The following is a 288,358-nucleotide window of genomic DNA, read 5'->3' as shown; positions in this document are numbered from 1 at the left end:
TGCATGAGATGTTGTGTGTAATATTGAAGGTCTTAGTACCCGAGGAGTCTGTGAATGTGTTTGCGTGCTCCACGTTAGGGCATGCAATGCATCTAAAAAAACACACATAAAAAAACAATGTTAGTGCTCTAACTGCATTGTTTTTGTATGTGTTTTTTATGTTTGTTTTTTTAGATGCATTGCATGCTCTAACGTGGAGCACGCAAACACATTCACAGACTCCTCGGGTACTAAGACCTTCAATATTACACACAACAGCCAATATTACAGCCAATATTTCTGGCTAGTTTGGGAGTGTGCCAAGTTAGTAGCTCCTCCAGTATTTGCCTCCCTTTTTCCGGATACTGTAACACAATTTTTTTCATGCAATGCATCTGCCACAGGGTTTGCAATATGTACAATATGTACTTATGCAAAGAGCGCAACACAATCATGCATAGGGAATGATATACGTATGTGTATATATATATACACACAGACTGTCCCCTACTTAAGAACACTCGACTTACATACAACTCCTAGTTACAAACGGACCACTGGATATTGGTAACCTATTATACTTTAGTCCTAGGCTACAATGAGCAGCTGTAACAGTCATCAGAGGTGTCTGTAGTAATGAAGCTTTATTGTTAATCCTGGTTCTTACGACAATACAGAATTTTTAAAATCCAATTGTCACAGAGACCAAAAAAGTTCTGGCTGGGATTACTTACAAATTCAACTTAAGAACAAACCTACAGACCCTATCTTGTATGTAACCCGGGGACTGTCTGTATATGTGGGTCCATACGTCTCATATTATAACGCAAAATGAGGCTCATATACTTACCCGGTCCTGTCGCAAACCAGCGGCGTGTTCTCTGACGAGGATTCGGGTCCTCCGGCAATTCACTCATGCGCCCGATGTCCACCAGGTGTCGCTGCTGCGCCGAGGTCCGCCGGAATTCACCATCCTATTGCTTGGGCATGTAAGTGTGTGTCAAGTGACACTTTTTTTTTAAACAGTGCGATTTTTCCAAATCCGTCTGGTTTTCCGACAGCCACGCCCCCCTTTTTTGTCGCATGCAAGTCGGTGCCTATGAAACACAACTGGATAGCTTGCGGCAAAAACCCAGGGCAATTCATCGCAAAGCGTTAAAATTCGGAAAACCCGGCGGGAAAACACGATTCGGACCCTTAGTAAATGTGCCCCAATATGTATTATTTTTGTCTCAAATTTTTTAATAATCTTTAGGTAAAGAGTTTTACACAATCATGTACAGAGAACTATGTTCAAATGATTCATGCTCATGTCACTTTATATTGTTTTATTGCAACAATTGAATTTACCTTGCATATACATTCATCTATTTTCCTGCCACAGCATTATTTAATTTACAACTTACCCTGTGCACGTGCGGGTCTCAACTGTCCATCTATTTGTGTGCCACAGTAGTACTCAAACAATGACTTACCCTGCGCACACGCAGGTTTCTGCTGCCCTACATCGCATTATAAACATACCACGCATGTGCTACCCTGCTCTAGTGTGGTTAAACATACCCATCGGGATATCGCAATCGCGCGGCCGTGAGACCGCGAGATCGCGAAGTCTGACGCGTCACAATCACATGCGCATAGCAGCACCATTTCATTGGCCCGACATCCTCTTTATATAGGACCCCTGACCGGGATGACGCCACCCCCAGACGAAGGCTCGCCCTGAGCCAAAATATGTGTTGGAGGTGTGGTCAGTCCGGACAGAGGAGCATATCATTTCCCTCACTTGGAAAGGACTGAGGCCTTTCATTACTGAGGCCTTTTCACTAATTGTTACAATACAGGTTCTTTCTGTATATCATATGCACTTTACTTAGATGGTATTCAATAGGCCCCCATTACATTTTGTATTCAGTCTTCATTCAGCCTTTTCATTTAGAGTCTCCATATACTGTCCGGGTTTGACTGTATTTTCTCTTTGTTTCACCATCATTGATTGTACTGTACCTTCTGGGCACCTTGACCATGGTGTCACTGCTTTTGACATATTATGCTAATTTTATTGTAAGTACTGTATTAATAAAGATTACATATGTTTTATTGCAATGAAAAAAGTCTTGTCCTCTTTCCCCTTGTTTCGTGTGGTACAATTTGATATATCCAGATGAATCCCCAGATTACAGTGAGACCAAACATGTAATTACTATGCTCCCATTGAGAGTTAACTATAACTCATGACCGCCAGAACCAGCTGAGACCCTTTTAAGCATTTGTCTCACTGTCCTGATTCCAGATATGTATTTGGCTTCTGGCTGAGATGGACCATAACTGCATATATGGTAAATTAAGATTGGGCTATTGGGGACATTACTGTGACTTCTGGCTGCTACTGGGGAAAAGTGCTGTGACACTGGGGGCATCGCTGTGACTACTGTCTACTGTGGGCATCACTGTGACTACTGGGGGATCACTATGACTACTGTGACTATGATTACAATTATGAAATAGCAATGAAAATAATTTTATGGTTGGAGGTCACCACTGCATTAGAAAACTTATTAAAGGGTAGTGGAATTAAAACTGTTGAGAACAACTGGTCTAGAAAGAGAAGTCAGGAAATGCAATTGCATTGATCTTTAGGGATACAGAGCTTTTCCGTTTTTGCATTTCCCTTTTTTACTTCATATCTTCAAAAAACTGTGCTGTCCATATGACATATCTCCTTAATTCTTTGGGTCAACTCGATCAGGAAATACCTAATTTATATAGGTTCATTATGTTTTATGCTTATGGTTTTTATGTTATATTTTCAGGGAAAAAACAATGGGGCACATTTGCAAAAGGTCCGCACACCGCATTTCCGTTGGGGTTTTCGACAATTCCCATTTTGCACCGCATTTAACAGGGGTTTTTGGTGCATGTGATTGGATTTTGGCGACTTTCATGCAACACAAATCGGGGGGCGTGGCCGTCGGACAACCTGACTGATTCAGACTAAGCACGGGATTTAAAATTAAAATTGTGTCACTTACATGCACCAGGAAGAAGAAGGTGAACTCCGGCGGACCTCAGTGGGGAAGCGACACATGCAGGATATCGGGCGTACGATCTTAATGAATTGCGCCAGACTTCATCCTCGTCAGTCAATGCACCTCGGGGATTGTGACAGGACCGGGTAAATAAATGTGCTCCAATGTCTGACACCTTTAGAGTGTGGAGCATTGTAAGGTATTGTAAGGTATCATTTTGGGAACTGTACAAGGTTTTGGTGCCAGCACTGATCTTGGAAGTTGACAGCAGCTGTCTAATATATAATACCCATTTATACAAATAAATATTTTTGTGTCACAGAAACTCGTTCATATATAGTTTCTAGTATTCTTTTAAAGGCTGCAAGGTAACAGATTGGAACAGGAACCTCACTGCCATACCAGGAAAAGTCTGCCAATGTCTATAGTAGGACTTCAGAATTAATGATTACCCACATCACTATTGTGTTTAAAGGGGGAGAACTTCCTTGAGATAAATGCTACTGGTTGTAGATCAGTGAGGGATTCAGGAGCCTGAGACAGAACAGCGTTCACCCTTATTTCTGGAGCATCATCCTCCACGACAAAAGGTTGACTTAAATCTTGTTGAATCAAGATGGGTACATTCATAAAGCATCAGCACCTCTCCTGGTAAAATCCATCAATGGCTTGGCCAGTGTAGATAAATCTTTAATACAATTTCAATTAATACAAAAAGATTCAGGATTGATGAAGGTAATTCTTTGGACTCCAAACAAACACTTAAACTGTTTAGCAACTAACAGATTTTGCAGTAATCTTGACATGAAATGTCCTGAAATGTATCTGAGTGGACCAATGTGGAGAAAAGATAAGGATATCATCCAAATAGACCACAACATACTGATGCGGAAGATCCCAAAAAATGTCATTTATAAAATGTTGGAAGACTGCAGGAGTATAACACAACCTGAAGGACATCACCAGATATTCAAAATGCCCCTCCGGAGTATTAAATGCAGTTTTTCATTTACCTCCCTCTCTGATGTGAATCAGACAGTAGGCCCCAGCAGATATCAATTTTAGATTACCAAGGAGCACCCACTACCTCATTAATTAATTAATGGGAGAGGATACTATTTTTTTTACTGTAATGTAAACACATGGTATAAGTTCACCAACTATCTTGTCAACAAGAAAGAAACCTGCCCCTATAGGTGTGTTGAAAGGGCAGATTTGTCCCTTCTGAAAACTGTCCTGGATATACTCCCACTATATAATATAGATGTAAAACATGTGGACAATATTTTTATGATATGGGGGGGCTCTCAGCAAGAGTTCTTATCATTCATAGAGTATTTTAATACAGCTAATTCCATGATTATGCGCTTTACCTCCGTTTTGGGGGGGGTGATAGCTTATAGCTTAGAGTTTTTGGATGTTCAGGTGTATATCGATAAAAACGATCTACACACTACTGCTTTCAGAAAACGTACAGTCACCAACTCCCTTTTTCATTATAACAGGTTCCATCCTTCACTAAACAAAGATAGTGTGTAGCCAGTTTTTACATCTCAAGAGACTCAATAGAGATGGTAAACAATTTGAGGTTGAAGCTGTAGAATTAAGAAAGAGGCTGCTAGACCGGGGGTATCCCCCCCCCTCCCCACGTCATAAATGTAGCCCTAAACAAAGCTACAGAACAAAGAATTGAAGGGGAGGAAAAAGGGAGGAAAAAAAGGGTAACTTTACACAAGAAAAATTATTTTCCTTCCATTTTGCCAATAGTCCCTCTGAAGGAGCTATCAGGACAGAGAGACATAAAAATTGAAAGATGTTGTGGGAGGAAACTCAGTTGGGAGACGCAGGGGCAAATTTACTGACCCTAGCCATCGGAGTTCCCGAAAGTGCATTGTCCAATGACAATGCACTGTGCCATGAGATTGTGCACCCAATATCCTGCATCTGTTGCTTCCCCACTCAAGGCCACCAGAGTTCACCATCTTCTTCCCAGTGTAAGTAAGTCACTGTCTCAGGAGCGCAAATTCCGAAAACCATGAACAGTCCGACAGAAATGTGATCCGCGGACCCTTAGTAAATAGCCCAGCAGTGTTTAATAAACCCCTGATCTCCTTTAGACGGAGTACCACCATAAGAAATCATCTAGTTCACAGTAGATATATGCTATCTAGTAACAACTGGCTGGAGAAATGTTGTTTACATTTTGATCTGCCCCTGTGGAAAATACTACCCCTGTGGGGTCCGATGTACCCCGTCGCAGCCATCATAGCACCACTAAGATGGCTGAAGCAGCCAGTTGCACATGGCTGGACTGCCCCATCCATCTCTACGGAGCTGATCATGGCAATCTCTGTCAGCTCCATAGAGATGAACGAGGCAGCCCGGCTGTGCGCGACTGGCTGCTCTGGACATCTAGGTTGTGCTACGAGGGGTGTAACAGGGGTGTATCGGAGGTTAGGTCCTGTCCACGAGGACTGGGGATCCGTCTGCAATATTGACAGCACCTACCATCTGAGCTTGGGAGGAATGGGGGTTTAACCTAAAGTATAGTAAACAATATACTAAAAGATAAAATCACCACGAACGGATGTCACACAGAAAATAATAAGAATGAAAAAAGTTCAGGTATGTATTGACCCGGTGCTGAAGTCAAGGTTCTGGCATGACAATAAAACTTTTAGTTGTAAAGGATGGGGACTGCATATTTCATGGACCGAGCGTTCCCTTCACCGTGTCCATAACAACTTTAAAAACATAGATATAAAAAAAGCTAGTTTGTACATAGAAACATAGTAAAATTACACTTTCAGGAAATGTCCAGTGTTAGAGGAGTGAAGAGTGAGCAAGAGTTGGTAGCTCTCCACCATACAGCTTGGGGCAGATTGCAAATACAGAGACAGGGACTGCACGGGGAAACTGTTAGTAAATAAACATCACATAATGACTTCTACAAAGTTTGTTAACATGTGAGGCATGCTGTAAAGCATGTCTCTAAATAGTTTTATAATAACTCAGGCAAGATGACAATCCTAACAATCATGGACCAAATAACAGATCTCAATTGGTGGAAAAGTAAACTTTTACACTGTGGTTATACCAGGGCCGGGAGGAGACATTCTGTTGCCCTAGGCAGACAAGCAAAATTGCCCCCCTCCACTCACCCCACCCCCCAACACGGCCGAATTAGGAACAATCCTAACGGGAAAAATGAAATGCCGCCATCCCATTAAAATAATAAGAAAGGCCAACTGGTATGGAAAGATCTACAATAGGGCCTCCCAGCCATGAATATAGCGTAAAGTAGAAAAATATGTCCCTCCAGTGATACCTGCAATGCTTGTAACAAAAAGAATGTAGCAAACACATAAATATATTCCAGCAATGTATATACCAACCACAAAGATACCAATGACTGGGCAGCACTTATCAATATTTAACAGCAATGAATAAACAGCACATAATAATATCCTGCATTATAAATATAAATATATACTAAAAATTAATTTACTACACACATCAATATATACCAGCATATCATCTCCTGCACATCTGAGCTACACTCGGGCACAGACATCACTTACTGTTAGGCTACTGCTGTCTTATCCTATGTAGTCTCATCCTCCTGCAGCCTCCTCATTGCTTCCATTCCTTCTCCATCAAGTAGAGAATGTCATAGAAACTTCTCCCAGTTTTGACTTATCTCTTCAGAATTTGCCACCCTGCTGACTGTGACCTCTGGAGAACATCTCCACACTCAGTCCCTAAAATCACAGTCAATATAATGTCCCTTAGATAACAGCTAAGTGCCCCTGCTTATACAGATAATACAATGCGATTGATATACACTACCATATCATTTCCTCCTCATTAATAAAGTAGCCCCACCACACTTCCCCAATATACATTAGCCAGCCTGCCCCATGTAGTGTATAGCCATCCCCAAGTAGTATATAGGCAGCCTGCTCCCTGTAGTATATAGCCAGCCCAAAGTTGTATATAGCCATCCTGCCCCCCATGTAGTATATAGCAAGCCTGCCCCCTGTAGTATATGGCCGGCCAGCCCCGCTGTAGTAATTAGCCAGCCAGCCCCATGTAGTATATAGCCAGCCTGCCCCCTGTAGTATATAGCCAGCCTGCCCCCCTGAAGTATATAGCCAGTGCCACATGGTATGTAGCCATCCTGCCCCCAAGTAGTATATAGCTATCCTGCCACCCTGTAGTATATAGCCATCCAGATGCATGTAGTATATAGCCATCCTACCCCCCTGTAGCCAGCCTGATGTATATAGCCATTGTGCCCCCCTGTGGTATATAGCCATCCTGCCCCACATAGTTTATCCAACCTGCCCCCCTGTAGTATATATCCAGCCTCATGTAGTATTTAGCCATCCTTCTCCCCTGTGGTATCTAGCAATCCTGCCTCCATGTAGTATATAGCCATCCCTCCCCCATGTAGTTTATTGCCATCCTGCCCCTTGTCATATATAACCATCCTGCCCCCCTGTAGTATATTGCCATCCTGCACCCTGCAGTATATAGCCAGTTCCATGTAGGATATAGCCAGCCTGCCCCCCTGTAGTATAAAGCTAGCCTGCTCCCATGTAGTGTATAGCCATCCTGCCCCCTTGTAGTATATAACCATTCTGCCCCCCCTGTAGTTTACAGACAGACAGTTCTATGTAGAATATACCTATCCTGCCCCCATGAAGTTTATAGCCAGCGCCATGTAGTATATAGCCATCCTGCCCCCTGTAGTATATAGCCATCCTACCCCCATGTAGTATATAGCAGCCTGCCCCCTGTAGTATTTAGCCAGCCCCATGTAGTATATAGCCATCCTGCCCCTGCAGTATATTGACAGCCCCCTGTAGTATATAGCCAGCCCCATGTAGTATATAGCCAGCCTGCCGCCTGTAGTATATAGCCAGCCACCTGTAGTATATAGCCATCCTGCCCCCAGTTGTATATAGCCATCCTGTCCCCTGTAGTATATTGCCATACTGCTCGCCTGTAGTATATAGCCAGCCAGCCGCATGTTGTACATACCTATCCTGGCCCCTGAAGTATACAGCCAGCCCCATGTAGTATATAGCCTCATCCCGGCCCTGGGTTATACTTACTCATATAATTATTTACTCACATTGATTGTTCTGTTTCCCATCACTTGTATCACATTGCTATGTAATTATGTGTATATCTGTGTCTATTGAATTATTTTTGCTCAATTTTAAAGGGGTTTGCCCATGAAAGAAAATTCTCTCATTTCAATCTCCTAGTGATGTTAACATAATAAAGATCATTTTTACCCCTGTACTTTACAATTTTACTCAGTTTTATTGCTGTTTTAACTCCTTTCACTCAGTAATGGTCAGTGTAAAATTCCAGGGTGTGGGTGCGGACTCTCTAAGCAGAAACTTCATCATCCATCTAGTTCTATGAGCTGACAATGTGGTTAAATAATCAAGGTACAAGCTTATATACACTTTCATTTACCTTCTGAACTTTGTACTAGTATCTGACAACATAGAAAGAGAGGTGAGACAGATCATAAATGAGATCCGTGAGATGAATATTACACACACTGACATTTTCCAGCTCTTGCTACATGTCAGCTACACACACACACTATCAAATCTGATGTGCCTCCCTCTCCCTCCCTGGATAAAGAACTTATCTGCCTGTAGCTTGTCGTTCTCCTCTAGCTTCTGCTGGTAGGAAGTGAGTGTCTGAGTATCAGTGAGTGAGCTCCATCCTGAAATTGCAGGGGGACTAGAGGCAGAGAACAGAGAGCAGCTCAGCTCATCCACCCTTAGACAGAAAATCAAGATGGCTTCCCCGACCCTAAGTCAGAAGTTACATGGTTGTGTCTAGGGGCAACTGAAATTGTATACACCAGGACTGAAAGACACAGGTTGGACTTATATTTGTGAAATGCTGTATTTTTGTTAAAAACAGTGAATAAGAGAATGTGTTATTTTGTTACCCTGAGTACATTTAAGAAACTTGTCTTCGTGGGAATACCCCTTAAATATCTGTATGTGTATTTCCCAACATATAAAAGATGGGAAAAAAAATTAAACTTTTTATAAATCCCTTCCTAATTCAATCCCTTTCCTTCCTTGGTTGAACTTGATGGACATATGTATTTTTTCAACCATATAAACTATGTAACTATATATTAATTGCTGTCCCCTAACCTCCACCCTGACATTAAAAATCCCCTTTCCTTTGTGACCCTCACAGAGCATAAAGACTATTTAATGTTTCCCTAATATTTTAATGCTCCCTTACCCAGTAAAATGCTCTCTTATAGTATAATGCCCCTGTTAGTGGCCTCCACACAACATAATACCTCCTACGCAGCCAACACTCAGTATACTGCCATGTGGCCACCTATGATGTTTGATAGAATACATGCGGTCCCCTACTTAGGAACGTAGTACCTCTCCCTCTCCATGGCCTCCCTACAAACCATTTATGCCATCTGTTAAATCAATTTAAGACACAACATAGCTGATTAATAATAATTCTTCCCGAATCTAGATAATGTATAGAATTATATTTAATCAGATATAAGAAAGGTAAAGTGAAAGTACCAGTACAATAAATACAGCAATGTCATAGCACTGTCATACTACAGATTAAATTGATGCTAGCAGTTGCTAGGAGTTGTCTCTGTGCAGGGCAGATGCAGCAGGGACCAGGCTGTGATCACCAGGACGAGAATGCTTGCCCCGATGTGGTAGTTACCTGCTGATTAGGAGGAGCATTCTCATCCTTAGTCATCAAGTGGTTTAACACATTGAAAAAATATTGTTGTGGATGAGCAATATATCTTTAATTGTGTTTTCAAATGCAGTTTACATATATACCGTATATACTTGTGTATAAGCCGAGTATTTCAGCACAAAAATGTGCTGAAAAACGTCCCCTCTGCTTATACACGAGTCATACATAAGTCATACAGTCATAAAAAATAATAAACTTATATACTCACCCTCCGGTGGCCCCGACCTGCAGCGCTGCTCCCCCGATGTCCGCGCGGGTCCTCTTCTGGCTTCCGCGCCCATCTTCTGTCTTCTCTAACTTCGTGCTGGGCGACGCCATTTTTTTCATCTAGGCGGCGTCATACTAGGTGCCATTCAGGGGAGAACAATGGTGGCGCCCAGCACGATGTTAGAGAAGAAAGAAGACGGGCGCCGAAGCCAGAAGAGGACCCGCGCGGACATCGGGGGAGCAGCGCTGCACATCGGGGCCACCGTAGGGTGAGTATATAAGTTTATTACTTTCTTTTAATGCTTGGCTGTGCTGTATACTAATGGGGGCAGGCTGTATACTACTGGGGGCAAGCTGTATACTACTGGGAGGCAGTGCTGTATACTACTGGGAGGCAGTGCTGTATACTACTGGGAGGCAGTGCTGTATACTAGTGGGGACTGGCTGTATACTAGTGGGGACTGGCTGTATACTAGTGGGGGCAAGCTGTATACTACTGGGGGCAGGCTGTATACTACTGGGGGCAGGTGTATACTACTGGGGGCAGGCTGTATACATACTGTGGGGGTCTGTGACCAATGCATTTCCCACCCTCAGCTTATACTCGAGTCAATAATTTTGTGATGGTAAAATTAGGGGTCTCGGCTTATACCTGGGTCGGCTTATACTCGAGTATATACTGTAAGTATATATGAACATTTTCTTCACAGTTGGTTATTATCTACATTAATGTTGAGTTATCAAGTTAAGTGTTAAACTGGGTGGGTATCGGTGAACATTTGGTAAAATATTAATAAGTGTGAAAGTCTAGAGTCATACAGTCATAAAAAATTATAAACTTATATACTCACCCTCCGGTGGCCCCGACCTGCAGCGCTGCTCCCCCGATGTCCGCGCGGGTCCTCTTCTGGCTTCCGCGCCCATCTTCTGTCTTCTCTAACTTCGTGCTGGGCGCCGCCATTTTTTTCATCTAGGCGGCATCATACTAGGTGCCATTCAGGGGAGAACAATGGTGGCGCCCAGCACGATGTTAGAGAAGAAAGAAGACGGGCGCCGAAGCCAGAAGAGGACCCGCGCGGACATCGGGGGAGCAGCGCTGCACATCGGGGCCACCGTAGGGTGAGTATATAAGTTTATTACTTTCTTTTAATGCTTGGCTGTGCTGTATACTAATGGGGGCAGGCTGTATACTACTGGGGGCAAGCTGTATACTACTGGGAGGCAGTGCTGTATACTACTGGGAGGCAGTGCTGTATACTAGTGGGGACTGGCTGTATACTAGTGGGGACTGGCTGTATACTAGTGGGGGCAAGCTGTATACTACTGGGGGCAGGTGTATACTACTGGGGGCAGGCTGTATACATACTGTGGGGGTCTGTGACCAATGCATTTCCCACCCTCAGCTTATACTCGAGTCAATAATTTTGTGATGGTAAAATTAGGGGTCTCGGCTTATACCTGGGTCGGCTTATACTCGAGTATATACTGTAAGTATATATGAACATTTTCTTCACAGTTGGTTATTATCTACATTAATGTTGAGTTATCAAGTTAAGTGTTAAACTGGGTGGGTATCGGTGAACATTTGGTAAAATATGAATAAGTGTGAAAGTCTAAAATACACATAAAAACCACAGTTGAAAATTAATGATCATAAATTAATACTTATTTCACATAAACTCTTTAAAAACCCTGCCATTTTTGGTTAAAGAATAAAAATCTAAATAATAATTACGGTACATATAGCTATAAAAATAGGCAGTGCCGAGAAAATTTGTAAAGGAAAAGTATGATAAAACAAGTACAAGGACAACTGGAAACTAGAGAATAATATGGGGAAATCACATGACAGGTGGAACATTTACTTAGATAGATAAATATGTAATAGAGTATCTACATGCAACACTGTTTGTGTATTTGAAAAGCTTAAGTTTAACAAGAGCAAAATGTAATCTATTAAACCCCATCACCTACTGAATAATAGAGTCAAGGTTAATAGGGGATGGCAGGATAATTTAAGCAGAACAGTCGCCAGGAATGTCAGTTTTAGCTTGGTAACAGGTTCCAACAGACAATGCTATTCTGATTTTTCAAAATGACTAAGAATGAGCATTCTGAATCATTTCAGTAGTTTGTATAAGTTTAATTCACATTACCTGGCTCCCATCCAGCAAAATGTTGGTGAGTCAGTCTCCTCTGCTCCACAATCATTCAGCTCACCCCTCCCCACTTCCTGTCATATGTATTGAGCAGGCAGGGTTGGGAGGGGGGTTGGTCTGGAGTAGAAAAAGAATGCATGAGGAGACACAGGCTGCTGTCTCTCCCCGGGACTCACCACATGCTGATGGCAGGGAGCCAGGTAATGTGAATTAAACTTATAATAAGTACTGAAATGATTCAGAATGCTGACCAAGGCACTTTCAAAATTAGTATAGCATAAAAATGACATTCTTGGTGACAGGTTCACTTTAACCTACTTGCACCGATGCCCTTTTTCCTATTTGCATTACAGTTTTTTGCTCCCTTCCTTTAAAAATCTGCCACATTCTTATTTGTCCAATTGCAGAGCTGTATAAAAGGCTTGTTTTCCTAGTGTCAGTATTTACTATCCCATTCAATTTACTGAAAAGCTGGAAAAGAATTCCAAATGTGGGGGAATTGCCAAAAAACACATTTACACTCTTCTTGTGGCTCTTTTTTACAGCGTTAATAATTTGCTCCAAATAACACTTCCCATTTATTCTTCGGGTTGATATCATAATAGACCTGTGCAAAGTGTAATTTTTGCAGGACAAGTATTTCATTGTTAACATATTGGGGACAGTACAAACTTTTGATAATGTTTTCTTAAGATGTTTGCGAAATGGTGGCGATTCCTACATCAAGATGCTTTTTTTCCTTTCACAGATTCACAGTGGCGGAACAAACATGATTATGATTTTATATGGTTGGGGTTTTTTTATTTTTATATCAGTACCAGGGTTACCTACTTTTTTCAAGATACAAGTACCCTAAGGGGTCTGATCACTCAAACCATATACTCAAGGCCGTATTTAGTGTTGATGCTGCCTATTGATGCCATCAAGCTAACATCTCTACCCATAATTCCAGCACGTTAAAAGAAGATGGCAGCGGTGGACCCAGGAGGAGTCTCTCCAATGATCCACTGCTAGAAGTAGATTCAGGCTGCGTTCACATGATGCGTATGCCTTGTGTTTTAAAATACTTTGAGCAAAATGCTGTATCACATGTAAATATATTTTCTTAGTAGCAGTATACATGTGCTGTTTGACATTACACATGTCGCTACATACATAACAAATAAACGTTTGATCATGTGTTTTGCCCAATGCATCTGAATTGCAAACACAATTCAGAATGCGGCCTCCGGCTTTCTTCAAGCTCTCCATTTAAATTACGTTTAGGAACACAATTCCAGCAAAGTGGGGAAAAGTTTCTCCCAATCACATCTGTATTTAAACTGAAACACTTGTAATCAGGAATATGCTCCACATGTTTTGCATTGTGCATCTGGAGAAACTCCTCCCCACTGCAGGAATTGCATTCCTAAATGTAATTCAAGAGCAGAATGTGAACGTAACCACTGGGAACCTAAATGTGCCCACTAACTCTAAGGCCCCTTCCACACTAGCGAGTGTGATGCGATGAACTCGCATCACACTCGCAACGCAAGCTGCCGGGAACGCACGGCCCGAACGCTGCACCGCGGGAATGAACTCAGCATGTCAGTTCACTCCCGCGGTGCAGCGTTCGGGCCGTGCGTTCCCGGCAGCTTGCGTTGCGAGTGTGATGCAAGTTCATCGCATCACACTCGCTAGTGTGGAAGGGGCCTTAGCCAACTAAATCTAACCCCACTAACCCTACTACTGACCCAATAACATATACAGAGCCCTCCATAATTAAAGGGGTTTTCCGAACTGGGGATGGGGACGTCAAAACACAAAAGCAGTTGTACTTACCCTGCTGTGATGCTCTGGTCCAACACTGTACCTCTCATCACCACTGGTCTCTGTATGTATACAGAGGTACATAACTGACATCACAAATAGAGCATCAGTCGCTGCACGTCCTCCCTTGAGTACGGGGTAGGGAGTCAGCACATCGGCTGGATCTCACCCCCAGAGTAGTTTGTGGACAGGTGTCAGGCTTGTTTGCCTTCTCCAGCACCTGACCCCCCCTTCCCAGTAGGGGGGGGGGGGGCGGCGATTGGGTAAAAAAAAAAACCTTTTTTTTAGTAAAAATGCACCCTTGGCCTGGCAACCCTCAGTCTGCCCTAGGCACTGTGCCCCCAGCGCCTAGTGGCCCCTGCAAAAACTGCAATACTAACGTATAAAAAGAGTTAAGTGGCACTCCAAATATCCTAAAGACATATATGTGGCTCATTTCTTCTGGATGCGAAGCATGGAGTGTTGGATAGGTCCAAAGCCAAGACTCTGGTTACATGATATGGATGAACATACACTGCCTGTCCTCCCTCCACCCTTCCATGTTCATCCACACCATGTCACTGTGAGTACATCAGCACATTAACGCACCGTTATTGGAGATAAGCTTTCCTGTATTTTCATTTCCCTTAGGCTACATTCACACACATGTATGGGGGACGTATATACGCCAACATATATACGGCCGATATACACTCACCGGCCACTTTATTAGGTACACCTGTCCAACTGCTCGTTAACACTTAATTTCTAATCAGCCAATCACATGGTGGCAACTCAGTGCATTTAGGCATGTAGACATGGTCAAGACAATCTCCTGCAGTTCAAACCGAGCATCAGTATGGGGAAGAAAGGTGATTTGAGTGCCTTTGAACGTGGCATGGTTGTTGGTGCCAGAAGGGCTGGTCTGAGTATTTCAGAAACTGCTGATCTACTAGGATTTTCACGCACAACCATCTCTAGGGTTTACAGAGAATGGTCCGAAAAAGAAAAAATATCCAGTGAGCGGCAGTTCTGTGGGCGGAAATGCCTTGTTGATGCCAGAGGTCAGAGGAGAATGGGCAGACTGGTTCGAGCTGATAGAAAGGCAACAGTGACTCAAATTGCCACCCGTTACAACCAAGGTAGGCAGAAGAGCATCTCTGAACGCACAGTACGTCGAACTTTGAGGCAGATGGGCAACAGCAGCAGAAGACCACACCGGGTGCCACTCCTTTCAGCTAAGAACAGGAAACTGAGGCTACAATTTGCACAAGCTCATTGAAATTGGACAGTAGAAGATTGGAAAAACGTTGCCTGGTCTGATGAGTCTCGATTTCTGCTGCGACATTCGGATGGTAGGCTCAGAATTTGGCGTCAACAACATGAAAGCATGGATCCATCCTGCCTTGTATCAACGGTTCAGGCTGGTGGTGTGGGGAATATTTTCTTGGCACTCTTTGGGCCCCTTGGTACCAATTGAGCATTGTTGCAATGCCACAGCCTACCTGAGTATTGTTGCTGACCATGTCCATCCCTTTATGACCACAATGTACCCAACATCTGATGGCTACTTTCAGCAGGATAATGCGCCATGTCATAAAGCTGGAATCATCTCAGACTGGTTTCTTGAACATGACAATGAGTTCACTGTACTCAAATGGCCTCCACAGTCACCAGATCTCAATCCAATAGAGCATCTTTGGGATGTGATGGAACGGGAGATTCGCATCATGGATGTGCAGCCGACAAATCTGCGGCAACTGTCTGATGCCATCATGTCAATATGGACCAAAATCTCTGAGGAATGCTACCAGCAATTTGTTGAATCTATGCCACGAAGAATTGAGGCAGTTCCGAAGGCAAAAGGGGGTCCAACCCGTTACTAGCATGGTGTACCTAATAAAGTGGCCGGTGAGTGTATGTCCCCCATTCACTTCTGTGGGCTCACGGCACCGTACCGCTCCATAGCCCGTAGAAAGATAGGACATGTCCTATCTTTCTATGTGATACGGCTCCATGCGCTGTATATTCCTAAGGAGAGGGGCGTGGCGAGCTGCGCTCATTCCCTGCTCCTCTCCGCAGCGCCAATGTATGCCCGCCGTACTACGGTACATCGTCTGAATGTAGCCTTATACTGTATTACAGTATATGGTTATTTTAGTGCTGTTCTTCAAATCTACATTCCCAACACATTTTCATCATATACGTTCAGTGCAGGGGAGTTGCTAGGGTCATAAAAGATCCGGGCATGGGCTCCAAATCTCATGTTTCAAATTCTCTGTAACACCCACTCTTACACAATACCCCCACATGCTTTTGCTGCAAATTTTTATGCAGCTATAGAAAGCACAAGAGAAACCCCTTTATGGTATATCCAGTCATTATCTTAAAAGGGTATTCTCTAATATTTATGACATATGCACATGATATGTCATTAACACATGATAGGTTGGGTTCCATCTCTGGGACCCATATCCCCAGCCAGGCAAAATGCAGAGTTTTTACCCACTATAATGAACCTCCTCCATGAGACGCAATGTACTGACTTTAACTCCTCATGCAGAGCTCTCAGCCCTATAGAGCAGCGGTGATGGGTCTGTAGTGGAGGAAGGAGCTGACGGCACTGTGCACCATAATATTGATCATCTCTGCATCCGGAGCACAGGTAGAATTTAATTTCCCATGCCATGCACTGGAATGTGGGAGAAACATTCCAAATGCAGTGAACTTGAGAAAAAAGGGCTTTTGCACCATTTACTCGTGGGCTCTGTTTTACAGTTTCACTATGCGCTCCAAATTATACCTCCCCTTTCACCATTTTGACATATTTTGACGCTAATAACGTTTTCATTCCTTGGTGTACATAGCTGCGTCAGGTGTAATTTTTTGAGGGAGGTGATGACATATACATTGATACCATTTGTGGGACTGAACAACCTTTTGATCAATTTTTATATTCATTTATATGAGTTGCAAAATGGCAAAAAATGGTGTTTTAGGTTGCTGCAATACCTGAAATGTTTGTGATTTTTACTGTTCATTTTTATATCAGTTCTAGAGAAAGGGCCAATTTGAACTTTATTTTTTAAAATTATTTTACTGGAGGGTCTTATTAATCTTGCCATATACTGCTATACTACAGTATATGGCATTTTTGAACATGATCTGTTATAGGGTTGCACCAAAACTAGAATTTTTAGTGTGATACGATATCTGGAAAAGTATCACGATACTCAATACCGACCCGTTATTTTCAAGAAAAGAAAAAAAAGTATGATCTAAATGTTTAGGGTGCGGTCACATGGGGAGTTTACTTGCGTTTAGAAATGCAATGCAAACGTCTCGGGCGGGGCTCAGTCTGATCGCACATGCATTTCCTTTGAAACACATCCGATCAGTAAGGCCCCTTCCACACTAGCGTTGCGTTTCACGTCAGGGTGCAATGCGTGAAAAACTGACGTTTTTGGCTGCGTTTTTGCTCCATTTTTCCTTGGAGTAATTAGCGTTTTTCACGCGCGTGTTGTTAGCGTTTTTTTTGCGTTTTCGGCGCATTTTTCACGCGCGAGTCAATGGGAGACTCGAGCATTTTTCGAAGGGACCATGGTATGGGATTAAAATGTGTTATTTAATTGAAAAATAATGTCTTCTGATAAGTTGCAAACATCTGCGATCTATTCTTCACTGTTCCCCGTGTATATTATTTCCCGACAAGTTAGCAGATGTGAAGAACAGTGAAGAATAGAATAATATATATGTGTGTGAAGAACACATTGCAGATGTTTAAATACATCTGCAATGTGTTCTTCACACATATATATTGTTCTTCACATGCTATTTTGGGCGCACCGTTCCGCGCGTATCTCCCGACAAGTAAGCAGATGTGCCGAACATCTGTAATCTATTCTGCACTGTGTTCTGCACTGTGTTTTTCTCTTAAATGATCCTGTGTTCACTGTGTTCACTGTGTTCACTGTTTTTGTTCTATTCTTCACTGTTCTTCATTGTGTTTTTTTAATTAAATGATCGTTCGCGAGCAGGGGAAATACTGTTATTCTGGTCACCTAGCAACCCTTACGTTTAAAACGCATTGCACTCGCATTGCACTTGCAATGATTGCGAGTGCAATGCGTTCTTGATGCATCTCCATAGACTTGAATGGGGCGTGAAAAACGCGCGTGACTCGCAAAAGTAGAGCATGCTGCGATTTTGACGCGCGTGAAAACGAACGCAGGCACGCGCGTGCAAAACAACGCTAATGAAGAAAGACCCATTGAATACAATGGGACAGAGTGCAATGCAAGTTCTGCGCGTCAAATGCACGCGCAGAACTCGCGCGTGAAAAACGCCAGTGTGGAAGGGGCTTAACGGTCAACAAGTGTTTTGATAGATGGCAGGATGTACGTGTTTGTGGTATTGACAAAATATTACTTGGAACACGGGGTGGAAATATCTTTCGGAAGCTTGAAAGATTTGAGAATTGTGAAAATACAGACTGAGAAAATGTATTTAAAGATGGTGGCTCTAATGTGCACTTTGACCATGCAGCAATTGTGCTAGCTCTGACCACAGCAGTTACTGGCACCTGTCGCATATGGAAAGAGCTCAGTCTGTGAGTTAGATTTTTATACCACTTCACCGAAGCCGACATATATTTATGTTGGCCATTTAGGAAAGGGTTAAAATGTAAATACTCACATGCATTACACACAGGTTTATGTTTATATACAGCTATTTTATACACAGATAGAATTGGCTGTTACAGAGAAGCCTACCAGGCCCCTCTCCATGCTTCCTCTTTCCTGAGGGTGCATTCACACGTAGCGTGAAGGCACATTCAGACGACGATGTGTTGCTTCATTTTTTCTGATGCGTTTTTGACTCATTCTAAAGGCCTCAACCTTGATCACATGTTGAAGTAACATTGGGGCTCATTTACTAAGGGCCCGAATCGCTCATTTTCGTTGGGTTACCCGAAAATTATCGGTTTGCGGCGTTTTGCCCCGGGTTTTTGGCGCACGTGATCGCATTGTGTCGCATCGGATTTGGAAAAGACGCGGTATTTTAAAAAAAATGTGTCGCCTGACACACACTTACATGCACCAGGAAGAGGATGGTGAACTCCGGTGGACCTCGACACCTAGTGGATATCGGGAGCACGACCTTAGTGAATCCCTGTAAGCTCCGAATCAACGTCGGACAACGCCCCGCGGGATCGCGAATGGACTGGGTAAGTAAATGAGCCCCATTGTGTTTCCATGTATAAAATGCATCGCAGCAGCTGGGAAGAGAAGATTTGCCTAAATACATTGCAGTCAACATTGCGTTACAAAAGACATGCAGTAACGTGGTATCAACACATACATTAACATAAAGTTAACAAAACTCCAGAGTTAATGTGGTTAACACACGCATTTTCTAAATGCAATGTTGACAGCTTTGTAATTAGAGAAATCTCTTCTTCTCAGCTGTTTTGATGTGTCTGAAAACGAACATGTTAAGGCTACGTGTGAATGCATCCTAAGTTAATGACACTGATCCATCCATGAAAGTTTTAATTAGTAAGATACACTCACCGGCCACTTTATTAGGTACACCATGCTAGTAACGGGTTGGACCCCCTTTTGCCTTCAGAACTGCCTCAATTCTTCGTGGCATAGATTCAACAAGGTGCTGGAAGCATTCCTCAGAGATTTTGGTCCATATTGACATGATGGCATCACACAGTTGCCGCAGATTTGTAGGCTGCACATCCATGATGCGAATCTCCCGTTCCACCACATCCCAAAGATGCTCTATTGGATTGAGATCTGGTGACTGTGGAGGCCATTTGAGTACAGTGAACTCATTGTCATGTTCAAGAAACCAGTCTGAGATGATTCCAGCTTTATGACATGGCGCATTATCCTGCTGAAAGTAGCCATCAGATGTTGGGTGCATTGTGGTCATAAAGGGATGGACATGGTCAGCAACAATACTCAGGTAGGCTGTGGCGTTGCAACGATGCTCAATTGGTACCAAGGGGCCCAAAGAGTGCCAAGAAAATATTCCCCACACCATGACACCACCACCACCAGCCTGAACCGTTGATACAAGGCAGGATGGATCCATGCTTTCATGTTGTTGACGCCAAATTCTGACCCTACCATCCGAATGTCGCAGCAGAAATCAGACCAGGCAATGTTTTTCCAATCTTCTACTGTCCAATTTCGAGGAGTTGTGCAAATTGTAGCCTCAGTTGCCTGTTCTTAGCTGAAAGGAGTGGCACCCGGTGTGGTCTTCTGCTGCTGTAGCCCATCTGCCTCAAAGTTCGACATACTGTGCATTCAGAGATGCTCTTCTGCCTACCTTGGTTGTAACAAGTGGCGATTTGAGTCACTGTTGCCTTTCTATCAGCTCGAACCAGTCTGCCCATTCTCCTCTGACCTCTGGCATCAACAAGGCATTTCCGCCCACAGAACTGCCGCTTACTGGATGTTTTTTCTTTTTCGGACCATTCTCTGTAAATCCAAGAGATGGTTGTGCGTGAAAATCCCAGTAGATCAGCAGTTTCTGAAATACTCAGACCAGCCCTTCTTGCACCAACAACCATGCCACGATTAAAGGCACTCAAATCACCTTTCTTCCCCATACTGATGCTCGGTTTGAACTGCAGGAGATTGTCTTGACCATGTCTACATGCCTAAATGCACTGAGTTGCCGCCATGTGATTGGCTGATTAGAAATTAAGTGTTAATGAGCATTTGGACAGGTGTACCTAATAAAGTGGCCGGTGAGTGTATATTTTTTTCCTATTTTTTTCTTTAAACTGAAAATATTTCTTATAGTCATGTTAGTCTAATAATGTGTAACATTCCAGACTTTTTTTTTTCATTTTACTTGTGAATAATTGCCTAATTAACCCAATATTCTGAAGTGATTGTTTGTCAAATTACTTTATGGCCCTAAGAACATGTGGCAGGCATTAACATTTTTTGAGAGCTTAGATTACGGTACTTGTTACATGAATGGTTTTATTAAATGGCCTACAAAGATAAACAGTAGTTTCTGACATTGAGTTTCCCTAAATAGCTTATTGACTATAGATTATGGATTATTTTAATCAACAAACGTTTAAAGGGTTTTTTTTTTTTGGTTTTTTTTAATTGACAAATCCTGTCTCCTGCTATAGCTGGGATCGCAGCTATAGGAGGAGACCCCCAATCCCTGTTGCATGAAGCAGGACTCCCGCACTGCCGTCACTGCTGACAGATAACATCCGTGACAGCAGTGCAAGACGTACATACACCTCTAGGGGCGGAAAGTACTAGCGGACCTGGATGTGTATTTACGTCCTAGGTCGGCAAGGGGTTAAAAAAGGAAACAAATGTAAACAATTGATGTCACTGCATCTTTAAAGTTACAACTGAAATGTTATTTATCCTACACCATAAACAGTGTAAAAATTAAACAAACTTTAGTTGTGTAAATCAGTAATGCATAGGTACAGTATATATAGATATGTGCAACCTAAAATGGTTCAATTTATTTCAGTTTATACATTTCTAGATCTTAGCTTGCTGCCCTTCTATAGAAAGGTTTTATGCTTACTTCCAGTGCATAGAAATCAGCCCATGTCATGTGAAGGACATGCAGGTACATGAGACGTTATTATCACAGAAAGTAATCAGAGCCATGTGATACTAACAGCCCCAGCACCTGCCTGTGAGAAAACCACGAGAAATTGTTACAGAAAGTATGCTGTAAAATTGTATAACTTTTCATTTCACAAACCATATCAATTATTTGCTGGGAGTGGAAACAACCTTTAAGAAGAACAAATAAGCTTCAGAAATGTCACACCACATTCATGATGGTTTATAAGTTGGTAAACTTGTCTGGTTCCCACCGTGAAGTATGGAGGAGGAGTGTGATGGTGTAGGGGGCTTTGCTGGTGACACTGTTGGAGATTTATTCAAAATTGAAAATATACTGAACCAGCATGGTTACCACAGCATCTTGCGGTGGCATGCTATTCCATCTGGTTTGTGCTTAGTTGAACCATCATTTATTTTTCAACAGGAACCCAAATACATCTCCAGGCTGTGTAAGGGCATTTAACCAAGAAGAAAAGTGTTTAGGTGCTACGCCAGATGAGCTGACCTCCACAGTCACCAGACCTAAACCCAATCAAAATTGTTTGGGGTGAGCTGGACCATAGAGTGAAGGCAAAAGGGCCAACAAGTGCTAAGCATCTCTGGGAACTCCTTCAAGACTGTTGGAAGACCATTACAAGTGACTACCTCTTGAAGCTCAAGAGAATGCCAAGAGTCTGCAAATCAATAATCAAAGCAAAAGTTGGCTACTTTCAAGAACCTTGAATAGAAGACATATTTTAAGTTGTTTCACACTTTTTTTCTTAGGTATATAATGCTACATGTGTTAATTTATATTTTTAATGCTTTCAGTGTCAATCTACAATTTTTACAGTCATGAAAATACAGAAAACTCTTTGAATAAGAAGGTGTGTACAAACTTTTAGTCTGTACTGTATATTTAGGCACCGTGACTGTGGTAATCTTCTTATATTTTCCAGAGCCCCTTAGTGATGGTTTTTCACTAGTTTTTTCAAAGGGGCACATTAACTAAGGGTCCGAATTGCGTTTTTCCACCGGGTTTCCCGAATTTTTCCGATTTGCGCCGAATTCCCCCGGGGTTTTGGCCCATGCGATCGGATTGTGGCGCATCGGCGTCGGCTTTCACGCGTCAGAAATCGGGGGATTTGGAAAAAATGCAGAATTTTAAAAAAAAATTGTGTCGCAACAATATCACTCACATACACCGGAACGAAGCAGGTGAACTCCAGTGAACCTCGGCGGACCTCGGCGCAGCAGCGACACCTGGTGGACATCGGGCGCACGACCTTAATGAGTCGCCTGAAGACCCGAAACCTCGTCTGAGAACGCGCCGCTGGATCGCGACAGGAACGGGTAAGTAAATGTGCCCCATGTCTCCCTTCTCCCTGCACTTCCTGCTCCTAAATTACAAAGGCAGAGGGAGGAGGAAGAGAGCATTGTAAGGATGAGACATGTTCTGCTAATTGTAACAGCCTGCAGCAGTTAGGGGCACTGAAAACACCCACCAGAGCCCCTCAACCTTATTAGCATAATTTAAAAAGTTGATTTTAGAAGGAAGGAGGCCTACGATAACAAATATAAGCAGATTACCACAATCACATTTTCTATGAATAAGTAGATTTCCTTTCATTTGAACCATGCAAACGACTACTCCACTCATTCTCTATTGGACTGCCAGACATATCTGATCGAGAGATATACAGAAAAATTAAGCGTTAGTACACATAGTGGGGGCCTCACTAGTTGGACCCCGCACAATCAGCAAACTATCCCATATCCTGTAGATATGTGTCAATTTTAACACACCAGACAATCCTTTTTATGTATATGTTGCATCCAGGAGTGGATTAAGACTGCCATGGGCCCAGGGCTGTATGGATATTATAGCCCTTACATGTATGAAATTGACTTCCTAGATATAGTACTGCAATCAAGCTTCTTGGGAAATAGAGGATCCGTCCCTTCAGCCTGATTTCAATCTGAGGTTCCAGGAATTTTGGAGGACCTTCAATGGCTCTTGTGTACATGTGTATTTAGAGGTGGAACAGATGTTAGTGCACTTCAAGAATAAAGGTCCTTCTGAGTATAAAATCTTGTGGATGGTTTGAGTAGCCCAGGGCCCTCCAGAAGGCTTGGGCCCTGGGCTATCGCCCAAACCGCCTTTGTTGTACTACACTACTGTTTGCATCTTTACTTTTTAAACAATTTTCAATTCTGTCCATTTGGGCGTATAAAAAAGATCAAATGCATTATAATGTTATGCAGGTCATATTCTCATCAAATATGTAGGTGTTGTAACTTTTTCACATTTTGATAATGAAATCTGCCTAAACAAAACAATTGTTTACATTGATTTTTACAATTAAAAGATATTCTGCAAGATGATATCAATGCATTACATTCCCAGCTAAGCTCTCTATAAAGTGGATATTTCAAGAGAAATAAGTCTATTAGCTGATGAATTTTATAGCTTTTTTTCTATGTACATCTCAAGGAGAGTGTGCATTGTCAGACAGATCGAGATCTTTGAAGCAGGAGCAGGATAAAGTCTCCATGGTAACCGCTTTCACCAGGTCCCGTGGGAAAAGCAATGAAGTCAGCAATTAACAGGAAGATGTGGGAGCGATGCCACTCCTGCCTCTGTAACAATCACATTATGATTACTCCATTCCAACTGTCTCTGTTCTATGATGCCACTCTATGCACACACACATACGGTGCAGATCCATAAACCTGGCACTGCAAAATATGGCTAGAACTGTCGTAGTCTATTTAAAAATCATTTTTGAATTTATGGTTTGGCCATACAAGTTATTATATGTTTTACCAAAAATTACTCATAGAAATAGACTGCCCATCTAAAGCATAAAAGGAGCCATGTTCTATATTTATTCAGGAATGAACAACAATATTTTCCAAGATGCTGCTTCCATCTATAATTCAAGGAATTTTCTATTTTCAACTAAGTATATATGTGGCATGTGACATTACATGGCAGTTACCTGATAATGGTTAATAGTAGGTATGTTGTGCTTCTTGTATCCTTGCTGTTTTAGAAATCCATCAGCTTTTGCTGGATTTGTGTTTATATAAGCAGTTTATTAGAATAAGCACAGCTGCAAGGAAAGGGAGACATCCGCAGCCTGTAAAATCACATGACCAAGGTGTGTCAAAGGCCCCATGCACACTCGCGTTGCAGATCACGTCAGAGTCTGATCATGGTGCGATGAGGGTTTGGTCAGTGAAAAAGTGACATTTTGCATCAGAGTTCAATCAGTTTTCAGTCAGTTTGTTCAGTGTCTCAGTTTTTCATGTGCGTTTTCAATGCAATCTCAATGCGTTTTTTAACACGCAGATAACGCACGTGAAAAGGACTCAGGGCTGAGGTCTATCTTTTCTATGGCGGTTGATGTGTGAAAAACGCATTGCACTTGCATGTGTCTCAGAGTGTAATGCGTTTTTGATGCGTCTCCATAGACTTGTATGGTGCGTTTTTTACGCAAGTGACTTGCAAAAGTAGAGCATGCTGAGATTTAAACGCGAGTTATAAAAAACAGGCTTGTGTGTGCAAAAAAAAATGCAAGTCTGAAAAAGCCCATTGATTATAATGGGTCAGAGTGCAATGCAAGTTGTGCGCGTCAAAAGCATGCGCAGAACACGCACGTGAAAAACGCAAGTGTAGAAGTGGCCCTAGACTCCTGTAGGTTATCTACCTGTAACTATACTATATTTATTTATTTTATCCATTGACATAGCATTTACATATGCTGCAACACTGTACATCAGGGTCTACACATACATCTGTCATTGTCAATGGGCCAGTGGGTTCTGAAATCTAAATTTCAATTTAACTTAGGCCCCTCTCACACTTACGTTTTTCATGCGTCTGTTCTGCCTGTGCTTTTGAAGTGCAGGACTTGCATTAAACTCTGACCCATTGTAATCAATGGGTTTTTTCAGACTTGCATTTTTTTTCACACACACAAGCATGTTTTTTTATATGCGTTAAAATCTCTGTATGATCTACTTTTGCAAGTCACAAGCGTGAAAAACGCACCATACAAGTCTATGGAGATGCATCAAAAACGCATTGCACTCTGAGACACATGCAAGTCCAGTGCAATGCGTTTTTCACTGATCAATTACCATAGAAAAGATAGAGCTCAGCCCTGAGTCCATTTCACGTGCATTAGCTGTGCGTGAAAAACGCATTGAAAATGCATTGGAAACACCAAAAAACAATAGCAATAGGTTCTATACCCACAGCACATCATTGATTGACCTCTGCTTTGACATATATAAAAGTTGGGTTCATTGCTGCAGCAAATTATACGCCCAAGAGGAACATAACCTGACAACAACTGATTGCGAGCTATGGGAGCCAGGGGCAAACTAAAGGTGGTGAAGGCTCCTGGGGGAAAATGTTGGGGGCCCCCTGTTAATTCCAAGAAACATTAATGTCTGAAAACTGATACTCAATACATAATAAAAAATTTTGAATAAATATTTCTATAGAGCCATGAAATCACAATTTATCAAGAAACTCATAATTCCCACCTCAGCTGCTGCAGACCCTCATAATATAAACCAGATCTAACGCAGAACCTTATATTACACACCTCAGCTGTTGCAGAACCTCAAAATAGATGTCACAGCTGCTGCAAAGCATCATAATACAAGCCACAGCTGCTGCAGAACCACTTAGTACACACTTCAGCTACTGCAGAACCCTATAATACACCTTGCACACCCCTGCTTTTTTCACCTTACAAGCCAGCGCACTGCTCCTTTATCTATGATCTTCGGAATGCTGCACCCCCCCCCCCATACTCATGGCTAGGGTAACCTTGAGCAAGGATTGTCCAGGGAGTTTATAACTCAGCACTTAGCAGTATCCATGTTCTCAGGACATGTGGCCGGAGTAGAGACAGGCAAGATGGTGAGTGTCCCCTCCTCCTGCTCACTAGTGGGGGCCCCGAGTATCCTGTGTATTGACCGACCCTGATGGGAGCCACCAATGGCCCACCTGCACTGAAATAGAGGGGCATAAGTTTTTGGAGCACAGCAACAAAGTGGCCAAGTTACAATTTCATATGTTCTTACCTATGATACATATGATTGAGTTCATTTAATAATAGTGTTCTGTTTATGTTAATCTAGAATATCATTGTACATTGTTAAATTAAAACATGGCCATTATACACCCATTACACAGCTTTTCTGGCATTTCAGTTTGTTGCTGTCATTGCTTTAGTAGTGCTCATTTTGTTTCCTCTATGACAATCATCCAGGCCATTCCAAAATAAAACTTTGTCCCTAAATAAAAGAGACAAGTCTTAAAAGTCTTGTTTATCCTTCAAGCATTCAAAGTTCTTTCCTGAAACATTTATTTTTACACATCAGACTGATGTCATAGATATAATTGCCTCTATTTACATGGATGGTTTTATAGTAACTGAGTGCAGATGTGCCAACTTAAAAGAGTTGCTATTTAAAGATAAAATCTGGGTAAAAAACAGACTTCTCCACAAGTATTATTGTTTGGGAAGTCCTTCACATTCCGCTAGGAATAGTTCTTTACAAAGTGGAGATTTTTGCTCTTAGGTGGATAACAGCACTAATTTGATTTGTTTAACCTCTTAAAGGAAACCTACCACTTGTAGTGGCAGGTTTCCGATGGCAATACCGAGCACCAGCTCAGGGTCAGCTGGTGCCGGAGCTTATTTTAGTTAGTGTTTTAAACCGCGGTATCGCGGTTTAAAACACTTTTTAAACTTTATAGCCGGAGCAGGCAGGTACGCGCTCGGCGCTTACCGTGCGCGCGGCTACATAGGAAGTGAATGAGAGCCGCGCGCATGGTAAGCGCCAAGCGCGTACCTCCATGCGCCGGCTATAAAGTTTAAAAAGTGTTTTAAACCACGATACCGCGGTTTAAAACACTAACTAAAATAAGCTCCGGCACCAGCTCACCCTGAGCTGGTGCTCGGTAGTGCCATCGGAAACCTGCTACTTCAAGTGGTAGGTTTCCTTTAATGATGCAGGCCCAGACCATTTTTCTTTAATCTGGCATGTGGCATTTTTATATGGTTATAACTTTTGAACACTTTAACTTACCAAAGTGATCTTGAGATTGTTTTCTTGTCACATGCTGTACTTCACGTTAGTGGTAAATTTTGGTTGATAAGTCTCTTTTTCAAAATTCAAAATTATCTCCTTTTTAAACACCCAAATTAGTTACTTATTTCCTATATGTCTGCCTTATGTTTTCATCATTTTTAAAATGTCTGGATATTTTATTTTGATGTCATGCAGCTTACAAATCGAACACTGGTTTTCTGTATTTTCAAGGAGATTTCAGATTTGAATTTTTTGGGGGGTTCATTTTTGTTTTTAATAAGCTTGAAATATATATATATAAGCCAACCCAAGTATAAACCGAGGCACCTATTTTTACCACCAAAAACTGGGAAAACCTATTGAAATATAAGCTGAGGGGGGCTTATACTATGGCCATCCCCCCTTAGTATATAGCTAGCCCCCTTTAGTATATAGCCAGCCAGCCCATGTAGTATATAGACAGCCTCCTGTAGTATTTGGACAGCCATTCTCCTTTAGTATATAGCCAGCCATCCCCCTTTAGTATATAGCCAGCCCCCTTCAGTATATAGACAGCCAGCCCACTTTAGTAAATAGCCAGCCAGCCCCTTGTAGTATATAGCCAGACAGTCCCCTGTAGTATATAGCCAGACAGTCCCCTGTACTATATAGCCAGCCAGCCCCCCCTCTATTATATATCTATATAGCCTCCTATGATGTATAGCCATCTCCGTTTAGTATATAGCCATATTGACTTTATCGGGGTTTATTTTTGTTTTTAAGGAGCTTCAAAATATATACCCGTATATACTTGAGTATAAGCCGACCCGAGTATAAACTGAGGCACCTAATTTTACCACCAAAACCTGGGAAAACCTATTGACTCTAATATAAGCCAATGGTGGGAAATGAATTTGTTACAGCATCCCAGTATATAGCCAGCAAGCCCCATGTAGCATATGGCCAGCCCCCTTTAGTATATAGCCAGCCAGCCCCTTGTAGTGTATAGCCAGACAGTCCCCTGTAGTATATAGCCAGCCACCCCCCTCTAGTATATAGCTAGCCCCCTTTAGTAAATAGCCTGCCCCTTCAGTATATAGCCAGCCTTCTGTAGTATATAGCTAGCCACCCCCCTTTATTATATAGCTAGCCCCTTTTAGCATATAGCTAGTCCCTTATAGTATATATCCAGCTATCCCCCTTTAGTATATAACCAGCCCCCTTTAGTATATAGCCAGCCATCCCCTTTAGTATATAGCCAGCCATTCCCCTTTAGTATATAGCCAGCCCCCCTTAGTATATAGCCAGCCATCCCCTTTAGTATATATCCAGCCTTTTTTAGTATATAGCCAGCCAGCCCCCTTTAGTATATAACCAGCCTTGTGTAGTATATAGCCAGCCCCCTTTAGTATATAGCCAGCCCGTGTAGTATATACCTAACCAGCAACCAGTTTGCCCAGCACAAAAAAAAAAAAAATAAGTACTCTGTTTCCCAAACCCCGGGCAGGTCCTCTTGCTTCAGCTCCAGGCCAGCACTGAGTCGGTGCACACATCACAGCTGGCGCACACTATGATGTTAGTGGCGGCTGACGTCATAGCTGCACGGCCACTGCACGTGGACCCGGTGCTGCCGATGGTAAGAGAGAAGACCTTCTGAGGGTGCCGGAAAGGTGAGTTTTTTCTTGACTTGAGTTTAAGCCATATGAATCATCCCAATTCCAAATCTGCACACCTCAAAATATTAGAAAAAGTTTTTAGGAAGATTGCTAAACCTTTCAGATCTTCATAGCAATTTAAAAAAGTCTAATTTTGATCTGTAATACATTAATTTAGCCCTAAAATGTACACATTCACAAAAAATAAAAAGAGAAAAACAATCTTCAAATTTGTTATTTACCCTTATTTACTCGAGTATAAGCCTAGTTTTTGAGCAAAAAATTTGTGCTCAAAAACCCTAACTCGGCTTATACTCGAGTCAACTAAAAAAATAAAGACAAAACTCACCTTTCTGACGTCACCCGTAGGTCCTCTTCTGTCTGAGACAGTCTGAGACAGAAGAGGACCTATGGGGGACGTCGGAAAGATGAGTACAGTGTTATTTTTTTCCTACTACAGGGGCTGGGCAGGCTGTATGCTACAGGGGCTGGCAGACTGTATACTGGGAGGCTGTAACCAATGCATTTCCCACCCTTGGCTTATACTCGAGTCAATAGGTTTTCCCAGTTTTTTGTGTTGAAATTAGGGGTCTCGGCTTATACTCGGGTCGGCTTATACTCGAGTATATACAGTAATTTCTTCTGAGTATGGAGAAACCTACATGAGGACGTTGTATGGGCGCACATCAAGGTGCAGAAGGGATTAGCCATTTTTACCCTATAAGATGTAATGGTTTTTAGTTGTTATCTTATCTTATCCGTGAGGGCTTATTGTTTTGTAGGATGAGATGCATTTTTCAGTGATACTATTTTGGAGTGGTTATGCCCTATTGATGAAAATTTATTAACATTTTTTTGTGGGGGGTTGTAAAAAAGAATATATAGTCTGTAATTAATTTTTGACTTTTTTGGGTGGTTCACCTTATACCCTAAGTAACATGTTATATTTATTCTATTGGTGAGTATGTTTAAGGAAATACTAAATGTTTATATTTTTGCTTACTTATAATATTTGGATTGTATTTCCACCATACAATGCCATAGCATTGTAAAACAAGTATTACAGTTATCAGGTTGTCATTTACCGGTATTTGATTTGAGTACAGTATTTTGTACGCTTGTAAAATTGAACATTAAAATTGATGCTAACACATTTTATTTATACTAGTGCAGAAACAAGTATATTTATGTGAAATGGAAAACTGGAATGGTCTAGACATGGAGTAAGTCAAGTAACAGAATGCATTTAAAGGGGCTATAAAGAGTTTTAAAAACAAAGAAATATGTGTTTAATATTATAAAATTGCCCCAAGGATGTGTTTTGTGTGCCATGCAAACATATGCATATTACGCAATTGTTGACAGATACTACATGATTTGTACATTGTTAACCCATGAATGTATTTTACAGAACAGATCAACAGGTTGTAACGGTCTACTATGTACTGTAAATGGATGTCTGCTGCACTGGTATAATAAACGTATGCAAGTAGAATTTTACATACATGTATTGTATATTGAAAAATGGATGATTCCCCGTTTTATGAATAAAGCTTCATAAGCTCTGAGATTCTCTATACCACCAAACAAGCACCATATGAATGAAGCCTACATTTGTACAAAGTAGGATCAGGCCTTTGTAGTAGTGCATTGCTAGTAAAGAAATGTGGCTATTGTTTAGTGTATTGTGATATTTTTGTACACAAGTATAAAGATATTTTTCAAACGTCAGCTTAAGTTCAGTGTTCAGTGAGAGCAATGTTCAGTGGAAAATGAAAATGTATATCCACATGGGTAGCCCTATCATGGATTATATTTTATGGCTCTTGCTTTTTCTGTCTCACATAGGTTTTTATGTTGTGTGCTGCCTAAGGTATTGTATGCTGTTAAAGCTTTCCTTAGTTCTTTCATACACCATAAAACACAGGTATTGTGGCTTCTAGTTTTATTACAGCTATAAATTATAGCATTCTCAAATGCCGCATGAGATCATCTATACTGGTAGCACTAGCAGTGCAAAAGTGAAGAAAAAGGTGGCAAGAATTTTTGTGCAAAGATTAAGCTTCTGATCTAAATTAAATGAAAAAATTCAATTTGTACAGAATGGACAGGGGTGGTGGTAATATAAAATACTATTTCAGCCAGTGTTGTGATATTAAAGCATAATAAACCAGGCACCATGACTGTGGTAATCTTCTTATATTTTTATCCATGCCTTTCAGGCTCATTAGCGCAATTCAAAAAGTTGATTGTAGAAGAAAGAACGCCATGGATAACAAACAAAAGATTACAAAGTCACAGCCATGGTGTCTGGATTTATGAGTATTTGTCTCTGGTTTATCATGCTTGATTTTTATGATAGATTTCAATCATGGATAAACCAGAGGTACTTACTCAAAGATCCAGGCACTGTGACTCTGGTAATCTTCTTATATTTTTTATCCATAGCCTCCTTCCTGTTAAAATCTTAGGGGCTCTGTTGGGTGTTCTCTTTTCTTTTAGGGCCTCAGTGATGTCTTTTCTCTAGTTTCAATGAGCAGAGCAGATCTCCCCTCCTGCTGCATTTCTTGCTGCTTGTAGGTTACACAGGCAAAGGCAGGAGGGAGGGAGCAGGGGGAAACATGTCCTGCTGATTTTAACAACCTGTGACATTGCAGCACTGAGGGGCTCTGAAAACACCCTCCAGGGCCACTCACGCTCATTTGCATAATTGTAAAAGACGTAGTACCTGGACCTATGAGTTAGGCCCCTTTCACACTTGCGTTTTTTTAACTCGCATTTTCTGTGCGTGCTTTTGATGCGCAGAACTTGCATTGCACTCTGACCCATTGTAACCAATGGGTCTTTTCAGGCCCCTTCCACACTTGCGTTTTTCACGCGCGTTTTCTGCACGTGCTTTTGACGCGCAGAACTTGCATTGCACTCTGACCCTCTGGAAAAATTGAAAAAAAAAAAGGGGTCACGTTCTTGTGGGCTCAGTTTTTTCGACTTTGACTGTGCACTCAAAATAACACCTCAGCTTTATTTTTTGGTTCGGTGCGATCGCGGTGATACCAAATTTATATAGGTTTTATTGTGGTTTTGTTAAAAGTTTAACAAACAATGTGATGACACATGTCAGCAAATAAACAGGCAGTAAAAGATTTTTTCTTTTTTTAAACAATACATACAAATAAAGAAAGACAGGATTTGTCGGATCTGAGAATGCAAGTTTTCAACAATCTGCTTCTTTAACCCTTCATCAAACATATTAATTATACAGCGATTCTCCGGTCTATGACCGTACAATATAAAATGCAAACAGGATTGGGACCTGAACATACGCAACCAATAACCTCATGTGGTGCCTGAAGTTGTTAGCCTCATAGCTGAGGTATGCAATCAGACTTATCCACTTTTGTGCTAGCACATTTCCAGCAAAAGTCCTAATACACAAGAAAGGAAAAAAGAACCAGTAGAAGAGACACAGGGACCTCAGTCATACCCACAAGGACAAGAGACAACATATGAATCTCAAGACAGAGCCCCCTCAAACAGTTGGGTGCCCACTTCACTCCTCCCCGTGCCCCAACTCCTCCGCCCAGAAGCGATCCCACTGTTCCCACACTTTATCAAAGGCCAAAATGCGATTATCCAGGGAGGCAGTTAGGGACTCCATAGTGCGAATTCTTCTCACTCTGGAGAGGAGGTCCAGGCGGGAAGGGGGGGCCTGCCTCTTCCAGAATTGCGAAATCAGGCATCTGGCTGCCGTCAGAATGTGTAGGCACATCTTGGTGATTGTCTTGGCCAGGGGCTGGGGAGAAACATTAAGTAGGTAAAATAGAGGGGAAAGTGGGACATCTATTGCTGTGACTGCTTGAATAAGGGCCTGCACCTCTTGCCAGAAGGGCTGTATGAATGGGCAACTCCAGAAAATGTGCTGAAGGGTCCCGCCAGCGAGACCACAGCACCAGCAAGTATCGGGTGTGTCCGGAAACAGTCTATGTAGCAAGGAGGGTGTATGATACCAGGTTTTATTGTGTTTTAATACATTTTCAAAAATTAAATGAATGTGTACAAAAAAGAAATAAGATTTTTTGCCATCTTCTGACGCTAATAACTTTTTCATACTTTGGTGCACAGAGATGTGTGAGGTGTTATTTTTTGCGAAATGAGGCGACGTTTACATTGCTACCATTTTGAGGTCTGTGCGACATTTTGATCATTTTTTATTTCATTTTTTATGTGATGTAAAAAGGCGTAAAAGTCGCATTTCGGACATTTGGGCGCCATTTCCCGCCTCGGAGGTCACCGCCGGCCATAACCGTTTTTATATTTTGATAGATCGGGCATTTTGGGATGCGGCGATACCTAATATGTTTGGGATTTTTACTGTTTATTATGTTTTATATCAGTTCTAGGGAAAGGGGGGGTGATTTGAATTTTTAATATTTTATAAATTTTTTTTCTTTTTTAAACTTTTTTTTTTCTTTTTTTTTCCCACTATTTCTTAGAGCATCTAGGGTACATTAACCCTAGATGGTCAGATCGCTCCTACCATATACTGCAATACTTCTGTATTGCAATATATGGCATTTTTGCAGGTCATTCATTACAATGAGCCACTGGCTCATTGTAACGAATCTCCAGAAGCCATGTAGCCTCGTGTCAAAAGAAGACCCGAGGCTACCATGGCAACGTTCGTGGGCGCGGCGATCGTAAAAAAGATACCGGCGCCCGCAAGCCGCCGTCTTTTAAACGCCGCCGGCGACTTTGCCGGCGGCAATGACAGAGTTAATAGCCGCAATCGGTGCAAGCACCGACCACGGTTATTAGCGGTGGGGGTTTTCTGCAAAATGCAAAACCCCCCACCGTTGTATGAAGAGGACTCAGCCCGTGAGCCCTCTTCATACTCTCCTTATACCTCTGCGCCGTAGAGCTACGGCACAGAGCGTTAAGGGGTTAAAGCAGCTGTATTATGCCACCAATGTCTGTGTCACTGACTTAGGCCCCTTCCACACTTGCGTTGCAGATCACGTCAGAGTTTGATCAGGGTGCGATCAGGGTTTGGTCAGTGAAAAACGCACATTTTGCATCAGAGTGCAATCTGTTTGTTCAGTATCTTGGTTTTTCATGCGCATTTTCAATGCAATTTCAATGCAATTTCAATGCTGAGCTCTATCTTTTCTATGGCAATTGATGCGTGAAAAACGCATTGCACTTGCATTGCACTTGCAAGTGTCTCAGAGTGCAATGCGTTTTTTATGCATCTCCATAGACTTGTATGGTGCGTTTTTCACACGCGTGACTTGCAAAAGTAGAGCATGCCGAGATTTAAACACGCGTTAAAAAAACGCGCCTGTGTGCGTGAAAAAAAATGCAAGTCTGAAAAGACCCATTGGTTACAATGGGTCAGAGTGCAATGCAAGTTCTGCGCGTCAAAAGCACGCGCAGAAAACACGCGTGAAAAACACAAGTGTGAAAGGGGCCTTACTTGTGGGTGAGACAGCTCTTGGCATGTTCAGTGTCAGTTATTAGTAATGTTCTCAGCATTTTCTGATCAGAGTGTGGACACATTTTACAATTTTGTCTGTAAATTCAGTGTGATGAATATAGCGGGGGATATGGGGGAGACTGCTAAGGAGGGGCAGTATTTAAAGTTTAACCGTTATTCTGACCAAAAGAAAACATGAAAACATAATTCTGCTTTGGGTGTTCCTAGGATGCATTCCTCAAAGTATTTTGCCTATCTGTCCCTATATGGTACCTTTTTGTCCATAGCAAGATGGAAGGACAGGTGATGATTTGCTCAATCAAGAAGAGGACTTCTCACAGATGTGACTTCAGCTCCCGCAAGCACATCTCCACACTGTGCCCATAAAAATACCATAGTCACTTACAGTATAATGTCACCTGGATAGCATTTGCTTAAATATTGAAACCACTAATTAAATAATATCATTATTAATATATATGCAATGTGTTTTGAAAACATGTGTGAATACACAAGGCAAATTACAACACACCAAATGCAAGTAACAACAAGTGTTTTGTTTTTAACCCCTTCACGCTCCGTGACGGATATATCCGCCATGGAGCTGTGAAGGTTGTATGAAGAAGGCTCACGGGCTGAGCCTTCTTCATACAGAGATGGGCTTTGCTGCATATCGCAGCAAAGACCCATCGCTATCACCCGCGGTCGGTGCTTGCACCGATCGCAGGTGTTAACCTTTTCTTTGCCGCCGGCAAAGTCGCTGGCGGCACTTTAGATTTGGCGGCGCATGGGCGATCTTACCTCCGATCGCCGCTCCCCCGAACGTCATCGGGGGCGGTGATCGGTTGCCATGGTAGCCTTGGGTCTTCGTTTGACCCGAAGATACATGGCTTCTGCACATGCATTACAATGAGCCTGTGGCTCATTGTAATGTACAGTGAGCAGAAATGCCATATACTGCGATACAGTAGTATTGCAGTATATGGCAGGAGCGATCAGACCATCTAGGGTTAATGTACCCTAGAGGGTCTAAGAAATAGTGGGAAAAAAAAGAAAAAAAAAGTTTAAAAAATGTAAAAAAATAATAAAATATTAAAAGTTAAATCACCCCCCTCAAATCATAGAGACATTAGGTATCGCCGCGTCCCAAAATGCCCGATCTATCAAAATATAAAAACGGTTATTGACGGCGCCCAAATGTCCAAAACGCGACTTTTATACCTTTTTAGATGACATAAAAAATGTAATAAAAAATGATCAAAATGTTGCACAGTCCTCAAAACGGTAGCAATGAGAACGTCGGCTCATTTGACACCTCACACAGCTCCATGCGCCAAAGTATGAAAAAGTTATTCGCGTCAGAAGATGGCAAAATTTTTTTCTTTTTTGTACACATTCGTTTAATTTTTGAAAATGTATTAAAACGCAATAAAACCTGTATAAATTTGGTATCACCGCGATCGTACCGAACCAAAGAATAAAGTAGAGGTGTTATTTGGAGCGCAGAGTGAAAGTCGGAAAAACTGAGCCCACAAGAACATGATGCACATGCAGTTTTCTTCAATTTTTCCACATTTGGAATTTTTTTGCGGCTTCCCACTACATGGCATGGAATAATAAATAACATCATGGGAAAGTAAAATTTGTTACGCACAAAATAAGCCCTCACACAGTTCTGTACACGGAAAAATGAAAAAGTTATGGATTTTTGAAGATGGAGAGCAAGAAATTAGCGAAAATACCCTGCGTCCTTAAGGGGTTAAACATTAAAAATAGAAACAATTAACAATGTTAAATTCTACTAATATAACATGCATTCATTTGATGAATGCATACTCTCATTTTTGTAAGATGTTATATGGCTTTGAACTTTAGGTGGAATTTTTCATATTTTCATAAAAAACACAAAATCATGCAGTTGAGGAACCTGCTCAGATTTCAAGTCGCTTTGAAGGGACTAAATAATAGTAAAACCCCATACATTACTACATTATAGAAACTACACCACTCAACGTACTGTATGTAAAACAACTTTTATGAAGTTTGTTGACCATTTTATTGTTTTAAAGGGGTTACAATAAAATTTTGTGCAATTATGACATTTTAATTGTGGTGGTGACCTGCTGTATGGGCACACGCCAGGGCATTGAAGAGAAGCTGCGCCATTCAGAGCAGATTATGCATTGTCACATTTTAATGGCTATACAATCTTTATTTTATTATTTGGACATGTAAGGTTCTTACTTTCTGCGAGATAAGACACACTTTACAAATTCTTCATTTTAATGGGTCATCAGCTTATTGATGAGATTTTATTAACTCTTGAATGCATAGCCGAAAAAGAAATAGTGAATTTTAGTTTTCTTTCTATTTGTGTTTCAGCAGGGTCCTGCCAGTAGCCATCGTGCAGCCCAATCGTGCAACCCCCGGCTTGCCATCCGAGCAGCGTACCCCCCTCCTTCCTGGTAAGCGCCGCTGGGGGGTCCAAATCACTTGAGATGCCACTTACACACCACGGTCATGTGTGAGAAATCTCCGAGCGTGTGTATTACAGGTGGTTGTCAGTTGTAATATACAGTTTACACCCCCAGCTTCTGGTGCTGGCTCCAGACGTATCGTAACTTGCCGTAATAGGACTGCATAATGTCGGAGCGCAGCTACCGCCATGCAGTAATATTACGTGAAATGTCATGCCCTGTACTGGAAAGCTAGAAAAAAAAATTCCAAATACAGTGAAATTGGTGAATGACTCCGAATGTCAGTACAATCACGGGGATACTAAATTTATATTGGTTTTATAATGTTTTTATACATTTACAAAAATTAAAACCTCCTGTACAAAAAGAACAGTCTCAGGGTTTGGGCTTTTGTTTGGATGCCTTTCAAAACACAACATGTGTGTCACGGTTGCTCCTGTGACCCATGTCCTGGGTCGCAAGTGCACCGGTGCCCCTCTCTGTGCTCCTCACTCCCCCCGGGCTAACTCACCTGTCTGTGTTCCTACTCCGGTCCTGGCTGTCCGGCGCACGCGTCCCCTTCTCCTATGGCGCACGGGCGCCAGCACTCGTGGGTTTAAAGAGCCAGCGCACAGCTGATTTGTGCTGGTCATTTCTAGGATATGAATAAAAGCCGGCCTATCCCATTCCCCGCCAGATCTTTGTGCTACATGCCACACATGCTTGTCTTGTTGGCAGACTGCAGATTTCCCGTTGTGACCCTGGTTTCGTTCCTGACTTTGACTCAGTGCTGCCTGCTTTGACCTTCTGCTTTGTTCCTGACGTTGATCCTGTGCTGCCTGCCTCGACCACGAACCTGTCTTATAATTCTGTACTTTGCTTTGGCTGCCACCGCAGGCAAAGTCGCGCCTGTGGAGCAACCTGGTGGTACTCTGACGCAGCAAGTTCAACCTACTATGCGGTGAGCTTTGGTTAAAATCAGGTGGCACTTAGACCCCACTCCCAGGTGTCGGCTTACGCCATCGCTTGCAGTGGTACAGAGTGTCCACTACCTTGAATCCTGACAGTAAGATCCGGCCATGGATCCCTCCAAGGTTCTGCTATCTGAAGTTGCTGATCTCACCACCATCCTGGCGCAGCAGTCTCAGCAGATTGCCATGCAGGACCAGCAACTTGACCAGCTGACCACTGTATTACAGCAATTTTTGGCTACCAAGCAACATCCAGTTCACGCAGAATTCCCCACTATGGCGGCTATGTTACCAAGTGTTCCTTGTACCTGGAACTCATGCCTTCGCAGTTCGCCACAGAATGGTCCAAAGTGGCCTTTGTGGTCAGTCTTCTCTCTGCAAAAGCGTTGGCATGGGCCACCCCTCTCGGGGACAGGAATGACCAGGTCACTGCTAATATCAAAGCATTCCTCACAGAATTTTGATCCGTCAGTGAGGAACTAGCTCAGATGTCATCTGCTGAAACTACCCTGCTGAACTTGCGCCAAAGGGACTTTTCAGTTGGTGACTATGCGGTGCAGGTCTGCACTTTAGCTTCCGAACTCTTCTGGAATGAAGCAGCCATGATGCCCTGCCTGCACAGGACCTGCCGTGTTCCCTGAGCAGACTGATCTCCCTGGATTGATATCTACCTTACTGAGCTTCAGACGAACACCAGCCTGTATCAGGAGCAGATGTCTACCCAGTTTGGCTCTGGTTTTCCAAAACCTGCCTCAGCCTTCCTCAGTCTCAGCTACCAAGGAATCAGTACAATTAATTAAAGTCCGTCTGACTTCTCAGGAACGTACCAGATGATTACAGGGGAACCTCTGCCTATATTGTGCCGGTCCTGGTCTTCTGTCTTGTCCAGTCCGTCCTTCAGCGTCCAGGAGATGCATGCACCTAGAATTCTTGGGAGAGGCATCCCTAGGTGTGAACAACATTTCTCTATGCCTGAGCATCCCTGTCCTGCTCAGTTCTGGGACAGGCAACCAGTTTCAATCTTCAGCCTTCTTGGACTCCGGTTCCGCAGGAAACTTCATAGATGCTTCCCTTGTCTCTCAGCATAACCTTCCTGTGGTTCCTCTGGAGAAGCCACTGGTAATCCCATCCATCAGTGGGCAGACTCTCATCGACCTAGTCCTGTACCATACCGAACCCTTGTGTCTGCAAATTGGGGCATAACATAAGGAGAGACTCTCATTCTATATGCTTCCCCACTCCACATCCTCCATATTATTGGGTCTTCCATGGTTGCAGCAGCATGCACCTGTCCGTAACTGGCGGACTGGGGTGATTCTTTGCTGGGGTCCAGAGTGCCAGTCTCATTGTCTCATGGCTCGCCATCGGGTCTCTGCTATGCCATCCTCCTAATCTCTCAAGTCCCTGGAGGGTCTTCTCGCTGCATATCTGGACTATGCTGACATCTTCTCTGAGAAACAAGCAGAGACTCCACTGCATTGTCCATACAATTGTCCCATAGAACTGCTGCCAGGCAAGTCACCTCCATGAGGACGAGTTTACTTGCTGTCCGTGCCCGAAACTGCAGCCATGTCGGCCCATATAAAGGACAACCTGCAGAAAGGGTTCATCCGCAAATCCTCTTCTCCTGCCGGTGTAGGTTTCTTCTTTGTGGCCAAGAAAGACGGATCTCTCCGCCCCTGCATTGATTATCGGGGGTTCAATAAAGTGACGGTAAAGAACCGGTATCCACTAACCCTGATCACGATACTCTTTGAGCACCTCCAGGGTGCCAAAGTCTTGATTAAATTGGACCTTCGAGTGGCATATAATCGTATCCGCATCCATGAGGGTGATGAGTGGAAGACATGCCTTCAACACTCGAGATGGGCACTTCGAATATCTGGTAATGCCCTTTGGACTGTGCAATGCGTCTGCAGTATTTCAGGAATTTATTAATGATATCTTCAGATCTTCCAATCAGATAATATCAGATTATATCAGACAACACTTAGACAACATTTTGTGTTCTCTTCTGAACTGGAGTCTCATTAAGTCCACGTACCACATGTTCTTAGGCGCCTAAGGGCCAATCATCTCTATGCCAAATTGGAGAAGTGCCAGTTCCATCAGAAGAGTCTTCCATTTCTCAGATACATACATTCCGATAAAGGCCTACAGATGGATCCAACCAAGTTGTCTGCGGTACTTCTTTGGCCTCTCCCGGTAGGACTTCTTGCCATACAGAGATTCCTGGGCTTTGCAAATTAATACTGGCAATTCCTTCCACACTTCTCTTCTCTTGTATCTCCCATTGTGGCCTTAACAAGAAAAGGAATTACTTCAAAGGAGATCGGGAACTCCTGGCCATTAAACTTGCCTTGGAAGAGTGGCGCTATCTTCTGGAAGGAGCTCATCATCCACTCATCGTATGCTCTGACCACAAGAATCTCCTGTACCTCCAGACTACTCAGCGTCTCAATCCACGACAAGCTCGCTGGTCCCTCTCCTTTTCACGTTTCAATTTTATGATCCTCTTTTGTCCTGCTGAAAAGAATTCAAGGTGGACGCCTCTCGTGCCTCTGATGTTATTGGGGAAGAACCGGCTCCTCAGCATATCATCCCTCCTGAACGGCTGGTTGTGGCCGCTCAAATTGATCTCCTGGCAAGACTTATGGCCGTTCTGCCCTTCGGAAAAAGATTGTGACTTGGGTTTGCTCTCGTGTGGCTGGGCAGCCTGTGGTGCAGCGCTCTGTAGCCCTCATTTTCCGTTTCTATTGGTGGCCAGATCTGGTCAAAGACGTACAGAATTTTGTGGTTCCTGAACCTCCTGTGCTTGTAATAAGCCGTCTTGCCTCAAACCTTCTGGTCTCCTGATGCCGTTGTCGATACCCAGCTGCCCGTGGATTCATGTGGCCATGGACTTTATCACGGATCTTCCATCTTCCTCTGGGAATAGCATCATCTGGGTGGTAACTGACTGGTTCTCCAAGATGTCCCACTTTGTCTCCTCGCTTTGCCAGTTTGTTCTTCACCCACATCTTTCAGCTACATGGGATTCTGCTGCACATCATTTCGGACCAAGGGGTCCAGTTTGTCTGTATGTTATAAGCTTAAAGGGAATTTGGAATTCTCTTCTACGTACCATCCACAGTCAAATGGACAGGTAGAGAGAGTTAACCAAACTTCAGGGGTCCGAAACGTCATAGTTTCCTTCACAGACAGACAAACATTAGTCTCCGCCCACTTCACCTCTGTTGAGGAAGATTTTTGTCAAACACTTTCAGAACAGAAAATGCCATAACTTTGGAAAGAAAAGAATGAGCAGCACAAAGTAGACATTGTTCTGTTTGTTTTTAAAGGGAGAATTACATACAATAATTTGGTAAAATCATTATAACTTTACAGTTACGCTTTAATGTAAACATTCTTTTCAAGTATTAACCCCTTGCCACAAACTGCTGTTATATTACGTCAGCAGATAGCAAGATGAATATGGTTAGGGCTCACAGGGTCAGCCCTCTCTATATAACCTGGCTATTTGCTGCATATTCCAGCAAACACCTGTGTCTAACACATGCAATCAAAGCTGGCACCTCCAAAGCTGCTGGAGGCATATACACTGGTGAACAACATACAATTACCTTAATGTCGAGGTCATTGAGTAGTCCTATGTGAATATATCCTAACATCTGTAAAATAGCAGTATTATAAGCTTATTTCATAAAGCACAAAGCACTATTGTAAAAGAACAGTAATCAAAATTAGAGAACTTTTTCAGATAACTGCAAATTATTGGTGTTAATCTGACATCTGTTGCTAATTTCCTTAATTATCTGAAAAACCCTATTTAACTGGCAGCCTAACATTACAGTTTTTACTGACTTTGCTGTTTCAAAGTGACTGAAGCCCTCCAGTAGCAGGTTGTCCAGATGAAGGCCAAAGGGGTGACCCTATCCACCATTAAAAGAGTCGTTCAAAGTCTGTGATTTCTAGAATATTACATCTTTACAACAACACAAACTCATTCACGTCTCACAAGAAGGAAGGTTACCCTTGAAAGACAAATGCAAGAGAGGATTTATTTTGTCATACAGCGTCATACAGTGTCCTCACATTAGCTGAAAGTATCAAAAGACTAAATTAAGCTTTGCTGAGGAGCATGTTGTGTGGATAGGGAAGTGGTACATAGTTAATTTTTGTTTAAACAGGGGAAGTGTCATGGTTTCGGGAATGTTTTCTGCAGCAGGAGTTGGACCTCTCATAGAGCTACATGAGTGCATGCAAGTGTTTATGAGAACCTTCTTCAACAATTGGTGGTTCCTGTGACACAGCCAATCGTCTAAAGTATCATAGTATCATAGTATATAAGGCTGGAAAAAGACGCAAGTCCATCAAGTCCAACCTTTAAGAATTAAATAAATGTTTTATCCCCATAACCCGCAATATTTTTTCTCTCCAGAAAGTCATCCAGGCCTCTCTTGAACATGTACATAGAGTCCGCCATAACAACCTCCTGCGGCAGAGCGTTCCATAGTCTCACTGCTCTTACAGTAAAGAACCTTTGTCTATGTTGATGGTAAAATTGCCTCTCCTCTAGGCGTAGAGGATGGCCTCTTGTCCTGGTCACAGGCCTAGGTATAAAAAGATCTTTGGAGAGATCCTTGTACTCTCCATTCAGGTATTTGTACATTGTAATGAGGTCTCCCCTCAGTCGTCTTTTTTCTAAACTGAATAATCCCAAATTTTGTAATCTGTCATTTTATTCTAATCCCCCCATTCCCCTAATAATCCTGGTTGCTCTCCTCTGCACCCGTTCCAGCTCTACTATATCCTTTTTATACACCGGTGCCCAAAACTGTACACAATTTTCCATGTGTGGTCTGACCAGGGATTTGTATAAGGGCAAAACTATGTCTTTATCATGAGAATCCATTCCTCTCTTGATACATCCCATAATTTTATTTGCTTTAGCAGCAGCCGCCTGGCTCTGGTCACTAAAATTAAGTTTACCATCCACCAATACCCCCAAGTCCTTTTCAGCTCCAGTTTTACCAAGTAATTGACCATTTAGAACATAATTAAACTTTTTGTTTCCATGGCCCAAGTGCATAACTTTACATTTATCTACATTAAACCTCATTAACCATTTCTCTGCCCTCCTGCACTCCTCAAGCTTCCACAAATCCCTCTGTAATGCAAAACTATCGACCTCAGTATTTATTACTTTACACAGCTTAGTATCATCTGCAAATATTGAAACTTGACTGTGTAAACCCACTACAAGGTCATTAATAAAAATATTAAAAAGAAGTGGCCCCAATACTGACCCCTGTGGCACTCCACTGGTAACCTCAACCCAATCTGAGAATGTGCCATTACGACCCTCTGTTTTCTATCACTAAGCCAATTACTTACCCAAATACACAGATTTTCTCCTATTCCCAGCATTTTCTCATTTTATATACCAACCTTTTATGAGGCACGGTGTCAAATGCCTTTGAAAAGTCCAGATATACAACATCCACAGTGTCCCCCAGATCCAGTCTTGAACTTAGCTCCTCGTAGAAACCAATCAGATTAGTCTGACAGGACCGATCTCTCATAAACCCATGCTGACGCTGGGTTATAAGGTTGTGCACAGTGAGATACTCCAGGATAGCATCTCTAACAAACCCCTCAAATATTTTCCCCACCACAGCAGTTAGACTCACGGGTCTGTAGTTTCCAGGATCGCTATTTGATCCTTTTTTGTATATTGGTACCACATTTGCTATGCGCCAGTCCTGTGGAACATAACCAGTCCTCAGTGAATTTTCAAATATTAAAAATAACGGTCTGTCTGTCACGGTACATAGTTCATGCAGAACCCGGGGGTGTATGCCATCTGGCCCCGGTGATTTATCTATCTTAGTGCTTGCGAGGTGGCGCCGTACCTCTTCCTCGGTTAAACTGTTGATATTCCAAAAAGAATTTACATTATTCCTCATTGTGTCTTCCACCAGGGGATTTTCCTGGGTAAAGACAGTTGAGAAGGCGACATTCAGTAGATTGGCCCTTTCCTCAACTCCTTCCACCATGATCCCCATGTTATTTCTAAGGGGACCCACACTCTCTGTTTTTAGTTTCTTATCATTTATATACTTGAAAAATAATTTGGGATTATTTTTGCTCTCCCTGGCAATATTTCTCTCAGTCTCTATTTTTGCGGCCTTTATCTGCTTTTTACAGGATTTATTTTTCTCTCTTATAATCCTGTAATGCCTCATCGCTACCTTCACGTTTTAGCACCTTAAACGCCTTAACTTGCTCGCTTATTGCTTTCCTTACAAGACTAGTTAGCCACATTGGCTGTTTCTTGTTCCTCTTATGCTTTTTCCCATAAGGTATGTGTTTCTCACAGGACTTTTTCAGAATATATGAGAAAAAGTCCCATTTTTTGGGGGGGGCTTTTGTCTTTGAGAACATTATCCCAGTCTATGCCTTTAAGGTCTTCCCTTAGTTGCTGAAAATTTGCCCTCCTGAAGTTTAGAGTGTTGGTTGCCCCTTCCCTAATGTTCTTAGTAAACCGTAGTACAAAATCAATGATATTATGATCACTATTCCCCAGGTTCCGACCCAACCTGTAGTTTTGATACCCTATCAGGTCTGTTGGTTAGGATAAGGTCCAGCAGTCCCCCCCCCTCTTGTTGGCTCCTATTTGCGACAGGTAATTGTCTTTTGTTGTTGACAAGAACCTGCTGCCTTTGAAGGACCTGCATGTTTCTGCCCCCCAGTCAATACAGGCAGTCCCCGGGTTACATACAAGATAGGGACTGTAGGTTTGTTCTTAAGTTGAATTTGTATGTAAGTCGAAACTGTATATTTTATCATTGTAGTTCCCGACAATTTTTTTTTTTTGCCCCAGTGACAATTGGAGTTTCAAATTTTTTTGCTGTAATAGGACCAAGAATTATCAATAAAGCTTCATTGCAGACAATTTTAAGCTGATCATTGCAATCTGGGACTATTTTAAAGCATCCAGAGAGCTTCACCAGAGGTCACAGTGGGCAGAGGGGTCCGTCTGTAACTATGGGTTGTCTGTAAGTCGGGTGTCCTTAACTAGGGGACTGCCTGTATCTGGGTAATTGAAGTCCCCCATGATAAGTACTTCACCTTGCTTTGAAGCCGCATCCATTTCACTTATCAGCATTTCCTCTGCTGCCTCCATTATATTTGGAGCCTTATAACAAACCCCTAGTAATATTTTATTATTCTTTTTCCCTCCCCTTATCTCCACCCATAGGGACTCCACATTTGCATTTGCGTTACTGATGTCATCTCGCAAGACAGGCTTGAAGCAAGAATTCACATATAAACAAACCCCTCCCCCTTTTTTATTTATACGATCCTTTCTAAAAAGACTATAACCATCTATAGCAACAGCCCAGTCATAGCTACTGTCCAGCCATGTCTCGCTGATACCCACTATATCATATTTCCTCCAACATCAAGAGTTCCAGTTCCTCCATTTTGTTTGTGAGGCTTCTGGCATTTGTGTACATACACTTTATATGGTTTTCCCTGTCCGTATTCCTTTTGTTCTTATTCCCCAATCTCATTCCAGCCCCCCCTTCCTCCCCCATGGACTATGACTCTTTCCAGCTCTCTATCTACACTGTCTATTTGCCCTGCACAAGTGTAGTTGCCCTCCCCCCAGGTCTCTAGTTTAAACACTCCTCCAACCTTCTAGCCATTTTTTCCTCCAAAACAGTTGCACCCTCCCCATTGAGGCGCAGCCCATCCCTACTGTAGAGCCTGTAGCCGACAGAGAAGTCAGCCAAGTTCTCCATGAACCCAAAACCCTCCTTCCTACACCAACTTTTGAGCCACTTATTTACCTCCCTGATTTCCCGCTGCCTTTCTGGTGTGGCACGTGGTACAGCATTTCGGAGAAAACTACCTTTGAGGTCCTTTCCCTGAGCTTATGGCCTAAATCCCTGAAATCATTTTTAAGGACCTTCCACCTACCTCTTACTTTGTCATTAGTGCCAATGTGGACCATGACCACTGGTTCCTCACCAGCCCCTCCCAGTAATCTGTCAGCCCGATCCGCAACATGCCGAACCCGAGGACCCGGCAAACAACACACTGTTCGGTATGCACGGTCTTTGTGATTGCCCTGTGTGTTCCCCTAATAATCGAATCTCCCACTACCAGCACCTGTCTGACCTTGCCTGTACTCCCATTACCCTTCTTACTGGAGCAGACAGTCCCGTGGTTGCTAGAGGCCATGTCTTGCTGCAGCATTGCTACCCCAGAGCTGATATCCCCCTCATCCGCCAGCCTGGCAAACTTATTGGGGTGCACCAGATCAGGACTAGACTCCCTACAACTCTTCCCTCTACCCCGCCTTCTACATGTTACCCAACTAGCTGCCCCCTCACTCTGCACCTCCATACTTCCCTCCCCACACCCATCTTCCCCAGAGAGTTTGTGCTCCAGGAGCAGCAAACTTCGCTCCATATTGTCAATTGCCCGCAGCCTTGAAACTTGCTAATTTAGATCCAGAATCTGGGCTTTTAGATGAGCAATTTTCCCACATCCCACACAGCAGTATTCCCCCTCAAACGGCTGTTCAAGGAAAGCATGCATGGCACAGGATGTACACTGTGTAGCAATGCCACTTATGGAGTCCATTGTTCTAATGGGGATCACAATAGAAAAATACACGGAAAGAAGAATTTACAGTCAAAGTAACACAAAATACAGCAGTTACCTGCTAAAGCCCCTCAAACTTAAGTCCCTTAAACCTAAGTCACACTTAGGACTCTGCACACACTTCAGATCAATGCACACTCGCCACCAAGCTCACACACTCCCTTTTCTGATGCTTTTTTAAAGGTGATCTGCCACAAAACTCTGCTGAGCTCACTGAAACAAGATCTGGCTGCAAACCTAGTTTCTAGTAACAGAAAACATTGAAACAATGAAATAGCCAGCCCAGAGTCCTCATCTAAACCAATAGAAAACATCTTGAGGATTCTTGGTGACAAAGTTTTGGCCAAGAAACCCACAACAGTCACAAAACTGTGGAAGAGTCTAGAAGAAGAGTGGATCTCACAGTATGAGAGACTAGTAATATCCTGTGGACACAGATGTGTTTAAGTGTTTCAAAGTAAAGACCTGTGTACTTACTACTGATTGGTGACTGTCACGGTTACACCAGGGATCCTCGGTACGGGTTGCGGGTGCACCCGTGCCGCTGTCCCCACTCCCCCGCGAGACTCTTCTGAATTTAAAGGGCCAGCATCCTCCTAATTGGCGCTGGCATTCCCGGATTTGCTACATAATCCAGTGGCTCCCAGCATCCCCTACCGGATCTTCCACTAAAGAGAAAACCCTCCATTCTTCCTGAGCGTTTCCAGATGCCTCTGTGTTCCTTTGCGTTTTCAGACGCCTCCGTGTTCCTGTGCGTTTCCAGACGTCTCCATGTTTCCAGTGTTCCTGTGGCGGTCATGTGTTCCTGTGGTGGTCCTGTACTCCTCTGGTGGTCTTGTATTCCTGTGGCGGTCCTGTACTCCTCTGGCGGTCCTGTATTCCTGTGGCAGTCCTGTACTCCTGTGGTGGTCCTGTGTTCCTGTGGCGGTCCTGTACTCCTGTGGTGGTCCTGTACTCCTGTGGTGGTCCTGTGTTCCTGTGCTGGTCCTGTATCCCGGTGGCCATCCTGAGGTCCTGCCATCCTGAGGTCCTGCCTTCCAGAGGTCCTGCCATCCTGAGGTCCTGCCATCCTGAGGTCCTGCCAATCCAAGGTCCTGCCAACCCTAGGTCCTGCCTACCTGCGGTCCTGCCTTCCCGTGGTCCTGCCTTCCTGTGGTCCTGCCTTCCTGTGGTCCTGCTTTCCCGTGGTCCTGCCTTCCCTGTGTCCCTACCTTGGCTGCCACCGCGGGCCTAGTTGCAACCGTGGATCGACATGGTGGCTCCCCGCCGCAGCAAGACCATCCCGCTTTGCGGCAGGCTCTGGCAAAGACCAGGGGTCCACTTAGACTCCGCTCTGGGGTTGCGGCTAGTACCGTCATCCCCCGCGGTGGTCCAGGGAGTCCACAGACTCTTCCCACAGAGACTGTTTGATGGTTCGTCCCTACGAAACGTGACAGTGACTGTTGTAATATTCAGAAATATAGACATTTTGCAAAATACTGCAAAATAATGGTTTTATGTTGAGATACTTTGGTAGTCTTGTAAAACACTGTTATACTGGCATGGTGTACTCCTTACAAAAAATCCAGCAAATGTTGATCAATGGAGATTGTATTAATTGTTAAAAAAAATCAGTGTAAATCCAGGTGGTGCTGCCATCTTGGATCAGATAATCCTGTGTATTACATGCCGTAACAGATACTGTAAGTAGTATTGAGATATATGGCAGAAGCATTCAGACATAATAAAACCAGAGCGACCCAAAGAATAATGGGGAGGCGTCATTTGGAGTGCACAGTGAAAGCCATAAAAGCAGAGCCTACAAGAAAATGGCGCAATGGTGATTCTTTTACCAATTTTACCAGATTTTCTATTTGATTCTTCTTGCCAGTGTATGGCATGGAATGCTAAATACCATCACTATGAAGTACAATCTGTCACACAGAAAACAAACTCTTTTACAGCTCTATACATAGAAAAATACAAAAATTATGCATTATTAAAGGAGGAGAGCAAAAAATGGAAAAGCAAAAACAAAAAAGGGCACCAGCGGGAAGGGGTTCAAGAAAAATAAAACCTCACTTCATCCCTCTTTCATAAGAACAAATATAAATAGGTGAAAAAAAACAATAAATTATATATTCCCAGATCCAATAATGTGGCAACTATTAAAATATAAAAGAATGATCTCATATGGTGAATGCTGTAACTGAAAAAAAAAAGAAAAATAATGGGGCTCATTTACTAAGAGTGGTGCAAACTGCACTAAGTGTGGCGTGTCTGTGTATAATGCAGGGTGCGCCACATTCATAATTTCTGGCGTCCGTTCTTCATGAATTTGGTGCTCCCTGAACTGGCCGGACAGAGTGCATCACATCTTTAACTTTGGTCGTGCAACACACATGTTGGATTTGCATTTTAAATCTGGCGCACGGTCCAACTAAGCACTGGAAGGCCCCCTAATTTGTGTTGCATGATGCCTAGTGCAGCTGCCCCACAAAAGGGTCGCATGCAACACATTTGTGGTGCAGACACTTCTTAAATACCTGTGCAAGCAGTTTGAACTACAAAGAAAGTGCAAAATCCACCACGAAAGTGGCGCAGAGCCCTTAGTAAATGTGTCCCAATATGTTAATTTTTTGTTCTCCAAAGTTTAACATTTTTTTTCAGGGTGTTAAAACATAACAAAAATGATATTTCTGTGATTCACTTACCCATAGAATAGAGCCGATGCGGACCTCATGGTAAAAGCTATAAAGCCCGTACACATAACATCTATAAGAAAACGGCTTAACTTTATTTTAGTTAGGCTTAGTTCACACGATCATTTAAACCTCCCTTCCTTCCCTCCATTCATTAAAGGAAAGAAAGGAGGTTAAACTTATGAATTGAAAATCCCATAGACATCAATGTAAATTTTATGTCATTCGTTATGTTTGTTTAGGCAGGTATCCGTAATGAATGCGTTTTGTGTACAGAAAAAACAGTGGCTGCAGTACTTTTCCATGGAAAATGCATGGATAACTGATGCCTGCCTAAATGAACATAACAGATGACATAAAATTTACATTGATGTCAATAGCATTTTTATCTGCTACATTAACCCCTTAACGCTCTGCGCCGTAGCTCTACGGCGCAGAGGTATAAGGGCTGTATGAAGAGGGCTCACGGGCTGAGTCCTCTTCATACAGAGGTGGGGGTTTTTGCATATTGCACAAAACCCCCACCGCTAATAACCGCGGTCGGTGCTTGCACCGATCGCGGCTATTAACCCTCTAAACGCCGCCCGCAAAGTCGCGGGCGGCGTTTAAAAGACGGCGGCGCGTGGGCGCCGCCATCTTTTTTTCGATCGCCACGCCCCCGAACGTCATCGGGGGGCGGCGATCGGTTGCTATGGTAGCCTCGTGTCTTCTTTTGACACGAGGCTATCTGGCAGCTGCAGATTCGTTACAATGAGCCAGTGGCTCATTGTAATGAATGTGCTGCAAAAATGCCATATATTGCAATACAGAAGTATTGCAGTATATGGTAGGAGCGATCTGACTATCTAGGGTTAATGTACCCTAGATGGTCTAAAAGATAGTGAAAAAAAAAATAAAAAAAAAAGTTGAAAAAATAAAAAAAATTAATAAAATATTAAAAGTTCAAATCACCCCCCTTTCCCTAGAACGGATATAAAACATAATAAACAGTAAAAATCACAAACATATTAGGTATCACCGCGTCCCAAAATGCCCGATCTATCAAAATATAAAAACGGTTACGGCCGGCGGTGACCTCCGAGGCGGGAAATGGCGCCCAAATGTCCGAAATGCGACTTTTACACCTTTTTACATAACATAAAAAATGAAATAAAAAATGATCAAAATGTCGCACAGACCTCAAAATGGTAGCAATGAAAACGTCGCCTCATTTCGCAAAAAATGACCCCTCCCCCAGCTCCGTGCGCCAAAGTATGAAAAAGTTATTAGCGTCAGAAGATGGCAAAAAAATTTTTTTCTTTTTTGTACACATTCGTTTAATTTTTTAAAATGTATTAAAACACAATAAAACCTATATAAATTTGGTATCACCGCGATCGCACCGAACCAAAGAATAAAGTAGGCGTATTATTTGGAGCGAAGAGTGAAAGTCGTAAAAACTGAGCCCACAAGAACGTGACGCACGTGCGGTTTTTTTTCAATTTTTCCACATTTGGAATTTTTTTTCAGCTTCGCAGTACACGGCATGTTAAAATAAATAACATTACGGGAAAGTAAAATTTGTTACGCACAAAATAAGCCCTCACACAGGTCTGTACACGGAAAAATGAAAAAGTTATGGATTTTTGAAGTTGGAGAGCGAGAAATGAGCCGGAAAACCCTCCGTCCTTAAGGGGTTAAACCTATTACTTTTTTTTAACGCCATCCAAAATCATTGCAGAGAATATTAAACTGTGCCACTGGGAAGAAAAATGTATAACTTGGTGTATCATTTCCATGATTTATTCTATTTACAAAAAGGGAAAACAAAGATACAGCATGGAATAAAGCCTAAACACACACTGGGACTTGACTGGTGAATTACGTTGACTGGTTCTCTTCTGAATACATCTGGTAACCTTGGTTACTGGTTTGTAATGGGTTAATTCTCAACTTGTGGATTGGGCTGGGACAGCACAGTGCAAGAACAGCAGGAATAAAGGGGGTAGGGGATCGGGACTGCACAGATATTAGCAGGAAACTGAACTTTGAACTTACTTTACGTCTTAGGAACTTAAAATTCTAAACAGATTTTTTTTTTATTTCATGTGCATTGTTTGATACATAACATAACCAAGTGGCAAGGTTAGTTAAAAAACTGGGGTTAAAAGCATATGAACATACTCAAAAGCATAATAATAATAATAATCTTTATTTATATATTATATATATATTATAATAATAATCTTTTTTTTATTTATATAGATTATCAAATTACAGATTCTGGGAAACATATACAAATAAAATAAAACATTACAATGTGCTAGAATGATACTCCAGGCATCATTGTTATACACAATGGCCCATTCGCCCATAATCGGCCCATTCACGATCCAGCGGCGCGTTCTCTGCGGTGGATTTGGGTCCGGACGGGATTTATTAAGGTAGCTCCTCCGACGTCCACCAGGTGGCGCTGCTGCGCTGAAGAGCATCGGAACCCACTGGAATACACCAAGCCGAGCTGAGTGAAGGTAAGTGCAATTTTCGCGACACATTTTTTTTTTTTAATGCAGCAGTTTTTCCGAATCCGTCGGGTTTTCGTTCGACCAGGCCAACCCCCCCCCCCCCGATTTCCGTCGCGTGCATGCCGGCGTCGATGCGCCACAATCCGATCACGTGCGCCAAAATCCCGGGGCAATTCAGGGAAAATCGGCGCATATAGGAAATATTCGGGTAACACGTCGGGAAAACGTGAATCGGGCCCTTAGTAAATGACCCCCAATGTATGGAGATAGCCGATAATCTTTTGGAAATCAGTACCGTACTGAAACTATGTTGTTGCCTGGGGAAGCAGGGACTCCTTGTAAGCCACTCCTTGCTATCACTAGCCCTCAATATCTATTTCCCTTATAGCGAGCCCTATTTTCTTGTCAAAATGATATCGCCTCTGTGCACTGAAAGTCTGTGGTTTATTTGTTTCTCAAATGTAATGATTGATGTACACCTTGACAGAACATGTAAGCTTCTATTCACATCCTAAATTTGAGTGTGGTGAAACCAAGCCATTTGAGGTGATATTACTCCCCACCGAAAACTCAACCGCATTATCGTCAGGATGGCGTGATAGTTGTTCATTTGATGGAAAAGTGTGCCAAAAATGTTAGTGGCGATGTGAACAAGCCTTTGGCCGGCGCCACACCTGGCGCTTTTGTCTGCGTTTGCAAACGCAAACGCAGACAAAGTCGCGCCCACCGGGGCGGGCCTCGGCCCGATCGCATCGGCGTTTCCATAGAAACGCCGATGCGATCGGGCCGAGGCCCGCCCCAGTGGGCGCGACTTTGTCTGCGTTTGCATTTGCAAGCGCAGACAAAGCGCCCTGTGTGGCGCCGGCCTTTGGGGCTAATTTGGACATTTGTTCTTTATACTGCACCGGATTGTATGTGAGGTAAACACAGACTGCCACCACAATGAGCGAGGCTCATACAATAAGGGCAAATTCACATTGGCGTATTTTTCATCAGTTAATTTTTCACTGAAGTCCTTTTGGCCTATGGACATTCACAGACTGCTTTTTGCTTCCCCGCTTAAGTGATTTTGCACTGATGCCTTATGCCCCACCTGTCATTTTTGTGGCCACCAACTACATTGGATCAGTGGAAAAATAATGAAGTGTGAAAAAGCTTATTTAAAGGAATGGTTCAGTAAGACGTCAGTGAAAAACACTGAAGCCAGGTAGAGAAAACCAATCTGTATGTGTCCATAAGCCAAAACGGGTTCAGTGAAAAATCACTGATGTGAAAAATTTGAATCCGCTGTAATTCAACCTAATTCACCAATAGTGGGGTGCAGAAAGCAGGAGCACAAACAACTTTATTGCTGCAATGTTCATGGACACATAATAACATGGAGTATGGTCCAAGCTCCATTGTGCCGGCACTGACAATAAGACAATGCAGGGAGGGAAGTGACCATCCATCCTCCTCTGTCAGGGGAGCCACATCCACACAGGGACAGAGGAGCCAGGCACTGTCATCACACGGCGGAGGGGGAAGGGAGGGACGGACAGAGGGAGAGGGAAGATCTCCGACTGAGTCAGGAAGAGGGAGGAGGAATAAAGATTAAAAATGGCCACCAGCAGCTGCTGGCTACAGCAACAACTCCTGACTTTCCGGGATAGGGACACTGGCCGGGCCGGTCGGCATTGATGGGAAGGAGTGGGAGCGAGCAGGGCTCAAGGCTGGCACCGATCTGTGAAGAAAGGGCACACAGTGGATCCTAGGCAGCAGCCTCAGCCCCATTCCTTTCTCTCCTCACCTTGACACTTGGATGGTCGGATTGTGCTCTTTTTCTCACTGCACTCATCAGTATCGCCGTGCCCGGCACCCGTGGATGTATCTGGGCAGGGATCGCTGGGCATGAGCATGCCCGGAGGAGCAGCAGCCGGGACACTGCATTAAAGGAGGAGGATAACATAGGATAACACCCTGCTGTTCTGCCATCCTGTGCCACCCTGCTCTGAGGTGAGTGGACGTGCCCATAGCAGTGTGCCAGGGGCCTGGGCATTGATCTTGGGGTGTTGTGGCCTCTGCAGATCTCACTGATGGCAGCTTTCTACTTGAACAGGGTTTTGCTTTGTCACTAGTCACCACTTTCCATCAGTATCTATAATGTTCCATAGCTGGGTGCTATAGGGTGGCTTCTCACCCATGTATTACATCCTGCCCCCAGTGGTTTCCTGATGATCCAGCATTGTCAGACTTCACTAAGAAGCAGAAGTGTTTTTTCTGCTGATCATTTCCCCATAAATCTGTTCTGTCCAGATGACATCCACTAATGCCAGTCACCCAGGTTTGCATAAATCCTTAACTGCATATACATCTGGTATACAGTGTTTATTTTTGTGCACCAGGTGGCCCAGGATGAACATTGCTTTATGTGCTTTCCTTAGTATATTGATTGTAATGATATATGTGAGAGTCTACATGGCATCTGTAACATCCATGATACAGATTTAAAGTCAAGGATCACTAGCTGGTAATCTTGGCTCAGACCTTGTTATAAGATCTGAAAAGCACAGATAGTCTACATACTGTACACTGGCACTGGGCATCCTATTATCTTTGCAGGTGGCAACATTGCTTTCCCCCAACCCTGGTATGTTGCCCCCGCTGGGTATGCAGGAATGTGTCTTGGTGGGCCACAGATGCTTTGCAGTGAGATAAATCCCGGTACTGGATGTCTTTATTGTCCTGCATGTGTGAAATGTATAACAATAAGATACATATTATGTGGTTCACATAGCACCAACATAGTCCTCAGAGCAGTACAATGAATGGGCTGTAAAGATCTTGCACTCTCTAGGCCTCTTTAGGATGGGAAGACCTTTCAGCATAGCTTTGTTGTATACACTCTATGTACAGAGCATTGACTTCCAATATACATAATGTATTAGCTGAATATTGCTTTAGATTTTTAACCGTTTCCTAGTCTGGTGTTCAGGAGCTGTCATTACAGTAGAGTTTTCTTGGCTGGCTTCCCGTCATCGCTTGACCTCCTGTAAAATCTGCTGAGGTGTATTGATTGTGTAGAGTGGACGGGTCATGTGATGCTGATATTTCCTGTGATTTCCGTTTAGGAAAAAAAATCGTCCTTTCTGGTAATTTATTCTCCTATCCCATCACAGAAACACATTATAGATGATAATATCTCCGGCCTGTAAAATGCCTATGTCTTGAGAAATATCTGCAGACATAAGTGCTGTGAGCGTCTTAGGTAAAGGGCATTGTTCAGGAAGCGGTCACATGGTATACTTGGCATTGATTTATAAAATGAATCCTGGGAATGTATTAGCTTGCCTAAATAGCAATTCCTCATATTATTATTATTATTGCAGATAATTTCTTCAGCAGTCAGGGGATCACGTAATAACATTACTATTAGGGGCCTACAGCTTTCATACTGATCCATTAGAAGGTATCTTCTGCTTCGAGTAATAGATGTGTATGTAGTATACCATGGTATATGTATGACACCAAGGTGTAGCTTTACTAGTTCTCTTGAGCCCAAAAATGCCCAACATTTTGTAAGGTGATTCCCTCTGCCATCACATTGGGTATGCTGGTACCTAAGTACCAGCAGTGATTGAAAACTTGTATTGCAGGTTAATTTGTGCCATACATTTTGGCCTTTTTTTTTTTTTTTTTCATTTCTATTTTTCACTCCCCACCTTCAAAAATGTATAACTTTTTTTTATTTTTACACGTAAAGAGCTCTGTAACGCCTTGTTTTTTGCGTGACAAATTGCACTTCATATTGACTGTGTTTAATATTCCCTGCCGTGTATGGGAAGCGGGAAAAAAAATTCCAAATGTAGTGAAAATGGTGAAAAAACGCATTTACGCCGTTTTCTTGTGGGCTTGGATTAAGGGGGTTAAGGACACCCGACTTACAGACAACCCCTAGTTTAAGACGGACCCCTCTGCCCACTGTGACATCTGGTGAAGCTCTCTGGATGCTTTACTATAGTCCCAGACTGCAATGATCAGCTGTAAAGTGTCTGTAATGAAGCTTTATAGCAAAATATTTTGAAACTCCAATTGTCACTGGGGCAAAAAGAAGAAGTTTGGTCTGGATTTACAATTCTAAAATATACAGTTTAAACTTACTGTACATACAAATTCAACTTAAGAACAAACCTATGGAACCTCTCTTGTTTGACTGCCTGTATTGCCAAATTGCACCAGGATATCGACCTAGAAAAAAAAATTAAGCTCATTGTGTGTTTTCACTATATGTCACCTAGTGCCAGTGCGGAATTTGTGTAAACAGCAAGTGTATATGATATTTTTTTATTTTTTTTTATTAGCTAAAACTTCCTACACAAAATACTAAAACGTTAACATGACAGCAAGATATAGAACATGCAAAATATGTTCCATGTACATTCCAATCATATTTACTGTACCTGTAAATAATTATATAACTTATCAGTACTTTGGAAAATAAATTGATACCCTTGTAACAGGGGTGATTATATAGGGGTTGCATCAGGACCCTGGTATCTGAAGAGGAACCTCTGCCATGCAAGGGTTGCGGAGGACCTGTTACACATGTGGTATTGGCACCTTGAATCTGCAAGTTCTGCCTCTGATATTTTGGTTTTGCTGACATTTGAGGGGTTTAAAGGGGTTTTCTATGATTGGAATATTGATGACCATTAATACTGCATTGGTGGAGGTGTGACAGCTGATGGTAAGTATACCAAGTTTCATAAAGGGCATCTTCATCCTGGTGGTAGGTCTGTATGCAAATGAGTCATAGGTGCTAATGGAGCCTGGAGCCCCCTTAAGCTCATTTGCATAAAGTATTTAATCCTGGTGGTAGATTTCCTTTAATGTATATAATTTCTAATGGGGCCATTGAAGAGGAAGGGTCCCTTCTCAGGTCCGTCTACTCATTCCTCTCTACTTGCCCCGTAAGCAAGGTGCATTTACTACAAATACAGCAATGATTGCAAATACTTAAAGGGAACCTGTCACAATTTTTTTTTTAATTTCATTACTGTATAAAAGTCTATTTTATATTACCTGGTTCCCTGCCAGCTACATGTGGCGAGTGCATGAGGAGACTGAGACACAAGCACATGGGCTGTTGCAGCTGCCCCTCCATGGGATTTGCCACACACTGCTGCCAGGGAGCCAGGTAATGTGAAATAGTTTTATAAAGTAGTGGCTGGATTCAGACAAAGGCATTTTTAAAATCTTTATAGCAGAGGCTATTGGTGCGTGTCACGAGCTAAAAATGACATTCCTGGTAAAAGGGTTGCTTTACAGCCCATGGGGGGTGCACTTATTAATTTGGGCACAGGCTGGCGCTGGAAGTGTGCTATAATTTTCAGTGGGATGTAAGTTTGTGGCGCAAGGGATTAATTATTTGGCACTTGAATGATAGGTATAGAATTGTTTCTCCATTCATGAAGGTGAAATAGAACTAATAGAAATAAAGAAATATATGCTCAGAATGCTGCATGTCCATTTAATGGACAGGATGCCCATGTTATATATTGTCAGTGGGCCAGCAATGACTAAATCAATGGGCATCTTTACAGAACATCTCGGCCCAATGGCTTGCATGCCTGCTGTTGGGAAGTGATAAGCCTGTTGCAGTAGTTGGTGTCACATTACCAAGCAAGTCCCTATGGAAAGAAGATGCAGTCGGAGAGTTTTACAAGGAAAGCTTGAATATCTGGTCACGTTGCCTCTAGGGTAATGCTGCAAGCTAGACATTAGAACAATCATTCACACTCCTTTCATATCTGTTCTTGTAAGAACTAAGAGTCCTGCTAGGGCTTAGTAAATGTTGTATCCTCAGGGGTCAAATTCAGCCTCCCACAGAGCAATGTATGTAATGCATTCTGCATATTTAACTCTTTAGGAAAAGTCATCAAAAAGTGCCAGTACTTAACTTTTTTTAAAAATATGTAACTTTAACACCAAGTGGTGGTAATCCCTGATGAAAATATGAAGCAGTGCTGTGTATATATAGTTTTATTCTGGGGCACAGTGAGTTAGTATTTACCTCATATGCATATACCAGTCTGTCTCATGACTATAATCTGCATCATTAACATATAAGCACAAATCCAGATTGTAGCAGAGGAGTAAACTTCTCTCACTGAATATTGCTACAATGCAAATGACTTCAATTGGTCATAACAATAATCTCCCACTATAAATGCACAAAGTAATATGTATGATAATACATCTTTTACCGTCATTAAAAAGTGGTCCGAATGTAGACATTAGAACTTTAATTAGTCTGCGTAAATTTTCATCCTGAGACCCTCTCCAAACATTTTGTAGCACTGCTGAATATGTATAGATCTGTATCTGGTAAGATTTGCAATTTACTGTAAAAAGTTTTGAACATGTCACCAGTTTTCTAAGTAAATATATTTCTAAAGGTTCTATTAACAACTTAATGACATACCTGTACATCAAATGTCTTTAATGGATGGCCGCTTTATGGCTGACACCCACTATCATTGCTGGTGGCCCCCTGACAGACATCCCCTGTCACATCATCATGGAGTGTCAACCAATTGCAGCTGGGACCTTCAGCAAAGGTCTGTTTTCTTTAATAGCAGAACCTGCTGTTAGAAGACCCTTTTACAGATCCAATAATTCTATAGTCTACCCTACTGCAATAATCTAGTATTGCATTATATTGTATAATTGATCAGATATATATTTAAAATTCAAATCACACCCCCTTTCCCTTGAACATAAATAAAAATAAAAGAACAAATATAAACCTGTAATATATATATCATTCATATAATATATAAAGATTCAAAAAGTTAAATGTTTGTCTGTATTACTACTTTTTTGCCATTCCACAACACGTATAAATTTTAATAAAGACTTATCAAAAGGTCCCAAAACTGGTACTAATGAAAATGTCGTCTCATCCCCTCAAAAAATGAAACCCAAAAGTATGAAAAGGGCTTCAAAATATGCCAGAAGTAAGAATTTTGTTCAAAGGTTTTAATGCTTTAAAACCTATTAAAACTGAATAAAACCTATATAAATTTGGTATCCCTGATATCATACCGACCCAAAGAATAAAGTAGAAGTGTTATTTGGAGTGCACAGTGAAAGTCATAAAAATGAAGCCTTCAAGAATATATCGCAAATTTTTTTCTAAATTTCACAGCATTTTTAATTTTTTTTTCCAGTGCACGGCATGGGATATTAAATGCCACCTCTATGAAGTACAATTTGTTGCACAGAAAATAAGCCCTCATACAGCTTTTATTTTTCTCCCAGAGAAATAAAAAATCCATCAGCGGCAAGGGGATAATATGAAATTCTCACCAGACTACCCATCCGTCCTTTCTACAATTGTGGATAATAACATAAAGTGCCATATTTTGTTCTCCCAGTATTTTACACATTTGTCTTATGGTTGTTGAGCAAACTTTAAACGTTTGTGAACACGCTTTTTCTTCAGCAGTGGAGTCTAGCTTGGTGAATGTGCATAAAAGCCATGGAGGTTGGGTGCATTACTTATTGTTTTCTTTGAAACAATTGTACCGGCTGTTACCAAGTCTTTTCTGTACCTCTCTGCAGGTGATCCCTGGCTCTGGCATAAGGGTGCTGTCACACGATCGTGGTTTGATTCCGTTAATCAAACCCTGGGCCGTGCCACGGCCAATCACATATGCAATTACGCATACAAAAGCATACGCGATTGTCCGTGGCCTGGCCCAGTGCGTTTTGATTCCGTTATAAAAGGGAATTTAATGGCGATCGTGTGACTGCACCCTAAGTCTTCTGATAATTCTTCGCTCCTCTGTCTAAAAGCTTGTGGGGTAATTTATTGTGAAATTATGTTCTTCTAGGTTAAGGCCCCAACAGTGCTCACAAGCACCTTCTAGTTTAGAAATTCTTCCATCATGAGATGTTTCTATATCACTTTTTCTATACTTTTTGATATCTGAGCGCAGTGCCAGCATTAGCTGCTGCTGGATTTATTTTGGGTACAACAGACCCCCGTTCTCCTGATCCTTCGAGATCTCCTACCGATCGGCAAGTTCTCCCCTGTCCACAGAATCTTGTTGTAACTGGACAACTTCCTTAATTCTTGTCTGAACAAATGGCGTTATTTATTGGATACATCCATATAGCGGTTATACAACCCAAACGCCTATTGTATAACTCTGTTGACTTTGCAGAGTTTTTTCATTGTGGTGACTGATGTGCGGTAACACACTGTCTCTATTCCCATGAATTGCCATGAATTCATTTTAGTGCAAGCCTTGGGGCTCCTACATCCTAGGATCACACTGCATGTAGATAGTTTTATTAGCTTCTCCACCTATGGAGAACACATGTAGGATCTGCCTGACAGCTGTGCTTACTGGACCGCACCAGCGGTGGGATTGCTTCATATGCGTGCGGTTCTTGGGAGACTTTGAGCAGTGTACCCTGTGATGATCAAAGTTCAGAGATAGTATCCGGTGCTGTTCACATGTTCCTCATAACACATTGCAGAAAATAATCCTCAAAAGCTTGTTACTTATTGAAGAAAGGCATTCTAGATGTTGTCATGATGTATGACCTAAACATTAAGCATGAAAATATGTGAATCGCATGCAGGTGGTGGTCAGATTATATATTTGTTTCTACACCCTTCCTTCCCTGGATTGTGACTGGGTTATGTATGTGCAGTAAGGATTCCATGGAATCGCTCCATTTCAAAGGGTTAATGTGTGGGGGACAGGATTTTAAATTTGCCCCTGGTTTAGGAATGACTTTTACCTCATCAGTTTCAATTTCTATCTACAACATTGTAGGAAATGGAGGGTTATATGATCCTAAACACCCATGACCAGTCTGCACATGCCCTACCACCCAGGACTTGACGTCCCTATTCGGATGACCGTTGTAATGCTGAATACTATCATAGGGTCATGGGTGGCAGAGCATTCGCCCTGTTTACCACAGATTTAGGCGGTGTAGTTTATACCAATTATTGTTTTCACTTTGTATGAGAACATCATTTATTTTATTTTTTTTCCTATTCCTGTATGTTTTTAAATTCATGTTTCACAAAGACAATTCTCAATGCTTTCTTCAGATTTTTGTTATTAAAAGGCATTCATTTATCGTTCTGTTAGTGGGGCCTTACTGAGTCCTGGCTGTAAGTCAAAGGGCGCTGGCATTGGAATCATGTTCAAGGTCATCAGGCTTGGCCTCATACAGGCTAAAACGTCAGAAAATAATTGCAGTTTTTAATATTTTATTACCGGTTAAAGAAGAGCTGATCCTGCTAGAGGGGGCACACACCAGTTTGTCAGTGGGCTTGGTTTACAATCCTGGTGGTGTATCCTTTAAGCCTTAGATCATGCATAGAACAGAAAAAGTAAACATTTTTATAATTTAATATATGTTTGTGGAGTCACAGTCAGTCCATTTTATCATGACACCGACTCTGGAGGTCCGGGCTGCTAATTATTCACTCCCATGCCACCTTCCTCTCCGAGACGTCACGCGAAGGGACAATATGTCCCAGCTGCTAATTATCTGGCATGTCCTTTCTTTTAATAAAGTGCAAATTTTAACAGCACAAGTATAGGACCCTATTGGGGTCACCCAAATTATGCCTAGTCAGTTAAAGGAAATCAACCAGTCGATAAAACACCTAGAAATACTTACCTCCACTCCTCTTCATCTTGTTCTTCTCATGGTGTTCTTCGCTAGTCTTGTCACGCCTGGAACACCTAGAAAAAAAAGTCTTAAAATAAGCACATCCTTGCCACCTCCCTCTCCCATGCTGGGAGCATTGGAGAGCAAGGTGGCAGGAGATTTGATGTCAAAGGAAGTCTTAGCCAGGAGTTACGGATGTGAATGTCAAGCTTAAAGAATATCCTTTATGCCAAAACCCCACTTACATGAAGGTATCACAGTTTAGCTCCATGTTCACACACTCAGCTGCCGGCCTTTAGAGCTCATTTTATGGCATAAACTATAATGCAGACCTTTTTTGGTGATGCTGAAAATATCATTGGTCACATTTCAAGAGTTTTTACAGACTTATAAATTTAATGGGCCCAGGTAATGAGTCATGAAGTGGTCTTAGAATGTTCCTATTGTACAAAGTGTAGTGTAGGGAGATTAGCTCCGGGGATCGTCGTCTCCTAAGCAGACGACCAGCACACACAGGGAATTCACACAATGTGAGTAAGGTTAAGACTGGCCTCAGCCAGCTTTATTTGGCAGTACACAAACTCAAAACATAAAAATAATACCTAAGCCTCTCCGGCACTAACTAAAACATCGAGGTTCCCTACCTCACCAGGTGCTGGCCTACTGCCAGCCACCCCAAAAACACAGCAACAGTTCACTGCCACCGCTCCACAGGCCTTTGCCGCAGCCGGTTTCTTCCCCAGGGTGGAGCCCAGTGTGAAGTCTGCCCCATGTATTAGTGCAGCCCCTCCAGCTGAAAGCTAATCAACTTAATTAGACAGACCCAACTTTTCCAGGTCTGTCTTCTACTCAGCTTTTCAAAAGGCAAAATGTACATTTTATGCCCAAAAGCTTCTCTAGTGGCAGCCACCCTGCCACATATCCTCCCCCTGTGATCAAGGCCGTAGGCCTGATCAATAAGCTTAATTCTCCCTCCGGGGTCAAAGCTCCTATATTGGGGTCTAATCCCTACGGTTCCTAGAAGCACTGCAGAGACCCTACTATCTACTGCATCTTCTATACCTGGAAAATGACAGCTTTTTTCCTTAACTGCAGGAGACACAGACAGCTCAAAATTAGTCCCAGCATCTCTTCCTTCACACAACTGATCAACTTCAATCATGTCTCTATTAACAATTATAGATTTTCTTCTCCTCTTTCTCTTGCATTTTACTGGAGACTCCACATACCCCTCAGGGCTTGGCATGGTTAGGCCCCATCTCTTCATCACCTTGTGGATGCCGTCACACCGGTTACCATCCACTGAGGCATATGCACTGTGCTTTTTCCCCTTAGCATTGCACACGACACGCACGAGTTTGCCCGTTTTCCAGTCTTCAGCTTCGGCACCTTCTTTGGCATTGAAGGGGGCATTACCGTTCAGAGCCAGGGCACGATTCACATTGGTGAGCTTCTGGTCACATGTCTGCAAAGCTGTGCGCTTGCTACCTCTGAGGTCACAACCTCCGCTCTCGGTGTAGGTGAAACTCATCTCAACATCAGCATCATCCTCATCACCTCCAGCTAACACTTCGGACTTCGGACCCAAGTCCTGGCATGGACTTTCCACAATGGCAGCCTTAAGCTCTTCATGGCTTGCACTAGGTTCCTGGCTGACCTCTTCCTCGGTCAGTCCGTCATACGCCTTGCTGGCCAACACCTCAGTCTTCACCGAGTCTTTCCTGTGTAGGAATTTCGAGGGCTCTGTTGACATTATATCAGACACCGTCTCCTCACATCCACTGCAGTCATCACCCGGTATATCTTCAAGGCACTTCTCACCATCCAGACCATCTTCACTTTCGCTCCTCAGATGATCAGGCAGATCTACCGTTGGGTGCAGCTGTGCTGGAGTCTCTGTAGGGCCCATCTGGGTATTCCTCCACTTGCCCAGAGAATGCTGGCATGCACTATGACAGAGACGAGACGACAGAGCTTCCACATGTACACAGCAACTCGGCTGGTCCCTTTGTTGTAGACTTGGTTCAGCAGGCTGAGACAGCTCTTCACCTGTCTTCGGGGGGTAACAATTAACCCATTCTTCGGATTTTCCCAAGACTGTATTCAGACTACTGGTTATAAGCGATCCCACTTGGGTGGCCATCACGGTTGAGACTACAGACTTAGTCACACCCACACCGCCTTGTACTGCACCAGCTTCCCAGCCCAATATATCGGACGTCGCACCTGTAACAGTGTCTCGGGCACCAGTCACTGTATTTGTCTTCAATACGGCTTTTCCAGTTGGCTGCTGAAGAAAAGCCAGGTTGGACTCCTGTTTCCCCAAACCTTTGCGAGCAAAGTCATTACTTGTGGCAACCGGTGGCTCCAGAATGCCTATGAGAGGCCTTGATCCAGTCACTGTAACGTCAGTCAAGGGCTTCTCCTCCTTCTCAGCAACATCACGATCACTGCGGATGCATGGGCGACCTTCCCTCACAGAGTTGTAGACTGCACTCACCACACTGCAGGCAGAACTACCAAAGGGCTGGTGCATCACATGTTCCACCACCTTCTGGGGATCTGGGGTCCCCTCATCCGTAGGTGTATGATTAAGAGTGGCGCTTCCACCCTGTTCACACACAATTTCAGTCAGCACGCCATCATGCGTATTCTGCGGTTCATCAGCAGGTGTACAGGGGTCTGGTTTACGCCTGGTCTCCTTCCTAGGACACTTCTGGTGCCACCTCACGACAGAACACACCTGGAGGTCGGCATCACCATTTTGGCACTTTCTTTTGTTCCCCGAACACGTACACATGTGAACCTCCCATTCACTTTTCTTTGCAAACACTGTATCACAGAAAGGACAGTACGAGATATCAATCTTCAACTCATGTTTCTGTAATATATGTCTCTTTAGGTCATCTTTTCTTCTATAAGACACGTGACAATTGTAGCATTTATACCAGTTATTCCGTAAACCAGTATTCACATGACGCTTCAGTTTATTGATGCTTCTTCTGGCCTTGTTCACACACGAACTCAGTACATCAATCTCCTCAGAAGCCTCAGGTGTATCAGATGTCTGGTTTCCCCCTAACATTTCCTGAACACTGATGTGAGACTCCTCCACAGGTGACTGACACAGGCTATCCTCACCTCCTGCAGGTTCTGAGCGAGTAGCTGCTTCTCTAGGGCTCTGTTCACACTCACTGTTTGTGTAACTCTGGGCTGAAGGGAAACCACTAACAATCAGGATCTCATTATCTTCACCTGCCCTTGCTATGGCGGTATCCCTATCTGAACTGCCATTAGCTACATTACACATCTCAGGCTCGCTACCTGTGTCATTACAACTCCCAACCTCTAGGGGCACCTCTGAGCTAACTCTCTCAGTATCTAGGGCTGCACCTAGTTCACACTCTGCATAATTCTGAACAGACATTGTAACGCTATCAGATGTTATCGGCATTGCAGAATTGTTACAGGTAGTGTCATATAATCACAGTTAACACTATAATCACAGGTTAGAGGCAGATTATGCACAACATTACACTTTTCTGGTTTAACTTCAGAAATTAAGGCATCACAAATATTATCATCATCACATAGTCCATCAGACTTTATCAGTCTCAGTGGCAGAGTCTCCTTCTGTGGGATCAAGACCCCTTGGTCACAGTTCAGACTGCAACCTGTTGAGACTCCACCCACCATCACCTCAGGTCGCTGAGACTTCTCCAGATTGTCCTTTGGGGAGATTGGGACTGTACCCGATGTCAGAGGGGTCTCCCAGGAAAAGCAGCTATTCCCACCACTTGGAATACTTTCCCACAAGTCCCAGAAAAAAGGGAAGTTTTTCCCCAGGATGAACTCCACCTCCAGATCTGCACAAATCTCCAGCTTATGTGTCACAATCGCAATATCACTTTCAAAGTCAATCCAGACAGTCTTACCCTTCCCAGGCTGGTACTTCAGGAACAATAAGATGTCCGGATTAACTCTGGAGACATCCTGAGAACAGTCCAGTTCCACCATCAGCGGGATTCCACCCACTATCATCTCACAGGTCTTGACTGGCAACTTCTCTGGTCTCCTGACCAGAGGACAATGAGGTGCACTGACCTCACATGGCACAGCCGTATGCTGTCGCCGTTGGTTGCCCCTAGCAACCACATCTTTGCGCTGCTGCATACACGCTGCAACACGTGGCCACTTGGCCGCAGGACATTCCGCCACACACCGGTTCATCCGTAGACCTCTGCAAGGCTGCTCCCGTCGGTTGCCCCCGGCAACGGCACATAGCAACCTCTCCTTAGGAACTGCAGACCGATCACAGACATCTCTAACCCTCGGCTGGGATCCGCTCGCCTTGGCATTTGGGGTCTCCATAACCCGAATGGCTTCTGGCATTCCAAGGTCCTCCCACATCATCTGCCGGCAGCGTCTCTGGAACTCATCCATCGGACCCATGGCGATTACTCCCACAGCAAACAAGCAGTCTCTGTATATCTCTCACACCAAGACAAATCTTCCCGTGACCACAGCGCCTCCAGCAGCAGGAACAACAGTCTCTCACATGAGGGTTACTGGCCCTTTAAATCTCTCTGTGTGTGCTGATTTCCATGCCATAGCATACCGCCACCATATGTAGGAGATTAGCTCCGGGGATCGTCGTCTCCTAAGCAGACGACCAGCACACACAGGGAATTCACACAATGTGAGTAAGGTTAAGACTGGCCTCAGCCAGCTTTATTTGGCAGTACACAAACTCAAAACATAAAAATAATACCTAAGCCTCTCCGGCACTAACTAAACATCGAGGTTCCCTACCTCACCAGGTGCTGGCCTACTGCCAGCCACCCCAAAAACACAGCAACAGTTCACTGCCACCGCTCCACAGGCCTTTGCCGCAGCCTGTTTCTTCCCCAGGGTGGAGCCCAGTGTGAAGTCTGCCCCATGTATTAGTGCAGCCCCTCCAGCTGAAAGCTAATCAACTTAATTAGACAGACCCAACTTTTCCAGGTCTGTCTTCTACTCAGCTTTTCAAAAGGCAAAATGTACATTTTATGCCCAAAAGCTTCTCTAGTGGCAGCCACCCTGCCACAGTAGGAACAAGGGTCTCTGTGGTTTATTATCTGTCATTCATTATAGAGCTATGGCCACCAGGGATTGTCACTTGTGTTCTGTGAAGAGATTGCGGCTCCATGATAGATGACACAATTGATTTTGCAAGCATTGCTTGCCCAAGGATACTTCAAGGTGACGCATATAGTATAGATGTAATAAGCTGGAGCTGAAAGGTATGCATCCATGAGGGGATAAGCTCAAATTTGAATGACCCTTGTATTGTAGAACACTAGTTTAGCCACTTACTCCAAAATATGTGTTGTAGCTACGACCTAATAGTACAAGGGCTGTTGCTGGTAAGGGAGATATTTATGTATAAAACATTCACATACTGTCCAGATGAAACATGTTTTTATCATGCCTAATACTCTCTTTTATACAGTTCAATAAAGATGCATACACATTGGGGCAGATTTATACTTGTTCTTGCACCAGTTTTTTTTTTTTGTTTGCATATAAAAAAGCCTCTGGAGTTGGCACATGTATTTTCTATGTTTGTGAGACATAATTGTATCTCGGGTTCATTTTTGTCTGGCACTTTTTAATAAAGGGGTGTGGTAATTTGTGTTCCTAGTTTGCGCCACATTTATCACTAGTGTATGACAGATTTTTTTTTTTTTTTCAACAGCATGAAGCAAAGTGCACCAAGAAAAATAGGTGCAACTGTGTGCACATCCAGAAAACTGACCAGATTAATTAAGAGCATGCAACACTATTAAATAATGGGGCACATCTAGCACAAAGAAAGTGCAAAGAAAACTAATGCACACACACGGTTTTACTTTCAGCAGTATGTGTTAAGCTACATTCACACAATCGTGGGGGGGGGGGGGGCGTATGTACGGCCGCAAGCTTCTGGCCGTACATTGGTGCCCCATAGGCCGGCAATGGGGGATGATACAGTGCTGCACATGTGCGGCATCATACTGCTGCATACACAGGGAAAAGATAGGACCTGGCCTATCTTTCCCGTGATACGGCGCCCTGCGTAATTGATCACTATGGAAAGGGGAGGGGATCACCCCTCCTACTCTCCATGGCACCGGACGTATGCCTGCCCGCATAAGTTTGTGTGAATCCAGCCTTAAAGGAAACTTGTCCTCAGCAACTCGCCTAATAAACCACTACTAGTATATTATCAGGCACCTTAACACCTTATAGTTATTGTTTCTTCCATAGCCCAGTGTGGTGACATTAGCCAGAAAATCAACTTTGAAGCGAGATGTAAATTGGTTGTATAAAGTCAAGGTTTAAGTCACAATCCCTGGTTGACTTGTTTTAAGAAAGACCCCCATTTTGTCATCTCTTTTCGCTGAAATCTTTAGTGACTCTGGCCTTAACTTGGGCTACCGAGAGGCTTCGCAATTTCCAATGGATTCTAGCAGCCATTCTTAAGCCCCGGAAGTTTGTCAGCTAGTAGTAGAGCTGTTGAGCGTGTGTTGTGTAGATATCAAAGCTAATATTTTTCCTGAAAGTCTGGGTACTAGGGCATGTCCACCAAATATGTATTGTCGATCCCTCTTTGTCGCAGCCTCTAAGTCAGAGGGGTGAAGAGGACGGAAAAATGTATGTATTCCAGATGACACCAAATGCGTCCTGTGCATGATTTTAATAGATGTCTCTGTCTGGTGACTGCCCCTCACCACCGTTTTACAGTCGTGCCTCCGCCTATCCCTTTGCATATTAAGATCACTGTAACATAAACTGAAATTTGGTATCTTTGGTTAAAGGTGGAGTAAGGCAGAAAGGTAATACATCATGACCTAGCATTGCACCAGTTTTAATATATTGTTTGGGCCATTCTGTGTACATGTTAACAAATTTGTACTAATATTCTATATAAAAAGGCCACAGGAACTTGAATGTCCAGTGCAAATGAACAGAAATAATTTTTTGTCAGTCTATTAGGATTACAAGTGCTTCTCAATAAATTAGTATATTGGCAAAAAGTTATTTATTTTTTTCAGTAATTGACTTTCAAAAAGGCAAAAGCCATGTGTGAACGAAGCCTCAGCTGATGGCTGTCTTTGCCTTCTCCCCATACACCTTCACCGTTAGGGTACATTTACACAGCCGGCCACAGCCTGGCGGTCATACTGCTGTGCTCTGGAGAGGAGGAGGGGGCCAACTCCATAGAGATCAGCGACACACGGCCACACACACAGGGAAAGATAGAGCAGGCTCTATCTTTTCCCGTGTACGGCCCCGGACTGCCATTGCCATCTTGGGGGACGCCATCTTCCGCTCTAGAGTAGACCAATATGGTTAACTTGTATTTTATGTAGGATTTTTATCATTAGGGCGACTGCTGTACAAGTGTATATTATTTTGTTTTATTTTGACCCATATTGTCTCTGGTAATCATGTGGGACTTGCGTGTTACCTGCTGTATGAATAGCATGGCATCTGTTGTGCATAGAAGCAGATTATGCTGACTCAGGCTCGTTCTTTCTAGACTTCCTTTTTATAGTTTCCTGATGTTCCTGATCAGCTGACCTTCTTATGTCTGTCTCAAGGAGCTGCATCTGCAGATAAATGCTAGTGCTTCCTTTACAATTTCTGGTGTATATATATATATGTGTGTGTGTGTGTATACATGATATACACAAAGTAATGCCACAAACCAGCCAAAAGCTATTCTTTCAAACTTCTATATACAGAAGTTCCAAGCTGAAAAAAACACATTATGTGGATTACTTTTTCCAAATGACATTCACTGTGATGCTATTGTAATCCCCAGTAGAATTTCTCCACAAAAATCTGTGTGGAAAAAAATATACATAATCTGCTACATGTCCAGTAAGCTTAAGGGGTCGGCACATGAAGGGATAAGGCTATTTACTCTGGACAGTTATAAAATGACCAGGAAAGTGGGGAGACCTCAGAGCGCCATTCTGCGACTTGTTTGTACCTCAATATAAGCAGCTTGTCATTCAGCATTTTATTGCTGCCCCCAGAAATTATACATGAGAATGTATCAAACATCTTTAATAAATCATCCAGTGTGTGTAAAATGATGTAGATTAAGACTGTGGGGGACATGTATTATTGTATCTGTGCCCAAAAAATATCGGGATGCTACGTTTTTTTGGGCACAGAATTGTTGCGGATCATTTATAATAAGTTTGCGCCAGAAAGAACAGATGTTTCCGACTCTCCCGACACCATCAGGTTTTTTTTGGCTCAAGTGGGCATGGCCTAACGTTTCCATATTATCCTCCACATTTTATGTGTATTTTGCCGGCATTTTTAGGCGCACAATAGACCAGGAAAAAATTGGTCTGAGAGCAAAATTAAAGGAAACCTACCACTTCTGAAGGTAGGTATGAGATGCAAACACCGGGCACCAGCTCAGGGTGAGCTGGTGCCGGTGCTTAGTCTCGTTAGTGTTAAAACCGTGGTATCGCGGTTTTAACACTTTTTAAACTTTATAGCAGAAACTGCAGTTTCTACTATAAAGTTTAATGAAGCGCCGAAGCAGTTTCTACTATAAAGTTTAAAAAGTGTTAAAACCGCGATACCGCGGTTTTAACACTAACGAGACTAAGCACCGGCACCAGCTCACCCTGAGCTGGTGCCCGGTGTTTGCATCTCATACCTACCTTCAGAAGTGGTAGGTTTCCTTTAAGGAGCAGTCCATGTAACATTTGGGCGCACACTTCATTACTGTCTGCATTATTAAAGTGCACCACTTTAATGTATCGGACTGTGCTTTAAAATTAGTAAATAACACCTTTCCCCCCCCCCCGTGGTTTTTTTTTTTTTTTTTTCTTTCGTATTTTAAGACATCTTTTGAGCCGTCCAACTTTGATTTTATGAAATTTCAGATTATAAGATCCTGGAACAAATTAGTTCAATCTAATTAGTGCATTGGCACACAGCTTTCACAATCTTAGTCAGTAACAGTAAAAGCCATCTTTTTGTAAAAGTGGCCTTTAGACAATATATATTTTTAAATTCTTGGATAATTTCTTGCTTTGTCTGGCGATTCCCATGAAAGCACTGACAATTGGCCGGCTAGTACCTTTATACTAGATACCAATGTCGGTGAGAGTGTAGAAGGCCTGCTGGCTGTGATGCCCGGGTTAAATCGAGATGACATGTGTGTACTTCCATCTGCAGCCCAGCTTTTCTTTTCATTTTATCTCTGGCTCCAGCACAACACAAGCACAGTAGTTTCTGAGAGTATGTTTGGCTGCCTGCCCTGCTCAGCTGGGTACTTTCTCTCAAAAGCCCTCCTCTTCAGAAAATTCCCTATAGTAAACCATAGTTCATTATTAAAGATATGGTTCTTACATCCTAAAAGGGGTGTTCCCACTTCAGCAAATAAATGTTATTGTTTGTACAATGAAAAGTTAAACAGTTTTTCAATATAGTTTCCGTATAATTTTTTAACGTTTTTCTAGATCTCTGTTTGCTGTCCTTCTATAGAAAGCTTCTATGTTTACATCCAGTGGACAGAAATCTGACCGTGGTCACACCGGTGCAGGGCTCATTAGTACCAAAGATAGTAAGCACAGCTGTGTGATCATGGTCACATTTCTGTCCACTGGAAATAAACAATGCAGCTTTCTATAGAATGACAGCAAGCAGAGATCTAGAAAACTGTGAGGAATTGATACAGAACGTATATTGGAAAATTGTACAACTTTTCATTATACAAACAATAACATTTATTTGCTGAAATGGAAACATACCTAATAGGTTGAGCCCTCTTCATGCAGACTGCAGCAAACACCCAACCCGCGATCGGTGCTCTTAACCCCTTTTAAAAGACAGCAGCTCATGAACGCCACCATCTTGGTTGACATGGCCCCCGTGACCTCATAGGGGAGCGGCAATCGGCTGCCATGACCTGCGACTGTATGATTTCTGCAGATTTGTTACAATGTGCCAGTGGCGCAATGTAATGAATCTTATGTATAAACACCATATACTGCGATACAGTAGTAGAGTAGTATGTGGTTGGAACGATCAGGCAATCTAGGGTTAAAGTACCCCAGTGGGTCTAAAAGATGGTAAATAAAATATGAAAAATTGCAATTGCCCCCTTTCCCTATAACCGATAAATAAACAGTAAAATTCACAAACATGATGGTTATTACTGCGTCCCAAAATGCTCGTTCTATCAAAATGTAAAAACGGTTATTGCCGGTGGTGAACCGCATAACAGACACTATTCCTCAAATGTCTGAATAGCGACTTTTACACCTCACGCAGCTCCGTACACCAAAGTGTGAAAAAGTTATTAGGGTCAGAAAATGGTGAAACTATTTTTTTTTTTTTTCTGTACACATTTGTATTTATTTTTTAAAAAATGTATTAAAACACAAAATCTATATACATTTGGTACCGAACCAAAGAATAAAGTAGATGTATCATTTGGAACGCACATTGAAAGTCGTCAAAATTGAGCCCAAATGCAATTTTTCACCAAATGCAATTTTTCCATTTTCCCAGTACGCGGCATGGAATAATAAATAACGTCCCTGCGAAGTCAAATTTGTTATGCAGAAAATAAGCCCTCAAACAGCTCTGTACACGAAAAATGAAAAAGTTATAGTTTTTTTTGAAGATGGGGATCAAAAATTTAACAGAAAAACGTTGTGACACAAAGGTATTAAAATAATCAAAGCAAACTGAGCTGCTACTTCCATTCTAGCACCTGCGGCTCCATTGATCACATTTTTCTCACGTCAACAGTGCAGCCAATAGATGTAATCTGCAGTAACTCCTGCCCCTTGACACGAGACACTTTATACACTATTGAGTGTGATGCATCCAAACTCGTGTCACACTCCCAGCATGTACTGGATGGAATGTCTGGGCCGAATGCCAAAACAGAACTGGACTTACGTACTGAGTTCAGTTCCTTGCTTGCGAGTTGGGCGGATCACACTTGCTAGTGTGTAAGGGGCTTTGAGGGCAGAGATTGGTTGGGCTGGGGTGGGCGACTGCCTAAAAAAAACTTTTACTTGCATCTGTCTCTCTGGGCCTCTCCCCTTTTTGTTTTCGGGGGCACAGAAGCTGCTTAGACCAACTTCCGGCCACACCCGCCCATCCCCATATGTTAGCATCTGATACTGTGCTGGAAACTGTATTGGGGGCCACTTGGCCATCCAGAAGCTGGTCTGGGCATGTCCAGAGAGAGCGCGGCAGAGGACACCAGAAGGGACAGCAGAGGTAAGTACAAGTTTTTTTTTTTTTTTCACACTCTTCCTTCGATATATCGGATGCTGAGTGCAGTGACAGGGTTAAGAGTGTATGGGGCAGGAGGGGATCGCAAGGCGACACCCACCCGTTGACATCACAGGACCAATTTGATTGGTCCTGCGATGTTGATCGCTGCCACTGGCCAACAAATACAGACTGGCCAGTGGCACTGATCTACGTCATGACTGATCCGCCACTCTCCAATGCCACCATTCTGCATATGATGGTGTTGGAGAGATACGTGTGATCTGTCCTGTAGGTGCTGTTACACAATCACTATTACACCCCAGCACCATCAGTTTTTCTTTGCGTTATGCCCCCCATTGTCTGTAGGTGCATTGTGATAGAAGTAGGAGTAGTGCATGCGTAGTCGGAGGATGTAGTAGTGCACGCCGTGTGTGGAGGTGGCGGTAGTGCACGCCGTGTGTGGAGGTGGCGGTAGTGCACGCCGTGTGTGGAGGTGGCGGTAGTGCACGCCGTGTGTGGAGGTGGCGGTAGTGCACGCCGTGTGTGGAGGTGGCGGTAGTGCACGCCGTGTGTGGAGGTGGCGGTAGTGCACGCCGTGTGTGGAGGTGGCGGTAGTGCACGCCGTGTGTGGAGGTGGCGGTAGTGCACGCCGTGTGTGGAGGTGGCGGTAGTGCACGCCGTGTGTGGAGGTGGCGGTAGTGCACGCCGTGTGTGGAGGACTGGTCAGGTTTTTAAAAACCTGGCTGCATCCTTAAGGGGTTAATAAAAACATCACAAATCTATACATACAAAGGTGCAACCAGACCCAATGTTTATCCTGACCACTGTGGCACTGGGACATGTTGGGTGTAAATTGAATAACGCTTTACTTTGAAGCCTGAAGGATTCTTGTTATATGGGGAAGTGATTTTAACACTGATAAATAAGGGTGTAGATTGTGTACCGGGGACAAGCTTCCTGTAATGCTATGTAAATTATGTGGGATACAGGGGTAAGATATGAGGCCCAACTGTGGGTAATTGGTAAATCAAAGCCCTCACTTTGTTACTTTTGTGAAGACACAGGAAGACAGATGGGGTACTGTTGGGCCTAGTTCACACCTAGTGTATTAACACTATTGGGTCTTAATGTAAATATGGGTGCAGAATAAAACAGAAACCTTGTGATGGAAGAACAGCACCTCTTCACACGTGATGACATTCAGGATGTTATTCACAGATATTGCAACATTTCAGCTTTCTTGAGTCTTGCTGGAAGGCAAATTTAAAGGATCTGTTATTTTCAGCAGGATTGTTATAATGTGCTATTTTTATTGTGAGATGATACTGCCACATTAGTCCATCATAGCAAAATGATGGAAATCTACCATCAAAACAATCCAGGCACCTTGACTCAACTTTTAAAATTATGCTGATAAGACAGAAGTTAACCCCCCCCCCCCCCAAGCTGCAGCATAACAGGCTGTATCACTTTCTTCCCCTCCCTCTCTGCTACTTCAACACTCCCCCTTTCCCTCACATCTCTGCCTGATGTAATTTTAGAGCAGCAGAAGAAGTTTCAGCACACAGTGAGAAGAGGGGAAGAGCTCGGGGCTCTGGTAATACCCCCAGAACCCTCCAGACTCAGCATAACACTAAAAGTAGATTTTTGGAAGGAAGAAAACCTTTGATAACAAAAATAAAAGGATTACCACAGTCACAGTGCCTGGATCTATGAGTAATTGTCTCTGGTTTATCATGCTTGAATTTGCGGGCTGATGCACGACCCCAATGGGCGTTGTGGGGAATTGCTCTGGTAGTTGACTGGTAGCAGTGCAGGAAGCAGTGACACACGCCGGTTTAAAGTCCAACTTAAGTGTTTTATTCACACTTGCAAAACAGAACACAAATTCAGCCTTGGCTTAGGCACATGCAAAAATGTTACAAAAGTAATTCCTGCCCGGCTAGGCGCTGTCTAACACATTTGACGGTCCCTAGCTATCCGGGTACCAGGCTGTCTGGCACCCGCTCTGGGCCAGCAGTAGTACAGGAGGCACTCGGTTACCTTTGCTGTGAAAATGCAATCTCGCCTCCAGGTAGAGCCTCTCCTACTGCTTCTGGCCTGCAGTCTAAATCAGGCTCTAACGAGGCCTGTGACCCGCACCTGTGGGCTATCCAAAAGCCCAGGACCGAAGCCCAGGTGGAGTAGGAGTCCCACTACCAGCCTACCCCTACTCCATAATAAGCAGGCCCAGTACGGACATTACAAATGTGTCTGTGTTAGCTAGGCCAACACAGACAAAACAGACTATTCCTGCTTATCACATGTCTGCATTAACCCTTGGGTTACTGCAGACAAACCCAGGGCTTTTACCACATGTATTTCATCTGCCTGTAGGACAGATAGCGGTTTTCCCAAATGACACCTCTCACTTTCTCACAGCGTCTAATGCACCCAGGCCGGATAGTTGTGCTCACCGCACTGTACCATGCCGTGGCCATAAAGAAGATGCTCTAGAATGGCCGTGCGGTCCTATAAAGTGGGGAAGGGTGAGCAGCGCCGACCTCTTTTCCTCTCCAGCACACCTGACGTGTGCCAGGCAGGCAAACATTTTTGTAAATGCAGCCCTGGTGCTTTAAGAGAAGCTGTAATTAAGTTTTGGGACCCTAAATCAACTGAAGGTTAGTGGGGACCGTGTTTTAGGGCTCCAAAAGCTCTTGGTGTGGGGGCAATATAAAAAAATATGAAATGTCCATATTTACCTAGATGCGAGTCCTCGCCGCCACACGCCTCCTCTTGCAATGCAGGGTGTTGCCAGGAGGCGACATTGGCGTCCTGTACTGTAATTGGGCCGTCACTATGGTGCAGGGGTCCTGTACTGTAATTGGGCCGTCACTATGGTGCAGGGGTCCTGTACTGTAATTGGGCCGTCACTATGGTGCAGGGGTCCTGTACTGTAATTGGGCCGTCACTATGGTGCAGGGGTTCTGTACTGTAATTGGGCCGTCACTATGGTGCAGGGGTCCTGTACTGTAATTGGGCCGTCACTATGGTGCAGGGGTCCTGTACTGTAATTGGGCCGTCACTATGGTGCAGGGGTTCTGTACTGTAATTGGGCCGTCACTATGGTGCAGGGGTTCTGTACTGTAATTGGGCCGTCACTATGGTGCGGCGGTCCTTTGGAGAGGCAGTGACTCATGGCGATAGATGACTATGAAGCACTGAATTTGGGTCGCAATAGAGTGTTCAAACAAGGAAATTTGGCTCACATTTCACAGCTTAAACACTTCCGTAAGAAACTCCAGTGACTCGGCATTTGGTACATTTTCATACGTGCTAAAAAAAACTTATTTTTTTCCCGGTATTTTGCCTGTTCCTCTTCCACAGTATCAGTGTCACTTCTGCTAATGTTTATTTCCATTCTGTTTTTTCTGATATATATTTCATGTGTAGGTAAATTGTAAAGAAGTGTTTTTTTTTAAAAGTAGAAAATACAGACAAAGCTGCTGTATGCCACGATATTTCAAGTCAGAATGGGATTTATTGCCTGCCAATGCCAACTGGAAATACTTGGTGTACAGTGAGCAATATTTATTTTCAGTTTTCTTATTCATGGTTATAGTTTGTTGTTTGGTATGCGCAATAGTGACTCCAACTGAGCTCACAGTGTTACCTGATTCAGGGTGCCAGGACGGAAAGTGTTGGTCTGTCTCATAGCACATTGCTTTAGTAGCCAGTATGTCAGACATGTACAGGCAGTCCCCGGGTTATGTACAGGATAGGCTCTGCAGATTTGTTCTTAAGTTGAGTTTGTATGCAAGTCGGAACTGTATACATTATAATCATAACCCCAGCCAAAAATGTTATGGTCTCTGTGACAATTTGATTTTAAAAGTGTTGGATTGTTATAAGAACCAGGATTAACAATAAATCTTAATTGCAGACAACTTTAATAACTGTTATAGCTGTTCATTGTAGCCTAAGGCTAAAGTACAGTAAATTACCAAAATCCAGAGGACCGTTTGTAACTAAGTGTCGTCTGTGAGTCTGGTGTTCTTAAGAAGGGGACCGCCTAGTTGTTTTGCTATATGCATATCTTTTTGTAATACAAAACTTCATACTATCTGCAAAAAATTCTCTCAGATTTGTAACTGATACACTGAACAAAATCTTTTTCAAAAGCACAAACCCCCAAAAAGGATGAATGGGTTTTCTAAACCAATGAATAATTAAGAAACTAACTGCACTAGGATGGATTGCACAGGAGCCACTGGGGGACATTTACGATATACTGGTGCTCGTGCCGCACAGGTCCCCGCAATGGCCAGTCTGCCACTGACTGTGCCCCCCTTCCCGCCTATTTATGCCCACTTGGGGACTGCGCAAAGGGGGAAATAATTGCAATTACAGCTACTATAATAATGCAAATTTCTCCTCTCACTACTGTGTGGGAGTGCGCAGGATGGATATCCTCCTGTTACAGAATTAAAGTAGCAGAGGTGCACAAGCGTATCATTAAACCCTGATAAATCCAGAAGCTGCTGTGCTGCTACACCAGACATGAACCTCATGGCCCACTTGTCATGGAGTTAACGTAAAGTGGTAAAAGGCGCACAGCCAGGAATTATTTTCAGGGCTTGTACACCTCTATGTAGCTAATATTAGTTGCTTAATTTATGCCAGATTTGTGCTTTGTGTGTCACATGAGTCATGACCTCTCCTTTTTTGCCTTCATAAATTTGTCTAGTGCGACGTGTGTCATTCTTTCTGGTGCATTGAACAGTTAGAAAGTATGTGCATTGATAAATCTGACGCTATGTCTATTATCTTCACAGATTTTAGTTTAATTGCATTTAAATCAATTTTTCTGTTTTTGGGAGAATGTGTGTACTTCCTATTAGTCATAGATTCGCTTGTTTAGTGCAGGGTGGCAAACATTTTCTACCTGGCGTAGAATTCCCCGTCGTGCTAACATATGTTCTCACTTACAATCATGCATATGCTCACATAAATCTGCTGTCCTTTGGGTATCAAGAATGTGTTTTTGGCCAGTTTGTACCCATATTGTCACTAAATATTATGTTTTCAGCAACACATTTTCCGATGCTAATTTTGTTGACTATATGGGAGGAAACTGATATATTTTGGAAAGAAGGTTTTGTCACTTAGACAAGACAATGAGATACTATAAAAGTTCACAATTCTGTAGTTTTAGCCTTTGTTATGCTAATCAGCTTATAAGAGATTATTTTACATTACCTGTCTCCTTGTCAGCCGTATTTGGGGAGTCCTGGGGAGGTGGGGAGGCATCTGGAGTCTACGCTGTTTTACCTTTTTATTAACATGGTCATTAATTTGTTAATGCCAGTGGATTAATTTTCAGAAAATTGGTTTAGAGTGGTTGTATAAAATAAGCTTTAGTAGTAGTGCCCCCTACTGGTAAAGTAATGATGTCCTATTTATCCCCCACATGACCGCAGTCAATGATGTTATCTGTCATGTGCCATACATATAAGCGCTCCATAATATATGATAATATAATATAAGGAGTCTCTGCTTTCCCTGCTGAGCTTGCAAATTGTATAATGAATTCGCTCCTGTGGTTGATCCGTTAAATCCGGACACACATGGTCTGTTAATCATGGACCGACCACGGATATCTGGATGACCCCGCCCTGCCCCATATGGAATCTGTACATGGTCCGTATTTGATCAGTATTTTACATCTGTATTTGCAAGCCAAAATCGGGAATGGGCCAAAATATGTAATACACATTATACCTTGTTTCTGTGTGCAGATACCATTAGTGTTACTGTTGAATCCAGCAATCTTATCCACCGCAGTAAGACCTGTAGGGATCATAGGAATTGTGGCACTATGTTGGCAGTGATTTATTTTTATGTTCTAGCAATGCTTACTCTTGGCTAACTTTATGAAGGTCCAGACAGCCAATGTTGGCATAACAGATTCTATTTCAGTTACATGTAAGGTTCAGTTCACATTTCCGTTTCCGTCTTCAGTTATTTGCATCAGTTATTTTGAGCCAAAACCTGAAGTGATGGAACATACAATGGATGGAGGTGCAGTTCTTACGATCATACCATACCTATCTGTGATTAGCTCACACTAACTGATGCAAATAACTGAAGATATAACTGAAATGTGACCTGTACTCTTTGGTCAGACCGTGAATGACATATTGGGCTTCAGTGTTATTCCTTGGAGTGTTACTGACCTTCTGTGCTATATAAATGGCTACTGGGATCTCAGTGGAAGCACAATATATATTATTTTATGCACCATAAACCTTGTCAGGGGGTTTGTCTTCCCTGATCACGCGCTGGCCGTTTATGATATCATTTCATATAGACAAAATAAAATGGGAACAGAGCGGATAAAGGTTGGGCACTTGGCCTTTCTGTCGTGATCCCATCAGCAGTTTTGTTCCGGAATCTTGATGCTTTTCATTAAACAGGATGTGCGATGCGTATAAAAAAACCTTCCTGAAATCATGCAGTTTGACAGCTCCTGGTGCGCTTGCAAATGAAACATGTACTTTTCATGCTCTGTTTGGCACCTTCTCCCTTGTAGACATATAAAAATACCTTTTACTTTATGATTGATGAGCTTTGAAGGCGTGAACAGCACGTTGTAAGAGTAACCACAGAGCACTTTATATACAAATTGTCAATTGACGAAACAATATTAGCAGCCTTTCCATTCCCTGCCATGGCCCTATGTTTGGTTTAAACAAAAAAGCTGAAATATGGATAGAGGTTCATCTGTATAACTGAGTAGTGAAAAGAACCCAACCTCACAGCTACATTTTTGGAACTGAGAAAAGGCTATGACCTATCAGATAAACTCCCTCACACCAGCACCAAGTCAATCTTGTTTTGTTTTAGAACATATACGTTTGTTCTTAAGTTGTAGCCTAAGGCTAAAGTACAGTAAATTGCCAACATCCAGAGGTCCGTTTGTAACTATGGGTCGTATGTAAGTCAGGTGTTCTTAAGTAGGGGACCGCCTGTGTGTAATAAATATATATATGTATGTATGTATGTGTATATATATATATATATATATATATATATATATATATGTATATGTATGTATGTATGTATGTGTATATATATATATGTATGTATATGTATGTTTTAGGTTTGTTCTAAGAAAAAAAAATAATGACAATTGGATTTTTAAAATGATGTGCTATACTGGACACCTGGATTATCATTCATAGATCTATGCAGCCTGGGACTAAAGTTAAGCATCCAGAGGTCACAACAATCAGAGAGGTTTATCTGTAACTAGGGGTCTTCTGTAAGTCTGGTGTCCTGAATTGGTACACACACTAAAACAAAAAAAAATTGCTGGCACAGCAATATTTAAGTGAAAAAAGTGGTTACCTTATTCCCCAAGTTCGCAACTGAGCGGGTCCTAGTTTGACCTGTTTTTCCGTGTGGACGCTTGGCTCCCTATGAAGAGGGGTACATTTATGAACGTAGCATAGGTAGTAGGTAGATAATAAATCAAAACAGATCGGATGCTACGCTACAATGTCACTACAGATGCCCTATAGCAGGGAAAGATTGTGATTTCTTTAAAGATGCATCATAAGTTTCAGATTGGAATACAGGCGGTCCCCTACTTAAGAACACCCGACTTACAGACAACCCCAAGTTACAAACAGACCTCTGGATGTTGGTAATTTACTGTACTTTATCTTTAGGCTACAATAAACACCTAGTTCTTATGACAATCCAAGATTTTAAAATCCAATTGTCACAGAGACCAAAAAAAGTTCTGGCTGGGATTACAATTCTAAAATATACAGTTGCATACAAATTCAACTTAAGAACAAACCTAAAGAAACCTATCTTGTATGTAACTCGGGGACTGCCTGTAATTGTACAGGCAATCCCCAGGTTACATACAAGATAGGGTCTGTAGGTTTGTTCTTAAGTTGAGTTTGTATGTAAGTCGGAACTGTATATTTTATCATTGTAATCCCAGCCAGAACTTTTTTGGTCTCTGTGACAATTGGATTTTAAAAATGTTGGGTTGTCATAAGAATCAATATTAACAATAAAGCTTCATTAGACACCTGTGATAACTGTTATAGCTGTTTATTGTAGCCTAGGACTAAAGTACAGGAAATTACCAATATCCAGTGGTCTGTTTGTAACTAGGGGTCGTATGTAAGTCGAGTGTTTTTATGTAGTGGACCGCCTGTAATTTAAAATGAAAATGAGTAGATATGAAGTGTCTACATCAGGTCAGATAATTCACATCACAATATTGGGTTATAGGGGTTTTCTCATGACATCATAGGGAGGGTTAGTCAGCACGACTTGAGCTGTCTGTGTGTTATATGGACAGACATTCATCTGAATGTAATAAATGGCCGCTCCAGGGAAATGTCAAGCTGGCCGCAGCCTTCCTTAGTACAATGAGCTGTTTGTGAGGGTGTCGGGAGCCGGACACACAATGATAAGCTTATCACTGAAGCAGCTCCCTTATGGCACTGGATGTCTGTGGTAAAGCTGCCCTTTTAGTATCACTGATCAGTTTTCCAGGAATCATTTGTATTGTAACCTCCGCTATCAGCAGAATAGGGGACTTGAAGTGATTTTAAGGAAATGCTTCTTGGTGCTCATCCTTTTGTTATGAAAGCTAGGTGCCCATTTCCTGTCAGAATTGGTTTAGATTTGTTTTTATTTTACTTTTGCTCTATGTCATTGTTGCCTTAAAGTGAACCTGTCACCAGGAATGTCATTTTTACTTGGTGACAGGTTCCAATAGCCTGGGCTATGCCTTTTTTCAGCATTCTGAATCATTTAAGTAGTAAATAAGTTTATTCCACATTATCTGGTTCCTTGCCAGCAGCATGTGGTAAGCCAGGTAATGTAAAATAAACAATTATAAACTACTGAAATGATTCACAGGTTTGCTTAAAATTTTCATTGCATTACATTTGACCTGCTTGCTATGCCTTTCTTCTGATGGTCATTACCTTTCTGTTGTGCAGGGGGTGCAGGCAAGAAATGAACTGACAGTCACCTCGGTACAAAGGCGTTATAATGCAGCAGTATTGGCTCCCATGCTCCGGATAAACTCCTGTCTTGCTCCAGTCACAATATCCAAGGTCAGTGCTGTGTTCGCTACATTCATTCTTCCTTGATGTTAAATTTGAGATCAAAACGGTTGCAATGTCTATAACATGTGTGGCCACCATTGCAATATTCCATACAGTTTAATTCATATGTACAATGGAAGCTAGCATGCAGGCAAGTCAATGGACCAGTCTAGCACTTCATTTATGTTATATACATCTGACTAGGAATCTTAGAAGTGATAAATCTTTTCAGTTTAGCAGCTGAAATGCTATGGGTATTAGGTAGTCTACTTACATAAAGTTTACTCATATTTTGTATTTGCTCTTTTGAGCTTTTTGAACTACTGTCCCCTTGAAACCATATCACATCGACTTGTTGGAGGCCTCCTTGGATATATTAGGCAAGGACTTTACTGGCATTTATTAGTTACTGCACTGCAACTATTCCACAGATCCATTACATGATGGAAAGCAATAAAATAATGTATACAGGCGGTCCCCTTCTTAAGGACACCCGACTTATAGATGACCCCTAGTTACACGTGGACTCTGCCCACTGTGATCTCTGGTGAAGCTCTCTCGATGCTTTACTATAGTCCCAGATTGCACTAATCAGCTGTAAGGTGTATGTAATGAAGCTTTACTGATAATCCTTGGTCCCATTACAGCATAAAATTTAGAAATTCTGATTGGCACTGGGGCAAAAAAAATTGTCTGTGGTAACAATTTTAAAATATACAGTTGACTTGCATACAAATTCAACTTAAGAATAAACCTATGCAACCTATCTTATACGTAACCCCGGGAGTGCCTGTATATGGTCAATTGAGAACAATGGGATTTCTTAACCTTTATGAGCTAATGGATGGGATTGTACATAGCACAACAACATACTATCTGGTTGTGGTGACAGCATGGGCTTTGAAACGGAGCCCATGTTATTGGAGCCTCAAACACTGAACACAGCATTTTAACCCCATAGACACTGCATTAAGTATTCACTGCAGCTTCTAAGATGTTGTAAAGGCTATTACGAATGCTTCATCACCCCCACGCCACGATCTGAAGCCGCTAATGTATTTCCATGGCATGTGGGGGCCTAGTTAACCCTATATTAGCAGAACCTAACATACTGGCTTTCAGCTGTATGCCGACGGCCATATTACATTACAATCCAATAGTATTGCAGTGTGATCAACATACAACAACAAATCCCCCCTTTTATTCCACTTATTTTTTTAATTAAATTGCTAAAATACCCTTATATTTGGTATTGTTGCATAAAGGCTCCAATCTATTAAGTGTAATCCATTAATTAAACTGCCTAGTGAGCACCGTAAAAATAAAGATCCCATGATTGACTTGCTCCGTTGTAAAATATATAAAAGTTAGCAATGCTCTCTTTGTATAACCCTAGCAAAACAAAACCTATACAGTGTGTGTATCTATACACTAATATATAATTACCGTATATACTCGAGTATAAGCTGAGTTTTTCAGCACAAAAAAGTGCTGAAAAACCGTAATGCAAGTCATAAAAAGACCAATAACCCTCTGCAGGTCTTCTTTTCTTGCGTCCAGCAGTAGCAGGTCCGTGTGACATCATATAGTGTGCAAGGTTGCCCGCACAATATGATGGCAGCAGTGGCTGGCATCAGAGCCTATGCGTCACAACATCACACAGACCTGCCACTGCCAGAAGTAAGAAAAGGACCTGCTGGGGGTGTCGGAAAGGTGAGTATTGACTTTCTTTTTTTATGTGCTGGGCATATTGGGGCTGGCTATATACTGTGGGCAGCTTGGCTTGCTATATACTGTGGGCAGCTTGGCTTGCTATATACTGTGGGCAGCTTGGCTTGCTATATACTGTGGGCAGCTTGGCTTGCTATATACTGTGGGCAGCTTGGCTTGCTATATGCTGTGGGCAGCTTGGCTTGCTATATGCTGTGGGCAGCTTGGCTTGCTATATGCTGTGGGCAGCTTGGCTTGCTATATGCTGTGGGCAGCTTGGCTTGCTATATGCTGTGGGCAGCTTGGCTTGCTATATGCTGTGGAAAGGCTGGCTATATACTGTGGGCAGCTTGGCTGGCTATATACTGTGGGCAGGCTGGCTATATACTGTGGGCAGCTTGGCTTGCTATATACTGTGGGCAGGCTGGCTATATACTGTGGGCAGCTTGGTTGGCTATATACTGTGGGCAGCTTGGCTGGCTATATACTGTGGGCAGCTTGGCTGGCTATATACTGTGGGCAGCTTGGCTGGCTATATACTGTGGGCAGCTTGGCTGGCTATATACTGTGGGCAGCTTGGCTGGCTATATACTGGGGACAAGCTGGCTATGTATTGCTGCGAAGGGGGGTGAATACCTATATGCTGAGGGGAGGCTGTGACCAATATGTTTCCCACCCTAGGCTTATACTCGAGTAAATAGGTTTTCCCTTTTTTTTTTTTTTCTTGTGGGAAAATTAGAAGCCTTGGCTTATATTTGTGTCGGCTTATATTCTAGTATATAGGTATCATACGAATTGCAGTGGCCCGCAGAATAAAGACAACATATTTATGGCGTATGGTAACTGATACATTTTTTTAAAATAAAAATACCAGAATATTTTTTTATCCTCCAGAAAGGGTTAATAAAATTCAATTCTAATTAAATGATCCTCACTTGGGCACTCCAAAAAAGTACTAATTATTTTCTAAAATACAAGCCCTTAACCAGCAAGATACATGGAAAAATAGTGCTGCTTTTGATGCGAAATCCAGAAAAGAAGGAAAAAGTTGCTGTGTCTTGCAGGCCAAATCCCTTTATTATGGTGCAGACCATTTATATGCGATGAGACCAAATATTTCTACTGTCCTGCCACTAAACAATGTACCTACTGTTTGCGTATGAACACAAACCGCATTTGTTTGCGGATTTATAATTACATGGTCAATCTATACAAGGACACAAGCAAGAACGCAGCTTTCACTCGGGGAATCCTGTGTTGTGTACATCAGGCAGTAACAATAAATCTTTGGAAGATTTCTGTCCTTGACTTCACCTTGCAATCCATTGTGTTAGATGTCCCCTCTCAGCAACGCCGCAATATGAACAAAATTGAATTGTGTCAAGAAAGAAGATTCTAAGCTATTCACAATAGATTTCAGATGAGCTGATTCTACCCCTCTCTCTATATGTGTGTGTAATATTTATATACTGTATATAATTTCTGTATATATGCCTTCTTGTTGGTGTATGCATCATAATTGGTTTGCTGATTCTTTTTCCTGTAAGAGTGTGTATCCTATGTCTCTGTGTGTTCAGAGGAAGGACTAAATATTTCAGAGCCAGATCCCTTGTGTGTTTATCTTTGCCAGTGAAATCCGCCTTCTCCCCTGTGGTTTCTAGTTGGGAGATGGTAAGAAACCATGCCAACTGCCCAGCTGTCTGCAGGATCTTATACCTGAGTATGTTAGCTGAAAGAGATGGATAGATATAGAAATATATATCTGTGTGTGTGTAAATACAACAACACTGGCGCAAGCAAGTTTGACTTCATGTCCCCCCCCCTTCCCCCAAGGTGTATCACAGACGGTTGCATGGCACACATTGCTAGGAAGATGGCATGGCTTGTGTCTTTATTCCTCAACCTTATCAATTCTGGATATCCACAGGTCCAAGTCTATTATTCCAGTGGCGTTCCCATAACATGGACAACAATTATCCCATGTCAGGGAAAAATTTCCAAAGGTGGGGAATAATCTCTGAGGGCAAAATAAGAAAAAGTTCACATCTTCTTAAACATGACATAAAAAAAGCTTGAAGTTTTAAAGATGCCAGATTTTTCCCTTCTTTGCTCTTTGGTTTCAAGATGAGCGGTGGTTTATCCGTACACCTACTTCACCTATTTGGGTGAGCACTTCTTGGATCTGCCCCTATGTTTATTTGAAGACCAACTCTACTACAGACCTGATGTGACCGACCATATTTTCAAATGCTTGTTTCTTATTCAAAAAGAAAGCAGTGGGGCACATGTATTATCGTATCTGCGCCAAAAAAATGCCAGGATTTTAATGGGGTTTTTTGGCGCAGAACTGCTTTACACGTAATAGAACAATTCAAGAAGTTTTCTATGCCCCAAATGGGTCCGGACATATTAAATGTTTAAAATGAAAATTACCTTGACAATGATATTTTCATTACGTAATCAAATGTTTGCAGTACTTCCACTGATAAAACAATTTCACATACAAAGCCAAAGGGGGAAATTTATATTATATGTTATGTTCATGAACCACCACCTTTTATCAGGAGAGTAGCAGCTTTAATCCTTTATATCAGCCAATAAAGGTTTTTATTTCACTACTTGTCTACATTCTTCAATGCCAGACCTGGAACTTTTACTGTTACAGACGTGGACTGCAGATTCTGTAGTGTTGGGTCCAAAAATATATATACAGGCAGTCCAAGACTCAAGGACACCCAAATTACAGACAATGCCTAGTTTCAAACTAACCTCTCTGCCCACTATGACCTCAGGTGAAGCTCTCTGGGTACTGGTAATCTACTGATCTTTAGCCCCAGGTTGCAATGGTCAACCTAATAGTTATGAAAGGTGTCAGCAGTGACGTTTTGTTGTAAATCTTTTGTCCCAAAATGATAAGAATCTAATTGTCACAGGGACAAAAAAAATGGGGCGAATTTATCAAGCTGTCTGAAAGTCAGAATATTTCTAGTTGCCCATGGCAACCAATCACAGCTCCCCTTTAAAATATTCATAAGCACTTGTAAAATGTAAGCTGAGCTCTGATTGGTTGTCATGGGTAACTAGAAATATTCTGACTTTCAGACAGCTTGATAAATCTGTCCCACTGTGTCTGTAGTTACACTTACAAAATATACCTGTTCCGACTTGCTTACAAATTCAACTTTAAACGAAACCTTTATCACAAATTGACCTAATAAACCATTACCAGTATGTTATCTAGCAGCCTTACGCCTTCCAGATCTTGTTTCTTTCATGGCCCTGCATGGGTCTTCCAGAAAATCGACTTTGTAGTGAGATGTAAATTGGTTTATAAAGTCAAGGAGGCAAAGCGTTCGACGCTGAAGTCAAGCTCTCCCCACCTCTGAACTCCCCCTTCTGTAATTTACATCATCCACTGGACTTGTGGAGATTTACTCAATGTCTCTGGGTGCAAGGCCTTTAATTACAGTGAAGGAGGTGGTGTTAGACGGGGAGCACTTAAATTCAATGTAAAACTCTCCACCTACCTGACTATCTACAATCAATTTACATCTCATTTCAAAGTTGATTTTCTGGATGATACCACCTCACTGGAACTTTTCAAGAAACTTGATCTGGAACGTGTTCAGCGGCTTGACAACACGCTAGTAGTGATTTATTTGGTCAGTTTCTACTGACAGGTTCTGTAGGTTTGTTCTTAAAGGGAACCTATCTGGGGGGCTGCCTGCACATGTAAATGAATGTCATTTAATTTTAGGAATCCTGGGAAATGGTTTTAGAACGCTGTTTGCCACAAGAGGAAGCATCATCTGTGTACTTTGAGTGCAGGGACTAGAACACAGGTTATTTTTACATAGTAAAGTGACCTTTAATGTCATCATTGGCATGGAGTAACTGTCCTGCTCATGTTCTCCTGAAAGCAGGAGAATAAATAAAAGAATATGTGGTTGTGTGCTGATCTGGTTACTGTACATCAATTCAGACAGGTCAGTGTATGAGACACTCGGTTGCTCAAAGATGCTCATTCAGAGCAGGACTCTTCCCCCATCATGATGTTGTCTGCTTCCACATATGAGATCGGTTCCCCTTTTGTGTTCTGTGTGTATAGAGTACACAGCTGAAGCTCCCTGATTCTATAATTTTTAATATCTCCTTAGATGTGTAAAGCATTTTGCATTTAATATTTTTTTTTTTTTTGGGACAGTTTTCTTATAATCTAGTGAGCAGATCACTGGCTGTTTTTATCTGTGTATTTCACATATATTTCCCCTTATGGAATACTGTTGGACTTGTGACCTTATAGTTAATATACAGGAATATATTGTTGTTATTCGAGATTAGAAGGGACATTGTTTGCTTAATTGTAGGATGGAAGATTATGTATGGTGTGTTAACATGATAATTGGCATATCAGATGGGATATATAGGTAATCACATTATCGTTGGGTATGCACTTTCTGTCCTGCAGCGAAATGTGTAATGTGATTTAAACAAGGAATTTTACATTCAATTCATATCCACTTCTGGAATGACTGTGTAGAATCCTTAGGGGGAGTGCTCAGTATAGAGATGGCATCCCTACATACTAGATAGATTCTGCCAGTTTGTTCTTAAGTTGAATTTGTATGTAAGTCGGAACTGTATATTTTATAATTCTAACCCAAGCCAAATTTTTTTTTGCTCTTTGTTACAATTGGATTTTAAAAATGTTGTATTGCAGACACCTGTGATAACTGTTACAGCTGTTTATTGTAGCCTAGGGCTAGAGTACAGTAAATTACCAAAATCCAGAGGTACGTTTGTAACAAGGGGTCGCCTGTAAGTTGGGTGCTCTTAAATAGGGGACTTCCTGTATATGGTTGGAAGTCACCTGATGTATCAGTCTGACACGTGTGTATGTATACTTGTGTATATTTTGGCCAAATTAAGTAAGCCTGCTACATGCATTCCTGATATACATTTTTGTTGCATAAAATGATGAATTGAGGTGTGTTTTGCAATGGGTACTTTTAGCACCATGAGCTTGCAAACAAACTGCTTTAAATGGTGTCTCTCAAGGACGGGGGATGGACTCGAACCCTGAATGTAAAGTTTAGGTCCTCTAATATTTGCTTTGTAAAAGCAAATATTCCCAATTTTGTTAACAAATAAGAAACAAACTACAAAATATATGGTGACATGCTTTCCATTTCATAGTGATACTTAATATAATAATGTGTGATGGTTAAGTAGCTCCTTTACAGGGGTCCTGGAAGCGGGCTATGTTACTATATACTGTATGTTACTATATTAGGAGAAAGAATGTACAGACACTCATATAGAAGAGGGACACTTTATAAGGGGGTTAGTTACATCTAGGGTTGTTTATTCCCTATGGTATTTTTATGACATTTCCAAGGGCTCCAGATTTTCAAGTTTCATGTGCTCTATTTTCCCAGTGGGCCAACTCTTCAAGCAGACAGATTGAAACTTCTACTATAAGGGAATGGGTGGATCACATTGGCAGTCCCAGTTCCCATCATATGTGCCGGGTGCATCAGGGGCATGACCATACCTGCTGGTTCACCCATCTTCTTCTTTGTTTTCTGTGATTACACACAAACAGTTTTCTTTAATAACTGACCCAATCTAAATTTTATCCAGTCTGTGACATAAATTCTTATAAATAAATAAAGTCATCATTATTATCCAATGTAGTCTCAGGGAAGCTTGGGATGAGCTGACAATAGGTTCTTGGAAGGTATTCATAGTAACCAGTATGTGGAACATGGCTATTACAGTCATTGTGTACTTTGGAGTAGCCTTCTGCATGTGTATGATGCCATTATTTACTTTGCCTAAGTTGATCCCTTACTGCTTACAGTACAAGTCACTTTTGGTTCTATCGTAGTAATATTCAGTTCTGTATACTTATATATAGTCTTATACAAGACTTTTATCTGTATCATGGTATCTCGGAGTGAAGTGGATCTGACGGATAACCGTCAGGAATACAAAAGAATGTATGGCAAATCTATGTACACCGATATCAGAGGCGACACATCTGGAGACTACAAGTAGATCCTGCTGAAGCTTTGTGGTGGCAATGACTGAGCTCCTGTTCCTTCCTCCTAACTTAAAGGGGGGAATTTATCGTTCAATGTTTTGTTTTGGTGTTGTTCTGGCGCAGTTGTGGTAAAAATGCTGTTTTGCGACTTTCCATTGTGCCAAATGAACATGGGACACTGCAAAGTCACTTTGACAAAGACCCTGCTTGTGCCAAATTATTTGCTTAGACTAGTTTTCACATTACTGAACTGAGTTCATGATTTGCGATTTGACACAAATTTTTGTTTAGGCGCATGTTTTAGTTCAATATGACTCCAGTCACCCCCTGGAGCAGAAATAGGACAAAAACCACTACCAATTTATCAAGACCAATTGCTCCTTAGAGCAGTGATTTTTCAACCAGTGTGCCGTGGTACACTTGTGTGCTGCGACACATGGTTGGGTGTGCCGCGGGGAAAGTTCCCCAAACTATGGTGCCCCTGTGTTTTGTTTCCTGGCAATGCACAGCGATGCCCAGTCACGGCTTCTTACAATGTAGGAGACGTGTACAATAACACATGCGCAAGCTTTGAACCTCGCGTGACAAAATGACTTCACCGAGGCCGGCGCATCATCCTGAGAGCGGAGAGACTCTCGCATTTGCCCACCGCCAAGGTAATGCCCACCAATAATGCTGACTATATGAGCTTTTGCCTGAGTATATGAACTGTTGGCAGAATACTCAGCATATGAGCTGGTACTTTTAGTACTCCAGCAGTATACTGCATATAACAATGAGAAATGTAAAATGAGAAATACTATAGTCATGAGGCTGGAGTACTACAAGTACCAGCTCATATGCTTAGTATATGATCTGGCACTTGTACTCTGGCCTCATGGCCATAGTACTTCTCATTGTACCCCTTTATTTTGCAGTATATGAGCCACATAATAATCAGCACCATATACTAAAAACAGGGAGAAACTGAGAACTGTTGAGGAAGAGCTTTGTGTGCGTCTTTCCACCATTGCTGCCAGGATATCCCTTTTGTGTTTATCGAAACAGGCCCAGGTTTCACAATGAGTAAAATAAATTTTGAATCTATATTATTAACTATATGTATAATATGAATGTTTTAGTGTCATTTTGTGCTATTTTGGTTGGTGGTGTGCCCCAGGATTTTCTAAGTATAAAAAGTGTGCCACGGCTCAAAAAAGGTTGAAAATCACTGCCTTAGGCTATATTCACACGAACGTATGGGGGACGTATATACGGCCGACGTATATACGGCCGATATACGTCCCCCATACACTCCTATGGGCGCACGGCACCCTACGGGAGCGGTACGGTACGGGCGGGCAACGGCATTGTGAATATAGCCTTAGAGGGACATGTGCACCAAAAGAAAAACAAACAATATTATGAGACAAACAAATATAATAAAATACATAGACTCACTTGATTAATTCAGATAAAACTAACATGGCACGGTGGCTGAGTGAGTAGCACTTCTGCCTTGCAGCACTGGGGTCCTGGGTTCGAATCCCACCCAGGTCAACATCTGCAAAGAGTTTGTATGTTCTCTCCGTGTTTGCATGGGTTTCCTCCGGGTACTCCGGTTTCCTCCCACACTTCAAAACATACTGTTAGGTTGTTTAGATTGTGAGCCCCATGGGGACAGGGACCAATTTGATATGCTTGTGCAGCGCTGCGTAATCTGTGTGCGCTATATAAATAAAGAATTATTATTATTATTAACATGGAATTGATCATAGACTAATTGTAATGATGAATTCCCCCCACTGACTCCTCTGTGTTTTTTGCCTCTTATCTTCTATGCTTAGGCACACTATGAGCGAGTTCCCAGTGTTGTACTATGAATTGGCATAGGGCGTTTGGCTCCTCACTGGTAGAATACACCTCTAAAGAGCCTCTGGATTAAGGCTTGTCATGATTAAGCACAATTTGGGTTACTATCCATTTATTATCATAAGGTTGTTATATTTTCTCTTGCATACTTATACACTGTGTGGATGTGCGGAAATAAATGTATTTCCAGTTGTTTGTATAGAGGGTCATTTTAAGACTTCCATGGGCCCTGGGTTGTATGAATATTATAGCCCCTGTAAGTACAGATATCACTTCCTACATCTGGTCCTAGACTCAAGCTTCTTGTGGAATGGTGGATGTGTCCCTTCTACCTGCTTCATCTTGGTTTCAGGACCTTTGGAGGACGTTCATGTGTTTTGAGAGCAGGAACAGATTTATAAGGATTTCATGGATTTCTGAGTGTAGAAAATGGTGGGTGGTTTGGGTGGCCATGTGCCCCTAGAAAGCTTGGACGCTACCGCTTATATTCCAATCCACTACTACTGTATAAACCTGAAAGGCCAAGGAAGCGAAAAAAATTTATGTGCAATGAGACCTCTCCTAAAGACTGTGCCTTTAAGGACATAACCCCCATAGCCATATCAGGTTTGCTCTTACAGATTTTCTTTGTTTTTCTTTTTATGGTATCCTTCTAGTATTTATAGTATCCTTTTGTAGACTATCCAATCCAAATATACAAATGAGTACATTTCAACAAATGTCCATCATGTGCAGATAATGTTTTCGGTAAGATTATCAAGATAAAGAAAGAATAAGTAACACATCCAACAATTGTTTGCAATATTTCCTTTTTTCATAACATTTTTGGTATATTATCAGTATGTCAGATGCCTGTAAAAAATTTAGGATTTTTTTAAATTAAAGGTAAAAACCATAATAACGGTATACTCTTGCTTCTATTATTCTAAGTGTTCCCTAGGTAAATGTAGGGAAAAATGATGGTGTTTGAGGGCGCTGACTATTCTCATTAACATCTGATGCTTGCAAGTATCCTAATTATTTTACATCCCCATAATAGGTTGGAGTGCCAAGATTTTTTTCATGCATACAAGCGGTATTGACTAGGTTAATAACTTCATTTAAATAGGTTTTCCATGAAACAAGTTAGGCCCTACCCACAGAATAGGGATTAATTTACTGATCGTTGGGGTCTCGATGAGATATGGGGCTTCCTCTCCTCTCGGGGAGCGACAAGGATCCCAAATGGCAGGTGACTATTGTAGCCAAGGCTAATGGCTCTGCCCCCACCACTACCATTGATGTTTGAGGATTTTTAGGATCTTATGGTTTGGGTCATTAGTAGTTGATTTTTGGTGGTGCAACAACATGGTACCAACAATCAGCTGTTATTAACTATAAGAGCTGGAAGAACAAAACTCTCCAGCTACAGTACAATCCCAGCTGTGATTCAATACTATATAAAGTACACATGCGTTACAAGTGACCAATACACTACTGACCAAGATGAGTTGTTGCCCTCTTTCAGCATTCAAAATGCCAATAAAATATTCAACTGTCAAGTGGGAAATCCTTGTGTAAAAATGTACACCACCACGGGTGCAGAAACAAATGGCACTGGGTACTGCAGCTACTGGAATGAATGGAGCAGCACCTATTTCTCAAGCTGGTTAAAGAGCTGAGGGTATTGGAAGGCCATATTTTAAAAGATTGTATACTAAATTCATTTGAAGATTTGGGAGGGTGTGTTCACATATAAGCTCTATAAAGAGTTGAAACATTGCAAAGTTACTGGGTGAATAAAGAACTGGATCCTTTTTTCACATGACTTGAAGTGCCTTTAATTCCTTTTTTTGCTTATTCAATCTGGATTCTTGCATGGGGTTTATTGGTGCCGTGCACCCACCAAGTATTTGAACCATTGGAATGATGCCTTGGGATTGCCTCTCCTTTGCTACACATATCAGTTGCCATCATGTTTCTCATGTTTTATCATGTTGCAAATCACCTTATGGTAAGTCTAATGCAAAAATGCTGAATTCGGTGTAAAAAAAAAAAAGAATGGCAACTGATATTTGTGAATAGACTAAGTACAGTACTCTTTTGGTGCTACCACGGTGCAGTTGTATTCGATCATAATAGATTATCCATGTAATGAGTAAAGGAAAGGGACTTTGTAGATTATGTACACTCACAATAGAGATAATGCATCAGGCATTATCTTTACAATTTAACAAGGTTTTGGCAGGGTTTTCCTTTGTTTGATAATGTGATTTTTTTTTTTTTTCGGAGTTGGGTGCATCACTATTTTTGTCCTTACCTGGCTTACTTTTATGGTTTTAAGGGATAACAAGATAATTGATGAGTCGTAACTGCAGGTACTATCGCAATTGGGAGAATCGGGATATTGATTCTACTAATAGGGGGAGCTGCAGGACGAGCATGTGCCCTGCTTCTCCAGTATGGTAACCAATTGCCTTGTTATACGCTGTCCTGTGAAGAGGGGATAACTTTAATACTCAAGACAAATACATTCACATAAACGGATCTCCGCTGGGCTGTACCCGGTTGGACAGACGTCCTGTCTGTCCTGGTGACCTCCCCTCTCTATAGCCTAGCGCAGTGCCGCAACACGGGTAAAAATGGCATGTCTGGCACCATATGGCTCCGTGCGCCCATTGTCGGTCTATGGTGGGCGTATGTATGGCCGCAAGTTTGCGCCATACATAATTCCCCCGACGGTCGTGTGAATGTAGCCTAAGATTGATTTATTTCAGGTTTTTCTACTCAATATCGATCGTTTGATAAGATAACTGATCACAATTTTCAAGAAGCTTTACCGGTTGCTTTGTTTATATTATGTTTTTATTGACTTTATTGCCATAAACTATTTGATTTATGTCTTGAAATTTGAGGCACAAGGAAAACTTAAGATTGCAACCAATATTGGTATTATCTGGTTGTAACTGCCATGTGATGAGTTTTGTTCTTTGTTACAGTCCCTGTAGATGCACTCCTAGGTAAAGATGAGTGGGCAGTGTTCAGAATGTGGAGCAGTTTGTAATGATGTCACGCCATTGCTTCTTCTAGATAATTAAATTATTGTATTCTGCATTCCTCATCAGAACAGAATGTGAACAGATTCACACACACACCTTCACTGCAGAGAGGAAAAAAGAAAAAAAAATTGTTTTTGTTTTGGCAATTCCTGCATCCTACGCAAAGTGAATAACTTGTTTTCAAAGGGAGACCAATTTATACACCACTTTTCTCCATATTTTGGAAGACTGAGGCTGTTTTTTGTTTTATGTCAACCTGTCATTGCTTCCTTCATTCTGTTTGCAGAATTATTTTCTAATGTTTTTGATGGTCAATGAAACGCAGATTGAAAAGCAACTTTAATAGGGGTAGGACTTCTACCATCTATAGCTTTGATGAGAAAAAAAATAAAAGGTTAGATGTTTACAATTTATATTGTTTGCTTAATTAAAGCATAACTTCACTTTAACAAAATGTATATGCCCCATGCAACCACATCCTAATATGCTTTTTTTCTTTTCTTGAAAATATTGTATCAGTATTGATACTGATCACGATACTGCTCCAGTTATCTCATAACAAAGGCTCCTGTGTGGGAGGCTGATGCAGGGCAGAGTGGTGGAGGCTGCTGGGCATTTCATTAGCGAGGGGAGGATGCTGGGCATTTCATTAGCGAGGGGAGGCTGCTGGGCATTTCGTTAGCGAGGGGAGGCTGCTGGGCATTTCGTTAGCGAGGGGAGGCTGCTGGGCATTTCGTTAGCGAGGGGAGGCTGCTGGGCATTTCGTTAGCGAGGGGAGGCTGCTGGGCATTTCGTTAGCGAGGGGAGGCTGCTGGGCATTTCGTTAGCGAGGGGAGGCTGCTGGGCATTTCGTTAGCGAGGGGAGGCTGCTGGGCATTTCGTTAGCGAGGGGAGGCTGCTGGGCATTTCGTTAGCGAGGGGAGGCTGCTGGGCATTTCGTTAGCGAGGGGAGGCTGCTGGGCATTTCGTTAGCGAGGGGAGGCTGCTGGGCATTTCGTTAGCGAGGGGAGGCTGCTGGGCATTTCGTTAGCGAGGGGAGGCTGCTGGGCATCTCATTAGTTGGGAAGACTGTGATGTCATTCCCACCCTAGGCTTATGCTGGAGTTAATATGTTTTCCCATTATTTTGTGGTAAAATGAGGTGCCTCGGATTATTATTGGGTAGGCTTATACTCTAGTATATACAGTAGATGTTTCAATGTCTGGTTTCAAAAACTAACTATGTGATACATTGGCTTTGCTCTCAGCATTCAGCAGCCATTGCTATGGCACTGAAGACCTGTTCAGCTGTTATATCAGATTTCTGGCACTGGAATGCAAGAAGGAAGCCACTGTGTGGGCTCTGACCTGACACAATTATGTGTTTAGGCGGATGGAATGGCATTGCCTCATACAGAATCCTGGAGCTGAGTTATGAAGGAAGTAACAGTCAGCTGTTGCTTATACCCAAGATCTTGGTGGAATTTAGCATTTCATGCAGAAAGCATATTGACTAGGACAATACAAGGCATAAAGAGTGCTGGGATGGAAAAATTATGACATCTACCATCAGTTTTACTGAGGACTTCTTTTATTATAACTCTATATGCCGTGACTGCACCTTGTCTTTTTATTTATTCCCTCCCCCATATGGTTACAAATCCTGCCCGTCCACACTGTATAGAGCAGGTGATGGGCAGGACGCAGTTCCTCAGTAACTTCTTTGTAGGACGTGGTTCCTCAGGACCATCTCGGTAGGACGTGGTTCCTCAGGACCATCTCGGTAGGACGTGGTTCCTCAGGACCATCTCGGTAGGACGTGGTTCCTCAGGACCATCTCGGTAGGACGTGGTTCCTCAGGACCATCTCGGTAGGACGTGGTTCCTCAGGACCATCTCGGTAGGACGTGGTTCCTCAGGACCATCTCGGTAGGACGTGGTTCCTCAGGACCATCTCGGTAGGACGTGGTTCCTCAGGACCATCTCGGTAGGACGTGGTTCCTCAGGACCATCTCGGTAGGACGTGGTTCCTCAGGACCATCTCGGTAGGACGTGGTTCCTCAGGACCATCTCGGTAGGACGTGGTTCCTCAGGACCATCTCGGTAGGGCGTGGTTCCTCAGGACCATCTCGGTAGGGCGTGGTTCCTCAGGACCATCTCGGTAGGGCGTGGTTCCTCAGGACCATCTCGGTAGGGCGTGGTTCCTCAGGACCATCTCGGTAGGGCGTGGTTCCTCAGGACCATCTCGGTAGGGCAAGTCTACCATCAGTAAAACTTGTTCCAACACAGCAGCAGATGGTAGGTAGCTTTTTACCTCTTCCTCCGTGTCAGTGATGTGATAAAGGTGGATGGCTGGCTGGCCAAGTTCATTAGTTAAAAAAGACTGCTTCTCCGTTGTGGTTGATGCATTAATGCGGAATGGCTGCTCACCTCAACGTTGATTTTTCCAGTGATCACACCACATTGGGCTATGATAAAAACATGATTTAAAATTTGTTAAACAGCTTCTCAACCTATGGGTAGTGGTTTAGTAGGTCAAATTCTGGTGACTGGTTCCCTTTTGATATGCCTGTTGACAACACCAAAATGTCACCTAAGTGTTTTTAGTCTCTAGGCTGGAAATAAAATGTCACTTTATTTTTGCTATGCTAAAATCTGCATTCTGCTGTGAGGACTCTTCAAGGCGACCAGTAATAGATAATATTAAAGTAGATGTGCTAAATGTGAGATGATAAATGCTATATTTTTACTATTTTAGTTGCTTTTATATACAGGCGGTCCCCTACTTAAGGACACCCGACTTACAGACAACCCATAGTTACAGACGGACCCCTCTGCCCACTGTGACCTCTGGTGAAGCTCTCTGGATGCTTTACTATAGTCGCAGACTGCAATAATCAGCTGTAAGATGCCTGTAATGAAGCTTTATTGATAATTCTTGGTTCAATTACACCAAAAATTTTGAAACTCCAAATGTCACTGGGGCAAAAGAAAAAAAATTGTCTAGAACTTCCATTATAAAATATACAGTTTCGACTTGCACTCAAATTCAACTTAAGAACAAACCTCCAGACCCTATCTTGTATGTAACCCGGGGACTGCCTGTATAGTGTCATCATATTTTTCTAAATCTTACTATTGAGCCACTTTCCTGTACGCAGCTAAAGAGAGATGGGGCTATTGAGCAACCAATTACAATGGTTTTAGAAATGTTTGCAATCTATTATAAGAACAGTGCATTATAACATGTGGAGTATTTGCTGAGAAATGAAAAGGATGTAAAACCATAACTGATGTAAAATTGTATGACTGTTTTGGTCAGGCATACATATCTTGTGATTTGAGTGCATGAAATAAGCTGCCAACTTCTCGTTTGAAGGCTCCCTTTACCTTAAAGGGAACCTGTCATAATGAGAGGCATTTTTCAGTGATGACTGTTTTGAAAAGGGCATGTAATGCTCACTATAAATCATTGTTTGGTTAGTCCTTGAATCGTTTTAATTTTACAATCCTTTAGGTTTTCTCGCCTGTCTCCTGTGCTGAGTCCTGTGGAAGGGGGGAGGGATCATTTCAACTCTAAACGGTCATTTGTTCAATCGCATCTTTCCTCCCTTCAGCGTCACTCCTCCTCAAACCAGCCCAACATCCTTTCTCTACTCCTCCCTCTTCCGCCTGACTAGACTTTTAGATTTGAAGTGCCCCATCCCCTGGACTCAGCACAAAAGTCTGGCAGGGAAACAGGCGAGATAAACTAGTAGAAAAGTAAAATGATTTAAGGACTAATCAAAACATGATTTAATTTGCGCATTACATGCCCTTTTGAAACCTGTCATCACTGATAAATGCCCTTTGTGATGACATGAACCCTTTAAAGAAATGGGTATAGTAAAATCAAACGTGCTTTATAGATCTTGTTCCTGTCATAACTGGGGGAAAGTCTCCTTGTAGCCAGTTTGCCTGAAATTTGTGTGCTGGGTGAACATTTATCACATTACTGTCAAGAAATTCCGATATTCCGAGTTCAGGGACCAATGATTTGTCTTTCTGTAGATCTGGTAGATCCATTTAATTCTCATTATATGTTAATTATTTTATAAATCCCCTATAATACTAATCAAAAGGATAGGTAGTTTGTTGGTGAATATCCAACATCTTTTATAGAATATGATTGGACCTGGAAATATGCAGCTCTATTCCTAATGTTTGGACCATCCTGCTGCTCGGCAGACCTGCACCTCCTGAAGTGATTGGGAACGGTCTCTAAGGACAGAGGACAGAGCCATAGGGTGTCATTTACTAAGGGCCCGATTTGCGTTTTCCTGACGTGTTACCCGAATATTTCCGATTTGCGCCGATTTCCCCTGAATTGCCCTGGGATTTTGGCGCACACGATCGGATTGTGGTGAATTGGGGGGCGCGGCCGAACGAAAACCCGACGGATTCGGAAAAACCGCTGCATTTAAAAATAAAAATGTGTCGCGAAAATTGCACTTACCTTCACTCAGCCCGGCTCGGTGTGTTCCAGTGCGTTCCCATGCTCTTCAGCGCAGCAGCGCCACCTGGTGGACGTCGGAGGAACTACCATAATAAATCCCGGCCAGACCCGAATCCAGCACAGAGAATGCGCCACTGGATCGCGAATGGACCGGGTAAGTAAATCTGCCCCATAGTGTGTAAAATATGTGCCGTGGCCAGAAGTCGCACCAAACACCTTTTGTTGGTAACTAATCTCTTTTTTTGTAAAGATAGGTAATTTTGGACTCTTCTCCCCTTCTATCCTGACATGTAAGGTACATGCCAAACTTGATAGTGTATAGCCACTTTGATTAATTATATAATATGGATGTTGAGTTTTATGTGTATATATATATATAATTATTGCAGAAGTGAAATATTAGTTCATAGTCATTGTTTGATCCAAATGGTGAATTCTCCATTGTGAAACAATTAGTCACAATAAGTGTAATGCTATCAGACCTTAATAAATAACCACCCTTATTGCTACAGACATGCTGCACAGTGCTTTTGTAGACGACGGAGGCTAAAAATACCATGCAGACCATTTGCTGCCGCCCACTCTTGTCTTCAGATGTTGTGTTTAAACATTGTAATTAATTCTATGCTATTATTCACTTATCTCGCCACATGTAATTGTGTATTTATGGTAATTTCTTTAGGGTCTTCCTCCTATTGTCTTTTTTTGTCCGTAAAAAAACAAATAAAACCTCTTTTTGATGTTGGGGTAAAGAAAGCTGACTATAATGGGGTATAGTGTTTTCGGTATGAAAGCTTATACCAATTTTACTAGGGCTACACTTTTCAATAAAGAAGTGTCCCTCTTTTTTGTGTCTGCATCACAGCTGCCACATTACTAGTCACAGTTGTTATAGTATCCTGTTTGCCATCATGTGATTATTTCTGCCAATCACTAACCTCAATGGTGATGTGTCGTGCTGGAAATTGAATGGGGAAATATTGAATATTGAAGGGGTCCACAGTATGAGTGTGTCTGACCATAAACTCTATTGTGACACAGACCTTTATGTATTGTGTATTGTGCAATAGATTATATAAATAAACTGACCTTCTGGTTGTTTTTGTGGGGGGCGATTATTGTGATTGAATTTTCTCAATAAATCGGCTGGTCCACTAGCATAACTTGGATGCTGGAGAGGAGGGGCTACTGCTCCCTGCTCACTTTGGATACAGAAGAAGGTAATGTAATTCTTGTCTGTATAGCGTATGTGCAGCTCTGTGGATGCAGAAGTCTCCTACAAAGAATAGTGAGATAGATAGAAGGGCTCCTCTGTTTCTCATTAGTCTCTCGATCCTAGTGCTTACATTTCTTTGTATCTCTGCAATATAATAGATTCTTCACTCCTCCTCTGCTATTCAGAAACTTTCTTTAAATCACCGAAGCTGTGTTACAGCACATGTAACTATTTCATTGCTGGTTTCTACTATTTATTGCATACTTCTCCAAGTGATGAAGGCTGCAAGGCTAGTCACTATATAGATACTATGCCGTGTTCAGGAGATTTACTTGTTGGAATTAGAGATAAATGGGGACACCTCTTGTCAATCACAGCCAAGGTAGGAGGTATCAATATCCCTGATTGGCTACAAAGACCGCCAATCTAGCAAAATGTCCGGGTCAAACGGGGCGCACCCAAACCCTGGACCTGAACTTAGAAGCAAATTAAATATGATTCCAACTAGAGCTGAACAGGATTGCTATTTAACCTCTTTCAGGAGAAAACAGATAAGGGCACATTTACTTACGCTGTCCCTGCGCTATCCCCGATCCGGAATGTCCGATGAGGATGAACTCTGCAGCGATTCATGTAGATCATGCGCCTGATATCGTGCATGTGTCGGTTCCCTGCTCAGGTCCGCCGGAGTTCACCATCTTCTTTCCGGTGCATGTAAGTGCTTGGCTTGCAACACAATTTCAAAGTTAAGTGCTGCGCTCTGTTCGAATCGGTTGGATCGTCCGCCGTTCCGCCCTCCCCAATTTGTGTCGCATGAAAGCCAGCGCCGATGCACCAAAATCCGATCACGTGCAACAAAATCCTCTTCTAAATGAGGCGCCCTTGGTAAATGTGCCCCATTGTATCAAGTGTATTGCCATTACTCTGGAAAGACAAAGGTGAGCAACACAAAGAGCATTGTTCTGTGTTTTTGAAAGTGGGAATTGTCAAAGCATTTGACAATTTTATAACTTTATTATGAAATCGGAGATACACTTTGCGTGGGGCGTGGATTCTACAACTTCATGAGCAGTACTTATGGAGAAGTCTTAGAAACTTCCCCTATAGACCAACCTAAGAGTAGGCTGAGAAGCTGGTGGCCATTAAACAGAAAAGAAGAGGGGATTGGAAAGCTGAAAGACTAAATTAACACATCCATGTAATAGTGAAGTTGCAGTATGGCTATACAGGCGGTCCCCTACTTAAGAACACTCGAGTTACATACGACCCCTAGTTACAAACGGACCTCTGGATATTGGTAATTTATTGTACTTTAGTCCTAGGCTACAATGATCAGCTATAACAGTTATCACAGGTGTCTGTAATGAAGCTTTAGTGTTAATCCTGGTTCTTATGACAACCCAACATTTTTAAAATCCAATTGTCACAGAGACCAAAAAAGTTCTGGCTGGGATTACAATGATAAAATATACAGTTCCGACTTACATACAAATTCAACTTAAGAACAAACCTACAGACCCTATCTTGTATGTAACCCGGGGACTGCCTGTATTATAATAAATTGGCTTATTTCAAATGCCTATAGATTATTTTATGGTTTTGCAGTTTGCAGCCTATGTTTTGAAAGATCAAGGTATGACTTTTATTTTATGGCTGTCCGCTTGATTTATCTAGAACGATTTTACAGTATTCTGATCTCCTCTTTATTGTGGGAACATTCAATTGAGTTCTGAAAAAGTCATTGAAAGTGTTTATGCTGAATATTTGAAACCGTAGACAAAATACATAAAAAAGAATCAAGAGCTAATACTTGTTTTAGTCCAGTGAGTGCCGTGTAATTAACCTGTAGTTTACATCTATGCTGTAGTTTATATACGTTTTTTTGAGTGACTGGTTGGAATAATTAATTACAGTTGCAATAAATGTAATAAAAAGAAAATAGTTGTGTAAACAGAACAGCTGCCAACCGGTTTTTGCCCATCCATCTATGCAGCTGTGCACATGAGAGAATGATTGATAATAAGCAAATTATCTTTCATGACATCAAGTATCAAAGATGTAATTCTCAACATGCAAAATAGCATCTGTCTACGGCACCGTCATAGGTGTCCAGTAGTTGGTCATCTCTGTGAAAATCGTTGGTTTCAAGCATTGTTAATCTGATATGTAATGTCACTTTAAGTGGACTTTATTCATTTCATGTAGAGTTTGTCAGAAAATAATTGGTTAATCATTGCTCATATTTCGGAGCCGGTGTGCTGCTTTGCTTTCACGCTACTACAATTGGTTGTATGTATTTTAAGTTTTAATGAGAAAAGAAGCCAGAAGAGTCTTCCTCTTTGAAAAAATGGCCTGGGTTCATCTTTGAGATTTATTGGATGTGACAACATAATTTAGTTTTTGCAGCCATGCTGAGGGGCACTCAGCGTGCTATGATATTATCTCCTCTTTTTGGTGCGGTAATGGGCTGATGAGAAAATGTACATACTATGACCGCACACACTCTCAGCTTGCAATGCCAGGGTTGATATCGTTGTGACAAATTTAAACAACTACAACTAAAATGATAATTTGTATCAATCTGACTTCCGCTAAACTTCTCTTCTATTCTATCCATATACTGTGTATTATCTGCTGAATGTCCCAAATGACAAGGCAAGATGTGGGCAATAGATGGTGCCCCCCTAGGCTAAGGATATACAGCAATTTTATGCTTTGCTGTTATTTGATTGCCTTCAGTTTTATTGGGTAACCTTTTTAAATGGGAAGGTTTTTGGGATATGTGATAACAAAAGTTGTGTTCTAGATGAAAAATGCAGACTTGAGAATTTCCACACATTTTTGGGACTGCAGTTTTTCATGAAACTTAGCCTTACCTGCTTATGGATATGGAGTGTGGGGTTACAGCTCGGCTCCATATAGCTTCACTAGCACACACGACCTAAGCACAAGTGTGGCTTTGTTTCTGGAACAGAGTAGCCAGTGTTTGTCTATAAGCTGCCAGTGATAATGTGATGTGATGGCACTTGACAGCTGGGGCCCATCATTAGCCCTACTGGCATCAGCCTGGGAATGCCTGTAGTATGGGACAACCTAATGCTACTGCACAAGTTCTTCCTCCATTCAGATCTACTATGTAATGTGTAAGGGAACATAGCAACTACTGTATTTTATTGTGTGCTCTCATTTTTATTCAAGGATACATCATAAAAATTTACATTTACATTTTTACCCTTTAGGTGAGAGGGTTGCTTTAACTAACGTGCAACCATGAATATGGTGAAGAGAATCATGGGCCGGCCTCGGCAAGAGGAGTGCAGCCCACAAGACAATGCACTTGGCTTAATGCATCTAAGGCGGCTCTTCACTGAGCTTTGTCATCCTGCCAGGCACATGACTCAGAAGGAACAGGAAGAAAAACTTTACATGATGTTGCCAGTCTTTAATAGGGTAAGTCTAATTTGTGGCGGATTTCCTTGCAATTTTATTTTCTCACATTTTCCTCATTGTAATCATTGAGCAATGTGTCTGAAAATATAGATTCCTTTTTGTCCAAATTAGTTTTTAGTGCCTTCAAAGCTTAACTAAACTTTCAATAAAATTGTATAAATAAACAGTGCTGATGATAAAACTAAACTTTGTTATATACTTTATTAACAAAATATGTTTCCATGTCCCTCATTTCCCTTCACCTTTCTTATTTAAAGGGGTTTTCACTTTTAGCAAATTCCAGTAAATAATTGAAATATTGAAAATATCAATTCTTTACAGTTCATAGATCTCTGCTTGCTGTCATTCTATAGGAAACGTCATTGTTTTCTTCCTGTGGGTAACCATGGTCATGTGATGCACACAGGTGCACGGCTCATTATAGCACACAGCTCTGTGATGCTGAGGAGCTGTGCACCTGTGTGACATCACATGACCATGGACCGGTGTTCATCCACAGGAACAAAACAATGAAGCTTCCTGTTGAATTGATACAGAATGTTTATGGGAAAACTATATTTTTCATACTATGGTGTACGGAGCTGTGTAAGACGGCATTTTTTTGCTAGACGAGCTGATGTTTTAATTGCTACCATCTTTAGGAGCTAGCGACCTTTTGATCACTTTTTTGTTATATTTTTTTGTGATGTAAAATGGTGTAAAATTGGTATCTCGGACATTTGGGGGCTATTTTCCGTTGTGCAGTTCACCGCTGGGAATAACCATTTTTATATTTTGATTGGGAATTTTGGGACGTGGCGATACGTAATATGTTTTGATTTTTACGGTTTATTTAGTTTTAAATCAGTTCTAGGGAAAAGGGGGTGATTGTAAGACTTGGGGCTGAATGGCTTCAGTAGATTTGTTACAAAGACCCAAGGCTGTCATGGCAACCGAATCACGCTCATGGGGAGCAGCATCTCAACAAAAATGGTTGCCATTTTTTAAATGCCACCGCCTAGCACCGATCGTGGGTATTAGTGGTTGGTGTTTGCTGCAATATGCAGCAAACCATTCCTTTGTATGACGCGGGCTGACCCTGTGAGCCGTCTTCATACGTGCTTAAAGGCTCTGTGCAATGCACGTTAAGAGGTTAAGCAGTTTGTGTCAGTCGTCTTTCCCTCTCCTTAACCCACTGATGGCTGATCAGATAAGAACCTGGTAAAGCCTTTGAAAGTCTCCTCAAAGCCCTGAATCATCAAGGAGAATTCTCTCTGGGAATGGAAAGACTAATCATTCACCTTCCTATCTGTCTGAAGTGGATGGAACTCAGATACTGCTCAATACAGGTGAAAGACACAGAGAAGCTGCTTTACTTGACAAAGTCTTTCAAAGGTTTTTTTTATTATAAACTGCGCTTTCTAATATAAAAATTAGCTTCAAAGGTTTAGTTACTCTTGATGAAATAAATCTCTGGCCCAAATCTAAAAGCCGGTTTTCTGCAAAGCAGCATTTTGTGTGCCAGAGCTTCTCATTGCTTTAACTGGTAAAAGTCTGGTAAAAAAACTGGTAAAAATAGTCTGACTTTGGGTAAGTCCAATGGGATGGAGGGGGATTTATAAATGCGCTTGCTTTAATGAAGGGGGGAGCTGCTTCACTGTTGATGTGCGGTTGTGTATGCACTGAAGCCTAGGTGTACTACTTGGATTTATTAGAGCGTACAACAGGCGCTGGGAGCAAAGGTAAGTACAACTGTTTTATAATGTGGCTTCAGACAACACTCGTAGAAGGCAATTTGGGATACTTAACCATAAGTTCATAAGGACATGTGGTTAGTTTAGTATCCCAAATAAGGGTCATTTGGTGTATATGAAGATAGGGCTATAGTTACAATTGCCGTATTTTTATTTTTGTTTTGTGTGTTTGTCAATGATTTTAATAATAAGAATAAGTTATATTTTACCTTTCCCTTCTACCTTCCACACTCATTCTACGTGGTGCACACCTGAAGTGTCTCGAATATCCCTCACAAGTTCCCTTTTAACGCTTTCCATTGAGTACACCCTCATGTAATGTTACCTGAGGGTGTACCACAATTATAAGGAGCAGAAAGCTCTATATAGGTGATTGTACACCTATATAAGGGGGTTGTGTAGAAGAAAGGTGACCCTCAACAATCAAACATGTTTATTGAAAATAGTCCAATTTATAGGGACTGACTCAATAATTGTATTATCTTTATGTGTTTATTCTTAGGTGTTTGGTAGTGCACCACCCAGCACAATGACTGAAAAGTTCTCAGACCTTTTACAGTTTACCACGCAAGTTTCCAGATTGATGGTCACTGAAATAAGAAGAAGAGCATCTAACAAGTCCACAGGTTTGTCCTATTGGATAGATTCTATTAATGTAGCAGGATACTATCATTTGTTTTTTTTAATGATGATTTAGGCCTCATTCAGACGGCGGGCAGTACGTCCTCATACATTCTTATGGCGCTTAGTATGTTTTTAATCCTAGTTTTGTTAACCTCTTAACGACCACTCCACCTAAATATACGTCAGTATAAGTGACAGATTGCCAAAAGGACGTTTATTTACGTCATGACAGTAGCCAATTTCAAACGGCTATATCTCCTGAACCCTGGCATCTAAAAAACACAATTATCTCCGGTTTTGTTAATCATCCATACAATCTATATATCATATTAAAGGGGAGATTCTCCTGTCTATAATTGTGTTTCTATGTGCAGTGGTTCAGGAGATATACGCATTTAAAGTGTTTCCCCCTCCAGACAGTCAGCAGAAGGAAGAATATAGAAGAAGCTGCTGGAAAGACTTTCACTATTGCAGAAGTACACGCACCCTCTGCATCTGTAGCTGAACCTGAGAAAGGGAGATGGAATAATGCTCTACATATTTATAACATAGTTTGGTAAAAGTCACTACTTCTTAAAAACACTTTAATTGGAAAAATTGCATAAATGCTTATTTTTTCACATTTTTTATTCTTGTATAAGAATTGCTCTTTGACTGTATGTAATGTTTTCCATATCAGTAATACTTAAGTCTCTTCTGGACATTCTATAAATCATGACACACATTGCCTACGTTCTGATGGATTAATGACCGAATACAACAAAAATCCATACAAATTGTTAGGAACAAATTGATCATATTCCTGACCATCTGTCTTTGTTTCCAGAGGCCGCGAGTCGAGCCATAGTCCAGTTCCTTGAGATCAATCAGAGTGAAGAGACCAGCAGAGGGTGGATGCTTCTTACAGTCATTAATCTCTTAGCCTCATCTGGGCAGGTATGTAGCTTTACCCAAGCTAATGTTAATAACGCATGGGGTTGCACCCGGAATAATGCTAATGGACAGTGATTATATAATGTGAATGATCTTAGTTGCAGATATATGCAGGTGCACTGTCTGTGATATGGTTAACGGGGGCCAATGTTAACAAATCACTGTCTGATTTAAAGGGGTTAGCTACTTTAATCTCATTTTAACACAATTAGAGAAAAGTCTTTGTGAGCGGATAAGTAATGTAATGTCAGTAACACGTCTGTGCTGCTATATACTATTCCAAGTCACAGTCCCCTCTTATATGATTATGGTTGCTGATGGAGGATCATGGAAGCAGACCTATATATACACCCTGGCCTGACCTCGGTTTGCACACTGACCATATCCCTTCTTGGCCTCTGGTGCCACATACTGACACCTCACTGACACTTCTTGACCCACCTGGGTCATTTGAAGTGCTACTGAATACAAATTAATCTTGGAAGGGTGTCCTCATTTAATCAGTTGAAGTAAAGGTGAGCTTTTCAACACCGGAGTAACATCTTAATCGGGTCAATCAGCTTGAAGGATCAATGATGACTGCAGGATAGCATTTGATTCCCCAGGTTATTCGCTATACATTTCTTCTATTAGCTGTTATTAAAAAAAATTTACCTGTGTGAAGATAATTTCTCAAAAATGTAGTCATATGGTCCCTTAGAAACAAGACTGCGTCCTTGGATATGACCACCTCAGCTGTAGTGAGAGTAAAAAGATAGCAAAAGCGGAAAAAAAAATGTTTTTGATGTCTGGGAGTTACTGCATATCCTACAGCCGTCCTGTGGTAATGATCGCTGAAGCCAGGTGGTCAGGTAGGAGTCAATAGCCTAGGGTCTTTCCACCGCTGCCAAAGGTGGCTGCAGGGTGGTCGTATCCAAGGAAGATATCTTGTTTCTAAGGGATAACATGGCTACATTTATTTATAAAAATGTTCCTGTGTGAAGATAATTTCTGATAACATCCAGTTGAAGAAATGTTTACAAATGAACTTAATTAAATGTGAATGCCGAGATGGGAATACCCATTTAAAGAATACAATAATTTCCTATGACGTTGATATATCTTTCCACTATTTTCTGATGACTGAGATGTCCTATTATGGAAACCCACCTGAATTCCCTAATCTTCTAATCCTCCCACTGTTAAATGAGACTCCACTGAGACTCCACTGACCTATGAAAAAAACATCCCCAACCATACAGTAATGAACCATTGTAGCTACCATGCAGGTTGGATTTTTTCATGCCAATATCCTGTACCTAGAGATGTAACTTAAAGCCATTGGGCTACAATACAAAATGTGTGCTATAATGTATAATTTATAATGCACCATATGAGCCCACCTAATACTTCATGGTCCAAGTGTTTGCATCCCGACAAGTTACATCCCTGCCTACACCAAGGTGGATTAGTATAGTGTTAGGTCATCGCGACAGGATAGCCATTGATGCCACATCTGTTTTTTTATAACTTATTGACAGCAGAACAGTACAGCAATGGGAAAGAAAATAATGCAACAGTATGCAATGTTTTTTCATGGCTGTGCCTGAAAGTGTATACCGTTCCCATCAGGCCTGTGGCTTATTATTGTTACATTGATAATATCTTGATCATATGAGCAACATCTAAAAACTTTCAACAAGCATTTTATACAACTTCATTTTACACCCCACCATCAACGGAACACTAATCTTTTACTGAAGCCTTTTGGACATCACCAATACAATCCACCTGTCCATCCTTGATAAAGAGCCCTGCGTAGTCTCTGCATAGTTTTCTATCGTCAACATCTTTTTTCTTTTTTTGCCCATTAAATTGTACCAACATTTGAGTATTCACAATTTTGTTATATTTTTCTAGCTTTGACAGTGCAAAGATATTTTCCCTTTGTTAATGGGAGTACTATAGTGCCCTACAGAATAGGTTTAACATTTAATGTTCTCCATTCAATGAACAGCCTTATAACTGGCACACATAAGCAATGGCTAAATTGTTTTTATCTTGTAAATTTAGCCATTGGCCTTCTGTGGATTTTATTACCATGTCAGTAAGTACAACAATAGAGAAATAGCCGCTCTGAGGTTGTCAAATACTTGAAAGTAATATTTATTTCTAAGGTTGTTACCACAATTTAATAAAGTATAAAAATTAAAAATGAAAGCATGGCATATTTCTCTAAATAATACATTGAAGAGACTGTTAAAAGACAATCAGTAGTACTTTTATATTATGTGGATTAGGCTATTGTATATATTTGGTGAATGGCCCTGGCACTAAGTTATCACTGTAAGAGCCAGTTCACACCTGCATCATGGCTCTTAATTACAATCTATGTTTTAAGAGAGGGCAGTGTTAGCTCAAAATGAAAGGTGAATGGCAAGTCTATTGAAAGGTGAATGGACCCTCTATTCCCCAAAAACTTCAATGTACGGAAGGTTTACATTACACCTCAGTAATAAATACCGGAAAAAAGTCTATTTATGGTATTTGATATTTTATTGCACCATCGTCTTGAATTTGCACTGTTGAAATGCAGCTGTATTTGTTTTCCCTCTGGTTCTCGGTGGCTGGCAAACCATGCAGTTGAGCTGGAGGGTGCTTATTAAAATTCTATCCAAAGTAATCGATGTAGAACAGCCTCCAGTATGGCACAGGTTAGCAGTAAACCTAGGTAGATGGGGGCACATGGGCAAAAGATCCCAGTTGCCAGGATCCTACGTGGTACAATAAGAAAAAAAGGCCAAAAGCACTCCAAGAGTAGCTCAATCCATTAGTGGTTAACTTTATTCATCAGTGGTATGATGCAGGTCTTTGACTTGTGCAACGTAACATTGCATCATCCACTGATGAATAAAGTTAATGGATTTAATTTAATTTTGGAGTGCTGCTTTCTTTTATTCCTTATTTTGAACAATACAATTGGTTGATATTGACAATATCATGTGGCTCAATTTCTGTACATTTTGTACAATTTGTGAAATTAATTTATACAACGGGTAGAAATTAGGTTCTATAGGCGGTGACCACAGACCATTTGCCTGTGCTGATTCTTATTGGCTGTTGCATTGGCCACTTTTGCATTTTGTTATTGCACTCAACCCCTGTAAAGGAGTGGTTCTGTAGGTGGTGACCACAGACCATTTCTGTGTTCTCATTTTTATTGGCTGTCCAACACTTTCCACTGAGGACACTAAGCTTGTCTGATACGACATTAGCTTCCTGTGCACTTCATGGATGAGAGCAGGTTCACATTGAGCACATGTGACAAAGGTGACATCAGGAGACACTGTGCAGAACTTTCTGCTGCCTGCAAAATCCTCCAGCATGGCCAGTTTAGCAATAGGTCAGTAATGGAATTTCTTTCCATCTGCTTGAGCATGCCCAAGAATTGTAGGCAGGTCATACAGGCACGTAGAGGCCACACATAAGCCTCATTTCCATGACTTCAGGCATTCCATTGCAATTGAATCGGCCTGAAATTTTATTTTTTATTTTCTCTTTAAGTATAACACCAATTCCAGACCCTCCTATGATATTTATTTTCATTATCATTTTTATGTTTTATTATTTTCCACACATCCCACAATGAAATAATTGCAACTGGGATATTTCATTCATTTGTGATGTTGTATTTTAGTGTTCCCTTTATTTTTTTGAGCAGTGTATATCAGCAGTTATCTCTTTTCTGTTTTGACCTTTTATACTTTTGCAAGACATTTTCTGGATATTTTTCATATTCTTCTTATAGTATGTAATGTGGGGTATGGGGATTGTAGTAAAATGTTGTATATCTGTAAATTAATTATTTACAGTGTGTTTAGGAGATGTATAGTTACTCTATTACATAGGATGTCTATGTATAATTATTTCTCTAATCATTACAGCTTTCTTCTGTTTTGTATGGTTTTACATCAATATATGTTTTTTCCTTAGAAAACCGTGGACTGCATGACAACGATGTCCGTGCCTTCCACCCTAATTAAATGCCTGTACCTATTTTTTGACCTCCCACATGTGCCTGAGGTACCCGGAGGAGCGGAGAATGAGTTACCTCTGGCAGAGCGTAGAGCCTTGCTGCAGAAAGTCTTTGTGCAGGTAAGAAATTTTTCACAAATGTTGTTTCCATAGCAGCAACAGGAAAGAACTCATTACAAAAAAAAAACCTCCTAGGAGCTTTTCTTCAAGGTTCTAACCTAGAATCAGAAAATGAGTTCTCCGTGTGGGCTAGGAAGCTTCAATCCCTAACATGGTGCACACTGCAATTTACATATGGCAGGGAATGAGATGATTTGGATTACTGCAGTTCTTACTCCCCCTGTTTATAGGAGCTGCAACAGCAGAGCAAAAGACAGAAGTGCTAATATATCGTAAAGGGAATCCATCAGTTTTGACCATAAGCTAAGACAGATAAGGCCTGTAGAGTTGTGTAACCATACACTGTGATTGTAGTAAATAGCAGCAGGGCTGTGAAAAGTGAACTCAGGTAACTCCTGCAAGTGCTGAGGGCGGGTATTTCATCTTTCCACTCTTTGAAATGAAATGTTCCCCATCCCCACTCCCCTCTCTGTTTGGAGTCACTGTTGTTAGTATCCAACCAAAATCCTGATGCAGCTTCTCCTTGTAGTACAATAAAGTGTCTTCTTTATTGTGCTTTGATGAAAACCCTGTGTCATAAGAAAGATTATTATACAGATCCCATTCTGTAAGTCATGCATACTGTATACTTTACAGAGAGTCTGGTTTATTGTAATATTCAAACTTTCATTCATTTATAAATTGCGGTATAAGCCTAGTTTTTCAGCACAAAGTCTAATAAAAAAAAAAAATACTCACCTTTGGCCGCTTGCTGACATCATAGTGTGTGCGCCACCATCGGCACACCTTATCATGTCAGCAAGAGGCTGACGCCTTGTTGTAAGCGATGGGACGGTGCAGGGAGCCGAAGCTGGAGCCAAATCTGAAGACAGAAGAGGACCTGCGGGTGGCGTTGGAAAGGTGAGTTTAGGGTTTTTCGGGTTTTTAAGCTTGGCAGGGGGCTGCCGGCTATATAATGGGGGGCAGGCATTGGATATATACAAGGGGGCAGGCACTGGCTATCATACTGGGGGGAGCAGCCACTGGCTCTATGCAGGGGAGGGCAGGCACTGGCTCTATGCAGGGGAGGGCAGGCACTGGCTCTATGCAGGGAAGGGCAGGCACTGGCTCTATGCAGGGGAGGGCAGGCACTGGCTCTATGCAGGGGAGGGCAGGCACTGGCTCTATGCAGGGGAGGGCAGGCACTGGCTCTATGCAGGGGAGGGCAGGCACTGGCTCTATGCAGGGGAGGGCAGGCACTGGCTCTATGCAGGGGAGGGCAGGCACTGGCTCTATGCAGGGGAGGGCAGGCACTGGCTCTATGCAGGGGAGGGCAGGCACTGGCTCTATGCAGGGGAGGGCAGGCACTGGCTCTATGCAGGGGAGGGCAGGCGGCCGCTGGCTATATACTGGGGAGGCTGTGACCAATGCATTTCCTACCCTAGGCTTATACTCGAGTCAATAGGTTTTCCCAGTTTTGGTGTTAAAATTAGGTGCCTCAGCTTACACTCAGGTCGGCTTATACTAGAGTATATACGGTAATAACGGTGTACTCTTCTCCTGACTTTGCTTTTCTCTTTTTATTTACCATGACGTTTTAATTTTGTTCTGTTGTCCTGTCCATGACAATCTTACTTATTTCTTCTAAACTCTAGTTACTGCCATCAGTCTGCCATAGCAACTAACTTGCTAAGATTTAAGATATAAGCGTTTACATTTCTGAACATTTTCTACCGTAAAGGCAGTAAATCTGGAAACCTTTTGATGTTTATGGAATGTGGCTACATTATTTTACTTGTATTTTCCCTACATACTTTGCATCTTAGAATATTCTATTCTAAAGTATTATAAAGTTTTCTAGCGGCACAGCGCTTGTCGGAGCAGTACCAGGAATACCGTGGTCTAGGTTCTCTTGAAGTACTCCCTTTAACTGCATCTACATCAGAAATCATTGTGTGTGCTGCTGCCTTTGCAATCGCTATTTCCATCTGGCGTCAGCAGTTATCGATCTGTTTAATATCCCCACTGCAATTTCTTAATAGAATATTTGATAAGCCATCTGCCTCAATGATCATTCTCCGTCTAAATGAGAATTTTCCGTTCTAGTTTAAGAACTTCATCTTCATTATATTCTGTGGCAGTAGTTTATTGAATGTCTTTGTGTTGCAAATATTAAAAAGGAAATTATACATTTAGAAACTAAACATTGTCATGTAACATTTCATTAATTGAAGCTTCTATATTAACAGAAAAATAGTTTTTTTAATTAGGGAAGTTGTGTCATTGGCTGAAACTGTGGAATCATGGCAGTCTGACATTATGAGATGACATTCCAGTTCATTATAGCCGCTGCATATATTAAGAACTATGATTAAGACAATCAGAAATCTGAAACCTAAAGGATATCCGTGGCCAGTCCCTCAGGCCAAAATTTTTCACATGTGTTTTGTTGGCCAAGAGGTGCCTCCTGCAGCAATATGCTTAAAATCTAAATTGACAGCATCCTTAGTTTTCTGGTTGCAAAACATCAACATTTGAAGACCTTTAACTCTTCTGGCCACTAGTTCTGAAATGAACTACAACACAGCACTATTTAAGTAGGGATTCAGTTTGCTGCATAGCTCATGGTTTTCAACACTTTTTTACATATTGGCCAAAGGAGCCCCCGTTAGAGGTCAAACCTCTATTATCATAATGTTCTTGTGTATTCTATAACCATTCTTTGGAAAAAGTTCATAAATCTATTCAGTTGTAAGACTAGTACAAGTACTGTAAGCATTAGCATAATATTTTTTTTTACTTTCAGATTTTAGTGAAGCTGTGTAGCTACGTATCTCCAGCTGAGGAGCTAGCCCAGAAAGATGACCTTCAGCTCCTCTTCAGTGCAATAACATCCTGGTGCCCCCCTTATAACCTTCCTTGGAGAAAAAGTGCCGGTGAAGTCTTGATGACCATTTCACGACATGGACTGAGCTTAAATGTAGTGAAATATATACATGGTATGTTCTATCCTTATCTTTTCTAATTCAAAACCTGAAGTTTATTTTCGTCCTTTATTTTAGTGTATGTTTTATTTTTCATGTTTTTCCCGATGTTTAAAGTATGAAATATATTCCTAAAGCGGTAAGATCCGCTACTCTCAGAAAAGCATTTCATTGTACAATATGTAGAAAATATTGGATGTTATAACCTTGTTATCTGTCGTAAGCAGGGGTTAGTAACAACCTTACAGGTCTATTGTGTTGCCTGAGCCTAGATAAGCAGATTTCACACAGACAATACCAGATTGTGGATATAGACTGGTGGCATTCTAGTTGAATGAGGGGGTATGTTATCTGGTGGAAGGGGTCGTACTGATATGGTCTTCTCCAGACTCTAGTTGATTGTTTTTGCCTGCAAAACAATGATTCCCAATAGTTCTTATACCCCCCCCCCCCCTATTATCCTGTTATAAGTTGTTGTGAATTTTTGAATGATATCTCAAAAATTATGATCAAAATGTATTTCCCTTATTCCTAAATGATTTCTTTCCTTGGCTGCAATATTGAAAAAATAAGCTTGTAAACTTATATGCAACTCACCTGATGTTAGTCCAATCATATTAATGTGAATCCTGCATTTTTATTGTTCACTGGTTTTACTGCTTGGACATGCTGCTGGTATTAAACTAGTATTTAGGGACTGTCTGCCAATATTAAACTACAGACCTGTACAGCTCCCTTTATTTTTCATAGCAGACACTGGAATGTTGAGATACAGACAGTGGCTGTGTGGGACTCGGCCCTGCTACCTCATTAACCAATCATTCAGGAAGGTGGGGTATAAGAGGGACCTGGCTATATGAAGAGAAATGAACCTCACAGTTTATCATTCATGATAGGGGTTGGGTTAGCAGTGTCACCGTCAGAGAGAAGTTGGGGAATACAATAAAAGTCTTAGAAGAATGGTGGCTCTAATTTCATGGATAGAGGCATCAGTGGAACATGTGTAAAGGCAACTAAAAAGTACTGTGTGGGTTTTTTTTTTTTTTTAGGTGGGAGGGGGTGTTAGTCGCTTATGACAGGTTTTCTTTACTTTTCCCATTTATGTGTTTTTTTTTGGTCCTGAGGCAAATGTATGAAATACTGCACTAATCGAATATGTTTAAATGTGAATGCATTTCACTAGTGTTCTTGAAGAATTTACTGCTTTGATTGCTCTTTCTCTATTGTTGTGGCATCCATACATCTATTGAAATAATTTTCCCAAAGAAGTGACAGCATATTTTTAATTTGCACTTTCATTTTCTTTACACCTCACTAGTTCTTTATAGTTTGTTTTGCTCTATCACATACAATACCAATCAAATACTTCAAGTTTGTGTCTGTAATGTTTATAAATTAGGAACAAGTTCAAAGGGTTTAAATGCTTTTCAACCCATTTGAAGTGTTTTTTTAGTACAGTTTTTTTTAACATATTCAAACCCAAACCACACATGTGCTCCACGTCCTTATATGAACCTGCAGTTTTCATTATGCAATAGCAGAAACAATACCCTTGCAGATTTTGAAAGCATTTGATCTAGGTGATTCAGTGATAACACTGCATATGAAGGAATGTTTTATGTAAAGGATCCTTCTAAGTTGTGTAATGATTATAAGATCATGTTACAAGTAGTAATAATTGATCCCGACAACCACAATCGACAGGACTTGATTTGGCCCTTTCTTTCTAAAAATGTTAGATTTTTATGAGATTTGTTTTTGAAGCTGCTAATGTACAAGGGAGACAAAACTGAGATTTTTCTTTTATTATGCAGCAGTGTATCCAGTTTTCCCCATTCCTTTGCCTTGACTCTTCCTTACTGGATTGAATGAGTCATTCCTCTGAGGAAAACCTGGTCACCTTACCAAGTAGAGAAATGAAATGCTTCATTTATTAAGTGTCACTTTTTAAAATAGGTGCCACACGTCTATATTAATCCATGTTGCTGAATGTACGTCACCTGTTCTCCCACAGAGAAAGAATGCCTGGCCACATGTGTCCAAAACATGCAGCAGTCAAATGATCTGTCCCCGCTGGAAATTGTGGAGATGTTTGCTGGGCTTTCCTGCTTTCTAAAAGACTCCAGCGATGTATCTCAGACACTGCTGGATGACTTCAGAATATGCCAAGGATACGTCTTCCTCTCTGACCTCCTGCTGAGGTAAACCTATTAACAGCACAATAATGCCGGTTATAAATCACTTAGCATATGTAACTCTGACATGCTCCTAAAAGGGTTTTCTGAATTCACACTGGATGTCATTTTAAGATATGTCTAGCTAATATAGGGGGTTCCTTTAATCACTAATCCCTACAATAGGCCCAGTTTAAGCCACCAGTAGTGAGACTATGTGTTGGGTAGGAACCTGTCAATGACAACTGGAATTTCCTGACTATGCCTTTAATGGGAGCAAGTTATGAGGATTTAGGCCTGCAAACTGCTAAAAGCCTGTTATGCGTGCCAACACAATGATGTCCTGCTATATTCTAGGAGATTCAACATATCACAGAAATGGAAGCAGAATATATATGACCTAAGGATTCACAGCAATGGGAAAGAGTTTAGGTTGGATATACCCTCATGGCTTGGCCGAGCTCCCAAGTACATAATTATGAGTTGCCTTCAGCAGCCACCACCCAGACTTGTGACAATGTTCTTGGTCTAAGAGTAAAGAATTAAGCCAGAAATGGATATCTTCACATGGCTCAACTCCCATTAATTGTTTATATATATTTTAAATGCAGCATTCAAAGAACTATTTTGGGTTAATGTTGAATCTCCTGGAATATGCAAGTAGATCATAGTGATTATGTGACTTCCCTATATAACAAGTTGGTGACAGCTTGTGAGCCTAAATCCTCATGATGGGTTCCCTTTACCTTTGGAGCAGCTAAAAGTCATCTTAAAATGACTTTTTATGATATTTAAAACAGTTAGAGGAAGTTTAAGTAGCTGAATCCCTTTTTCTACCTGAATTGGAGACTGAAAGCTATTTCTCAGGATCAAAGTGATAGAAAAGAAAGGTGGAAACTAGAGGAAGGGATTTACACTAAAAGCTGCACTACTGCTTCCGGTTGCGCAAGTCTGGTAGAGGTCCTATCTGCTGGACTATATTGCTAGGACTTCTCTTAATAGATCCGTTCACCCTATGCGACTGTGTCTTTTAAAATACATATTTTGTGTCTATGGTGGAAACCGGCTAGTTGATCAGACTTGGGCCGCATGCACACGAACGTATGCCTGCCCGGCTACAGGTGACCCCTCTGCTCTCCATAGAGATTCAAGGCACACGGGCCGTAACACGTGTCCTATCTTTCCCCCATGTATGTATCGCACCGTGCGGCCATTGCCATATATAGGGGACGCATGTATGGCCGCAAGCTTGAGGCTGTACTTACGCCCCCGTAGGTTCGTGTGCGTGCAATCTTACTCATTAACAACACATCTTAAAATGTAACAGTTTTAAAGATTGTCCAGAAAAGACAGACATTGCAAAAATCCATGGTACGTTGTATCACTATAGAAACAGGGAGAAGAAGCATTCAGGCTTTTCGTTTACCTACGGTATTTAACAGATCAAGAAAAGAAGAACTTGATATGCATGTCACATTTTCACTACTTCTGTATTCACAGTAAAAACTCACCAGATCAGAAGAGCATTTTGTAAGAAAAAATTCCTTTCAGATCACCTATCCATAAAATAAACCTTTTGTTTGATGAATCATGTTAAAATATAGCTTACCCCTCTGTGTCTCTTTATAATCTCTATAAATATTCACTGTGTATATCTTACACTTCAATATACAAGGTGGTATTCACATTAAAAAAAATGTAGCCAAAGTGTCCCCAACATTTTTTGCTAAATAAACAGTATATTTAGGGGAAAGCAGGGTGATAGAAAAAATTGGCGTCATCTCCGTCTTTTAAATCTCAGTGCATCATCATTGGGCCATGCTAGACAGAACCACCAGATGGTGGTCCATGAATATACCAACCTCTGTTACATCATTTTTTATGTCCAAATCCCCAGGCCACCAATCATGACCAGCATCTCAACCGGTCGCAATTGATGATGTCCCATTCATTGTGTATGTGACATTATGGGCAATCCCTTGTCTTTAACATGCCTACATAGGGCATGTTCATGTGAAATGAACACAATGTAATCATAGTCCTCTTGTCGGAAGCAAATATTAACACCGAGGCCAAGAACACCTTACAGAGAGCGAAGTATAGAATTTTACCTGGCAGATATCATCTCCTGTCGCTATAGATCCAAATGTCCACAGGTTTTATTGCACTGATAAATGTTGCTGCACCCGGGAAGCTGCAATTGTTGTGAATGTTCTCTTTATCAGAGCTCTGCGGTAACCAGATTGTAGCAGCAATTATACCCTGACAAAAGCTGCATATCACAGAGGTGCCTAATGCTTCTCACAAGCCTGGTGCAGAAGTGAACAGATCAAAAGAAGGTTCAAGGAACCAAAACACAAAGCTCAGGATAGACATTTCTCTGTGTGGCTGGCAGATTCTTATGTGCCCTGAATGTAATTGGTACTGCAAATATTTGAGCTGGGTAAAAACTATGAACCACTTTATAAGCTGAAGCCCCTGTTGATGACAAAAGTAGAATGTAAAAACTTAAAAAGAAAAGTTTGAATGCCTTGTATTCTGAAATACAAAATACTGATGATATCAGGGGAGTAGTTGTAGGGAGGGCAGGGATGACTGTCACTTGCAGACGAGGTGCCAATGGAGGTTCTTGAGCTTTAATTCTACATTGGAAATGGCACATGGTACATGACCATCCAAAAACTATGGTCCAGCTCCAGATCTAGGGCATCCAACAGCATGGTCCAAAATCACAACATGATGGTTACAAAGGGTCAAGGTGTGTCAGCACACTATGTGCCCTTAATTGTGACTCATGACTTGGTATGTGACCATTTTTGAATCTTTGCATTAAGACTCAGGTGCAAGTTATGACTCTGGAATAGAGTCTGGTACCGTAGTCATTGGGAGAATTTATCATATCGTGTATGACAGTTTTCAGGTGTACAGGCAATGAAAAAGTGTACAGTACCTGCCATTCAGCCAGGGATTCGCCCTCCCCCCCCCCCCTCCTTTCCCATTCACCACTCTCGCCTCAATTGGGCATGGGAATGGGCAATGCTGTCCTGAGGCAGTAATTATAGCCTGTGCCAGAGGTTTCTGCCCAGTCATCTGTCACCTGCGTGCCTAACTTTCACTCATTGTTTTAAAGTTTATGGTATAGAGCAAATCCACTATTTAGTCAGAGGTAATGACCCAAGCTAAAATCTATTTGACAAGGAAACCTACTGGATATTTAACTTGGATACAAACTTGGATAATAAAGGATGAATCATAAACATGAATTCATATTTTTCTATTAACCCCCTAACGATGTGTGACATATCTATAAGTCTTACGTAAGCTGTGGGTGTTCAGAGATGTCTCTCAATACACGGCGATTGGTGCTTGGGTGTTAACCCTGCGATCGCCACCAGCAAAGCTTGCGGTGGCAATAAAAATTACTGAATCATCTAAAAATGTCTGAAGGTGACAGATTTCAGAGTAATAACAGAAATCAGAAGTGTATTAAGTAAATTGGAATGGAGAGTTTATTGTGCCCTGTGGTGCTCCTTGGTTAATGACCAGAGGTTTTGATTGTTTGCTGGCCACTGAGACTTATTGAGGTCTATCGTTTAAGTTAGTGTTGGAAGGGTTGATGTTTAGATTGGACAATCTATCACTTATTAGAGCTGGGTCGATGGTATTTAACAACATTTAAAATAGGTGATCTGCACAGAACTACCATTGTGCTCTAAATATGAGTATATCTTGTGTAGAAGGAAAAGAATGGCATTGTCCATACTCATCTTGATATAAGCAAACTGTAGCTGATCGATGCTCCCACTCACAGCCTCCTTGACGGGAAGAAGAAGGTCCCTTTCGAAAGACTTCATTATGTGTTGATGTTAAGGCGATGGGTCTAAAATGGTATTAGTCATTTGCTCGTTTTGGTTTCCTATCAAAGGCATATAATTGAGACTTTCCAAATGTTTGGTGAAATTTGACAGTTCATGCTGAAACTAAACAGATCAGCAAGCGCAATGCAAAATTCTTTAGAGAAGGATTTAAGTAGCCGGGTGACATAGGTGGCAAAATTGGTACTTGAGAGTAATGGTGGTTAACACTCACATTTGGAGTTCAGATGATTATGAACGTGATGGTGGTTCTGGTGGTGCAGTTCCTAGTGGCGCTGCTCCATGTACTGATGGTGGTGGAGCTGCTGGTTAGTGCTGGTAATGCCGCGGTGGTGCTGCTGGTGCCGCAGGTATTAATGATGGTGCTGAGCAGGCGATGCAGGTGAAGATGATGTTCTTGCCAGTATAGCTTGTGCACCAGTGTTGGTGGGAGTGCAGCTGGTGATGCAGGTGTCAATAGAACAGATGGGGCTGTTGTGGTCCTCGTGCCGTTGGATGTTCTGCCGATGTAGCAGAACAAGCTGGGAGCTAGGATATGGATATGGAGTATCAGAGCCGGGTGCATATTATATGAAAGTGGACATGGGAACTAAAAACTTCTTTCTATGGCTGATAGGGTCACCCCTTTGGCCTTCATTTGGACAAAGTGCTGCCAGAGGGTTTCAGTCACTTTGGAACAGCACACCATTTCCAATTAAAACTGGAAAGGTTAGGCGCCTTGTTAGATAATTAAGGAAATGAGCACCAGGTGCTGGATTAACGCCAATAACTTGCAGGTATCTGAAAGAGTTCTCTCATTTTTATCAATGTTCTTATACAATTATCTCATTTACCTTTTTTATTCTTTGTTAGAAAATATACAATTTATGAAATAAGTAAGTTTAACATACTCATTTCACTCACGTAAGGATATATTCACATTGGACTACACAATGACCTTGACATTTGGGAAATTGTGTGGACTCTGATTTCCAGTATGTATTTTACAATTGTAGTGTATATGTAAGAGGTTGTTGGGGGAAGCCATGACCTACAACTGATGAATAAAGGGAAGACCCGAAAGAAAGAACATATGACAAGACACTAGGATATGTTCATAAAGTGTCTTAGATGTAGGTTTAGTTTGTATAGCGATAAATATGTCTATAGGGCTGCTTTGACCAGATGGTGGCACGATGAATGTCCTGTCCATCGGAATGTCAGTATAGTGGAAATTCTGCCAGATTGCAACACCTCTCTCTTTAAAATCTGTGCAAACACTTGGATCTATGGAAATGACGAGACTTGATATGTATTTTTAAGATGACCAATACTGTATGGAAAGAAATAATGTAAATGCCTTGCATATGTTTTTGTGTTGCCTGTAAACCGGTATGTATGTTTTCTCCCAGCGCCATATGTCTTTTTCTATTGAGAAGTAACATTTTAATCTATATTTAGGTGCAATTAAATGCATGCTGCATGACGGAAATGTAACGCTGTCTTTCCTGCAGGCTAGAGCAAGCTAAAGAGAATGAATCCAAAGATGCACTGAAGGACTTGGTTAACCTAATTACTTCTTTAACAACATACGGTGTCAATGAACTGAAACCAGCTGGTTTAACCACGGGGGCACCCTTTTTGTTGCCAGGCTTTGCTGTCCCGCAGCCTGCTGGAAAAGGTAAGCATTTCCCAGATAATATCAGCATTTTTATTGTACGATGGCAGGTATGGCTATGTGGTATATCAAGCTAGGTACAAACTGAATATAGAGCTGGGGATTATTATGTCTACTGCTCCCAGTGCTCTACCCTTTCCAAGCCTAATTGCAGTGAATGCTTCCTTCTATGCCATTTTGTCTGCTAATTTGCGCTATAATTTATGGCTTTAGCTAAAGCTCCCCGTAGGTAACTTTGATTATTTTGGCAGAAGATAATAGTATGGGCAATCCTATGTACCTTCTCAGCACAGTTTTCTTCTATTGGAAAGTATATTGAAGGTACTTTTGTTTCCTTCTAACTTTTTTGGAAGGTGTGACTCTCTACTGAGGTTAAGAGGTAAGGATGTGTATTTGGGCTTTGGTAGACTAGTAGATAAAACCAAGTTCTCATTAAAGGTTGTAAAGCACTACGGAATTTGATGGTGCTATATAAATAAATATTATTATTAAAGGTCTACAGAAAATACACTGTAGTCTATTAAGATGGAATTTTTGGATTTCCAGAAAGGCCTAATGGCATTTCCATGGATGTTAAAGATGGTTGACCATGTCTTGAAATTTCTAATTCATAAACGGTGTTTAAAAGTCTTTTCATCATATCTGCCCTACATTAACTTTGCTTTTTAGTCTGTTTCATTTGAAGGTCAGGAGCCTCACTTGGGAATATTGGGAAAATTGGGAATATATTTCATAAAGGAGATATACATAACCAGGGTTAGTAACACAACAAAGGGCTGTAGAACATAACACAAACATGGCTGCCTTTTCTAGAATTGATGCCATTCCTGTGTGTGGGTTGTATCTTTAACTGCATGTTCGACTCCTTCAAGTAGGGGAGAGAGAAAAAAAAACAATGCTTGGTTTACTTTTTTTCTGAAAACTTCACTTATATTCACTTGAAAAAGGATCATCTCCAACAACAGACACAGTGAGGGAGTTTTACCAAGTTTTTGGCACCAGAATTCAGGAGTAATTTGCGTTAAAAACTGTCTGAAATGCCTTGCACTACATTTATTCAATGGTTTTGGACCATTTTTCTGTGGCATAAAGTCGGTGTGGTTAAAAAAACATTCCGTTGGTGTGCCACAAAATTAATTTGGAGCATTAAACTTGTCTAAAACTGCTCCACTTTTATTATTCAGCATCAGACACAGTGATAAATCTGGTGCAGTAGAAGACTGGTCTAGTCTAACTCTCTCTACTGGTCTAATGTGCAACACATTGATAAATCTCCCCTGGTGAGATGAGAAATAGGCATGTATGTGTGAAAATGGTGTTATCTGCACAATTATATTCACTTTTTTACTCTTATTAACAATAATACTGGCACATTGGAAGCGTTTCATGAGACGACCCCTTTTAACCTCTTACTGACATTTAAGGTAGCAGTACGTCACGGACGGAAATGACTTCCTTATGTACCAATACGTCCAGCTTCTGGCATCCGCTCCAAAAGATGCGGTTGCAGCTGACACTTGCCTCGAACACCTGCAATTGGGTGTTAACCCCTTACACGCCGCAGTCACCCATGACTGTGGCGTGTAAGGGGCATCTGAAATGATTTGGACTTCCCATGGTGCTTACTGGGGTATCCAGTGCTCCAATGGCAGCACCGGGATCTGCCAGTGCCCCGGGGCTGCGTGATGTCTTACCTGGTTCCTGCCTGGAGGCAGCATGCTCAGTATGCTACGTAACACGGTGCAATACTTCTGTATTGCACTGTGCTAAAAGAATAAGAGCTTGAACAAGCGATCAGAGCTAACCTGTAAGAAAAAAATAATAAAGTTTAAAATAAAGTCTTATAATAGTCAATAAAAATAATTAAATAAAGTAAAAGTCCCATAAACACCAACATTTCCTATACACCTCTAATAAAGTACTAAAAAAAGTACCTACAAAATCACAAAAAAAACCTATACGTTTGGTATTGCCACATCCGTACAGTATCCTGCTTGGTGAAGGCAGTAAAAAAATAACTTGCCAAAAATGTTAATTTTGCTTAAAATTCCTTCACAAAAATGTTGTGTGCCAGAATTGTACCATTGAAAAAACTCAACACTTAAAAAATAAGCTCTCAGAAATGATGGAGATACAAAAAACAAATACTAAAAATATGCAAAAAAAGAAAAAGAGGAAACCAGAATTGATTATTTTCTTTTCCTCTGTAAATTCAAGTGTTAATAAAATCTCATCAATAAGTTAAAGACCCAGTAAAGTATTTTTAAAGTGCAGCTAATCCTGCAGAAAATAAGTCCTTGTCCATAGCCCTCAAAAAGTGACAATGCAAATCTGCTTTGAATGACGCACCTTCCCTTCAATGCCATGGTGTGTGCCCATACAGCAGGTTACCACCACATATGGGGTATTATTATACTCAGTAGAGATTGGGTATCAAACTTTGTGGAGGGTTTTGGTTTTCTATCAATTCAGAATGTCTAACTATTTTGAAAAATGCATTAATTTAGCCAACAAAAATTAAAATATCAAAATTGTACCAGATTTTGTTTTAACCCCTGTAAAACAATTAAAGGTTTAACAAACTTCAAAAGTTGTTTTACATACATTTTAGGGATTGTAGTTTCTATAACGGGCTAATTAATGGGGTTTTACTATTATTTAGGCATTGAAAGTTAGCTGAGCAGGTCCCCCAAAACTCAAATTTTCCATGTTTTTATGAAAAAAATGTGTTTGAAAAAGTAGAAAATTTTGAATTTTGAGAATTTTTCCAAATCTCAAACAATCTCTAAATCACCTTGATTTGTTAAAGAGTTTAAAAGTTATAATCACTTATAGTAACACATGTCAGATTTAAAAATAAAAAAAACGCTGTGTCAGGTAGGTTAAAAGTGGCTTCGGTGACAAGGAGTTAAGCAAACATTGTAGTGGCTTTTGTTTTTTCATATAATTTTAAATTTGGAAAGACAAAATTCTATTCATTTGCACATAAATATTGTGCAATTGTGTATACCTATTTTACTTTTTTAGCTCTGGTTAGAGAAAACTGCTCTATGACATTTAATAGCATCAAACTGAAGCCGATGCTGAAGATGTATTCACATAACTACAAAAACATTCTCTATTTTGTAAAAAATAATGAATTGTAAAAGGGGTTTTAAAGGGGTTTTCCAATGAAAGAAAATTCTCAAATCTCAACGCCCTTGTGATGTTAACACAATAAAGACCATTTTAACCCTTTACTTCACAATTTTAATGCCTAGGCTGGTCAGTGCAAAATTCCATGGTGTGGGCGGGGACTCTCTAAGCACACACATTATGATCTATCTAGTTCTGTGAGCTGACATTGTGGTTAGATTATCGGATTACAAGTTTATCTGCTGTGCCTCCCCAGATAAATAACTTATCTGGCTGTAGCTTGTAGTTTCCCTCATTCTGCAGCCGGCAGAAAGTGAATGAGTGTATGTGTCAGTGTGAACTCTGCAGGGAGCAGAGAGAGAGAAACTCTGCTCCACGGCCGTCGCGCAGAAATCCAACATGGCTTCCACGGTCCTAAGTCAGAAGTTACAGGGTCGTGTCTATGGGCAACTGAAATTGTATACACCAGGACTGATAGGGACAGGTTAGAATTATATCTGTGAAATGCTGTATTTTTTGTTAATAACAGTGAATTAGAGAATGTGTTGTTATCCTGAGTATATTTAAGAAACTTGTATTCATGTGAATACCCCTTAAAAATTACTGGATATGTAGAGAACTATTCCATGTCAAAGTATTTCACATAGATTCCAAGATGCAAATAAATAGCATCCATTAGTTTGAAGTGATTTCATAAGCTCGGTTAAATTTACCATTTACAGTATTTTTAATCATTTTTAGGTTTGAGCGTGAGGAACATTCAAGCCTTTTCTGTACTCCAGAATGCATTTCTTAAAGCAAAGACCTGCTACCTTGCACAGATCATCTTGGATGCCATCACCAATATTTACATGTCGGACAGCGCCAATTACTTTATTTTGGAATCCCAGCACACGCTGTCTCAGTTTGCCGAGAAAATAACCAAACTGCCTGACGTCCAAGTAAAATACTTTGAGATGCTTGAGTTTGTAGTTTTCAGCTTGAACTATATCCCTTGCAAAGAACTAATAAGTGTCAGCATCCTTTTAAAGTCCAACACCTCCTTTTCCTGTAGCATTATTGCCACCAAAACTCTTCTAAAATTTATTCGACACCACAACATTTTTAAAGATGTATTCAAAGAGGTGGGACTCTTGGAGGTAATGGTGAACCTGTTGCACAAGTATGCTGCTGTATTGAAAGACCCAGCTCAGGCTTATATTGAACAAGGTAAAGTCTTAAGCTTTGTTATGGTCCTGCAACTTAAAGAGAACCTGTCAGATGGATTTGAGACACTAAACCAACTACAGGTCCTTATTGACCTGTTTAGTGTCCCAAATCGTCCTATATAAGCTCTGTTTGTTTTTGTTTTTTATTACGCCCACAGACAAATGTTTATGCATGCCTAGATGTGAGTCAATGAGGCACATCAGACTCCCACCTGGAGCTCTTGGCGCTAGTGCCTCCTCTTAGGATGCTACAATGAAGTTGGCTTAACACCCTGGGTTCATTGTTCATGCTCTGCACCTACAGTGCTTGCTCAATGAAGCTATAGCTGAGTGATATTTTCTAGATCTCTGCTTGCTGTGCTTCTATAGGAAGCTTCATTGTTCAATACCAGAGGATTAAAATATGTCTATGGTCATGTGATGTACACACAGGGACATAGCTCATATTACACCACTCTGAGATGAGAATGGAATGAGCTCCGTGGACTGTTCTCTATCCTTGGGAAACCAATAATGGAGTTTCCTATTGAATATCAGCAAGAAGAAGTGCTGATACAGCAACCTTTCATCGTACAAACAGTAACATTTATTTGCTTCCACTTTACAATACCCCTTTAAATTTTTATTGTACTGTAAATGTAATATGTATTAATATTAATTGCTCAAAGGGAACCTGTCACCAGGGACCTCATTTTCAGTTGAGACAGGTTGCAAAAGTCCATTACAGCTGCATTGCAAATATGCATTTCTGCCTTCTCTAGGCATTTGCATTCCAATATAATTGTGTGTTACAACTTCACCTGGTCCATTACCGAATCCTTTGTGTAGTCCTGGGGGTTGGGCTTTGGTCTGTACTGCAGACTGCTCAGCTCTTGGCCCCCACCTTTGTGCTCCTGTTTCATTGCCCGGTGACTCCAGCAGCTGTGGTTGTATCCAAAGACAGCTATTCTTTATCTCTAAGGGACCATATGGCTACATTTTATAGGAAAATATCTTCAATGTACCAAATATTCAATGTATCAAAAGTTTGTATATGGCAGATGAATTAAATAATAAGGTTTTTGCCCAGATGAGAAAACGCCTTTTAAGATAAAATTGTTAGACACAAGTATACTTTATTAAATACTGTAACTGTGTTGCTATGTGCACATTACGGTAGCTGTCTTTGAATTTCCTTCTATGATAATTATGTCTTATCCCTTTACTTAAGATTTATGTCCTTTAGCAAAATTTTTTCTACCATTGTATTTTTAATAGGGTCCAGTAATGTAATACAGTCAACTGAGGACCAAAGGCAATTGGCATTAGTGGTAATGGAAACGCTTACAGTTTTGCTTCAAGGATCAAATACCAATGCTGGTAAGTTTGCCATCACTTCTTGACTGAAAACGTACTATAGAACTAATGACTGTGTGGCGTTTACCAGATAAAGAGTCACGATACACTGTTATCTTCTCATGAATATTGACTAAATAGTATAGTGGTATGAAATGAATGCATGTGGAATGTTTAAAGTATACAGACAGTCTCTGGGTTATGTACAAGATAAGTACAAACCTAAAGAACATAAGGTGAATTTTAAGTCGGACCTGTATATTTTATAATTGTTGCTCCAGACAATTTTTTTTTTTGTCCCTTTGACAATTGGATTTTCAAAAAGTTTGCTTTAATTGGACCAAGGATTATCAATAAAACTTCATTACAGACACATTACAGCTGATCATTGCAGCCTGGGACTAAAGTTAAGCCCCCAGAGAGATTAACCAGGGGGCAAAGAGGTCAGTCTGTAACTAGGGGTCTTTGTAAGTCTGGTACTATGATTTTTGCTGTTTAAATAGTGAAATATGTCAGGGCTTCTTAATGGGAGATAAATATCTGATAACTGGAGGTCTGACTGCTGGGACCCCCATTGATTACAAGCATAGGTGTCCCTAATTGCACCTAATAAATAGAGCAGTATTGCATTAGCACACTCTGACTTCTTTAACATCAATACTTCCAGTGAATGCTGCCTCCAAGCATGTCCACCATGACTCTGTTGACACCATGACCACCACTATATTACATAGTCAAATGGACTTTGTTCATACCTTGCTTTCATTCAGTCATGATACCCTTGACATAATGTATATCATACTCTATACTGAAGGTATAATGAAATCAAACATAAGTCAATGAAGAGAATAAAGTAAGGAGCTTAGGTTAGGGGTATATGAGGCATATTTCAAAATGTTGCTAAATGAAAAGGCACAAATTATTTAGACTTCCATAAGATCATAAGTAATAATCAGTCAACCTGTCCACACAGATACAACCGTTACATTGCTGACACATCACCTATACAGCGACTGTGTGTGCTGTATTTTCTATTCGAAAATAAACATTCAGTGAAATATAATATTTTACATGAACTGCAATTTGCAAATGTAATATTTGAAATGCTGAGATATCTTGTGGAAGCTTTCTGTAGATATTGATCGGCTGATGGCATCTATCCCATACCCAAATACTGCAGACAGGCATATTTGTATAGCTGCTATAAGCTAGCTGCTATAAGCTAGCTGCTATAACCGGAGGACTAGTATAAATGCAGGTAATCTTGGATTACCAGTGATCTGCATACATAGAAGGAAGTCATATTCTATATAGAGGAACAAAGGAATGGCTGCTTTCTTGCAAAAACGTCTCCACAGTTGTCGACAGTATGTGTGTGGTGTTTCAACTCCCCCTTTCACTTCAGTGCAGTTGAGATGTAATACCCAACAAAACTCTGTCTGCTCACACACGGTTCCATAAAAACCACAGACTGCAACTTATTTTGCAACCTTTTTCTAAAAAAAACTGCAAGTGCACCAAAAAACACACAACATAAGCTAATTTTATGAAGAAGCCAAAGCCACTCGTGTGATACCGTCAATGTAGCGGTGTGTGTAGTAAGCAATACTGCTCACCTGTTTACCACTTGGTGGTATGCAGTGTAATATCCAAAGGGATGGTCCTCAGTGTCCAAGTTGTTCCTGCAGCTCCACAGCCTCTGTGGAGTAATAGCAAAGAAAATAAAAAATATGGGGCTATAGGTTGGGGCGCTAAACGGCCTTGCACGGTGGAGTGTCTACACCAGAAAAGCAAAAAAATTTACTGATTCTCCTCACACCAGTACATAAGACAATGGACATTTATTGAGGATAAAATAATAAACAAATAAAAACCGCTAAATGAATATACAATGAAACTTTTTCATAATACTAATAGATAGAAGATCATATAGACTGGACTCTATATGATCTTATATCTATTAGTATTATGTACTGGTGTGAGTAGAATCCGTAAATTTCTTTTGCTTTTCTGGTGTAGACACTCCACCGTGCAAGGCAGTTTAGCGCACAACCTATAGCCCCATAATTTTTATGTTCTTTGCTATTACTTGGAGAAATCTGTCGGGTATCAGAGCATCAAGTCAGTCTAGAAACTATCACAAGGAGCCTTATTTACTTCATTTAAAATAGCTTTACATTTCATATTGCTGCATGTTGGTACCGCACTCTTTTGGTGTCCATAAAAATGTGCTGTAACTATGTAGAAGTCGGGTGTCTCCTCGACTTAGTGAGTAAGGGCAAGTAATAGGCTGGTAGCCCTGGACCCTTCCTGCAGTGTGGATGCCACCATGTGCATCTCAGAGGTGGCTAATATGTATTAGGCACTAGAATGCTATGCATCTCTTTAATCTACCTATACGTTGCTGTGTGTCTGAGGAATGTAAAGCTGAGGTAGTTTGCTTTGTATTTGTGGCCAATGCAATGAAATGTATGTTGCATACGATGTGTGATTGGTCTCTATTTCTCTTCAGGTGTCTTCAGAGAGTTTGGAGGTGCAAGGTGTGTACATAACATTGTTAAGTACCCCCAGTGTAGAGAGCACGCGCTCATGGTGATCCAGCAGTTGATGTTGTCTCCCAGTGGAGATGATGACATGGGGACGCTTTTAGGATTGATGCACTCAGCGCCACCAACAGAGTTACAGCTGAAGACCGATATTCTGAGGGTAAGCTACAACCGGTGGTCGTATTTTATATTTTCAATTTCAGGAAAATGATTCTAAAAGCTAAGAGATGGCAATCTTCCCGAAAATGATGACTCCTTCTTCGTTCACTGGAGCTCTGTCTAGCTGGGTTTTATAATATATTGCCATTACCATTTCACATTTCCATAATCCAACACAGTTAAAATGAATTATATTGGTAGCCAATAATAATTTTAATGTATCACACTTACTCATAGATAACAACATGATGAATAATTAACATTCCTATTTTTTTTGTCCCTCTGCAGAAACAAATTGAGCATATTAAATGTCAGCTTCTGCAGCTTTCATAAAGCAGATTGTAGAGACATTAGCGCACTTATGTCCACAGCTGACACCAGTTTCTCTATATCCTGACGTCTTGCAACCCAAAAATAAAAAAATGATTTCTCTAACTATTTTAATAAAAGCCAAACATAAAAGCACAATAACGCTATCTAGACAATGACCACTTCTCCAATCGATGGGAAGCTGCTGAGAGGTGCCCTATATCCAGTCACAAATATAGTGTATGTTGGTCACAGTCTGGTGGGTTTTGGGTCTAGTCCTGGACGGTGTGTGTGTGTGTCTGTGTAAGGGGCCTTAGGTTGCAGCTATATAGATGTCTCATGTGGAGCGCTTTCAGAATTTGGATATATTTTCGTTAGTTATCCTGTCCCTATTATAGCCTGTAATCTATAATACTCACTGTTCTACAACAGCAATGAACCCTGTATACAACTACAACTAGAGTCCTGTTGTTACTAAGCCAGTGTCCGGGAGTAAGAGTTCTCCAATTAATACCGACTTGCATGAACTTGGGGATTTCAAGCCTTTGATACTTCACTTGGGGATTCTAGGAAACATGAAAATATGTTTTCCAAGGTGGGACAAGGAAAACAATGCCTCTTTTGCTACCTTGTCAGGCAGCCTCTTTAACGTCAAGCATGACTTTCAGGAAGCCTAATAACATGATCTGGGATTCAAGCTGAACCAGTATATCCAGGAAGAACAGATATAGACAGCACCATTTCTATGTGGTTGCATCTCTTCAGCTCTTCTTACGGAGACTATGACAATTAAGGCCACCTAACAGGTGTGTGGAGGCTTCTGAAGAAAAGGCTTCCTGATAGTCATGCTTGATGGTAAGGGAGCTACCTTATAAAGCAGCAAAAGAGGTGTGGTTTTCCTTATCCTATCCTCGAAAACTTAATTACTAAGGCAGGTAGCAATAGGCCATGTTCTTTTCTGTAATTACTTGTTTATGCTCCAACATGGATCTTGAGGAACCTCCTTTATTTTCCATATGTGTCCTATGTCATCATGATAAAAGGCTTTGCAGGTGCTTTATAAGGCTGTCTGGTTTGGACATCAATAAATCATCCCAAGTACAAGAACTGTGGCGGCACTAGGTGGAGATTTTACCAGTGACAATATTGCTGTAATCTGAATTATTCTTTTTTTGGTTTACAGGCACTTTTAATAGTTCTGAGGGAAAGTCACCGGACGAGGACAGTTTTTCGGAAAGTTGGTGGATTTGTCTATGTCACATCTCTGTTAGTTGCAATGGAGAAGTCTCTAAGTTGTCCACCAAGGAATGGTTGGGAAAAGGTGAACCAGAACCAAGTCTTTGAACTTCTGCACACTGTTTTTTGCACTTTAACTGCAGCTATGCGATATGAACCCGCAAACTCTCACTTCTTCAAAACCGAAATCCAGTATGAAAAACTGGCTGATGCTATTCGGTTACTTGGCTGCTTTGCAGAATGCCGGAAAATCAGACCATCAAATGTCTTCCCATCTAATAACCAACCATTTCAGAGACTTCTAGAAGAAGACCTGGTGCAGTTGGACTCTGTGTGCCCAGTACTGAGACACTGCAGCAAACTTTTTGTGTATCTGTATAAATTAGCTACAGATTCCTTTGACAGGTAAGCTGAATAACTCAATAGGTTTACTGGGGATGTATACAAAAAGTTTTGCCTCAGAATAATGAGTGTTTTACTATATACTGTCATAATGATGTAAACCACAAGGGAACTTGGTAGAACCTTGTATAAATTGTATCAGCATCACTCATATTTCACATTTGTGTTAAATTGATATCAAATGTTGTCCACAATCTCATTACATTTCTCAAAAAATTCATTTTTTTCCAGTTTTTTTTTTAACTTCTCTAAGAGTAGGACCTACTCACATTCTGCACCACAGAAATGGAGGATCAGAGGGAAGAGAGGGGTGGCAGAGTGTGACAATACAATTTTATGTTACTGACCATTGCTTAAATCAAGCCAACAGCAAATTTGACTATACAAAGCAGCAGACAGTGTTAAGTGTTTTTTTTGTAGTTGCAGCAAACTATGAAAAATACATTTATATTCCAGGATTGTAGCTGTATTCTGAGCACTCTGGTTCACTAGTGTGTGACATCTCTTCACTTAACTGCTGCAAAGCACCTTCCCTCTAGTGCAGTGATGGCGAGCCTTTTAGAGAATAAGTGCCCAAACTACAAGCAAGACCCACTTATTTATTGCAAGGAGCCAAAACAGCAATTTAAGTAGTAAGTTATTGGTACTAGAGATGAGCGGACCCAACGCTCCTGTCCCGGTTTGCCACCTGACACGGATGTATTGCCGGATTGGTTGCCAAACCTGAAATCCATCATATTCAGGCCCCTAACAAATGGCCATTTGAGATTCATGGCCTCATTTCGATTTGCTCCCTGTTCTGCCACAAATTTATATCGTATTGGCCTCTTGAGGACACCAATACAGTTGAAAGATGAAGGGCAAATTTGGACTATTGTAGTTTCTCTTCAGACGAGCAGGAGCTCCAAATATTATCTAGTCTTTCCACATGTTCTCACTCTTCCTGTAGTCACTAATGTATTTCTTTAATATGCCACTGAGGGTATATCTTGGTTTTTGTGAAACTGAAAAGATTCTTCAAGTCTTGTCTGGTGAACTCTGTGCCAGGTCAGTGGCTTGAGTGCCCACAGAGAGGGCTCCAAGTGCCACCTCTGGCACCTGTGCCATAGGTTTGCCATCTCTGCTCTAGTGTAACAGACTTTTGTTCGAGTACTACAGCAGTTACTGGGGGAGGAAGTTGGCGTGTGTTCAGTGAAGATAACTTGCACAGCCTTGCACCAGAGTGCCTTGAATCGAGATACAATCCTGGAATATAAATGATTTTTTTTTGCAGTCCATCTTACACTAACCAGACATCCAGGGCTGCTACCCAACACTATATGGAGCTTTGCATTGTCAGTGCTGATGACAGATTCCCTTTAACTTCCTTACATGAAAACTGAAGAACTGAACAAGAAAGTTTAAAATGTGTAGGTTCGCTAGGCATCATGAACTTATTTAAGGCATATCGGAATAAAATTGTATGTTTAATTATACATTTTTCAAGTGCCGGATCAGCCTTAATTTTGCTTTGGATTGATCTTTGGTATTGTCTTATGAAATCACTGGAAAGAATGAAGTTTCTTCTTTGTGAGCAGCTTCATTCTTGGATGTGTCCAAAGTTCTTTTCTCCTACAAAGCCATTTTTTTAATGTTACATAGTTTACCAGGCCCACATCAAAAATTTCTCCATCCCTCAAAACTATTTTTAGATTAAATTGTGCACAAAATGGCAATACAGATGTCTCTTTACTAGTATTATTTTAATATTCTGACAAAAGCTAAAAATCTGACTTGCCGCTGATGTCTGAAGTGTAACACTGCCGGGCATGTTCTTATTCATTTGTCACATCATATTGAGACGCTTGATGTGTTTAACATAGCAGCTTAGTCTATTATGTAACCTGCCTTGGATCTAGTCAGTTTATAGATTTACATCTGGTTGAAGATTGATCTATCTAGTCAGGTTGTAAAAGTTAAGATAGTCTCTGCGTTCTTTAAGAAATACACCCAAATTGTGATTTGCATTGCTAAATTGTACAGCTTTAGGGTTGCCATTTTTTTGCCACAAAAATTACACTGAAGTGTGAAATAAAGGGCACGTGGCTTAGCACAAAGGTCACTCTGGGATGTGGGAGAATTTTAATTGTAAAGTTTTATCTAAACTCAAAGCTTGTGCACACTAAACTTTTTCCCCTTATCAAATATTTTAGTATAAAGGAGAAATTAAGGATGTGCCTGCTAGTGATTCTTAAAGGAAATCTACCATCAAAATTAAACATGGTAAATCAGGGGCACTTACTCATAGATCCAGGCACCATGACTGTAATAATCTTCTTATAGTTCTTATCCATGGCCTCCTTCATTTTAAAACCAACTTTTACAATTATGCAAATGAGCCGCAAGAGTTTCCTGGGGTGTTGCCAAAGTTCCTTTGTGCTGCACTTTCACCGCCTGTTACACTGTGTCCTCTCCCCCTTCTGTATCACTGTTACACTGTATCCCCCATGGATAACAAATATATAAAGATTATTAAAGTCAGGGTGTCTGGATCTATAAGTAAGTGTCTCTGGTTTATCATGTTTGATTTTCTTTATTTCTATGGTAGATCTGACTATCTCTGTATGAATGGACCTACCCAACTTAGCATTATCCACTATCTACAGGATTGTTATTGGTAAGGGCTTGTCTATTTAGCTCATGAGAAGGGGGATCATCTTCCTCCATCTTAATGGAGATGCTTCTTGTATATGTATGTGTGTGTATATGTAAGTACATTTGAAAAATCCAGCAGCAGCAAATTGAAAAATAACTTTGTGGGTGCAATATCCTGGTCTTGACACACCAGACGATTATATCCACGAAAAATGAGACTGCACTCCAAGGTAAATGTGTTATTAAAATAAAAAAGGAATGGGTGCTTTATTATCACTTGTGCTAATGTGAAGAAAATGTATTCCAAAACTATTCCTTCTAGAAAGTGTCTATGTAAACCTAGGAATATTATGCGTTTTAGATTTTATTACCGGTTTTGAGATGTGACACCTCCTCTGAGCTAGTTGTATCGTATAAACGATAATTCTTTGAGAAGTGATTTAATGTGACATCTATTCTGCATAGTGATAGGAAAGGAGATGAATTGGGGTAACACTAATTCTTGGTAACCTGTTATTTAGATGTTTGTCGCAAATCTGCTTTAGACTGTACATCTGTCTCTTTGCTCTTTGACTTTTCTGTATAATTCTGTTTCTTGCTCACAATATAACTAACACAACTTTTTCAATTGTCTTTCTAACTTTTCTGTCTTGCTCATGCCTGTAACCTCTGTAGTCGGGCTGAACAGATTCCTCCTTGCTTGACAAATGAGACTACTCTCCCTTCACCCTGGGGCACCCCTGCTCTATCCCGGAAAAGGTACTGATCTATCTGCTAGGTATTCTTTCCAGCAAGAGGGGTTTATAAATAATGTGACTGCTATTTTTTTGTGTGTTGGAAGATATAAATATATTTTCTTTTTCAATATAATACAAAGCTTAACGGAACCTGTTAGCACCTTTTTGGCTGTTTCAGCTAAAGACAGGTTCCCATAGCACTTTAACTCATGCCACCTTTTTTATTTCTAAAACCAGGAGTTCTATAATTCATAAAACTATTTTTAAACTTGCCTGACGGCTTTCCAGGAAGAGGAGCGACTCAGAATGGGCGGTTCTTTTATCTAATTTAAAGGTTTTTTCTATGAATATTGAAAACTCCCAGGAAGAACACTTACCCTACTCCGCCTCACAGTTTCTGCGTCTCTCTGGTACATCCAGCTTCATCCAATGAGTGGCCTAGTCCAAGAAGATGAATCATTGGATGAAATGGATCCTGTGACCTCCCCTGAAATTTAGAGAAGTGAGAGCTGGAATGGGGTTAGTGTATGCCTAGAATTGGTTGTGCTGGCTTACACTCTCCCATCCTGAGTGGGATAGTAGCTTAGGAATCTGTCTCAAATCCAACAGGCATCATTTCACTTTATAATGGTGCTCCAGAAATAGACGGGCATAGTACAGTTAACATAGTAACTGACCTGGCGTTTATGGCGTTGTGTTTTTGTACGCTTTGTTGGATGGTGGATACGATTGACGTCAGATGGGGTGGGAGCGATTGCTGGCACAACCCTTTATTCCTCCCCACTGCACATCTACTTTACATTTTAACCATACTTTGTTTTGATCTCTGTCTTTGAATGTTTCGACATGATCTTAATTATTCTACTCTAAATTCTTCTTCCTGAAAAACTGAAATTCTCTGCCATTAATGTGCTTTGTTTCTTCTGTTCTGTTTTACAACGCCTCATTAAAAATCTCCCAAATGCCTAGAGAAAATAGAAAACACAGATTTGGAGACAGTGGTGAATAATGCAGCAGATTTTCATTCAATTAAATATTTAAGCTGCTTTTATTTTTAGAAAGAGCGTATTTTCCTTGGGATTGCAGACTCTCAGATGTAAGGATTTATATTATTAATGTGGCCGGATGAAGCTTTTTAGTCTGTTATTAATGTTTCTTTATGACCATAGTAGTGTTACCATATAGAGTTAACGCGCGACAGATTTTGCTTAAAGAAGACTCTGTTATTTTATTTTTACAGTTTATTTATTACAGTTAATATTGAGAAGTGCAGATTCCGGCCACACTGTTGCAATAAGAATATGGCTATTACACCTCCTCTTTATGGAGAGTATAAAGAGAAGAGTGATTACCCTGTCCACTAAGCAACTAGAGAATATACTGTTTCCAGCTGCCCATGTGATGCTGTACTGAGGCACCATGGGGTTCATAACAGAGCACAAACAAAGAAAAAGGTTTTCTTCCAAGCTTTCAGGCTAGATTTTAATAAAAGCTTACAAAACATGTTAAAACATTTTTGAAATATATTTTATTAAAACATATCTTGTTCACGTATTAAAAAAATGTGCAGCAAACCCAAAACTTTAAATATATTGTAAAAGTGCAGGTATAGAAGTGTTTTACCTAGAGTTCTTTCAGATTACGGTAAATATTGTAATTTTTTTTTAATTTTATATTTTAAATATTGTAATTTTTTAATACTGGCATGTACATACATGCCAGTATTTCTGCCTTCATTGTATGTATTTTGCGTTTTTGTAAGCTGTACAAGAAAGATTCTGCACAGAAAAACTGGCATATTACAGCTGCTGATCCTATCAGACACTGATATGAATATACCCTAATGATACCACAACTTTTATTATGTCCAAACTTTCTAAAATCCAACGCAAGACTTGGTTTACTTAAAAAAAGCATAATTATGAAAAATACAACTATCCCTTCTCGTCTGTAGTAGCCGGTTACCATATGGCACCTATTGAGACTGTTGATTGTTACAGTGGTTTACGGACTCCATCTTTGGGAAATGATCATGTCTTCTCTCATTTGTTTTATAAACATATCAATGCTCTATGCTGCCCAGTTTCTTTACTATCCTTTTTCGAAAATTGTATTTATTCGATTTATGATCTTATGTTATTTTTGTTTATTGATTTTACTTCAATTTTTTGCAGACATGTCTACCATACAGTGTCCACATCTTCCCTGATTCCTCCAAAAAACATCAGTGATCTCAAAGCTCATGGAGGAATTACGTCCTTTTCAACCTCAGATGCAGTCATCATCCACCCGGGTGCTATGCTCTCTATGCTTGATCTATTGGCATCGGTGGATTCAGATTCCCAACCTGAAGTATGCATCCTTTTTTTTTTTTTTTTCTTTTTAATTAATATGGAGATCCCTCATTCAGCTATTACTAGTTAAAAAAAATCATTTTAGGCACTCCTCCATGTAAAGAAATTCAGGCTTTATTATAAAAAAAATGCTCAAAAACCTATGTTGTCTATGGGCACATATACCAACGTATGATAAAATACAAAATATTTAGTCACAGTTCACACCATTATAGGAGAGTGCAATGGATACTAAGATTAGAAGGTGAATGGAGCGTTTTCCATTCCCCATAAACTTCATTATTAAGATTTGGGTTCTGCTTTAATAATACATTTCTTACAAAATCTTTATTGTTTAATTTCTTTGCTTTAACTCTTTCTGCAGCATGCCTTGGATCTTCAGTCGGCTGTTGCAAATATCTTACAGTCTTTGGTACACACAGAGAGGAATCAGCAGGTTATGTGCGAGGCAGGGCTGCATGCCCGGTTACTGCACCGATGTAGCGCTGCCCTGGCCGATGAGGACCATGCATTGCACCCTCCACTTCAGAGGATGTTTGAAAGATTAGCTTCTCAGGCACTGGAGCCCATGGTTCTCAGGTACTTTAACTAAATATGTTAATAGTTCACTTAACACAACTCATTATGGATTTGGTTTTATTTTAAGTGGGACCCCATTTTTATGAGCCAGGCCATTTAAAGTGCACATATCCCTCGATTTTACATGCAGGAGGGGAAATGAATGGCCACCTGAGTCTTATCCCCAAAGGAAAGAGCCAAGATTCTATAACATAAAAAGTAGCGCCACCTGTACAATCTTCGGTGCACCCAATCCACGTTTACAAGTGGAATGTGGCCACTGTAGCCAGTCAGGTGTCACTCACCGTACCGCTAACCTCCTATCTTTCACTTTTTTTTCTGTTTTTAGAGAATTCCTTCGTCTTGGTAATCCATTGAATTGTGCAGCCTGGGATAAAAGGCTATTAAAACAATATCGCACCCACAAACCTAGTTCTCTCAGCTATGAGCCTGAAATGAGAAGTAAGTTTGGGTTTGTTTGTAATCAGTGATGTCACTATTCTTTCTTCAAGCCTGAACATGTCCAGTTACAATGTGGGGAGAAATACCAATCAGATTGCACCTCTTGTGTACCAAAAATGTTTCATGTTCTGCACCACATGCAGTGTTTTTGTTGGGGCAGGGGAGGTTGAAATATAAAAAAAAAAATCTATTCTGTAGTTGATTTTTAACTTTTTTTTTTTTTTGTTTTGAAAAAATATAGCATAGATAACATGTTACCTTTTATATAGCTTTTTTTTACATTTGAGTTATTTTACAGAATAAAAGCTAATTTGGGAAGAAAAATAATTTGGTTTTGCATCGCTGTTTTCTAAGAGGCATAAAAAATTTTTTGTTTACTTAGGGTTTGTTTTTTGCTGGGCGAGTTGTAGTTTTTATTGGTATTATATATTGGGTAAATTATAATTTTGGTCACTTTTTATGCTGTTCTCTGTGAGGTTGGATATGAAAATACCATATGTGATTTTAAATGATTTTCACTTTTTTCAAATTGATATGTAATTTTTATATTGCATGGACTAAAAGGGTCTTATTTGTACATTTAGTTTTATGCCGTGTTTTTTTTTTTTGTCCCAGTGTGGGACTTGATTGATCATCTGATTGAGATCAGTTCATCAGATTAATATACTGCTAATCTGATGTATTGCAGTATATTACAATATTACCGGAAAACTGTTTGATCATGCAGAAGGTGACATACAGTTACGCCAAGGTGTGGGGAAGGGGTTAAACATTTGTATGGGGCTGCATCCTAACTCAGTCTACAAATAAAATCGCTGACAAATTCCTCTTTACAGACAACCGGTCAAGAAAAATTTACCTTATAAATCACTAGCGGTATGTTGTTATGGCATCCTTCAGAAAATGAATTCTGTAGTTACATTTAAATTGGTTGTATAAAGTCATAGAGAGTTTAGCACTGCAGGCAAGCTCTCTCACCCGAGAATTCCCATTCTGCTGTGATTGACGTCATGCACCAGCCTTCAGGAGCTCTGGTTACCTATATCCCTGGATGGAGGACCATCGGTAACTGTGACAATGCCATCCTGATGCGGGAGAGCTTGACTTTAGCGCTGAACTCTAAGCCCCCATTAATTCATACAACCAGTTTAGATAACACTTCAAAGTTGATTTTGTGGATGATGTCACTATGCTGGGACGTGAAAGAGACATCTGGAAGGTGTTAGGATGCTTGATAACATACTGACATACTGGTAGTGGTTTATTAGGTCTATCAATTTCTTCTCATAGGTGCCCTTTAAGCATCATGTAGCTGGTAATTTCGGTTTGGATACACACAACACTTTTTTAACTCCTTTTTCTATTTTCTACAATAGTCTGTTGATCTAATTTTGTAGATATTTTAATCATGTCTCCTTGTTTTACTTTCCTCCTCCGCTTCAACTTACAAGCGTATTTGCTTTTCAGCTTCTAAGTCTGAAGAACTGATGGGTCAGCCCGTATGTTCCAAAATGATAGTTTCATCTGAGATGAGATAGAAATGCAGTCTGTTTGGTTAGATCTGGATATTTAGTCTTCCCACACACTCTTTCCTATTGCACAGCAGACATATTAATGTTGTCATCATCACAGTATGCATCCTAACACTTTTCTCAGGATGACGAACATATGACATTACTGCACATAAATTACAGTACTTGAGGCTTTTGTCTCATATTTGCCATTTTACACTTTACAAATCGTGCTCCCAATTAATTTTATATTGTTAATTTGCTTTGTGTAATGGAAAAAGCTTCAATCTTTTAAGATGTCATGCACACATTTTTTTTTTTAGATGCAAAAATGGCCACACAGATTTTTTTATTTTTTGTTCTAAAATACAGCTCCATGGAATTTGATGGGAAATACAGCCATCTATATGATAGATGTATTTCTGACTGTACCTTGAAGTGGCCATGAGACTGCAACGCAAAAAGTAGAACTCCAGGTCATATGGGTGTCAGTCTACCATATGTTTTGTAGATACGGCTCGGTTATGGTGGCATACAGGTAGCTCACAGGTCTAAAAACTACAGCAAAAAAGGAGAGCCATAAGGATCTGTTCATGGCTTTTGGTGCTTGCATTTGTCGCACTGACCGTCTGAATCCTTTGACTAAGACCTGCAGTCATCCATGACATAGACATTTTTTCTTATCTACTATGTACAGCCAATTAACCATTCGGTACCATTTCTTTGAATTGCAGAGTGTCTGTTGAAATACTTTTATAAGAATGCTACATGCCCCCGCAGATCTCATCCCCCGCCCACCTCCTGCCATGTGCTTCATGAGCCGGCTGATGTCATCGGGAGGGCCTGAGGTCACAACGATCAATTTAGAAGAGCAGCGGGGTTGTCTAGCCGGAACACGGAAGGTCTCCGCTAAGGCCTCCCGGAGCCCTTACATAAGGATTAAAGAGCAATCACCCAGCATTTATCTTTAATAATAGTATACCAGCCTTCAGATTGTTAACGTTTACAAAGCACTGGTTGAGCTGTACAGAGGTTAAATGTTGTGGTAGCACCAACCTTAGGGTACATTCACACCGCCGTGCGCTGGAGAGGAGGAGGTGACGCTGGGAAAGATAGAGCATGCTCTAAGTGCCAGAACTCTGATTGGTTGGTAGGGGATCAAATATTTTTTTCTCACTGCAAAGTGCAAATACATTTATATAATCTATACAATGTGATTTTCTGGATTTCTTTGTTTTTCGCTGGTCTTTATTGTAGCATAAAAAAACTTAAAAATGCCTCCATGATATGATGTAGCCAAACGGGTTGAACTCATTTACTTTTTTTAATGGTTTAAGAAATATATTTATAACCTGGCTCCTTACAAAGCTTTGGTATTTCCAATCTCATGGCCTCTGCACATATACATAAAGTGTTCATATGATACCTGGCTGAGTTAGTGACACTTCATGCCAATTTTCTGAATAGAAATATGTTTTCCTGAATCGGTTTGAGCTCTGACAGGCCCACTTCCATGTTACACACAGGTAGCATGATCATGTCCACAGAAGGCTTGGGCTCTGACAGCGTGTTCTGCGTGGGAGAAGACAAGCATTACCGGATAAGTCGCAGCTTGGTAAAATCAGCAGAAGGATGCACCGTGCCCCTGACCAGGGTAAAGTGCCTGGTTTCTATGACTACACCACATGATATTCGGCTTCATGGATCATCAGTCACTCCTGCCTTTGTGGAATTTGACACTTCTCTGGAAGGCTTTGGGTAATGCAGTTTTTTAATCTTTGAATTTATCATTATAAAAATAGAATACATGAATACATTAGTGTGCTTTGCTATATTTTTTATTTTATTTATGAATTAAGAATAATTTCTGTGTATGAGCAAAACAAAAACCCACACACCTACAAAATCATGTGAATGTTATAGATACCTTTATACAGAATTTAGATTTTGGTAATTTAGAGTCTGTGTAAGCCCTTTACACAGCTGTGTGTCCAGTGGCTTCTGGCATAGATCTGATAACATGCCGTCTTTTGGTCCTTCTTTTAGTATTGGGGATGGCAGCTTTGAGAGAAAGTAGGTTCTATTGTGTGGGGGAAAGGGTTCTGTTTTCAGTTCTGTTTTTATAGTAGCTAATATGTCTTATTATTCTAACCTCTATGGTTTTATAGAGCTGTATTTTCTCTTCAATAGGTGCCTTTTTTTGCCAAGTTTGGCTCCTCACAATGCACCAAACAGTAATGCGGTTACCACAGGCTTAATGGATGGCACAGTGCTTAGTGGCATAGGAACAGGTAATGAATTTGACTTGGCATTACTAATTATGTCTAAACACAGTCGATGGGTAGTTTTAGAGCAGGGGTAGGGAACCTATAGCTCGGAAGCCAGATGTGACTCTTTTGATGGCTGCACCTAGCTCACTGACAAATCTTTAATAGATAGCAATAAGGCTGTGTGAATCTAAGACACACACTGATCACTGTTCACTGGAGAATGGTAGTGATGTTACCACTACCTGTAACCTTTGTGCGAAGCCGTCACTGCTGTGATTGCCTAAGTGACAGCACCTGGGTCATAGGGAAGTGTAGACACTGGCATCTGGCCTCCACTTTGCTATATGACTCAGGCATCGTCCCCAAAGCAACAATGTCCTTGGCTCTGCTTTGGTCATACAGAAGAGCGCTGGAGCAACAAGAAGTCGATTAAAGGGAGTGCAGGTACTAATGTTTTAGTTTTTTTTCTGTGACTACTTACCTAGGGCATGTGCCTGGACTAACGGTCTACTGGGGGTATGTATCGGGGCTACCTATCCACCGGGGGGCATGTGCATATTGTATGGCTCTCACGGAATTACATTTAAAAATATCTCATGCTCATGGCTCTCTGTCAAAAAGGTTCCTGACCCCTGTTTTAGACAATCATGGTCAGTCCATGAATCATGGACCAACCATAGTGCAGAGGTCCCTGCTTAAAGACAGCACCGAACTGTAATCTTGACTACAGTCCTCTCCTCAGACTGTGAAACGGGACCCTGCAAAGTCCATGGTGTACTGATTGACCACAGTATTCTGATACTACTCTAAGGCTAAACACACATGGCTGTGCTCTATCTTTGACTCACAGACCTCAAACTGCCTCAATTTCATGGACCATGTACAGTGCCTATGACAAGACTCCAAGCATCATAGTTATATATTTTATAATGCAAGGATTTCCTTCTTCCCCGCAGAACTGTTCACTGTAGAAATGCTTTTTAACTTGTTCTGGTCCTAGTAAATCAGTGAGTCTAGTGTAGTGGATACAAGTCTCCGGCAAGACACCTCTGCCCTACTGTATTCATAAAACTTCAAAGTTTTCTCCAAGATGTAAAGTACATAAGTGCAATCAGTAATGGTTAACTAGCATCCTGTATATGAGGTTTTTGGGTTTTTTTTCAAATAATGATATATTTTTTTTTTTATCTAGGGGAACATCTTTTCCCACCACCATCAGGATTAACCTATTCCACCTGGTTCTGCATTGAGCATTTCAGTTCTGCACCAAATAATCACCCTGTGCGATTGCTAACCATTGTCCGTCGGGCAAATTCCTCTGAGCAGCACTATGTCTGTCTTGCCATTGTACTTTCTGCAAAAGACAAGTCCCTGATCGTATCGACAAAGGAAGAACTACTTCAGAACTATGGTAAGTATCAGCCCAGGCCCAATCATTGAATAAAAGAGTAATAATAATAAGGCTCTATGAACACCTCCAATTTGGCCATTTTACTGTGTAGATCTATCATATAGTAAATCCCAATGATGCCCTACAAACTTATCTGACTGCTAAGCAATTTCCAAGACGATTGAAGGTTTCAGAAGGCAGAAAAGTCTAATCATTTTTCATAGTCCAGACTTGAAGAGAACTGTCCACACAAGCTATACACACACTTGGTGCTCAAATTCTAAAATCTTTTAATGGATTTTGTTGTAACTTTTCTTTGAAAGATCCATTATCTAATTTGTCCTATAATAGTATGAATCCCTGGTTGTGTGCTAGCCTTACCTTATTTTTAATGTTTTAAAGGAGATATCAGTAAAATAAAAATCTATGTTAAAGTTTAACATTGGGTCCTAACATAAAAAAGTGTTACCCACTGATCATCTGCCTCTTTAGTCCCAGTTGACATGCTCTGCTGACATGCTGGTCTTTAAAGGGGTATTTCCATGAAGACAAGATTCTTAATTATACTCAGGATAACAAAATAAGACCATATTCTACATATATTATTCCAACCTGTCTTTTAGTTGTCCCTGCATACGACCATAAATCTTTTGACTATGGTTGCATTCTTCTCATGAATAGCTTCTCTTGTCTGCATAGTACAGTGCTTTCAAGCAGCAGTGTGCAGAAAATTGCTCTACAAGCTACAGACCGATAAGGTCTTTGTCCGGGAGGGAGGCATGTAGTAGTGCTGACTGTGTGTTATAGGTTAGTGTTGTGTTTTATATCCATCTCCTGAATCTCATCATCTCTGATCAGTCTCATCTCTCTTTTTCTATTGTCAGATGCTAGTAGAATGTTCAGACGCTAACTGAGATTGTTGGTAAACCTTGAACCATGATAATCTGAGCACATAGTCAGCACACTGCATGTCATAGCACTAGAGGAATCATGAAGTGTCTGCTTAGAGAGTTCCCGCCCACACTCTGAAATCTTACGCTGACTATCGCAGAATTTTTGTAGGAGCCTGCATAAAAAATATATATATTTATATAATGGATATATCCACATTTAAAAAGAATAAACTTCTGTACTTTACTACCCGATGTATCTTTTTAATTTTTATATTTTAGAATTGACAAACCATTTTACTTTTGATTGTGAATATCTAAATATTTATTTTGCAGTGGATGACTTTAGTGAAGAGTCTTCCTTCTATGAAATCCTACCTTGCTGTGCCCGATTTCGATGCAGCGAACTGATTATGGAAGGTCAATGGCACCATCTGGTCCTAGTGATGAGTAAAGGCATGTTAAAAAATAGCACTGCCACTCTTTATCTTGATGGACAGCTGGTCAACACTGTAAAGGTAGGTTTCCTCTTCTGATTTGTCATTTTCATAATGTATACTACTTCAAGTTGGGAGAAGTTCAATTTCCAACACAATGTCTTTGTTTGCCTTTTAAATGGATTCTTGAGCATTCTGAACTATAGACAGTATTTGGTAGCATCCCAGGGGAGCTGTGTAACTATATGGTTCTGTATTGTTAAGTAGCAGCAGGACTGAGAAAAATGCATTTATGTTCCTGGAATGTAACTGACTTGGAGCACTTGGGTGCATATCTGTGTGAGATCTCTTCACTGAGGTGTTGCACAGTCCCTTCCATCTGCTCTGGGTAAGAGCAGCAGCAGAGGGGAGGGACCGAGAAACAGTTTTAATGCAAGGGCATTCCAACAGTGCTGTAAGTCCTGTTAAAATCCTGTAATATAAAGGCATTTTTCATGGTGAAAACAAAAGTATGATTTCACAGTGTTATGACTGCTACCTGACGCTGTCTGTAGTTTTGTAGCATCAGAACTGGTAATAGGCTCCCTACAACAATATTCTGAGTAACTACAAAGACAACAACATCAATTTCTTCTTTAAGTGGTATTTTTAAGGGTTTTCTTGAAAATACCTGGTATTTATTGAAATATTATCACATGAATTGTTTTCTGGAAAGTCTTCTTATAAACATACAATTGTAAAAAGTATGAATGTACAAAACTATGAATTAACACATGTGGAATAATATACTTAACCAAAAAGTGTGAAACTGAAAATATGTCTTATATTCTAGGTTCTTCAAAGTAGCCACCCTTTGCTTTGATTACTGCTTTGCATGCTCTTGGCATTCTCTTGATGAGGTTCAAGAGGTAGTCACCAGAAAAGGTTTTCACATAACAGGTGTGCCCTGTCAGGTTTAATAAGTGGGATTTCTTGCCTTGTAAATGGGATTGGGACCATCAGTTGTGTGCAGAAGTCAGGTGGATACACAGCAGAAAAATTGGGAAAACTTTGAAAGTGTCCCCAAGTGCAGCTGCAAAAACCACCAAGCGCTACAAAGAAACTGGCTCACATGAGGACCACCCCAGGAAAGGAAGACCAAGACCTCTGCCTCACCTCTGCTGCGGAGGATAAGTCACCAGCCTCAGAAATCTCAAGCTCAGATTAGAGACCAGATCACTGCCACACAGAGTTCAATCAGCAGACACATCTCTACAACAACTGGTAAGAGGAGACTGTGTGCAGCAGCCTCCATGATGAAATAGCTGCTAGGAAACCACTGCTAAGGACAGGTAACAAGACATTAGACCAGTGGAAATATGTGTTTTGGTCTGATGAGTTCAAATTTGAGATGTTTGGTTAGAACCCCCGTGTCTATGTGAGATACAGAAAAGGTGAACAAATGGACTCTACATGTCTGGTTCCCATCGTGAAGCTTGGAGGAGGAGTGTGATGGTGTGGGGGGCTTTGCTGGTGACACTGAACCAGCATGGTTACCAGAGCATCTTGCGGTGGCATGCTATTCCTTCCGGTTTGCGTTTAGTTGGGATATTTGACCAAGAAGGAGAGTGATGGGGTGCTACACAAGATGACCTTGCCTCCACAGTCACCAGACCTGAGATGGTTCGTGGTGGTTCGCAGAGTAAAGGCAAAAGGGCCAACAAGTGCTAAGCATCTCTGGGAAGTCCTTCAAGACTGTTGGAAGACCATTTCAGGTGACTACCTCTTGAAATTCATCAAGAGCATGCAAAGCAGTAATCAAAGCAAAAAGTGGCTACTTTGAAGAACCTAGAACATAAGACATACTTTTAGTTGTTTCACACTTTTTTTTGTTAAGTATATAATTCCACATGTGTTAATTAGTTTTGATGCCCTCAGTGTGAATCTACAATTTTTATAGTCATGAATATACAGAAAACTCTTTGAATGAGAAGGTCTCCACTGTATGTGTGTATATATATATAATATATAATCCTGCTGTACAAGCTTTGAAAGAAATTGACTTTCGTTTAAAAAAAAAAATGTATATAAACTGCAAACTGTTTTTATTACTATTTTACAGCTCCATTATGTACACAGTACTCCTGGTGGTTCTGGTTCAGCTAATCCACCAGTGGTAAGCACCGTCTATGCTTATGTAGGCACTCCTCCAGCTCAGCGACAGCTCTCTTCCCTTGTTTGGCGTCTCGGACCAACTCACTTTTTAGAAGAAGTATTGACTGCAGCAAGTGTTGGCGTCATATTTGAACTGGGACCAAATTATGTTGGCAGCTTTCAAGCAGTTGGTTCTCCTTGTGAGTTCTTTTTTGTGTTTGCAGCAGCATGATGTAGAATAACAGATTACATAGAGCACATTGGGACTACAGCATTTTTAAACATACATGGTCTTGCTTTATGTTGTATTACAGGCAAGGATTCAAAATCTGAATCGGGTACTCCATCACTGGTATCTCTGGTACCAGAAGAAAAGGTATCCTTTGGCTTATATGCACTTTCAGTGTCTTCTTTAACTGTGGCAAGGATAAGAAAAGTTTACAATAAACTGGACAGCAAAGCAATTGCTAAGCAGGTAAGGGTTTTCATGTAATTGTGGTCTGACTAATATATAATATAAAAAAAAAAAATATATATATATATATATATATATATATATATATATATATATATATATATATATATATATGTATATGTATATGTGTGTTATTTGTTCTTTCTAAATATATTTCCAGACTCTTTCTAGAGAGGATGAAACCTCCCTCCTAATTTTGTCCCCACTGATGTCAGCGCTCATTGGTCTCTGCTGGCAGCATATGGGTGGCTTTGTGGGCCATGGGTTGTACAACCCTGGTTTAGTTAAACTTTAATGGAAATCTACCCTCAAACTCAAGTATGATAAACCAGGGGTTCTAAGGCTACATTTACACGAACGTATGCCGGGCGGGCATACCTGAGCTGCCCTGGAGTGGTGAAAGGGTGACCCCTCTCCGTTGAAAATAATGCAAACAGCTGTAAATATGGCCGAAGATAGAGCATGCTCTATCTTTTTGCGGCTCTTGAATGGTACAGTATGCTCACCGGACTGTTCCGTGCAGCCATTGCCGATTATGGGGGACATATGTATGGCCGCAAGCATGCCCCACACGTTCACGCAAATGTAACCTTACCCATAAATATAGGGACTGTGTCTGTGGTAATCTTATTATATTTTTTTATATATATGACCTCCTTCCTTGTAATTCAGTTTTTTATAATTATGCTAAGACTGAAGGACTCTGGGGGTATTGCCAGAGCCCCTTTGTGTTGTAGCTTCATAGGATGTTACAAAGTGCAGGAGCATTTACCCCCTCCCACTGTGTGATGTTACAGGCAGAGGAAGGGGGAAGTGCTGTGGTTGCAGAGGGGAGACAGTGTAACACTCCATAATGCCTCATTACCATAGTCTTAAAAGTAGATATTAAAATGATACAGCACATGGATGACAACTATAAGAGGATCACCACAGTCACAGTGCCTGGAGCTATGAGTAAGTGTCCATAGTTTATCATGCTTCATTTAGATGGTAGATTTCCTATAAAGGGTAATTAACCCCATAGCGCAATAAGACGTACCCTTACGTCTTACTGCGCATGGGGGAGTATGAAGAGGGCTCACAGGCTGAGCCCTCTTCATACTCACCGGGCATTTGCTTCATAATGAAGCAAACGGCCGTCGCTAACACCCGCGATCGGTGCTTGCACCGATCGCGGGTGTTAACCCTTTGATTGCCGCCGGCAAAGCTGCCGGCGGCATTAAAGAGCCGGCGGCGCGTGGGCGCCGCCATCTTGGCTCCGATCGTCACTCCCCGTGACGTCACCGGAGAGCGGCGATCCGTTGCCATGACAGCCTGGGATCACACAAAGATCCCAGGCTGTCATGATTGAGGCTATCTATTATAATGTGCGATCTGCACATTATAATAGATGGTATGCAAAATCCCCATATACTGCCATACTGTAGTATGGCAGTATATGATAGGATCAATCAGACAACCTAGGGTTAAAGTACCCTAGGGAGTCTGTAAAATAGTAAAAAAAATAAATAAAAAAAAGTAAAAAAAAAAAAATTATATTAAAAAAACATAAAAATTCAAATCACCCCCCTTTCCCTAGAACTGATATAAATATAAATAAACAGTAAAAATCATAAACACAATAGGTATCACCGTGTCCGAAAATGCCCGATCTATCAAAATATAATAACCGTTTTTCACTGCATTAAACCCCGTAGCGGAAAATAGCGCCCGAAGTCGCAAATGGCATTTTTTTTGCCATTTTGAAAAATAGAAAAAATTCTATAAAAAGTGATCAAAATGTCGAACAGTCCTAAAAATAGAAGCATTTAAAACGTCATCAGAAGTCGCAAAACATGACACCACCCACAGCTCCATACACCAAAGTATGAAAAAGTTATTAGCGCAAGAACACGGCAAAATGAAGAATTTTTTTTCTGTACAGGAGGTTTTAATTTTTGTAAATGTATGAAAATATTATAAAACCTATACAAATTTGGTATCCCCGTGATCGTATTGACCCAATGAATGAAATAGACATGTCATTTGGGGTGCACAGTGAAAGCTGTAAAAACCAAGCCCACAAGAAATGGGGCAAATGTGTTTTTTCATCATTTTCACTGCATTTAGAATTTTTTTCCCGCTTCCCAGTACACGGCATGGAATATTTAATACCATCACTACGAAGTGCAATTTGTTACGCAGAAAATAAGCCATCACACAGCTCTGTACATGGAAAAATAAAAAAGTTATAGATTTTTGAAGGTGGGGAGTGAAAAATAAAAACGCAAAAACGAAAAAGGGCCTGGTCCTTAAGGGGTTAAACTAAGGGACACTTCTGCAGGTTTCTGAGCTGCTTAGGGTTTAGTGATATTACATTACTAGGTTTAGAAAGCTGTTATTTAAATTTGTCATGGAATATATAGCAAATATCTGTAAATATAAGATTTATTTGTATTATTACTTTGTTATTAGTTGGCAATATCATCTCATGAAAATGCCACCCCGGTGAAGCTGTTGCATAACTCAGCTGGACATTTAAATGGACCTGCTCGGACAATAGGTGCAGCACTCATAGGCTACCTAGGTAAGATTTTTTTGATTTATTCATCAAATATAGGATAACAGTTTCTGTATCTTGTGTATCTTTTCCCAGGATCAGTTTTTCTTAAGTTGATTATTTGTCCATTTTACATGAATACAGACTGTAACCTGTCTTGCCTTTACTTTGCTGCTATCAAATGGTTTAAAGAGGTATTCTTATCTGGGTATTTACTTTTAATTAAATCCATCTGCTAAGTATATACATTTCTTCATTTGAGTTTAATTAAAAAATATGTGCTTGTATGAAGATAATTTCCCATAAACGTAGAAGGACATAGCTATCCTTGGATCGCTGCTGGAGCGATTGCACAAAGAAACAAATAGTTTTTGCATAGGAAATGGCCAGTTAATGGATGTGCCTGAGTCTTCCTGTGGTAATCTAGGTAGTTTGGTGCCTCAATGGCGCTTGTCTGACCACTGCTGCCAGAATGCTGAGGTGGTCGTATCCAAGGACAATTATCTTGTTTTTAAGGGACACAGAGTCACGTGTATGTGAAATTATATTCACACAGATCCTTTTTTTTTTTTTTTTTTTTTGACATCCAATTGAAGAAATTTGTGTATATGGCAGTTGAATTAGGGTTAATTAATTGTGAACGTTCAGATGGGAATAGTCCTTTTTGTGAAATTGGAAGTCGCTCCATCCCTTGTTTCATTGAGTTATCCCTAAGCTACATAGATCACCATAATTTGCTTTGTTGGTGTCCTGACTTACCACTTCCAATTTTCTTTAACTTTCCATTGATTTCTACCAAAATAAAACTGCCAATACTTTTTGATTATGGAATCTTAGTTCACTGTGGAAATGTTTTTCCAGTTTACATTCTACATTACATTCTATAATTTGTGCTGGTTTTATTTGACTGTAATATGTTTTACTTTAGGAGTGAGAACATTTGTCCCCAAACCTGTGGCCACGACCTTGCAGTATATTGGAGGTGCTGCTGCTATTCTTGGTTTGGTAGCTATGGCCTCTGATGTAGAAGGTCTCTACGCAGCAGTCAAGGCCCTTGTATGCGTGGTAAAAAGCAATCCGTTGGCCAGCAAAGAAATGGAAAGGATCAAAGGTTACCAGGTAGTTGGTGATACAAAACGAATGGGCTGTTAGCAATAAATAATATATGCTTTGTGTATGAACTACATAATTGTTTTGATAAAAATGTTTTAACAAATATATTAAACTATTTAGCATAATATGCAAAATAATATAATAATACACAAATATGCCAGTAGGATAAACCCTTGTCTGTTCAGTATCTTTTATTCTCATCAACTTACACATATGTATTCTTCGCTCAACCTTGTAAGCATTTTTTTTAAAATGGTGGGAGCAAGTGTCAGGCAGGCACCCCTGGGGGCAGCATATGGAACAAAGGATGCAGCATTTTGTTTTCGGTGCCTCTAATTTTTTTCAGATTATTATGGATTTCAGTTTCTGATTCTACCACCATAATACATGATAACAAAACGTATTACACATTGTACCTTACAACATCGTGTTACCAGACCTAGACAAAATGGGATTCACATTTTGAGGACTGCGTATCATAAAATCATAATTTTGTTTGTTCCTTGTTAGACGGAGGTGGACTGCTGATAAATGTAATGGATATGGCTTATTTCACTGTTCTGAGTGAATGATGTATTTCAACATAAATGAAAATTATATCCAAGTTATCCCAGAATAAGACCTTATGGTAGGAGCCATCCAGTTGGCTGTGTGAGAATGAAAGAAAGCTTTAAATATATGCTGTTGGTAAACAGTTAACAGTACAACAATACTGTATTGTATTATAGTCAGAATCTTTACATTTTGTGAAATTATAATTTGTCTATGGTTTTCCGCAGATCAATAACACTGTATTAGTGCTGGCATGGCTTTAGGACTCATTTGACATTGAGTAACTGAAACAGGGACATTTCCGTAATTATTCTGAAACTGATGATGCCGCAGCTGTTGCTAAATAAAAATATGTATGCTTTGTAGGCGAAGGAAATATTCAATTTTACAAAATGTAGGATTTACATATTCCAGCAAATTTTTAGCTTTAGGCTAGACGCATTCATCATACCTTCATAGGAAATAAAATGACTTCTTCTCATACTGAAAGCTGGTTGTCGCTCACAAGAGTTGGTCATTTCAAGGTTGCTGTAATTTATAGGTTAATTGGGTTCATGTTGTATATTTCACCTGGGAATATTTATATGTTATCATTGTGATGTGCTGGGATAGTGGTTAAGAGCCTGGCAGACACCAGCATAGGTATTGTACTGTATACACATACAGCAGTAGGAACGGATAATTTTAAGGCTTGGAGTGAGGAATACAAAGGTAGGTAGATCAAGAAGGGAGTAATGCTGGCAGTGGCGTAACAATCGCAGGGTGCGACCGCGTGCGGCCCTTTGTGGGGAGGGGATGCACAGCCGAGTCATAATTCACATAATTCCGGGCCCCTCCATCTGTGTCTATACTTCCCTGAACGCTGATCTGCCCAAAGTCCGCCCGCTCAGCACAGACTCCCCCTGCCCCCTTCCCACTGCCCGAACTCCGTGCCGGCATGTATTTTGTGATGTAAAATGGTGTAGAAGTGGCGTTTTGGACATTTGGCTATGTTATGGGTTCACCGCCGGTATTAACCATTTTTATATTTTGCTAGATCTGGCATTTTGGGACGCAGCGATACCTAACGTGTTTGTGATTTTTACTTTTTATTTAGTTTTATGTCAGTTCTAAGGAAAGGGAGGTGATTTGAGTTTTTAGGTTTTTTCAGTATATGGCATTTTTACATAGGATTCATTACAGTACTGGCGCATTGTAATGAATCTCCATAAGCCATTTAGCAGGCCCGAGGCTGTCATGGCGACCAATCGCAGCTCCTGATGATTTCACGGGGAGCAGCAATCTCAAGAAAGATGGTAGCGCCTACGAAATCAATGCTAGCACCAATTGTGGGTATTGGCAGTGGTTGTTTGCTGCAATATGCAGTGAACCAAACCTCCTGTATGAAGAGGGATCACCCCGTGCACTTCATAACCCTTCGTAGAGCTGTACGGTGCAGAGTGTGAAGGAGATACAAGTATAAAATGTGTGTAATTGTATAAACATGTTTGTACAAATATGTATATATTTTTTTCAGGGAAGGGGGGTCCCATGCAGAAGTTTTCCATGGGGCCCTGCCTCTCCTAGTTAGGCCACTGAATGCTGCCAAAAGTGAAGTCCACTTCAAGCTGAAGCCATGTCATTAAATTGAGATCCGTTTATATTATTCTTTGGCCAGAGAGATATGTGCTCCAAATAAGATCAATATGCCTTCGAAGTACACTATGCAAAAAGTTATATTTTTCAATGTCTTATTATATGCTTTTTGTGCTCCCTACGGTGAGGTTTTCATTATTGATTTCAAGAGTTTTGCAGATTTTGTAAAATATTCATGTATTAAACATGAATCCCATACATGTTGTAATTTAGTAGATGCATTCATGTAATTGTGTTTTTCTAGCTTCTTGCCATGTTGCTGAAGAAGAAAAGAGGTCTTCTCAACAGCCACATTTTACACCTCACATTTTCTTTGGTCGGGACGGTGGACAGTGGTCATGAAACATCCATTATACCCAACTCAACTGCTTTCCAAGACCTGCTCTGTGATTTTGAGGTTAGAGTCTTTTATCAAACTTTCTTTAAAATCATAACAATGGAGAACTAATTGCTAACTAAACTGCAGAAACCCCAAAATTTCCAAGAAGGATGGTGTCTCAGTATGAAGGCAAAATGAACAGAGATTTGAATGAAGCGGTCAGAAATGGCTATTCACTTATTTGCTTTTGCCAAACTCACTGTAAAAGAAGGGATTGGTTTGTAACTCAGTATAAAAATCTGCATCCAAGTCCCACCAAAAACCAGAAAAAAAGAAACAAAATCTCTACATCTTCAACATGGGAAAAAACGTGGGAACTATGCATTGACTTATATCTCTATGTCCTTCTATGTGTTTTAGGTCTGGCTCCATGCACCCTATGAACTCCACCTTTCACTGTTTGAGCATTTTATTGAGCTTCTCACTGAATCAAGGTACATTAGGTCTAAAAGTTTTTTCAAGAAAATTACATGTTATTACAATTAAAGGTGGTCACTTCTTGGTTGGAAGCAGAACTTTAAACCCGTTGGAGTAGAAGCTGCTTTATCAAAGTCTGTCAATTTCCCTGGACCCAACTCTGGACACCATAGAAAATTGCTCTTTTTTAGGTAGTTGTGGCTCAGTATTTTCCCTTCCATCCTGTTTGATGCCCATATGTCTTCATTGGGCCAGGAGTGGTGTACAAGAAAAACAAAAACCTCTGAGGTGGTAAATAGATGGTGCGGCTGTGTTACGGCCAGCTGCATTAACTAAAGGGCTATTCCCACAAGATTCTTAAATATACTCATGATAACATAGTAACACGTTCTCTAATTCACTGTTATTAACAAAAATACAGCATTTCACAGATAAAATTCCAACCTGTCTTTATTAGTCCAATTTTGATGCCTGGATCCGGACGTAAATCTTCTGACTATTGTCTGGCAGGGCAGATTTTTCTCATTAATAGCTTCTCCTGTCTGCATGGCTGCAGTGTTATCTGCCCCCTGCCCCTCCGTCCTATGTTACCAGCTCAGACATAGGCACTTGCTTCCAGCAAGCAGCATTGCGCAGAGACTTACTTTACAAGCTACAGACAGATAAGGTCTTTATAGCAGAGCTGACTTTGTATTTTATTGATTAGATGACGGAGCAGGGCTGAGCTTGTCATTGTATTTTATATTCATCTCATGGATCATCTCTCTTCACTGATCGGTCTCATCTCTCTTTTTCTATGTGTTCAGAAGCTAATTAAAAGTGTAAGGTCATGGCAGCATCATCTATTCACAAGCTGAATGCTTGATTTTTGTTTTCCTTATGTTTTTTTCATTAAATGTGGTCCGTATTATGCCACATATCTTTTTATATCTTGATCCAGAAGGGAAGTCAAAAGATCTTTTGTGCTCATTCCCCAAATCCCACTATATGTGCAATATTTCATTGGTAAACCAATCAAGGGTCATTGCTTCCATCTCCCATAAGGTGACATTAGGTAGACATTCTTTTGGCCTTCCCACCGGGGCTAAAATATTTTTGACCAGTCACAAAACTTCAGATGCCATTTTAATTTTAGTTCTGTCATGTATTCTTGTTGGATATAACGAAATTATACAGGAATTCTTAGACCATGAGAAATACATTGTATTGCATTGTATTGAGTTGTACTATTTCTTATTGCAGCGAAGCCGCAAAGAATGCCAAACTCATGAGGGAATTCCAGCTAATACCCAAGCTGCTACTGACACTGCGAGACATGTCTCTGTCCCAACCCACCTTATCTGCCATCAGCAATGTCTTAAGTTACCTCCTACAAGGTTTCCCAAATAACAATGACCTGCTCAGGTAATGTGGTAAAATATTATTACACTTAGGCTTATCCTATACATTGTCAGTAAAATGGAGTCATTAGATGATTTGCAGACATAACATTTTTCCTTTTGCAGGTTTGGACAGTTTATCTCATCCACGCTACCAACCTTTGCTGTATGTGAGAAGTTTGTTGTAATGGAGGTTAATAATGAGGAGAAGTTAGAGCCAGGTGAGGGGAATAGCTGTGCTGTCATAGGTGGCATGCTTTATCCTATTATTCCATGGAAGCTGGCCAGTGCATGTTCCAATACAAACAAAACATCTCATTGAACAGTCTATGCTTTTCTGAACTTTACAGTGTATCAATTCTCTGCCTCTAAATGCACTTTGTATTTGTTCCTATTATAAGGAACAGAGGATGACTTTGGAGGACTCGTCTCTGCCAATCTTATTCTTCTCAGAAATAGACTATTGGATATGCTGCTGAAACTGCTTTACACTACAAAGGAAAAGACCACAGTGAATCTTCAGTAAGTAGTCTGTGATGGGCTACGTTAAACATGGTGTATCTGTGAACAGCCTGTGTTTGCTCTTAGCATCCAATCTGGTCTGTGTAAGACTGTGATACCCATCACTACAACCAACTATTGATGCCCACTAATTCATAACATGCAAATATTATCTGATGCCCTTTTACAAAATCCTAAAACATAGAGGAATAAAAATTTCCTAAGAAATGGGCAGTGATGTTTCTAGAAAGACGCTTGTAACCCTAGACTTTCTGTATTCTGTCCAATAATGACACTGAAAGATGGATGAGAAGCTACAGCTGTCAGTAAAGAACCGGTTAGATGGTTGATCCGTCTTGTGATGGGCTGATTTATCTGTTGATTTATTAACATCATTTTACCCTTATTACCCTTAGGGCTTGTGAAGAATTGGTCAAGACTCTTGGCTTTGATTGGGTCATCATGTTCATGGAGGAACATCTACATTCAACGACAGTGACTGCAGCCATGAGGATTTTGGTTGTACTCTTGAGCAATCAGCCAATCCTCTTTAAATTTAAGGAAGGTGTCAGTGGGGGAGGATGGCTGGAACAAACAGATTCTGTGTTGACCAACAAAATTGGGACAGTACTAGGTAAATAATATGCTAATTGTGCATTACTGTCAATGGGGCATTCATTGTATAGACTCCTGGAATACCAAGTTTCTGTCTTCAGAGACTTGATGTGAAAACTAAGTGCCAGTTATAACGTTTTCAAGTTTCAAGGGATTTTTGAGGTCAGGATCTAATTCTAGGCCATCTTTGCAATAAATCAATACTATCAGATTGATAGAGGTCTCATAATGGAACCTTAATTCATTTGTCTACTTGCTATCTACTCTGCAGTAGCTGTGTAGGGTATTGCTGATGCAGCCCATTCAAGGACATTGGCATTAGAAAGGTACAACTTTTGTCCAATCATTATAGGCTCTTCGTACAAATGACTGAGAGGGTTCTTAGATTCAGAACTTTTAATAATCAAATGTCCAGACCATTAATATTGTGGCCATGAATAAGGATGTAGCCTTCATCCGAAACGCGTAGGCTTGTACTTTTTGACTTATCGCCATCCGTGTCCTTGTTTTTATCTTTTGTATGACATATCAGAAGATTTCAATAAAATATTCAAAAGTTTTTACTACTACCACTGGAGTTGAGCGTACTTCCCTTGAGCCGATTTGTATTAATATTGTGCTCCTGAATTCTAACCAAAGCACATAAGGCCTGTAAATATTTGGGTTTTAGTTGCAGAACTTGCATAAAAATTGTCATTTGACATTGTATAATGTGCTTTGAGAATTACAATAAGGGAAGTCTATTTTCTGCATTTGGATTAGGAAACTGTATATTAACAATCTCTATTTTAAGGTTACATAATGTGTTCAGAGCTCTGAGAGTCCCTGTTTTTCCCTGCAGGCTTCAATGTTGGAAGGAGTGCTGGAGGCAGGTCCACACTCAGGGAGATTAACCGTGATGCTTGTCATTTCCCTGGCTTTCCCGTTCTTCAGTCTCTTCTCCCCAAGCACACCAATGTACCAGCACTTTACTTTCTGCTCATGGCACTGTTCCTGCAGCAGCCAGTCACTGAACTGCCTGAAAACTTGCAGGTCAGTGCGCCTGTCACCAGCAACCGAAGTAACCGGGGTTGCCAGGTAGGAATTAACCAGTAAGACAAGTATGTGTTTGTCGTTCTTCTAGATAAGACACCACACTCTTTTAGAGTTGAAGGGTTTTAAGGTTGATGAAAAGTTGTAAAATGACTGCGAATCCATTTTTATTCCATCCGATGATAACCTCTTTATGCTAGCATAGTTATCAACAGCCTAAGTTTTCCTGGACTGTCCAAGGTTTTCATTAATAATCCTGGGCAATGGCTGACTAGCTTGAAAAGGGCTATGGTTTCTTGTTAGTCGGCATTGATAAAGAAAAAAGGAATGGACATCACCTTGAAAGGAATTTCTAGCCTGCAGCAATAAAAATAAGAACAGAAAACCTGCCCATGGATGTACACATTACACACGGATGTAACACATTTAGTATCTAGCAGCTGCTCGGCTAGTATATAGACCTCTTACCAAGGTGTTACTTTTAACAATGATCAAGCAGGCACCTTACACTGGGTCATGTCTAGCCAAGGAATGGTTATTATTGATTGTGTTGATGACGTGTTACAAGCAGGAGATTAACTCAAATCCATAAGCCTCTTTTCCCAAATAGGGCAGCTACTTTTCACAATGTTCCCCTCAATTTTTATCTTTGCTCATGATGCATTTTGAGCGTTTACCTCAAGGGCATTTTAGTGTTTTCTATCTGTCCTAGAATAAAGTGCACTTACCTGCCCCATATATTCGCCAAATACCATGGGATGTTAATACATATCAATCCACCTCTGGCCATAAGCTTTCACGTTACTACACTCTGTGATTTGGCACAATCAATACCAATACCCTTAGTTGGCACAGTTGTAGTTTTTTATGTATTTTTTTTTTTTTACAATGGCTTTAAGCTGCTGATACGTAACCCATGATTTGCCAGCCGGCAAAGTTTGGTTGGATTCCAATCTCTTTGTGTTAAAGGGGCCAAAAAATATAAGACAATGTATTTCTTTCTTAGTTCGACCTGGATTCGATCTGGTCCTTCATCTTTGGAGTGCCTGCATCCAGCGGGAATGTGTTCTCCTCTATCCACAATGTTTGCACAGAAGCTGCATTGCTGTTACTGGGCATGCTCAGGACAATGCTGAATTCTGTAAGTGTTATTTGATGTTATATAGTTTATTATACTATTCACTATTTTAACCATATATATATATATATTAAAATACTCTGTAACAGTCTTTGTCCCAATAATATATTCATTTGTCCTTTTTAAATACAGCCATGGCAGTCTGAGGAAGAAGGTTCCTGGCTCCGGGAGTATCCAGTGACATTGATGCAGTTCTTCCGCTACCTCTATCACAATGTTCCAGATTTGGCCCCGATGTGGATCAGCCCTGATTTCCTTTGTTCCCTGGCATCCACAGTGTTCCCCTTTAACATTCGGCCATACTCTGAAATGGTAATGAGCAATTATTTGCATTGACCCTTTTAATCTCTCACTGATTCATCACACCACATCATCAGTTCCCATTATTACACAAATTTGCAACCCAGAATGGTCAAACACAAGTAAATTAGAGGTTTTAGCCAGAGTGTGGCAATATTGGGGAAGCTTTCTAAAACTGCCTCAAAAACAAAACTGTCTTTGTTGACATTAGAAACCAATCATAACTCAAATATAAATTTGTGGTTGTGCTGGAAGAATTGTCTTCTGTGATTCGGCTAGACAGTTTTCAGAAATGTATTAATGGAAATGTCATTTTTCTATTCAGCTGTGGCAGCCATTTTTGGATAAGTGAAGTGTGGCCATATTGGTTGTCACATTTTTATTGTCTTTTCAATAATTAACGACCATCAGTTATTTTTTCAGCACGTTGTCGTGATTGTATTATCTTTCTTACCTTGAAGCATATGCACATAAATTTGGTGGTGTGAGTAAATCTCATGTTGACATTCATCAACAAAGCTAATGAGCAAATGGGGACAAAGAAGCAATTAGTGAAGCAATTGGCCTTGATACGTGTTTGTATCTGTAGCTTAGTGTAAAATGGCACCAAACAGAACCCCTTCCCTTCAGGTAGAACCTTGGATGTCACATTACAGCTGGGTTCTTTTCATTAGCACCAATGTACCTGACATTTGTATTATAACTGTAGATCATTGCATCTGTAGGTGTAAATTCTTACTGACAGGTGAGAAGAGCACCAGCTCAATCTAGGTTAATAAATACCTGATGTACGTTACAAATAGTAATCTTTAACTATGATTATAAATTAATAATTAATAAAGAAATACATAAAATAAATTTTCCTATTTAGAAAACAGATTAAAGGAAATCTACCATGAAAAGTTAAGAATGATCAACCAGGGAATCTTTTTATATTTGTTACCCATGGCCCTTTTGGTTTATTAGAAGAATTTTAAAGTTGATTTTAGAAGGAAGGAGACATGAATAACAAATATAAGTTCCTGGGTCTCTGAGTAAGTGTCCCTAATATATCATACTTGATATTGACGGTAGATTTCCTGTCAGACGCCCTCTGTTTCAAATCCTAATCTCTAGTTAGTGGAGAGTGGCCGCGAAGAGCTGCCTCTAGCAATAAATTATTGTTTTGCTGTCTTTTACTCAAATTGATTTGTTTTTATTGGGTTTTCATAGATGACAAATGCCACCATGGGGGCCCTGGTTTCCATTTTGATGATAAGAATAGAGTTGCAAGCAGTTTTTATAAGCCCAGCTTCTTATGGAGGCATATAAACATGGCCTTAGATGGTAATACTTAAATATTTAGTGCTGTATACAGGATTATATGTATTTTTTATTACTTAATGCCATCTGTGCATTTTGCATTGTGAGGATCATGTATTGCTGATGGATGTGTTCTGTGACCTTGATAATGAGAGAAATGAATCATTGTTCTGTGATTTGATGAGCGGCCCTTACTTTACACACAAGCACTATTGGAAGTATACACCTATTGTGCAGACATTTTACAGAGCGTATAAAGATGTCTTTGTGCCACTGATGAGTGTATGACAGATGGAGCTGAATAGGCCTCCTAGGATAGGAGGCTGCTTGTACACGGTTTTTAGCAGGCCTTTGCTTATTGTGTCACCGAGCTGTGTTATCTTGTTCATCTGCCTTATGTTTGCCGGGTCTCGGGTGCCAAATAGTAGCATATTGCAGGTGGCTTCTATAAGGAGTTTCCATCTCTATATTCAAAGCTAATTTTCTGTCACCGCCATATTGTCATGGATCCCCGATTTATTTCTGTATATCATATAATATGTTTGATGTGGACTGCTAAAAGTAGGTGTGTGAGGCCATGATTTAAGTGCAAGAGGAACAGAGGTTACAGTCTCTTTTGGATACTAATACTAAAGATTCAATGTCCCTTCTGACAGTGGAGAAAACAGATGGCATTTCAGCAGCTTTCTATGTAGAAGAGTAAGGCTACATTCAGACGGCCGTATCGGGGACATATATACGGCCGATATACGTCCCCCATAGACAGTAATGGGCATACGGTGCCCTACGGGAGCGGTATGGTTCAGCACACGTGCGCCACCATACCAGTCCATACCCCGTGAAAAGATAGGACATGTCCTATGTTTTCACGGCATACGGCGCCGTGCGCCATATATCCCTATGGAGAGGGGCGGGGGTCTGAATCCAGCCTAATAGAAGGGAAATTTATCATCAAGTTTCTGAGGTAAAACTGTTCTAGTTGCCCATGGAAACCAATCAGAACTCAGCTTTCATTTTATAAACAGCTGTGGAAAAGTGAAAGCTGAACTCTGGTAGGTTGCCATAGGCAACTATAACAGTTCTGCTCTAAGAGACTTATGATAAATCTCCCCCTATATAGTGTATATTGTGAAATCATAGGGCACGATGGGTGGATAATGTACTGATTTGGGAACTGCCAGCTAAGCCCCATGCTGTGATGGATGCTCGGTTACCACATCTACTCTTGAGCCTTCACAAAATCTTGTCAAAAAACAAATCGTATATGAGTTTTTGCATGTAGCAAACCTGCAGTAGCCACTATTTTGCTCTAATGAAAAAAAATCTTGATTTTCTAGGTCACTGACCTTGATGATGAAGTGGGGTCCCCTGCAGAAGAATTCAAAGCCTTTGCATCAGACTCTGGAATGAACAGAAGCCAATCTGAGTACTGTAATGTCGGCTCAAAAACTTACCTTACCAGCCACCCTGCCAAGAAGTTTGTGTTTGATTTTATGAGAGTCCTTGTGATTGAGAACCTCTGTCTGACTCCCGCCAGCAAACAGACGCCTTTGATAGACCTACTGTTAGAGGTAATCTGCTGACTCTGGGGTTGTGGCATTCTTAGTCTTTCAATAATCCATAAATAAATTAATGAAAGGTTTTAAAAAATTTTTAAATATGCAGTAAAATTCTTGTAGTTTATGGTATTATCCTTCCATTGTACAGTACTTAAATTTTGGTGAGTTGTCTTTTACCATTTGGAAAGATTTTTATGGTCTAGCACATGCTCTTATCTCTCATGACATGTTGGTTTTAGTTAATACTTCCCTGTTCCCTAATAAAGGGAATCTGTATGAGAAGATTTAGCTTTACATAGAAAAAATGTTTGATACTCTATATCCGAATGAACTGCAAGGGGAGGAGAAAATCACACAGAGCTGACCATTCCTGGCTTCATACTGTTCCCACAGATTAGTACAGAATCATACAATCCCCCCTTCAGCTGCCCCCCCCCCAGTGTAATGATGTATCTATGCCACACAGTTCTATTTCTGTGTTATGTTGAATCTACCTGAATATAGAAGGATGTCATTGTGACCTAGTCACTATCCAGCAAAAAAGGTTGGTGTCCCAATTTGGCTTAAATCCTCATGGCTGGTTCCTGTGTATTGTAGAGGATCCTTTCATAAGTAATACCTTCTACAAATGAATAAATTGACAGCCGATGGTTAGTAATTGGTAAGGGGTCGACAAGTGGTAATCGCTTGTATAAACTCAAGATCTTCTTTATTACTAGTGGTTGGTCTGTGTCTGGACTATTTTATTAATAAAAGTTTTAGTTAAACTTTAAATTAATTTATGGGTAGTCCCAACTCACTCATAAGTATACATAGCAAAGTGTTTTCAAAGATACAATACCTTTTACTTTGCATTTCCATTGAAACACATGCGATCAGTAACGGTCACCAGTGATTTGCCAGGAGAAGCTTTAGTGTTTTATGACAGTGTAGTAAACGAATTGTAAAGGTTGTACTGGTAATGTCAATACAAAATACTACACTAAATAGTAAAATTTAGGGCTCATGTAAACGGGTGTATTTGATGTCCGTATGCAATCCTTTTTTTACGGATGGCAAACGGACCCACTGTTTCCAATGGGTCTGTTCACATGTCCATTTTTTTTCATAGATTTGCAGACAGTGAGAAAAAAATAGCAACATGCATTATTTTGTCTCATATGTGGACCACGTACATCCATAGAAGTCAATGGATCCGCAAAAATAATGGATGGCACATGCATGACATCCGTATGTTGCAACCAACTGGGCAGGGCAAGAAGCAGATAACAATCCCATCCGCTTTTTTTTTGCATATGTGAAGGCTTACGGATAGCTCAGCGCCCACGCCTATCTGAATGAACCCTTATTTTTTTTGTCTTATACTTTTTTATTCATTTAATTTAAGTGTATAATATGCTTAATATATTACCTCTATTATAATAATCTCCACTAATCCCATAGTTTAGTGGATTGAAGCTCTGTCCTGTTTCTCTATGGCAGGTGGAGTGTGGAGGTTGTGGGTTCAAATCCCAGGCTGGGCAAAATATTATTGAATTAAATAGAGACCTTGTGTCTGGGGAATCCCTGGAAGATGTAGAGACCATATATGGACAGATGGTGATATAGTCCTGATGACTTGGTCCCTGCTCTGCTGCCAACCCAGCACCAAAAACTGCATCTAAAAAAGTGAACGTGTGAACGCACCCACAATCTGACCTGTCGTTTTCTTCCAGCCAACCCATATGTGTGCTAAGATTTGGAAAAGGTCTTTATCTACTATGACCCACAGCTGATAATTTGCACTTCTGGACTTAACCTAAAAAGTCCCCACCTTTAAATAAACTTTTTATGCATTCTTTCTAAAATTCTGTATATTTGAAACATTTTTAGAACTTGAATTGTCAGAGTCCTCTTCATTAGTTAGTGTGAAATTGCAAATGTAGAATGCTGAGAAAACAAGAAAAAAAATCTGCTTCACCTGCTATAAATACATTTGTGTCCCATATTCATCCTGACAATAATTGTTTTGCAGGCTTCTCCTGAACGATCTACAAGAGCTCAGCAGAAGGAATTCCAGACCTACATATTGGACAGTGTCATGGACCATCTACTGGCTGCTGATGTTCTCTTAGGTATCTACACCGAAAATGTGTACAGATTTGTCTTGTAGCATATTAAAAAAATGTTTTACTTATAAGAATGTCTGTACACATAGATGTCCCCAAAGAACCCCCTAAAGAGTCCAAATAAACGGACTGAAACAATTTCTTAGCTTCCCGCATTGCTCCTAATATTAAATGGGTTGTCGGAAGAACAGGCCCATTATGACAACAAACACGTCAGTCTTCCACTGGTGCCACTCTGACACTGGATAGGTCGCTGCTTTCTGATCCCCCTGAATATACAGAAGAGATTTCTCAGCCAATCACTGACTCGCGCACCACTGTGAGCATTTTCTGTCACTTCCTGTGTGTCAAGGGAGACCAGAAGTAGGGATCAGTGGGAAACTCTTGTAGCAACAGTAGAAGGATATGTTCTTTTGTGATGTAATTTTATTTAGATTTGGTTTCATTAGCTGGTTATTATTATTCACTAGAAAATCTCTTCACACAATCTCCTTGAACAGACCTCTAATGCCAACTCTCAGGTGCCAGAGCTCAGAGCTTTCCAATATCTTATTATGATAGACTTGCTCTAGGGTTCTTAGCGTTCTATGTGTGTTACTGTTTAGCAAGCGAAAAGTAGGTCCAGTAGGAGAGATGAATATTCTGACCTGGAGCTTTCGGTAATGAGGTTCTGAATTTCTAATATCTGACCAACCTGACAGCATCTTTTTAATGGATAACTGAAGCGAAAAAACCTTGAAAGTTTGTACTTTCCAGTACACATGAGTAAAGTTTTCATTCCATCTAAAAAAGAGAACTGTATCTAGAGGCTATCTGAACTGAGTCCACAGAGTACTTAGGATTTAGGCAGGTAAGCTGTGAAGGGCCGAGAATCATTCAATTTGTCATCCGTGTATATACTGCATTGTAGCCATCTATTTGCGCTCACTAAATGTCTACAGTGTATTCAATATTCTCAGTCTCCACAAACTGGGGGCTTCTAGAGACTTCACACAGTTAAACATATTTCATCTGTAAAAAAATAAATAGAAGGTTTAGCCCCCAAACATTGTAGCACATGATTTGTGATTTGTAAAGCGCTACGGAATTTGATGGAGCTATATAAAGATTATTATAGCGCATTCAAGACACATGCAGTTTTTTCCACTGTCGTTATAACCACTAACACCATATTGTGGAATACATAGGATGCTTATTTGGCTGACACCTTTTTCTTTCACTTCCGCCCCCTTTCCCTAAAAATCAATAATGAGCTCAGCTGTGTGCATGTCTTCTAAATTGGGAGTAAACCATTGCCAGACATCTTTAGGTTTCTTGCACACAATGTATACTACATCTGGGTATCCATTCATATGGATGGACATATTGCCCATTACCCATTGAAATGAATGTGATTGTATGCTACCCGTACCTAAACGGTATAGTACAGGTAGCATAGAGTCAAAATCTACCAGTCGTCTTCTGACATTGTTAGAGGAGAAGTCCTCTGTGCATCTGCAGCTGAAAATTGCAGGATCCTCTCTTCTTTTAGCTTTTTATGCCCTTGTTTTTACAAAATAAAGGCTTTAAAGGACATTTACCATCAGATATAATGTTGGTAGACTCCTATAACTTACCTATTTGTTGTGTTCTCTTGTTTATTAAAACGTTTTTACCAACTCCTAGAACGGCGGCATTGTGGAAAAATAGACGTATATAAAATATGCAAATAGGTATCTGGGCCCCGGGGCCAGATAATATATTCACGCCCCCTTTCTTTTCATTTTAGCCAGATTCTGCCCTTGTATCTTTCAGACCACCAGTGATTTCAGTCGGCAGGCTGTTAATCTCACAGCTACCACCAGAAGTGTGACTGTGCAAGGAAAGTCTTGGCACACTTACACAAGATTTACAGACTGTGGGTGACATCACTGGCAATCTGAAAGGGCGAGACGTGGCCAAAATTAAAGTACAAGGGGTGTGAATAAAATATCATCTCCCAGAGCTCATTTGCATTTTTTATGTCTATTTCTCCTCAATGCTGCCATTCTAGGATGTAGTAAAACATTCTGGGAAACGAGAGAACACAACAAATAGGTAAGTTATAGGAGTTTACAATCAGTATACCTGATGTAGATGTCCTTTCAAAATTATTCAATTGAGCATTAGAAACGGAAAGAAGAGCAGATCCTGCAAGGCAGCACACACAGGCATGCAATTGATTGCTTGATATCTCTGATCCTGGAGATGCATTTCCTTTTAAAGCACTGACTAAAATTACATGTACCACATTATATAAACTTAAAGACTGTTTTTATGCCATATCGAGACTTTCTTGTTTTTATTAGGCATATGGTCTACTGTACAAGTTGGGACAGCCCTTGTTATGGCATGATCAAATTGAAGTTGCAAATCTAGATGTAGAGAGTGCTTGATTTATAATTCATCTTCAAACATTTTGATAAAGCCTGTACAGTATAAGGCTACATTCACACATCGGCGCACAGGAGAGGAGGAGGGGGTGAGTGCTGCTTGTTCCCGCCCCTCTCCTTTGAGGTACATGGCACCGAAATACTGGGAAAGATGTCCTATTTTTTCCCCGGGTACGGAGTGGTACGCTGACACACGTGTGCTGCACCACAATTCTCCGTACCGTTCCGTGCGCCTATTGCCAGCCTGTGAGGGTCGTATATACACGTCGTGTGAATGTAGGCTAAGACCCACTAGTCATTTTGCCCTATTGAATATATTGTATAGTATTCCACAGCAGATTTTTAGGTTTTTGTGCTTTATGCAGTATTTCATGGATTTGTTGCATTGGTACAAGTATGCGCTATGCTAAGTGCTTGGTCTTGGTCTTATTTCATGTGGTTTTTTGCTCATTATTTTTTCTAGGTGAAGACGCCTCTTTACCAGTGACCACTAGTGGAAGTTATCAGGTGCTGGTAAATAATGTGTTTTATTTCACCCAGCGAGTTGTGGACAAGCTGTGGCAAGGAATGTTTAATAAAGACTCCAAACTGGTAGTAGACTGTATCACCCAGCTCATCTCACAGGTGAGGGACAGACCACAGGTACTGAACAGTTTTGTTCTGTTTACTTAAGTTTTTTGTACTTACTTTGTGATTTATTGGAGAAAATGCATCAATTTGCCCATTGTGATCCAGAATAGAGAGCTGTATAATTGGCTGTTTGTCTGTAAGGCCTATACATTAATTCTGAAGAACATGAATGCTTTCCTACAGGTTAAGAAAAATATTATTTATACATAGCGTATATGATAAAACATAGAATTGTGGATTGTATTCAATGTTCACTATTGTGATTATAAACATTCTATAGCAATGGTCCCCAACTTTTCAGTAACATGCCTCAATTTTCTTTCATAACTTTATTTTCTAAATTTTCTTCCCTTTCCCCATTTTCCCTGGATGTACCCTTTGCCTTAACCACTTGGGTGGCCACAAATTAGATTAACTCCACTTGGATCAAACACCCTAGATGGCTTTAAAAAGGCCCAGAGCCCCTCAGGCTTATTTGTATCATTTTAAAGCTTAAAAAAAAAAAAAACAAGGGCATAAGAAGCTAAAAGAAGAGCAGATCCTGCTGGACGGGGCACACACCAGCATGTACATGTGCTTAGTTTACAATCTGTGACGGTGGTGGTAGATTTCTTTTAAGGACACCTGACTTACAGACGGACCTCTGGTAATTTACTGTACGTTACCCAAGGATGCAGTGATCAACTGTAGAAGTTATCAGAGGTGTCTGCAATAAATCTTTATTGTTAACCTTTGTTCCCATGGCAGCCACACATTTTGAAAATCGTAGCATGAAATATAAAAGTTAGTGTAATTTGTACTGCAGGTAACAATACAGTTTTATAAGCTTTAGCAAAGCTTTCTATATAATGCATTTTATTCAAAGTGTGTTGTTGGAGAATTGGTTTCTCTCAGTGCCAGGATTATTGATGGTTTTATTTTAGATCAGACGGTTGTGCATACATACAATGCGGCTTATCTGATACAGTCTATGGGAAAACGCATGCTTGTTGGGAGTGTTGCTTAGCCATTTTTTAAATGTTGTGTATGAGATTGTGAAATAAAATTCGGATCCATTAGTAGGGGGTTGTATAGCTGCCTCAAACATCTTTCCCTTAATTGAAGAGTCAGAAAATTGTTGTTGTGCAAAAATTCAGTTCTTTTTAACATGCAATCTATAGCAATGTACTTTAATGAATGGGAAGATCTAATTCCTAAGGCTCTGTATAATTTCTTTTTTCTCACACAGTCAAAAAGACGTTCCCAGAGTGTGTCCCTTGAGCCCATCTATAACAGCTTAAACCGGACTGTGCTGTACCAGTTCTCCAGAGCCCACAAAACCGTGCCTCAGCAAGTAGCCCTTCTGGATTCTTTGCGCGTACTTACAGTGAATAGAAATCTGATCCTGGGACCCGGGAACCACGACCAAGACTTTATTGCATGCCTTGCTCACTGCTTAATTAATCTTCACATGGGAAGGTAGGTTGTTCTTCACTGTACAATGTATCACACTAGATTGAGGATATCATCAGATTTATCATGCAGAAAAGTTAAATAATGGAAATGACATCACTTTCAGCTCCCTCACAGGCAGAGATTACTAACCAAGTCTTCTGTACAGAAGGCAGATGTGAACAAAGCCCAAACATCTAAAATGAACTGCACTGGGTGTGATCCTTGCTTTTATATCCACTATTGCTGGTCCCCTTCACTCCAGAGGTTTACTTATAACATGAGAAAATCTGTCTTTGTTTTTTCGTAAGTGCGTACTCTGTGAATGTCCGGACTGAAAGCATGTGGAAGCTGCGGATTTATCAGAAGCTACCATATGTTCATGTGATGTATAAGTAATTATGGGGTTTCTGGTGTGGTTCACCCCTTACTCATTATTCCCCTGCATAGAATATTTGCCATACAGAGATGACATGCTTTTTCCTTACTGCCTGATTTCTCACTGATGAAATCGATTGCTTGAGAAAGTAAAAATACCTGTCAATTCTGGGAATACTTTTTGTACTATCTGTCAATTATTGGATGTAATAATTCCACTCTTTATGTTCACTTTTTGCATTGTTGTAAAATGCTTTTTTTGCTTTGTCTTTCCTAAAAATGAGTTAAAAAATAAACTCTGCTGCCTATATAAAATAGGCTTATTCCATGGAGTACTGGTGCTGACATATCTTTATGGTAGCCATAATATTCTGGATGATTTGGCACCAAAATTCACATTCCCATGCAGTACCGCCGCATGGAAATTCACTGAAGGCACAGTTAGATTGGTATGTGGGCCAGTGTCAGATTGGGTTAGGATAGCCTACCACAGGGGGTGATCTTGAGGGCCCACCCTTGATCCACAAAATTCCCAAGTAGGATGTATTATCTCCAAAACATTCTATTAGGTTGTTTAGATTGTGAGCCCCATGTTGACAGGGACCGATTTGTCATGCTTTGTGCAGTGCTGCAAATCTGTGTGCTGTATAAATAAAGAATTATTATTATTATTATCAGTAAGATTTAGTTATCGATAATATTTGTGAATCATCCTATCAGAAATAGACATTGGGGGACATGCATCTTTATTTTGACTTGTTTCTTTTCTTTTTTTGAACTTTTTTGGCGAGTGTTTGCACATTTTTTGACGCCTACCCAAGGGTGTTAAGAATTTAACCGATGTGTGTGTTTGTTGCAGTGTTCCTATTGTATCTCTGCAGGAGAGATATTTTCTTTAATTTGCTTAAAAATAGGGGGTGAAGAAGGAGCAAATCAGAGACATTTTTGGCATAACACGAAGTACAACTGACCCATACTTACTACCATACATGTGCCTAAAAGGTCGCAAAAAAAATCAAGCTCACACCACCAATAAAAAACATATGTGAGACTGTGAGACTTAAGAATACACCAATGTGCTGACAGGGGACAAATTTGAAAATAGGCAGCAGAAATACAATGATACATGTGTCAAGCGATTTGTCCATTTACTTCTGAGGCCATAATAAAGATCCAGGACCCACCAGATGATTCTGCTGGGCAGTCTATCCGTGTTGTGGTGGCTACAATTTCTCATTGATGAGCAATAGTGGCATATATATGCTTATTTTTCTTTTGCATTGATCAATGTAAAAGGTTCTAATGAAGCCAAATCATGGTGTCTGTTATTTGGCTACAAAGAGTAAATTTACATTTAATATATGCACATACTGAATCAGAGTAAAAACAGATATCATTTATTTCTGCTTATATGAAAATTAAAATTTGATATTTCCTCATTTCTGTTGATAGTCCCTGTTCTGGAACCTGCATGAGTTAAAAGGACAGGGTTCCCTGACCTACATGTTGCATCTGCTGTGTGGGCTTGGTTATTCTTGTAACTCCCTAAAAGTTAATAGAGGGAGAGCTGTGTATGTGCAGCCCCCTCTCTACATGGTGCAGCAATGAGACCCTTTTTCTCATGTTGGTAATGCCCCTTTTAACTAAAAAGTCAATTGACTTAATAGAAATTAAAGAACAATTTAAACCAGTGCTGGGAAGTTTTGTATTTCTGCAGTTATTCTGTGTGTTTCTGTGCACCGAGTTGGAGTTTAAAGACATATTTCTTTTATGTAGCATTTTATAATATTTCACTGCTCCAATGTGACATTTACAGATCTTTATAACAAATTAAATTAAAATGAAATCTCATATTCACATAATCCACCATCAGCCATGTAACCATGGCAATACAGTCTACAGGTTATTTTGTTTCTAACATTTATACGGCAGTTTTATTGTCAAAAGAGAATATCCACGACCTGTTTAAAACTGTTATTTAGACTGTTATTTATGAATATTATGCAAAAAAAAAGCAGCCTGCAGGGTAACTTTGGATTTCACAGTTTTAAGTTCTTTCAAGGTAACAGGAAAATTAGGCTAATGGTGTACAAAATAAAATTATATATTTTTTGTTACTATGGAAACACGAGCACATGATGCTCTTCAGTGTTTGCTGTCCTTGAAGAGAAATGAGAAATAATCATGTCCTCTTTCACATTGCAGCAACCCTGATGGCTTTGGATTGGAAGCTGAAGCCAGGATGACTACTTGGCACATCATGATGCCCTCAGAGGTAGAGCCAGATGGAATATACCAGGATGTTAGTGAAGGTAAATACTGGAGAGCCGTAGCCCCTTTTTTACTCCCCCTAAAATTGTGCTGTAAATTACAAAGTATAAACCATTTTACGTTACAAAAATAGTAATAGAATTTACTGGTGTCATTCCACTGTATGTTAAATGTCCATAGAAATCATCAATATGTAGCTATAGATGGTGACCCAATAAAGGTTTGTATAAATTTCCAAGTTACCGTATATACTCATGTATAAGCCGAGTTTTTCAGCACAAAAAGTCATACATAAGTCATAAAAAATAATAAACTGCAGCGCTGCTCCCCCGATGTCCGCGCGGGAGGCAGGGCTGCATACTACTGGGAGGCAGGGCTGCATACTACTGGGAGGCAGGGCTGCATACTACTGGGAGGCAGGGCTGCATACTACTGGGAGGCAGGGCTGCATACTACTGGGAGGCAGGGCTGCATACTACTGGGAGGCAGGGCTGCATACTACTGGGAGGCAGGGCTGCATACTACTGGGAGGCAGGGCTGCATACTACTGGGAGGCAGGGCTGCATACTACTGGGAGGCAGGGCTGCATACTACTGGGAGGCAGGGCTGCATACTACTGGGAGGCAGGGCTGCATACTACTGGGAGGCAGGGCTGCATACTACTGGGAGGCAGGGCTGCATACTACTGGGAGGCAGGGCTGCATACTACTGGGAGGCAGGGCTGCATACTACTGGGAGGCAGGGCTGCATACTACTGGGGTGGTCTGTGACCAATGCATTTCCCACCCTCGGCTTATACTTGAGTCAATAGGTTTTCCCAGTTTTTGATGGTAAAATTAGGGTGTCTCGGCTTATACTCGGGTCGGCTTATACTCAAGTATATACGGTATACCAAATATTCATGAAAACTATTTCTACGTTATTGGTGGTCTATTAATTATAGTTGACCTTAACAAGTGGCCATAGAAATAATTTCTAAGTAATAGGTGGCTTCACAAATCTCCACGTAAACAATTTCTAAATTATCGGTTATCCATAGAGGGGCCTTCTCTGTTATTGAACTACTGATCTCTAATAATTTACTAAACTTCTACTTTAGTAAAACTTAATTTTCTGTTGACATCACTCAGAACTGTATTTAATGGATGTGTTTTACAGGGCGCCAGCTTCTTTTGAAAGCGGTGAACAGAGTTTGGATAGAGTTGATGCATAGCAAAAAACAAGTTCTGGAGGAAATGTTTAAAGTGAATTTTCCTGTCAATGAACGGGGACACGTGGACATTGCTGCCGTCAGGCCTTTTATTGAAGAAGCAACTTTACGTGCTTGGCAAAATCATCTTGGTAAGTCAAAAAGGTTAAATTAATTGTGGTTTTTTTTTTTCTTCTTCTTTTTTTAATTTTTTGCTTTTTTATATGTGTGGAAATTTTAAGGAGTCTCTTTATAATGAGACCTTTTCTTTTATGAGACCCTGCATATTTGTTGTGTATTGCATCTAATATTAATTTATATATGAAAGGAATGTCTAATCAACTTCCAGTGTTGTATGGAGAAGGAGTTGTATTGGGGATATAGGAACATATTTCTTTAATATACTTTATCATCTGCACTACATGTTTCAGTCAAACCCACCATCAGATCCTATTGTTCTTGGTAAGTTATAAATTTATTTCCCCACAGCGTATGAGAAGAAGTGCATCAGTAAAGGAGAAACCTTGGTCCCAAGCTCTCAATCCAAATTGTCACGTGTCAGTAGTGGCTTTGGTCTGTCTAAGTTAACTGGGTCTCGAAGAAACCGTAAGGAGAGTGGTCTGAACAAGCACAACCTCTCCACACAGGTAATCCCTGCAGTTAGATTAGCTTTTTCCTTTTTTGGGTAAAAACGACTTTAGTCCATACTTCTTCACCTCTGAGGTTCCTTGTGTGGTTACAGATTGAATCATGTTAGTTACCAATACTTTTATAATAGTTTACAAAATACTGAAATGTTTTTAGTAAAGTAAGGTGTATAAAGAACTTTCAGAATAACATGAAACTGCAGATGAAGAAGTTCCTGGAGGTTTGCATGATTAAATAAATGGGACATAAATGAGTTGGGAATTACAGACAGAAGCAAACAATGATAACAATACTGGGAAAAATAAACTTAAATGTGCTGCACATCAAATGTAGTAAGTTACACATACTTCAAGTTGGATATGGACCTGCTGTGGATGTCTAATGGAACGTGTAGCCACCATCAGTCTTCATAACAAGGCTGCTGGCTTCACATTCTGGATACTATGATGGCCACAGTGAACAGAGGGGGCCATCTATGTGTCACTCTCCATTTACTTTAATGAGAGGTTGGAGAACAGCTGAGCAATGGAAGCAGTGAGGCTGCGGTCACACTTTTGCAGTTGCAACTGTATCGCAATCAGTTTTTTTGTGTGGTTTTAGGTGCAGTTTTGTTACTTCAAAATTAAATTCACTCATTCAATTCATGTCTTTTTTATTTTCTTTACATTTTAAAGGAGAAACCTGTTCAACGAATGTCTTTCACCTGTTAAATAAACAAAAATGCACCTAAAACTACTTCAAAGTTGATTGTGATTTAGTTTTAACTGCAACGTGTGAAAGCACCCTAACTGCAGCACAAAATGTGTTTTGGATTATTCAATAAATACATCTAAACAAATGGCAATATTTTTACCACTTTCTTACCAATTGTATTATGTATGAGATTGCGACATTTTTAAATGCTTTTTTTATGTTACAATAGACAGTTGCAATTATTTGTTATAGTTATAAGAACATATTGATTTTATGTATTTTACTTCCCATAAAATACATATAATCCTCCTTCATTGGTCCAGAATATATTGTACATTGGTAAATGGTCACTTCTTTGCATGTACAGTATGAACACAGAGAGGCATTTATGCATGACAACTTTGTAAGTAATGTACTATGCCTGTTTTTATTCTGTTACTAAGGAGATTTCCCAGTGGGTATTCACTCACATTGCAGTCGTACGTGACCTAGTGGATATGCAGTATAAAGAATACCAAGAGGTAAGGGTATATCAGGTGTATCCTTATGTGGTTATATATTATGTGGTTTATATTCCAACAAGTTTTATACTCCTCTACTCTTCTAGTTGGTTGAGATTTATATTTAGTACTATATATTCATTGAAAGATAAAACTTGTCCAAAGCAGTAAGTAGCCAGTAAACCAGTATGGAGACATCAAATAGAAACCGTTCAAATACATATACACACACACACCTCCAGTAACATAGGAGAATCTTACACCTGTATAGCATAAGTGCATAAGCCTTTCTACACACTTGTTTGGTAAGATTTTTTGTGCAACGTTTTTTTGCATACATGCTGTGAAATAATTGCAATTGCTGCTGGTTGACAAGTTTTTCCGTACACACCACCTCCCCTTTGGCGCAGCTGGTGGCATGAGTGAAAGTTTGCAGGTTGCGGTGCAATTCTACGTTCGGCAGAGCCTGGCATTGAATTGTTCGACAGTGTAGCCACCTCCTGGATACATCAGGGGCTGTATCAGTCAGAATCACCCCACAGTCCATATTATGCATAGCAACATTGAGATTTCAAGAATTCTTTTATTTGAAAATTACAAAGCATATAACTATATATAACCATGTTTTTTATTACTTATATGATTATATAAATAGCGTCAGCAAAATGCCTTGAAATATGTGACGGAGGAATGGAATCAGATTGAGTATGAACTACTACGGGAAAGAGGACTTTGGGGACCACCCATTGGCTCACATCTGGATAAATGGATGCTGGAGATGACAGAGGGACCTTGTAGGATGCGGAAGAAAGTTGTGAGAAATGACATGTTCTATATACACTATCCTTACATTCCCGAAATGGAGCAAGAAACTAACACAATGGTGAGAATCCACAGAAGTTACATTTTAACAGAAATTTTATATAACTAACAAAATGTATGTGTACATCCATATAATGCAGGGATGTGGATTATCCATCTGAAGTTACAGGTGGAAAATCTGCAGCATATTTCAGTTACAAAAAGGTTGACATGTTTTTAAAAATATAATACACTTGCTGCATAAAAATTTCTGTACTTAAGCTGATTTCTGTACTTAAGTCCTGCAATGTGGACATTAAATCTTTATCAAGTTCTTTCTGTCTGAAGATCTCAGGAATGTGAAATTCATCTGAATTTGTAGAATTCTATTAATTTTGACAGGAAATCTACCATCAAAAATAACTCTGATATACCAGACACTTACACTTATAGATCAAAGCACCATGACTGTGGTAATCTTCATATATTTGTTATCCATGTCCTCCCTTCTTCTAAAATCAACTTTTAAAATTATGCTAATGAACGAGAAGGTCTCCCACCTCGCACTGTGTGCTGCTTTCGTGAGAAAAAAAAATGTTGGGGGGGGGGGGGGGAGCTGGGTTAGGATGAGAACAACCTGTGAAGCCAGAGTATGGAGGGGCTCTAGTAACAAACTCCCACCAGGGCCCCTATGGCTCATAAACATAAATTTCACGGTTGATTTTAAATGAAAGGGGGCCGTGGATAACAAGTATAAGAAGATTACCACAGTCACAGTGCCTGGAGTAAGTGTCCCTGGTTTATCATGCTTGATTTTGATGATAGATTTTCTTTAAATGCCCTTTATATCTTACATTGGTATACTGAAGCTGCTGTATCTGTGTGTCTTATACTACAGCATGCTGCATCATGTGGCCGGTCACTAGAGATCATGGAGTATAATAATAATGTCACTGGATGGTTAGAAACCCATTGGGGCACATTTATTAAGAACAGTGCAAACTGAGCTATGTGCAGTTTACCTGTGTAGTGTACGGGAGGTGCCAGATTTAGGATTTCTGGCGCCTGTTCTTCATGAATCTGGCGCCCCCTGCACAGATCCACCAGTGCACCAACTTTATTTTGGTACACCTATAACATGGGGTCTGTGACAGAATTCTGTTGGACTTTGCATGTTAAATCTGCTGCACGGTCTGACTGAGCACTGGAATGCTCCCTAATTTGTGTCATATAATGCCTAGAGCATCTGCACCACAAAAGGGTTACAATGCGACACAAATACTTGTGCAAGCCGTTTGCACTAAAAAGAACTGGCGCAAGGGCCTTAGTAAATGTGCCCCATTGACTTAAATTTTATGAATAATCTACAAAAACACAAAATCCAAATGTTACACACTGGCCCTCTGTGTGCTGGCAGGGTACATTGTTTGGATTAGATGGATGTAACAAAACATTGGGGAAAGACTTGATGGCCTTCCTCTCCATGATCAGTAAATCAAGAAGATGTAATTATTTACATATATGTAATGTACACTCCTGATAACTGTACTTAATACCAATTTTTTAGTCTGACTTTCCATGTACACTGCCTGAATCCTCTGCTGGTGTCTTCATGGTAACTCTTGAGAAGGTAAAGACTTGGTAAAGAGGTCTTCTCTACTAAAGAGCATCACTAGAGCATGTTCTAACAATGCGCTCCGAAGCTTGATGTTCAGGCTGTTGTATAATAACACAACTAGTGCCTCTCACTTTAGTATCCACTCTGAAAATGAGAATAGCGTCAATGAGGCCTAACACTTCTAGGGCCAGGGCCCTGTCTTGAGTTTTAAAGCCAAGTAATTTTATAAGGAATTTTTAGATGAGTACGTCCCACCAAATGTTTTATTTCTAGTGCTTTCTAAAATGTTCATTTCTATTTTGCTGTAGTGATTAATATGATGCCAGATGGACATAATTAAAGGCATTGTCATTTCAGTCATTTATAGGTGTTCTCTTTTAAAAATGGTCTGTTGAGGGGCGGGTTATTAAGAATTGGATTTAATACACCAGGCACAGTGATAGCATTGGACTGTGCCATTGAACTACTTTTAGACACTTTTGATAACTGCCTCAATGTGTTTTCTTTAGCAAACCTAAAAAATGTATAGTGCATCAGCAAGATAGGCAAGATCTAAAGAACACAATCTTTTCTACCAACTGTGGGTCCTTCTGTATGTTTCCTTTTGACTGTAACTGTTCAAAGGGGTGTTCTAGTTTTCAGTTAATATATGTTATTGTTTGTATGATGAAAAGTTATACAATTTTCCGACAGAATTTCTGTATTAATTCCTCACAGTTTTCTAGATTTTTGCTTGCTGTGATTCTATCGAAAGCTTTGTGTGTGTGTGTGTGTGTTTTTTTTCTATTTTTTTGCGGTGGACAAAACTCTGTCCATGATCATGTGATTATAACTGGCTAATATAAAAACTGTCCATGATCATGTCATCACAACCCACAGCTCTGATTACTCTCAGTGGTAAAACAAGCCCTGCACTTGTGTGACGTCACATGACCATGGTCAAACAGGGAACTCCGCTCGTTATATCACAGTGAGTAATCAGGGCTGTGTTATAACGAGCCTAGTTCCTTGTGTGAGCGTGGTCATGTGATGTCACACAGGTGCAAGGCTCGTTATAACAGAGAGTGATCAAGGGTTGTGCTATAACAAGCCGAGTCCCCTCTGTGAGAATGGTCATGTGATGTCACACAGGTGCAGGGCTCATTTTATCACAGAGTAATCAGGGTTGTGTTGTAACGAGCCGAGTCCCCTGTGTGCGAATGGTCATGTGATGTAACACTGGTGCACGGCTCATTATATCACAGAGAGTAATCAGGGCTATGTGCTATAACGAGCCAAGTACCCTCTGTGAGAATAGTCATGTGATATCACACAGGTGCAGGGCTCGTTATATATCACGAGTAATCAGGGCTATGTGTCATTATACAGGGCACCTGTGTATCATCACATAACGAGCCTAGTTCCCTGTATGACCATGCATGGTCATAACACACAGCCCTGATTACACTCTGTGATATAATGCACCCTGCACCTGTGTGAACATGGGTGGATTTCTATCCACAAGAAGTAAATTATAAATCTTACTATAGAATGACAGCACCCAGAGACCTACAAATACATGAAGAATGGATGCAGAACGTATATGGGAAATTGTAGAACTACTTTAATTATACAAACAATAATTTGTATTTGCTGAAACTGTAATATCCCTTTAAGCGGGATATCCTCAACCCTTGCATTCACGTTATATCCACATGATGTCCTGTAAATATGGTAAATGATGAGACCCTCACTCAAATGTAACAAAAAAAACCCATGGGATTGCTAGACAAGAAGTCATTAGACCATGAAGTCAACCCATAAAGGGTCCAAGCTCCTCCTGTAAGTGCTTTATTGTATAGACCCTTTATGGACCTCTATGAGGGAATGGCATCAAGTTCTGAGATGTATTCTGACATATGCCCTTTAACCTATACTTCCAGTTAGTGGTGGCTATAGAGACAGGTTACTTTATTAATGAGGTGAGGTTACAATGCCTTTAAGTATGGATGTTGGTGTTGTCCACACAGTTGTTACACTATATGTTCATTTTCAAGGATGTGGGAAGTATTTCTCCAGCTTCTGCATGAGCTAACCGCTACACTGAGCACTTAGTCTAGAGCCTTTACTCTTTGCTGCAAGTGTATGTTGTGTATGGCACAGTATAACAGGCCCCTTTGTGTTTGGGGAAATACCAGGGTGCTGAAATAATGTTTGTTTCCAGGGTCTGAAAAGCCACTTTATTATATGCAGCTATGCCAAACATGCCCAGGCGACCTACTATAGAACCAGCACCATTTAATGCACAAAAGAGGTTTTTCCCAGTGTCCTATGTTTTTTTTAAGTTTTCAGACTCCCGAATGGTTTGTCATTGAGATGCAATGAAAAAATTTCTGTGTAGCTTCATATGTGATATCACTACACATGAGATGTAGATTCTCCTTCATTGCTTCTAGTTAAATAATGGATTTGCTTGGAATTTCGAATCTCCCTTTTTTGGGACAGAATGTGTTATAAAAGCCATTTCCCTGATATTCCCTGCACAGTTATCTTACATAGGATAATGGAGAAGGCTGCAGAGAAATGTTCTATGTAAATAAGCCCATTTTAGCCCTGATCCAATATGCTAATTTTAATACATATAAATATATGTTTGCTTCTATGTTATGCGTGCAGAAACCTGCCCGATACCGCCGTGCCATCAGCTATGACAGTAAAGATTACTATATGCGTCTAATGCCTGGGAACCCAGCGGTGTTTCAGGATACAGTGGAGGAAAGCTCAGAGGGGGAAGCAGCCCAACATGAGCCAGAACATGGAGAAGACACCATTGCCAAGGTCAAAGGTAACCGAAAATGAGAATGAATCCACCAATCAGTAGTCATTGTTACGAAGTGTACATCTCTGCTTGCCTATGGATTGATTGAGCCAAAATAATTGTCCATGGGCATCTAAGTGCTTGGCTGTGGTTGTTACTAAGTGGCATTTCTCCTGCCATGCAGCTTTGTATTGTGTTGTCCCCATGTTATTCCTCTAAGAAATGTAGGCAGTGTCAGACTGGATAGGCCCACCTTTAATAAACCCCTTGGAAATAGACCCTAATAGGCTCCAAACATAAAAATGAAAGAAATAACAGAATGGAGAACAGGAAGAACACAGCCGCTATGTCTGGTAGCTCTGCACTGATCCCTGATGTGTTGGGTATACTACATTAGGGCACTGTCACACTTGTGTATGTAATTCTAACAAAAAAACTTCCACCTTAAGTTAAAAATATTGTAATTCTTTCAGGCCTGGTAAAGGCACCTCTTAAGCGGTCAAGATCTGCTCCTGATGGTGGTGAAGATGAGAATCAAGAACTCTTACAGGATCAGTTGAGTGAAGGCTCTTCCATAGATGAGGATGAGAAGATGGACAGCACCACCCTTCTGAGGCTTCTCGAGGAAGGAGAGAAGGTAGTAAATTGTACATTATTTCCTGGACAATTTCTTATTCACCTCTGTTGAAATTTTTACTCTGAATCCAGTTGACAAGTTTTATACGGATAAACATTGTTTATGTAGCTTGTCGTAGAATCTGGTGGGTAATTTTTTTGCATAGAGTTTCTGATTTATAATAATAGTATTTAATTGTTTGTTATGTTCATTTCCAGGGTACAGTTTATTTATAACATTATCATTACAAATACAATAGTGCCACCTCTTGGTGGACATATCGTAAAACTAAAAATGTTTTAATGTTTTCTTTTTCTTCTTAGCTTGTCCACAATGCTTTAATGTGTTTTCTGTTGCTTAATTACCATTTCTTCTGAATGACTTTCAGATTCAGCATATGTACCGTTGTGCAAGAGTTCAAGGCCTAGATACTGGGGAAGGGCTCCTGCTATTTGGCAAAGAACACTTCTATGTTGTTGATGGGTTTACACTGACAGCCAACAGGGAAATTCGAGATATTGAAACTCTACCAGTAAAGTAAGTAGTAACGGACAAGAGTGGGGTGTCCTCCCTTCACCCTACTTTTTACATTAGAAATGGAACCCTTGGTGATCAAAAAAAAAAACACTTATTCTGGCAGACATGAGAGTTGCCTCAAGTGAGACTCCGCTCAATGGGGGGGATTTATAAATGCACTTGTGCCACAATTCTGGTGGTTTTGCACCAAAAACACTGTCTAAAATGCCTTGCACAACAGTTATCAAGGCTGTTATACCTTTTTTTGGTACTTTCCCAACTTGTCCTATTAAGGGGGCATAGCCTCTGAGATGTGGGTGTGGTCTCATGTGAAAAGGGGCGTGGCTTGTGGGGAATTGGTTTAGACCAACTAAGAGTAGGTCTAAGCAGGAACCGACAGTCTTATTCTGCACCAGAATTCATTATTACAGTGATAAATCTGGCGCAGGGAACGACAAGTGTTTTCCAGCTAGAAACTGGCGATGTTGGAAGTGTGGGTATCAGTGTCAGCATCTTGGAATTAATATGTTCGGTTACCCCATACATTTAGGGTGATCATAGATGGAAAAATGGAAGGATAGTTCTTAAAGATAAAGAAGCATTAAAGAAAATCATTTATTTAGAAATGGGTAATTTAAATTTAGAAAATTTAAAGGGAAAATGGGTAAAAATATTAGATATTGAAAGAAATGGTACCTAAGAAGTCTATGACACGTATAGAGCAAAATAGAAAAAATAAGAGGAACCACTGTCTATATAAAGTCACACCATTTTGAAATTTGATTTGTTTATATAATTCACCAAACCTCTGATAGAACAATGTAACCTTTATCCTGACTCTTACCTGTATGTTGTCCACAGATCTACATAAATAACTAGTTCTAGCTGATCTTTTTGTTTAATTTAACCAAAATGTTATTATCAAAGCACTTCCATTATGCCACAGTTATCATTTTTTCCTGTCATTCACCTTCCAACAATTATCATCAATAATGTAAGATTTATACATAAATTCATTTTTCAATTCAATATCCCCGATACTCCCCGCATAAACTAAAGTCTACATTTATTTCATTCATCATCACCAGCTGATAATATGGTAGGGTTTATTTTTTTGTGCATATTCTATACATTGTATGTGCTAAAAAAGATTTGGCTCTAAATGTGAAAGCAAAGGTTGTGTTCCCGGCTACCTCAATGCTTCTTTGCTATAAAACATAAATGAATATCATATACCTTCTTATTTTAGCATGCATGAGCCAATCATTCCCCGGGGAGCAAGACAGGGCCCCAGCCAGCTGAGGAGAACCTGCAGCATCTTTGCCTATGAAGATATCAAAGAGGTTCATAAACGAAGATACCTATTGCAGGTAGGCCTTTTGGTGTTATTACACGTGTTGATGTGCATCCTATGGCTAAAAAGAATTTATTTTCGTCATTACTAAAGTATTTTGGATGACTTTTTTTTCCAGATCACTCTCTTATTTTTCACTTTGTGTAAGGGAAGCAGAACTATATATTATGTTATATGGAATTGAGTCAATGGATGTTTACTAGCTAACAATTAGTCGTAAAAAGTGTCTGTTCTTTGGTGTGTGAATGTGAATGGAGCCCTCAAGCAGCTCTCAATTCACTTGTGAACAGTAGATGTAATGGTTATTTCTGTCAATGCCACAGATCCCTAGGGTCCCAGTAATAAGATCCCTAGCGTTCAGTAACTTATCCTGTGGAGATGTCATGGCAGGTGTCAAGCTGCTCTTGCGTCTGTAGCAGTACACTGCCAGTGCAGCTTGCTGACCATATTACATTCATATATGTGCAAAGACTGGAATGAAACCTGTCAGAGGAAAACTTTGTATACACTATACACACTCCTGAAATGAGTGATATCTATGGACATTTGCATTGCCTGCTGAACATTGTTCGACAACTTGTAATAATGATTGTGGGATCAAGATAGAAACTTGGCTCCATTGGTATATATTTGTAAATCATATGTACTGTATGCTAATATATAGCTGACAGCTGCACATACCCCCTTCCCCATAAATACTTATGTGTTTTCACATTGGCTGTAAGTTGTAGTTGACCAGCTGTCATGGATTTGTGCCTTGTAGAACTTGTTACTGTATCCAAAGTACATTTATAGTAATAAAAACTGATGCCTACTAAAGGAGTATGTGCAGTATTTCAAGTTATTCCCTGTTCAAAGAATTGGGGATCTCTAACTGATCTATGATGACATCCTCCAGTATGTCAGAAAACATTAGCGAAGAGTCGGTTCACCCATCCATGGCTGTTTCTTCACTTCTTTGGGACTGCCACAGATGACTGAATATTCTCAACAAATCCCATATAAGGCTATGTGCAAACAACCGCATGGGGGACGTATATACGGCCGACGTATATATACACCGTATATATGTCCCCAATAGACGGCAATGGGTGCACAGCGCCATACGGGAGCGGTATGATGCAGCACACGTGCAGCTGCGTACTGTTCCATAGCCAGGAAAGATAGGACATGCCCTATCTTTCCCCGTAATACGGCGTCATGCGCCATATATCTCTATTGAGAGGGGGGTGATGAGCAGCCCACATCTTCCTCTTCCCGGCTCTGACATGTGCCCACCGTACTACAGTACGGGGGAGCATTATTGTGTGAATGTGGCCTAAAAGGAATCCTAATGAGACCCACATTCTTCTGAAAGGTGCAGTAAAGGGATAACTAAATGGCTAAAATGCTCCTAGGAAGTATGTCTACCTCTAAGTTCATATGATGTCATATGTATGTTGAGTGAAAAAACTAAAGTCGTATTAATAGAGGGGTGGATAACGCCACAGCAACCTATACAAAACATACATTAGCAAGTGGTGTCTACTTCAAAACTCCAAAGTTTACTGTGTAACTTACTACTTCTTGTTGAGGCTTTTTATTTTAATGTCTCCATGTAGCCAATTGCTGTTGAAGTCTTCTCAGCCGACGGACGCAACTATTTACTGGCTTTTCAAAAGGGAGTTCGAAACAAAGTTTACCAAAGGTAAGTGAATAATGTGCAGAACATGAAAGGAATCCTTCTCCCACATAGTATAACTAATTTTTCTGAAATGCCTTAAAAAAACCCAGATGTAATGTGCTAAATAAGCAAGTGGTGAAGGGGGCTGCTGTCAGACAGCTTAAGTTGTGCATTGTGCACGTTGAGACCAGATGGTTGTCTGGTCTTGGGGACTAGGCCTGTGTTTGTCCAATGTGTAACACATGCAACTAATCTCATAACTTTCTTTCCATTCACAACACAGGTTCTTGGCAGTTGTGCCATCTTTGACAGACAGCTCAGAATCCGTTTCAGGGCAGCGTCCAAATACCAGTGTGGAGCAGGGGTAATAAATTTGTTCATATTTTTATAGAATGTAAGAAGTTATTGGTAACTTGGATAGTATTGAAGCTAAAATGCTATATGCTTTAATGTTTCCATCTACTTTATTATATACTTTACAAAGAAGCTTAATTAAGATTAGAGTAGATGCTCATAGTGACCAATCAGATTGCAGTTCTCTTCTTTAAGAGAGCTTTTGAAAATAAAAGCAAGAACCGGATTAGTTGCTGTCATGGCTATGGCCAGTTATTTTCCTGGCACCAAGAAACCCCTTATAGCACACCCCTGACCCCATAGTGCATGCACTGCCAAAGAGTTCTTGTATAAAAAAAAATAAATAACTTTTCTCTGTAAAACCGATGTTATATAGTACCTTTCAATGCTATGTGCTCTGTGACTAGGCCCTTCATCCCCTGGGAAGGGCTTTAGAGGACCGTTCTCCCAACCCACCCTGGGGAAACCTCTCCTCCATGTGTCCTTTTACATATACAAAACACCTATCACCCAGCCTGCCACCTGCAGTATCCCCCCTGCAGACGTCATCAAGCAATGTTCCGCCCGCTGTCATGGACTCTCGCCGACCGCACCTGGCATCCTCATGCAGAACATTCTGTCTCTTGGTGACCGGGTCCCTTTAATAAATAATGTGTATGCTCACAATTAATATGGAGGCTTTCTTTGATATTCAGTATTTAATGATAGTTAACCTAAGGTAAACCTAATAATTTACTAGATTCAGGATAATAGCTTTCAAATACTGTTGTTGGTAGATAAATTAAATATGTGATGTATATTCCAGTTATTCATTTACCAGTGAGGCCAAGAAAAAAAAGTAAAACGCGTTGATTTATAAAGTTTGACAGTGAAACACGGAGATGTGTTCCCTGTGTCCGTCACTATAGTCATCTGTACTTAATTTTCTACAATTATCTTGGAAACCAGTAATTATATTGGCAGGCTAGAATTGAAGGGGACAAACAAGAGTTGCCTTATTCATCACTGATAATTAGTGAGTGCTGAAAGGGATCTTTTAATGCAGAACGCATTGAAAACAAAAATCATAAGATAAACACAGTGGCTAATAAAAAGATTAGCAAACTAGAAATGTTTTTTTTAACACCTTTAGGAGTCTGTGGTGATGGATTTAAGTAGCATTTGCATGACTTAGGTGGTTCTGTTGATTTTTACAACAAAACCCTTCTACTTGGAAACTGTCCAGATGGAGGTTCACTACTTTGGCATCTGGTCCACTAGGACAATAACAGCTTAGTGTATCTTTTGAGGCACGTATAATAAATGTATGCTGCTGTCAGCCACTTATCTCTCCTAACATCAGTTACTTTCAGGAAACAAAGTATAATGTTATAATGTTATCTACATGTAAAAGTTATGGAACTACCGCTGTAGCAGCCATTGCGGAGCCGAGGGTGCACCTGGGATCCAGCATCCACACAACAGTGATGAGTGAAGGATGCTCTTTATGCTCTCATGCGAGCAGACCACCCGCTAGGCTATTTAATACTGATGCCGGCACATACTTTAATTAGGCACGGCGATCTTTAGTTTCGCTAAAAAAAGATTAACTTACATATGTAAATAGCCCTCCGGTGCTACCCCCTACGTCATCTTCGGAAGGGCTATGGCTTCTGATGTTTAAATATTTACGCCTCCTTCATTGTACCCATCCTCCTTCACCAAGCTCTCGGCACCTATGGCTGGCCGGCTGTGTACGAGAGTTAGTATCTGCGCATGCGCGATAGGTGCCGAGAGCTTGATGACTGACCTGAACGAGGACGGGTACAATGAAGGAGGCGTGAATATTTAAACATCGGAAGCCATCGCCCTTCCGAAGATGATGAAGTAGACATAGCCCTCTGTTAGGGCTATTTACATATGTAAGTTAATCTTTTTTTAGCAAATCTAAAGATCGTCGTGCCTAATTAAAGTATGTGCCGGCATCAGTATTAAATAGCCTACCGGGTGGTCTTCTCGCATGATTTCATCATGCGAGCAGTGGTAGGTTTCCTTTAAGGATTTACCACAGCTGGGGATATACAGTGTACAGCAATTCATAGACCACAGACTCCACCTGTGATGTTCATGCTTATGTGGAGGGGGCCCCGATCACAACTTTTCACTGGTGCTGTGCCCGCTGTAGTGACATACTGCACCACACCCATCTGGCTCTGCTGTGTTCTCCATGTGCTTCCATCACTTGTCACCTAGCACAACCAAATATGGTGAACCCACATTTAAAGGAAAGGAGATATTTAAAGTAAACTTACCATCATGCATCTACCTAACAAGGCAGATCCGGTGGCAAAACGAGAGATGAAAATGCGGCACTCACCGGAATGATGTTAAAAACGCTTCTTTATTTTGGTAGAGGTACAGGACAGACTGAAGAGCTGGTGGCAGGTTCCTCTAACGTATTACAGCCCTAGCCCTTTTTCAGCTATTAATTTACTGCCCCAGAACGCAATAAATCTTTAGTCTGATCAATATGTAAATTTTCTTAAGAGGGTACTGGGGCATGGAGAAGCCGCACTTTGGAGCTGGAGCTATGGCGACTCCACGCCTCAGTAGCTTCTTTGAATCCCTTCTACCCTCCTGTCTGCATCTAACAGCTCGCTGTATCTGTGAGCTTTGGTCTATGCAGAGCGCAGGCTGTACGGTCTCATCTCAGAAGCCGGAGTTACTGCGCATGTGCAGAACTCCAGCCTTGCAGATGAGCGCTGGCGGCTACAGCGAGCCCACTGGGGCGTAGAGTAGCTTAAGCTCCCGTTCCACAGCGCGGTTACTCCATACCTCAGTAGCCTCTTAAGAAAATTTGCATATTGATCAGATAAAATATTTATTAAAGAGGCCTTGTCACCTGTTAAAATGGCACTAAGAGCTGATTACTAAAGTAAGAAGCTCCTAGTGCTACAACAGTCCCAGCAGTGTTACACTACTAGTGTTATCGGAAACCTCCATCAATATGCCTAGTGTTTACTATGTTAGTCTTTATAGGTATTCAGTACCACAATATCACCACACTATACATGCTGCACATTATATGGGTTGTTTGTTAATAGCATCTCTTTTTTCATATACAATTATCTAATCTTTTTCTTGTGGTCACTCTTTAGGTCTGGGCTCCTCAGCACTTTGGTCGGAGAAAAATCTGTTACACAGAGATGGGAGGTAAAGAAGAAAGCAGATTATAGTATCATGTAATACATAAAAGAAACCTTGCTGGACTACAGATAACAGCAGTCTAGAACCCAAGACCTGAATAGTCTGGCAATAGGGAGCACATATTTGTGTAGTATCTTACTGTTGTCACCAGATCGTGTGGTCTTTGTGCAGTGTAGCGCAAGCCCTGAATGTGTGATAATCCGGTATTTGTCATTGATCTAGGAGCTTTATTGTACACATTTCAGTAGCCTTTTCTTTGTGTATGCTGTTTTCACTAGGAATAAAATGTTGTGCTCTGTGGGTCACAGTTATTTTGAGCTCCTATATTAAATCTTTTTATGGCTGGCATGCATACAAACCACTGCCCGGCGTGACCCGCTAGCTGGCATGTTATTGGTACCTCATTCCACCACAGCAACACCTAAGAGATAAGCTCCATAGAATCAGCGAGATTGAATGTTTTGCATCTGTGATGTGTGTCTAATCCTTTTCTCTTGTGTCTATTCAGAGAGGAGAAATCAGCAATTTCCAGTATTTGATGCACTTAAATACTCTGGCAGGCCGGTCATACAATGATCTCATGCAGTACCCCGTCTTCCCATGGATCCTAGCAGATTTTGACTCGGAGGTAACTGTGGGTTTATAAACATTTTGTGGCATTTTTATAATATTTGTTTAGGGCGTTTTTTTTTGTATCAAAGACCTTTCTAAACCATTCACATGTCTCAAATTCTTAATTCTCACCTTCTGAATGTGTCTCTATCAGAGGTTGCATTAACACCTATACAAGCGTCATAGACGCCAAAGGCAAATTTACTCCTTTAAAAAAGGCACCATGCGCAGGATCGTGTAGTGCCAAACAGACGTGTAGCAGCCGATACAATCAGTGTCAATCACAGCGATGTTCTCAATCGTGCCTAGGCTTCCAGTGATGATGTCACCGGGATGCTGATTAACCAATCGGCATGCAGGGAAGATGCTAAGTGCTCCCTGCTAAAAAAATAAATAAAAGTCAATATAATTTTTTTAATTCATATATATAAAAAAAGGTCAAAAAATTCAACGGTTAACCACTTCCTATTCTCCCCACCCTCAAAGTAAAAAAAAAATAAAAATTAGCTGTTTATGGGCAAATAGAAACATATAAGGGGAGCGTTATCAAAATTGTCTGAGCAGAACTGTTCTGAGATGTAAAAACACATTGGGGGACATTTACTATGGTGTTTTCCTCCTTTTTTGTGGCACTCCCACTACCTGGTCTCCTTCCTGACTCATTTATTAGTAATCTAGCCCAGAAAAAAAAGTGTTTTTCCACCTCCTTTGACTCTGCTCTGAAAAAGGACGTGGTTTTTGTGGTGTGGAACTACGTCACAATTAATATGCTTCCTTTTGATTTTTTTGGCACTGGCAAGTGGTGGACCAAAAAAAAATTGGTCTTGAAGAATAGAAACCTTCACTGGGAAGTCTTCAGAGTCACAGCTCTACATCTGTGGAAGTCCTGGTGCTCATAATCCGGTGCACAAAGTTGCCTATTAGTACAGTGGCAATTGCTGTGGTTTCTCGGTAGGCTTCCACGTTTGTGGTGCTCCAGACAGAAAATGGAAAAGCATTTCTTGATGTGTTTATGGCTGGCTTTACCTACATGCATGGGTTCAGGTGGCTCTCTTATGTTTGCCATAACTATAAATCTGCTATCAATGCAGGAAGCTTATGGCCACTGCAACGGTTGATCATTTTATTGTCCCAGAATCTTTTATGTAGTTCTTTATATTTTGCAGTTAACATTGTATGTTGCAATTTAATAAAATGTATTTTTAATACTTAATGGAAGGAATTGGACTTGACCAATCCAAAAACTTTTCGAAACCTTGCCAAGCCAATGGGAGCACAGACTGATGACAGACTGGCACAGTATAAGAAGCGTTACAAAGATTGGGAAGATCCCAATGGTGAGTTTTTAGAAACACAAATTCAGATGCTGCCAAATATTACCTTTGATATGGTCGTGCTCAAACATATCTTCTATAATAAGTCTACCTATCATCTGTCTATCCCCTATAAAATTCTCCTACAGTCCCAAATTACACATGGTCTCACCATACTACTGTTTGTAAACCACAAAGTGTTATTATTGTGCAGGCCTAAAGGGAGCAAACTCACTGAATGTAACTATTCATAATATACTCCATATATACTCGAGTATAAGCCTAGTTTTTCAGCACAAAAATGTGCTGAAAACCCAAACTCTGCTTATACAAGAGTAAAAAAATAGGTTTTACCGGTTTTTGTGGTAAAATTAGGGGCCTCGGCTTATACTTGGGTCGGCTTATACTCGAGGATAAGCGGTAGTTTTATTTTTTTGGGCCCAATTTTAGTTTTGCCCAGGGCCCCACATATTTATGGGTATGGATTACGGATATTGACCCACACTGGCATTTAGTTCTATTAGAATATCTCCCAACTTTCATAGCAGAAAAAGAGGGACAAAATTAGGAGTGCACATAATTTTGCCCTAATGTGGACTGTCTCACTGCTTCCATAATGGTTGGGAGGTCTGTATTAAGTGTCTGTCTCAATGTAAACCCTACAATATTTTAATAATCCTCCTATTTTATCATGCAGGTGAGACACCAGCTTATCACTATGGGACACATTATAGCTCCGCTATGATTGTGGCATCTTATCTTGTCCGGATGGAGCCATTCACTCAGATATTCCTCAGGCTTCAGGTAAGTGTAACTGCAATGGACTCACATTAGAAAACATAAAGTGGGTACATAATGTATGTACCCCTTTACATTTTTCGCTCTTTTCGCTCTTTTTGGCTTCAATAAAACAAAGTTCTTTTTTTGCTCATTAATGTACACTCTGCACCACACATTGATAGAAACAACGGAAATGTAGATATTTTTGCTAATTTATTAAACAAGAAAAACTAAAATATAAGTAGTCTAACCCTTTCCTCAGTAAAGAGTACAAGTATCTTTTATGCTATTACAGCCACTAGAATTCCCTTCTTGGGAATGATGCAACAAGTTTTTCACTCCTGGATTTGGGGATCCTCTGCCGTTGTTCCTTGCAGATCCTCTCCAGTCCCCTCATGTTGGATGGTGAATGTTGGTGGAAGCCATTTTCAAGACTCTCCAGAGATGCTCATTAGGATTTAGATCAGGGCTCTGGCTGGACCAGTCAGGAATGGTCACAGAGTTGTTCTGGAGTCACTGCTTTGTTATTTTAGCTGTGTGCTTAGGGTCATGGTCTTGTTGGAAGGTGAACCGGAGGTCCAGTCTGAGGTCCAGAGCACCCTGGAAGAGGTTTTCATCCAGATCTCTTTACTTGGATATCTCTGCATTCATTTTTCATTCAATTGCAACCAGTTGTCCTGTCCCTGCAACTGAAAAATACCCACATAGCAAGATGCTGCCACTACCATATTTCATGGTAAGATCTTGTATAGACAGGTGTGTGTACTTGATTAGGAATGGCAATCGGTTTAATAAACTCAGATGGACTCCAATAACAGAATAGAACCATCTCAAGGAGGATAAGAAGGAAATGGACAGCATGTGAGTTAAAGTACATCTACCACCAGGATCAAGGATTGTAAATCAAGCACACGGACATACTGGTGTGTGTCCCCTCTGGCAGGACCTGCACTTCATTAAGCGTCCTATGACCTTGTTTTTAAGAAAAAAAAGGTGCTTAAAATTATGCAAATGAGACAGAGGGGCTCAAGGCTCCATTAACACCTACCGAGCCCAGAGGCCCTCAGGCTCATCTGCATAATTGTAAAAGCCTTTTAAAAAACAGGGCATAAGTCGCTAAAAGAAGAGCGGATCCTGTCAGAGGAGCACACACCAGTATGTCGGTTTACATTTTTTTATCCATTTGGTCCTTTAAATATAAGTGTCACAGTAAAGGTTCTGAATACTTATGACTTATTATGTTTCAGTTTTTCATGTTAAATAAATTAGCAAAAATATCTGCATTTCTGTTTTTCTTTGTTAAGATGGGGTGCAGGGTGCACATTAATGAGCAAAAAAAAATAACTTTTTTGATCTTACCAGTTGGCTGCAATGAAACATGTGAGTGAGTGAAAAATGTAAAGGTGTCTGAATACTTGACATATACAATACAGATATGTAATCAATCTGCCTCATTAATGTTTACTAATACAATGATCTATATCTCCTTAATCTAAAACAAGGGCGGACACTTTGACCTGGCCGATCGAATGTTTCACAGTGTGCGTGAGGCCTGGTACTCGGCTTCCAAACACAACATGGCTGACGTAAAGGAACTTATTCCAGAGTTTTTCTACCTGCCTGAATTCCTTCTCAACTCCAACAACTTTGACCTTGGTAAAAGCTAAAGTCTTCATTAAATAATTCTTATTAACCCTCCTAACTATAAAAAGTGAAATGCAATGGGGTTTGTTGCTAATTCATGTAAGAGAGAATGATGAATGTAGCTTATTATGCTGTACTTTATCTGACATTGATAAATTATCTAATGGATTAGTTATCAGTATCATTACAGGGTAGACCCCTTACGGTATAAATTGAAAAAGAAAAGTCGCGATGCATTGATATAAAGGGCACATATGTTCTGCATAAATGTTGAACACTTTTTTGCTCTGCGTTTTGCAGTGTTTTTTCCAAGGCAATTGTTCATCCCACAAATTGTAAGCAAGCAATAAACACCCGATTTAGAATGTACTAAGCTTTGGATTGTATTAGGAAGTGCCACTTCTAGCCTATTGCTGAATTTGGTAACTCATTAATGTGTTTTGTCTGTCAATTATTTGTGCAGGTTGTAAACAGAATGGTACAAAACTTGGTGATGTAATACTACCCCCATGGGCCAAAGGGGACCCCCGGGAATTTATCCGTGTGCATAGAGAGGTAAGAGGGAAGGATGCGTTAAACATGCAGTATATTCTGAATGTATATAAATGAAATGTAACACAACGTCAATAATGGCTGTGTATAGGCTCAGTGCCTCTCCGTATAAAGACTGTTCCTGTTCTCTCAGGCTCTGGAATGTGACTATGTCAGTGCCCACCTGCATGAATGGATAGACCTCATCTTTGGCTACAAGCAACAGGGGCCAGCTGCTGTAGATTCTGTCAATGTTTTTCATCACCTCTTCTACGAGGGACAAGTAGACATCTATAACATCAATGACCCTTTGAAAGAGACTGCTACCATTGGCTTTATTAATAATTTCGGGCAGATACCTAAGCAGGTAAAGTGTCCTTGATAGATTTCCAAAAAAAGAATGAACGGTACCTTATTCAACCACTGTATTTGTTCTTACAGGTAGAAAAGAAGCATGGTATTCATTGAAGAAGAACACCAGTTTGTCTGTTGAGGGGCAGTGGTGGTCTCCTTATTAACCCTAGCATACCTAAATATTTCAGGTCCCTAGTACTGCCCGAGTCCAAATGCTTTGGTTGATACCTTTATACGACTCAGGCATTATATCTCAGAAAAAATATTTGTAACCATTAATGTCTCCATTTTTACAGTGTTATCTTTTTACTTAATGTAGTTATTTAAAAAGCCACATCCACCAAAACGAGTAAGAAGTCGCATCAATGGAGACTTGTCATCGATATCTATGCCCCTGGGATCTTCCTGTGACAAGATATTTTTTCACCACTTGGACAACTTGAGACCTTCATTGGCACCGGTGAAAGGTATTGTCCTTGCCATATTGAGAGTAATGTAGACATTGCAGACTCTTTACAATAAAATACAGGTTACCTATGATGCTTCAACTAAATACTCATTAAGTGGTCTATGTACTTATGTCAATGCCATATTTTAGCAAAGATTTCTAACATTCTGTTGTCAATATGGGGTATTCAGTGCAGATCAATAGGGGAAAACTTGATGGTAACAGAACAAATAAAAAATTGTGAAAGTGTCTGAAGACTTTCTGAATGAAATCCTTATACAAATCCTTCATTTGTATAACTGATACAATTCAACCTAAGAGGAGCAGAACATGAGCCCAATAGATTTATTCTGTAGACAACCTCTTTTTACCTTACATAGATTAATTTGTATCACTAAAAGGTCACATTCTAATAATAGTAGAGGAAATATTCACTTTATAGTGCACCAGTAGCTGGAGCTCCCGGCATTACCTGGGAAAGTAAATAACTGCTCTTAGCTAAAGCAAAATAGAAAAGGTTAAAACAATATGTATTTAATGTGTATCTATATACTGTCTACGACTGTCACTGACCATCATTTTTGACTCTCTCATTCCAGCCACTGTCTGTCCCTGATGCTCTCATTCCAGCCACTGTCTGTCCCTGACGCTCTCATTCCAGCCTCTGTCTCTGTCCCTGACGCTCTCATTCCAACCATTGTCTCTGTCCCTGACGCTCTCATTCCAGCCTCTGTCTCTGTCCCTGACGTTCTCATTCCAACCATTGTCTCTGTCCCTGACGTTCTCATTCCAACCATTGTCTCTGTCCCTGACGTTCTCATTCCAACCATTGTCTCTGTCCCTGACGTTCTCATTCCAACCATTGTCTCTGTCCCTGACTCTCTCATTCTAGCCACTGTCTCTGTCCCTGACGCTCTCATTCCAGTCACTGTCGGTACCTGACGCACTCAATCCAGCCACTGTCTGTCCCTAACTCTCTCATTCCAGCCTCTGCCCCTGACGCTCTCATTCCAGCCACTGTCTCTGTCCCTGACGCTCCCATTCCAGCCATTGTCTCTGTCCCTGACGCTCCCATTCCAGCCATTGTCTCTGTCCCTGACGCTCTCATTCCAGCCACTGTCTCTGTCCCTGACGCTCTCATTCCAGCCACTGTCTCTGTCCCTGACGCTCTCATTCCAGCCACTGTCTCTGTCCCTGACGCTCTCATTCCAGCCACTGTCTCTGTCCCTGACGCTCTCATTCCAGCCACTGTCTCTGTCCCTGACGCTCTCATTCCAGCCACTGTCTCTGTCCCTGACGCTCTCATTCCAGCCACTGTCTCTGTCCCTGACGCTCTCATTCCAGCCACTGTCTCTGTCCCTGACGCTCTCATTCCAGCCACTGTCTCTGTCCCTGACGCTCTCATTCCAGCCACTGTCTCTGTCCCTGACGCTCTCATTCCAGCCACTGTCTCTGTCCCTGACGCTCCCATTCCAGCCACTGTCTCTGTCCCTGACGCTCCCATTCCAGCCATTGTCTCTGTCCCTGACGCTCTCATTCCAGCCACTGTCTCTGTCCCTGACGCTCTCATTCCAGCCACTGTCTCTGTCCCTGACGCTCTCATTCCAGCCACTGTCTCTGTCCCTGACGCTCTCATTCCAGCCACTGTCTCTGTCCCTGACGCTCCCATTCCAGCCATTGTCTCTGTCCCTGACGCTCCCATTCCAGCCATTGTCTCTGTCCCTGACGCTCTCATTCCAGCCACTGTCTCTGTCCCTGACGCTCTCATTCCAGCCACTGTCTCTGTCCCTGACGCTCTCATTCCAGCCATTGTCTCTGTCCCTGACGCTCCCATTCCAGCCACTGTCTCTGTCCCTGACGCTCTCATTCCAGCCACTGGGGCAGATTTATCAACCCGTCTGAAAGTCAGAATATTCTTAGTTTCCCATGGCAACCAATCAGAGCTTCCCTTTAAAATATTCATGAGCACCGGTAAAATGAAAGCAGAGCTGTAATTGGTTGCCATGGGCAACTAGGAATATTCTGACTTTCAGACAGCTTGATAAATCTGCCCCATTGTCTCTGTCTCTGACACTCTCATTCCGGTGACTGTGTCTCTGACTGTCACTTTGTCTAAGGGGAGATTTATCAGAAGTGTCTGAGAGCAGTACTGCTCTAGATGCCCATGGCAACCAAGCAGAGCACAAGTTTCTTTTTCCCACAGCTGTTTATAAAATAAGGGAGATTTATCTGAAGTGTCTGAGGTAAAACTGTTTCAGTTACCCATGGAAACCAATCACAGATCAGCTCTATCTCTGTATCCCTATTTATCTTGCCTCACACACAAGGATCTTATACTCATTGCCTATAGTAACCAATCAAAGCTCATATTAATGACCTGTGGCAGAACAGCAACCAATCACGGCTCAGCTTCCAAATACCACAGCAGCAGCAGACAATGGCTCCTGTATATGGTTTTTTAATAAGTGGGTTCCCTGAGTCACAGAGAGCGGCTGTGCAAAATTTGGTGACTTCCAGCTTCATATATTAGATTTTTAGCTACAGTATATTAAAGGCCTTGGTTTCTGCTGTCTGATGGCTCCTCCGTACACTTGACAAGTAATGTTCAGCTCTGTTTAGTCTTGTCTGATCTCTAGGCATGTGTTGGTCTACAGACATAATAGCTGACCAGAAGTGTGTTCATAAAAACCTCTGTTGTTTTGTTAAGAACTTAAAGAACCAGTTGGTCAGATTGTTTGCACCGATAAGGGAATTCTGGCTGTAGAACAGAACAAGGTTCTCATCCCACCCACATGGAACAAGACATTTGCATGGGGCTACGCTGACCTCAGTTGTAGACTTGGAACATATGAGTCCGACAAGGTTAGTAAACATCACCCCTTCTTCTGATGGAACGACGATATGAACAAGTTTTACAAAAAGAGTTTGTCTTGTTTTGCAGGCGGTTGTTGTTTATGAATGCTTATCTGAATGGGGGCAGATTCTCTGTGCCATTTGCCCAAACCCTAAATTGGTTATCACTGGCGGAACAAGTACAGTGATCTGTGTGTGGGAGATGGGAACATCAAAAGAAAAAGCAAAATCTCTCACACTGAAACAGGTATGTAACAACTCTTCCTATATAGAGTTACCAGTCAGCAACCTGACAAGGTAAACTGAACCTCTCCCTGTAAAGGCGTTCTCAATGTGTAATCTGGATCATCACCTACAACTACAGTCTGGATCACTACCCATAACTGCAGGCTGGCTGTGTAGTCTAGATCACTACCCATAACTGCAGGCTGGTTGTGTAGTCTAGATCACTACCCATAACTGCAGGCTGGCTGTGTAGTCTAGATCACTACCCATAACTGCAGGCTGGTTGTGTAGTCTAGATCACTACCCATAACTGCAGGCTGGTTGTGTAGTCTAGATCACTACCCATAACTGCAGGCTGGTTGTGTAGTCTGGATCACTACCCATAACTGCAGGCTGGCTGTGTAGTCTAGCTCACTACCCATAACTGCATGCTGGTTGTGTAGTCTAGATCACTACCCATAACTGCAGGCTGGCTGTGTAGTCTAGATCACTACCCATAACTGCAGGCTGGCTGTGTAGTCTAGATCACTACCCATAACTGCAGGCTGGTTGTGTAGTCTAGATCACTACCCATAACTGCAGGCTGGCTGTGTAGTCTAGATCACTACCCATAACTGCAGGCTGGCTGTGTAGTCTAGATCACTACCCATAACTGCAGGCTGGTTGTGTAGTCTAGATCACTACCCATAACTGCAGGCTGGCTGTGTAGTCTGGATCACTACCCATAACTGCATGCTGGTTGTGTAGTCTAGATCACTTCCCATAACTGCAGGCTGGTTGTGTAGTCTGGATCACTACCCATAACTGCATGCTGGTTGTGTAGTCTAGCTCACTACCCATAACTGCAGGCTGGTTGTGTAGTCTAGCTCACTACCCATAACTGCAGGCTGGTTGTGTAGTCTAGCTCACTACCCATAACTGCAGGCTGGCTGTGTAGTCTAGATCACTACCCATAACTGCAGGCTGGTTGTGTAGTCTAGATCACTACCCATAACTGCAGGCTGGTTGTGTAGTCTAGATCACTACCCATAACTGCAGGCTGGTTGTGTAGTCTAGATCACTACCCATAACTGCAGGCTGGTTGTGTAGTCTAGATCACTACCCATAACTGCAGGCTGGTTGTGTAGTCTAGATCACTACCCATAACTGCAGGCTGGTTGTGTAGTCTGGATCACTACCCATAACTGCAGGCTGGCTGTGTAGTCTAGCTCACTACCCATAACTGCATGCTGGTTGTGTAGTCTAGATCACTACCCATAACTGCAGGCTGGCTGTGTAGTCTAGATCACTTCCCATAACTGCAGGCTGGTTGTGTAGTCTGGATCACTACCCATAACTGCAGGCTGGCTGTGTAGTCTAGCTCACTACCCATAACTGCATGCTGGTTGTGTAGTCTAGCTCACTACCCATAACTGCAGGCTGGTTGTGTAGTCTAGCTCACTACCCATAACTGCAGGCTGGCTGTGTAGTCTAGATCACTACCCATAACTGCAGGCTGGTTGTGTAGTCTAGATCACTACCCATAACTGCAGGCTGGCTGTGTAGTCTACATCACTACCCATAACTGCAGGCTGGCTGTGTAGTCTAGATCACTACCCATAACTGCAGGCTGCACTATAACATCTGTATAGCTCTGTATTCTGGATCATTACCTGTAACAGAGGTCTGGTTGTGTAGTATCACCCCCCTATAAAAGCAGCTCAGCAGTGTATTCTGGATTTTATAATAAAAGTGGCCTATAGTAACCCTCTCCAATGGTCTAGCTCTGTATTTTAAATAACACCTTGTGGCTTATACTTATTCTGTAGTAAAAATGATGTATAGACAGAGGGGACAGTAGCTCCATGACTCTTGATATCCTCTCTGCTTTGTATTTCAGGCACTGATTGGACATACGGACACAGTTACATGCCTTACCGCTTCCTTGGCATATCACATCGTTGTCAGTGGATCCCGTGATCGCACCTGTATCATCTGGGATCTGAACAAGCTTTCATTTGTGACACAGCTACGTGGTCACAGGGCTCCGGTGTCGGCACTCTGTATAAATGAATTAACTGTGAGTTTCCAAGTGATGATGTAAATTGCAAAAACTTATGATAATACATCTAATATTATACTAGGAAATAATTCTGAATAAGCAAATGACTATGTTGTGATATTCTGTTACAGGGTGACATTGTGTCCTGTGCTGGTACCTACATCCATGTCTGGAGCATTAATGGTAATCCTATTGTCAGTGTGAATACATTTACTGGAAGAAGTCAACAGATCTTATGCTGCTGCTTATCAGAAATGAATGAATGGGACACGCAAAATGTCATTGTCACCGGACATTCAGACGGCGTTGTGAGAGTAAGTGTCTGGTTGCACAATCTTACTACAGAAGTGTCACATCTTTTACAGAGAGTTTATGACATTAGAGTTTATCATCATGTATAAGAGTTCCTCTACAAGATACTGCAATGAAGGCTGGTAAATGGAGCTTACGTATAATACTAGTCACGAGGAAGTGAATGGTTCTTCTTCTATAAACAAAGCAGAACTTGTCTTTCTAATCTCATATACAGTAAATCTTTTAGGTTGTGTCTTCTCTGGATCAAAGCTTCCAAAAACCCAGATAAAAATCCTATTATCAGTGAACGGTGTCACATATCACTATCCCCCTCCCATTCTCTGATTTCTGATCAGTCTGCAGAAGATGGGCCAAATTCTGAAGAAAGGCCTACTGGAAAAATGTTTATATTTTTGTTTTTTAAACCGAAGTACAATGCAGTTGTGAACAATGATTTCATATAATGGTTATAGTAGAGTCTAAGGATCATAAGTTTTCATTACCCGTAGTCCTAAATACAAATTTATATGCCCAACATATGAATTCCATTTTCCCAGAAAATTTTAATCTCTGCTCATGATAGGTCCACAAATAAACCAAAATGACAATTGTTATGCCAATTTCAAGAAACCCTGCCCACTTTCTACACTATTCTAAGTGATCCTGCAGCGAAACAAAGTGATGGGGAAGCACACAATTCTCTCATATTACTATAACAGGACTTTGTCTTACGGCTATAACATTAACATAGACTGCCCATTTTCCTTGTTTAATGTGTGTATAATAATACATCTTTCATACATGTTATATGCTTGAGATATGATGAAGGAAGAATGTAATAATGTTCCTCATTTTTCCAGTTCTGGAGGATGGAGTTTTTACAAGTGCCCGAGACGCCAGCACCAGAACCAGCTGATACCATGGAGATGCAGGATGAGTGCTCAGAGACACAAATAGGTACTTTATTGCTATTCATCTATCTGCAACTATTATTGCTTGGTGCAGATTGTTGATCTCTTTATATAACACAACTCAGGGCATGAAGCTCAGGAAGATGACAGCAGCGACTCCGATGTGGAGGATCAGAGCTCAAGCCAAGACACCCGAGTGAAGGACGGCCAGGCGCAGCCCAGCAATGTCACTCCAAGAACAAGAGCATCATCGGCTAGAGCCGGCCTGGCAGCGTGGTCAGCAGACAGCAGCTCCGATGACTCCAGACGTTGGTCAGATCAACTGAGTTTGGATGAAAAAGACGGATTTGTCTTTGTTAATTATTCTGAAGGCCAATCGAAAGTGCAATTCCCACAGGTCCAAAGTGGTGGTCAAAATACCCAACCTGAAAGCCGGCACTATAACAAGCTCAAAACTGGTACGGTTCACTAAATAATGGGGTACACTATAATTTATGGCAATCTCTTCCTCTATTTGGAAGTGACATTTCAGAAAACGGCTCTGCTTTGCTTAAATCTGTACCCATTGTGAGGTCCTCTTTAATACTAGCCAACACAAGTGTAATCTGATACTGCTATCCAAGGAGTCTCCTAATACTCCAAGGGTATTAGAGACCCCAGATACTTCTGCTGCACATATTGTTGTGGTGTAAGGCCTGATGTCATGGTGAATTTGCTGGTTCTTTATTTCAGGATACAGGTGGGAGCGGCAGCTAGTGTTCAGAAGTAAACTAACTATGCACACAGCATTCGATCGGAAAGACAACGCTCACCCTGCAGAGATCACAGCTCTGGGGATATCCAAGTAAGTGTTTGCCATACAGATGGAATATACATCACAGCCTGTGCTCTACAAGTGTGGATAAAGCCAGGACACTCTCACCGTAACTTTTACATGACCCTCAGCTGTTTCTAAGAGGAATAATTTATATTTGGCATCTAGTGTACTCCATTACCCATCTAAAAGACTAAACACACCTTTGGTATTTGTGGCTAAACCATCAATGTAGCCATATTGGGGCTCGTTTTTAGTGGGATTGTTTGTGGATTTTAATGGCACCATTTTAGGCACATGTAACTTATTAATAAAATTTAAATTAATATATATGGTATTGCTGGAATCAAATAAACCTAGAGAGGAAGAATATATTTATACCTCACAAAAACAGTATTGCTGGTTTTTCCAATTTATATTTTATTAATAAGTTACATGTACCCGAAAATGGTGCCATTAAAATCTACAAACAATGCCATGCTTGACAAAGGTGTGCTCCCACACCGAAACGTTGCACTGCCTACTTGCTGGACTTTGTATGGGAGAAGATGTTTTGAATTGGGATGTTGATGTAATGTCGAAGTTGCTAGAGATGATAAATATGTGCAGTCTTATTACACTGCTCCATTTATTACTGTCATTCAATGGTGGTATCTCCATAACAAAGGGTGTCTTTATGTGGGCTAGATCCTTCTTGCCTTAAACATTGTATTATTTAAACATTGCTTTAAACATTTGGCTATTATTTTCCATTTTCTGTGGATCTGCAGGGATCACAGCAGGATCCTGGTTGGAGACAGCAGGGGACGGGTGTTCAGCTGGTCAGTAAGTGATCAGCCAGGGCGATCTGCTGCCGACCACTGGGTAAAGGATGAAGGGATGGACAGTTGTTCGGGATGTGCAGTGAGGTTTTCACTGACTGAGAGGAGACACCATTGCCGAAACTGTGGGCAGCTCTTTTGCCAAAAGTAAGTATATGTCCTGTATGTCTAGTATTTGTAACCCTATTACAGAATGTGTGAACGGTCATTGGAGAAAGAACTGGTTCACAACAAAGACATTAGAAACTTAGTGTTGTAAAAATCATATACAGGCAGTCCCCAGGTTACATACAAGATAGGGACTGTAGGTTTGTTCTTAAGTTGAGTTTGTATGTAAGTCGGAACTGTATATTTTATCATTGTAATCCCAGCCAGAACTTTTTTGGTCTCTGTGACAATTGGATTTTAAAAATGTTAGGTTGTCATAAGAATCAAGATTAACACTAAAGCTTCATTACAGACGCCTGTGATAACTGTTACAGATGATCATTGTAGCCTAGGATTTAAGTACATTACATTACCAATATCCAGAGGTCCGTTTGTAACTAGGGGTCGTATGTAAGTCGAGTGTTCTTAGGTAGGGGACCGCCTGTACTGTTCTTCACTGTAGCATCCTTGTGTATCAGGGAAACATAGAAAGTCAAACTGGATGTTATTACACATTTAATCATTCTGGAATATATTAGTGTGGGCTTTTAGTACAGGCGGTCCCCTACTTAAGGATACCCGACAGAAGAACCCTAGTTAAAGACGGACACCTCTGCCCATTGTGATCTCTGGGGAAGCTCTCTGGATGCTTTACAGCTGATCATTGCAGTCTGGGACTATAGTAAAGTGGCTGTAATGAAGCTTTATTGATAATCCATGCTCCAATTACAGCAAAAAATTTGAAAACAATTGTCACTGGGGCAAAAAAATTTTTTGTCTGGATCTACAAATGTAAGTTTCAACTTACATACAAATTCAACTTAAAAACAAACCAATGGAACCTTGGAAATCTTGTACGTAACCCGGGGACTGCCTGTATTCTAAAAGACTATGAATGAAATAATACCAGTTTAATACCTATTGCTGTCCACCCCTGACACCAGGTATAATTTTAGACCCGTGGTGAGTAAAACGTTAGCAGGATAGATGTTAAAAGGGATTTTTGACTGCTGGGAGCACCATTGATTCTTTGCTAGTTCCATACCGAAAACTGCAGCACAAACTTGAACAAGCTGTGCCGCTATTTAGGATCCATAGCGGTCCCAGTCCAAGGTGCTTTTTATGGGACTCCCGAGGAGGTGGCACGCCTGAGCCTTGGAGCCCATAAGGTGTCAATGACTAGCGATATAAACTCTCTCTCGCGCGCCCTCCATGCACTGTGACGTTCTGGTATATTTAGTGATGTTACATAGGAATACTTTCTTAATTTACAGAGCACCATTCATTACATGGTGCAGTACAATCGGTAAGGGGTTCACCTACATTACATCAAGACAAAAACAAATGCAAGTAGAAATACAAAAACTACAAGTGGAAGGAGGACCATGCCCGTGAGGGCTCGCAATCTGTATGGGAGGGAAGATGGAGCAGAGCAGTGCAGTTATTGTGTATTTTAGGCAATTCCAAACAGATGGGTTTTCAGGTCACATATGAAGGCTTGTAATGTCCCCCCACATTTTGGAGGGATATCACCAGTGGAATGGAGAAGCGGAAATAGCGCCAGCAGGTGAAGAAGGAAGAGAGTTTGTGGTTTCCCCCATTTCCCAAGCCAAAATGTTCATATTGCATAATTTCCAATTCATATTCTTCTTGCCAGCAAATAATAACCTTATTTCTTAGAAACCATTTCTAGCACTGCTTGTGACCACATATCAATCATCTCCTTTTTCCTTGTCTTCAGGTGCAGTCGATTCCAGTCAGAAATTAAGCGACTGAAGATCTCTTCCCCAGTGAGAGTGTGTCAGAACTGTTACTATAATTTACAGCATGAGAGGGGCTCTGAGGAGTCTTCAAGGAATTAGACTGCCCTCCGCCATCATGATAACCTAAGACACTCCACTTTGTGCTGTACCCATCATTCTTCTCATATGGATTGGAACATAAAATATTCAGTTTACATGTTTGGTGTCGTGGACACGCCAGATAAAGGGATCACTTGGCTCACTAATGACTTTATGTTGAGGAGACTGTGGTGAGCTTCTATATAATCTAGTTCTGCTGCTACGTCTGCTGGCTGAAGAAAGTGCCCAACCAACAGCTCTCATACTACCTTGTGTTTGTTGTGTAGAGCAGCCCCTCCGCGCAGTAACCCAATAGATAGCTTTCCGGACAAATAAGCCGCTTACGAAGAAATGACTCAAAGTCGTGTACAGTTTATTGTAAATAAAATATTGGCCTTTTTATTGAAATCTCCACTTTAACTTGCCTGTTACATGGGACTAATCTTTATAAAGGAACTCGAGTAATAGGTCATCAATATACTTTTGTCTGTACTGTTGTTTTGTTCTGCATCTCCCAACATGTATGTATTTTTATGGCATCCCTTTTACCTCCACCCCCACAGTCCAGCCTTGCCTAAAAGCATCATGGGGATTTACATTACTATTGTGTGCTGCATTCACAACCAAACAGCACTTCAATTCTGATTCACTAGCTAAGATTTAACATATGAAGTCTGTGCATGATATTAAAGGTACACCCATTGCCCTATGTCTGAGTCTTGTAAAGAATAACAGGGATAGGGAACACACCACTATTGTGTTACCTCCCTCATCGATAAGGACAGAGCCCAGGCTTCCTGCATGGGGACAAAAGGGTTAAAGCCTGTGGTCCTAGGTTCCATTGTGTCCGCTTGTACAGAGAGGCCACGTACATCATCACGTGGCCGTATAGTGGCCTCCATTTTTTATGTAACTCACAAGCCGTACCCAATGGCAGTGGCATAGGGATCATGGAATGTGTATATCGGGTTGCATGGCTGATCGTTCCATGCATAGCACAAATTGTAGCCTTCATTTTTAGTCGGGACAGTTGATCTGTGGTATAGTGGCAGCACAGGGTATTTTTGAATAAAGGCACATAACATTTTTTTAATAAAATTCTATGAATTTTAACTCCTGTTGGTAAAGGGAATTTTCAGATTGATTTGGGCTGAGTAGACGAGGTGACTGTATCTGATGATATGTACAGGCCTGTGCTTACATTATATAAATGCCCCCAGGAAAGCAATATAACGAGCAGCTACTTGGTTTTTTAGGACATTTTTATCATTATTTATTAGTCAAATATTTTTACTTGCAGCATCATTACATAATCTGGTGTTAGCAGTGGGGATATTTAATCTGCTAGAAATCAGCATCTCACCAGCCAAACATCAATGGCCAGTGGAACAGCCCTTAGGAAGGTGTGATGCCCCATAGTTATTCTTGATGTTACATCTAGAAATCCTAGGTTGGCCTGATGTGTAAGAGCCCTATGCCACTCCTCCTGGCTGACAAGTTAAGTGCTTGCTCTTATTTGAAGACATTCGGCTCTAAACTTGCTTTGGTTGTAATACTCCCCTGGGATAGTTCAGTAATTATGTTAATTTTAGGAACATTATAATTGTCAAACATAATATATTCACATCATCCTTCAAATATTTCTCTTTCTTCACTACTTTTCCAACATTGCTCAAAGGTGTAAATGTCTGCTAAATGTAACCAATCCAAATGTGTTTTATTTGCCAAATTTGCACTAGACAAATCATTGGTTTAGATGTTTTTGCACACCTTCAGGCCATTCAGTTTACCTGTGAAGTGTCTCCTTTCCTGCGCTAATTGGGAAGTGGATTACTCGGAAGGGTGTCCCCTATGGACCAGGGGAAGAGATGATTTCTATTCCAGCCTTGTATATACATATAGGGTGTGATATACCTTTGAGCAGTGTTAATATAAAACCCTCTGTGGTCCTTTGTTATTTTACAGATGCATGAATTACAACAGGGGAAGGGTGGGGAACAAGGGGATCATTTTTCTCCAAATAAAATTCTAAACCAACGATGTCTCTTCCCATTTCTGACCGTATATAGTACAAGGTCACACAGAGACCAGTTTAACTCCATGATGAATTTCCAAGCTATTCACATACAAGCCCCCATGTATCCTCCAGTATATTTGTAAGTAGTAATGGAATTGTAATGTCATGTTTTCCAATAGAACAGGCTCTGTAAGAGGCCTCAGTCCTGTAGAACACTATTGATAAATTATTTCGCACCTTTATGTAATATAGCAGTAGCAGCCAAATTTTATTTTTGTTCTGTATTATTTTAAGACTCATTTGGATTCATAACCAGAAGAAAAGAAAAAAAACTGTGTATAAAAAAAAAAAAATATTTATGCAGTGAAAAGAAGCAAAAAATTTTTAGGAAGTATTTTTCATTTCAGCAAGTTTTGTTACTTGTTGCATGAGTTATTAACACAGCTGACTTTTTGTGTCAGTGCAATGTATATTTTATTTTGTCCTGTTATTAACTTGTACGGCCTTACAGACAGCCATGTGTTTATATGGCGGCAGAAGTTGCTGGCGGTGATCGGAGAGAGGAATTTTGTACTGTTATACAGAATTCAGTATCTGGGTTTTTTTTGGTGGTTAAATGTTCACGGCCTAAAGAATCTAGTGTGAAGTCTGTAATATCTGAATGTTTATTGTATATTTGTCTCCAAAGTCAAGAAAGTAGAGTAACACGATTACAATACATGACTAAATGCAATAGGTCAGGTACTTTAAGTTAATTATTTTTTCATTATGAATAAATACCTGCTATTTACCACCAATACAATGACTGTCTCTGTCTCCTTCTTCCACTATGTGCTTTAGAAAAGTGTAATGGCGCACAACACGTAGCATATTACCGTCGGTTCGTGCTTGCAGCATATCTGCAGTGTAATACATTAACAGTATAGTGTATGAGATTTATGAAAATTCCCTACGCACAACGGAAAAAGTGGTGGACAATGGTACGGTTATCCCCTATGCCACGACAATATGACAGGAAACCAGCAGATTTTCCCTGCATACATAGCCATCATGCTATAGATGTGAGTGGCCTGCAGCTAACACTGATAGTGTTTCATTCAAGTCCATGTCAATCTTTTGCTGATTGTCAACATGAGACCCCATAGCTAGGGATTTGCCATTCTTGGCGTGTGAAATAAACAATTGGTTTGTGTGGTTTAACCATAACAACAGTCAGAGATCATTGCTGCATTGTGTTTTACCCACTGACATCATTTATTAGCTTCCCTGCACCTGTGCACTGCCTAGACCTGGCATAGACTGGACATTTGCGCTGTGCTGCCGGGGTTTATCAGGAGGCCGGAGCAGTAGCATATGATAAATGTGCCCCATTGTCCTCTGTGGAGCGATTCTGGGCGGAGTGTAATTAATGACACAATAAACTGGCAATAGAGATTGAACCCTTGTATGATTGGCTAGTTTGAGAGAGAGGGAGAGATTTATGGAAGTTGTACTTATCTGGATAAGTTTCTTCCACACACAGAACTTTGCACTAGTTTTCTGCCCTTGGAAAACTGCAATTTTGACCAATTTTGTTCAAGATATGATTTTGGCACAAACTACACCATACCCATCACTATATGAATGTCTCTAGAGATGCTACTAAATAAGTCCTCTAGCAGCTGCCAGTGTGTGGCTTTGCAGCCTATCCATGGATCATAAGCAAATCTCAATGTATTTCTTTAAGCCGTGTTCACATGTACTTTGTGTTGTGAACCATTTTTGACTTAATTTAAAAAAAGAAGCTGCTTCTGCAACACAACAAGAGCATGTACTTTCTGCGGGTCCACTCTCTCTATACAAGACATTAGGGAGGTGGTCGGAGCAGTTACTGTCCATCAATTACTGGCTGAATGGACTGCACTGTCGGCAGCACATAAGGTCGCGTAGTGCAGGAGGCATCAGGAATGGTAAGCACCTTTGTACTATGTTACCGACCCCCTAGCACAACCCCTTTTAATTATACTTTTTGTTTGCAGCAACATTCCCTGTAAAATGATTCAAGTAAACTGTTGCAACAACCATCAATTTGTCTTCCAATGTTTTGTGCATGTAGCATGTGATGGGATTTAGGCAACTGCTACATGTGCACCGCAACCACTAAGCCCAATGTGCAACAGTCCCCCCATTTAACTTAATGTAACAAAAGAGAAATATTTTGGAGAGGAATTCCAAGACAACACAATAAGCGAAGGCAATAAGCAATGAGTTTTAATACACTTTATTTTCATATAAACACAAGGAAAATAAATATGTACATTTCAAAGAATCAAATCTAGAAAATAATATTCAAGTGTTTCTTAAATTAGTTTACGTACATATCTGGCACCAATAAGCAGCAATTTTACCATTTCAAGTCGAAACACAAAAAAATATTGCTTGTTATAATAGTTTCTTTTTCTAAAAAGCCAACTGAAAAAATATATACTTTGTTTCCCTTCTTGTGTTTGTGCTTTGCTTTACTAAGGTTACTTTGGTCTCTTATATAATATATTAACCTCTTGTAAGTAGGTATTTGACAATGTCTAATGTTCCCCAGTAATTCTTGATTACATATCTGGGGTCAGGGCTTTATCTGCAAATATCTGTGACCTGCTTGTCAGAACATGAAGGGGCTGCTACTAGACTTCAATGTTACTGTTATCCATGGGCATGATTCTAAAAACAAAATATAGGCAAAAAATTGGTTATGGGAAGGTCTTAGAGTATTAGAAAGCTGGCCATGTACTTTACAGGAAAAGCAGCTCACTGCAGACGTGTATCAAGATGTCTCCAACACTGGCAGTTTCCGGAGGGGGAAATCTGTCTTGCTGGACTGTTGCCAGTTTCAAACAATATATTTCCCTCTGGTCTTTAGAAGCACATGCCGGGGGTTAAAAGTGCATCTTTATGGAGCATATAAATTAGTTGCAGATTTTTTTTTTTTTTTTTACAAATACACTGCGGCCAGCTGTTTTCTGCAAGTCTTTGATGAAACCGACTTCAAATTGTTTATTTGCCATTTTTATTTATCTGGTTGTGGATCAATATCCTTTTTGCAAAATTATATCATGTTTTTCATAGAGTATTCAATAGAGAGGCGATGCCTTAAAAAATGGAAAGATAAAGTGATCTAGGTCTAAATATGCCTAAACAGATCTAAACGTCTTGAAGATTAAGTGGTGATTCTAGATTTATAATTTATTTTGGACTTCAAAATATGGATAAAAATATAGTAAAAGAAAACCCAAAACAGCAGACAATGGAATTAAGTTACACTGTAAAAGAAAAATGACGACTTTTTCATCTTGAGCTTTTATCAAAGGATGGGGGAGAGAGGTTGTGGCTCGGCTTGTCTCCATGCCATGCCGGCTGAGTCACAGCTCCCCCTATTGTGCAAGGTCACAGTGACAACACGAGCTGGGAGCCTAAGAATTTCCTAATGCAGTATAATAAGAATTTGCACAACATTCCTCCCCACATAATATAAAAATTGTCCCAAATGACAATTGCTCTTTAACTACATGTCCATTGCCCTAGCTAAACATCTTAGGCCAAGCTCACACTACCACTACATAGAGAGCATGACAATTTTCACCATTCTGAATGTTGTAACAGAAGGGTACTAATGGCTGTGTGACCCAAATTGAGCCCTACATCGATTATTCATGCATTAGGCCTCTTTACACAGCTCTAGGGGTCTCATTGATCAGAAAACATTGCATACTGTTCCTAACAGCGAGCTACATGAGGTCAGGGCTTATAATGAATGTAATTTAGAAATATCTAGACATTTACAGCAATAGGTTTGGAGGTGCAGTTTTTTAGAAGACATCTTATGGACTCACAAATAGGGTATTTACTGTCTCCTACAATCAGTGTACAACCACCTGCACATGAAGGTGTGCATACAATGGACCCGTGGTGATCCTGTGAGGTCTGCTATCAAATGTCCAAAAACCACAGCCATGTGCCGGGCAGCCTTACCTAGAAAATTACTCCCCCAATAACATATGCAAGTAAAGGCCAAATTTCTAACGCACCAGTCAGTATATAGGGATTTAAGCTTTTTAGGCAAAAAAATATTGTCTATTGCTCCAATACTTTAAGAAGATCTTTGGTGCCTTGAAAATTTGGCTTTTATTGACACTATATTAACATGTTAAATTCCTTCACCTACCACGTTGTGTATTACCGTGATTTCAGAAGGAAATGATGTAGACCTTGTCTTCCAACATTGTTCCTACCCATAATCCGAATAGGTATGTATTCTGTCATTTCAAATGCAAGGTCAAATCTGCTGCCCATGAATTGTCATAGGAAGAAAATGAAATAAAAAGCTACAAATTATTAGCAACTGTGAGTGTAGAAAGACATGTGCCCAATACAACAGCTGATACATCATGGTACTAGAAGCCTCACAAGCCCTGGACTAAGCACCAGGTAGAGGCACAATGGACTCTTCCTATTTCGCTATTGATATAGAGATGAGCCATGAATTTAGCATCTTATCCTCTATTTTTGACGCACAATCCTTACTGGTAAATCACTACTACTGTTACTATTACTAGATGTGGAAACTTCTCCTATGGATATGGTGTTAATGAAAGTCATGTTGTTGCTCAGCCCTATTACTAATGCTGACCACCTGTTCAGCAACGTGTTGTTATAGAAGAGAACATAATAGGCATGTACATCAGCTCATGCTCATTCTATAGGAAAGTGTGTCTAGTGTACAACAGGCCATTAAGAATTTCACGTGCACCTCCTGTAGCATCTATAAAGGGAATTTATCAGCAGGACCTTCCTTTCATGATTGACAACATGGCTCCTGTATTGGAGCTCCTGGCCACCCCCCTCAGTATAACCACACAGGGACAGAACCAGTCCATTGTCTGCCACGAGCAGATGACAAAGAATCTAATGAGTTATGTAAGTATTAGAAATAAGAGGGGCATTTTAATGAACCCATTGTGGCACAGAAAAGGTGGGCTCCCAATGTCCATAACCTGTATTCTCCAAGTTATAACAACTCCGTTGCAATATATACTGTAAATATATACATATGTTTGACTTTTCCCTTTTTCTCACAGTCTAAAAACAGAGACAATAGTTTGTGTGGTTAGATGAAATGCATGGGATCAGTAACGATTAAGGTGAAGGTTGTCCTGGTAATGTTAGTATAAATGTAGAATTTATTTTGTGTCCTATACATTTTTATTAATTCAATTTATCTGTATTAATTATATATAAAAACAAAGAGATAATGTTGTGATATATAGAGAGATCTCTGAGAAGATCCATTTCTATGTACCAGTGCATGGAGCTTGTGTCTCAGTGCATCTCTATGAAAGCTCTAGTCAGAAAAAAATCCTCCAATCCACAACCAGTAAGGCCCGTTCCACACTTGCGAGTGTAATGCGCTGAACTCGCATCATAGATGCAACGCGTGCTGCCTGGATCTCCCGGCCCAAACGCTGCAAACCGGAACTGAACTGACATGCTGAGTTTAGTTCCGGTTTGCTGCGTTCAGGCCGGGAGATCCGGGCAGCACATGCATTGCGAGTTTGATGGGAGTTCAGCGCATCAGCAAGTGTGGAACGGACCTTAAGTCTATAGTCCAGTGCTGTATCTCTATGGCAGGTAAAGAGTTGTGAGTACAACTCCTGTCTGGGCAAAAAGTGATTTAATTGAATAATATTAAACAATTTGGAGACCTTGTGTCTGGGGAAGCCCTGGGAGATGTAGAAACACCATATATGGACAGTTTATGATATCTCCCTGATGACATGGTCCCTGCTCGGCCGCTAACCTAACACAAAGGAATCCCCGAATCGTTCTTGGTATAGTATTGCACAAGTATCAAGGTTTCGATGCATCATGCAACCCTATTTGGATAATTACAGCAGTCATTCATATCAGGAAGGATAGGCTCTGCAATAGTTAATTGGAAAGGGGAGAAAGCTATTCAGAGTAAAAGACCCACGCAGAGCCCTTGCAGGAGCTGCAAATTTTACATAGTTTACACGGTGGAAAAGGGACATATATCCATCAAGTTCAACCAAGGAAGAGAAGGGATTGGATGAACCTGGAGTAAAAGTTCACTTTTCACAGCCCTGCTATTACTTACTATACTCAGAGGCATGGTCACACTTATCTCCAGAGCCAAAACCCACAGTTTAGTATGGTCAAAACTAATGATGTAGTCCCTTGAAGTTATTATGTATAGTCTTAAAAAACAGAGATCAGGTAAGGTTTCTTCCCTGAAGTCATGAGACTTGTCACATTTCCACTCAGCTACTTCCCAGGGTCTCCATAGTCTTTATCATAACAGAAGTATTCCAAACAAATTATAGTGGAATGTGGAGAAGCGGCATTCTTTATAAAACCTTCCTCTATCAATAACTTTGCATGGTTGTAATTCATGTATTGCGTTATGAGTATTGCATTAACCCTATTCTGGAAGAAGGAATTTGGTGTATGAAGGCTATACATGTAGAGTGCTAGAACAACACAAGGCCTTATACAGAATCAGCTCAGCAGGTTCATGCTATGGAGTGAGAACACTGGATGTATCCTGCACTGAAGCCCCACAAATTCTGGTCACAGAAACAGATCTGAATTCAGACAGAACAGAATGGGGCTCATTTACTAAGGGTCCGAATCGCTCACTTTCGTTGGGTTTCCTCAATATTTCCGATTTGCGCCGAATTGCCCCAGGATTTTGGCGCACGTGATTGGATTGTGGCGCATCGGCGCCGGCTTTCACGCTACAGAAATGGGGGCCGTGGCAATCTGAAAACCCAGCGGATTCAGTAAAAACGCAGAATTTAAAAAAAAATTGTGTCGCAAGAATAGCTCTTACATACACTGGAACAAAGAAGGTGAACTCCAGCGGACTTCAGCGCAGCAGCAACACCTGGTGGTTATCTGGCGCACGACCTTAGCGAATCCCGGCAAGCTCAGAATCAACGTCGGCTAACGCGCCGCGGGATCGCGAATAGACCGGGTAAGTAAATGAGCCCCAATGAGTCTAAGCTTTCACGCAATATGACCTTGACGTCCTATAGCAGTAATATGGTGTGGATAAGTACTATATTAGAACATAGGTTGTCATCATCAAGCCCCTCTCTGCCCTTCTTGGGATCCATAAAGTAAAACTAACGTCTTTTTCAGAAGTAAGAAAAGCAAGGAGATTCATCTAGTCTAGACACAAGAGCATGGAGATTATACAGGAGCGCTGAATGACATCAATGAGTGTTGTGTATACAGTATACAATAAATATCACAGTTACATTACATTGTTGCCTAAAACAAAAAACAATAAAAATTCCCGGTGTTCATTTAAACATTGCAAAACATAAAATCTATCCCATAAAAGCAATCCAATGTGGAATCATGGTTCCATCTATTCAGCAGGAAGAGGTACACAGTGTGAGAAGTAAACAATATGTCCGTCCCTTCCTACAAGAACATGTGCATAGTCATCACTGAAGGAACTGCCCTCCTTCTTTAGTATACTCACATGGAAATAAAAGCTATCGGGCCATAGGAACCATGAAGATGGTTTAGGCCTAATGGAAAGTTACCAGAGCATCACTCAGTGTGTATGGGGAGGATACAGGAGCTAGTATGGGAAATCTCACAGTCTTTGGTTGAATGCTCTGGAGTCAGTGCATTAGCGCTGCCGCCATATAGATTGTCCTTGACGTATGGGTTATAGGGCAGATGTTTCTCCTTAGAGAACCCCTTTCTCCATTAAGTGGGTCTTCAACACTTTGTAGATGTTTAGTTGTTGTTCAGGTTGTAGTGTTAAAAGTTGCTGAAGGACTTTGCTGGGATTTGGACCTCTGGAAGTAGAAAAAGAAAAGGCCAAATTAAAATTATGTACTGACTTATCATCCAAGCCCGGAAAAGCCTAATATGGAAATCCTTAGACTATTCATACATCCTCATAATGTAAAGAAGGGGTTCAGGGTTCTTCCCTTTTTCAAAAGTAAATCATGTTGGAAGACTGAAAATAGATAGATTCTGGTAACACAGTATACCTCTACCTAACCACAATTATAGTAATAATTCTTCCTGGTAAAGACTGGCCTTTTGATTTACATACATTCAGCCAGCATAAGGACACCATAATGCTTGTAAATTCTTCTATTGTAGGGAGATGAAAGCTATTTTAATAACGTGGCACTTTAAAAACCCCTTAAAGCTGGAGTGCTTGGTTTTTTCGCTCATTTCTCGCTCTCCGCCTTCAAAAATCCATAACGTTTTTGCATGCGGGCTCAGTTTTTACGACTTTCACTGTGCACTCCAAATAACACGTCTACTTTATTCTTAGGTTCGGTACGATGGTGATACCAAAATTTATACAGGTTTTATTGCGCTTTAATATTTTTTCAAAAATTAAACAAATGTGTACAAAAAAGAAAAAAAAAAATTGCCATCTTCTGACGCTTATAATTTTTTCATATTTTGGTGTACGGAGCTGGGGGAAGTGTAATTTTTTCCAAAATGAGACGATGTTTTCATTTCTGTCATTTTGAGGACTGTGCGACATTGTGATCACTTTTAATTACATTTTTTATGTCATGTAAAATGGTGTAAAAGTAGCGTTTCAGACATTTGGGCGTCATTTTCCGTTATGGAGGTCACCACCGGCAATAACCGTTTTTATATTTTGATAGATCAGGCATTTTGGGACACGGTGATACCTAATACCGTATATACTCGAGTATAAGCCGACCCAAGTATAAGCCGAGGCCCCTAATTTTTACCACAAAAACCTGGTAAAACCTATATTTTTCTTACTCGAGTATAAGCCGAGTTTGGGTTTTCAGCACAATTTTTTGTGCTGAAAAACTAGGCTTATACTCGAGTATATAAGGTATGTTTGTGATTGTTATTGTTTATTATGTTTTATATCAGTTCTAGAGAAAGGGGGGGGCATATATATTGTATTGCAGTATATATTGCGTTTTTGCATATGATTCCTTACAATGAGCCACTGGCTCTGTCACAGAGCGTGAAAGTGTTAAGGACCATCCAATGTATCCACAAACGTGAACAGGAGCAGCATCCATGGAATATTACCCTTCCAATAATCAAAAATCAAATACAATATCAAGAAAGATTGCCTCCAGACATGATGATTCCAAACATGTTAATATTTATTCCAGAATTCGGGAGGGGAGAGCTCCTACCTTATGAAGCTGGCAATATACACATGAACAAAGGTGGCCATCAAATACTGACAGTCAAATCGGTCCATAATCCCACCGTGCCCAGGGATGGTGTCGGCAAAATCCTGGATAACACAAAACACATCTGCACTTAAAAAGGCAGCCAAAGGAAGGACTAGGCCACTACAGTCATCAGGGAGAGCAGTAGTAATGCAGAGCTTGTAGAATTTAACTGCAATGGGCACTAATAGGGTTAAATGCTGCCGCTCTTCACTACTGCAGCTCACAGCCCAATCCTTGTCCCTGGTAGAAAGTCATTTGATTGGACCAACAGCAACCATAACTCTGGGAAGCAGGTGGTCCTATCACATGACCCTCTACCAGCTGCAATGATCGGGACGCAGGCTGCAGCGGTGAAGTAGTAGCAGAATTTAACCCAAGGATCTGCACAGCTGAGAGAACAGTTTCATACGTAATAATAGTGTAAAACTGCCTATTGTTTTTCCACTACAATTTAACTATAATCCCTGCAATCCCGAAATAATATGACAGGCAAAGAATCAGAAAAACACAAGTATGACATAGTGACACAGGTTTCAGCGCACTAACAATAAGGACTTACCTTAATCTTAAAAGCTCGCTTGAAACCGCTGGCAAAGAAACCTCCAAATGGACCGATTAGTGAACCAAACGTTGATAGCGCAATGCTGTGTATTTGGAATGGGTAGAGGCGGACGGAGGTCTGGAAAAGGAATTTTATGTTCTTACCACAAGTCTCAGATAGTAACCAAAAATGAAACATTACCTGTAAGCCGTGCCATAGCCCTGTCGCCAGTGGACGGCCATAAATGGTGCACAGTTAGAAGACAATTCCATATGACAGAGTGTATTCTGAGCTCCAAGAATCATATCCCTTTTGGAGAAAGTTGTCATCCAAGTGATTTCTGCCCTAACATCTGATCAATCAAGTGACACCGCGAAAATGTTGTTTTATTAAAAAGCATTTCTGTTCATTTTCATTAGCTATGAACCAAAATCCCCATAGGTCGGTGAGAGTCCTGTTTAACCAACTTATGTAAAGTGACTGACAGTGTTGAGATACAATGATTTCATGGAAATCTGTCAAGGGCGGGCAGGGTAATCAGGACTCTTCTTTCCAAGGAGTACTGTCACAATCTACTCAGAAAACATATAAATATATATATCCCAGAGCTCAGCTCGTCTCCCTGTATCATTTCTCTCTCAGAGGTGGCAGCATCCACGTATAGGTATACATCAAGCCAAGAAACAAGAGTGCTCTTACCCATCCCAGTAGAGACTGCAGATATGGAGGGACGGCGTAACTGTGGAGACTGAACAGCTCGGATGGTTCACAGCTGATGGAGAAGCTGTTGGTATCACTGTTATATTCCACAGGACACACAAAGTACTGGAACTGGGCCAGAATGTATGAAAACTGGAAAACAATTGGAATAATAAATTGTGATTCTTTCACTTAAAGGGAATTTATCACTTTTATCAAATCATTTACAGGATTATATTTACAGGATTGTATTATCAATGACATTTCCTTGGATTCTTTTAATCCAAGGGTCATCCATTCACATATAAGCCTCATAACTGTCAAGTGGGCCATTAAGACAATTTCTAACCAAAAATTCTTAAATTTGATGAAATACCCTTTCACATTTGTAGGTGTAAAGACAAAGCAGTCTGAATCGTTCACTATTTGGATTAGAAATACAAGTGTTTGAAATAACAATAGTATTATAGTTTTATATCTACTGACCAGAAATCCAAATATTATGGTGAGAAAGAAGCCACCGATGAAACCTTCCCATGTCTTCTTTGGTGACAGCTAAAAGGAGGAAGTTAGGAGATCATTAACCTCTTGTGGACCATCCTATGCAGCTCCCCCTCCACTCAGATTCACTGTTACCCCGGTGAGTCCAGTGTGTGTGGTCTCGGATGACGTCATTGGGGTCTCACAGAGTACAGATCATCATTTCACTGATCTCCCCCTCCTCCCAAACTACCAGAGAGGGAAGGCAGAGCTCTGTAATGCCTAACATGCCAGACTTGTTAGTTTTAGTCTGACCACCACCAAAGCAAAGGTATAAAACCAATCAAAATCTTACACAGAAAGTTAAGGTATTAGAAATGAATTGATATACACATTCTTTATTATGTAAAAGAAGTAAAAACCGATATAAATGTGATATTGCTGTAGTATTATAGGTGCAAATATCAAAGCATACAATGGAGATATTTTTATAAAATATTTACCACTTTGCCATAAAGTTCATAAATGGTAATCAACTACATATATGGTATGTAGACCTAGGGTAGCATAGTGGCTTAGTGGTTAGCATTACAGCCTTGCAACGCCGGGGTCCTGGGTTCAAGTCGCTGGGTCAACATCTGCTAATAGATTGTATGTTCTTTCCGTGTTTGCGCGAGTTTCCTCTGGGTCCTTCGGTCCCCTCCCATACTCCAAAACATACTGGTAGGTTGATCAGATTGTGAGCCCCACTGGGGACAAGGACTGATTCGGCAAGCTCTGGTTAGCGCTGCGTAATCTGTGAGCGCTATATAGGATCGCTGGACTGAAAGGACATGGTGAGTTAACAGGGTTGGTCACTTTACATTATTTTTTTTGTAATGTGGGAGCAGGACATTAGGTAATACACATTTATTCAAAGTTCTGTACTGCTTTCTTGATACGTGAAGTGAATCCTCATGTCTTTTACTTCATAAACATAAAATGGCCACAGAAGGAGGGTCATGTGATCTTTATCTGTCCTCGATGTTCTATTCATGAATACTATCCGAAGGTCCTGGCAGGATTAGAGATCACATGACCCTCTATCTGCAGCCATTTTATGGTCAGGAATTTCTGGCTGCTGAGGTAAAAGACAGGAGGCTTCACTCCACATATAAAGAAAGCTCAGCAGAACTTTTTATAGATGCATGTTGGTAAATTACCTAATATCCCTCCCCCCACACTTACACACATATTACAAAACACATGAGGTAAAATGACCAACCCCTTTCAAAAGCTCATGAATTATTGATTCTGATTTGATATGGTAATTCCCACACGCGGAGAAACCTGCTTATGACTAACTGGCTCAGAGCCTAACTGCAAGAAAATCCTGAAACAAGACATAAGCCATTTACACAAGACATTTACAAAATTCACTCATCAACTTTTACTAACCTTTATTAATGGGGTCCTACCAAAGAAGAACCCAAAAAGATATGCCATGATATCATTGCAGATGACAATGGAAACTGGAACTAGAAACCTATAAAACAAGAAACACAGCACCAATTACTACCACAGATCACTTCTATCTTATCCATGCAATCTATATATGTAACTGCCTATGCACCCTCATATGAGGGAAAAATATAAATATATGAATGATATAGAGATTTATATTTTCAGTATTAATTTTTAAAGGGGTTATCCGGGTTTTAAAAATTACTGAGGCCCGGGCTGGGGTGGGCTAGTTAAACATAACAAACATCTACTTACCTCATCCGGCACTGCCGATGTCCCGCTCCGCGGCCGGTCTTCTCAAGTGCGCACAGAGAGCTTCCGGCTGGCCGGATGCTCCTATGCGACACCATCTCCCAGCGCTTACAATGCTGAGAGATAGGGACGGATAGGAAGAGCCGGTCACATCCCGGACCGGAAGCTCCTTGTGTTTATTATGTTTAAATATCCCTCCCCAGCCCGGCCATAAGAAATTTTAAAAACCCGGATAACCCCTTTAAAGGAAACATACCACTATGGATCCACCTACTAAGGTAGATCCGGTGGTAGGTACATCTAACATATGTAAGGATAGCCCTTTTAAGGGCTAATCCTTTATTCCCCTCGATCTTTTCTAATCTTTAATCAGGGTAATATGCAAATTTTCTAAAGAGGCTACTGGGCGTGGAGTAGCTGGAGCTGAGTCTACACAGCGCGGCTACTCCACGCCCCAGTAGCCTCTTTGATACTCTTACCCAAATATCTTCAGCATGCAGCTACAATGACCTGCGCACATTCATCCGCAAAGCTGGAGTTTTGCGCATGCTCAGAACACAGGCCAGCGGCTGCGCAATCTCGGCTCCAATGCCGGAGCTGCTGCAAATGCGCAGAACTCCGGCTTTGCGGACGAGTAAAGGATTAGCCCTAAAAAGGGCTATCCTTACATACGTTAGATGCACATACCATCTTATCTACCTTAATAGGTTGATCCGTAGTGGTAGGTTTCCTTTCAAGACATTTTACCACATAGTAGGAGGCGTTACAGAGACAGAACTGCGTCCAGCTCCATTCCCTAAAATTACACAGCTGATCGATGCAGGGGCAGGTGACATTCCCCCACCAATTAACTGTAAGCCTTAAAAAGTTATTTGGTGAAACCCCTATTTAAAAGGATTGAGACTTAGAGGTAATTTATCCACTGAATGTCTGATCACCTGTATCCCAGCAATCAACAAATGGAACTTACCAGAAAACTATCCTGGAAGTTCAATAGAAGTGAATAGGAATAAATAATGTATACAATTTATAGGCAGAAAATGGGGCTACATGAAATACATCAATTATTTTTTTTACATTACTTTTCACATTCACAACACGTTTTATGGCTACGTTTTTATGGCTTCAGCGCATACACCCGGAAAGCTGACGGCACATACACTGATCCATAGACTTTTACTGGTAGGTGGAGTCATTCTTTGGACTCAAGCAGACAGATGCCGAGATGGAAACACTGGATGAAAAAGCAAAGCTGACTGCTGAATATATACATTTTCCCATCAGAAAGCAGGATAATTGCTGGCTATGGGGGACACATGCCACTGTATGGCATCCATCCCCAGCCTCAACTGAGCATACATCATATGTGTTTCCCCAGTAATATATCTGCCCAAATATGGACAGTTAATGGACTCCAGAAACATTACCAGCAGCAAATTATTGTCTGCTGTTGATGTTCACTACTCCTCTTGTTTTCAGGTGGAGGAACCAAACTAGCGGAGGTATATTACTTTATGAGCAAACTGAATACCATGTTGCCCTCTGTTGTATGGGCACCTTGGGAATCCTAGCAATGTATACTTACAATGGGGGAGGGGGCACTGTAAATGTAGAAATTAAATTGTCAATATAGATGATTTTTGCATGATGAGCTGTACTTTTTATTTAAAATTTTACCATTTATGCATCTGTGGAGGCAGGAAAGGAGCTATATACACATAAAATAGAAGTTTTATAACAAGGATAGTTTTAGATGCAATAATATTTTAATTTTTTTAGGCTTTTTAAATAATACAATAACCTCTTGTAAGAGTAAACTGTTCTCATTTTTTTTTGTGGCACCTCAGATGGAAACTGTTCAGATTGAGCTGAATAATCTTTACTGTAAGAAGCCACATAGAAATAGAACAACGGGAAACAGCCACATATCTAAGTAGCTGATCTTTATCTTACTTGTACAAGACAGACAATACAGAAAACACACATGATGTAAGATGTAAGAGATGTAAGGGTTAACAAGGTACAGGTGATGAGGCAGAGGTATATGCACAGTAAGGTTAGGAAGGCTAGAGGAAAAGACAATGTCAAGTTCTGTCTGCTGAATCTATACATTGCAGCCACATGTATTCATATATCAGTTTTTGGTATGACTCATTTTGTATACAAATGCTTTGATAAAGAAAGATATTTTGCATCACTTATAGTGTTGGCCATAAAATTTGTGAATAATAAAATCAAACTATCTAAGCTCCATTTTGTGACTAATGACATTGAGTTGTGTTATATTCATTTATTTATAGCATCATGGGTTTCTGTATCAGACATTCATATTCCCAAGAAATACCCGTTTAAGACCAAACCTACAGAACCTATCCTGTATGTAACTCGGGGACTGCCTGTATATTGTAAAGACACAGACACAACATCCAGACAAATCACTAGCCACTGCCACTATCTCACACTTTGGTGGTCCTGTCTTACGTATGTTGGACTATCAGAATTTTGCAGTATTAAGAATGAATAATTTCCCAAATTCTTTTTAGCTCATTAAAAACACAATCTTAAAATCTATACAGTACACTATAAGTGTTCCTTTGCCTTATATTGGCAGGACTGCTGTAACTGCAGAATCCAGCAGAAATATCCTGTTCTGGCCAATAAGCAGATTTTGTGCTTACATTTGTTGTTTTTAGACCTAAAATAGCCAGAACAGAATCATTTGTCCTAAGAACCTTCCTCATGCCATACACTGTATAATAAAGGTAAACCAGGTACATTATTGTCCAATATACTGGAAGACAGAAAGATATTTTAACCATTGAAGAGAGATTTCCAACTAAAGATTGGGACTCTGTGTTTCTCAATGAACAGGTTAATTACGTAGGTTGCACAAACGACCTTACCAGATAATCCCTTCAAAAAGATTTTGGATGATAAGATGAGACTGTGTGACAGTGATCAGCAAAGTGACATGAGTCCATCCAAACTGTTAATAAGGAAGACAACACAACATCATTAATAGGACAAACAGTGCAAGAAGATACAAACATCATAACAAACACTACAAGAGATGACATGTAAAAGGAAGGTCGTGGACACAGTGCTGCATATCTCTATACAACATTCTCTTACAACAATGCACCTGGTCTTGTGCTGGACAATAAAACTTAGGAACAGGGAACAAGAATGACACATATACTAAACCCATGAAGCACACAGAGCCCATGCAGCAGTAGAGGTAGCCCATCACACAGATGATTTTTTTTCTCAAACACATTTTTTTTAAAGAAGTTGCTCATCAATTTAAATTCTTGGCCTATCCACAAGGTATATAATGGAGGGCACATCTGGTCATCAACTTTTTTTTTTCAGTAATGGGCACAATTTGCATGCCAAGATGTGATTTTATAGCTTTTTTTATATGTAGCAAAAATGGGTTGTGCCCATTAACCTTAAAGAATTGTTGCAGGACAGTTGTTAATGATCATTGTAGAAGACAGATTTTTTTTTATTTTTATCCATTAGTCACTGTGTAAAGTCTAGTGGCGTGTAACCTGTATGACTGCTCATGGTGAATGATCATTCCACCATCAGACATCAGGCACAGACACGTCAATCAGCACTTCCTTGTGCACCACAGAACCAACCGGTATTACAATCTGCATTGAACGAAGGTACATTGATACAGAAGACTGCGCAGAAGTGATTGAGAGATTTCTAATAAGGACAGTTAGCAAAGTTACTTTTTATAGATTCTGGAAGCCTTTGAGAAATGAAAAGGTGACAAAGCCATTAGGGCTTGTTCACGTGGCCATGTGCTCGCCCAGACTGAATCCCGGGCAAGCTCAGGGCTTCATAGGTAGAGGAACGGCCATAACGGGCAAAGTATAGGACAAGTCCTTTACTTTGTGGCAAGGCCTCCCAACACGGTCACAGTGCGGTGACGTTCCCGTGTTCCCACCGGGCCATGACCTTAAGCCATTGAAATCTACGAAGGCCGTGATCTGGTCGCAAATCATGGCCCCCATTGCGTCCATGTTAATGAGGCTTCAGGTGTCTTCTAATACTGACTCCTTGAAGTAGGAATGTAATTTACTTGAACACTTACAGATACATTCGCCTTGCTAAGATTAATCAATGGTGTCACTGGAAAAGCAAATGAATACAAACCATGTAAAACTGCAGACGGTATTGCTTCTTCACTAGGCTCAATACAAACATGCAGAAACCTGGATGATAAAATAAAAGTGATGAAATAACTTGATTACTTCTAAGAAGATGTACCTGCAATGTACAGAAAAAGACTATATATAAACAAGCTTTCAAAAATATACAAATGAGCCGCAAGGGCTGTTGGGTGTCATCCGAACGGGCTCCACCGTGTCTAAATTATGCATGCCCCCACTACACTCCATGCCCACCTAGCCACAACCCTGTTCGGCAGCATGCAGGAGATTTGCCTGCGACAGCAGTGGGGATAGGCAGGCACGGAGCAGACGCCCCCAGGGTCATGGACGACGCCCCCAGGGTCATGGACGACGCCCCCAGAGCAACTCAGGCTAATTTGAATATTTTCAAAAGATTATTTTTAGAAAAATAGCCATCCAAGGATATAAGAAGGTTACCGAAAGGAGACAAAGAGCTACCATCAGGAAATCTGATCGTAGCAGACTTCCTTTAAAAGGTTTGCTTGCTTTGGGGAGGAGTCACCTAACGACAAACTGTGCAGGCTAAACTAGAATCAAATATTTAAGGATTTGATCTGTTGGGGTGTGATAACTAGCACCCCTCCACCCCATCACTGGCTGCCTGCAGATGTGCTCCATCTTAAGTGTATTGACCTTATAGTGAATTGAGGGCTGTGCCTGCAGTGTAGCCGTCCAGCACATACATATAAATCTAAATATATGTGCAGCTAATTTCTTCTGGCTTCATCCATAGTGTAGCAGCACTGGCATCACTGCATGCAGTTGATCAATGGAGTTGCCAGTTGTCACACACACCCTTTACACCACCCAAGACAACTTAAGAATTAGTTTAGTCAACAAAAACCTATCCCCCACCGAAGTGACAAACAATTATAATAAATTATGCCAACTCACCAATGACATACAGTGCAAACGATATAAAGCGATGATAGCGGATGAGAAACTGAAGGGATTCTTCTCTTTGTACAAATGTGGCAAAATAATCTGCCAGAGTCTCCCCATAGAAAAAGTAGTTAACACACAGCAAAAAGTACCTGAAATAAAGAACATGGATGTTAGGGTTTTCATATGTATAGAGTGAATGCATGATATCTGTCTTCTCTCCATTCACAGTTCAGCTGAATGCCATCTGAAGGTCACAGTTTTTAGTCATGTCACTGTGTGTGAAGGGTGAACTTCACCGTTCTGACACGGAGCATAGAAAACAGTCAGCTCCCATGATCAATACATTATTTTACATTTCTTACATGTGCAACACCCCTGCCAATGCATCTACACACCGGGGTTGTCCCAGGGAGAAACCTACACTGTCAGCCTCTCCCTCCATTTTCTTGCACACACCACCTGCTGGAGATCTGCCAGGTTGTGGACGAGGCCTCTGCTCCTGATACCAATCCCCGTGATTATGGCTTTCGTTAGGCCGCATTAGCCAGCCATTCCAGTATTCATGACCCCGGCTTCCTCCGGCCATCAAGAAGGGTCAGTCCCCGGTGGAGGATATTCCACTTCTATGTTTGCATTTGATATTATTCTACAACATATGTACACTGACTATTCACATAAAACATTGAAATCCAGGATGATGCTTCCTGTTGTATGTGTTAGCTTTACTGTATACACTGGTACAGCAATTACCATCATTAGGCCTCATGCACATGAACTGTGTGTGTATATCAGGCTGCAAACATCCTGATGTCCCAAAAAATGGGTGGCCATTCAGGACTGTCATGTTGTATGCACCCGCACAGTGACCATGCTCAAGAGAGGTCTATGGGGGCCATGAGCTGGCCGCTGTTTGTGAGGTTCTATGCATGAGGCCTTAGCTGGTGAGAATTCGATCATACTGATGGATACCTAAATAAGTAACACTGTAAATACAGAAAAGGCTTTGTATCACTATGGTCTATGAGAAGAGCACTTCACATTTCACTTCCCTTGAGTCTACTCTTCTACAGATGCACAACACAAAAACCAGCAACACTCAATTTGCACAGTTTATTAGTTGGCTTGGTTTATGCCGGAATATTATGCCAGATTTCGGCACACTTTTTGGCATTATATAGACCACTCATCCTTTAGTAAAAGGTCACACCTCTTTTGTCGTACAAGGAGTTTCAGAATTCTGCTGTGAATGGATTGAAGATGCCGGCCAATTGTGTGTATCTTGCCTAAAGACGGTTTCTAGATTAGCAACATCTATAGTATAGCTAAATCACTGATCACAAATATTATCTACCCCCCTGACAAATAAACCTTTCACAGAGAAATAACTAACAAGTAGTATTAAAATATAACTTTTATTCATGAAATCTCATGAAACTAAACTGGTCACTGGTGTGTATTTGCCTGTATACTCAATGCTACCAGTGCTTAGAAGTGAATAAGCCAAATTTCCGACTTAATTTCCCTACCATCGACTCCAGCCCACCAACGATGGTCACTGACTCCCACTCCACAACAGTCCTGTTTTCCTGGTCCCCTTAGCAGTGCTAAGATAAATGCAGGCCTTCCCTCCCAGTGCCTTACTCCTATGATCTGTGGGAGAGGAGCTTCACTACTGGGCATGTACATAAAGTGTAGCCACATTCATCTCACCTAAAAACTCAGAAGAGGATGCACAACCTGCGCCAACAAACCACATGCACCCTGTCAAGCCATGAGTTGCAGTCCGCACCCTGCTGACTGTTGGATGCAGTGAGTACAGCTGAGAAGTCCTCACTTCTCCTGCTGCTCTGCTGCCATTGCTGTACTGTACTGCTCCAGGGTCCTCTACTTTTCCTGGTGTAGCTCAGGTCTCGGTGCTGAGGCCGGCTAATACAACCAGTGTGGGCCATAGAGCAGAGCATCACATGGAGGAGAGAAGAAGCTGCAGTGTGGTGCAATGAAGAGCAGAGGACCCAGCATTTGTAGTTTTGAGCAATAAGGGTCTCCAGAATTAGTAATTTTAGGCTATGGGGGTTCCAGTTTTAGTAGTTTTAGGCTATGGGGGTCACCAGAATTATTTGTCCGCTCTGGGTGTCTCCATCATTATTTGTCTGCTCTGGGGGGTCTCCTGTATTATCTGCTATGGGGTCTCCAGTATTATTATAGTCTACTTTGAGGGTTTACAGTATTATTATACAAACCAAAGAAGAGGAGTCTATTTTATTCAATAAAAATCTGTCAATTTTTATCCCAAACATAATTCAATAAATGACAATATTAGAGTTAATCATCATCTTTAAATCAATTCATAATCAGGAAAAGAGGCCCAAGATGAAAATAGGACTATACAAAATACAGAAGCCCCCCCCCCGTGTCCAAAAACCAGTGATAACATCACATCACAATATTTCATGTATACCCATGCCCATAATTTATTTATAATTGATAATATTAAATGCCTACAAGATGCAGACAGTTTGTCACACAAATCTGGAGGTACCTTCTGGCATAAACATAAAAAATGACCATCACAAATAAAGCTTATCTGTAGGCATTTTAGAGGTAAAGGACACTATTGGGAGACCAAGAAAGACCCTGACTTTGTCAGGAGGTATTATTTTGAGTATAATAATATTTTAATATTCTGTATTATTATTGTATACTCTGGGGGTCTCCAGTAATTTTATTGTCTACTCTGGGTTCTCCAGTATTATAAATTGTCTATTCTAGGGGTTTCTCCATTTTTATCATTGTCTGTTGTGGGCTCTCCAGTACTATTATCATCTGCCCTGAATGCAGTGCCTGGATTTTCTGGGGTGACATTTATTGCTGTTCTGAGTTATTTATACTTTCTGTGGTGGCATATTGTGCCACACTGTGGTTGTTGGTGCATGTAGGGTGCTGGTTACTGATACGGCCCCTTAAAGATGACCAGTATGACAATATGGACTTTTTACAAATAAATGTTGATAACCCTTGCATAAATCCTTAGATCAGGAATAAAACAGCCATTTAAAGTAAATTTAATAATTTTTATACTTTATCATATGCTTGTGGATTCAGGGTCGGTCCATTTTATCATGACACCGACTCCACAGCCCGACATCCTTCATCTATCAACGGAACCCTTTGTGGCCCACAGTACTATGATAGTTGATGGCTTTGGAGAAAACTTGGAGTACAGCAGGCCATTTCTCAAATAGACAATCAGTATCCCTTTTTACTGTAGAAATTATAACTTTCCCGGCAATATAATGATTGCTCTCATTTCCTAATCAAATAACATAAAACAGAACTTTCATGATCCTTTGTTTCAGAGTCAGCCTGAGCCAAGTAGAAGATTTGCTAGCTACACCCTAGCAGCAGAGCCAGAACAGGATTTTCAGGCAGCGTGTTACCGAGTCACACTGTGCCTTGGCCTAATTTAATTTAAAGTGAAAGGAGAGAGCCTGGAAAGTGTATGCCAAGCCTTCACAGCGGAAATACAGACTTCCAGTACGTAACAAAGCCGAAGACCCTGCTTGGCAGTACGCAGCAGAAGATGGGGTAGATGTTCAATTTAATTGCTCTGGGGTGAAGGAATCTCTTATTTCATGGGAAGCAAACACACACATGGCAGTTTATCTCACAGTGTATACCCCACCACCTCACTGACACAGATAACCAGGCTGAAGAAATGCTCCAGGGTTGGGTGAGGATGACGTGAGCTAGAAGGTTCTGCTATATCATTATCCACTCCCACAGGAAGGTGAGATGGAGCTGACTGTGTGAAGAGAAATCAACTTTAGCTGTGTCAGTGAGGAGGTGGGGTGTACAGACTGTATACTGCTGCTCCCCACCTCCATGACTGGAATAGAGGACATCAATAAAAGTCTTCTTCACAAGAATGCTGGCTCTAACCCCATGGATAGAAGCATCAGCCGAACATGTATAAAGACATCTTAAAGATACTGTGTGTTGTTTGTAGCTTTGTCACATAAAAAACGGTCACGATTTTAAGCTGTTTTGTGGAAATATTAATATGATAATGCAGACCTATACTTCAGCTCCAGGTGCATACTCGTAGCAGTCAAAGCTTAAAAATAAATTAAAAATAAATAATGTGTCCTTAAGCACTACAAATAAAACACATACTTTCTGGAGGACAAGGCATGTAATAAGCCCCTATTACAACAGTTTTGGTGGATTTCTGCCCCACATGCCACTTTGGGTGTGAACTCCCTAGCCTTGCTGTAATTGTATTTATGAAAGTTTTCTGTTGGAGACTATATCCAAAATCTCCACCAGGTCAGACTTGGTCTACTTGGGGGAGATTACTACTGGATATAATAAGGGGCTGGTGCCTCTTAGTAGATTAGGCAGGCACCACGCTGGCAAAACATCAGTCTTTAAACTGTGACTTCTTTAAACTTTTTTTTCAACAAAATCAAGCATGATAAACACTTACTCATAGATCCTGGCACAATTACTGTGGTAATCTTATATTTGCCTCCTTCATCCTAAAATCAACTTTACAATTATACCAATGAGCCAGAAAGGTTCTGGGGGGCGTTAACAGAGCTTGTACAGGGCGTGTACTGCAGCTTCACCCCCCCCACAACATCCTGTGAGGGTGAGACATGCTCCTGCACAAAGTAAAATTCTGTTAAAATTGATTTTAAAATGAGGTGTTACACACCTGTCACAGGCTGTTACACAGTGCAGGAGTATGTCTCCCTCTCATTTCTTTGGCACTTCCCCCTACCTCTGCTTGCTGGGCTCCTGCACAGTTTAACAGCCTGCAAAGCCAGGGCAGTGGTAATGCCCCCAGGCTCATTAGCATGATTGTAAACATTTATTTTGGAAGGAAGGAGGTCATGGATAACAAATATAAGAATATTTCCACAGTCACAGTGCCTGGGTCTATGAGTAAGTTTATCATGATGGACTTTGATTTTCTTTGACCTGGAACAACTTCCGGCATATTTATTGTGTAGACCATTAATATATTTAGTCTTTTAATTTTCATCATACCTAAGAGCCTCCATATCCCTTAATCATTTTAGTTGCTCTCCTTTGTACCCTCTCCAACTCCAAAACATTTTTCTTATGGACCAGAAATGAACCACATACAAAAGACTCTTGATGCACTTCTCCTAAAGAATATAGTCGATATAAATGACTTTCAAAGGCACACATTTTCACCTAATGACAGGTTCCCATAGCCTTTTTAATACTAAATCATGCCGGAGAGCGGCGTATGTCAGGAAGCGGGGCAGACGTTGGACGGGCAGGAAATGAACCACTGTAGTAGAAAACTCTGCCACATCAGATCTGATCTAAAAGAAACTGCGCCCGAGCCTCATAGTAGATACAGGTGCCAGAAGGCGGGATTTTAAGACTGACATTTAAAAACACCAGACTTTATGAGAACACTTTTGGGGGAATTCATAAAGTGAAAAATTTACTAACACTGGAAAAGGTGGTCTCAAGGTCACCAGCAAACAATACACTTAAGGAGCTTATTACAAGCATATATACTTCTAGAAATCACAAAGGAAACCATTTATCCTGATACATTATTGCCTACCAGCTAAGAGTCCGGAACCATGGTAGCTCATAGGACTTGTAGAATCTGTGGCCAATGGATATTATTTCATGGAAGCATTTCACCTGGATCGCAGATACCTAAAACATAGATCAGAAATGTTAGTCCTAAAAATTTTGGGATTGACAGTGAGGAAAAAAAAATTAAAAGTCTTTGCAGAGTGCCTAACCACTAAGGTCTGCTTCAAAACTTGAGAGACAATGTTGAAGACTAAACTACAGTGTGAACAGAACCAAAAAATACTATTACCATAAAGATAACTGCTACTGTACAGATCCGGGGGAACAACGACTTTGGTAGCACTCAATCAGCAATCACTCATTCAACTAATACAATATATTTGTTTCAAGTTTTCATATTAGTTTCATATATTGGTTGTCAAGTAAAATGTTATATAGATATCACCAGCTCTTGAAGTTCCAGATATTGACTCCACTGAGCCAGTTACATGAATAGGAGTGTATGTTTGAAAAACATTTTTATACCATAATAACACATTCATTCCCACATACAGTAGTGCAACCACATAAACAAATTCCAGCGAAATGTGAATCCTGAGTGGAGCACCGTCATAAAATGATCTAAACCATGAATGACCGAACGGGCTGAATGATAATGCAGTTAAGTTTTCAAATGTCATAAAAAGAGCAGGAAGCCTAATACCAACCTCTGATAACAGGGAGGTCAAAGTTCATCAGTTCACCTTATGTAAGGAGGTAGAAATTCCATGATTTCCACCACATACGTGTTAAATGACAGAGGTGAAATATTATGGTATATTAAAGGGTGCCCCCTATCTCCACATGGAACTCCTCTTTTTAATACCCAATACTGCCTGACAACAGCTTTTATAGGAATTGCCCAAAAGTTCTGAATCTCATCTCCTTTTTATCCTCTTCTATGCTGTTTATCTGTCATAACTACTGGGATTTACAACTGGGTGTTACTAGTTGGAGATGGTCCACACCACATTGTCACTGGAGAGCGGTTTAGTGTCCCAAACTGCCCTTTAGTTAATCCCTCTGGGCCTCTGTGCTGTTAAAATCAAAAACCTTTATACCTACCTTGTTCTGAAGCCTGTGCAGACGGGCACAAGGGGTCTAGCTAAAGGGTGTTTTGGGACACTAAACCAACGATGAATAAGAACCTATGGGCGGTTTAGTGTCCCAAACCACCCCGACAGGTTCTTTTTAATTATCCAACCAAACAACCAATTCTTGATCCATTTCTCTTATGCCTTAATGGTTCTTAAGTCATTAGCATGAGAGTAAAGTTCCCTTCTCCTATTAGACGGGTTAATATATATTACAAACAGGGTTTCCTGAGGCCCAGTAAGAAGTTCCTAGCATCAAAACAGCAGTAGGAAGCTTTCACTTGGTTTAATAAGAATTGCAGTGTAAAGTCAGAGGGAAACTGAAAAGGAAGTTTTCTCTTGGCACACTGTCTACCTCTAAACCTTGGCAAATAAACTATCCAAACAAAAGAAAGCAATGTGTGGGAAAGGAATTTCATCACAGCAACATTTTTTCTTTCGTGTTCATTTAAGAGGCACTAAGTGGATAACACTCAAGTGCAATTCCAGATACAGCCCATGAATTGTCGCTGTTTAGGGATAGACGCAGATCCTTTCTTCTAATACAAGACAATCCATCACAACCTGGAAAACTTACCAAAAGTATCAGCATAGCAGGTCCCAAGTAGATGAGGAAGAAAAACAATGTAATCATTGTTAAGCTGAAAATACCCCGAATCCACCAGTTTTTCCATCTGAAATATAAAAAAATGACATATACGGTTGACATAAAAGGCTTTCCTTTGGTTTTTGTCTGTGGTTTTATAATTTTATCATTGTCTTAATTGGGCAATTGTATGATATCTACAAGGGCAACTGGCAGACCGCCACCAGAGAAAGGAGGAGACGTCCATACAAACCAGTGGCTGTATACAGATCAGCTCAAGAGTGGAGTAGCCTGCACCAGCCCACCTTCTAACATGGAACAATAAAGACATTAATTCATCTCAGAGTAGGAATAGGAGATTCTGGGGTTATCTAAAATATTGTGGAACAAAACCTACTGAAGCTTTATAGTAGCATGTCTCACTCAGGAGGAGTGTGTGTATGTGACTACCGCTCAATTCATTGCTATGAGACTACTGACGATCACAATCCTGGGAGCCCCATAGAAGTGAATGGAGCAGTGGTCATGTAAAGCACAGTCAATCAGATAAACAACACAGGAGAGGACATAAGTGGTTAATCATAAATCGAAGAAACCTACAAATCACCTACTGGTGATCAGTATTTTTTTGGTTTCCTCATCCCCACTGTAATAACGGATAGTCACAGACAGGTACCTGGATGACATGCCAGACAAAGCATTGTTCAGCAGCAGCGGGGTGCTGTCTGTAGGGAGAGGGGCATCAGTCACATCGCCTTCCACCGCAGAGTCCGCATCTGCCTCTACATACTTGTCCTCAACAGTTTCCTGTAGGATAGAATACGCATTAGTGCAACATTCACTTATCACATAAAACATATCTGGTTCATGTTTGATGATTTCCTGGTAAAATCCATAAACACGCTCCACGCTTCTGGTCTTTAATAATTAAAAAAATCTTCACAGAAGAATTTTAACAATTAAAGCTAACTTGTCATCAGGAGCCTTTTTTCTGGTTTCCCATGTCCCCATAGAGAATAGTGTGCACATTGCTGAAGAGTTTTTATAGTAAAACTTTTTGGTTTCCTAAGAAAAGATATGTCAGATGAAAGTTTACCTTTCTGTATGCAGAGATGTGGGCAGACATGTATGATGTCCTGAGGGGGAAACAATGGGGGGGGGATATGGGGGACATAGGAGGTTTTTAAAATTTAAATTAATGCATGGTGGAGTGGTGGAGTGGTTTCCCGAAGGTGGGGGGACCACTTCTCATTGGCAAATTCCTTGGGACCAGGGACACAGATCCAGTTTTACTATAACACTATAGTTTTATACTATACACTAAAGAAACGACACCCCTTAATGTATGTAAAACAACCAAGTCTGTTAACCCTTTAAGTTCATGAGATTCTATTAACTATTATTAAGGAAGACACAAAGAAAATCATGAATTTTGGGGGGGGGGGATTTTTATCCCTTTTTTCCGTCCGTTCTCCGTAACATAAAAAATTACACTCACCGGCCACTTTATTAGGTACACCTGTCCAACTACTCATTAACATTTAATTTCTAATCAGCCAATCACATGGCGGCAACTGAGTGCATTTAGGCATGTAGTCATGGTCAAGATAATCTCCTGCAGTTCAAACCGAGCATCAGTATGGGGAAGAAAGGTGATCTGAGTGCCTTTGAACGTGGCATGGTTGTTGGTGCTAGAAGGGCTGGTCTGAGTATTTCAGAAACTGCTGATCTACTGGGATTTTCACGCACAACCATCTCTAGGGTTTACAGAGAATGGTCCGAAACAGAAAAAACATCCAGTGAGTTCTGTGGGCGGAAATGCCTTGTTGATGCCAGAGGTCAGAGGAGAATGGGCAGACTGGTTCGAGCTGATAGAAAGGCAACAGTGACTCAAATCGCCACCCATTACAACCAAGGTAGGCAGAAGAGCATCTCTGAACGCACAGTACGTCGAACTTTGAGGCAGATGGGCTACAGCAGCAGAAGACCACACCGGGTGCCACTCCTTTCGGCAAAGAACAGAAAACTGAGGCTACAATTTGCACAAGCTCATCAAAATTGGACAGTAGAAGATTGGAAAAACGTTGCCTGGTCTGATGAGTCTCAATTTCTGCTGCGACATTCGGATGGTAGGGTCAGAATTTGGCGTCAACAACATGAAAGCATGGATCCATCCTGCCTTGTATCAACGGTTCAGGCTGGTGGTGGTGGTGTCATGGTGTGGGGAATATTTTCTTGGCACTCTTTGGGCCCCTTGGTACCAATTGAGCATCATTGCAACGCCACAGCCTACCTGAGTATTGTTGCTGACCATGTCCATCCCTTTATGACCACAATGTACCCAACATCATCTGATGGCTACTTTCAGCAGGATAATGCACCATGTCATAAAGCTGGAATCATCTCAGACTGGTTTCTTCAACATGACAATGAGTTCACTGTACTCAAATGGCCTCCACAGTCACCAGATCTCAATCCAATAGAGCATCTTTGGGATGTTGTGCAACGGGAGATACGCATCATGGATGTGCAGCCGACATCATGTCAATATGGACCAAAATCTCTGAGGAATGCTTCCAGCACCTTGTTGAATCTATGCCACAAAGAATTGAGGAAGTTCTGAAGGCAAAAGGGGGTCCAACCCGTTACTAGCATGGTGTACCTAATAAAGTGGCCGGTGAGTGTATATTTTATCTTTATCCTCTGGTTCACTATGATGGTGATGCCTCATGTATATAGTTTTTCTTATCTTTGCTTTTACTAAGCAAAAACAATATTAAAGAAAATCACATTTGTTTTAGTATCAGCATAACTGAGGGCATATTTTTGGATGTGGTACCATTTTGGGCCGTGTAACTTCTTTTGATCGCTTTTTAGAACAATTTATGCTAGGGTATTTGATGAAAATTTATATATTACTCTTCTCAAGTTTTTTTTTTTTTCTATGCCGTTCACCGTGTGGGTTCAATATTGATTTAGATTTATTGTACAGAGTGATACGGACGCGGTGATACCAAAGATGGTTGTGTTTTATATAATTTATTTATATAATTATTTATATAATTTTATTTAGTTTTTATATGTAACTGGGGTGAGTAGAAGACTTTATTTTTATTTCTTTATTTTTTATTATAAAATAATTTTGACTTTTTTAAAACTTTAATACAAATGTATTGCAGTGTACAATGTAAGTAGCTGAGCATGCTCAGTTAGTTACAGCCGGGTCCCAACAGGACGAAGAGTCCCGCATGAAGAGAAGCGCACACGCCAGACCCGGGGCTGCAGCAGGAGAGAACGGATTCCCCGAGAAGCTCACCGGGGTGTCCGATCCACAGGCGATACACTTACACATGATTGACTGCAGTGTGTAAGTGGTTAGACACGCAGTGTTAGTGCAGGGTCTGGGGTGTGATAACACAGCCCAACGCCTGCACTTACAGGAAGTGATCTCCTGCAATATTCTTCTGGAAGGCGTGGAAAGGCGGTACACAAGACGGTCATCATTAAGGGTTTAGAGGAAATCTACTAGCAGGTTTAATGATACAAAGCTGCAGGCAGTGTTAGGTAACAGACCAGGAGATCTGTGTAAGAATACCATTGTGCTTGTTAGAACATTAATGCTCCAGCATTGTGGCTGGATTTGGTAGACTGAATACAGCCCCTAACATCTGCTTTGAGTAAGAGCAGGTTTCCAGTTATATAGTACAGCAGAAAGGAGGGGGTTCCCCGGTGCCCCAAGTCCACCAACAATTCTGGAATATAAATCTATATTTCACATTCATGCTGCTACAAAAATCTTTGGTTACCATGTATAATAGGCTATACACAATTTCAAAGTCTCTTTGTAGTCTCATGTGAATATATTGTAACATAAGATAGCAGTACACAGGTAGTCCCCTACTTAAGGACACCCGATTTACAGACAACCCCTAGTTACATACAGACCCCTCTGCCCCCTGGTGAAGCTCTCTGGATGGTTTACTATAGTCCTAGACTGCAATGATCAGCTGTAAAGTGTCTGTAATGAAGCTTTATTGATAATCCCTGGTCCCATTACAGCTAAAAATATTGAATAGTCACTGGGGCAAAAAAAAAAAAAAAAATTTCTGGAGCTACAGTTAAAAAATATACAGTTCCGACTTACATACAAATTCAACTCAAGAACAAACCTATCTTGTACGTAACTGTCTGTATAGCATTTTTTTAAAGCATAAATAAAATAAAATACACATTTCATAAAGCACAAATGATCAAAATGAGAGAGCACTTTTAGATACCTGCAAGTTATTGGTGTTCATCTGGCATCTGGTGCTAATTTCCTTAATTTTCTGACAAATCCTATATATAACTGGTAGCCTAACTTTCCAGTTATCACTGACTTTGTAAAAACCGTGTGCTGTTTCAGTGACTGACAACCTGTTCCAGGTTGTCCAGATGAAGTCCAAAGTGGTCTTCATAGCAGGAGAAGCTGCTCGTTCCAAGTCCTAGTGATTTCTAGAATATTGCATCTTTACAAAATCAAAAGCTCATTCAAGTCTCTAAAGAAACCCTGTGCGCTTCCTACTGATTCTTGTGACTTTCAGAAAATGTAATAATAATCTTTCTCTGTGCTACACTCATTGCTGTTCTCTAATTATGATCATCATGGTGTTTTTTGCAAAATAAAGGTTTTATGTTGATATATGTTATTTTGTAAACCACTGTTTTAGTGGCAAGGTGTACCCATTACAAAAAATGCTTAAAATGGAGATTACATTATTTCTGAAAAAATGACACATAAATGTTTTTTATTTGTTGGTATTACTGTGCTCATTTAAATGTTTAATACAAAACAAAGAGACAAACAAAAGAAAATAAATAAATCAGAAATTTAAAGTTTTTGGTATGGGGTCTTGAGAGAGTTGTATCATTGGAGTAAGGTAATCTACTGGATACAACTCATCTTCAATGGTAATAAGACAAGTGGAGTCTATTCACAAAGTTTTGGTAATTCAACCTTTGCAATATCATCTTAAGTGTCATGGGTCATTCACTGTACACTGTCTCAGGCTCTTAGAACAAATGTGGGTTTGCAGCTCATAGATTCCTACAAACTGAGCTTTGTTCTTTGGGAGGCAGCCTCCCAGCACCGGCTAATGGGTAGCTTAGCACACACCTGATAGTGGCTCTCATAAAATCAAGTCTTTCCAGGTCTAAAGTACTTAAATATTTGAGCAAGTTCTCTATGTCCCACATGGATGTGTATTTTGGGACAATTGGTCTACATGTAATAGCACCTCCAAATAATCTCAAGTATTTTTTGTTTTAAGTCAGGAATGGGATAATAATGTTATAATGCGCAGGTTTTAAGTGTATTAGATGCGTTACCTGAACTATGTTTAATCCTCAAGAAGTCTAGTACGTTCGAAATGTTGGCCACACCTTGCACTCCTTTTTCGGTACACCACGTGTAAAACTTCTGAATAATGGATTTGTATCTGGAGCGTGTCTTTGGTCTCAAATACCAATTTTGTAACTAATTGTTCTGCTTCTGGATATCAGAATAGCCTATAAATGCTGCAATCCACAATAATTGCAGAAGTTGCTGTAATAGGTCCGATGGACCATGCATGCAATCTGCTGTGATCCCCAGCGGAACTTTCTTGTATATGCGCATTTTGCATAGTCTGGGATACCAAGATCTGGGCTCCCAAACTGGGTAAACTAGGACTAACTGGGAGACATTTCTCCTCCTGAATTTTCTGTAGTGTGTGTGGAATTAAACCTGGGGGAGGAAATGCGTATAGGCCGTGGAGACCCTGCCACGGAAAGGATAGAGTCTCTGATGCGGACAGGTCGATCTGTCTCCGACCATACTGTTGAGATATTTTCGCAAAACTTTGTGTTGGTAATGCTATAGTTGACAAGGACAATTTCTGTCTGGACATTGTGTTCCCAGTCTCTTGATTGACCTGGAACATATTGGGCCGTTAGATCTATCTTTCTCTTTATTGCCCATACCCATAATTCTAGGGCCTCCAAGCTTAATTTCCTGGACCTTGTTCCCCCCATTTTGTTCACGTATGCTATTGGTGTCTTGTTGTCCATCTGGAGAGCGGTGACCTGATGGGATCTTTTATCGCTGCTCATAAACTCTAGTATGTTTATGTGTAGTTTTTACTTTTTGTCTGTCCACACTCCCCTTTTTGTGCTTTTACTTGAAAAGGCCCCCCAATCTGTGAGGGAAGCGTTAGATTTTATCACCAGATCTGCATGTGGGGTTCGAATCGATGAAGAAAGACTCTCTTCTTACAGAGTGTGTGAGTTTTCACTTTTCGTTCCATCTCATGTCTCTCCGTAACTGGGAACATAACCACATTTGTGATTTTCTGTACCTGGTGGGAGCCAACTTGAACCCTGGCTACAACTTTCTGGTTAGGGCTGCCATCTGCCTCAATGTAGTTATCGGTCTTTTGCAAAACTTGTGTGCTAGCTCCTGAACCTCTATCCATTTTTCTCTGGGCACACCTATGTGAATGCAAAAACCCAAGAAAATCAGAGACCTGCTTGGATTGAGAACAGATTTCTGTACATTTGAATGGAAACCCGTCTTTTCTAACAGTTCTAATGTTATATTCCTCTGAACCATCAACAGGACAGGATCTAAATGGAAAAAAATGTCCAGATATACTAGGAATTAAATTCTCTGAGACCTTAAAGGGACCCTCTCACCACATTTGCACATACAGCCAGTGACAGGTTCCTATAGAGCCCCATTAACTGACTGACACCCTTCTTTTATCAAAAAATTGTTTCCCTTACAGCCACATAATCACTTTTTATCTTATATTCACTGGCATTAGAGGGGGGGGGTGTCCTGCTCATCCGGCCAATTCCCTCTAATACTCCCCTCTCCTTATGCCTCATTACTGGTCACAGTTCATGTCATGTGACCAGAGTGACATCATCTCAGGTCCTTTAGCCTCTAACAATAGTACACTGTACCCCATGCATGTATCTGACCACATAAAGTCACAGCAGCCTCTATGGACTTCTACTCCTCTCCATCCTCCATGGAGGCTGCTGTGATTTCATGTGATCACATACATGGGGTACAGTTTGCGATTATTAGAAGGCTAATGGACCTGCAATGATGTCACTCAGGTCACGTGTCATGAATGTAACACAAGGCACCGTGTGAAAAAAATTGACATTGACAAAACGTTTCCCATCTGTACATAGAGTTTCGTCTGTGGCTGAATGTTAGCAAACAGTTTCTCAATACAAGGAGGCAGAGCAGGGATTTGAAGAGACACAGAGCTGTCAGTCAGAATAATGGGGTGTGGTTCACTGCCAGCTTGCGAGAGAGAGAATAGTCACATATACCAGACATGAGTCACAAAAGATAATTTGCATATCAGAAAAAAAGTCTAATGAAGCTACAGTGCCCCACTGGCAACTAATTTTAGGTAATATGGGGAGGACTTGTAATTATCAGCAGGCATTGTTAGTCAAGATGGTCAAAATCTGGTGACAGGTCCTCTTTAAGTGTGTTATAATTGGTCTTAGTACTCAAGTGAATGTGAATTCACACCATGATGGGGATGGGTTATGGGGATAAAACATTTATTTAATTCTTGAAGGTTGGACTTGATGGACTTGAGTCTCCTTCCAGCCTTATATACTATGATACTATGATACTATGACGTTCCTGGGGTATAGGCCGACCCTCCAATGAAACTGGAGTAATTTCCTGTGTTTTGGATCAATTGATATTGTATGGAATGCGTCTTCAGGTCTATCTCACTGTGACTCCCAATCTACCACTTCTGGGAGTTCTCCTGGAGACATGTATGGTGAATTGAACACCATTCACCATAGTTTGTTATGTCCCTCGAAGAAGCCGAACTACTAGGAGCTGCAGCTTTATTAATGGTGTCAAAACCCCCCCTGTTCCCCTGTCTTTATGGTCTGACTGGAAGATGTCTGACACGACCACTTTCTTTCTGCTCTTTTTCTTTGTAACTACTTTCTCCCCAGACAACGAGGAACAAGTGTAAATCTCCCTTAGCCTTTTCCTGGTGGCCTGTGGCGAGAGAATCGTAGAGGATGAGGCTGCTTGGGAGCACACATCCTCATCCATAGCCGACTAAAAATAATTCTGAGGTAAAAGCGTGCACCCTCTTCACTCTTTTCAGTGCGCCAATGGAATTACAGGCAGCCATTGGCACCCATTAACTGGTGCTGGGTGGCTGTCTCCCAAAGAACAAAGATAATTCCATACTAAGATAATAGGATAATAAGGATAATAAGAAAGTTCAGCCACACAAAACCCGGTGAGATATATGATAAGGTGCTATCCTTCTATTCTTCTATATACTCATCTAAGGTAGATCCTACCTACAGCTGGATTAATTTCTAAATAATGTCCCTTTGTGTACATGTTGGTGTGTATTTTGCATTTGTTTTTTTAAATTGTAAAAACTCAAATAAAAAAAAAAAGATTTGATTAAAAAAAAATAAGGCTCAGCCAGAGTTCATATAATGTGAGTAACTGGCCAACAATATTATCAGAAGAACATTCCCACAACAGTTCTCATTAATGTGGCTCTAGACTTTTCAACAACACTCAGCATCCTAATCTACGCAACAACTATGAAATTGCTGAACAGTTTTTAAGATATTGGATCAGACAATAATTGGGTTAATCTTCTGCAATCCTGGTAACAGTAGTAATGTTATCAAAACAAGATGACCCAGGATTGTTATTTTATGAGGAGTCAAGTACTATGTCAGGAGAGGTGACCGTTCTTCTTTTAGGTGGTCTTATATATAAAAACGAGATTGGGTAAGATTTGTTTACTACACAACTCTTTTGTAATCTACACCAAAAACAAATATCAGAGGTTTAGGACAGTTTTAGACACTTTTACAGCTTTGCCAGAAAAAGTCTGTGCGTTGAAAATGATACTAATGCACCAGCTTTGTGGCGTAAACTAAGCCAACTAATAGGAAGTGCAAAGTACAACTAGGCAGTCTTATACTATGCCAGCATCTGGCTGATCATATGAGACTAACAAAAGAAAAAATACATTTTCATTTCTATGACAATGAACAAATTCTCATTCAACAAAAAACTCATGAAACCGGCCTGTACAGAACTGAGGGGTAGCAACAATTTTGTCCATGTGTGTATGTATGCATATCAACAAAGATGGCAGCACTCCAAGGTTTTCAACCCAAGAGAAAAGTTACTTTTATTCCGACATGTCAAGAGATGATATATACACACACACACACACACATACATACATATACCCCCATTCATTTATATCTCATCTTGGATTAATGCCAGACCTTGGCACGATAAGGGGGTGTTGTTTATTAACACATAAATACTGATTGTTTGCATTTTATTGTACATTTTTTAAAATATTTTGTTAGTTGGAATTCTTTTAGTGTAGATTGGTGTAGTTGACAAGAGACTCACAACAGGCTGCTGTATCGGATCTGCTGTTTGGCTTGGCGTTAGCAGCAAACATGGAGTATATGGACATCTGTAATAGTACAACATACCATGGCCACAGATTTACTTTAAATAATCTGTAAGCAACATTGCCAACAACTGGAGCACATGCTGGGGAAACAGTAGAAGAACTTCATTTGGCTGGGATTCTAATTCAAGTTCCATATCAAGTGAAGTTTCTGGTTGGGCATGTGTAAATAACAGATGTGACACCAATGACAAGTGCAAATGCTACAAGAATCAAATGACGGGAGACTTCTCCCCATTGTCTGCTTGTAAATATGGGTCTGCACAGTGAATATAATCACCTACATGTTGTAAGTTGTAGAAAAGCAAAGCGGCACTCACCGGGATAAAAGCAGAACACTTTATTGCGACAATGAATCCAGGACAGGGGCTAGGCGATGGGCCGTTTCGCGCACTAAGCGCTTTCTCAAGCCTCGGACCGCCTATATCACCTATATGTTATTTATTAGATTCTTATGAGCCATATGTTTGATTCTTCAAAATCTTTCTATTTAATTAAAGACAACAAGTCTCTACTAGGGAGATCTTTAAAGAGAACCCATCATGCAAAATAACCCCCCTAATATAAGTATATTTTCATAAACTGCCATTAGAGAGCATTGCCTCTATCACTTCATTGTCCCTCTACATGCCTGTAAACCTAAGCAATGAGGTCATAAAGTTGTATGCAAATGACCTGTGAGATGTCCAATGAGTCATTAGCATATTCAAGCTGTCCAGCTTATTCATGAGTGGGAGGTACAGACACACCCCCAGTGCATGACTGACAGCCTGTGTAATGATGTGAGGCTGTATAATGATGTGCTTCCTGGTGCTGGTGGCCACGCCCCCTGCAGCCTGTGTGTGTGTATAGGAAAGATACAACAGCTCCAGGCTGCAGCCATGTTATGGCAGAACATGTCAGGTACTTGTGTAGCTGATGTCTGTGTCTCACACATGTGTATGGGAGGATGCAGCATGTCAGCAGATAAAGCACCGACACTAGCAATCCTTTACTATACATTACACACAGACATGAGCAGATATACATTACACACAGACATGAGCTCCTACCCCTGCTCATGTCTGTGTGTAATGTATAGTAAAGCATGGCTAGTGTGTGTGCTGCATCTGCTGACATGCTGCATCCTCCCATACACATGTGTGAGACACAGACATCAGCTACACAAGTACCTGACATGTTCTGCCATAACATGGCTGCAGTATCTTTCCTATACACACACAGTTTCATTTACATAATAAAAAAGATGATTTTTATAATGATTAATGTATGAAATAACTAGATAAAGGCTGGGATGGGATCCTTGTGAACTGCTCCAACAGGTAGAGGTGACAGAACTAGTGACACAGACCTGATGACAGGTGTCCTTTAAAGAGGTTGTTTAGGGTACATTGTTTTTCACAATTGGCTCAACTTAGGCCATTCCAAAAGAGAGTTTCCTCAATTTTCTATTAGTGTTTATTTTTCACTTGCATTTTTTGTAGTCCAATGCGGTTTTTATAGATTTTCTTAGACTTGTAAACAGCATATTTACATGCGAGTGACTTGTAAAAGTAGAGTATGCTGAGAGATTCACATGCAAGACAAAGTCGTGTAAGCAAACATTTAAAAAAAAAAAAACGTCAAAGACACACAAAGAACATGTGTATGAAAAATGCCTGTGTGAAAGGGGCTTTATTTTTAGCTTGGTTCTTACCACCGGCCAGTGTAGCATCTCCTGTCACCATCGGTCTCTGTTTTTATACAGAGGCTCAGCAGCGACGGTACATTGACACTATCTACTACAGCCTAACACAGGTCAGAGCTCCAAGGTAAGAATACTGTATATTCTTATACTTCTTTATAATTTGTATACCACCTGCTATATATATATATATATTATACGCCCATAAAACCCTGTAGAAGTCAGAGAAAGGAGGTAACAAGGTTTTAAAGGAGACCCATTTTTAGCACTCCCCCAGTCACCACAGAGCATAGTACATACACTGCCAAAGTGTTTTTGTATAAAAAATAGGTTTTACAGAAAAAAAGATATGTTATATTGTACCTTTCATTAGCATCTGCTGTGTGACTAGGCAGTTGCCAAAAGGGAGGGTCTGGAAAAGAGCAGTTCCCCCCCACCCTCGGGGAACAGCTTCTCCATGTGACCTTTTCAAATATATGAAAACACCCATCACTGGGCTTAGCGACGCCCCCTGCTCCTCTACAGCCAATCCCAAGTGTGGGAAGTTATTCATATATTTGAAAAGGTCACATGTTTCCCAAGGGTGGGGGGGGGGACTGCTCCTTTCCAGACCCTCCCTTTTGGCAACTGCCTAGTCACACAGCAGATGCTAATGCAAGGTACAATAAAACATATCTTTTTTTCTGTAAAACCTATTTTTTATACAAAAACACTTTGGCAGTGTATGTACTATGCTCTGTGGTGACTGGGGGAGTGCTAAAAATGGGTCTCCTGGTGACAGGCTCCCTTTAAAGCCCATCCTAGTTTGATTAAACATAAAATATTAAAGAGGTACAGGAAAGGTATATTCACATTTGTAAAATACTTGTCAATTGTGTTTTTATGCTGTGACACTTTATCTTTATCTTGGGTTCTTGCTAGAGGTCTGAAATGTCTGTCCACCCACCACTGTTTCGCACTGGATACCTCTGCACAATAATAGTCTCTCACTATTTTGTGAGACTGATAGATGGTAAAACTGAATCCATCAGAACCACTGGTCTTCATGCTCTGGCGATGACATTATGATACAGGGGCTGTGACATCTACAAGCAGTAAATGACAGCAGTACGCTGCGGTGATACACCATTGTATCAGAAAACACAGAGCAGTGAAGAACAGGATCCATGAGGCAAGTTTGCTAATTGACCAATTATGGATATAATTTCAATTTGCTAAATAGTTTATTAATGTTTAAAGATGTTTTAAACTCTACAGGCTCATTTTAAATTGTTATGCATTTTTTAAAATGGTTATTATGATAAGTGTAATTATCTTTATTGAAATCACAATTTGATGATATGATTCTATTTTTTTCGACTGGTGGTATAAACTTGGGTGCTACCCCTAACTAGGGAAGTAAGATATGCCACTTCAGCTACAGGGGTCACATGGAGTCATGGTCTCTCAGAGGGTTATGAAAGTGCAGAGCACGCTGTCTATAGCTCTGCCCCATCACACTGCTGACAAGCATGGGATCTCAGGGCTTCTCACAGCAAGCATTTTTTCTTCACGCACTGGAAATATAATCTTTGGAAAGGAAAAACGTAATGACAAAATGATCAAAAGTGACACCACTAGCCGATAAAATATCACTACGGCTCATGTTAACAGGTGCATAAGGCAGAGGATCCCATGGAAAGTGTTAATCCTCCACTGATAAAAGGTTTGCTGGCAGTGGATCTAAAGTCCAGTGTGAGACAAGAGGAGTGATACAGTGTCATACAGGGAGCTAAGGTGCATTTATCCCTCCACGTTTCCACTCCTTTGTTTACCTAGGGCTTCATGCCATGTGCTCAAACAAGACTGCTCTGTTAGGAGCGCTCACCAATAGCAGCTATTAAATGTCACACATAACACGCGGGATATTCTTTGCTCTTTTCTCCAGAATAAAATACAGGTTGAAACACTTCAGTAATATATTATTTAACAAGAAGAAAATATACTACACCATTCAAAAACGATTCCCAAAATAGCCTAAATAACCTTGAGTAGTCATCTTACATGACATCTTCTTTATTCAGTCTAGGACATCTTCTTGTAATGGATACTGGGACTTTAAAAAGTAGACAATGTCCCCCAGCTTTTTATCGATTGAATGGAGTTTGTGTCTCTAACAATGCAGCTTTGTATACGGAGTACATTGAAGGTTACCTCATCTACGCTGTATCTTCCAATATTAGTACAGGCGGTCCCCTACTTAAGAACACTCGACTTACATACGACCCATAGTTACAAACAGACCACTGGATATTGGTAATTTATTGTACTTTAGACCTAGGCTTCAATAATCAGCTATAACAGTTATCACCAGTGTCTGTAATGAAGCTTTAGTGTTAATATTCATTCTTATGACATCCCAACATTTTTAAAATCCAATTGTCTCAGAGACCAAAAAAGTTCTGGCTGGGATTACAATGATAAAATATACAGTTCCGACTTACATACAAACTCAACTTAAGAACAAACCTACAGACCCTATCTTGTATGTAACCCGGGGACTGCCTGTATATATTAGTGACACCATACATTCTGTAAAATTGATATCTTTTTTTCATAGACAAACACCATGAAACCCAGGTTCAAATACATTTTACTGAAATCTCAAAAGATTTTTGCTATATTTAGGGTTTGCTGTGAAAGATGCACCGCTGTTGTTCTTACTGGCCATTAGAATACTATTAATAGCTCATTAAAAATTAGCTCATTTAAAAAAAAATTTAGGTTGGCAAAGTTAGTTTTAATCGATCCGACCTCTTACCAAATAAGAGGTTGGATCCTTGTCTGCCGTATTCATGAGGGGGGCAACCGACACACCCCCTCCAAACCCCTGCCAGCGGGGACCTGTAAGAATAGCCGGCAGCAGCGCTTATATTGCGCAATCAGTGCCGGCTCACTGTGAAGCGGCCGCAAAGGGGCTTATTCACAGCGCCGGATGAATGTTATATATTTCATATATAATTTATAAATGAAATATATGTAGTTTTTCAGCAAAATTTTTGTGCAGATAATTCCCCACTTGGCTTATACTTGGGTATATATATATAAAAAAAAATATATTAAAAAAAAAAAAAAGAGAGAGTTTGTTCCATGTGCATAAGGGATTTACCGGACCAAACCTAGAATCACTAAACTGAACTAAACATGTCCATTCTGTTCAGTGATTCCAGGTTAGGTTCAGAAAATCCAGCAGTACACAGAGTTAGTTTTGTCTGAACAAATTCTTATGCTTATGGGCTTGGGTCTTTTCACAACTAACCTGTGTACAGAGTGTAAGAATGAAAAAAAGAATATACAAATTTAAGGAGTGATCTAAAGTCAGGAATACATATTTTGGATTATTTCACTTAGACATATTGGGGCTCATTTGCTAAGGGTCCAAATCGCGCATTTTCATTGGGTTACCGATTTGCGCCGAATTGCCCTGGGATTTTGGCGCACACGATCAGATTGTGGCTCATCTGCGACGGTTTTCACGCAATTGAAATCGGGGGGCGTGGCCGTCGGAAAACCGATGGATTCGGAAAGACCGCGTAATTTTTTTTTTTTAAATTGTGTCGCAAGAATAGCACTCACATACCCTGGAAAGAAGGTGAACTCCGGTGGACTTCAGCGCAGCAGCGACACCTAGTGGATATCGGGCGCACGACCTTAGTGAATCCGGACAAGTTCCAGATCAACGTCGGACAACACACCGTGGGATCGCGAATGGACCAGATAAGTAAATGAGCCCCATCGTTTCACTGATCAGCCATAACATTAAAATATTAAGAGGTCTAGACAAGAGAACTAATCAGGCAGTATTGAAGATGATGTTTTGGTGGGAAGAAAAGATTATAAGTGCAAGGATAAGGATCAACAAAGTGGTCAAATTAGGGAAGCAGGTCCCAGCACCCATAAAACAGCAGGCATATTGAGGAATTACAGCGGTTACAGCGGATAAGGGTTTGCATGCGTGTTTTGTAGAAAGTCAAGTATAACAACCCTTCATGGTCAGTTTCCCCTTACAGCAAAATGTTTCGGAAAAATAGGCCTTCATGGAGCACCCATTTTGCAACTTGGCAGACTCTGCTAACCCATTTATGCCAGATACCACAGTACATGGGTACTGGTGGCAGTGATCCGTGTACATTTCTACAGCAGGGAAATTAGATCCTTCCCATCTATAGGTACAGAGTAGGTGTTTCCTCAGTTTACTGTGCAATAACTGCATTTCCAGGGCTTACTTCTTGTACCTTGAGCAAACAAATGACTTGTTTTACTGAGTTTGTTTCCGCTGTATTATCAACATCTTGTCAACCACTCAGCACTGGTCTAATGTGCAACACATTTATAAGTCTACCACACTGGGTATTATGCAAGTACAAGTTGGAGTTACCCCAACTACAAAAATGTTACTTTTCCTATACATATTCTTCAAAATGTTTTCAACAGAAACTTTAACCAACAAATCAGGCAACTTTTTAGCCTGCCGTGTCCACTGGCTTCATGATTAGCAAGGACGGAATAATTTTTAACCCCAGAATGCATGACCATTGGAAAGCTATGTAGCCGTTTGGTCCATCAACGTGGGATCGGCATCAGACAATTGTCGCAACCAACTGTACATTTATACCAAACCCCTTGATAAGACAGAAAAACCCCTTGATAAGACAGAAAAAAGTCTTGCCTTCTAGATCGGTTCACAAATGTGCATCAGATGATTGGTGCCCCATTTTTTTTATCAAATTATAGTGAAAGTAAACACAATTCAGACTGTGTCCTCAATAAATCACATAAAATCACAATGATCACATTGGGAGCAAATTTGATCTAAGCCTCCTCAGGGCAGCAATGCCTTACCCCTCCAGCCCTGTGGTATCCTGGCATCAGAGGTCCCTGCCTGGTACAGTACGTAGTGATATAATAGTGTTATTCAGATACACATTATAGGGTTTTCAGGGATGATGATATTGATGAGGGCAGAGGGCTTCATTATTAGGCTACATTCACACTGCTGTTGCCCGCCGTACCGTAGCAGCTCACCTCCGCCCCTCTCCATAGGAAGATATGGCGCCCATTGCCGTCTATGGGGGAAGTATATCGGCCATATATACGTCAGCCGTATATACAGCCCCCTTGCGGCAGTGTGAATGCAGCCTTAGAATGGTGGAAAGTCAGACACTCAGCTTCCCCTCTATTCTACTGATAACAGGAGCCGTGTCCCATCAAATACACAGTAGGGAAATTTAATAACTCCACCTTCAATAAATACGCTTCTATATGATGAAAAGTTTTACATTTTCCTATTAACCGTTTTGTAGAGATCTGTGTGGCATACATTTTGACAACTGCTCAGGAGAAACAGGACAAACTAGGCCAGTGATGGCGAACCTTTTAGCGGCCGAGTGCTCAAACTGCATCCCAAAACCCCCCTTATTTATCGCGAGGTGCCATCCAAAAGTTAAAGCCGTAACTTGTTGCTCCCTGTTCAACAACTTTCAATCATATTGGCCTCCTGAGGAAAGCAACACAGTAGAAAGATGGAAAATTTTCATAATTTTAGCTTCTTTCTAGTGTCCCTCTGTACACAGAGAATTGTGGGACCAGAAGAAGGTCCTCCAAAGATAATTCGGCCCTTTCTACACATTCTCCCTCTCCCTACAGTCCCAAGTAGCGAAAAAAGTATCAAAATATCACTGAAAGCAGCATCTTTTAAGTTGCTTGGAACTGCAGGAAGATTCTTAGAGTCCTGTCTGGTCTGTTGGGGCGATGGCCCGGGTGCCCACATAAAGGGCTCCGAGTGCCGCCTCTGGCACCTGTGCCATGGGTTCGCCACCACTGAACTAGGCCATGTGCTAATTATTATTACTATTTACAAGATAAATTACACAGTCCATTACAGGCAGTCCGCAGGTTTCATACAAGATAGGTTCTGGAGGTTTGTTCTTAAGTTGAATTTGTATGCAAGTCGGAAATTTATACTTTATCATTGTAACCCAGGACAAAACTTTTTTGCTCTCTGTGTCAATTGGATTTTTAAAAATGTTGGATTGTCATAAGAACCTAGATTAACAATAAAGCTTAAAGGGGTATTGCAGGAATCAGCTAAATTGATTTACACATGGGTACTCAAAATAGTAATTTAGTAATTAGTTGTTATTTAAAAATTTGCTACCCTTAGCAGAAAATGCTGGTGACATAGACTGTGATGGAGAATTAAAATGCTACTGGCCCTTTAATCAGTCCGTTAATTTCCTCCGCACGGTCCGTTGTGGAGCAGACACAGGACAGAAGATGGCCGCTGGTCACATGTCCACATCACATGTCCTGCACCTGTCTGGACAGGTCATGTGATCACGCTTGGCCGTAGTCGGTTGGTTGAAGTGCATCCAGTATGGCCTGTGTTGTGGTGATGGCAGTTACACATCATTACTATGGTAACAGAGCAAGAAAGTCGGTTATATCATCACCGTGAGCAGAGCACAAGAGGGAGGAGGAGGAGTTACTGAGAACTAAAGGATCATGAGCCCCAGTCAGGCCCCGCCGGACCGCTGTGCCGAGCCCCAGTCAGGCCCCGCCGGACCGCTGTGCCGAGCCCCAGTCAGGCCCCGCCGGACCGCTGTGCCGAGCCCCAGTCAGGCCCCGCCGGACCGCTGTGCCGAGCCCCAGTCAGGCCCCGCCGGACCGCTGTGCCGAGCCCCAGTCAGGCCCCGCCGGACCGCTGTGCCGAGCCCCAGTCAGGCCCCGCCGGACCGCTGTGCCGAGCCCCAGTCAGGCCCCGCCGGACCGCTGTGCCGAGCCCCAGTCAGGCCCCGCCGGACCGCTGTGCCGAGCCCCAGTCAGGCCCCGCCGGACCGCTGTGCCGAGCCCCAGTCAGGCCCCGCCGGACCGCTGTGCCGAGCCCCAGTCAGGCCCCGCCGGACCGCTGTGCCGAGCCCCAGTCAGGCCCCGCCGGACCGCTGTGCCGAGCCCCAGTCAGGCCCCGCCGCACCGCTGTGCCGAGCCCCAGTCAGGCCCCGCCGCACCGCTGTGCCCCATTATAACAGTAGGCAGAGCCCCACTCACAAAGTACGCAGAACCCCAGTTTACTTCTCACAAAACTCAGATTTGTCACTGAGCACTTCATAGAAATGTAGATTTGTGTAGATCTAACATCTGGGCAATTTTGTCATTTATTTGAATGTGTATTGGCGATTGCATTATCCTTTCCACTGAAACATCCCCATTCAGATAAACAGAACTACTTTCAGCCGTAGATATTTCTGCAAGGAATCTGCTATCTGTGAATGTAACCGAAATGTCATATCTACAGGACTGTGGTCCATCACTATCCATTCCAGAAGATCATCATTCTAAACTATCAATAGTACATACATTACTATAAATTATTCCATATACTGCATATACACATACTAGAGGGGAGATTACTCAGAAGTGCCTCATGGCCACCAATCAAATCTCAGCTTTCATTTTCCTACAACAGATTACATTATGTAAATTGTGCTCTCATGCTGGGGCCATTTCCCATGACACATTAGCACTTGATGTACACATTGTAGGTCATAGGAGCCTGTGACTATGACTGGTATCATACAGTATGATGACTACATGTCATGTCTGCACTCACTTCCTCTAACACAACATTGGGACAGGCTTAGAAGAACTAGAGGAAAGGGAAAATGGAGATTTAGTAACCAATCAGGCGGCTTCCTAAAACCACTGAGATACTCCGATTGGTTGCTAGGGGAAACAGCACTGTTTTCATCATTAGCTCTAGTTTTTCTAAATAAACTTTATGTGTCAGTGACAGAATGAGGCCAAGGCCAGTGTGCTGTACCCACAGGTGAACACAATGACAGGGAGTAGCGGCACTTACTCTGTCACTGTGGTCGTGCTCGGCCTCCCCGGCGGCCGCCCGCCTCCGGAGCTCGGACATGTCCCCGCAGGATTAGGATGAGGTGCAGGTAAGAGGAGATGAGAGGATCTGCTGGCTGCGGAGGCGCCTCACACTGCACCCGGAAGCATGGCACAGGAGACGCTCCGGGCTCTGCCCCCCTCTCTCTGAGCGGGAGGGAGGGAAGGAGGGAGTAAGTGGCGTCGTGGTCACTTGTAACCAGGAGGTGAGGGCTGGAGGTGACCTGCGGGCTGTGAGGTGCCGCTGTCCGTGCACTTTAGCCCTCCTCCCGCCTACACTCCTGACAGCAGGGCGGGGACAGAGGAGAATACAAGTTGTAGGGATGGGAAACACAACAACTACGGGAGGGGGAGAACTAAGCAGCCAAGCTGCAGAGCCGGTTACCTCAGCCAGACCTACATGTTTGTGAGGTGGAAGGATCACCACCTTGTCTGCTTCTTCAACTACTTTTAGTAGAAGCTTCTTTTTTCTCAGTTGAATCTCAGTAGTATAAGAAACAGACAAGGTGGTAATTCCACAGAAATGAAATTGTATTAGTCACTACCATAAGCCCCCGAATCACCGTCATGTCCAACAACATCAAACTCATGGAAGGCCTGGTCTGTTCTCGACTAACCCGCTATATCTCTACTTACTCTCTTCTTGACCCCCTACAATCTGGATTTCCTACTATTTAATCCACTGAAACTGCTCTTACTAAAGTCTCCAATGACCTCACTGCTAAATCCAAAGGCCATTATTCTCTCCTCATTCTCCCGGATCTATCGGCAGCGTTCGATACTGTGGACCACGAGCTTCTCCTCAGGATGTGTCGCTCCACTGGCCTGAAGGACACTTCCTATCTCTCTGACCACACCTTCATTGTCTCCTTTAATGGATCTTTCTCTTCTCTTATTCTCACTGTTGGGGTTCCTCATACTGCCCCTATTCTGATGATACGCAGCTGTACACTTCTGCACTCCACATCAACCCTCTCCTACTTAAGAACACCAACGAATGTCTCTTTGACAACTCCATTTCCATTTGGGTATCAACATAACTCCAAGGCAGCAAACCTCTCGTTTGAGCATTACATACAATCACCTTTCCTTTCTCCCAGACTTCTGTTAGATTTCTGTGCACCAGTGTGAACACTGGTCTATCTCAGTATTCCTGTTACCTGTCCACTCCACCAGCCAGCAGCTGCCAGATGAAGAAAGTTTTATCAGTCATCTTGTAGGGTTATTCAAGGACTGGCTTATCTGCTGTAAGCAGGGCCTTAGCTGCACAGACGTTGCAGGGTGAGTTCGCCACCACTTACCCAGTCTGACAGCTCTGGTTGTGATTACATGCTTGCTAAACAGGTACTGACAGCACCATATCACTCTATACATGGGAAAGATAGGACATTTCCTATCTTTCCACATGTGTACGGCTTATACGCCATGCCTATCTATGGAGAGGGAAGGGGCCACATGCCATCCTCCTCTCCATGGCACAAGATGTGCATACGTTTGTGTAAATTCAGCCTAATACCTAACTACCAAACTTTCAAATGTGCCCTACAAACCCATCTTTTCAGCCAGGCCTATCATCTCTTTTTCTTTGGACTTGCATGAAAGTAGTACATGCTCTTCGTTTGACACATTGGTAACGAGATGCGCTGCCTGAATAAATTGAACAGCCACGTGCAAGGACATTTCTACCACCGTGAAAGACAAACCACTGACTATGAGGAACAGGTACGTGGTGCCAACCTCTGACCACCACCTGCTCTATATAGTGTGAGAATCAATTGCGTGTATGGTATCTCCATGATCGTAGTTACACAAATTAAAAAGGGGATGAGTTATTTGAAAAGAACAGTGACAGCTGTAAAAGAATTGTATTTCCCTAATATTACGACCTTCTAAGTACCAACATTTTTAAAGTCTTGAGGTACAACCCGTAATCTGTAGTAGGTAGCATTAATGTTTTATGTTTAAAACCAACTAAGGGCAACAACTACGGGGAGTTGGTATGTTCTCCATATGTGTTCATTTGTGTTCACTTCACTGTGCTCTTTTCTAGTGACAATTTGCACTTAAGCCACCAATTTGTTAATACTGTATGCTCTGCACTAAACCATGAGTGTATAAAAAAAAGTTTTCAGTAGTAAACTGTAAGACAAAAATGTTTTTGAGGGTTGAGAATTTTTTTAAACATTTTAATTTGATATTTTGCACTGATCAACATAAATGAATGTGCCGGAGCTTTTAAAACCATCCAGGAAAACTGAGCATCTGTGTAACTGTTTGCAAGATAAAGTTCCAATAGGGTTTTAAGAGGTAAAGGGTTTCAGGTTCTCCACTTTACCATAACTTGATAATGTCTAAGGGTGTCACGTTCCCATAAATCTGTATTAAATAGCAGGGTCTGTCTGAACACCAGAGTGGAGTTCATTTTATGTGATGCCATTAGTGTTGGCACCTACAAATAACCTGCACAGTTCTCTCTTTACTAACAATGTCAACACATTTTAGCTTTAGAGTTGTTCATTGCCCTGTGCACGGTCACACTCAATTGGGACTCGATTCTGTGTACCATCAATGCAGTCAAACTTAAAGCCAAACTACTCCTTAGGTAACCGTGAATATTTACAACTCAGGCTTTTCTTCTTTATAACGGAAAATGTATTAGCCTTTAAATGACTGTATCTCGGGAAAAAAAAACTTTGAAAAATATGCTATTTAGCGCTGGTCGCTCCTGTGCATGTCAAACAGGCAGCTTGGCGTTCCTTCATTTACCTAATTATGCACACCTCATGCGTGCTATCATATTCACAGACTAACTCCCATCCCAGCCCGAAAGCTGGTGACGTCACCAGCAGCCAGGTTGATCACAGTGTATTCAGGCCTATTTCTTTCACCACACCTTGCGAAAGTATGTTGTGTGAGTAGATATGATAGGCCAGCCCTTGAGTTTGTATGTGTTTGTACTCTTATAGTTACAAACAAGTCTGACATGCATTTACACTAGGGACTGGACTAAGAGTACTAAGACAGGCTTAGGTGTCATCTTGTGAAGTTCAAATGTTTCTTTTTTGTAGGTACGCCACTTTTTTAGCCATTTGAGCTATTTCCGATCGCAGATGTTAGAGGCAGTTGTTGGCTATAATATACATCTGACACCCGCAGCTTCTGGTGCCGACTCCGTTCAGGAGCCAGTGCCAGAAGCTTGATGTAATAATACAGCAGAATACGGGAACGCACCTCTCACCATGCAGTACTATTCTGTCAAATGTCTGGAAGGGGTTAAGAATAATGCCCCAAAGTGATTGCAGCACCTAAAGTCCTCCTTGGGGGACATTTATCAGGGATTCTTTGACAGTTTTCTGCCATAGAAGGTCTTAAATAATCTCACCACCTCCACCATGTGGGGGTTTCTGTCCCGGTGCCTGTGTACTTTCTAAACGCCTGTGAATATTCACCACTAGATGTTCGCAGTTTTTACGCTAAACTATGCCAGGTAGGATCTGGTGTTTTGTCCACCATTGCTTCTGCCCGATGGATACAACATGAGGTATAAGCCCCATGATGTATCTGCCACGGGGAGAAAGGCTTTATCATACCTGGGAGTCATGTACATGTTTGTGCTTTAACTTAAGAGGCATAGTTAATAGAGTCATTGTTCTAAGGCCAGGGAGTACTGTTAAAATAATTCAGTTATTGCAAAATATGATATAGTGCCTGAAGTCATTTATTATCCTCAACAGTAGACAGCAGTACAAGGAATGAGCTGTTTGTAGTTGGTAAGTAAAATTTTGTTACCATCTTTGGATATTGTGAGGAATTGCTCTGTCAGACGCTAATGGTAGTATAGGAAGCACGGTTAGGGCACATTCACATGGCCGTCTGCGGGGACGTACATGCGGCCGCATGTACGTCCCCACAGACGGCAATAGCGGCGCAGATGCGGTGCCACACATGTGTGGCACCGATCCGGCCCGCACACCGCAAAAAGATAGAGCATGCTCTATCTTTTGGCGTGTGTGTGGCCGTGCGCCGCTATTCTCTGTGGAGGGAGGAGGGGCTGCCTCCTCCTCCTCTCCAGCACACGGCGGTAGGCCCGCACGGCGGGCCTACCGCTGTGTGAATGTACCCTTATAGTTCATATTACGTGTGTTATTTGCACATTTTATCAAAACAACATGAATTCATTTAGCAAAGGCATAAATAACACAAATCCAGTTCGACTGAGCACTAACACAGTAATAAGCCCCTATCTATATGTCTACCTGGCTGCCAGGCTCTTGACAGGATATGGTGGCACTCAGTTACGATTTGTTGTACGTAACACAATGCAGTCTTCAGATCCTCTGGTGGTTCCACAACTACTAATTTTGACATGATTTATATATCAGGCTCTAATGATGTAACATGCACTCATGAGCTACACAAAAACCTAGGAGCTGATGAATGGAGAAGGTGTCCCACTACCAGCCTACCCCTTCTCCATAGTAAGCAGGCCCAATACAGACTCTACAAATGTGTCTGCATTGGCTAAGCCAATGAAAAATAAGGTTGGTTAAAATCTATGGGAAATAAACGCTTATGCTGAGAAACATTTTACTAGTACTGTTATGTGTTATAGTTAATTATGGTTTCAGTTGCCCTGTGTGCATCATGTGGAAACTTTCCTCTTTTTTTGCTTGGTGAATAAACCTGCTTACAGGTGTAACACGCTGTTGATGGACTTTCTGATTCCCAGCTATACAAATTAGGTTATATAAGTAGCAACTGACATGGAAATATGCATGAATGTCTACATCTATGGAAGTTACTACAGTCATGGCCAAATGTTTTGAGAATGATACAAATGTTAATTTTTACAAAGTCTACTGCATCAGGTTTTACAATGGCAATTTGCATATACTCCAGAATGTTATAAAGAGTAATCAGCTTAACAGCAATTAATTGCAAAGTCAATATTTGCCTAGAAAATGAACTTTTTCCACCAAAACACATTTCAACTTCATTGCAGGTCTGCCTTAAAAGGAGCAGCTAACATCGTTTCAGTGATTGCTCCATTAACACAGGTGTGGGTGTTGATGAGGACAGGAATGGAGATCAATCTGTCATGATTGAGGAAGAATCACACCACTGGACACTTTAAAAGGAGGCTGGTGCTTGGCATCATTGTTTCTCTTCTTTTAACCATGGTTATCTCTAAAGAAACAAGTGCAGTTATCATTGCACTGCACAAAACTGGACTAACAGGGAAGAGTATCGCAGCTAGAAAGATTGCACCTCAGTCAACAATCTATCGCATCATCAAAGAATTCAAGGAGAGTTGTTGCCAAAAAGGCTCCAGTGCGCACAAGAAGAACCAGCAAGCTCCAGGACCGTCTCTTAAAAGTGTTTCAGCTTCGGGATCAGGCTACCTGCAGTGCAGAGCTTGCTCAGGAATGGCAGCAGGCAGATGTGAGTGTATCTGCACGCACTGTGAGGCGAAGACTCTTGGAGCAAGGCCTGGTGTCAAGGAGGGCAGCAAAGAAGCCACTTTTCTCCAGAAAAAACATCAGGGACAGACTGATATTCTGCAAAAGGTACAAGGAGTGGACTGCTGAGGACTGGAATAAAGTCATTTTCTCTGATGAATCCCCTTTCCGATTGTTTGAAACATCTGGAAAAGAGCTTGTTTGGAGAAGACAAGGTGAGTGATACCACCAGTCTTGTCTCATGCCGACTGTAAAGCATCCTGCAACCATTCATGTGTGGGGTTGCTTCTCAGCCAAGAGAATCGGCTCTCTCACAGTCTTGCCTAAAAACACATCCATGAATAAAGAATGGTACTAGAATGTCCTCCAACTCCCAGAGCAGTCCTAGAGCAGTTTGGTGATCAACAATGCCTTTTCCAGCATGATGGAGCACCTTGCCATAAAACAAAGGTAATAACTAAATGGCTCAGGGAACAAAATGTAGAGACAGGTGGACAATCAAAAACCAACAAATTGTGACAAAATGCAAGCATTGATTGTGCAAGAATGGACGGCTATCAGTCAGAATTTGGTCCAGAGGGAGAATTGCAGAGGTCCTGGAGAAGAAGGGTCAACACTGCAATTATTGACTTGCTGCATTAACTCATTCTAACTGTCAATAAAAGCTTTTGTTACTCATAATATGATTGCACTTGTATTTCTGTATGTGATAAAAACATCTGACAAAACTTTTGGCCATGACTATACAGAAATGAATAGACGTTACAGAAGTAGAGTAGCTATATATTTGAGCAAGAGATTGAAGCTTATTTACTAAGGATTCTCGGCCACACTTTCGTTGGCTTTTCCAACATTTTCGGGACAGATATTTAACAAAGGATTGTGTCGCACGCGATCGTATTGTGGTGCGGCTGCACCGGCTGTCATGCGACAGTAATGTGGGGGGCTTGCCATCGGACGATCCGACTGATTTGGAGTGAGTGCGGGATTTAACTTTTAAATTTTGTCGCAAGATCAAGCACTTATATACACCGGGAAGAAGATGGTGAACTCTGTCAGACCTGAGCGGAGAAGCGACACATGCAGGAATATATATCGGGTACATGATCGTAGTGAGTCACAGCAGAGTGCATTCCGGTCGGACAATGCACTTTCGGGGTAATTAAATGTGCCCTATTGTCTCTGTCAACTGCACATCATATGTCATATCATCACTTCCCATATCAACTATTTGTGTGTCAAATGTGCCTTTTTAAATTCTTACATCTTATTTCTGGTATCACCATTAAGGGCTCTACATACAAGACTTCCGCCTATGCCGATGATCTATTGTTTTTCTTGACTAATCCTAAAATTCTATGCCTAATCTGATGCAAGAAATATTTTATTTTTTTCCCCTCTTGATGTCATTCCGATCCAGACTGTTAGAGCAGGGGGCCCAGATGTATTACTTTCTGCAAAGTCAATAGTGTACATACATTTCAATAGTATTTGGTGCTGTAATCACACAGAGGGCATGACTAAATTGTTATTTTTAATGCAATGTAGTGTATGTATATGTAATGCAAGTTTCATGACAAATGTAATGTTTATAGTTGTTAACTATAGTTGTTAACTATTACTACAGGCTGATTGAGATCTGGATGGATGGGTACCACATCCTGATTGGCTGGGCCCAGAAAGTGGGTGGCGTTTTCCCCATCGCTTAAACCAACTATTAGATATGGTGAAAGACCAGTTTGGGATTAGTCAGGTGTGAGGTGAGGGGCAGTTGAAGAGAGGTCCTGTAAGGAGGTAGTAAAGGTGTGAGTGTGAGAATTTTAGGAAGAATGCCAAGGTTATTGTGTGAGGGCACTGCCTGAGGAGACCTCACATTTATTTCGGTGAGACATTTTTGGATTCAGCCCCACTTCAAATACAAAAAGAGAGTAACCACAAGAGTTACTTGTCTGAATAGATCCACACCCCATAGCTGGAAACTGTGAATGTTTCATTTTGGATGCCAGAATATTAGTGCAGGAAAGAACTCACATAAAGCAGCTGTTGATGAGAAGGACTAGTTTAACAGGGTATTCCCACGATGACAAGTTTTTTAAATGTACTCAGGATAACAAAATAACACATTCTCTAATTCACTGTTATTAACAAAAATAAAGCATTTCACAGATATAATTCCAACCTGTCTCTATCAGTCCTGGTGTACACAATTACAGTTGCCCCCTAGACATAACCCTGCAACTTCTGACTTAGGGTTGGGAAAGCCATCTTGGATTTCTATGTGATGGTGGTGGAGCTGAGTTTCGCTCTCTCTGTTCCCTGCACTTTATCCACCTCCCCCCTGCAGTCTTGGACGGAGCTCTCACACTGATACACAGAGTTCCTGCTGGCAGCAGCCTGAGGAGAACTACAAGCTACAGACACATAAGTTCTTTATCTGGGGAGGCAAAGCAGGAAGGCACAGCCGATCTAGTGTGTTGTGGAATAGCAGAGATGTAGGAGAGCTGACTGTGTCATTGCTAGGCCGCTCCAGGACCTTGATTTTCTTCTTACGAATCCACTCCATTGCCATGGTAGTGTGCTTGGGATCATCGTCATGTTGAAAGACCCAGCCACGTTCCATCTTTGATACCCTTGCAGTTGGAAGAAGTTTTGCACTTAAAATCTCACAATACATGGCCCCATTCATTCATCCTGGTCCCTTTGCAAAGAAACAGCCCCAAACCATGATGTTGCCACCACCATGCTTCAGAGTAGACATGGTGTTCTTTGGATGCATCTCAGAATTCACTCTCCTCCAAACACAGCGACTTGTGCTTCTACCAAACAGTTCTGATTTGGTTTCCATATGACGTTCTCCCAATTGTCAGGCTTCTGGGGCAGTGGACCCACTGGACACCTGGTACCGGAATATAAGTGGCACACAAAGTGGGTTGGACTTGCTGCGGCGTGGTACCACCAGGTCGTTCCACAGGTGCAACTTTGTCCGTGGTGGCAGCCAAGGCGAGGTACAAAGATGTTGAGTAAAATTGTAGTCTGGGACAGGCAGGAGGTCAGGGCAGGCAGTACAGGATCAGAGTTGGGGGTGTAGCAAGAGGTCAAGGCAGGCAGCGGAGAAGCGTAGTCAGGAACAAAATCGGGGTCACAGTGGGAAATCATATTAACAGCATAGGGCATGGAACACAGCTTTCGCTAGAGCACAAGGCACGAAGATCCAGCAGGGGACACAGGAATGGGCTGGAATTGAAAAAGAACGTGCGGCCGTCCCGTCAGAGTTTTCAGTAAGAGGGAGAGGAGGACGAGGATGTAGTCCTTTCACAATAAAAAAACGGAGCAGAGCCTGCAGATTTAGAGTCCAGAGAGTTGTAAGAGAATTACGCCCATGGCAGTATGGTGGACAAGTTGCCGGTGGACCGGTGGACCGGGAAGAAACAAAACGGCGGAGATAGCTGCCCAGGGTCTGATTAACCCTCTAAACTTGTCCATTGGACTGCAGATGGTACTGCACAGGGATCGCCAGAAACGGGAAACTGGACCCCACGGTCTGACACAATGTGCAAGGAAAGTCTATGAAGCCAGAAATGTGCAGGAAGAAGAGGCTGGCAAGGTGTGGAGCTGACGGCAGACTTGGCAGAGGAGCAAAGTGGGACATCTTGGAGAACCAGTCAGTTATCACCCAGATGAAGGGATTACCAGAGGAAGATGGAAGATCGGTGATATACTCCATTGCCACGCAAGTCCACGGGCAGCCGGGTATCGGTAACAGCAGAAGAAGACTAGCTGGTTTAAGACAAGATGGCTTGCTTTGTGCACAGGAAGTGCAGTAGCCCACAAAATTTCATACATTCTTGACAAGATATGGCCACCAGTAGAAACGGGAAAAGGGCTACAGAGTGTTGGACCCCAGGGTGCCCAGCCACACGAGAGCAATGTCCCCAAGTCAGTAACCTTTTCCGCAGAGTAGGTCGGACGTAAGTCTTGCCAGGAGAAAGTTGTTGAAGATCAACTGGAGCAACAAGAACCAGCTATTTTGAAGGAATAATATGTATAGGAACCGGTTCTTCCGCCAACTACATCCGAGGCAGGAGAGAGGGCATCTGCCTTAATATTCTTCTCTGCATGTATCATAAAGTAGAACTGGAAGAAGAAAAGGAACCAACGAGTCTGTCGAAGATTGAGACGCTGAGCGGTCTGGAGATAAAGGAGATTCTTGTGGTCTGTGTAGATAAAGACTGGATGACAAGCTACCTCCAGAATATAATGCCATTCATCCATAGCTAGCCTTATGGCCAGAAGCTCCCGATCACCTATGGAATAATTCCTGTCTGCGTCAGAGAAATTCTTGGCGAAGAAGCTGCAAGTGAGGTTTGACCTTTGGGCCCTTTCTGGGTGAGCTCCAGCACCAACCGATGAGGCGTCAACCTCTAGCAGGAACGGCCTCTCCATATCGGGCGGGGTGAGAACGGAAGCAGAGGCAAAGGCAGACTTCAGCTTGGAGAAAGCTTCTTCAGCTGCCAGAGGCCAGAGTTTTGGATTAACGTTTTTCTTAGTCAGCGCCACAAAGGGAGACACGAGAGAGGATAAATGCGGTATAATCTGTTAATAGTAGTTAGCAAAGCCCAGGAACCTCTGGATAGGACGTAGGCCTACTGAGCGAAACCACTGAAGTACCGCAGATAACTTGGCAGCGTCCATCTGCAGTCCCTTGTCAGAGATGAAGTACCCGAGGAAAGGAAGACTCTTTTGATGAAACTGGCACTTCTCGAGTTTGGCGTAAAAGCTATTGGCCCTTGAACGTCTGAAGACGTGCCTTACATGGGACTGGTGGGACTCAAGGTCTGTAGAGAACACCAAGATTTCATCGAGGCAGCTGGAAATAGCTGGAGTGTTCCAGATACAGAACGGCCTGACCAGATACTCAAAGTGCCCATCACGACTATTGAAGGTGGTCTTCCACTCATTGCCTTCGCAGATACGGATGAGGGTATACGCCCCACGTAGGTGTAGTTTGGTAAAGACCTTGGCTTCATGTATATGGTCGAACAGTTCCTTGATCAACGGCAAAGGGTAACAGTTCTTCACAGTGATCTTGCGTATGAATTCCCTCTGCAGGATCTCCTTCACATAGGCAGACCTAGCCGCGGTTTCAGGCACTAAAAGAGAATACACGCAACCCCTTGGAGGAGATGTGCCCGGCAATTGGTCTATAGGGCAGTCTTAGGAGCGGTGGGGTACCAAAGTCTCTGCTTGCTTTTCAGAAAAGACATCGGCAAAGTCCCTATATGGAGCGGGGAGACCCACCAGTACCTTCCCCGTCTCCCCACATGGTGGAGACGGGGAAGGTACCTCCAAACAGCGTGACTGGCATTCCGGTCCCCAGTGGAGAACTTCACCAGTCAGCCAGTTGAGCACAGGTGCGTAGTGCTGCAACCACAGAAGGGCCAGAAGAACAGACAACGTGGACCGGGGAAGCAAGTAAAAAGGAAGCCTCTCCTTGTGCAAGGCTCCCACTTACAGAAAAAGGAGCTCAGTGCGGTACCAGACTAGGTCTTAGAGAATCTGCCAGCTGACAGAGGAGATGACCAGCGGCTTCTCGAGACGGAGAACAGGAAGATGATACTGAAAGACCAGGGCAGCATCCACAAAGTTTCCTGCAAATTCTGAAACCAGGAAGGCGGAGACTTGAACCTGATTACCTGTCCCGAAGCTGATTAAGACAGGTATGTTCAACGTGGAGACGCGTTGTTCTCACCTAGAGACATTTCTCCCAAGAACCCTAGGTGGGTGCGTTTCCCGGACGCTGAGTATGGAGTGGGCAAGTCTGAAGAAAATGTTCTGGGCTGGCACAGTAGAGACAGAGGTTCTCCTGTCAACGCCTGTGCTGCTCCTGGGGAGACAGCCGAGCTCTATCCACTTGCATCGGTTCCTCTGCAGCTGAGACAGAAGATGGCTGATAAGGTCTTTAAAAAACAGGAGTCAGGCAGGCCAGACGTCGGGTCCTGACTTGCAGTCGCTACAAACGCTGCTCCTCGGAGCGCTCAGCAAACCGGATGTCTATCTGAGTGGCCAGAGATGAGACCACTCAGTGTAGATGGCAAGTCACGTGTGTCTTTAATCTGTCCTGACAGTTGGGTACGGCTCTTTATAGCCGGTAAGTTCTTCCATAGTTCTTCCTTACCTTACAGGGGCGTGCAACGTACTGTTGGCAGGATAAATACCCACAGGATAAATGGCCCACATTGCAATAAAACATAAGGAGGGTGGAGATCCGGAGTTAACTAGCAATTACAGACCAATTTTACTCCTTAATGTAGACTTGAAGATATGGGCAAAATTGCTGGCTGAAATTGTACTAGTACAGTGCGCGCCAGGTCCCGCGAGCCGTCTCCATAGCCGGTAAGTCTTTGCCGCATATTGCTTCGAAGGTGTTTTCCCACCGATCTCCGCAGGCAATGCTGCCGGCGGCTTCAAAAGGATGGCGGTGCATGGGCGAGCTGATCCGTCATTTTGCCGTGGATCGTTGCTCCCCGTGATGTCGTTTTAACCCATTTGCTAATTGCACATTGTAATGAATGAGGAGGAAAATCCCCATATACTGCCATACTGTAGTATGGCAGTATATGATACGATAGAGGAGACAACCTAGGGTTAAAGTACCCTAGGGAGTCTTAAAAATAGTAAAAATAAGTAAAAATTTTAAAAAAATATTATAAAAAAACCCTTAAAATTCAAATCAACCACCTTTCCATAGAATTGATATAAATATTAATAAACCGTAAAAATCATAAGCACATTAGGTATAGTTGCGTCCGAAAATGCCCGATCTATCAAAATATAATAACGTTTTTTCACTGTGTTCAACCCCGTAACGGAAAATAGCGCCCAAATTCGAACATGCCACTTTTTTGCCATTTAGAAAAATATAAAAAAATCAATAAAAAGTGATCAAAAGGTTGCACATTGCACATTGTAATGAATTAGGACGAAAATCCCCATATACTTCCATACTGTAGTATGGCAGTATATGATAGGATAGAGCAGACAACCTAGGGCAGTGATGGCGAACCTTTTAGAACTCGAGTGCCCAAACTGCAAGCCTACACCCACTTATCTATCGCAAAGTGCCAGCATGGTAATTTAGACCAATAATACCCACAATAACACTATTTAAAGGCCAAATAATACTGCCACATGATGAGCATCACTATTACAACAACATAAATGGCATCATGCTTAATATTACCACCATACAGTAATTGCTTTTAATGCCAGTGATGAACATTGGTGCCATATAGTGATAATTATCACCGCCATACAGTGAAGATATGGCATCATGTAAAAGGACACCAATGCTACTGCTACACCAGTTTTAGCGTCCCTTTTCTTGCTTCCTCTTAGGATTAGTCCTCTTCTTTAGTCCATGTTCACACACTGTGATTGACTGAGGATGCGATCAGATGCACCCCTTTCATTCTGTTTAGAAAGAGCATTAAAAGTGAATGGGGGGGCGAGCCATGGCCCGATCATATATGCATTTCTATGCAAGTGCATTAGATCGTAAACTAGCACCCAGTGTCTTGCATTCAATAAGAATGCATGTGTTTCCATAGAAATGCATATATATGGTTAGCCCCCATGCACTTTAATTCTGTTTCTAAACTTAATCAGAGCGGTACGTGTGACTGCACCATCGCATCCGTGAACTCGTGCCACATGTTTTCCATTGTTTACAAGCCAAACATGTGGGGATCTATCTCAATCACAAGGATTTAGGTTTAAGGCCCCTTTGACGCTTGCAAGTGTGATGCGCTGAACTCGCAGCATGTGCTGCCTGGATCAGCCGGCCTGAACGCTGCAAACTGGACCTGAATTCAGCAGGTCAGTGCAGCTCTGGTTTGCAGCATTCGGCCCGGGCAATCCAGTGCATGCAAGTTCAGCGCATCACACTTGCAAGTGTGAAAGGGGCCTTAATGTATCAAAATTTAGAAGGTGAAAGCAGCGCTGTGGGAGAAGGAAACAGGGGCAGGGACTGAATGTGCCAGGAAAAGTGACTAAATGAGGTTCAAGTCGCATCTGGTACAATAAATACAAACTATCAGGCACTGAGGGGGATGGGGAAACCTATTTAGCAAGATCTCCTCACTGGGGCAAAGTGGGTGTTGTGGGGTGGAGGGCACAAAACACTGAAATCAATTATTTAACACTTAAGCTGCTGCCTGCTTACACAGACAGCAGAGAATAGAGTACCTGGCTTCCCCTGCCTGTAGTGAGGGACCGCATTCCCTTATCTTTATTATCAGTAATCTTGCTGCTCTGCACTCCTGGCTGCCGGCTTCTGGCTTCCGGGGCTCAGGTTCAGTGAGGAGGAGAAGGGGGAGGGGGCGAAGAGGGAGGCAGTGACCCCTGCTGCTGCTTCACAAGTCATAGCAACACAGGTCAGCTGCAGCCTGCACTAGGAAGCTGACAGTCCGTCCGAGGGCTGAGGTGGGTGTTGCAGAGCAGAGAGTGTGTTACTCTGCTCTGCTACTCTATGTTCAGAGAATGACTGGAGCTCCGGCACGCAGCAGCAGCTTGTTGTGTGGCCGGAGCTCCAATAATAAAACAGACACAGTGGAGGCAATCGTGCACGTGCCAGCAGAGAGGGCTCTGCGTGCCCTGTCTGGCACGCGTGCCATAGGTTCGCCACCACTGACCTAGGGTTAAAGTACCCTAGGGAGTCTGAAAAATAGTAAAAATAAGTAAAAATTAAAAAAAATTGTAATAAAAAAAACCTTAAAATTCAAATCAACCCCCTTTCCATAGAACTGATATAAATATTAATAAACAGTAAAAATCATAAACACATTAGGTATAGCCGCATCCGAAAATGCCCGATCTAACAAAATATAATAACGTTTTTCACTGTGTTTAACCCCGTAATGGAAAATAGCGCCCAAATTCGAACATGCCACTTTTTTGCCATTTTGAAAAATCTAAAAAAATCAATTAAAAATTATCAAAAGGTTGCACAGTCCTAAAAATTATAGCAATGAAGCCATTATTCCCACAGCTCCGTACACCAAAGTATGAAAAAGTTATTGGCGCCAGAAAATGGCAAAATTAAAAAAAAAATTTGTACAGGAGGTTTTAATTTTTGGAAATGTATGAAAACATTATAAAACCTATACAAATTTGGTATCCCTGTAATTATACCGACCCAAAGAATAAAGTAGACATTATATTTGTGGCGCACAGTGAAAGCTGTAAAATCTAAGCCCACAAGAAAACGTTGCAAATGCGTTTTTTTTTTTACCATTTTCACTGCATTTGGATTTTTTTTCCTCCTTCCCAGTACACGGCATGGAATATTAAATACCGTCACTATGAAATGCAATTTGTTACGCAGAAAATAAGCCATCACAGATCTCTATATGTGAAAAAAATAAAAAAGATTTTTTGAAGGTGGTTAGTGAAAAATGGAAGTGAAAAAAACTAAAAAGGGCCAGGTCGTTAAGGGCTTAAAGGGCGGGAGGGGAAAGATAACTCGCCACTTCTCCTGAGGGCCATCCATAATGCATATAAGACTAAGACGCCTCTGATCCTTCTCGTCACATATGCCGAGAGGGTGTTTGATAGAGTAGATTGGCGGCTTATGGCGCAGACCCTGGAGAATTTTGGGTTCCCCGGAGCATTTGTGTCAGCCATTTTCACATTATACACAAACCCCACGGCGCAAGTTCGTCCTTTAAGATCAGTAACGGCACCAGACAGGGTCTGTTCATTCTCAGCCTGAAGGCAGTGGCACAGTACATACGACAGGAGCCACGCATACACTCACTCCAGATAGGTCTCAAGAAATTACACCTGGCAGCGTTTGGTCTTCATGATCACGAATCCTAGAGATGCTTTACTGGTTATCTGTAAAAAAAATTTTATTAACTAGCGAACTTAAAAATTAATCTGACTTAGTTGGAAATCTTAAATATTTCAGTAAACCCCCTTACAGTTGTTGATCTAAAACCCCTTTCTCCGTTTATATTTCAGCCGGAAGCCATAAAATATTTAGGGATCAAGCTCCCCGGAAACCCCAAAAATATCAGATCTTCAGGGTGCTTCCAAAACGGTTAGCTGGGGAGGGGAGAACCTCACAAATTCAGGAAGAGGGAACTATGGGACATTTAGTTGGAGATGGAGCGTGGGTACCACTGCTCTGGGGTAAGTGCCTTGATGACACCCATGTGTCTACAAAACACTTGTTGCAAGCTAGGCATAAGGCTAACTCAGAGACTAATCTCTCCCCAATTCCCTCACCAGTAATGCCGGCATGCTTGCTACCAATGACATGGTCCCAAAATTGGAAAGACATTTCAGCATTGGAAGATTTGACGGAAAACTCTGCACCCTTTAGACACGTCACTAACATCCAAATTGCAGGGTAAAGGACCAATCCAATTTATCACCCTGCAGCTACAATGCAAAGCATTTACTAAGAGGTACAGCCCCCTTAGAGCTGCTACACCCTTTGAAATAGCTACTGCAGTAGGCGCAGCAAAAGCCAATGCTATATCTTATATATACAATTGTATATAAGCAAACAAAAAGCCAACAGACCCTTTGTACCTGTCAGCCTGGGAGGAGGAGCTGAGTATTACATTGTCCGATAGTGACGGAAATTTGATTCTCAACCACTCATATGGATTCTCTAGGTGTGTGTGATTGCAGGAAAATCACTTTAAATTGTTATCGCGGTGGTACAAAACACCAGAGGTATTACAAAGGTGGGGTCTACACCCTACAGGAACTTGTTGGGGATGTAAAAGGGAAAAGGGCTCTTTTGAAATTAGGAAAATATGTTCCCCCAACCTGACAATAGATATGCCACTCATATGCCTGGGTTTGACTCCGGGTGGCTTGAGACTGTCTGCATCCAAACTGGTCGCATACTTACTAGCAGCAGCCAAGACCCTCATACCACTATATTGAATGAGGACAGACACACCACCTCTAGACATGTGGAGAGAAAGGGTCACTCAGATCTGCAGAATGGAATAACTCTCCACACCCATGAACACTTCAATAAACTCTGGTCCCCATGATCGACATATATCTTGAAGAGACAAACCTATGAAATAGCTAGAGCAAGAAGAAACCACTTACCCTGCTTTTTTCATGTTATCTGTTTTTTTTGTTGGTTCAACATGTTATACAGTTCGCATACTGTTCTTTTCTTAAAACATGTAATGGTGTAGTGGATTTCACAATCACAAATAAGTTGTAGTGAAAAGGGTTTCCTTCTCTCCTTGCATACCTTGTACTGTCACATTAACTCAATGAGGATCATTTACTAAGGGTCCGTACGCCGCACTTTCGTCGGGTTTCCCATATTTTTCTCTTTTGCCCTCGCACACGCAATCGGATTGTGGCGCATCGGCTTGCATGTGACAGAAATCGGGGGGCGTGGTCGTTGGACAACCCGACGGATTCGGACAAACAGCGGAATTTAAAAAAGGAAATGTGTTGCAAGATCGAGCACTCACATGCACCAGGAAGAAGCAGGTGAACTCCGGCGGACCTCGGTGCAGAAGCGACACATGCAGGAACTTACGATCTTAGTAAATCGCACCGGACCCGAATCCTCGCCGGCCTTTGCACCGCGGGATCGCAATAGGACCAGGTAAGTAAATCTGATTGTATATGTGTATGTATGTATATGTGTATCACATTGCGTATGTGATTGCATGCAAGTCTGTCATGTCTATCATTCAATAAAAACAAAATTGATAAAAAAAAAAGAGATGAGCAGATCCAAACTTTAAGTTTGGGTTCCAGGTTGGTGGCCATGCAGCCAATCTGGTAAATTGATGCCCCAGCTGCTACCCATTGCTGTGATTGGTTATGTCTAAAATTGCGCTGCTGAGACCTACCAAACAGCAGTATTGGTTAATCCAGGTCAAATTAGACAGTAGATTTCCTTTCATTTGGATTGTATCCAGTATCCAATTTTTTGGTCCTTCTCTTCCTTCTCATGATTGGTAATGGAGTTTACCATAAAAGTATTGATGTTTAGAGCCTGTGAGGTATCTTCTATGAATTTTTTTGCTATAGGTGGATGAGGGTCTTGTCCTTGAAAGTTCTAATATGGGAGGAGAATGGTGAATATATTGAGCACTATCTGTAGGTATTGGGAGGAATTCATAAAGACTGGCATTTTGTTAGCACCATATTTGCTAAGAGACTCCAGTCTCTTAGTAAATACGGACGAATACTAAACCAGTTCGAAACTAAGACCTGAACTGGTCTGAACAGGCAGTCTGATGGAATATAGTAAATAAGGTGGGCTGGGTGTTCACACCCCTGCATGTCCTCAGCTTGCCTCGATCTCTGCCCCAACACAACCAAAGAGGCGTGCATTTTAGAGAAGCCAGAAAACTGTGAGGGTGGAGAAAATGTATATGCCTTCTCGGCCAGAAAACTGGAGGAGAATTCATAATGAATCTAAACCATTGTATTGTGAAGACACTTTACCACTTTTAAAAATACAATGGGGATATTTATCATGCTGTGTATGCCATGACAAGAATGGCAATTTATTCCCCCTCTTGCCACCTCTCCAACACTTTATTTTGAAAAGTGGGCGCAGGTTATAGGTGAATTCTATGCCAAGAAAGAGCTAGCATAACATTCATCTAGAGATTGTGTGATGCGTCATGCACAGGCGGATTGGAATATTATGACTGCCACATGAGGCACCCAGTCTTTATAAACTTTTCCCAATGTTTTTCTATGCCTGTAAATACTGTTTATTTCTTGTATTAGACACAGTGAGAGCTTAAAATCAGTGTTTTTGTAACACTGGAAATTGTATTTATTTATATTCCATCTTATTCTTATAACAGTCTAAGAAACAATGCTATTTAAAGTTTGAAGACTTCCAGGATATCAAATTGTTACTACTGGTAAACGGTGTTATGTTCGCTTTCTAGAGATAACATGATAACTGAAAAGGTGTCTTATAACTTTAAACCACATTACAGATTCATGGCTATCTCAGTTTCTCACACGACTATCATTACTCCAAGGATCATCTTGCTAAAGGTGAATACAAAGTTGATGTTAAAAGTTTTCTTTATCTCTTGTGTAAATGCAAATAGTATGATTGAATTAATGTAGAATGTTTACTATCTGCTTTTATTAAATAAAAACTAATATAATCTTCAACCACAAATGAGAATTTCTTTTTAAGACTAAACTGTCATATTTTATATTTCAATCATTTTATTAGGGTTTTAAAGATTCACCATATACTAACATCAAATAAACACATAACGATAACGAACACAACAGCTATATATAAAGTAATACATTATCGGTAGGTACCGTATTTTCCGGACTATAAGGCGCACTTAAAAGCATTGGATTTCCGTGGAAATCCAAAGTGCGCCTTATAGTCCGGTGCGCCCTATGTATGGCGCTGGGCAGCGGACCATACTTACATAGGTCCCCGCTACCGGAGACAGCAGATCTCCAGCGGGAGATCTGCTGTCTCCGGTAGCGGGGACCTATGTAAGTATGGTCCGCTGCCCTCCTCCACCTCCCCCTCACCTTCCCCGCTCACCTTCCCCGCGTTCCCCGTCGCGTCTCGGCGTCGCGTCCCGTCGCCGCGTCACGTCGGGTCTGCGCCACGCCCCCGGACCTCCGCCACGCCCCCGGACCCCGCGCCTTATAGTCCGATGCGCCTTATATATGTAATTATTACATATATAAGGCGCATCGGACTAATGCGCCCTATAGGGCAAAAAATACGGTATCCGCACGGGAATAAAGAAGAATGCCAGGAAAGGCTTTAATGATGCGTATTGTAGTGATAATATTGTCCTCATCAGCTTTCAGTCCGGGTGGAAGCAATTGTGTAGAGTCACAGGTTGAAGACCAGTGTATGAGGATGACCATATCTATGCATCAATCAGGATGGAACTCATGTGAATGAGAGCTGATCACCCATAGGAAATACGCAATATGGAAGGGAGGTAGCAACCACTGCCTCGGACTCTGTGTTCCACTGTTCTAGTGCCGTCATCGCTACAATTGTTGGGATACCTGAGTTAGAGGCCTCCCGACGATACAAGGAAGATTCTGTGGAACTTGGACACCTATTAACAAATTGTCAGGACATGGGGAAGACATTTTACTGAAAATACAGGGATAAGACTAGGGATATACGGAGGAAGGGGATGGTTAGTGGAGGGAGCATCGCGCGACTAAGAGAATATGGTCTAAATGTCAGCGCCTAAGAGGTCTCTGAATCTGTGGGATTCCCGAAAAACCACCCAAGGTTGCCACAATTGTATATGCTTCTCGGTGGTACCGAGGGTGTCCGCCATTAGCTCCTCCATACGAAAAATGGCCAGGAGCTCCTGAGCCCAATCAGAGATAGACGGTGGAGTAGTAGTGCGCCACCTACGAGGGATGGTTGTGCAGGCCACTATGAGAAAAAACCTCAGTAGGGAGCTCTTCTGTTTCTTTATGGAGCCCGGGAGGATGGACAGCAGTGCAACCTCCGGGGTTTTGGGGGCAAGTATGCCATTCACAGAAGATGATACCTCAAACACCTGGTTCCAGAAATTGGTGATTTTATGACATGTCCACCAAATGTGTATCATGTCGCCTCTCTCACTCTCGCATCTCCAACATGTGTCCTGGATCGAGGGGTAGATTGAATGCAGCAGGGTTGGGACCCTGTACCACCTGGAAAGGATTTTATAGTTTCTCTCTTGTGCAGTGCATGCTATAGAAAGTTTATATGTGAACAGAAACGCCCTGTCCCAGTCCCTAGGAGACAATGAGACATTCAAATCCTTAGCCCATTTGTCAAGGAAGGGCGGTGGCGAACTATCTGACTCTTTTATGAGGAGGCCATAGATCTGCGAGATGCAATGTTCTGGAGGGAGGTTCGTGCGAAACAGAGTCTCAAATGGGCTTAGTGGCGCAATGAAGGCAGCGGCGGACCCCGGTACTTTAAGGAATACTCCCAATTGAGTCATTTCCAAACATGAGAGATTGGAGGAGGTGGCCAAGTCCAATAGCTCCGTGTGCGATGGAATTGGTGACTCTCCAAGGATATCATGCATGTGTATATCTTCATGGTTGGAACGACCCAAAAATTTGGTTCTAGAAAAGGCTGGTTGGAAGTCCGGGTTGTAGAACAATGGCGTGAGGGGACTGAAGGGTCGGGACAAGACTTATCGTTGGACAAGTGACCTCCACATCTTTAGGGTCTGGGCCAAGAATAGAGTTTGGGGTTCTATTTCAATCTATTGGGAAGATATCCAAGGCAGTACACGGATGGGAACCGGGGAACTATATTGTTCTAGTCTTACCCACTGCTTGGTGTGTAGGTGGTAGTGCCAATCTATCAACCATACCAGGACTGAGGCTTGATGGTAGATTCTGAAATCCGGTAGGCCTACCCCTCCTGCTGATTTTGGTTTAATCAGGGTTCGCCAGCCTACACGCGGGCGAGATGTCCCCCAAATGAACCGCAATATGGTTGAGCGCAACGACCTAAAGAAGGAGGATGGTGGAATTATCGGAGCTCCCTGGAAGATGTAGAGGAAACGGGGCAGGATGTCCATTTTAATTACGTTGATTCGGCCGAACCAAGACAATTGCTTCCTGTTGTATGAGGTCAGGTCTGTCAGAGTACGTTCTAGTAGGGGTAGGTAATTAATGGCATATATTTTTGAAAGATCTGTGGGGACTTGGATGCCTAGGTACTTAATGGATGTGGGGCACCAACGGAATGGGAAATGTTCTTTCACCATTTGGATATCGTCCGCTGGGAGAGAGATATTTAAAGCCTCGGATTTGCTGAAGTTAATTTTAAAATTATTCAGCCGGCTATAGGTCTCCAGCTCACTGAGTAAAGATGGTAGCGAGATCCTCGGCTGGGAAATGTATAACAGCAGATCATCTACAAACAACGCTGCTTTATAATGGCGTTGCCCAACTTGGATGCCCTGTATTGCAGAATTATTTCTAATGGCATTAGCCAGATGCTCCATTACTATTACGTAAAAGAGGGGGGAGAGAGGGCATCCTTGGCATGTGCCATTACTAATCTGAATTGGAGCCGAGTAAAAGCCATTTGCTCTGACCCTAGCCTTGGGATTTTTATAGAGGGCCAGGATTCTCCCCAAGAACTTGGGACCCAAGCCCAAACGAGAAAGAGCCCCAGACAGAAAGCCCCCGTGCACCCTGTCAAAGGCTTTCTCTGCATCTATTGACAGGAGGCAGACAGGAATTGATCTTTTCTGGGCCTGTGCCATTAAGAGAAATGTTTTATTTAAATTATCTCTAGCCTCTCTACCCCTGACAAATCCCACCTGGTCAGTGTTAATTACTTTCGGTAAGTGAGGGGCTAGTCTATCCGCCAGTATCTTGGAGTACAGCTTCAGGTCCACGTTTAAGAGAGAAATAGGCCTATAACTGGCCGTTGAGAGAGGGTCTTTGCCTGGTTTCAGAAGGACACTGATGTTGGCCTCCAAAGACTGCGGATTGAAGGCGATGTCAGGAGTGACGTTGAAAATCTTAGTTAAGAATGGAGTAAGAGCCTCTTTAAACATCTTATAGAAGGCCGGAGAGAAACCGTCAGGTCCGGGGCATTTCCCAGAAGGTGTATTCTTAATGGCAGAGAGAATTTCGTCAGCACTAAAGTCTGATTCCAAAGCTCCGATTGCCTCTTCCTCAATAGGGGGCAAAGCAGTGTCTCTTATATATGTCTCTATTTCCTCTAGCGAGGAGGCTGGGTCTAGATCAGCGAACTGTCCCTTTATATTATATAGCCGGGAGTAGTATTCGCCGAATGCCGCAATAATATCTACTGGGTTGTGTTTAATCTCACCCCCTACTGTTTTGATGCGGGGGATATGTGTCAATCCAGATCTAGTGTGTATGAACCGCGCAGGTGAGCGTCCGCACTTATTAGAATGTTCGTATAGATGGCTTTTAAACTGCATTCTCTGTGCCAGGGACTTCCTGTCTAGTAGAGCCCTTATCTCGTCTCTAGTAAGTATCAGATCTGCTAAGACCTCATGGCTCTGGTCCGACTTATGTCTGGATTCCAGTTTGTGTAATTGTTGCAATAATGAGGTGAGTTTGGCGGAGTTCTCCCTCTTTAATCTGACTCCGTGTTCTGTAATGCGGCTTCTAAGTTCGCATTTAAGTGCTTCCCACTTCATTGGGAGGACTTCGGGGCAAAGCTCCTGGGAGAGCACGCATGATTCAATGGTGTTTTTTATATCCTGTACACATACCGCATCTTTTAGTAAGTGATCATTCAGGCGCCAGGACCAAGGTCTCTTGGCAATTGAGGGGATGGTGACCGACATGTAGATTGGCGCATGATCCGACAATATTGCCTATAGCGGCCGTTGGCTGCCACGAGAGGGCCCGATGTTGGATGAGGAAGAAGTCTATGCGGCTGTACGACTCATGCGCTGGGGAATAATAGGTATAATCCTTATCTTTAGGGTGCAGGATCCGCCAGATGTCAACCAATTGAAGATTATGCAAATTTTTTTTAAAAGAACCCAACTGTCGTAGAGGGGTATGGCTCTTTCCCGAAGAGGTATCCAATTGGACATCTAGAGGGAAGTTAAAGTCTCCTCCAAGCACTAGTACCCCCTCCGAGAACACCGCTAACTCATGTAATATCTTCCTCCCGACTGTGGCAGGGGCGCGATTAGGCAGGTATAGGTTTGCACATGTAAAAATTTGATCAAAAATTTGTAGTTTGATAAATGCGTATCTGCCTGCCTCATATAGACGCTCGCCCAGGACAACATGTGGGAGAGTGGAGCGGAGAAGCAAACAGCATGGACCCCCTATAGGCTGTATATTAACATATAAAGAAACAGTGTGAAATGAGAACCATCCAGCACTAATATATATGTATATGATCCCGCCTCGGATCCCCTAATGCAGGGCATATAGGTCAGATAAAACACAAAGAACTAGGCAAGCTCAGCTAGGACTGACATAACTCTACCCATCAAATCAGAACATGGGAAATACAATCAAAGATTTGTTTGTCATAGCCACTTATCTGAAGCTAGCACTCAATGGAGAAGGACCACATTCATATTTGCAATATGTGAGACCAGTCGCGGCGGGTCAAAACATCAGACCACTCAGGGGCGTGGGTCTCTCGGCTGTCGTGGAGACGCTGGACGCGCCCCACCCCCTCGGGCCCCACGACTTCTGCGCCTTGGAGGTCTCGCCAGTATTGGAAGAGGGGGACCCCCTCCTCTCATTCCTCCAGGGACCGGGAGTCTCGGCCACTCATTTATAGGTGGGGCTGGGAATCCCAGTGCAGCAGAGAGCCCCGGGACATCCATCGGATGGTGCAAGGTGTATCTTTTATCCGCGTGGCGGATGTGTAGGCAAAATGGGAACCCCCATGTGTATATTCCTTTGTCGTAGTTCTCCTAGGAATGGCTTTAGCATCTTGCGCTTGAGAAGCGTGAGGCGGGAGAGATCCAGAAGCAGCTGTAGGGCTACACCTTGGAACCTAATTTCTCCTGCCTCCCTTGCTTTGGACATGATAGCATCTTCGATGCTGTAGAGTAGTGTGCAGTTGAGCAACTTCAACTGTTTCAGGCAGCCCTCTCACTCAAATATTATTCCGACGGTATTGTCGGACGATATTTTCGGTATCGTCCAATTGATCAGCTAGGAACTGGAGTTGGAAGGCATGTGCAGCTAAGATAGAGTCCTGGTTGTCTACTCGTTCACTTAGGGTGGCCTGGGTGTCCTCCACATTGGTGACCCTAGTGGCTACTCTCTGAACATCTTCTCGCACTGCATTTAGCTCCGTAGTATAAGCCTGCTCCAGTCTGGCTACGTAACTTTCCATATCTTCCCTAGTGGGAATTGAGCGGGGGTGTGTACGTAGAGCTCGCAACTCGGCTAAGGCGCCAATTTCTTGTGACAACATTATAGGGGGCAGTTGGGGAGGCGAAAGAGAGCCGTCAGAGCAGGGAGACATCCTGGGGCCTAGATCATCTGGGCCCCACTGGGTAGGTACCGGTATGGAGGAGGATGGGGGAATGTCTGCTGGAGAGCCCCCTGCAGGTGTAGAAGGCCATTCTTTCCCTTGCGAAGGCCACAAGACCGGGGAGTGAGGGGCCTCGTATGGGCTTCTAGATTGTGGAGGCCTGGGAGGGGCCGGCGGAATGCCCCCATGAAGAGGAGGGTGACTGTGTCTGAATAAATGATGTGCTCACCGCATCATGAGGGGTCCCAGCAAGGTGCTGGGCATATGGGCTGCACTTTGGGGCATAATCTGCGTCCTCAGGTGCTGGGATTCCCTGCGGCCTAGCTGGGCGTGCTGCCAAGTCCTCCTGTACTGTCCCTCTACTGTGTGCAACCTTCCCCTTAGTGAGCGCTGCTACCTCTGTGGGAGTCCCTGTGGATGTGTTCCCCAGCTCTGGGAACTGCCGCTCACCTGTAAAGCGGGCTGCTCCAGTGACCTCCTGTTCGCCCCGCACATCTGCTCTCAGGGGCATCTCGGCAGCGGAGGTGCTGGGCGCCGCCATCTTCGGGGTCCCGCGCAGGAGCGGGGTTGCGGCCGAATTCGGCTTGACACTGCCAGGTGAGACGGGGACTCAATCACCGTCCCCTCCCGCGTCCGGCGCGGAGAGCGAGCGGGAGGCGCACGCCACATCCGGACCCTCCACCATGTTGGCGCCTCGTGGCTGGGATGCAGGAGCCGCTGCCAGAGTAAGGTACTTCCCGATACCTCTCGTCGCCGTCCTGGTTGGGGGAGCTCTGGGTGCCTTAGGGTCTACCTTCTTTTTGGGACCCATCTAGGATATTGGATGGAGCTGGATAGCCTTGTTAAACAGCCTAGATTGGGGGTCAGAGCAGGAGCTAGTGCAGGATACGTCTGTGCGCCACCATAGCTAGGCCACGCCCCCTAAACTGTCATATTTTAGTAAGGAACATGTTAGAGCAATAGCTTTGTATTTTTTATTATTTGTTATGGTAAAAGTGTGCATAAGCAGGTACTGCAAACATTTTGGGTGTCACTTTTGAGTTTAATGATCATGTAATACATGGCCAAGTCTTATCCTCTTGGTCATAAGTTACAGTTTAGAGACACTCTCCATTTTGGTAACAGAGAAGGGTTATATATGGAGGGAGATCAAATCCAAATGTCCTTGTCTGCTTATATTTAAAGCAGAAGTTTTATCCTACCCTACTTTGACTGTCCAATGCAGACTTTTTTGCAGAGAAGAAAGATGGCTCCATTTGGCCTTTCATAGACTGTAGTGGAGTGAACAAGATCACTGTGAAACGCAGATATATCTTCTGACTATCATTTCTGACATTGTTGATAATAGGATTTGGACCTATCTGAAGCATGTACATTGATTCAGATTGCACATCATACATAGTGCATATACATTGCCAAGAGGTTAAAGCTGTATGGAAAAGGTTCACAAGCTGAGCCCTTTTTTACACAGGGCAGGTACCTGTTGTAATATGCGGCAGACAAACGCCCCAATTGGTGCTGGCAACTATTGAGGAACTTAACCTGTTAGGTGCCACAGTCAAAGCAGCTGACACGCAGCTGTGCATGGGTGCCCATATATTTCCACCAATCGGCACCCCTCATAATTTCATCTAGGGCCACTGATCAGTTGCCATAACTGCAGGGAACCTTTGAGAAGATTTTATGACTGCCAACTGGTTCTTTCTAGTACACCCAGGCTGCAATAGAAGACTTGGATATTGAATGTATACTGCAATACATACCTGAGGCTCGGCCGGCGGGTTTCTCCCTGCAGGGAGGAGCAGTGCCCCGGCTGTCTTATGACAGCCAGAGCCTGGCTCTAAAAGTCCGGATCGGAACTCCGTTTTGATCTGACTGTAAACCCGTTAGATCCTGCAGTCAATGTAGTGACCGCGGGATCTACAAACCTGCAGAGGGAGGGGGCTCCCTCCCTCTTCTCCCGGCACCCCGCAATGCGATTTCGGGTTTCCATCTACATATCCAGGTCTGCTTTTGGCACATTCCTGTCAGCCTATGCATCTGCACTGCAATACATGGTTATTGCAGTGCATTAGTATGAACTAGTGATCACACGATCACTAGTTTATATGGTAGTATTGTAAAAACAAAAAAAGGACACAAAAATAAAAAATAAAATTCATTAAATTGTCCCTACCACATATAAAAGAATAAATATTATAAAAAAGTTAAAAAAAACACAACATATTAGGTATCACCACGTCCCATAATTCCCGATCTATAAAAATGTAGAAATTCCCAGCGGTAAAACCTGTAGCGGAAAAATGCTCTCAAATGTCCGAATCGCCACTTTTTTGCCCTTTCGCAACAAAAATTTTTTAATAAAAACTGATCTAAAGGTCGCACAGTCCTGAAAATGGTAGCAATAAAAACGTCAGCTCATCCCGGAAAAGAAATTACACTTTAGCCAACTCCATACTCCTAAGTATGAAAAAGTTAGTAGAGTCAAAATATGGTAAAAGTAATAATTTTTGGGGGGTATAAAAAGTTTTAATTTTTGGTAAAATCTATTAACACCTAATAAAACCTATATGAATTTGGTATCCCTGTGATCGTACCAAACCAAAAAATATATTAGAGATGCCATTTGGAGTGTACAGTGAAATACATAAAAACAGAGCCCACAAGAAAATGGCGCTTTCTTGTCAATTTTACCACATTTTGAATTGTATTTCAACTTCCCAGTACAAGGGATGGAATATAAAATACCATCACTAGGAAGTACAATTTTTTACACAGAAAATAAGCCCTCACAGCTCTGTACACGGAAAAATTAAAAAAGTTATTGATTTTTGATACAGAAAGTAAAATAGAAAAAGCCCATCAGTGGCAAAGGATTAAAATTCCTCCTATACCACATGATAAAAAGTTTACAAATTTGAGATAAGGATTTGTGGTACCTTAGGCCATGGTTGCATTTGTAAACACAATCCAAAGGCTTGACTCATGATAACATATTTTGGTAACATTGTGTTTCCAATACGTTAACTGAACATGAAGGAAAAGCAATCTTACCTCAACGTGTGATCGCAGGTGGAGCCTTTGGATTGCATTTCAAAATGCAACCAAATTGCCACGTGTGCCCCAGGGGCTCTACAAACACGTCATGGCGACTGAAAACTACCGTATATTCCGGCGTATAAGACGACTTTTGAAGACAGAAAAATCTTCTGTCTTCTTTGGAGTCGTCTTATACGCCGGTAATCCCGACCGCCCACCGTGTATTCACGGCGGCGGTCGGGTCGCGCTGCATGGAGAGGGCTCACGGGCTGAGCCCTCTCCATAGCCGGTAAGTCTTTGCTGCATATTGCAGCACCGATCGCAGGTGTTTTCACAGCGTGGGCAGCCTCAAAAAGATAGCGGCGCATGGGCGCTGCCATCTTACCTGGGATCCCCGCTCCCCGTGACGTCATCGTGCTGATAGCTGATAGCTATCATCGTGCTGATGTGCTCATAGCACATTGTAATGAATGAGGAGGAAAATCCCCATATACTGCCATACTGTAGTATGGCAGTATATGATAGGATCGATCAGACAACCTAGGGTTAAAGTACCCTAGGGAGTCTGAAAAATAGTATAAATAAAAAAAAGTTAAAAAAAAAAATTATAATAAAAAAAACTAAAATTTCAAATCACCCCCCTTTCCCTAGAACTGACATAAATATAAATAAACAGTAAAAATCATAAACACATCAGGTATCGACGCGTCCGAAAATGCCCGATCTATCAAAATTATGATAATGGTTTTTCAATGCGTTTAACCCCCTAACGGAAAATAGCGCTCTCTTACAGTAAATAGTGTCCTCTTACTCGGAAAAAACTGCCCAATATATTCCTAGATGCATTTTCTACTTTTATTCAGTTAATGTGGATACATTTTGAAAACCAATTCCAAATCAAACCTTCATTTTGTTTGAATTTCTGTAAAATATATAAAGGGAACTTCCAAAACTCCTAAAGAAATAAAATGGTCCCTTAAATAATTTATTGTAAAGTTTTAGAGAATGCTGTTCCATTTGTGATCTTTCTAGCATCGTAAAAAAACAAAAGGACACTTATAAAATGACGCCAAGACAAAGTTGAGATATGGTAAATGTTAGTTAGTAACTAATTTGTGTAGTAAGACTATCAGTTTAAAAACCAGAACATTTTGAAGTTTTTAGTTAAGTATTTAGTTAATTGTTTCAAAATGTTTACCAAACTAACCTTTTTTCATTAATAAATTCAAAATATATCAACCAAAATTTCCCACTAACTTGAAGTACAAAATGTCACCGAAAAACAAACTCAAAAACACGTAAGTTAAGGCCTTCTAAAGTTATTGCCAGATAAAGTCACACATGCTGGTTTTGAAAAATAGGCAAATGAGCTTGGTCATTAAGGGGTTAAAATCGTAAAACCTTTCAAATGGAACCATTATAGATTTAATTAAAAGTGATCTAAATGTTGTACCCTTCTCAAAATGGTATCAATGAAAAATTTCATCTTGTCCTGCAAATAACTACACCTTATATGGCCCTGGAGACCAACAGTCAGTATAAAAAAGTTATGGCTTTTGGAAATAGGGAAATGAAAAATGGAATCACAAAAGCTAAAAAGGGCCTTGTCCTGAAGGAGTTAAAGGTGTTGTCCACACATTTCTATCCACTGGAAGTAAACAAAGAAGCTTTCTATAGCAGGACAGCAAGCAGAGATCTAGAAATGTTTGAGGGATTGATACAGAAAGTATATTGGAAAATTGTAGAACTTTTCATTAAACAAACCATATCAATTATTTGCTGAAAGTGGACAACCCCTGTCAAATGTAAGACTGTACTTATACCTACTGTAACCAACACAGGTTCTTGGTAATTCTCTATTTTCTATGTTTTGATGTCGTAAATAAAATGTTGTGCTATGGGTATCCTTTATCAGTATGTTCTTTAATATCAATTGGCGATGTGAAAGAATTATTCCAAACTAAATTGCTTTTGTCAGTATGTACTGATAGAATATTTTAGTTACAACTGCTAGGTTTTTCCTTTATTAGCCCCCCTCTCACATGAACGTATGCTCACCCCTCCTCTCTATAAAGGAAGCCTTGCAGCCGGGTCGTACGTATGGCAAAAAATAGAGCATGCTCTATCTTTTTTCCGTCAGCACTACAGTACCATGGCCAATACAGTCATTCGATGGGGCCATGTGCTATCCTTACATTTAGCACAGATCCAAAAAATTGGGCTTTAGTCTAAAGATGCTCTGCATTTCTCTATGGATGGATGTAGACAGTATGTACTGATCACACAGTTAGCATTAGGGAAACTGCCTCCTTCTACACTAGGGTCAGATAGTAGGTGATCTCCTTAAGGAGAGATTGACAATTATGGCGACCTTAAAGGCATGTGGAGACTTCAAGCCATAGATGCTCCACTAGGGAATTCTGGAAAGTATGCATATATGTTTTCCAAGGTGTTAAACGGAAAACAATGCATCCTTTTGCTACCTTGAAAGGCAGCCCCCACAACATCACCTACATGACCTACAAGAAATCTAAAAACATGATGTAGGATTAAGCCAAAACCAGTATGTCTATTCCATAACCAACAGACTCCCAACTGTAGACAGCACTGTTTCGACCTAACTTCAAATTCTATAACTATTACAGCATATGTTGGGTATAAAGAGTAATTGGGGCTGGACACTAGCAACTCCCTGGAAGAAGCCGTACAGGGTCGGATGAGAATGTGTAGCTGACGTCCTATGTTGAAGTTTTATGTGCACATTTTTATTGCTCTTTTGTGAGTATGCAAGGACACACTCCGGTCACAACTTATTTTCTATCTGGAGATCTGTTGTTTGAGTAGAAGGGTGTTTTAGGAGATTTATGGTCCATCAACAGGGACAGTACTGTATTCAAGTCTCTAGCCACTATCTTAGCATAAAAAGATCAACGAAAGCTTTGGGGCCATGGTTGGGACCATAAACATTATATACACTCATTTACCCTGCTGGTGTGTCTAATACAGCTTGCAGGAGCCTCCCTTCCGTGTCCACTTGGTGTGAGAGCACTATCATGGGTGAATACCTATTGATCAGGAGGACTCCCGCTTTTCTATCTAGGGAGGGAGATCCTAATACCCCTCCAACCCAAGCTCTTGTAATATGGAAGAAGTCTTGTTCACAGAGATGGGCCATCTGCAATAAGGCGATGTCAGCCTTTAATTCCAGGATTTGATTTTCATATCACTGGGGATATATGATGTTATATCAGTCCTAATCGTACATTACATTGTGTAGCATTGACAAGCATGAGAAGAAGTTTAAGAGGTGTTCTCCTTATGGAGAAATTGCCAATTAAGGCCACCTTAAAGGCTTGTGGAGACTTAAAGCCATAGATGCTCCACTAGGGAATTCTGGGAAGTATGCAAATACGTTTTCCAAGGTGTTAAATGGAAAACAATGCCTCCTTTTGCTACTTTGAAGGCAGCCCCCTTAACACCAAGTATGACCTACAAGAAGTTTAAAAACATGATGTGGGATTAAGCCAATCCAGTATATCTATTCCAGAAGGAACAGACTCCCAACTGTAGACAGCACTGTTTCGACCTGGTTGGGTCTCCTCAGCAGCCTAGCAAATGTGGCGGCATCGGCCCCGGCCAAGAGCTTTGAAGCTCGGACACCTGCTGGGACGACACCTCAACTCAGGTGGCAAAGAATGAGGACAAGCAGTTGGAGGCATCAAAGCCGAAGACAAAGAAGGTGACACATTCTACCCCCAGCACTCCCTGACCTCCAATAACCATTCCTCTCCCCTCTCCCCCTCTGAGAATTCCGCCTTCCCCCTAGCTTATCATTGTGTACACTTCCCCTGACAGGTGTGAGCGCCTGGAGCTTTTCCAGAACCTCAGGCCAAAACTCACTACACCTAGGGCGGTTGTGTTGGCTGGCAGTTTCATCAAGAAGAGTGGCGCAAGCTGGTATGTCACATTCAAACTACTACTAGAGATTGTGAGGGAAGTGTCCCTGAGGTATGCCACCAGGGCTGGCTCTGTAATTTACACTTGGAGCAGCTCCGATTGCACTTCCCTTTCTAGGATCGACTTTGTGTTCTCCGCTAGAGTGGTCAGGCAGTGTCGGTACTCCATGGTTCCCTGTTTCCTTTCTGACCACAGGGCTGTGCAAGTCCGCTGCACTCTGGACCACGGCTTCCTGCCTAGTCCGGCCTCCCGGAAGCAGAACTTCACCCTGTTGGCAGATGAAGTAGTTTAGGCAGGACTGATAGACATCTACATGGTTCTGAGGAATTACAAAAGCTTGTTTGAAACTATAAGGGAGTGGTGGGAATATGCTAAAGTTAAAATCCATTGTTTCTTTCAGGACAAAGGAAGAACGCCATGGCAAAGAGAGGTCTCGGACACCTCCAGCGTCAGCTGAGAGAGGAGCTGGAGGAAACCGAAAAGGGCCTGAAGACACTTTGAGGAGGAATCCAGGCGCATCTTTTGTGCCAAAGTGAACAACTTGGAGAAGGGTGAGAAAGTTTCAGGTAACTTTCTTTTTCAGAAAAGTCCACTCCAGTCACATGCCCCTGAATGAACTATGAGATTAAACCGGATGCATGCAGAGGGGAAAACACGCTGTCATGGGAGTCGTCAAGGATTTCTACAGCACTCTCTACTCCCCGTAGCCCACAGACGACGGAGCTGGTGAGAGGTTCCTGTCGTCAGGTATTGCTAACACCCTTGAGGCTATGGTGACGGCCGCCTGACCAAGCTCTATGCTGGGGGACCTCATCTTCCCTGACCTGCTGGGGCTCTATAAGGAGATGGTGGCAAAGGGCAAGATAATGCTGATCATGATCTTGTACATGTGGAAAGGCGAGAGGTGCAACCTGAAGAACTGGAGTCCCAGCTCTCTGCTCAACCTGGACTACAAGATCCTGGCGAAGGTGCTGGCCAACAGAGTGAAGGAAGTCATGAGTAAGATCGTCCATCCGGACCAGACCTGTGGACTCTATCTATATTATAGCCAAGCCTGCATTAGGAGTTGCGCGGTGTCAGCGGTAATGTACTGCTGCCATCCCGAGTAACACCTGTGGTCTGAGTGGGCTCTGATCGCTGGTGTTTAAACAGTTGAATGCTGCGGTCAGTGCAACCACGGCATTTAACTGGCCTGCCAGGGGTCTCTGCCCGACAATTGCCCCTCCGTGCCGTCTTTGTGGGGCGTGGATCATTCCTATGGCTCTCCGCTGGCAGTGCCATTAATATGTTAATATGAAAATGTTATTCAGCAATGTATTTAGGTGGTAAATCTATCTGCCTGAAAGCGCAATGATTTTGAATTTCAAAAATGGAAAATTTTTCAAAAATTCATAATTTTTATTTTTTTGGAAATAAACTCAAAATTTACCAGGCAAAATTTACCACTGAAATGAAGTACAACATGTAAGGAAAAAAAAACAATCTCATAATCGCTTTGTTAAGTAACAGTGTTATAACCATATAAAGTGACGCATTTCAGAATACAAAAAATGGGGCTGAGCCTTAAAATATAATCTGGCTAGGTTCTTTAGGGGTTAAGGATTCTGTCTGGTAAGCCAGGAGCTGCTGCCCGGTCTAACAATGCAGCTGTCAGCCTATATGCATAGGCTGACTATATATTATGCTGCAATACATTTGTATTTCAGTATATTACAATGGACAAGTGATCAAATGAGCACTGGCCTTTTAGAAGCCAAATTTGACAGAAGCCCAACAAGTGTCACCATTTTGAAATGTACACCACTTGGAGAATTAAGCAAAGTGTAATATGTGTATTTGCAGGTGTTTGATACATTTTTCCCAAAAAGTCACTTTTACCCTTACATTTTGTAGGCCACAAGATATTAAAGATGAAACAACCCCCAAAAATGTGTAAAACTATTTCTCCCGAGTCTAGAATTGCCTCATATGTGCATATCAAATGCAGTAGAGCTCAAAAGGGAAAAAGGGATGTTTGCCTTTTAGAAGCCATATTTGACAGACATCCTTTACGTGTGTCAGGATTTGGAGAACCCTAGTGGTACAAAACAGAGGAGAACCCCAACAAGTGACACCATTTTGGAAAGTACACCCCTTGGAGAATTTAGCAAGGTGCTATACATGTATTTGCCCGTCAAGGTGTTTGATTCAATTAGGCACCAAAAAGTAGAAAGGAGAAAATTTTCCTTTAAAGGTCACTTTTACCCCTATTTTTTTTATAGCCACTAGAGATACAAAATGTAATAACACCCAAAAATATGTAAAACTGTTTCTCCCAAGTGTAGACCCCACATGTGTGTATATACAATCCTGGCACACACATGGCACAGTAGCGGGAAAGACGGATGTTTTCCTTTTAGAATCCAAATTTTACAGAAATCCTTCATGTGTCAGGATACATTTGGAGAGCACTGTGGTATAAAACAGAGGAAACCCCGAAAAGTGACCCTAATTGTTGAATGCATACCCCTTGGAGAGAATTAAGCAAGGTGTAATATGTGGTGTAGTGTAATACACGTGGTGAAATGAGCATTTTGAACATACAGGTGGTTTCCAAATATGACGTGCAATGGATCCCCAAGATGGAAAGTGCAATTCTTACTGGAAAGTTTGGTGCCCATTATGTGATGCCAAGTTTGTGCCACTGTGAAATGTCAGCTCCCTGATAAAGAAGTCATGTTTTCTGACATGAGAAAGACCCTACAAGTGATCCTAAACACTAACCAGATAATACAACAGGGCTCCGCAATGATAAAGCAATTGGAATAATTTCAATTCACAACAAAGGTTGGATGTAAATTGTGAATGTGTTGCGTATAAGGAGGTGGAATATACCAGTGGACCAACTAAAATTTTGTCACTCTGGAGTTCTCGCAGGTTTTGTAGTTGTGTATAGTGTCCTTCCTAAATCCTCTTTTGGAGCACTCTTTTCTGAGTTCATCCATTAGAAGCAGGAGAATTCACCTGGAAAATGCTGTCCTGGCAAAACAGGGCGACATCTAATATAGAGGTACTGGGGCAATGTCATTCTTGTCCAAATATAGTTCCCTAATATCTGCATCTTGAAAATGGATGAAATGATACGGCCTGACCTGCACATTGGAACAGCATGTAAGAGTCGTATAGCATCATCTGTGCAATGTACACGACCAGCATTTTTGTACCATATCTTTGTTTTCCATAGTGCACGGTCTCAGCACCTGACGTGACTGATGAAACCCACCCAAGTGTTTATTGTAAGCCAGGATGTCGTCTGGCTTGGGGGCAACGGTAGAGGTACCTCGTACAGGGGTGAGGGTGCTAGGGTTCCCATGAACTGTGGTCAGAACAAGGACATCCCTTTTTTCCTTATGCTTGACCAACACTATGTCCTGATTGCTGAGTGCCTTGATACCCCCCCCCCTCTAATTGGCTGCCTAACAAGGGTTCCAGGGGACCTCTTGCATACAGAGCCGCCGCACACAACAGAACCTCTGGAACTGAGGGATTGTAATAGTGGAACGCTGGGATAAAAGTTATCCACATACAAGTGGTAACTCTTATCCACCAGTGGATGCACAGATCAGTCAATCGGAGCTCTCTGGGAGATGGCATGATGCCACCAGACATGGACCCTTCCACTGATGATTGGTGGTGTCCCAGACAGCAACAATTGTCGCCGTGTGTTGCTCTCATTCACCTCAGCGATGTCCATTGTGACAAATATTGCTGCTATTGGCTGCTCTGGATTGACCAGCCAGTAGCGGCAAACATGGACAGAGGGGGGCAGCAAAACCCCTCTGGACCATGGGGCAAAATTAATGGCTGTCAGGAATAGCCGCCACCCTGCCCTGCTCACCATGTTGGTCTGCATTGATTAGCCAATGGCAGTGATCATAAACTGGGTTTGGGGGGGGGGTTTTTTTGACAAAACCGCTCTGGTCCACGGGACAGGATGGATAGTCACCAGGAACAGCCACCATCTTGCCCAGATCACTGTGTCTATGTCTTGCCCAGATAACTGTTTAATGTGATTTATTAACTCTATGTGTGGAGAAAAATAAAATCATTAATTCTTGTTTTGAATTTTTAGCATTTTTTTTTGGGGGGGGGGGGCGTTCACTGTAGCACTTTTTATGTACCAAATGTGGATGTGCTATGTGACTGGGTCCATACACATAGGTTATTTATTTACAAAAAAGGTCCCTAGGGACCTCACTGAGACCCATTGGTCTAAAACTTAACTTTTAATGTGTTTGAGCATTAAAAAGTATTAATTGGATTGCTGAAACCTATTGAAGACACACAATTAAAAATTCTACAAATCCATGGCGTTGGGATATATTATTATCTCTAACCAGGTCCAAGTAGAGCGGAGTTAACTATTGTATCAATTCAATGCAGGGAGAACCACTAGAGGTCGCCAGAGATGTGGTTCTAATTAACCTGTGTGTTAAATCTATAGAGTTTTGGCATCATTAATTAACTCTGCAACTTTGTTGCTACAATTGTATTCGCTGATACTACAGTGTACTACTGTTGGCCAACTTCCAAGCCACTATTTGCTGGTATACAGATCCACTAGAGCTCTCCCTGTCTGTAAACATTTTTATACACATTTCCTCCTCATTTTCTTACTGTTAACGGACACTAGAACTGATCCCTAACACCATTTCATTGATGTCTAAAAAGGATTAGATTATAGCCTTTAATCTAATCCTTTTTAGACAGCAATGAAATGGTGTTAGGGATCAGTTCTAGTGTCCGTTAACAGTAAGAAAATGAGGAGGAAATGTGTATAAAAATGTTTACAGACAGGGAGAGCTCTAGTGGATCTGTATACCAGCAAATAGTGGCTTGGAAGCCGGCCAACAGTAGTACACTGTAGTATCAGCGAATACAATTGTAGCAACTAATTAATGAGTTAATTAATTATGCCAAAACTCTATAGATTTAACACACAGGTTAATTAGAACCACATCTCTGGCGACCTCTAGTGGTTCTCCCTGCATTGAATTGATACAATAGTTAACTCCGCTCTACTTGGACCTGGTTATAGATAATAATATATCCCAACGCCATGGATTTGTAGAATTTTTAATTGTGTGTCTTCAATAGGTTTCAGCAATCCAATTAATACTTTTTAATGCTCAAACACATTAAAAGTTAAGTTTTAGACCAATGGGTCTCAGTGAGGTCCCTAGGGACCTTTTTTGTAAATATGAAACTTTTTATGATCACTCTTTAGTACATTTTTTGTAAAGTGATTTGATTAAAAAAATTAAATTTTTTCCGTTTTTTTTTACAGACTCACCAAGCGGATCCAATTATGATTATAATTTATTGTACAGATTGCTACGGATATGTCGATACCAAATATGTGGGGGAAGGGAGGGGGGGTTGTACTTTATTTATTGTTTTAACTTTTTTTTATTTTTCCTGACATGTTGGCTTGAACAAATGATCTTCTGCCCAGGAGGCATGGACCCAGCTGGCGGACATGTTCACGCAGCGCCAGGGGCACTGGCAGATCGGACCCCCTGGGTAAGCATCTTAAAGTAACTTCCCGTCGCGCCGTACAATTAGAGAGTGCGTCGGGAAGGGGTTGCAGCATTACAAAGGTATAACGTCTTATAATGGCACATGGCACATTTTAAAAATCAGGCTTAGTCCTAAAGCCCTAAAAAGGTTTAGTTATGAAGTACCGTAGTTAAAAAGAAAATGAAAATACAGACACATGATATTTTATAGGACACCTGTCATCAGGTCTGTGTCACTTGTCCTGTCACTACTACCTGTTGGAGCAGCTCACAAGGATCCCATCCCAGCCTTTATCTAGTTATTTCATATATTATTCATTGTAAAATCATCTATTTTTTAACATGTAAATGAGGCTGGTCACATGGTCAGAGGCAGTGATGTCACCCCTGTTACCCCTCCCCTCTCCTCCCCCTGCTCATGTCTGTGTGTAATGTATAGTAAAGCATTGCTAGTGTGTGTGCTGCATCTGCTGACATGCTGCATCCTCCTAATATACAGGTGAGAGACACAGACATCAGCTACACATGAATCTGACATGTTCTGCTGTAACATGGCTGCCTGGAGCTGCTGTATCTCTCCTAAACACACACACACATGCACACACAGGCTGCAGGGGGTGTGGCCACCAGCACCAGGAAGCACATCATTATACAGCCTCACATCATTATACAGGCTGTCAGTCATGCACTGGGGGTGTGGCTGGGCCTTCCACTCATGAATAAGGTTGACAGCTTGAATATGCTAATGCTTCATTGGACATTTCACAGGTCATTTGCATACAGCTTTGGGACCTCATTGCTTAGGTTTACAGGCATGTAGAGGGACAATGAAGGGATAGAGGCAATGCTCTCTAATGGCAGTTTATGAAAATATATTTAGTTTAGGGGGGTTATTTTGCATGACGGGTTCTCTTTAAGAAATTGAAATACTCCCTTTGTTTATATCATCATATTTTTCATATGCCAATACAATAGTTCTTATGTGGTAAAACTAGAGAAAAATAGTACATCCTAACCTATTAAAGTTATAGTTAGTAGTAATATACATAAAAACTTCCTCTCATAATATAAACTGTAAAAAAAATACTATACTCATGTAGAACAGGACAACTTAAAGGAAATCTACCATTTGATTTCATGCATTATAAACCAAACATAACTTGAGAATGCTGTAGCTACACTAATGCAGGAACATATCTTGTTTAAAGGGGTTGTCCGAGTTCTTTAAAAAAAAGCTAAAAGTGGCCGGGACAGGGCTGCTTAAAAAAAATAAAGATGTACTTACCTCCCGGTGCCCTCCCGTATCCAGCGCTGCTGTCGCTCCGGTCCGGGCGCCATGTAAACAAACATGGCCGCCGGAGCAGCGCTGGATTCAGCTTCCGGCCGGCCGTGGCCGGGCACGCCTATCCGTCCCTATACACAGCATTGTGTATGGGGGCCGGAAGGTTGTCGGGTCCGGCCGGAACTGAGTCCAGCGCTGCTCCGGCGGCCATGTTTGTTTACATGGCGCCCGGACTGGAGCGACAGC

At 41.4% G+C, this 288,358-nt stretch overlaps 2 protein-coding genes across 8 annotated transcripts; one reads left to right on the top strand and one right to left on the bottom strand.

Annotated features, from left to right (window-relative positions):
* Positions 1 to 53,625: 53,625 nt before the first annotated feature.
* On the top strand, positions 53,626 to 206,301 carry WDFY3 (WD repeat and FYVE domain containing 3). Of its 7 annotated transcripts, none has more exons than XM_072116004.1 (67): positions 53,626 to 54,074; positions 82,064 to 82,180; positions 103,744 to 103,954; positions 106,190 to 106,313; positions 107,138 to 107,247; positions 111,217 to 111,378; positions 114,164 to 114,356; positions 116,356 to 116,542; positions 121,884 to 122,050; positions 125,924 to 126,391; positions 127,648 to 127,749; positions 130,238 to 130,431; positions 131,923 to 132,380; positions 135,687 to 135,770; positions 137,923 to 138,100; positions 138,467 to 138,681; positions 139,010 to 139,122; positions 142,160 to 142,391; positions 142,824 to 142,924; positions 144,096 to 144,314; positions 145,520 to 145,701; positions 147,722 to 147,953; positions 148,068 to 148,228; positions 150,683 to 150,794; positions 151,696 to 151,886; positions 154,312 to 154,464; positions 154,807 to 154,880; positions 156,106 to 156,267; positions 156,369 to 156,463; positions 156,650 to 156,764; positions 157,160 to 157,377; positions 158,200 to 158,435; positions 159,397 to 159,531; positions 159,661 to 159,840; positions 162,468 to 162,701; positions 164,704 to 164,803; positions 167,672 to 167,850; positions 169,067 to 169,296; positions 171,853 to 171,959; positions 173,077 to 173,259; positions 173,597 to 173,754; positions 174,892 to 174,969; positions 175,604 to 175,831; positions 177,317 to 177,379; positions 180,023 to 180,191; positions 180,638 to 180,801; positions 181,169 to 181,317; positions 182,546 to 182,666; positions 184,252 to 184,337; positions 184,597 to 184,677; positions 187,805 to 187,859; positions 188,362 to 188,481; positions 189,685 to 189,802; positions 190,476 to 190,582; positions 192,061 to 192,214; positions 192,666 to 192,757; positions 192,888 to 193,100; positions 193,407 to 193,554; positions 196,243 to 196,397; positions 196,477 to 196,635; positions 198,493 to 198,672; positions 198,786 to 198,968; positions 199,809 to 199,905; positions 199,985 to 200,317; positions 200,592 to 200,703; positions 201,444 to 201,641; positions 203,383 to 206,301. In XM_072116004.1, exons 3-67 carry the CDS (start codon positions 103,775 to 103,777, stop codon positions 203,501 to 203,503), a joined length of 10,608 nt encoding a protein of 3,535 aa, XP_071972105.1. In that variant the 5' UTR covers positions 53,626 to 54,074; positions 82,064 to 82,180; positions 103,744 to 103,774; the 3' UTR covers positions 203,504 to 206,301. The 7 variants fall into 7 exon arrangements, with proteins under 7 accessions (XP_071972105.1, XP_071972123.1, XP_071972097.1 ...); XM_072116022.1 differs by having other exon boundaries at positions 156,644 to 156,764; positions 158,200 to 158,390; XM_072115996.1 differs by having other exon boundaries at positions 53,627 to 54,074; positions 156,644 to 156,764.
* Positions 206,302 to 208,404: 2,103 nt separating this feature from the next.
* CDS1 (CDP-diacylglycerol synthase 1) lies at positions 208,405 to 250,078 on the bottom strand. Its single transcript, XM_072115984.1, has 13 exons — positions 249,750 to 250,078; positions 231,312 to 231,442; positions 230,627 to 230,723; positions 228,939 to 229,036; positions 223,340 to 223,479; positions 222,408 to 222,466; positions 221,141 to 221,223; positions 217,920 to 218,007; positions 216,489 to 216,557; positions 216,003 to 216,155; positions 215,322 to 215,441; positions 214,721 to 214,824; positions 208,405 to 213,367 (listed from the first exon to the last, which is right to left on the bottom strand). Exons 1-13 carry the CDS (start codon positions 249,807 to 249,809, stop codon positions 213,256 to 213,258), a joined length of 1,314 nt encoding a protein of 437 aa, XP_071972085.1. The 5' UTR covers positions 249,810 to 250,078; the 3' UTR covers positions 208,405 to 213,255.
* Positions 250,079 to 288,358: the final 38,280 nt, after the last annotated feature.

The sequence above is a fragment of the Engystomops pustulosus genome, chromosome 1 (genome assembly GCF_040894005.1).
Source record: "Engystomops pustulosus chromosome 1, aEngPut4.maternal, whole genome shotgun sequence".
NCBI classification, from domain to species: domain Eukaryota; kingdom Metazoa; phylum Chordata; class Amphibia; order Anura; family Leptodactylidae; genus Engystomops; species Engystomops pustulosus.
This window is presented reverse-complemented; position numbering and strand designations above follow the sequence as displayed.

What these genes read in the sequence shown, in the direction of transcription:
- WDFY3 (XM_072115996.1), top strand. Translation starts at nt 103,775, where the DNA reads ATGAATATGGTGAAGAGAATCATGGGCCGGCCTCGGCAAGAGGAGTGC. An exon ending in AGGATCAAATACCAATGCTG is followed by an intron (nt 127,750 to 130,237) that starts GTAAGTTTGCCA and finishes ATTTCTCTTCAG; the next exon opens with GTGTCTTCAGAGAGTTTGGA. An exon ending in TCAAGCAGTTGGTTCTCCTT is followed by an intron (nt 147,954 to 148,067) that starts GTGAGTTCTTTT and finishes GTTGTATTACAG; the next exon opens with GCAAGGATTCAAAATCTGAA.
- CDS1 (XM_072115984.1), bottom strand. Translation starts at nt 249,809, where the DNA reads ATGTCCGAGCTCCGGAGGCGGGCGGCCGCCGGGGAGGCCGAGCACGAC. An exon ending in TTGTCTGGCATGTCATCCAG is followed by an intron (nt 230,724 to 231,311) that starts GTACCTGTCTGT and finishes TTTATATTTCAG; the next exon opens with ATGGAAAAACTGGTGGATTC. An exon ending in TGGTTCCGGACTCTTAGCTG is followed by an intron (nt 223,480 to 228,938) that starts GTAGGCAATAAT and finishes TCTTTATTTCAG; the next exon opens with GTACTTTTTGCTGTGTGTTA.